We start from the raw sequence: 243,793 nt of genomic DNA, 5'->3' as shown, positions 1-243,793 counted from the left end.
GTGGCATGTGCCTTTAAACCCAGCACTCCAGAGTCAGAGGCAGGGTTAAAATCTCTATGAGTTCAAAGCAGGATGTTGGTAAGTTGAGAAACTAGAAACTTTCTATTGTGCTAATGGAACCTCAAAGTTAGTTCCATATTTTATCATTTTGGTACTGTGAGCAAAATCGCAAGCTCACCCCACTTGTAGAGATAAACTATTTTTTGAGAAATTAAAATCACTTTGTAGTAAAAATTCTTTTGAAATCACTGGGTAAGTTTTTTTTTTTAATGATGTTTCATTTTTTTATAATCTGTGCCCACAGTGATATCTTATCGTCTCTTTTGTTGTTATAGTGGTTAACAGCCTGACCAAAAACTACTTAAGGAAGGAAAAGTTCACTTAGCTCAGGATTCAGGTACAGAACATCACGTCAAACAAGTCAAGGTAGCAGGTGCTTCAAGTAACTAGTCGCACGACATCTGCAGTCAGGAGGCAAGAGGAATGAATTGTGGAGTGCCCAGCTCACTTCTTCCACTCTGCATCCTCCAGGATATCCATCCAAGGAATGGCCTTGCTTACAGCTAAGTTTGATTTTTCCACATCAGCTAACCTAGTCAAGGTAAGCCCCCAAAGCCATAAAGAGAGGCTTGTCCTCAAGGTGACTCCAGGTTCCATCATGTTGACAGCACTAGCCATCATAGCCATAGTCCCTGAAGTCTGAGAAAACGTCTGTGAAAAAAGCAGAGTAGTATTTAATTTACTAGGATGTGCACGCCCCCTGGTGGAGAACATGCAAAACGAAGGAAGAGACTTTCTTACCAGAAGTCCCAGCCTCGCCACACTCATTAAGCATAGAATCTCTAGAAGTGTATTATAAAAACAAACGAAACACTAGTAGATAACATTTTTCAGCAGAAAAACGAAAGATATGGAAGTAACACCATGAATGTGTAACGCCATTTCCCAGTTAAGGAAACCAAAGCTTTCAAAAGTTGACTGTCCTCACATCGTAACTTACTGAAATGTGGTGTTTGGATCAGAACAGAATCTGTTCACGAAGGCAGAATTGATATGCCAAAAGCCTGTAACACCACAAAGAGATAAATTAAGAGAAACACACACATAGTGCTGCTGTCACAAAAACTCCTACATTACCTCACTTCTGATGTTTCTCCTAAGAGCCAGCAGAACAGATGGCACCCACAGGGGCTGTGGGAGGGTGTGAAGCACAAAGTTGAAGCTGTGTCCAGCCTTCAGCCCAGGGTCGCTACGGGTGTGGCCCACACAAACTCCTAGACTCACCTAAAACCCGATGAGGTTTATTTGGGTAACTTGATTGTGCAGTCTGAAAGTAGGAACTTTGAAAATAATGATGTCAAATTGCGATGTTAAAAAGTCGGCCCTGCCTAAGACCTTAGAGAGCTGAGTTAGGTAAGGGTGAAGCTCCGGAGCGAAGAGGAAGACAGTTTCTACATTTCTGGTTTGGAACAATTTAGTGAGCAGTTGAGGTAGGAGATGGGAAAAGAGGGGGAAGGCTTGAATCAATACATGATGTGTTGAGATGGAAGCTTTATTATATTTTTATTCACTTGAAGATTTTTATAATAAAATATTCATGGGCTTGAGAGATGTCTTCGTGAGGTGCTTATCAGCAAGCTTGATACCCTGAGTTCAATCCCCAGGATCCACAGAGTGAGAGAGAACTGACTCCCATGGACTGTCTAGTCCTTTGGCTTCCACACTCGTGCCATGGCACACACAGCCACATTCATGCAGTCATGTAAACACACAAACACACAAATGCATGAGGAAATAAATGTAAACTTTTGTAATACCCAGTAAGAGAATCATGACAGAATATGATAATTCTACTTGATTACAATTACGATTAACTATGAATTTTGGCTTCCTTGTCTGACCATTATCTCTCATACAACTCTACTGATGAGCAACTGGGTAAGGCTGGGCTGTTTCCCTATGTGATCTGCCTTATAAGAAAGCATGCAGTTCCAAAAGGCTTAGGTGAGCATTTTCTCACTTTGCTTCCCAGTTTTCTGCATTCAGCATCTCAGAATTGTAAAAATAAAGAAAGTCGCACATTCATTTTCTGTTTGTCTGTTTTGTTTCGGTTTGGTTTTTGAAGATGGGACATTCAAGGACAGCATCTTGGGTAGAGCTCTGTGATGCCCAGGGTTTGTTGGTCAGAGTTGAACACTAATGCGTCCCCGCAAAAGGGATTATTTAGGAAAACTGATGAGACCTCATTTCTGCAACTCCCCCAAATCCTGTACACAAGCTCAAATTTAAATTGATTTATATTTATATTACCATAAAATATGCATGCAAAAATGGTTTAAAACTGGATCCATCGTCAATGGCATCCTAGATTTTCCAGTCTAAGATTTTTGTTTACTCTGTGAAAATGTCATACATGCATATGACATTTATCATGCATGTATGACAGTTACACCCTTCATATTCCACTTAATTTCCCCCAACACATCACCCTCACAACTTCATTCCTGTTTATTTTTATTGTTTTAACTTACTGAGTCCAGTTAGAGTTGTCCGTATATACATGAGTATTATCCATTGGAACATGGGCAACCATCAGTGGCCACTCCTGACACAAAAACGTGACATTCCCTCCCCCAGCAGACCATCAGTGTATGATCACTGACTGGAGAGGAATTTTAATCTAGTAACATGATTTAGCAAGAGATCACATCCAAAGACCCTCTAGATCTATGTGATTCAGTTGGAATGACACACCTTTAATCCCTCTGGCTGGAATATAAATTTGTATTCTGGCTGGAATACAAATACGCCCTTAGTACATATCTTTTTTGGTTTTTCAAGACAGGGTTTCTCTGTGTAGCTTTGGCTGTCCTGGAACTCACTCTGTAGACCAGGCTAGCCTCGAACTCAGAAATTCACCTGCCTCTGCCTCCCAAGTGCTGGGATTAAAGGCATGCGCCACCACTGCCCAACAGTACATATCTTTAATCCCAAACAATAAAGGTAAAGTTGGTTTGTAGAAGGAAGTATCCATGTTTGAAAGTGATGTCTAATTGAGTGGCATACAAAGTGACAAATGAGAGAAAGATTTGATGAATGAATCACAGATAAGAAATGCTCATCTCCCGCAAGAACAGACAGGAAAGAGCAGTTACTAAGATGGCAGAGCAAGGCAGTGTAGTATAGTGGAATTGAGTTTGTTCAGTTCAGTGCAGGGCAGCAGAGGCAGTTGAAGCCAGAGAATGAGAAGGAACCAAAGATTAAAACAAATTGCCAGAGTTACTTTGAGGCCAAGAAGAACAAGTCAATGAGAAGCTGAGAGAAGCCGGATTGAATCAGTCAGCTTGGAGAGGAGTTTGGGCCAGAAAAGCTGAGTTGAACCAGCCTGCCAAAGTTCAGAAAGAGCTTCAAAGACTGAAAGCAGTAAGCCTCCAAGGTGGCAATTACATTTGATGGATAAGAGTTACATTTACAACTGGCAATATTGCCTTAAGGGTGAAATGAAAATTTCTGGCTGTGTCATGCAAAGCTTTGCTGAAGCCAATTCATGTGATGATTTACTGAAGCAGACCTGTGAGAGGACATATGATATTTGGACCCAAAAGTAGGACCCAAAATAAGGTGATGGAACACTTTCGTTTCTAGCTGTGCAACACTTCAGTGGTCTTGCATCTGCACTGATCTTCACTTTATTAAGAGAGGAAGAGCAAAGAACTTCTATCATTCTGACTGGTTCTGATCACTCCTGCTGAATCCAGCTGATTTGGTGGAGGCCTGGATGTTTTTGCTCGATTGTGCAGCTGCTGCTGGTTCATGTTTGGTGACACTTTTGAACCGGACTGTTGGTATCCTGACGGATTGGAACCACTGCAAAGAACTACTTCTAAATGGGTCCACACCCCCTTGTCCTATTTACCATCTTTTCTTCCCTACCTTTGGATCGTGAACTAGAAGGGGGATTGAAGTGTTTGAGAACCCTTATTAAGGTAGGTTTTTAAAAAAATCTAGGCCTACAGTAGGAGGTGGAGTCTTCTCCGTAGCTTCTCACTTCTTCGTGCTGGACTTTTGACTGGTTAGATCTTGTGCAGGGAACCACAGGACATCATGAGCCCTTGAGTGCAACAGCCATGTCATGTCCAGAAGACAGCATTTCACAGCTGTTCAACCCATCCACGGCTCTTACAGTCTTTCTAACTCCCATTGATGGTGTTCTCTGAACCTTAGCAGTAGGGCAGATAGGAGAGACATCCTATCTCTATGGCTGAGCCTTCTCAGTCACTTAATCTTAGCATTTGAATAGTTATGAGTCTCTGCATTGACCACTACCCACTGTAGTAACTTAAAAAATATTTTAATATTTTTTAAAAATTTTACTTTTGTAAAATTAAAAATATTCCATAATTCACATTATGTTGGAGACATCTTTCCCCTTCCCAGTAAAAAGAAAGAAGCCAAGTTTTCAAGAGGGGAAAATAAACAAATTTGAAGGTTTTTGAGAACAAGAATGTGCAACAATCTTCTTGGTTTACCCCTCAGTATTTGGTGTGGACAAAAGTGTACACAAGGGACCATATTAAATACTGGTTGTGGTTACTGTGGCAAGAGGGATTAGCTGTAACTGCATGTTCCTTCTTAGTGTGGATGGGTTAAAATTAGTGGTCAATTGAACTCTCGGTTAAATGGAATCAAATAAAAAACAATCATGGTGAAGCATTGAGTTGAGGATTAAGAAATCACATTTTTGCTTCTTTGAGGGAAACAACCATCACAGAGGACCTAAGTTGCTGGGAGACAACCAAGCAGCCTTTTCTAAACACAGACCTAGCAGCTATCAATAGCTTATTTTATTCCATGACTACTTTGTGACTTACCCTCAGTGCCCAGCCACAGAGAGGACAAGGGCTTAATAATTATTTGGGGATGTGTGGTTACTGGCAAAAATTTTCAAAAGACATTATTTCCATCTGCTCAACTAGATGATGGTTCAAATTTGGAGCGGATGGGTGAGTTTTCCCTAAAGCATGCTGACCCGGGACCCAAGGCCTGGCTCAGATGCAGAGGCTACTCTTTTTAGAAGAAAATAAACAATAAAATGTTGTGAAACCCATAGAATTCAATCACTTGAGGCCTCTGAGAATCAGGGTAAGGCAATCTTCAGGAAAGGAATGACCAAGCTGCATATCTACATGTCACCTAGAACATGACAATGTGAGTATTTTAAACCCTCTTCACTTCCTAAGAATGGCTGACCACGTCTTATTGAGCCCATTAGTGTCTCACGGGTCAGTGATCTACTGTGCATGCTACCCACAATATTTTAGAGAGACTCTCTTGTGTACTGTATGGAGTCATCGCCTGTCAATAAAAAAACTCACGGCCTAAAAGCTGAGGTGGGAAATAGGAGGTGGGAGTTCCAGTAGAAAGAGAGGAACACTGAAATAGAATTAGACATGGGAGAAGATTTGCCCCAAACTGAGGAGACAGATGCATGAAACTGACAAGAGGTAGCCAGCCATGTGCCATTCGCAGAATAGAATAATCAGGTTAGTTAAATTATGAGCTAGTCAGGGAACAAGCTGAAACTTATGGCCTGGGAATTTATTCATATATGAATAAGTCTCAGGGTTGTTACTTCAGGACCTGTGACATAAATAGGAAAGCTCATGGCTATCCAACACATCACAACTTACTACTCTATTTATTACCTGCTGGCTCACTTTTATACTAATCTGTGCTGTTTAGTATTCTCAACATTCACCACTGTCTGAGTTTCTTGAGGCAACACTGTTCCATGATGGATTCCTTGTGTCTGGTATGATACCTGGCACGGAAGAGATACGTAATGGCATCTTTTTATGGATAAATTCATGAATGAACAAAGAATGAGTTTGAGAAGCTCAGGGGCCCACTAGTTCAACTGATAGAAAGAAAAACCCATCACTAAATAATGATGTCTCCATTAAGCGGTAGGGATGTAGCTAAGAGGGCAGGGTGCATGCTTGTCGTAGACGAGAGCCTGAGTTCTAGCATTAGCACTGAATAAACCCAGTACAGAAGCCCAGTCCTGTAATCTTAGCATTTGGGAGCTAGAGACAGAAGGGTTAGAAGTTCACTGTCATCCTTGACAACTTATGACGTTTGGGGCCAGCCTATATGAGACCCTGTCTATCTGCTAAATACTCACCTTTCTTTATTTAGGTTTCTTTTAGGTACTGAGCATTATACTGTTGAATCTTGGGGCTTTCATCAGAAAAAAAGAAACAATTCTTGCTTTATGTGACTGTTAGGATAGGAAGATCAAGCAAGACAGTTCATCTGAAGTGATTGCTAGGATTCCATCATATGAGGTTGGGTGTGTGGTCCATGCCGTTCACTTGGGACTCAGAGGCAGGTAGATCTCTGTGAGTTTGAGGCCAGCCTGGTCTACAATGTGAGTTTTAGGCTAGATAACACTGCACGGTTAAATTCTGCCTACAATATAAAAAAGAAGAAGGAGGGGGAGGAGGAGGAGGAAAAGAGGAAGAAGGAGGAGGAAGAAGAGGAAGAGGAGGAGGAAGAGGAAGAAGGAGGAGGAGGAAGAAAAGAAGAGGAAAAAGTTGCCATATGATAGGTCCCTCCTAAGTCACCAACAAGAAGAAATTCAGGGCGAGCACCTTTACAAGTAGCTGGCAATCAGCTATTCCCAGAAATTCAACTGAAAAACCAAGGCGTGACTACTCTTCTTCCTGGCTTGGTGTGTAAAGCAGTTCAGCCCATCCATTCACACACAGGCTTTAGTGGCTGGTACTTTTACATGATTGCACAAAGCTGTCCTCATTAGCATGTGATATGATAGCATCTTAGAAAGCAGCTAGCCCTCTGTCCTCCACCCTGGATCATTAGATGATGGGTTAAACTTAACACTTGCACTGAGCCTGGGGCTGTAATTTGGGATGTCTCCTTTGCTCATTTATTAGCTGGGATCAATTACCCAGATAGAATCTCCAACACCGTCCCTGCCCATGGCCTCCCATTACCTTCTCCTTATTACTTGAACTTGTATTGCTGCCAATGGTGCAGATGGTGGGGTGGTTGGGAATGGAGCCCTTGTCCACTTTCACAAGAAAATCAGCTGTTCCCAAACCAGCTTTGTGATTTTTTTTCCCCAAGGGAAATGGGATTCCCAATCGGCTTTGCTTTCTGAGAGAGCTGAACCTCCAATTCTCTGGATCCAGTTATGTGTGTGACTTAGCCGTCATCTTTCTTTCATTTAAGACTTCAAAGCTGATTAAGTTTTTCTAGGACACAGGCACAAAAGAAAAACCTCTCTGAACCATACCCCACCCAATCTTTGTCCAACACCATCTTCTTCAGAGGGATTTCATCAGTGTTTGGGCCTCGAGACCACTTCTTTATGACTAATACTGGCTTCCTCCCCCCTTAAAATGCTTCAGAATCCAAGAATCCTCAGATGACCAGGAACAGACTTCATACAAAGTGATTAAGTGTCCCTTTTGCAATTGAGCTTGTTTCTTGTGCCCTCACTTCTGAGGTAAAAGACAGATTCCTCTCTCTCTCAGAAACACATTTCTGAGAAAAGCCCAGCCCACTGTGTCTTTGCTTTCTTCACCCATCTCCATGTGTTTAGACACTTCTTCCCAGATAACCCCGCCCAGCTGGGCTTCCTGGCCCAATCTTTATGGCTGTGGAGATTAAAGTGGAATGACTTAAATTTAAATACTCCACAAAGTCTGAAGCTAACTCAAGCCTTTAGGACAAAAGCCCGTACATTGGTAGTTCCAACAGGTGAGGCTCAGCCTCCATTAGTGGCACAACCAATTTAAATCATATTAGAAAAAAAAAAAGGAATCTCTTATTGGACTAAAAAGGGGGAATTGTAGTCAGAACATCTTGTGTATTGTATGAATGTATGACATGTCAATTAAAAACCAATGGCCTAGGAAACAGGAAAGGATAGAATAGTAAGTGGGGCATCCAGGAGACAGAGAGAATTCTGGGATAGAACCAGGCAGGAGATTCACCTGGGAAGATGTAAATCAACAGACACATGGTATCTGAGCACTGGTAACCATGCAGATTGTAAGTTAAAATAAATAGGTTATTTCAAGTTATGATCTAGTTAGAGAAGAGCCTAGCTATGTGGCCAAGGTATTTGTAAATATATTATGAGTCTGAGTCTTATTTCTGGAGGGCATGGGGCAGGGAGGAAGAACTTAACTTCTACATCTATCCCAATATGCTAATTAAAATAATCTAGTAAAGATCAGAAAGACTGCTCAGTGTGTGTGTGTGTGTGTGTGTGTGTGTGTGTGTGTGTGTGTGTGGTCTGTCCCAGGGGGTAGTGCTCTTCTTGAATTCAGAATGAGTGTAGGGTTAGAGCAATGACATAGCTCTGAGACTTTAGCCTTGAAACTCGATGAAAGAGGTTAGGTAGGCAGGCACTCTTTGAATAATAACATGCTGGTTTGCAGAGAGACGCAGGTGACCCAAAGTAAAGGAGCAGATCTAGCCTAAAGACAGAAATGACATGCTGAGAAAACTTCCTTTCAGGTGATATTTAAGATGGGCCTAGTTCTGTGCGAGCTTGGTTAAGTGTCTCATTTTTCTTTGGTTTCAGTTTTTTCAACCTGTAAAATGGAGACTATAGTAGTACCAACTTGACGAGATGGCTGTAAGAACTAAATGAGTAAATACTACACATCAGGTCTTTGGAACACTGCCTCCTCACCTGTAGCAGGTAGGACGTACATGTTCATTGCTACTTTTACTTCTGGAATATGGGACAGGGTGAGCTCTTGCTCAACATCCTTTTATGAAATTGCCATTATATAGCATAGTAGCATAAATGATGAATATTCCCATTGAAAAGAAATTTAATTTAAAAAATTGTTATATTTTCAGTCTCTACTCCCAAGGGGTCAACTGTCCTAAGTACTGTCTGGGTACTATAGCCATTCGTCTGTTTTTGTAAATAAAGTTTTATTGAAACACAGCCCTGTCATACATTTCCATGATTATCTATGGCTGTGCCTACTTGACAAAGGAGTTAAATTGTTCCTACAAGGATCCTATGACCTCCTGTAGCTTGAAATATTTTCTGACTTTTCATAGAAAAGGTTTAGAAAGTTACAGAATGGCCCAGTGGTTAAGAGTGTTTGCTGCTTGTGAAGGGTAATCTTGGCTGTCAACTTGACTACATCTGAAATCCATTCAAACACAAGCATCTAGACATACCTGTGAAGGAGTATTTTGATTGGATCATTTGAGGTCAGAAGGCCCACCCTGAGTCTGGCCCACAATTTCTAGTGGCATCCCACATAAAAAGACACGGAAGGAAGCTTTTGCCTGCTTGTCCTCTCAATAGCAAGTTTATCTATTGTACTGTGAGACATCACTTTGCTTAGTATTAGAGACTTCACTTCTTCCAGATTTCAATGTAGACTAAAGAGCAACTGAGACATTCAGCTTCATGGACTGAATAGCTACCAAATTATTGTCCTTTGCATTAGGAGGCAGCCATCCTTGGATTTGCAAGATTACAGCCCACATGCCATTTTAACAAATCCCCTTGAATAAATATATCACAGTCTCTCTCCCTCCTCTTCTTTCTCTTTCTATCTTTATCTATATCACCTATCTATCTATCTATCTCTCATCTCTATCTATATTATCTATATTTTATATATATGTCAGTGTACTCTAGACAGATATATATAATATCATATATATTATAGTATATATATATCATATATAATATATGCATATATAGTATATATGAGTGATATAATATATATATATGTATATATATATTTCTCTAGAGTAACCTGACAAGCAAACTTCTCTTCTGCAGCCATCATCAAAGAGGCCTCCTCCTGCAGCAGATGAGAGCAAATACAGAGACCCACAGCCAGAGAATGTGCAGAGCGAGAGACCTCAGAACACTGAGATGTCTCCATCAGCTCTGCCCACCCAGGTCTCAGGGAACTCTGTGGAAGATGGAGGTGGCAAGATGGTAACAGCCAATGGGAATGGAAGAAACCAGGGAAACAAGCCCTGCTAACACAGCAGGAATGATGCACATATGAACTCACAGAGACTGTGGCAGCATGCACAGGGCCCACATGTGCAGGTCTGTGACATATGGGTCCCAGCGATGAGAGCAGAAGCGGGCACAAGCCCTCATCCCTCACCCGGAAGGTATTTCCGATTGATAACCACTCACAAAGGAAAATTTATGGTCTTCTCCTCAGGAGTCTCACTGGGTACACAAATCACATTTAAGAGCGGGCCGCATGCTCAGCAGTAGATGACCAACACAAAACAAATTCTCTTGGTATTTTTGGAGGTTTTTCCTTTTATTTTCCTTGCAGGTCTTTTGCTTGTATATTATGGTTTCTGATTTTGTGTATTAATGGGAGTTCTCTGTGTGAGAATGTGTGTATTTCTGCATCTGTATGCCTCTTGTGCTTTTCTTTTCTTTTCTTTTCTTTTCTTTTCTTTTCTTTTCTTTTTGTTCTGTTTGTTTTGTCTCTTGGGGGTTTTATTTGTTTGTTTGTTTATTTAGTGCTTGCTTTTTGTTTCTGTTTTTATTTATTCACTTTACATCTTGATCACTGTCCACCTTCCTGCCCCCCCCCACAGTCTATCCATCTCAACTCCTTCCCCTTTTCCTCTGAGAGATTAGAGACCCCCTCCAGTATCCCCCAACCCTGGCACATCAAGTCTCTGCAGGGCAAGACACTTCTCCCACTGAGACCAGACAAGGCAGCAGAGTTAGAGGAATGGATTCCACAAACAGGAAACAGCTTTAAGGATTCCCCCCATCCTGCTCCCGTTTTTTTTCTGGACCCATAAAGACTGAGCTGCACATCTGCTACATATGTGTGGAAGGGGTGTACCAAATACATGTATATGGTATTTGGTTGGTAGTTCAGTCTCTGAGAGCCCCCCAAGGGTCCAGGTTGGTTGACTATGTTGATCTTCTGTAGAGTTCCTATCCCCTTTGGGGCCTTGAATCCTTCTCTCAGCTCTTCCATAAAAGTCTCCAAGCTCCATCCAATGTTGGGCTGTGGGTTTCTGAATATGGCTGTGTCAGCTCCTGGGTAGAGCCTCTCAGTGGACAGCCATGCTAGGCTAGTCTGCAAGCAAGCATAACAGAGTATGATTAATAGTGTCAGGGATTGGTGTTTTCCCATGGAATGGGTCTCTAATTGGGCCAGTTATTGCTCAGTCATTCGCTCAGTCTCTGCTCCATCCCCCATCCCTGCATTTCTTGTAGGCAGGACAAATTTGGGTTGAATGTTTTGTGGGTGCATTGGTGTCTCTATTGCTCCACTGGGCTTCCTGCCTGATTATAGGAGGAGGTGTCTTTGGGTTCCACATCCCCACTGCTGTGGGTCTCAGTTAAAATCACTTCCAATGATTTCTGGGAGCCTCCCCTTTCACAGGTCTCTGGTATGCACTAGATCACACCCTCCACACCCCCACCCCCACCAGCTGCAGATGCCCATCTGGCCATCTCTTGTTTCTCCCCACACCTGATCCCGAACCACCCCCCCATTCCCCTGTCCATCCCCTCACTCCCAGTTCACTCCCCCATCTACTCCTACAACTATTTTATTCCCCCTTCTAAGTGAGATTCAAGCATCCTTGCTTGAGCCTTCCTTCTTGTTTAGTTTCTTTGGGTCTATGGAGTGTAACATGGTGCCTATCTTTTATAGCTAATATCTACTTTAAGTGAGTACATACTATGTATGGCCTCTTAGGACTGGGTTATCTCACTCAGGATGCTATTTTCAAGTTCCATCCATTTGCCCGCCAAATTCATGTCTTTGTTTTTAGAAACTGAATAGTATTTTATTGTGTAGGTGTGCCACATTTTCTTTATCCATTTTTCAATGAGAGAAAGAAGGAAGTGTGGGGATGTGGAGAGGATCTGGGAGGAGAGTTAGGGGGACTGATTAATATATATTGTATTTTTAAAAGTCTGCTTTTAATAGAGAAAAAACAAACAAACCAAAAAACAAAACCCACTGCTCTTCTAGCAGACTCAAATTGGAATCTTAGTACCCATATCACGTGACTCACAAAGGCCTGTAATTCCAGGGGAATCTGACACATTTTTTTTTCTGGCCTCTGAAGGCCCCTGCACTCATGCACAAATACTCACATATAGAAATGTAAATTACATGTTTTTAAAGTTGGTGAGTTTTGCTCTGCATATATTTGAGCTCCTGTTACTGAGCAAATCCCGACAGGAATGGCTACCAGAACTACTGCACTCGAACTTGAAAGCAGAAGGTGAGGCATACCAGGAGCAAGTGGAGGGAGAGGACTTACAAGTCCCCCAGTATAGCCTGTGGAACCTGGCTCTGGCTTTGATGGGATAGGAGAGTGCCTACCCTTAGTGGGAAATGGTTCATCATCTCCCCCCTGTCTGTTCTCTTCATCCACCCCTCATGGGCATCGATGGGAGTCAATCTGTCCAATCCCATTAGAGAAAATTGTAATTTTATCTTTTTTGTGTATAACAAAATAATTCATTGCTTACAGTATGTCAGTTGCTAGGACACTCGGAAGAAAGCAAGACCTTTGCTCTCAGAGTTTGCATTTTACTGCAAAACCATAAACCCCTTCTAAGCAAGGACTTATGACTCCCCACAGCACTCTCTAGACACAGAAGAATGATGTGGAATGCCTGGTGTGGCACAAAACTGGTAACTAATTAACAGCGGCAAATGAGCTTGTAAAAGAATTCTTCACCTTTCATGAATCCTTCTTTTTATTCAGTTATATGCAGTATAAATATCTTTTCCTTCTGTGGCTTGTCCTCTAATTATGTTAGATAGTTGTCCCCAGAATCAACTTTTTAAAAAGAGTATCTACCATCAGGATTGAAAATAGCCAATAACACCTTTACTTGAAGTCTCGCATGCTGGCGTCACATTGACAAGACTGGGCTGGGTGTGATGGTGAGAATTATTATCTTGGTACTCCCTGCAGTCTAAAGCAGGAGGGACGACTGAGAGTTCAGGGTCATCCTCTGCTCCATAGCAAGCTAACCTGGGCTACGAGAGGAGGAGGTGGAGCAGGTTAAATCTTGATATATCTAAATGAACTTTTCATTATAATTTCAAAGCTTTCCATTATTTAAGCAACTTTACCCAACCTCAAGCTCTGAGATTTTCGAATCTTTACCTATATCTTGAGCACTGGTTCTCAACCTGTGGGTCAAGTCCCCTTTAAGTATCCCAAATGACCCTGTCATAGGGGTTGCATATGAGATATCCTGTCTATAAGATACTTACATTATGATCTATAACAACAGCAAAATTGCAGTTGTGACAGAGCAATGAAGGAGTTTCATGGTTGGGTGTCACCACGAGATGCAGAACTCTATTAAAGGGTCTCAGCATTGGGGAGGTTGAGAGCCATTGTTGTAGAGTTTCTATTTTCTGAACACATTTTTTTAAACGTTATTAAAGAGAGCAAAGTTTCCCTACAGCACTTTCAGTCCTTCCTGGGTAACAAAGCCCCACATACATAGAGTTTCTTTTAATATTCGACTGCACCCCATTCCCTGAGATCTTTCTTTTGGCCATGAGATATTCGCTAATTACCATAACCTTAAGAAGGTTTTTGGTATTTCTGTCATCGTGATTCCTGCTTTTTTATTTTAACTTTCTTTTAGATAGTTTCTTATTTATTCTCCGAAATTTATGCCTTTGTGTGCAAATTTTAAGAATAGTCTGTAAAACTCCACTGGAAAACCTTGGTAGGATCATTTACTGAAATGGCATTGAACATATAGACTAATATCCTAGTGGTCATGAACATTTTATTTTTGTGACTGAGAGGATATGGAGAAAAATATGGAGAAAGAAAACAGGCAGAGAGGAAGGATATGAGCCAAGCATTGATGCCCTACCTTAATTGTGACTGTAACAATTCATAAAGTTTTAGTTCATCTTTGATTAGCAATGTACAATATTATTACCCCTCAATGACCTTTTGTATTTCTGTCCTGAGTGGCATGGTGTATAACTTGTATAACTCTGTTCCACTGTGAATTTTTCAAACTTTCTCCCAGTCTCTGGGTCATGAGCTTTTAGAGCAGGCTTCTTTGTACACGCCCACAAAAGTGTCATTCATTCTTGTAGACTGCATGTCCGAAGCAGTACAGTACCCATAGCAGGGTCAAAGTTTCCACTGTGACAGTGAGAGCAAGGTCCAATAGGTTTTTATGGCAAGGAGGTTTTGCCAGATCCAGTTCATTTGCAATAATGCTTCGGACACGACCTGCGTGTCTTCTCTCACTCATTTTTTCTGCCCACATAGCAGCTGTATCGGTAAGTAGATACTACCTACTCTCATAGATATTTGAGAGCATCATCTGTTGTAGCCTGTTACCCATTTTGTGTACTCTTGTCTCCTTCCAGATCAAGCATCTTTTGAACGAATATGGTAAGAGGCATTTCCTATGAAGTTTTTCTGAGTTGTCTTCAACAAGACCCAAGTTGTCTTCAACAATGGTGTTTTCGTTATTTTTCTTTTGGCAGACCACGATACAGATGTTGGTGAACAGAAGGATATTTCAGAAATCAACTTAGGTGAGTTCAGTGTCTGAAATATTGAGACCTTGAAACACGTGCTTATTGTTTAAATCAACTGATTAATGAATCAGTGAGACAACGTCTCTCTGTGCAGTCCTGGATAGCTTGGAAATTATTAAAGCAAAGCCAGAGGGGACTTAAGCTGGCATCCACCCTTCTGCTTCTGCCTCAAGACTTCCAGGGATCAAGACTTCCAATAATTTGGGATCAGATTACTCCTGGGTTTTTACTTGGGTTCTGAAGCCCAACATTTTTACCAACTGAACCACCACCCAGACCCAAGGTTAGCTTTTTCTAATTGAGCTAATGAGCCTTTGCTAGATCTAAGATCATGTAACAAAGTTTTCTGTTTATGAAAATCTATAGTTTCTAGTTTGAAGTAAAGGGGAAGAGTTTATTTAGTCTACTTGATAAATAAACTATAAAGAATAGGAAGGTAGTCTGTTTAGTAGGAGAAAGATGTTAAACCTGGACAGGCCCATCATATGTACTGGTGGCTAGTTGATAAGGCATGAAGGAATGGATAAATGTATTTCTGTTTGGATAGCTTGTTCAGAAATGCATTTATTGAGGAACCCACATTATCATCCAACACCAAGAGGAAAGACATCGTAGTGTTGCCTGTCTTGTGTCTGTGTTCTGCTTCTGGGCTTTCAGAGAAGCCTTTGCATAGTGACATCTTTGGATGGGAATGGTGTCAGTGGAGGGACACTTGGTCACAATCACCTTACAGTTTGCAAAGACATCCGTATCTAGTGTCACCTGCAGCTTGTAATGGGGGAAATGCTGGTTTCCTTATGCAGGGAGATACAGGAAACCTTCCATGGTTAGAGACTCAGGATTGCAGGCTGCAGCAGTGAACCCTCTCCGGGTCTGTAGACCTAAATCACAGCAGCTGAGTGATATTTGAAGATGACAGAACTCTCCAAAAGGTGTGGTGGCAAACAACTGTAACCCCAGCACTGGGGAAACAGGCAGGCAGTTGTGAGTTCAAGGCCATCCTTAGCTACATAGAGAGCTCACAGTCAACCTGAATGACATAAGATCATATTTAAAAAGAAACAGACTGGATGAAATGCTGACATTCTAGTTACTTATGGAGAAGAGTGTGGTATACTGTAACCAGTGCTAACATTTAGAGATTATTCGGCCTTTCTGATGATGATGGTGGTGGTGGTGGTGGTGGTGGTGGTGGTGGTGGTGGTGGTGGTGGTGATAGTGATGATGATGGTGGTGGTGGTGATGATGATTTTGTTGTTGTTGCTCCTGCTGCTGCTCCTGCTGTTTTGAGACAAGGTTTCTCTCTGTAGCCCTGGCTGTTCTTGAACTTGCTTTGTAGACCAGGCTGACCTCAAACTCGGAGATCTGTCTTCTTCCACTTTTGAGTGCTGGGATCAAAGGTGGGCATCACCATGCCTGAGTTAAGGATTAGGTATTTCTATGTGGAGCAAACTCTAAAGTACCTTTATAGGTAGTATTATTTTTGAAGTATCATGGATACTCACATAGTTAAGAAAACAACTTGATAATAATTAATCAAGGTCAAGCAGGCAGGCCTATACTGTGCATTTTTAATTAGGATAAAGTTAAAAATTAGTGAATTAATTAAAAGTTATGTTTAAAGGTAAATGGAGCTTATTCAATGGTTGGGAAGTTTTCCTGTGATCTTTCCCTTTAAGAATCTTAGTTTTAGAAGTTCTTTGAGGTCATGGATAAACAGGTCAAGCAGTGTGTGTGGGTCCATTCTGCTAAGCGTCTGAAAAGCAAGGTCTTGGAGACATACATAGCCTTAAACAGATCTACACATAGTCTCCAGGGTTTTGTTACTGCAAGGGCATTGTCCCTGGCTTAGGTTTGGAGACTGCCTTCTTCCTCTTGGGAGGAAGTCCACCCAGTGCATTTACCTAGGTGATGGGGAGGGGCTGTAAAAGGGCTAGGATGAGACACCAGCCTTAAAGTCATCAGGACCATGACCTCCTAGTTCATGTCCTCTCTGAGCTCCACTGTTTTCTTTAAAGAAGAAAAGCTTTAGAGTTCGTGAACAACATAATCCCTTTTAATTCATTTTTGTTACAAGATTGTTTTTAAAATATCATTATTTTCTATGTATAAATGTTTCGACTGCATGCATGTCTGTGCACCACGTGCGTGTCTGGTACCCATAAAGATCAGAAAAGGGCATTGGTCCCCCTGAAATTGTGTTCCAGATGGCTATGAGCTGCCATGGAGGTGCTGGGAACCAAATTCAGGTCCACTGTAAGAATAATCAGTGTTCTTAACCACAGAGCCATCTCTCTAGGCCAGTTCTAAGGTTCTTGAAGAAGGATTTTTCTTCCAAAATCTAAAAGAGAGCATATCAATATGTAATGCTTACTGTCTGTTCACATCAACTTAGGTAGAGGGGAAAAGTTGCAGTTTTAAAAAGAGATAGATGACTGTATGAAATAAAATATATACAATGGCAAAGATTAATTATATCACGACCTGTCTTTCATTAATGTTGACTGCAAATATTCTTTTGTTTTAAATCCACCCCAGCTGCAGGCCTGAACCTCTTTCAAGGGGACATCCTTCTGCCGGTGAGTGCTGACAATGACATATTTTCTGTGCCTTGGGAATTGTGGTCCCTCTGGAGGCTCAACTTATGCTCAGAGGCTAGCTCCAAGATGAACACTTTGGAGGGGAAGCAAAGAATTTTGTATAATATATATTGTATAAGAACATCTCTATAGTTGATAGTAATAAAAAAAAAACACCTAAAAGCACAGAAAAGTATACAATTATTAAATACTTTATTTGTCCATTTTTTCCCAGGAAGCCAAGAATAGAAAGGGATTATTCTGGTGTGTTTGCAGGTGCTGTCCCAGAGTTAATGGTTAGCTGGACCTTTCATTTTGCTCTTATTAATGCCTCTGTATCCTCAAGAATTATTTCTAAGGAGCTCCCATTATTTTTATTCTGAGAAGATAAATTCCCAAAGTTAGTTGGGCTCCTTTTGGTGTGAGTCAAGTGAGAGCTACGAAGGTGACCTTGGTCTTCTCGGTTGTCTTTAGTTTTGATCCTTCTGGTCATTTTGTCTTTTTTTCCATTTTGATATTATCACCTAATTTACAAAGTAGCTGGTTCCCTTAAGGCATTTTTCATATGCGCTTACCCTTGTCCTTCCTCATCTCCCCAGTCCCCATCCATGCTGAAACCCTTCCAGCCCCTGTACTCCCCTTTCCACTTAAAAACACTGGGGTTCTATCACCCGACTCACCCTGCTCCATTTAGGCTTCCCTTTTGTATTGTTATGAGTCCCTTTCCAGTTTCCCAACCCGTTCACCCCTACTTCCACCTAAATACTGAGATCTAGATATTGAGAACTAGAACCCAGGACCTACCTATGCCTTGTGGCACATATGTACAATGGGATTTTATCCAGCTGTAAATAGAAATGAATCTGTTGGGAGAAATAGATGGAATTGAACAACATGTTTGCTTTTCTCTTTAGCACAGAACCAGAAATGCCCTGAGAGATCCGACAAGCAGATGGAAGCTCCCCATTCCATACATCCTGGCTGACAATCTGGGTAATGGGGCTGTTCTTAACTAGACATGGGTAAACTCTTCTCTCCAACTTCTCCTGTTCATTGGGTTCAGAACAACATATAAAGAGCCCTGAAGATTCTCTATCTCATGGGATGAATGTCATGACATTTTTTTTTTCTTTATCTGGTCTCCGAGAGTGTCAAAGAACAAGTCAAGGTTTGGGCAGATAACTCAGTCAGAAAAGTGCTTGCTTTGCAAGCATAAAAACTTGAGTTCAATCCCCAGTACACATGTAAAAAAGTCTGGCAGGCTGACTCATGCTTGCAATCCCAGTGTTTGGAAGTTAGAGATATATGAGTCCTTAGGGACCTGAACCAGCCAGCCCAGCCTTCTTGGTGAGCTCCAGGACAATGAGAGACCTTGCCTCCAGATAAAGTGCATTACACCCAAGGAGCAATACCCCAAATTGACTTCTGACCCCCCACACTCAAACTTGCACATGCGTACCTATCTCAGCACAAGCACACACGTGCATGCATGCATGTACTCATGCATGTGCAGACACAGTCAGAAGTTACTGCACACATAAAAATGTTAGCAAAATTAGAAAAACCACAAAGAACAAACTCGAATAGCTTTGACTTTCTTCTTTCTCTTAAGAATAAGACCTACATACATTGCATTTTAGTTCATGATAGAAATATTAATTGATAGAAAATGAATGACTAGAAGATGCCATCTTTGCTACTTCAGACCCAAATGGGGAAGTGGGGGGGGGTGTTGGGACCACTCTTCCCCTGCTCTTACATGATTGTATGCTCTCTCTTCTACAGCTCTCAATCCTGCATCTTATTTCTTTCCTGGCAATGGGGATCTTATCCTTCCTCTGTCCCCTTGTCCCTGAATTCTAAAGTCCTGCCTCTGTCTCCCTGCTCTGCCATTGGGCACCAACAACTTTATTTACCAATTAGAACCAGCTAGGGGCAAGAATTCTCGTGCAATTTGGGAACCTATAATGCAAGCATTAAACTAACTTCACATTTTCCAGAGAACAAACAGACAAAAAAAAAAAAACACTATTCCTATCAGCTGTTTATTGGGAAATGAAGTTATACCCCCATGTGTTTTGCCAGCATGCTTATAAATTCATAGAGTACCTATACTTCCTGGAGCCTGATTTAAAGAACCCCCCATGGAAGGAGGTTTTTTTCCAGTTACTGTTTTTCTTCCTGGTTTGCTCATCTGCACTGCCCCCTCATGTGCCAAGTACTTTAACTTTACCTGATATGTTTCTGGAGCTTTACTTTATCTCAGTGAATTAAACATAGACTTCTCTCAGCATACACAGGACTCCTCTGTGCACTGGGAGCTTAGCTGTATGTGTTCCCTAGCCTTCATGAAGCTCTGGACTCCATCCCCAGAACCCCATAAAGCAGCATGATGGGGAACACCCATAAGCCTAGCACTTGGTAGATGAAGGCATGGGAATCCAAAGTTCAAGGTCAAGAAAATTTCATTGAATTTAACCTTATTCACACTTCTCAGATCTGCGAGGTAATGTTAAAACAACCAAACATGAGAAATCTTAGGTCATTATTTTCTCAAATGTCCTTGTCTCTTCCATACTTTGGGAAATAACCACAAATGTATTGGGCTTACTGATATTTTTCCCATTAGTTATTGGGGTTCTGTTCAACCCAGAACCCCAGCCCATGGGTAGGTACCATGTTCAGAGTGGGTCTTCCCCCTGCAGTTAAACTTACTTGAAATACCTTCATAAACCCACCCAGAGCCTTGCTTCCATGGAGATCCCACCAAATCGATGATGAAGATTAACTGCCACAAATCCCTACTGAATTTTCATTTGATTCTTTCATATAAATTGTATACCTATGCTGGGAGTCTCTGTTGGTTCCTCTTTTTCTCTAAATCCTTGAACAAATATACAATCGCACTTTAAACTCTGTAAACTCTAACATTTGAGTCATCCTAGGCTCTGTAGATCATGTTTCCTGTTTTGTCACACACTGATGTTTTTGGCTCAGTATTGGAGTGCTGGGGATATAACCCTCTAGAGAGGCTCTTTGTGCTGTCGCGTTCATTGTAACGCTGCTGTTAAATTTTAGATTGTTGTACCAAGAATTTGGCTGGCGTTTTAGGGACTTGGGTTTGGTTTTGGTCTTATTTCAAAGCAGATGAAATGAAATGTCCTAGCTTTCTGGGATGAAAGCTAGGACATAGTCATGGCTTCTGGGCCTCTTGGGTCTCTCGGGTTTTAGTGGAATGTCCAAGGATTTTCCCAGCCCCTCCAGTTTCATACGGCTTAAATTCCTTGTCATCGTTTGTTTCTCTGTTGCTTTAAAAGGAAAAATGGAGGGTGAAAGTTCTTATTTCCTCTTGCAACCCTGAGGCCACAGTTCATCTCTGAGGATGAACTGGAGGTAGGAAGTGCAGCAGAGACCATGGAGGAGTTCTGCTCACTGGCTAGCTCTTATGGCTCAGTCAGTTTGCTTTGTTATACAACCAAGGACCACGTGCTAAGGAATGACTCCGCCCACAGTGGGCTGGGCACTTCCACATCAGGGAGTAATCAAGAAAATTCTCCCACATAGTTGTGTATTGGCCAATCAAGGCAGTTTCCCAACTGACACAGCTTCTACCCAGGTGACTTTAGTTTGTGCAGTTGATAGAAACCTAACGAGCTCACTCCTGGTTCTTTTTCTACAATGGTGGGCAGCAAGGTGAGGTGTTGCTCAGTTTTGTCAACACGCAACACTTCACTTGACCACATTTCACCAAGACACTTGGAGTCTCTTCCATTTGTACAAAGCTTGTTCATTTGAGGAAGATTGTGCTGTGGCTTAATTGTAGACTTTGTGACCATCTCTCCTCTTTCCCACCCCCACCCCAACCTCTCCACTATGGCTCTTGTGTTTCCGCGATTGTCTTCTTCTATTTCCTCTTTGAATTTCCATCCACCCAGACTCAAACTCAGTCCCAGAGTCTTCCTTGTGAGATGGCTAGAACCCACGCAGCAGATTTGTGCTTAAGTTCAGACTTATACTTTCTAACACTGCATCCTTTCTAACACTGAAAGTACACCATTGCTCAAACGATCTCCTATTTCCTTCTTTCACAAATACATTTCCTCTACTTTATGTTTTAGTAAATTTTTTTAACCTTAGCCTTTTCACTTTGTAACTGTTGTTTGTAGAGGGATTTGTTAGACTCAAACTCCTTCCCAACTTCTAGCTTCAGAAACCCTCTAAAAAGAATCTCAAGTGGAACCCAATGAGCTTTCCAGTCCACCACTTGCTATACACAGTCACCAAGCATCTGATGTTAGCTCTTTTCATATAATTTCACCCAGAGCTAACAGTTGACAAAGCAAGGCAAAACTACATATGGCTTACTCTGTCGGGACCTTCTGCTGGAGATGAAGGCAATGGCGAGGCTATAGAAAGCTCTCTTTACTGAAGAAGCTAGCCCATCCCCAAACTGTGAGCACGCACTCAGAAATCAGTATGGCTCTTCCAGTGAGGGGAGGGTCATGCAGAGTGCACTTATTTCCTTTTTCCCTTCTCAGTGAGGTTGAGATTATTTTTCTAAAACCCTAAGAGAGTTTCTAGTTATCTCTTTATAACCTGTTCAAGAGAGGAGAGAAAAAATAGAGACTGACTTTCATATTGTCCATCAGAAGTCCTTGAGTCAGCTTGATGTTAACAGAAAAAAGCAAAGCAGGACACTGTGTGATAGTCAAATCACTGTAGTTTTAGCATATCCATCCCCTTAAATTGTGTGGTGGCAGGCAGCCATGGTACTGGATCAGTAGCTAAGACCTTACACTCAGACAGGAGGGAGAAAAAGAGACATTGGGACTGAAATGGGCTTTGGAAACTTCAAAGCATCCCCCACCCAGTGACACACCTCTTCCAACAAGGCCACACCTCCTAATCCTTCCCAAATAGTTCCACTTACTGGGAACCAAACATTTGTACACACGTGCCTATAAGGGCCATTCCCATTCTCACTCCACATTCTACGTCCTGGAACTTGCAGACTTGTAGCCATATCACAATGTACAATGAATTTGGTCCGACATTGATTTTTAAATTGATATTCTAGATCGTAGTGCTGTATCAGATGAATAGTTCAACAGTTTTTAGACTGAGTTTACTCACTCAGTTTACTTTATTCCTTGGTTGTGTGGAAACTCTTAGTTTGATAAATATCACATCTGTATTTTTTTTTGCTTCTAATGACATTGCTTTGGGGGAGATGGATCTCAGCCAAAATATACCATGGTCTGTACAGATGTGTTGAATTGCTTCTTCTATGCTGTCTTCCAGGAGCAATGTGGCGATCCAGGTTCCTCAGCATCATTTATTGAAAAGTTATCTCTTTTCCAATGCATGTTTCTATAAATTTTATAGTCAACTATTTTCAACAGACACTAAGGTCTCTCTCTCTCTCTCTCTCTCTCTCTCTCTCTCTCTCTCTCCCTCCCTCCCTCCCTCTCTGACAGACTCTGAATCTAAGGCTGACCTTGAACTCAAGTCAATTCTTACAAGAGCTAAAATAATATGTGTGAGCTTCCCTGCTCCAGCTAAGGACTATTTCCTTGATGATGTTGCTATGACCTTATGACCTTACACACTGTGAACTCTCCAGCACGGTACTTTAATAAATGAAAACCACGATGTGATCACTTGGCAAACTTCCAAGGCTTATACTTATTTTGAGTTAATGCATGAAATAAAACATACAGAAGCAATGGCTTGGATTCATTTTTCACTGAGCTTTCAACCTCCTGCAGTTGATAGTATGAGGAAAGAACGCACACAAAGGAGAAAGTAATCTCAGTCCTCTGGGGTATCGCTTCTTTTCAATCTATTCTTGTCATGGATAGACCTGTGCTATGTATGGTGCTGGCTGAATGGCCTTGTCTACTTCCTATTGCTCTAACTGGAGGAGCAAGGTAACACCCCACATGCTTCTTTTGCCTTGAGACCATTCACACCTCTCCAAACTGTGCTCTCCTCCATCTAATGGGATTTTTTAAAAAAAAAATAATAATAATAACAGGCCTTATTTAGCCCAGGTTAGCCTTAAACTCCTGATCCTTCTGCCTCTGCCTCCCAAGTTTTAAGATCATAGGCATAAACCAGCATGCCTGGTTTATACGGTGCTGGAGATGAACTAAACACCCGCCAGTGAAGCTGCATGCTTAGCCAGGGAGGTTATGATTTTAGTCTGGGGAAAGGACCACTATTTCTATAGATTCTCAAAGGTACTTTACCCCTACATACAAGAGCTAGAGTGACTTGCCAGCCATTTCTGTTTTCTACTCTGCCATGTGACTCTTCTCTGGCGAAGCTCTGGATTAAGGAAAGGGGTGGAGAGAAGAAAAAACAAGATGTTCTATGATTTAGTTCAGCTCTGTACACATACATGAGCTACTACCCTGGAGTCACATTTGCACTAATCATTTAAACTATGAACTAGCACCATGTATGCAAATAACTTCACATTTAATTACCAACAAAATGACTTACACACCACCCCCCAGGAAAGAAAAAAAATCTACATGGAACCTCTGTGTCTTTCGTATCAGTGGTACAGTCTTCTGTATGCTATGTATATGTGTATGTGTATGTGTATGTGTATGTGTATGTGTATGTGTATGTATATGTATATGTATATGTATATGTATACGTAAGCTATGTCTGCTATTCAAATTCTAAATAATGCCTGCCAATGTTTAACAGGTCTGAACGCCAAAGGAGCCATCCTCAATGTCTTTGAGATGTTCCGCCTCAGGTCTTGTGTGGATTTCAAGCCCTACGAAGGAGAGAGCTCATACATCATCTTCCAGAAATTTTCTGGGTTAGTATGAACTATGACAAAGCATGAAAAGTGTGTATCCTTAAGTTTCTAAAATGTCACACATCTATTTTGAAAGCTAAAAGAAACTATAAGAAAAGAAAGCAAAATCAAATCTTTCTTAGCTTTTGAGCTATCTCCACAACCTCAACCTTCTAATACTGATTGATTGATTGGTTGATTGATTGCTTAGCATTTGAGTCAGCATCCAGACATACAGGATGCTAACAAGTTAGGAAAATAGGCCGGTAAGACGATGTGACTGTTGCCAAGCAACTTCGAATCCCTGGCAACGCTGAAAATTATTAGCAAAGCCCTCCCTGTTGGTCCAGATTTCACAGTGGAAAGCCGAAAGGAGACAGTTTGTGGGAAATTCTAGTTTGCCCACACAAGGAGAAAATTGAATTCATGAGAAAAGAAAAAAAAAGATGATTTTAGGAAAAAGAGGGCAAAGGTCTTTCCATGATAAACTTGGGGAGTCTTTAAAGGTTCCCAAGCCCACCAGTGTCTGAGGGAAGTTTGGGGTTCTTCTTGCTGAGGACCCGTCAGAAGGAAGCTAGGCAGGAGATCAGTAACTCTTATTGCTATGAGCAAGTTCCCAATGTATGCAATTTAAGGGAGTAAAGATTTATTCTCACTTACAATGTGGGAAGGAATATAGTTTAATGTAAATGAATTATTTATTCTAGCTAGCCTGTATAGAAGACACAAAATCCTGTTATTTTATTTACAACTTGTAAGCTTAGATTGGGCAGGCTTAGGAGGTATTGTAACTTGCTTCCCTGGCACAGGCCCCTTGTTACTTGCTGTTTGAGTGTCACTTGGGTTATTTCTGTTCTATCAGTCTGTGCTCAGAGCCCACTTCTCCTGGCCACATGCACACGATCCATCTGGCCTCATTATGGCCTCCTTCCTCTCTCCTTGTGGTTCCTACCTGCGCACCCCCAGCCCAATAACTGAAACTCGGCCTACCTCTAGTCTTCTCAGTAATTGGCTGTAGCCACTTTTTAAAGCCAATACCTTTAAATTTGGAAGCAAGATTTACACAGCAAAAACCAGTGTAAGGTTGGAATTTATTTGTCCGGACTAGAGGCAACCAGATCTTGGGGACCAGTGTTTAGCATTTGTATCAGCATCGGGTCCACTCCCAGCAGTTCATTAGTGGTGAGGAAGGCAGGGTAAGTTGGCTGGGACATTGCATTTTTAGTGGAGGGAAAAATGTCCAAGTTCACTACACCAATCCCTAAGCATAAAACCCACCAATCCCTGAGCAAAAAGATCCACCAATTCCTGAGCATGAAATCCCATCAATCCCTGGGCTTGACTTGAAATCTCACCAAACTCCATCTTGGAAATCTCCACCCTGGAAAACTTTACCTGCAAGACAACCTGTATAAACCTGTGTCCTGCTCAGTTCCCTGCTGTTTTTTTTTTGTCCAAGTAGACACAACCACCATCTTGTGTCTTTCCCAGTAAACTCATGTGAAGTTTGTTGTGTTGGGACTCTGGTATTCCTTGGCTCCTGACTTCCAGGATGCCTATTTCCTCAGAGCTGTAATGCTTGCACTGGTGAAACCTCCCCGTTCAGAGCTGCAACACTTCCATTGGGAAAGCCTGTACCTCAGAGCTGTAACCCAGCCAGGATGTAGAAAGCAGACAGCAAGCTGGGCTATAAAACCTCAAGGCAGGTCCCATGTGAATGAAGCTCTTTCCAGTAAAGACTCTGCTTCCTAAAGCTTCCATAGCTTCCGAAACAGCTGGAGACAAACACGGGGTCCTAAGAGGTACATTTCATAGTCAACTGCCAACAGAAGGCAGGACCCATTCCATGAGGGAGGAATTTAGGGAATCTGCCAGAAGTTCCCTAGGCTGTTAGTCTGTTAGGGAAGTTTTGGGCCTGCCTAGGATTCTTCAATGAGGTAGGCAGTCTTCCCAATGTGGTCAAACTATAACTAAAGATGTGAACTTCTGCATTCAGTGACTCATTTTATTATGGATACTCGTCATAATCATGAACTTTACCTCTGCTCCTTGTAGGAGATTTGAAAATTCCCTAAAAATAGCATTTAAATTAGCCACAGCCATCATGAAAAGAGAGTATTTTAATCTAAAAGCAATAGTGTTGTTCTTTGGAGTGGCCTGTGGGTTTACGAAAGAGAAGGAGAATAGCAATTTTCTCTCCTTGATGCCTTGTTTATGATCTGTTTGCCTACAGGGAAGTGGCTTTTAAGATTTATCACTCTAAACTGGCCTAAGAGAACACAAAGGTTGCTTGCTGAGAGCATCCCATACTTAACCCTTGTCTTGTCACCAAGTTGTGAATATATGGAAATGCTTTCCTTTCTGGTTTTAAAAGGCTCCCTTTAAATTGTTTGTTTTGAATTGACCCAAGCAACAGTGCACGTCATGTCTCCTACATGTATACGTAGGATAGTGAATGCATCCTTAGGTACAAAGTTGTGCCTGGTTGAGAGAAATAAGTTTTGATGTCTGATGCACAGTTAACTAACTAGAACTAACAATACTGTATTGGACATTTCCAAACAGATGGGAGAGAGAACTTTGAGTGAGTCTGTAGCCCCAGTCAGTACCTGGACACTTTAGAGTCTGGCAAGCTAGGCTGCTCGGGGATCTTGTCTCTGCCTTCCAAGTTACAGGGTTACAGGTGTTCCCTGCTGTTGGCTTTTAAATTGACACTGGGGATTTGAACTCTGGCCTTCATTCTTGCATGGCAAGTGTTCCACTAAGCAATCTCCCAGCCTCCTATTAAAAACAAACAAAAACAAACTCAACTTTCTGCTTTTTGTCTGAAATCTTATAAATTTTAGCCATTTAAAATATATAAACTATCTATAAACATATAAATTATGACTCTATGAAAACATCTTCCTCTCCTTCCCTTTTAAAGGTGCTGGTCTATGGTTGGTGATCAACATGTGGGACAGAACATTTCCATTGGTCCAGGCTGTGACTTTAAGGGCATCATCGAACATGAGATCCTGCATGCTCTAGGATTCCACCATGAGCAGTCAAGGACTGACCGGGACGATTATGTGAACATCTGGTGGGATGAAATCCTTACAGGTGTGTATGAAACCAGCATAGTGGGAAAGAACCTGCTACTGTCTTTACGGCTTTCTGAGAACACCTGAGTCAGGCCTAGGCTGAGTCTGAGAACAGGAGAGTCAGTCTTTGATGCAGGACTGGTCCCTGAATGGGAGGATGGGTGGAGGTCACTTGAAAGTCATAAGTGTATATTTTGTATCAGTATTTTGTTAAAGCTTGATCTAAAAGTCTTTTTCTTGTTGTGATGAATAAATGGAACTGAATTTCAAAGGACATTAGGGCTGTTTTCTGCATGGCGGCTTCAGAAGGCTACAGTGATAATGATGGCTACCAGACACACTCCAGGGAGGGTTGTGCGTGTACATGTGTGTTATGTGCATGTGTGTGTATTTGTATATGTGGGTATATCCATTTTATATGTGTGTGTGTGTGCTGGCAAACTTTTATGCTAACTTGATATACGAGAATTACACATATACATTATATTATATTTATAGATATTATTTACATATATAATAAATATATAATATGTATATATTATATATGTGTAATTATGTATAATATATAATATACATCATTATATATATTTAAACTGGCCACAATTTGTAAGATTCCAGGACAAAAAGAAGAAAGTTATGGCTTGGTTTGGTTTGGTTTCTAATTGGAGACTGGGAGATTTTTTTAGTGGAACACTTGCCATGCAAGAATGAGGACCAGAGTTCAAATCCCCAGTCAATTTAGGATCACTTGGGAACAAATAACATTAATTGAGAAAATTCTCTGATAGAAGTGGCCTGTAGACAAGCCCATAGTATGTTTTCTTGATCATGATGATTGATGGGGAGGAGCCAGCCTTTCATGAGTAGTGTCACATCTGGGCAGGTAGTCCTGGCGTGTATAAGAAATCTGGCTGAGAAAGTCTTGGAGAGCAAAACAGTAAGCACCCTTCCTCCACGGCTTCGGCTTCAGTTCCTGCTCCCGTGTTCCTTCCCCGACTTCCTGTAATGATAGACTGTGATGTGGAAGACTAAGATAAAATGAACCCTGTCCTCTGAAGCTGCTTTGGGTTATAATAATTTATTACATCAGTAGAAACCCAACTAAGGCAATGTGCACGTTTATGTATGTATGAGTACATGAGTGCATGTGTGCATATGCTATATGTATATGTACATGTGTTCATATATGCATATGCTTATATGGGCATTAATGTATATGTGTATATGTGTATATATGTACATGTGTGTGTGTATATATATATATATATATATATATATATATATATATATGCCTGTTTGTGCATATGTATATATGTATGTGTGTAGGTACATGTATATATGTGTATATGTATATAAGTGTGTGTGTCTGTGTGTATGCATATGTGTATATATGCATGCATATTTTGAGTGTAGGAATTAGTTCAGGATGTAGAAAAGCATTCTTTCAAGTCATAAAGAAATAATGAAACTTTACTATGGCAGAAATGACTTCACTTTTAGCACAGTACTGCCTTGAGTAAATAGTTTTTCTGCACAGGAATTTTTATTTCTATTCCAGTTTCATGAATAGGTTCATACGTGGCCATGTCTATGTAGGCATTTGACTTTTAGGGGCTTGTGAGAACTGTTCCAGCTTTAAAATAAAATCTTAACTGAGTAAAGCTCCTGTCAGTACAGCTCACTTGGTGGTAAACTGGTCAGTGGTCCTCACAGACGGGCAGATAGAATTCGCTAATACATCAGTCTTCCCTATGTGGTTTCTTTACCTGTGTCCCTCCCAGCCCATCATATTCTGATAATATCATGAATGTGGAATGATAGAAAAATAACAGGAAAGCTGTAATCTGTAAAAGCTTTGTCACCATCATTACACACACACACACATACACACACACACACACACTCACACACACACGCCCCAACACACTTTACCATGTAAACAATGGAGTCATAAAGTAGTCTTAGGTGGGGATTCCCCGAAGTCAGTTTAGAAATCTATTTCCTCAGAGATGATATTTCAGATAAGACTCAAAATGTTTGTGTCTCGCAGCTGATTTTACCATAACTGAGTGTGTAGGGAAAAGGGGAATGGACTCTCAGGCAAAGGACTACATCAACCGACTATGACCTTAGAGCGCTCTTAGCCTCTGTCTATATTTCCCCACCGGTCTGAGTTTCTTACCTTCCTACACATATAGTTTGGCTTTGCTGAAATTTTCATTAGCAATAAAAAAAAAAATCCTATTTCTAAGACTTGAGGAAAGTAATATTCGGTGACTTTTAAAGACAGTTTTAAGGCAAACGACGTCTGTTTATCAGTGAACCCACACTGACTGGTGCAGTCTGCAGATTTGCTCAGTGCTGGGTGAGCCAGGGTTGCTCAGCACATATCTCCCTCTTATCTCTGTCTCCATCACATCCAATTCTGTATATCTATATTGCCTGCAATCACTGGATTACTGTTTTCCAAGGAGACAGGAGCCCAATGAGATAAACAAAGCCAGTGTGACTCCCAGAATCATTTGTGTATTTTATTGTATGCCATCTCCAGCCCTTGCAGCCCTGAGTGTATCTCAGGGCCAATACCCTGATAGTGATGCAGTTTCTGTCCCCATTCTCTGGATCAGGATTGTGTTTCCTTTTTTCCACTAAGGAAAAGATTCAACTTCTGAGGTCGAGCAGAGGTTGACAAGCTAGAGTCCCATGAGATGTGGAGCTGCTTTTACAATGAAAACAACCACAACCACTGCCTTATGCCTTGGATATGGATAATTCTTCTCTTACAAGAAGGCAATTAAACACCTCTCAGCTCTTCCTATCTGGGTAGCCGAAACAGTAAATTATTGTTGACTGGTCAATTTCAGGACATCGATTGGGCTTTGTACCTCAAATCTTCATGTCACAACATCTTACCTGCTTCCTGCTAATGTTTACTTTAATAAATTTACTTTAACAGGAAAATATTTTTTCTTCTTATCTTGCTTTTACTTACCTATGTTCTTCCTAGACCAAAGAGCATGAGCTTTGATCAAGACAATTCTTTCTTGCCAGCTGCTTATCTTTTCCATTGACCCTTGATGTTCATTTTCCAAACACATAAAGAGCTGGCCAGGTAGAAAGATGGATGTACCTGGTGATGGGTGTACTTGGTCATTAGGAGAGGTATCGTAGCATAATCCTGAATATTTTCCTTAATTCAAAATTTTCTTCGCTTTCATGTTTATAATTCTTGCTTTAGATTTGCTATTTTACTTTATTTCTAAAAGCCACACACATACACAGATTCTCTCATACAATGACATGAAATACTTATAATGCATAATAATAGATAAGTATGTGTATTAATAGAACATGACTACTTTATGGTCATTCCAACAATCTTATACATACTATCTTACAAACATATATTATGACATCAATGAATTAGAAATAAATATTCAACAATGTATATTCTTTTATATATACTAATTGTAAGATATATATGCATATATGTATATTAATTGAAGATGCAATGTTCCCATTTTTTGAGCTATCTGAGGCAAAGAGGAAAGGTTGGAGAGAGTAGCATGGCTGAGCAGTACCTGAGGGTTGTCTCCTCAACAGACTATGAACATAACTTCGAAACATATGACGACAACACCATCACAGACCTCAACACACCCTATGATTATGAGTCCGTGATGCACTATGGGCCATTTTCATTTAACAAGAACGAAAGTATACCGACCATCACTGCCAAGATCCCTGAGTTTACCGCCATCATTGGACAGCGCCTAGATTTCAGTGCCACTGATTTATTGAGACTGAATCGGATGTACAACTGCAGTAAGTACCTCTGTGCTTGAGGACTGGCTAACGCAACATCCCCTCGGCCTCTGCTACTTCTCTTCAACATTCTGAATAACAGACAGACTGCATACCCTCAAGCATTGTCTCTTTAGAAAGAGACATCTCATAGAATAGTTGTGTCTCACGCTTATATGTATATGATGCATATATACATATATTCTAAGATAACTATTGAGCATATATATAGAGCTGTTGTTTTTCTATTTCCCCTGGCTTCGTTTCAAAGGGTGAATAACCATGTAAAGGTCAAGATAGGCAATGAGCTGGAAAATGTGTTCCACCCTGCAAAACTCTTTCCTCACGCTAATCTTAAAGTGTTCTAAGCTTAGAGATGGGAGTATTTTCCAATTGTGCTCAAAAACTATACAGAGGACTAACGAATATAAAGCCCAGTGTGGTAGCTGCCTCATCCTTGGTCTATTTAGCAAGGAGTACTTGCAGGTTCTCTGCAGTTAATTTCTGGTTCTCTGGGTTACATGCTTCTGTGTCTGTGTTCTAAGAGCTAACCAATGACGGTAAGGGCTACATTTGGGAAAGGGTCGGGAAAATGAAAGGCTCGTGATTTCGTCTCGTTTAAATAGTAGTGTTTCCGTGGCTTCAGCCATTTGGAATGAGGTATTTTGCATTTTAACCATATGACAAAAAATATCACATGTAGCCACGACCCATACCCTATTGGATCACTGTGACTTTGAGAAGATCAACATCTGTGGAATGATCCAGGGAACCAGAGATGATGCTGACTGGGATCGTGGGGACAGCAGTCAGCCTGGACAAGAGGATCACACCTTGGTGGGACGGTGCAAAGGTTGGTGATAGTCAACGTCACCACCGGGAGGTGGTGAATGGCCACTAATGGATTCTGCCTTTAAGTTATTGTGTTAATTATCAAACCTGAAAACCTGAACAAAGACAAAGAGTATTTCTCATGCCTTAACTATTAACTCAGTAAAAACTATCCAGGCTGTGGGGAGCCAAGAGAATATTAAAATTACTCTCCACCCCTGAGTGCAGGAAACCTTAATTAGACTCACTGGGTAACACAAAATAAATGACATGAAACTAGGAAGAGACTATGTTGGGAAGACATTCCACAGGGGTAAGCGTGGGGCAGTGGAGAATGCATATTATCAGAACACATTGTATACATGTGCGAAATTGCCAAGAAATACATTCTAAAATATTTTAAATAAAAATAAAAAGAAAGATACATATTTACCATAATAACATTGGTACGGGCACAGTTGGTTAATAACATGACTTTATAATGAAGAGTAATGTTTCCAAACAGTACTCACCAATGGAAATACCATGCTAGTCACATATATAATGTACAGTTTACAGTAGCCTCATAAGGGCTAAAAGGAAGCAAGCAAAAATCATTTTGATTCAATGGTATTAGTATTCTTTATATATAACCAACCTAAAAATGATTGTATGTGATACTTTGATTTTTTTTGTAGGAAGTATATACATTATTGCTCCTTTTTTATTTTGTTTTTCGAGACAGGGACATTATTGCTCTTTTTAAATTTTGTTTGGCTGGTTTTACTTCTGTTTCTTTTTTGATTTTGTTTTGTTTTTCAAGACATGGTTTCTCCATGTAGCCCTGGCTGTCCCAGAACTCACTTTGTATACCAGGCTGGCCTTGAACTCAAAAGTTTGGCTTGTCTCGGCATTTCAAATTGAAGGCATGCACCACTACACCCAGCTTAACAGCACTTCTCAGTTTGTCCTCACCCTGTCCTTAGTATTCCTGAGTATGTGAGAATCGGAGTGTCCACTGCAGAGGACCAGCTAAATTGTGTATTTGCTTTCTTTATTGAAAATGCATACGGTCAGACAGATCTCAGTTTGAAGTGCAGCTCCCCCACTGACCATTGGTGATGCTAGGAAGTTGTTACTGTGTGCTTACTCTTAAGATGTCTTGACATTTACAAGGCTCTTAAAACACAAACATACTAAACCTTTCCAGAGGAATGGAGGAAGCCGAGGCTTACGAAGTCTCTAGCTGGAGACTGTAGCTCTCTTTAACTTCTCATATTTTCGACTTCCCTTTCTCTGGTGAGGTTTTGAAACATTTATTTATTTATTTATTTATTTATTTATTTATTAGACACTGTCTTATGTGATTCAGGCTAGCTGCAAACTTGCTATGTAGAGGGTAGTGACCTTGAACATCTGATCCTCCTGCTCCACTTTCCAAGTGCTGGCATTATGGGATGCACCACCACAAACAATTTATGTACTGAGGATTGAACTGGGATTTCAATTAAGCTACATCTCTAGGGCCTTTCTGATTTTATTTTAGTGTCCATTTATCATGTGCCTGCCAAGAAAAAGCCATGTCACACCTCTTTGAAAGCAAGTGGGGTTACAGGCTATAATAACCCTTTGAAGGCTAGGCTATTTATTGTCAAGTCTCTTGGTCCGTGCCAGCCTGAGACTGGATTAGATATCCTTTCAGAAGAGTCAGCTAAATGCCAGGTCACCAAGAAGGATGTGAGAGGTCATTTGCTACCACTGCATCCTTCCTTTGACCCTGGGAGAAGATGAAAGTGTCTATCACATAGGATTTAAAAGGTCATCAATACTGAAGTCATAAGTTGCCTCTGTTACCTCTGATTGGCCCTCCCCTAATATCCAGGCTAATATTCAACTTCCAGAGAGACAAAGAGATGATTGCAAGGAAGAACCTTCTGAGAGAATGTTCTAGATCTTAGTAGGAGAGAACCACACCCCAGAAGAAATATACATGTATGGAGAAAGCACATATGCATATATATTTACATAGATTATAGATTATAGATTTTTAATAGTGTAAAATATATATAAATATATTTATGATAAATATGATAAAAACTTAGGTGGAATTTTTAATCAGTCCTTTGTATGTCTCATATGAACCATTCTGTGGAACATTAGAGACAATTCTTTCCCATTGATTGGAGATCCGATCTGTTTGGTTAGAAACAGCAGTTTCAACCCCTATTGCTATAAACATTTGAAATCCAAATCACAAACCTGAACTGTTTCTTACCAAATAAGGAGATCAACTCTTTGCTTTGTAATGAATCTCTAATTTAAACTAGGAAGCTGGCAAGGAAAAGAGAATTTATCTCACATATACCAAATTCCATCAAACTTTGATTGAATCCTGTGCGCTGTAAGGCAAGCATTTACATTTCGCAAACTTTGGTAAAAGACAACCAAAGGATATGTACAAGTTGAGATCATCTGTAATTTCAGCATGCCAGAGATTAAGACAGGAAGATCATGAGTTCCTGGGCTATGTAGAGAATCTTCTCTCCAAAAGTCAATAAAAATAAATAAATATATTAAGTATGCAGAACAATGGTGTTAGCTAGATAGTAACTGTACTCACTAGGAGGAGATGTTTCCAGAAAAAGTGGGCTTCTTTTTGGTGCCTCAGAGAAGTTCTAGCTTTGGGTACCTGGATAATGGCTTTTTTTTTTTTTTTTTTACTTCAGATTGTCTGGGTAGATGGTACTGTGTGTAAGTCATGGAAAGTCAGAGATGGTACATTGGACTGTTCTCTCCACAGGTGCTGGCTACTTCATGTCCTTCAATACCAGCTCGGGAGTAACAGGAGAGGCAGCCCTTCTGGAGTCTCGGATCCTTTACCCCAAGAGGAAGCAGCAGTGTTTGCAGTTTTTTTATAAGATGACAGGAAGCCCTGCAGACAGACTCGTAGTCTGGGTGAGAAGGGATGACAGCTCAGGCAAGGTGCGCCAGCTGGACAAGATCCAGACCTTTCAAGGTATCTAGAACAGTCACAGAAGGTCTGGCTTGTGAATCCCTGGGGTCTTCTTTTACTGCTTCTCTCTCCTGTCATTCATTCTGCTCTCCTCTGGCTCTCTCCTCCTCCTTCTCAGCTTCCTCCAAATCTCCCTCAGACTCTTCCAACATGTTTCATCAGGTTTTAAGCCCTGGAAACTTAAGGGTTTAGGTGAAGCTCAAAGATACTTGGAAAGGAGGTCTGGTGAATACACAAATCCAAGAAAAGTAGGTGATTCAGAGGAGAAGAGAAGAAAGCAGAAGGGTGCCAAGCAATTGGCCATAACTGCTTTTGTTTCTGTTTCAGGAAAGCAGATGACATCATTATGTGAAATACTGACGTACCTTAAGACCTCACAAGCAGGCTCTGGTTACTTCAGCATTTTAAATAATGACGGGAACATAAGCCACTGAATGTATTGACTTCACCGTGGCCATTTATGCACTGCATTTTTCTCTGTGTTTCTGGGGGTCAGAAGGAAAATCTTTGACTGCTAAGGTAGACAGTGAGGGTCTTCAGACTCATCTCCTTAAAGCTAAATATTTCTATTTTTCTTGTTGTTGTTATTGTTATGGCAGCGAGTCTTTCTGAACAAGAGAGATAGACTTTGACATTTTCCCTACCCAACAAAGAATTTCTCAAAGTGAGCCCTAGAAAATAAATACTGTTTGCATTATGTAAAACAGACTGCTACTCTTGAACAGAGGAAATTTCTGAGATGTCCTTGGAAATGTATGTGTCCAGTCACCTCTGCCCACTCCAACACCAGCTGTCTGAGAAGTCCACAGTCATAGTTTTTTAATTTGAAGGGGTGGCTTGTTGTTCCAGGCCGCAATCAGTCAAAGCTAATTTGGTGGAAGGATGTCAGCAAGACGCCTTTTACTTTTTCTTTAATAATTAAAAATTTATTTTAAAGAACTTGCACATTAAAAAAAAATTACACAGTGAGATTATCCAGACCCACATAGCATTTTTATTAAAGCATTTATTAGAGAAACCCTTTAAAAGTAAAGAATATTTAAAATGAATATTTGTTGTAAATACAATGATATTGATGGACTGATTGTCTCCTATGTCCAGCTCACTCTGGAAATGTTACCAGGAAGCATGAAACCATCTCAGGTGGAATTTAGACCCTTAAATAAATAAAGCCTGGGTTGGGGAGAGGGGGACTGGAGAAGGAGGGAGCACAAGAGTGAGCTCGAGTGGCATGCCTGTGAAGCCCACTGCTGAGGATGCTAACTTTAAATATCACAAGTGACTGGGCAAAGCTGCCTAATGCATCTGCAATAATGCCTCTGTTAGGAGCCACTATGAAGAAGGGAGGGAATGGGTATGCCTCCCTGGCTCAACAACTGTTGGCACCAACTGTTGCCAACTTTCTTTTTCCTCAGGAGATTCTGATCACAACTGGAAAATTGCTCACGTAACGCTCAATGAAGAAAAGAAATTTCGATATGTTTTCCAGGGTACCAAAGGTGACCCTGATAACTCAGATGGCGGTATTTACCTTGATGACATCACCCTGACAGAAACCCCCTGCCCTGTAGGGGTTTGGACCATCCGGAATATCTCCCAGGTCATTAAGAACACAGTGAAAGGGAACAAGCTTCTGAGCCCCAGGTTCTACAATTCTGAGGGTTACGGTTTTGGGGTGACCATGTACCCCAATGGTAGAATCACCAGTAACCCCGGCTACCTGGGACTCTCTTTCCACTTGTACAGTGGAGAGAATGATAGGATTCTGGAGTGGCCGGTGGAAAACAGACAGGCCATAATGACCATACTGGACCAGGAACCTGATGCCAGGAACAGGATGTCCTTTAGCTTGATGTTCACTACCTCCAAGTCTGACACATCATCAGGTAGGTGATTCGAGCACAAGAAGAATTGCCCCTGAGTCCAGGATGGCCAGAAGAGGTGTAAAAGATAGTATCATTCTTCTTACTTTCCCCTTGTGCACACCAATGACATAGTGATGTGAGTGTACAGTTATAGGCTGTTCTCTCTCTCCCTCCCTCTCTCTCTCTCTCTTACACACACACACACACACACACACACACACACACACACACTTTATAAGAATAAAAAGAATAAATGTTCTGAAAAAGGCAAATAGTACCTAAGTTGCAACACTCAGGTTGTCCTCTGGCTTCCATTACACATGCATTGAAACACACACACACACACACACACACACACACACAGAGAGAGAGAGAGAGAGAGAGAGAGAGAGAGAGAGAGAGAGAGAGAGAGAGAGACAGAGACAGAGAGAGAGACAGAGACAGAGAGAGACAGAGAGAGACAGAGAGAGAGAGAGAGAGAGAGAGAGAGAGTTTTAATGAACCACTTCATGGAAGGTACAGCATAAAAGCTAATGAGAATGTATGTATCCTCATCCCCCTGCAGCTATAAATGGCTCTATCTGGGACCATCCTTCCAAGGTGGGAGTCTATGATAAGGACTGTGATTGTTTTAGAGGCATTGACTGGGGCTGGGGCCAAGCCATCTCCCACCAGAGGCTGATGAGAAGAAATTTCCTTAAAGATGACACCCTCATCATCTTCGCAGACTTTAAAGGTACGTTGTTAGATTTCCTGGGTCAATAATCTTAGACTCTGACTGATCTATTGATTTACATCAATTTTAAAACAAAGTCAGAGAACTAAAAATCTTTTTATTTTTTTTTTATTTTTTAGGATAAGGTATTTTAAAAAGAAAAAGATCATGTTATAATAGCCACATTTTACTTGTTTGGTCAAGGATTCATATTTTTCTATAATGTTTTAAATATGTTGTTTGACTGACACATAAAAATTATACACAGTCATGCAGAGTATATCATGTGATACATTGACACCTCTGTCCATTGTGTGACCAGCAACCCAGGGCAAGTGTATCTAACTCTTCAAATGCCTATTGTTTCTGTGTAGTAAAAGCTATAATCTTTAACTGTCCCAGGGAGAAACCAAAATTTCATCTTTTTGAAGTGTTATCTTTGTGATAATTTATCAGCTATGACAGTATGCTGGCTTCAGTTTAGCCTCCATCTATCTACCCTTGGTTAGTATAGGCTTCTTTTTTTGTGAATTCAGTAAGGAATAGTGTGACAGGATTATTTTACAATAAGAGGGCTGGTATCCTGAGAAAAAGCCACTTTTCTATATAATGTGGTCTTTGTGAAAGAGAGTTAGGTCTAGAGAACTCCCAGAAGTGGGTGCTCACCAGAGCCAATCATTAATCTTGAATTCTCTTATTGCCGTGGCCTGGATCCTGAAGACCTCACCCACTTGAACCAGACTGAAGTCCCCACTTCAGGCAGAAGCGTGATGCCCCGAGGCCTCCTTCTGCAAGACCAGGAGCCTCTTGCCTTGGGAGAAAGCTCTGGAAAAGCCATGATGAAGGAATCCCTGCCAAACAGCCTGGGCCAGAGACAGCCCAACAGACAAAAGCGCTCAGTGAAGAATTCTGGCCCCATGGAGGACCACAACTGGCCACAGTACTTCAGAGACCCCTGTGACCCAAACCCTTGCCAGAATGAAGGCACCTGCGTGAACGTAAAAGGGATGGCCAGCTGCAGGTAGGCTCCCAGGCCAAGGGTGGCAGGGTGGGGGATGGGGTAACATATCTGAGTCAAATTTGCTGTTCAAAAAGTCATAGAGGTGGGGCTGAGCAGGAAGAGTCAGCTGGCAAAGTGCTTCCTGGACAATTTGAGAACTTGTGTTTGGGTCCCCAGGACCCATGTACAACATGAGAGCATAGTGATACATACCTGTGACCTCAGTGCTAGGAAGGTGGAGACAGGAATATCCATGGAGCTCACTGGCCTGACAACCTATCTAAATCAGCCAGCTTTGGGTTCACGAGAGACCCTGTCTCAAAGAGTAAGATGAAGAGCCAACCAAAGAAGATACTGCTCAATGTCTATCTCTGGCAACACACTCACACCCACACATGCACACACGCACACACACACACACACAGGCATGTGCATACACTCGACGACACACACACACACCACAAATACACATAACAATTACAATGAGCATGTTATACAAGATAGTTTTTGGCTTGACTATGGTACCAGGCCTCACAAATGGCTGAAGGGCTTTGACCTAGGGGCTTTCTGCTCTGTGACCTGCTACAGAGAATCAAGATCTAACTTGAATCTTCATGGATGGCAGATGTCTTATTATTAATTATTCATTAGTAGTAGCAGAACTAGTTTTAGAATCCATCAGTTCTGTTTCATTATTATGTTTTAATAACTGTAATGGGAACACCTGATTATTACTATCTGGGCATCACATGTTCCTCTCAGCATTCTACAACGTGATTTGATTTTATCTTGTGACCCAGCTCCTTTTACCTTCATTTAGTATATCAGGGAAGATAAACATACAAAGAGTAATTTGTCCCAGATTATCCAGATAATAAATGCCAGAGCTGAAACTTGCATAGATGCCTGCCTGTGCAATTTTCTGTGACTGGAATTTCTCTTTTCCATGTTCGAGTAACAGCCTTAGGAATACATCATCAACAAGCAGATGTAGTAAGAGAACCATCACTGTGATAGGCGGGATGGAAGCAGATGCAGGAGGCATAGGCTCCAAGCTTGAGTGATACCCCATACAGGCATGTCTCCTCTGAGATCTTCTCATCTCCACTTGGTTTCTTTTGAGTTTTTACTTGGGAATAACTTTAGGCTTGTAGGTACGCTGAAGCTGCACAAATACTGCCAATTTCCCCGTGTCCTTAAAAAATCTTCTTCTCATGTTAACTTCTCACGCAACCGTGTCAAAGCAAAGGAAAGACTTGAATACATCAGCACAATGCTATGGGCCAGACAGCAGACTTCATTTAGATTCCACCAGTTTTCCTCAGTGTCCCCTCTCTATTCCAGCACATCACCATGGATCTCGTTCCGTGTCTCTTTAGTCTCCTTCAGCTTGAAGCAATCCTTGTCATTTATCACTTTGTTTTTGAAGAGTGATGACATTTACTTCGTAACATTTTCCTTGTTATTGCTGTGTTGACTCTAGGTTTTTTTTTTTTTTTTTTTTTTTTTTAATATGATTAGATGGAGCTTATGTTTAGGTACCAGAGGCAAAGGGTACTTTGTATTCATTATATTAACTGTTCCTGTAACTGTAACATTATATTAACTGTTCATTATATTAATTGTTCCTGTTTAACAAACATTGATTCACCGCACATAGGGTGCCAATAACAGATCAAAAAACACAGGCCTGCTAGGTTCTCAGACATCACCTCCAGTAGGAACTCCTACTAGCTTTGTCCCAGAGGAAAGCCAGGAATTGCCACCCATGCACCAAAGGGTTATTAATTTCTCACATCCCCGAAGCCAGGCCTTGTGGGATACGCTTGCTGAAAGTAACTTAAGCTGGTGGGATCAGATCACAAGAAAAATTTGTCTGATTTCTATTACTGATTTTTAAGAAAAAAAAATTCTCAGACTAGAGAGGAATCCTTTAAAGGTAAAAGAAAGCCAGGTGTGGTGGCTTACTTTTATAATGCTGCCCCTTGAGAGGCTGATGCAGGAGGATTGTGGGTTTGAGACCAACAGGAACTACACGGTGAGTTCCAGGTTAGTCTGAGGTGTCATAAGGAAACCCTATCTCAACCCCTACCCAAGAACTCCAAGGATAATAACAGAACCCCTGACTCATGAACATCCCAGCCTACTCCATCCAATTCTCTGTAGTTGACATGTTCAAAGCAAAGGAAGGTACGGAGCCCCCCTTAATGATCTTTATGCAAAATAAAGTTTCTTTTTCAAGATGAAGTTTCTCTGGGTAATACAAGCTTTCCTGGAAGTTGCTATGTTTACCAGGCTGGCCTTGAACTCAGAGATCCACTTGCCTCTGCCTCTTGAATGCTGGAGCCAAAGATGTGCACCACCAGTGCTCACAGCCAAATAACATTAATAAAAAAATGTTCCAGAGTGTAGCTAATGTGCCCCTACTATGTGTCAATAATCTTAATTGGCACAGAGCCCGAATTCTTTCACGTGAACTTTCAGAAACTTTGAGAGACCGTTGGCAGTGTGGCAACTCACAGTAATGTCACTTGGAGTCACTTGGTGTGGTCTCCGCGTTTTAGCATTTTGGTGATATAGTAACTGAGGTTCTCTTGCGGGAGCTTCCATTGCAGTGTACCTGAGCCAGGGTCAGATAAAGCACCCTGTAAGTGGTCCAAACCTTCTTCCTGGATGTCAAGTGGCCAAGGTCTCTCTCTTGAGGCTCAGTTTCAGGTGTGAAACACCAACCATGTGACTCTGACAGTTACTTATGCTTTTTTAGCTTAAATAACAGATGGTGCGAATGGCTGGATTATAATCCCCTAAAGCCATGGTGTGGCTAAATGAATTGATACGTATAAAGCCCATGGATGGGCTGGAAGTGGTCTGCAATTACTCGTTACTGTTATTGCTATTATTGGTGGGGTATGCTGCTACAAAATACCCAGGTTCAGGTGGTTTCCACTCTCTGTGTCCTGTTCCACAGGTGCGTCTCTGGGAATGCCTTTTTCTACACAGGGGAGCACTGTCAGGCCATGCACGTGCATGGCAGCTTGCTGGGTCTGCTCATTGGCTTCGTCAGTGGTTTGATCTTCTTGACCTTGGTCATGTTCTCCAACACTTACCAAAAGCTGAGGCAGTGAGCAGCTACCTGCTGAAGTCCAGCAGACTGAAGAAGGGCCTCCTTCACCCAGACTTTCCTTCCTGTGGTCAGTATACTTTGGGATAGTTTTCATCAAACATGTTTGAAAGAGCCTACAAAGCCAAAGCCCCAAGCGTCATGTGGGGCTCTTGCCACTCCATCCCTGTACACTTCTGCTATCCTTCTGTGAATTCCAGGAGACTCCATTATGTCCTAAGGCGACAGTCATCACATTTCATTATAAATGCTTTGCTTACCTGAACTTCTCCCCTTAAATCACAAAGTCTAGTTGGGTAGGGGCATGTTATCCTCAGCTACTTCGTTGACCCCAGTGCTAGAAGCATGCCTGACTGCTGTATTGTGGATACCCAGAAAGCATTAAATGAATGAGCCAATAAGAGAGTGAATATCTATAAGTCTTTTGTTTCTACTTTGTATCATAAAACATATGATTAAATCTATATGCAGGTGTATTAGAACCAAATACTCGGTTTTTACCAAATGCACGAGTCTTATTGCTCATCTTATGAAATGATTTCAGAAATTCCTCTGGTCAACTGAGTTTCTATGGCATGTACTTTTTTTTTTTTCCTTGCTCTAGTTTTAAGGAAAAGGCTTAATAAAACCATTAAAGATGCAACATGTGTATGTCCTCAGTGTGTGTGTGTGTGTGTGTGTGTGTGTGTACACATGCATGTGCCCAAAGACCTCTTTTCCTGATTCTAAAATTTTAAAGTTTATTTGTGAACTGGAGATGTATCTGAGATTATAGAATGTTTGCTTAACAAAGCATAAAACCCAGGAACGCTCCCCAGATCCTTACAACTTGGTAGCCCTTACCTGTAACCCACCATTCTGGGCAGAGGCAGGAAAATCGGGAGTTCAAGATCATCCTCTGAAGACCCCCAAACTCGGGAGACCCTTACTCAAGTCTCAGGAAGTCACGGCCACCTAAAAATCGCAAGACACAGTACCTGGATGCAATCAGCGGAAGTTTATTAGGGAGACTTAGCTGGCGAAGGTCAATTCGTTTGCTCACCCAGGAGCTGAATTGACAAAGCCAGTCAGTCTGAGAAGGGTTTTTAAAGGAGAAACCACAAACCTGGAGAGTGAGGAGGGGGGTGAAAGGTTGCTAAGGAAATATAACATAAAAATAACGGATAATTCCAGAGGAAGGCAACCTAAGTGAATCAGGGCCATGTGGAAAACACTCTGTATACCCATTCCTCTCAAAAATGTGGTCTTGTCATGTCACTTGCCCAACTATTTCTTAGTCTCACCTAGATGACTTGCATTTTTCTTTGTGGTCAGGAATGTATCTTCCTGCTTTGGGCCTTCCCCACCCACAGGAGGGTTCTCTTCCCTGAGGCTTGAGGAATGTTAATCTAGCAAGTGTCCTCTGACTCAGGGATAATGTACTCCTCCCCAATGTATCTTGGGGCAGTGAAGGCCTGAAATCTTACATTCAGTTCCGCTTTCTGGAACTAGTGAACCTGCATTCTTTTGCTCAGGTCTAGGGGTAAAGAAAAAGCTTGTATATATTTTATAAAATGATTTTTATAATTTTTCACTCTACACCTCAAGTACAAGTTTCAACAAGGGCTACATGAGACCCTGCATCATGGTGGTGATGATGATGACGATGACGGTGATGATGATGATGATAGTTTATTTTCTATGGTATTTATGCATAACTGTATTATATTGTATTATGTTAACAGACCAAAGGCATCAGGTAGAACTTTATCATTTATTTTATTTTTCATTTTTTATTACTTTTATTTTTTACAGTTCAGTCTTTGTTCCCCTCCAGGTCCACCCTCCCACAGTTCCTCCTCCCATTCCTCCCCCCCCCCCCTGTCTCCAAGAGAATGTCCTCCCACACCTGCCAGGCCTCCCCACTCCCTGGGGCCTCAAGTCTCTGGAGGGTTAGGTGTGTCTAAAAAGTATTTTTAGATATTTTGTCTTTCTGTAGTCCCAAGCTGACAAAAATGCAGCTTGGACAGGAAAGTTTCAAGATGGACCTAATAAAAAGGAAAGTTTTCCACTCCCCTCATCAGCCAGCAAAGAGTTGGCTCTTGATGTTTAATGACAGGAAAGATTCCCAGCAACCTGAGCAATCCAGGATTTAGGTGGCAGACTTCTTAGGCACAGATGTCACTGCATCTCTACAGAGCATGCACTGGAAACAAATTCGAGGGTAAAGGAAGAGTCCCTTCTTTGCAGAGATAGGAGACTAGCTTGTAGGGAGCAACAAAAGGACACAGAACAGGCACTTGTTACATGTAGCTTTTGCTACTCTGCCTAAGCTGATGCTAAGGTCCTGTTCCCCAATTGGTTCTTGACCTATCAGTAAAGAAGCCATGGGCCAATTGTTGGGTGGAAAGAATAGGTGGGACTTTTGGATCCCCAAAGGCAAGTGGCAGATGAAGAAGGAAGAGAGTAGAGTTTGCCACCCTTAAGAGGGAGAAAAATGAACTAGCCATGTGAGATCTCTGGTGGAGTGTGATTGTGTTTTTAAATTGAGAATTTCAGAACATGTAAATAAGCATAGTTGGATCAAGCCCATCCTCAGTCCCTTCCCTTTAACTCTCCACCCTCTATGGAAGCCACTTTATGTCACTCGTATGTGTGTGGGAGTAGAACTGTCCACTGAAGAGTGGACAGGCCTATCAGGGTACAACTCTGAAGAGAACTGAGTGCCTCTCCTAGAAGCTCTCAGTTGCCAAGATGCTAGCTAGGAGTGCGACTTTGTGAGCCCCTCTCTTTCCACACTGGAATTCTCCTGGCTTTTTTAGACTGCCAATAAAGATCTTCAGATGATAACTAATAAGTATCAGAGTGACTGTTTTTGCTAACAGCACCCTGGGTAGGTACTCTCCCTCCTCCTTTGGGGAGATGGGGCCATTGACTTCAGTGAAGACGTATCCTGGCAGAAAATCGCCTTCAGCCCATTTGTAGCCTAACCCCTTTGCATGTGAACCCCTCCTTTCTGCTGGACTACACTGTCCACCTTACAGCTTGACAGAATCTCAGGAGCACCAATAATTCTAGTGCCTGTCCTGGAGTAAAATGGGGACAGTGAGAGATAACAGGTGCGGCAGACAGGCCACAGGTCACTCAAGGACAGAATCTTAGCACTCTCATCAATGGGTTTCAAAAAAGTATCAAAAGACAGACATTTGCAAAGAAGCTATGAAATATGAGCTAATCTCTATCTGACACTATCTAGAACCCTTTTTGCTTGTTTTCCTTTACTTTGGGTACTGTCTTTGGTCTAACTAATCATCTATTTATATTGCTACATGTTTATGAAGACAGCTAAAATGGCTCAAAACTGTAACTGCAGCTCCAGGGGACCCAACCACAGCTCTCTTCTGGCCTCAGAGGCTCCTGCATGCCCTTGACATTCCCACACACAGAAACAAATATAGGTTTGTTTGTTTGTTTGTTTATCTGTTTTAAGATGTATACCAGAATACTATTTGTGGATACTATTTATTGAATACTAAATAGTGAATACTATTTGTCAGAGTGTTGAAAACACTTGCGAGTGTGAATGAAAGACAGTGAATATGATGCTCATGACTGACCTCTAATAAATACTTGATGTAAAAGAAAAGATGACAAGAAAGAGTTAACAGTGGAAGTCAGCCCACCAGGGTATGTTGGGTATTCCTAAGTACTGCCTGTGTGTGTTTGTAAGTACTGATGTGAGGGGGTTTGACAGGGAAGGTTAGCGGTACAGGGTGTGTGTTTGCATGGGAGGGAGCACATAGATGTGTCTATAAGAGACAGAACCCAAAGTGAGCTTCGGGTCTAGAGTCGGGCACTGTCCTTTCCAGCCTTCCTCAGTGTTACCCAGGGTCAGCCTTGTGTCCCAGAGTGATCTGAAACGTGGACTCATTTGGGTCTCAGCTTCCCTCAGGGCCAAGACAGATTTAGGACAATTGGATCCATGTGTGATCCACCAGCTCTAGGGGAAATTAGCAATGCTTTAAGATTTCTCTCAGCAAGGGAATTAGGAAAAGAAGTCTGGCCAGGAGTGGCGGTGCGTGTCAAGATTCTCAGGACTTAGGAGACAGAAGGCAGGAGGGTCAAGGCTTCAAAGAGTTACGTGGTGAGTTTGCAGCCAGCGTGAGCTATGTGTAGCCCTGTCTCCAAAACCAAGACCAAACAAACAATTAACAATGCAGCATCTAAAGACATTGGGGAGGAGGGCATGAAGAGAGTTCTGGAAGCAGAGGCAAGTTCTCAGCCATAGGCAAAATGACTACCAACTATTTTCTCAGGAATAGAAACCTGTAAGCCCTAGCTATCCAGGTGGCCACTGAGAGCACCTTCCATAAGCTCCCTCCTCCCATTCCTGCCTCCCCGCATCTCTCCCTCTCTCCTACAGAAGGTGGGGCGCATGTCTAAGCTTGCCCAGCAGAGCAGAAGTATGAATGTTGCCTGTTAGCATCTCTTGGCCTTACTTTAGTCCTGGCTCACACATCCTTAGTGACTTCCTGTATCCCAAGGACTGATACAAGCTGTCAGCCAGAAGGGAAGCTGCCCTGAGGGTGGGGAGGAGGTGAGTCTAGAGGATTAAAAAAATCAAAGAAAGAGGAAGTTTCAAAATTCCTGAGAATGGCATGGAGCCAATGGAGTCTGTTGAGTGGCTTACTTAAGAACTTCTTTGTGTGAAATAAAACTTACAGACACAAAACATAATTCTGCCAAACGCAGTGGTATCTGCAGGGCCAGCACACAGCTGAGGCTAAGCCAGTCACAATGCCTCCAATTGCAGCTGTGTTAGCCTCAGAGATGTCTTTTCTCCCAGGTTTGTCTTGGAATGTGGAGGGAGGCAGAGTCAACAAAGGAGACCTGGGAACCCTGGGAACAGTGCCTGAGCCTACACTCTCTGTGTCTGAACCTATAATCTCCAGTGGATGGGAGCTAACAAGTGCCCATTTTTGCTTATCTCTGAAGCTGACTGAACTCAGCTGAGGAAATTTACCAGACTCTCAAAGTGTTTTTACAAATTTGTCTTCCATTCAGGCTTGAATGCACAGGCTACTTTGAAACACAAACCTTAGTAAAGTTATCATGTGCTGGCAGCAGAAAGAGGCTCACTAGCCTCCATACCTAGCTTGGAGGCCTCTAGGGGAGAGCATGTCAGTTTTCTCTCACAGAACGACTCTGTGTAGGTCATGCCATCCTTCCATGGATGGCCGCACACCCAGAAGTATATGGGCATATAAACTGGAGTTAATGTGCTATCAAAACAAGCAAACAAAAAACATGGAAGACATGAAGTTGGGGTATTGTTTTGGGGTAGGAGTGAATCTGGAGAGAGTTATAGGGAGAAGTGGGTATGTGACCAAATCACTCTCAAATATGATCCAAATACATTATATGAAATTATCAGTAAAAAGATGTCATGTGTCTTTGAGATTCTTCTGTTTCTTTCCTGTGTGTAATGTGGTGTGTGTGTGTGTGTGTGTGTGTGTGTGTGTGTGTGTGTGCATGCACATGTAGGAATGTGGAAGCAAAAGGTCCATGTTGGGTATCTTTTCCAATCTGTCTCCACTTCTCAGGTCCTCAAGCTTGCAGGAGAAGCATTTTACTGACTAAGCCATCTTGCCAGCTCCTGGGCTTCTTTTCAAAGATTCCTAACCATAAATTAAATATGAAAGTGTGGGGAGTGTAATGTTTTTATCATTTATTTTATTATTTGTGGAGATTTTGTCTGAGCCTCAGAATATCCACAGGGACTGTCTCCAAATGACAATGGCTGACTTTTTCAGTCATGTCCAGGTTCCAGGTTCTGATCTGTTTGTTAGCTCTGGAAGAATCCCTCAGCTATCAGAAGAGATTATACCAATGCCAGCAGCATCACTACCACCATTATCTGTAGAAACTGAGTCACGAGGGTGACTTTTCCTGAGTTATCAGCTTCAGCGGACCATGGAAAGTAGGATAACACACAGATTTGCATGCAGCCTGCTACTAGGCTTTCAGTCAGGGATCGGCACCAGCCACATCATCATCATCCATCTGCCCATGCAAGTGAAGCAAGAGTCAAATGACCCAGACAATCCTGCTTCAGTCTGGGAATAGATGGACGAGCCAAGTCTGTTAGCACAGTGTCTCAGTCCTCCACATTCTCTGTTTAAACGCAGCCTCAAAAAACGCAACACTTCACTTGAAATGAAGTGATTTCTGGGAAACCTCATTTTCCTTCTCTGCGGTAGCCAACCACCTGAGATTGCTTGATAGATCTGTGCCAAAAATTAAAAACAAAACAAAGCTTCAGCATCAAAGCCATACAGGAAGTTCACTTGAATGACAACTAGGAATTAAAATGTCAAGGGGTGGCTAAGCTGCTGTGTTTGGGGAGTACACTCAGTGGCTAATTGGAAGTCTACCATTAATGCCATTCTTTCAGGCTGACGAAGGAAGCGGAAGTTGTCTAAAACATTTGTCACCTGCCCCTGAGTAAAATCATAAAGTGAGATTAAGCCTGAGTTAGATTTAACTTGGGGCTAGAAAGATGGCTCAGCAGTTAAGAGTACTGGCTGCTCGTTCAGAGGACCCTAGTTTGATTGCCAGCGACCACATCTAACATGTGAATAATCACGTGTAGTTCCAGTTCCAGAGGATCCTTGCCATTTTCTGACCTTCATGGACACCAGGCATACATGTGTTGTATAGACATACATGCAAGCAAAACACACACACACACACACACACACACACTTAAATAAGTACAATTAAGACAACTCGTCTACTTTTTCTCCTCCACAGTTCTCTCTCTCTCTCTCTCTCTCTCTCTCTCTCTCTCTCTCTCTCTCTCTCTTTCATACAAGCCTGCTTGCACCAAAAGCAATGATGACAGGTTGACATACACTGATGTTCCCCTGCTTCCTGTGAGACACTGCATTTAATACCCAACTCTAGAGATCCATGGCTGTGGGAACTTTCAGCCAGTTGTTAATGACTCCGTATTTACTTTTTTTCAGTCCAGAAAATGAAGAGAAAGAGAATATTTACTCATGTCTTGGTTTGCTTTCTATTGCTGTGATAAAGACCTGGCCAAAAAAGCTTATATTCCTGATCATAGTTTATCACTAAGAGAAACCAAGGCAGGAACTTGGAGGCAGGAACTAAAACAGACACCTCAGAGAGATGCTGCTTACTGGTCCTCATTCCAGGCTTATGGTCAGCTACCTTATTTATTTATTTATTTATTTATTTATTCATTTTATATGAGTACAATGTGGCTATCTTCAGACACACCAGAGGAGGGCATCGGATCCCATTACAGATGGCTGTGAGCCACCATGTGGTTGCTGGGAACTGGACCTCTGGAAGAACAGTCAGTGCTCTTAACCATCGAGCCATCTCTCCAGCCCCTCAGCTATCTCCTAAGACCACAGGAATGATGCTGCCCACGGCAGGATGGAGCTATCCCTCATCAATCAAGAATCAGAAAATGCCCCATGGACCTGCCAGCATGCTGATCCTGAGGTTGCACTGTCTTTATTGAGGTTTCCTCTTCCCTGATGATCCCAGCTTACAGTGAGTTGACAAAAACTAACTAGCACAATTGTCCCTTTGTAAAATTGTCACACAAACACATCCTAATCAAACCATTACCTTTCATTTGTTTATCCATAGGATCTCATATTAAGCTCACAATATAAAACATAATGTAACTCTTAAAAGTCCCCTTGTCTTTAAATTTTTCAACATTTTAAAAGAGTTCAAGTTCTCTTTAAAAATCTAATGGCTCAGCCAGGAGAGATGGCACATGCTTTTAATCCTAGCACTTGGGAGGCAGAGACAGGTGGATCCCAGAGTTTGATGCCAGCCTGGTGGCCCACAGAGCCAGTTCCAGGATGGGCAGGACTATACAAAAAAAAAAAAAAAAAACCCTTTCTCAAACAAATGAATAAATAAATTAATTAAATCTGATGTCTCTTTGAAAGTCTAAACTCTCTCAACTATGTAAAACTAGAAGCAAGTTAAATATCTTTTATTCCAATAAGGAAGAACCAGGGCACGGTTACAATAAAAGCTAAATAAGACCAATATCCAGTAGTAGAAATCAAATCCTGTAGTTCAGTATACAACATCCGGGATTCACAATCTTCAGAGTTCCAATCACTCCGTCTTTGCCACACAGTTTGTCTCATAGACTCTGGACTGTTCCACTCAACAACTGTTTCTGTCCTTGGTGACCATCCTACAGCCTTGGCATCTCCAACTTGCTGGGATCTTCACTGCAACTGAGGCTGCTCCTTTACCCCATGGTCTCCTCTCCTCTTTTCAGGGAAAACCACCCTGACACATGGTGGCAAGGCAGTCTGTCTCCCTGGTCTCTTCAGTTCGGAGCTTTCCACTACATATAAGGCCATGCCTTCCCCAGTGGCTTCTTTTGGACTCTCTATAGGGACTCTAATCCTAACACAGTGCCAAGTCCCAGACACAACCTATGACCCCTTCAATCTTGAAATTTTTATTGAACCCAAACCAATAGAACCTGGGAGACTCTTACATATTACCAAGTCTAATGCCAGCATAAGATAGCATCTCCTGACCCTGTCTGAACCACAGCTTTGTGTGTTGACCCCAAGAAAATATTCAGAGAAGATTTTACCACAGTGGTGTTGTTCTTTTCTTTAATAACAGCTGATCTCGTAGCCCCAGCTGATCCCAGTAAAGCTTCAACGATCCTGGTATCTCGCTAAATATAGCTGACTGTTCAGCCCCAACTGATGAGAAACCACAGGTTTTTAATCCAAAGATACCATACAAATGGCCCTGTCTTAGGTTTCTGTTGCTGTGACAAAATACCATGAACAACACGGGGAGGAGAGTGTTGAGTTAATGTCATTTAGAACTCTAAGGTCATAGTCTATTGCTGAGCTAAGTTGGGGGCAGGAACCTGAAAGCAGGAGCTAGTGCAGAGGCTATGGAAGAGTGCTGCTTACTGGCTTGTTCCTCACTTGTTTAGCCTGATTTTATATTGTCCCCAGGATCACTGGCCCACCAGTGGCACTACTCACAACAGACTGTCTCCTCCCATACAACCAGATCTTTTGGAAGAATTTTCTCAATTCAGAGCTCCTCTTCCAAGATGCCTCTGACTTGCTTCGGGTTGACACAAATCAACAGGCAAAGGCTCTGATAAAGTCTTTGCTTCATCTTGAAACTTTGCAAACCAGTCTGCATCATCTGCATAGCTCTCAACATTACCTTCCAAGTTCCCAGAGAACAACCACCCATTAAGCTTTGAGTACCTGTTGGGAGCCAACTTTTAGCAGAAAGCGGCTATCAGCTTTGCAGCCATCTTGAGCCATATACCCTGACGTGAGACTTGTTTTTCAACAGCCTACAACAGCTGAAGCACACTCTGATATCCCACATATTTTGTTTTGCTGTTTACTGCCCCCAGCTGCAAGGCGCACGTGGTATCCATGCCTGCAAGGCATGCAGTTCATGTGCTATCCACGAGCTATCCATGCCATACACGCCTGTAAGGCACACGTGGTATCCACGCCTGTAAGGCTTACGTCATATCAACACCTGCAAGGCACGTGGTATCCACGCGCCTACAAGGCACGTGGCAAAAGCCTATAAATACCCCATATTTCCCTTCAATAAACAAGACTTGAGACTTGATCAGAACCTCTGTCTTGTCTCCAGTCTTTGCGTCTCTTCCCCTTTATCCTCTCTCTCTCTCTCTCTCTCTCTGTCTCTCTCTCTCTTGGCCCTGACCCACAGACCAGAGTGGCAGCTTGGGCCGGGAAACAGTGGCCACCAATCGTGGAGTGGAGAGGGCCGCAACAAGTACCCAATGGCATTTCAGCTGAAAATCCCAACCACTCCTACAACCCTCTGAACAACATGCTCAGGTCGGTTGAATGATTCAGTTTTGGATTGCTAGAGCTGTATGCCTCTTCTAGAGGGGTTTGAGTATTAAGCTTTGCCTCTTACTGAGATTTTGTTATTCGGTAAACAATATCCAACTATCTGTCTCATTCCCTAAAGCCAGTTCAGTTTGTCCCTCTGCTCCAAGTGCCAGCCTTCCCACACTTGAACATGTTTACTTCTTCTCTTCTTGGCTCCTGCTTTGGCAATGTGTGCCCAGAGACCAGATGAGAGACTTGCCATATGGCCTCAGCTGCTGGCTATACTAAAGGCAACTCTGAATAGCTGAAGATTCGGTGTGCGTTGAAAATTGAAAACCTGTTTCAGGTAAAATAATAAAAAATAACAACAATAATAATAATAGCCTAATTTTAAACAATTAATGTAAATTCATTGTACAAAGTGGTAAGTTTCATAGTGACATTTAAAATGTTTTTGTTTTTAAAAATTAGGCATATTTGTGTATATGCAAATGGCTGCAGGCAATCAAAAGGTTAGAAGATGGAAGTGTCTCCTAGAGCTGGTGTTACAGAGGTTGTGAGCTGCTTGACATGGGTACTGGGAACTGAACTTGAGTCTTCCGGAAGAGCAGTAATATACTCTTAGCTGGTGAACCGTCCTCGAGTTTACAGACCGACATTTGAGTTAAGTTTATTCTGCTCTGTGACCATATTCACCCCATTACCCTCTTTTCTCCCACCTCCCCAATTCTGCTCTCTGCTTTTCTTTTCCTCTTCCCAAATAGTCTCCATTCTATTTACGTGGGGGTGCACGTGCATGTCTGTGCACGCGCATGTGTGTGCTCGTGCATGTGTATGTGTGTGTATGTGTGGTAGTGGTGTGTGTGGTGTGTATGTGGTGATGGTGGTCTGTGTGTGTGCATGTGTGTGTGCATGTGTGTGTGTCTGTGTGTGTGTGAATTGTGAATGTGGTATATATGGTGGTGTTATGTGTGTGTATGGTATATATATATAGTATGTATGTGATATGTATGTATGTGGTGTGTGTGTCTGTGGTGTGTGTGTGTGGTATATGAGGTAGTGGTGTGTATGTGGTGATGGTGGTATGTGTGTGTGTGTGTGTGTGTGTGTGTTAAATCTAGGAGATGCTTGTCTTCCTGGATTAGTTTACCTTTCATAACACAACCGTATCCAATTACATCCATTTTCCTCCAAATGACATACTTATACTTTTTTTTGTGGTTGAATAAAAACTCTTCGACAGATGAGGTAGAACCTGGAATAGGAGAATTTAATTTTTCTTTTACAGCTTCACTCATGGAGAAAGTGTTGTTCATGGAAGGTCCTCGCCCAATCTTCTTCCTTAAATACTTTCTAGAAGCCTGTTCAAAACTGTGGGGTAGTGGTGACGGCATGTGTGCAGGCAGGTGGGGGCAGGGTAGAGGGGGGTCACCATTTCTGGAACCACCTCTAGATTTGATTGGTTGCATAAATAAACTTTTGTTAGTGAAAAAGGAAGATAAATATATATATGTATATATATATGTATATGTATATATATATATATATCTTTCTGCCTGCAAATGGCCTATGTACAGTTCAACTGTATGTGTTTCCTAACTAGTCCCTGCAGAGATCATAATGTCACAGTGGAAGGAGGTGGTCTAGGGTAAAATGTCTGAGCTCACGTTTGGGTTTTGAAAATTCACCAATTCCTGAGCTTGCCTCAAGCTCAGGACTTGAAATCCCACCAATCACCACCCTGAATATCTCTACCCAGGAAAAAAACATTGATCCCAAGAAATTCTATACACAGCCTGCCTCCTGTTCAGTTCTTTGCTGCTTCTTGATTGAGCTTCAGAAGCAGACGCCGTCTTGTGTCTTTCTCAGTAAGTCTGTGTGAGGTCTGTTGTGCAGTGTAATCTTTTGGAATTGTTTGGTTCCCAGCTGCCAGGATACGTTTCCCCTCAAAGCTGTAACAGGTACACTGGGAAAACCTTTCTCTTCAGAGCTGTAACATTTACAGGTGGGAGGAAGAGTGATTTCTTCATCCCTTGCATCTGTTGTGTTGCGTTGGACTTCATTCTGTTTAGCTGACCAAAGTTAGATCACTGTGTGTTGTCCACCAGAGACCCTCAGCCTCAGGCACCACAATTCGCCAGTTCGAACCACAGAAGGGTCACATCCGCTAATGTCCACCAGGTGGCGACCAAGCTCCAGGAAAACCAAACAGGGTGGGCCAGGGGCCACACCACTGAGGCCAGCTGTCACTTATTAGCCCAGCTGGAGATGTGGGAGACGAAGCTGATTCAGACAGCTGTGAAAAGGCTTCTGGGGCATGGGAAAAGTCTCATGGTTTAATTAAAAAAAAAAAAAAAAACAGCAAATGGATGTAATAATTTTCCTCAGTTAATCAAAATCAAACACCTCTTTTCACAACTAAGCGGAAGGTGGTGGGGGAGGGAGGTGCTGAATGGCAGGATAGGACAGAAGGTGACACTGATCAAAATCGTTCCCAAAGAGGCTAAGCATGAAGACATTCTTGAATTCTATTGTCCAGTGCTGCCGGAACTGGGGCGTGACCGCAGTCTTCCCAGGCCTTGCCCAATCAGTTCCAGTTGCCTTTTGTGTCCCACCCCCACCCCTGCTACATTCCTTGGGGGTAGTCCTTTTTACTCTGTAATATTACCATCCTATTTCACTGAGCTCTGAGATAAAGAATAAAATCCCTGCGATGGGAACAGGCTCCTGGAGCTCCTGCCCAGGTCCCATTTGTGAAAAAGGCACCCGTCTCGGACACGCTGTCTTCTCCGTTTATCACCCAGCAACCTGTCTGGAAGGGGTTGAACATGTGACTTCTGTTTAAGCTTTGTCATGGGTTCCATAAATAGAATTTTGGCAGGGAGGAAAGAACCCCACAACTGAGGTCCTTCATGGCTCTCTAGTCCCTGGAATGGACTTTGGAAATAAATAGTAGGTGTCTTACTCAGAGTGGACTTCAGCCATTGTACCTATCTGCCCTCTTCTTGTAGCCCTTTTTACTCCGGAAGCACAGGTGCAGGAACCTTGCCAACCTCAGCTTAGACGAATGTGCCGGAAAGCATTTACGTATAGAGGACACGGGGGGGACTATCACTTCAGCCAACCAACCACACACATTGGAACAGACATGAGTCGATTTATTCCCTAGATATCTAGATCCTGTTAACTTTGCTTCAAGGACCCTGTTTAAAGCACCTACGTGGCCCTGGATATTCACAATATCCGTCCAGGGAGTCTGGACAGTCTAACAAAAGCTGAGGGACCTGCCAGAACTTAGCCGTGAGCCTCTGGCATCCTCCCTGTCTGGAAATCTGAAGGCCTCACGGGGGTGAGGGGGTGTTGGAGAATAGGATCCGGTTCTGGCCGATATGTGGACTCATGAGACAGCAGCAGCACTTGACCAACAAATGGACACCATATACAAAGCAAGCTGGGTAAATCATTAGGTATTTTATTATTAGGAAAGAAAGCATCACTAACATACCGAGATTTTAGTAGGACATGATTTTAAACTCCGAGTCATAATCCTAGAAGCCCCATGGCATCTGGTTGCCATAGAAATGCTTTCTCTGTTGTCTTTAAAAATAAGTAAGAAATAGATGTCTGTTCTAAGCTCCTTCTGTGCGGCTTCTCAAGGAACCAGGTTTCTATTGACGTGGGTTACTGGCTTCTTCTTCAGGGTGCAAAAGTCCATACACCGTACTCCTACACGCTGCAGATAAAACACTTTTTCCCTGAATAAACATCATGTTTTTTCTGTCTTTGTAACTGGCTGTGACTTACTGCTCCATTCACCTGCGAATAACTCCCCCATGTCTCCCTCCACGATGACTGGCTGCTGTACTCTTTCTCATCTCCAGATGTATTTTCTTCCAACACAGACCTCTCTGAAAAGCCCTGCACAAATCACAAAAGGCGCTGACGTCCCATGGCGTTTCTTCATTTCCTCCCAGGGTGATGCTTACAGTATTCCCTGAGAACATTGCTGTGTATTAATTGAATTTAGATTCTCCAACTTCACAACCCCTGAAACATTAGCATGGATCTTCTTGCAAGAAACTGCCTTAATGGAAAGTCCCTTAAGGAAAGTTGGTGGCCCTTGGAATCTACTTTACACAATAAAGACATGTGGGAATGTGGGCAGTAGGGGGCACTCTCCTAACAAAGTGAACATGACTCACTTGGCACCAAGGGCAGAGAACATGCCTTCTCTGCCACAATTAGTGCCCCTTGCTGCTGCAGAACTGGGTAGAGGCTCTAGCTTTCACGCAATGTGACTACCCTACCTGGTTCTATCTTTTACAACTTTGGATACAATGTTTATTTCATGGTATCATTTAGAAATGTTAATATGGGGTTGTGTGTACAGTGGTGGGCAGGAAACCAGGATGTGCTCTTTCTGTGTTTTGTTATGTAGATTTTCTGGATTTTATTTTTAAACCCTTAAGTATGTGTAAATGTGTCTGGCAAAGAGTGGGATATACACATGTACGTGCCCTCAAAGCCAAGAAGAGAGCAACGGAATTCCCTTCAGCTAGAGTTACAGGTGGTAGTGAGCTGCCCAACATGGGTACTGGGAACCGAACTTGGGATTCTTCTGTAAGAGCAGTATGCATTCTTAACCACTGAGCCACATCTCCAGCCTCCTTTTCTGGAATCCAATGCTATGCCTTGAAAGATCAAGGGGCATCTGTCCATGTGCGTGTTGGAGTGGATGTGTGTACGTCTGCCCCCTCCTGAATCCTGCATTTACAAACTAACAAACTTCCTGTAGGGATTTTAAACAAAAAGGCATTCAGTTTTGGACAGAGATGTGGCAGTTCTCATGAAGACATCTGTCCATGTGTGCCTGTGTATTTGGGTGTTAATGTGTGTTCAGATGTACCTGGATATGTGTGTGTGTGTGTGTGTGTGTGTGTGTGTGTGTGTGTGTGTGCGCGCGCGCGCGCGTGCTCGTGTGCATGCCTGTGCACACACGTTCCTGTGTGCCTTTGTCAGTTTGTGGGTCTGTGTATGAATTCATGTTTGCATTAGAATTTGTAGGCATGCTAGTTGGTGACAGGGGGACGTGTCTCTGTGAATGAAAGCAGGCAGAGGGCCAGATCTACATCCTATGGGACTCCGCTCAAAAGTTCCTACTATTATGCTGCTATGGGGAATCTCCTTACAAAGTCAAGCCCAATGGCTCCCAAGGGGCACCAATAAAGCAGGCCAAAGTTCAGTCTGCATTGGACCTTTGCATTCTTGAGCACAACAGCCCCAGCCTCTCCTGGTGCTAAGCTTCCAGGATGCCAATGTTGCTTTGTTAGACTATGTTATACTTTGTTATACTGTGCAAACATCTCCTGCTCAATTCTCCTCAATGTAGGTCAAGGAGCTGAGCCATCCAGGCCATTCTTTCTCTGATACCTGATTCTAGTCCAAAGGATGCCCCATCCTAGACTCCTCTCTGTCTTCCCTCTACTGACCTCTGCTCTGCAGAGTCTGCTGGAGACTTCCTGGAGAGTGCATCCACATTTCCCCGTGGATTCCTTTCCTGTAAGAACTTTAAATAACGAGCCCTTAAATTGGGATGGGGCCGGCGTGTGGTGGTTCTCACGAAAGTGTGGGAAGATGTGAATGGCACTTGAGCAGAAACGGGACTCAAGGAATGGGACTTTGTATGTCCCACCCTGCCCTTCCGCTATGAAGAACAGAGAAGCAGAAACAGAATTTAAGCTTAGAACTAAGAGACTGAAAGTACTTAGAACTATGAATGTCAGACCTCAGGCTCTTCTGTTCTGTCTTCCCAATGATATACCCACATAAGTCTCTCACTCCATAAAAACCCAACGCTGCATGTCCATCCTAAAGAGTCTGCTGTTTGTTGTTGTTTGAATGTGAAATGTCCCCCATAGGCCCTCTGCCCCCAGTTAATGGTGCTGTTTGGGAAGATTATAGAACTTTTAGGAGGTAGAGCCTAGCTAGAGGAAAGATGTCACTGGGGGAGGGCTTTGGGTTCTCATAGCCTGATCTCACTTCCTGTTCTTTATTTCCACAGCTAAAGCGCTGTGATGGGCTGGCCTCATGATCCTACAGCCTTGCTTCACCCGCCATGATGGGCTGTATTCCCAAGGGTAAGCCAAAGCAAACCTTTTCTCTTGTAAGTTGCTTTCATCCACGTGTCTTACTACAGCAATGAAAAATTAACCAAGACATCATTCTTACTGACGTTGTTCCTTTGATACTACACTTTGATATGGAATGCACGCTTGCTCTTGGATACGGAGCATGGTGAATTCTAACATGGGTGCAGTTTTAATAAATATCTGTATTTTTGAGAGACGCACATACAAACCTACTTAGGCATAAATCCTTGGCAGTGGGGATGGGGGAATCTGTCATTTGCTTTATCAAAGTAAAATGTGGCTGGGAACACAGAAGAGCCAGGTACTTTTTCCTCCAGAAAACACAAATCAGACCATAGAAACTCTGAATGTATATTGACCTGGAAACTTAGAAGGCTGGGAAGGGATAGTACATAGCAATATAGACAGCACACCAAGGGCTGTCATCACCATGGTCACAATGAAGTCACAAAGGCAAAATAAAAATGTACATGCTACACAGCTATTAAATCTAGTCTACAATGCACGGAGAGTACCTGGTTAAAGCTGTTACGCGTAAGACAGATGTGGGTGACTGAGCTCAGTGCAGTAAATCAAGTTTATCAATTACCAGAGAGAATATACATATGCATGCATTGCTTTCAAAGTGCTGAACAAATTAGCATGCAACGCTTATCTGAAAGAACATGGGAAACGAACCTTACTTGAATCTTACAGAGTTGCTGCCATATGTGCTCTGCATGTTCACCCTGCTTCGCTCAGACCTCGACATACAAAGCTTCATATATGTCCTTGTCATGAGAACTGTGTCTCCTTGGGTGCATTGCTTGCAAATATTATTATCCAGCCAGAAGCATCCACATGGTGATCTTTCCCTCCTACTTTCTTTTCTACTTTCCCTCCTCTGTCTTTTGTCCTTTTAGCCAGGGAAAGATCAGAAACTTACTAAGTACATCCCCCATGGCTTCATTTCATTTTCTGGTTTTGAGCCATATATTTTCATTCTCAGGACTGTGGTAGATGAGAGGCCATATTACAACACAATCCTGGAAACCTTAAAATGTGCTTCCTAATGTTTCCTACATTGTCCTTCCTTTCTTCCTTCCTTCCTTCCTTCCTTCCTTCCTTCCTTCCTTCCTTCCTTCCTTCCTTCTTTCATTATTTCTTCCATTCTATTCTCCCTCTCTCCCTCCATCTTTCCTTCCTTCCTTGAAGTCACTGAATCCCAGACTACTAACTTTTTACTGTTTCAATCAACTCTTATCTTTGTAGCCAGTGTGTGCGCGCCCGCACGTGCACACGTGTGTGTGTGTGTGTGTGTGTGTGTGTGCGCGCGCGCGCGCGCGCGCGTGTGTAAAACTCTCTTCAAAATTCTATTTTACAATACACAGAGACAAGTTGAGCCTTGTGGGGAGGGTTCTTTTAAATACTATACATATTTGGCATTACACGAGGGACAGGGCTAGGAGCAAAAACAAACATGGCCACTGCTTTTAGTCTGTCTTTACAAAAGAAAACATCTTCTCTATTGAAAGAGTCTCTTCAGCATCTGCCCCAGAAGTCTGCAGAGAGAACACTTCACCCATAGATTTGAATGGGTCCCTTTTCTTGGCATGGGCCCTGTTTCTGAGAGGTCCTGTGGGTTTGGCTTTGTCAGGTCCTAGTTGAGCAGTGAGTAAGCACTAGAGGAATTTTCCACGGATGAGCTGGTTGTCTCTGGGGTGGAAACGTTGTATGTTCCTGAAAAAATAAAATAAACATCTCAGCCTCAAAAAACGATCGGGCACTTTGGAGGGCAGACATCTTCTAAGGAGCCAAGACGAGCTCCGGTGCAGCAGCCATGCCTGGAAATGAACCCATGCCTGCCCTCCTCCATAACCCAAGGTGCCAGAGAACAAACAACGGAAGTGCCGTCCTCGAGCATGCGCAGCAGCCACCAAGCGTTAACTACACCGCACACCAGCAGTCAGATTTTCACACCATAGGAAGATTTTCAACGTAGGAAGTCTCTCCATAAGCCCCCACATGCATGGACCCTGGGGGATTCTACACAAGGAAAACTTTCTGGTCCCCTTGCTTATCCTGACTTGGGGATATCCTTAGGAAGGAACAAACCATTGAGCCAAGGGGTCATAAAGGGAAGAAAAGGAAAGCGAAGATTAACCATAAGGAAGGAAGAGGCAGGATCAAAGAAGGAGGGACAGATACTGACAGAACTACCGAGGAGGACCAGCACAGCAGGGAGGGAGGTTGGCGTGACTGTTCAGCCTTTTGTGGGCAGACAGCAGGCACTGTGCACTGTGCTTGGGGAAGGTAAAGAGCATACGCCACGCAAGGCAAGGGTTGAAATGACCACTACCCTACCATCAGGATGATGAACTGCCACTGCTAACAAGGTTTCCATCATTGCCTTGGGGGGCCTTTGGGGCTGCTGACAACATAAACCAAAGTTACAGTAATTAGCCCCCCACCCCCGAAAAAAATTATCCAGAGCAAGGCTGTACTGATGGCCCACATAAGACTATCCAGTGGCAGTAACCAGGAATCTCGGGCCCTGATATCCCAGGAACAAGGCTCACATCCCAACTTAGATCTGGATCACTCAAAAAAAAAAAAAAAAAAAAAAAAAAAAAGAGCATATTCTAATACCCTGATACTTTGCAAAGTTTAGATTTGGTGGGTTATTTTTAACTTCTACTCACTTCATTGGAAATGCTAAATACCTATGCAGTGCAATAGTTTTGATGTTTCAGTGACTCCATCATCTCATAGTAGTCAAATCAGTGACTCTCAAAGTGAAAAGGGACAATCCCCCATTCTCCTGAGTGATCCCCCAAATGGAAGCGGGAGCACTATATCTAGTGGAGGTTTGGTCTCAGACTTATGACAATATTCAGACTCGAATATATTTGGTATCAAATGTATGGTAGCCACCGTCTGGAAGTGAACACAGGTTAAGCTTGCATTTGTGAGATCTATCTGGTTTTAAAGAGATGGAAGGGTGTCTGGGAGGTGGCTCAATGACAGACTGCTTGCTTAGCATGCTGGAGAACCCGGGTTTGATCCCAAAAACTGAAAAAAAAAAAAAAAGTAAAAAGGAAGGAGTTTGGGAAGTCATTTTCTCGTGGGAGGGGCATCGTGATGGGTATTCCCTGTTGAGGGGCGGTGTCTGTCAGTGTAACGGGTTTGCTTTATCAGGTGGTGTGCTGGGACTGTCCTGTCAGGGACAGAGTTATGGGACTGTCTATGGGAGGCAGTGGTTGGGATTGGGATTTACATTCCGATTAGCTAAGACCAGTTCTGAAGTCATTAATGCTGTCTAGTTCCTGTTTCCTGGGTAGAACTTATAATTGTCTAATAGAATATCTAGGCTGCATAATACTACATGTATGTATACCCAGTTTGGAAATGTAAAACAAGCATGCTCCATAAAGGGAAAGAACAAGCCTGAGTTGAATCGTATAATCAACATTTCCATGTTTATGCTTTGTGTGACACAGAAAAGAATTCTGTGTTGGACAAGCCCAGAAACTTGCAGGTACTGTTTATATTTGATAGACAGACTCTCGGGATGTGTCAAGATTCCTAACATCTTTGTGTCTTTACATTAGCTGACCATTTAGAGTAGTGGGCCCTCTTTAGCAACCTCCTAGTCACTTGTGAATGTGTAAGCAAACCCCAATATTCAATATCTACCACAAACACAGTAGTTTAGGTCCTTTCCATGAAGTGAGGGATGGAGGTAGGAGTAGGTCAGGGCCAGTAAGATCTAGTCCACCTGGGAGTATCTAGTAGTCACTACATACCTGTTTTACCAAAAAGATTATTAAATCTTCGGGATATCGGAGAACTCATCGAAAACACGGGTGTTGATGAACCTATGGATGTTGACTAGAAGACAGAGGGAGAAAAGACAATCACAAAGCAAGACTGGGAGATCAAGGCTGTTTTGATCTCTTGGAGGGTTTGACTTGCGGCTGTCTAGTGGCCGCTTTCTGTGTTTTAAATGCTACCTCACCCTTCCTTCCTCCCTGCCTCTCTCCCTCTTTCTCTCCTGCCCTTCCTTCCTTTTTCCTTCCCTCCCTCTTTCTCTTTGCCAGTTCCTCACCTCTTTCTTCTTTCCTCCTTTCCTTCTTCCTTCCCTGCATTTTATTTCCCTTCCCCTTCCCCTTCTTCCCCTCTTCTCCTTCTTTCTTCCCCTTCTTCCCCTTCTTTCTTCCCCTTCTTCCCTTCTTTCTTTTCCTTCTTCTCCTTTCTTCCCCTTCTTCTTCCTTCCCCTTCTTTCTTCCCCTTCTTCTTTCTTCCCCTTCTTCTTTCTTCCCCTTCTTCCTTCCCCTTCCTTCTTCCCCTTCCTTTTCCTTCCCCTTCTTTCTTCCCCTTCCCCTTCCCCTTCTTCCCCTTCCCCTTCTTCCCCTTCCCCTTCTTCCCCTTCCCCTTCTTTCCCTTCTTCCCCTTCTCCTTCTTCCCCTTCCCCTTCTTCCCCTTCTTTCTTTCCCTTCTTCCCCTTCTTTCTTCCCCTTCTTTCTTCCCCTTCCCCTTCTTCCCCTTCTTCCCCTCCCCCTTCTCCCCCTCCCCCTTTCCCCTTCCCCTCCCCTCCCCTCCCCTCCCCTCCCCTCCCCTCCCCTCTCCTCTCCTCTCTTTCCCTTCTCTCTTCCCATTTTATCTTTCTTTCTTTGCTAAAGAATCCTGGTCACAAACCCAAGGTAAGAATTAATCTACTTCCTTGTATCATATTACTGGGTTCCATGAGGATATGAGACAGGAAGTGTCTTCATGGCCAGGCTTACTTTTGAGTGTTGGGAAGACCACCTTGACAATGAAAACTTATGCAGCAAAGCTTCCTGCACCTGCATCGTTTAAAAGAAGCCAGGGTCAATACAATAGACTTTGTTTGTGAATGTTAGACATTTCCTGAAACCCCAAAACTATCATTGTTCTTACCTTCTGATCCCAAAGGCAGCCGAAGAGCAAAATGAAGAGCCCCTGTGGAAAGGATTAAGAGCTGTGTTTGAAGAAAGCATTACTGAACAGGTTTTGAGTCTGTCCCACCTTCCCCATCTGAGTGGCTGTGATGAGTCCAGAACATGATGAAATTACAAGAAGCAACAGTTATACACCGAGGAACCTTAATTGATCAACACTAGGGGAATCATTTCTATTTTCTTCCAACCATGAACAGTACTTCCATGCAGGTTATGCTACTAAATACGTGTTTCAAATCCACACTATTCCTCATCCATCCCTCTATGTTATGAAGACAATCATAGGATGAGAAAGTTTCTATCCATGGAAGCATATCTTGAAAGCTAAGAATATTGTAGCCTATAACACACAGTGGTAGGAGTTGGGATTAGTACATCTTTGTCACAGGCATCCAGGAACAAGATGCTTCCTTGTTGTCCATCTTTCTCTTATAGCTCATCTAACAAACTGGCATCCATTGTAAATGACTACATACTCTAAGAGAGTAAAGAAGTGTCTTCCCCTGAACATCACCGAATAGAATGGCATATATAGGGCATTCATTTTTCAACATCCCTTTCTGGAAAAACTATGTGGTACCCAGCATCTGATTCCTTCAATTGTCTTTTGGAAACATACCTTGGGCTAAGGTCTTTATTAGGCACTAGAGGTAGATACAGTGACCAACAGGAAGCCTGTCTTCACAAAGCTTGATGATGCTCACAGAGACTAAATGGAACCATGACTTGACTTAGTGGCAGAGCTATACTTAAAAGATAAGACTAAGGCAAGACTATCTTGAGCAAACAGCCTCATCTAGACTAGGATTGTGACTTTCCTCCTACTTATTGTGTTACTTAATGTCCTCCTATAAATAAATGTATTACAGGGACATTTGGAGCCCAGTTATAATGTAGGTGATAAAAGGTTCAAGGTTCCATGGGAGCAGAGGACTCTGTCCCTCTGTCTCTGCGTGCTTGTAATTACTGCTCTCTGAAGCGTAGGTCTCCTGTGCATGAAAACCCTTCCCCATTCCTCCTCTTGTTTGTGTTTCTATAATTAGTTTATCCCACAGGAATGGGCATTTCCTGCAATCCTGGTGCCATGAGCTTACCTGGAAGGCATTGAGGAGGGTAAAGATGATGTGGAACACAGCATTGCTCCCCTGGATTACGGTGGCAAGACCGAAACCCCAAGTGAGCCCCAAGAGTGGCGTGAGGACCCCAATGCTCTTGCTGATCTGGAATAGGCTGCTCTTCTCCTGCTTGCCTGGCTTGTCTCCAATGGAGGGCCTCAGGATCTTGGTGATGACCACAACTGTGATGCTCACGTTCACCACCACAATAATCAATGCCGGGATGGCAAAAGCCAGCAGTGCTCTAGTGTCCTCCCAGTTGAGCCAACATGCATTCTTCCTCATGTAGACTTCCTGCGGCTGCGTAACCCCCACTGTGATAGATGAGATAATGAGTGGGCAGCCGTAGCCTAGAGAAAAGGCAAAGGCTTTTTGGGTGGACTTGCTTGCATCATGTAGAATGAAAATCAGCCGGTAGAAGAGCATGAGGCCCAGAGTTAGCATCCAGAAGAAGACACTGAGATAGAAGAAGTGAATGAAGAATGTGGCAGCCACACAGGCTGTTTCATTGAGGGGGTAGTGACCATCGTGGATAGCACCAGCCACAATGAACCAGATGTCAGCAATCAGAAGGCAAAAGGCAATGTTGACTATACAGATGTGGCGCATATAGGAAGTCCGGTTCTTGGTCACTGATTTCCATACCATGGCTTCCACAACTAGGCAGGCAGCTAAGCTGACTATGGAAAATCCCAAACCGATGTAAGAAATGATATCCAGAAGTATTTTTAAAAGAGATCCTGGATCTGGGGAATCTGGGGACATGAGGATGGAGAATGACGTCAGGTGGTTACACTTGCAGAAGACTCTGTCCCGATTGTCCCTACCGTCATCTTCCACAGAGCACCCACTGCTGTCCCAGCCCCCTGTATTGTTGGCAAGGCTGAAGTTCCAGAAGACACACTGTGGCTTGCCACCCGAGCGATGGTTGTTCTTAAAAGTCATAGAAATCCTAAACGGCTTGACGATATTATGGCTGACAGTGGTTGTCATGACTAAGCTGTTGGAGGATGTCTTTCTCTGTACATCCTGGGCAAGGATGGCTTTGAGAGTCGGGAAAGCCACAGTAACGATTGATGAATCAGGCTGCAAGTTTCCTAGCTGACACTCATCAATGGCCACATCACCCCACAGGTCAGAGTCTGTGAAGACAAACTTCTGTTGGTAGATTTGGGGGTGGCCACGTTTTATCACCATGCTCTTCATCTGAACGTTAGGGTGGAAGAGGGATGGAGGAGTGCTGTCTCCCAGCTGGAGCGCTTGGGAAAACCTTTCCACAGAGTGCAGAAACTGAGAGCTCTGGTTGTTCTGTTGCTGTAGTAACTTCTCCCAGGAGTTCAAGGCGGACTTGTCTAAGATGACATTAATGGTAGCAAGTATGTCCTGTAGGTGACATGGGCAGGGGTGGGGAAAGAACGCAGTTTTCAAGATAAGTAAGACAAAACATCATTTCTCCAGATACTGGTTGGTTCAAGGGTCTGAGGCAACACAAGCAAAAAAAAAAAATCTTACCCTTTCTTTCTCTCAACAGAACTTGACAGAGGCAGAGACCACAAGGCTGTGGAACTTTGCTTAATATTCAGTAACAATGACTGTGAGAATTAACCCCACACTACTGAGACCTACTTCGCTGACTGGGAGAGGTCTTATTTACTAATTTTTGGCTCTTATTTTATTTTTGAAAACATATACATGTTCCCATGCACGGGTGTCAGTGTGTGTGTGTGTGTGTGTGTGTGTGTGTGTGTGTGTACATGGAGATGCAGAGGCCAGAGGTTAACACTGGATCTCTTTCACAGTAACTGTCAACAGGGTCTGTCACTGAATCAGGAGTTCATCGATGCTGCCTGATTGGCTGGCTGGGATATTCCAGGGAGTATCTTCCTGTCTGCTTCCTCAGTACTGGAATTCAGGCCCTATACCCATGGGTACACGGAATTGAACTCAGATTCTCATGCTTGCATGGTAAGCACTTCCCAGACATCTCCCCAGGTCAGTGTCTGGCTTTTGGTAGGTGGCATGTCACCACCAAGAGAAAGTCTCAGAAGACCCACTCTAGCCCTGAGCATCAAACAGCTATGACACTATTTTTAAGGGCAGTCTTGTTGTCTGATAAACAATTTCTCTTTCTCATAAGCTTGAACCTGATGCTTTTTACTTACTCCCTTCTCTTGAAAATATTTTTTCTCCCTATTTTTGCCTTTTCTGACTTATATTAGAATACACCTATGGAATAGATTGAGTGGCAACCTCTCACTGGACATATCTTGATTCCCAGACCTTGAGAATGTGACCTTAGGCAGACAGATAGCCTTTACAAATGTAATTATTTTTAGCATCCATTCTAGTCAGCTTTAACTGTCAACTTGACACAACCTAGAGCCATAAGTATTGCCCAAGAAATCTTGATAGAGGGATTGCCTGTAGCAGACTTCCAGGTGAGTGTGTTTGTAAAAAATTATTTTGATTGCCATAATTAATATAGGAGAGCACTGTCCTTTGTGGGCAGCACCATTCCCTATACAGGTGGTCCTAAGCTATATAGGAAAGTAAGCTAAGCATGAGATCCTGAGCTACCAAGCAGCATTCCTCTGTGGCTTCTGCATCAAGTTCCTGCCTTGACTTCCTTCAGTGATGGACTGTAACCTATAATTTTTCCTCCCTCAAGTCGCTTTTGGTCATGGTGTTTATCACAGCAACAAAATGAAACTAGGGGCAATACATATTCTGAATTATCTGAGTGGCTCTCAACTCCAATATATCTGTAAAGATATATTGGAGAAGTGAAGCTCGGAGAAGTGAAGCTGAGAGAAGTGAAGCTGGGAGAAGTGAAGAAAGGTTCTTCTCTGGGAGCATGGCTTTGCAGCCATCTTGATTCACCTCTAGAACAGTGACACGATATATTTCTGTCCAAACAACCCAACCCATGCTTGGATGGTCCCCACCCACAAATGTAAAGCTTTGCATATTGCTACAAGGCTTCATGCTTGTTGGCCTCTTGTTGGGTTTAGCCAGTAGGAGGCGGACAGTGGAAAGATGGAAGTGAGAAGAGTTGACATAAATCATCCATGCTGTCCCCTTACCCTGTTCCCTTCATCCCAAGCTTGTCTCTAGTAAAAAACTATACTGGCCTTCAAAATCTATAGCTCCTGAGGAAAGCGATCTCCCCTAAGATTTCAGCTATCACTGGACTTGAGTGAAATCCAATCTTTTGTCTATAGTGTAGTAATGGCTTATAAAGACTGTGGCCTCTGAGTGTCCCATCCCACCCCATATGTATTTTATTCTGACGTACCGCTCTATGTTTCCTTTCATTAAAGTTTTTCTATTGAACTGTTATAAGCTCTCTTTTCTCCCAAAACAAGTTTACATTGTTTCCTCATAATTTACATTCAATGCAAGACCTTTGAGAATCTTATTTTGGTTTCCTTTCTGTTGCTGTGACAAAATACCCTGACAAAAACAATTTAAGGGCCTACAATTCCAGATCATATCCTGTCATTACAGGGCAGCTGACAGTGGCAGAATCTTAAGAAAGCTGGTCATGTTACAGCCACAGTCAAGAGCAGAGAGCAACAAGTAAAGACACACATGTAAGTGCTCAGCTCATGTCCTCCACTCTTATATAATTTGGGATGCCCAGCCTAGGGAATGGTGCCACCCACAATTTAGATGGGACTTCCTAAATCAATTAATTTAATGAAGACAGTCTGCGACAGACCTTCTCAGAAACTAATTTTGATCAAGTTGGTATTTTATAGGTGTGCCGAGAGTCTTGGCTTAGGTGCCAAACAGACACCATCATACCCACCTGTGCGTATGTTGTAACCTCTAAATTACTAGTTTTTCTAGAACGCTAGCAGGAATTCATTCTATTTGAACAAAGAAATGAAAGCAGAGACTCTTTAAAGAAATCCAAAATCCCTCTGCTCTTCTGGAAGCCAGAGCCTGCAGAGCACGCTGTGCCCTCCTCATATTCAAGTGAGTACTCTGAGAGAGACAAATCTGTGTGGGAAGGAGTGATGCTTCCTGCAAACAAGTCCAGAGGTGCAAGAAGACAAGACCCCAAACTCCCACGAGGCTTATGTAACTTACCCTCATCATTTCTGAATTCACTTGGGTTGGAACTGTTGAGAGCAAATCAAGGATGTTAATGATGGCTCCCAGGCTTCCTGGAGATGAGTGGATGTCCCGTTCTTCTTTTCCAGCACTAACAGAAAGGTCCCTCAGGTATGTAGGGAGCTTCTGGTCCTGAGAGGGGCTTTTGATCAAAGCCTAGTTTTAAAAAAAAAAAAGAAGCAAAAACAAATAAAATTATCCCAATAATCTGGAAGCTGTGGTTTCCTTTTTTCTCAATGCCCACATCAATAGTATACACTGTAAATTAAAGCCTTCACTTCTTAAAGTCTCTGTGCACACCCGTCAAGATGGAGAAAGCTTAAGATCTCATGCACAGAAAGCAAATTGTTAAACATATACCAACCTGGGAAGTAACTAGAAAGACGGGAATGATAGATATGATTGCAACAGAGTTAAAGTAAAATAAACTAGTCACTTGTCCACATAGAAACCACTCTTCTTCCTACACTACTTATACCTCTGATTGTGAATATGATTGTCCCTCCATATTTCATTCTTCTAGATCTGTTATCTCAGTATAATTATTAAGAGTGTCCTCCTTTGCTTTCATAGTCCCAAAAAGTACTATTGCAAGCTGCCAAGGGAGTGAAGTGAACTCTAGTTCTACTCAGCTGTGAACCTCAAAAGAGACCAATATGGCAAGATATCCCTAGAGTGGCAATAGTGGCACTCATATCTTGGCAGTAAACAACTTCTGTCTAATTGGATTTAAGGTTCATTCGACAGCAGGGAAATCATGTCTGCTCCTAGAAATCTGGCCAATTACTTGGAGTTAGCGAGGTCATACACCTTAGAGGACAACCTTATATCACCACTTCACTAAAACACATAATTCCTAGCTGCAGTTTAAATATTCATACATGTACACAGCTTCCAACCCTCACCAACAAAACTCTTTGCAATAGACAGAAACCATTACAGAAGCCCATTACTGGTAAGATGCAGAAAATGACTACACATGGGGTGTCCAGTCCAATGGATACATCAACAACACACCGTTTGTACCTAAGGCTCAGAAGAAAAAAAAAAAAAAACTGGAAAGGGAGGATGGAAAGATTGTAAAAGCCAGAGGACTTGAAAATCATCTGTGAGATTGTGTCTCCTAGAAATGGCCAAGAAAGCTTCATCCATGATGCCTCAATAATATGGCTACCTTAACAAGACCTGAACAAGGACAACAATAACAGACATACTAACATGTAAAGGAGAGAATTTTACAGGGTCCCGTGCCTAGACAAAGAACTATAGGCATCTAAGGGAAACTGAGAGCAGAGGAAGTAGTCTTGTCCAGGGATGTTTCCAAATTGGTTACCTAATATCAAGTTGTCAGCCCTGAAGTCATATACATACATATAAGCAACATTAAATGGTATGAGAAGGCTCTCTCTCTCTCTCTCTCTCTCTCTCTCTCTCTCTGTATTTCTGTGCTTTTGAATAAGTATATAAATTAAAGAAAAATTAGAACAAGGTGAGATATGGGAAACTTGGAGGAAAGACATGGAAAGGGGGCAGAATTATGTGATTAAATTTCAATAATAAAATATTATTATTAAAAATAAAAGAGCTGTCCCTTTTTATTCTCAGAGTATCTTGATTCAGATGACAAATTATATCATCTATCTGTACACATCAGTATTCTAACTATTTTCTGTGTAGCCCTGGCTATCCTGGAACTCTATAGACCAGGCTGGACTTGAACTCAGAGATCCACCTACCTCTGCCTCCTGAGTGCTGGGATTAAAGGCTTGCATCACCATTATCTGGCTCTATCTACCTTTTCAACTCCTTAAGAAGTATGAGTTGAAAAAAATACACATTTCTATAGAAAACCTTTGATGAGTACCCATCAGTGAACACACAGATATTTATTTTATTTAAATTCTTTATACTGGGGCATCTCCACCAGCGTCATGTTGTGGTTCACTTTCAATACTTTTCTAACTATTTGTTATTGAATCTTGTTTCTATATTATCTCTTTATGAAAGCATTATAGTTACTTGTCATCAGATTTGAAAGAAATCAGTAAGTAAATATAATACACCCGCCCTTGCAGGTCTCAGACATGAGATGCTGGGCATTCGAGGTTAGGCATTCAGGTGAGCCTAGAGAACGACATATCCGTTGTTGACTTCATGGTCAAATGTAAGTGTTTTTAAAAGCAATTCTAAGTTTCATTTTTGAAATGATCAATCCTTATTGTCAACTGGTTGGGGTTTAGAATCATCACAGGAACAAACTTGGGGCTATAGCTAACAGGGAGTTTCTATGCTGAGTTTATTAAAGCAGGAAGAGCCACTCTAAACGTGGCTGGTATCATTCCACAGGCCTGGATTCTGGGATTGAAAAGGTGAAGTCAGTGTGGGCATCGACACCGTCTCCTTCAGCTTCCTGACTGTAGATGCAATGTGACAGCTTCCTCCTGCTCCTGCCTCCTCCTTCCTGCCATCATGGTCTTCACCCTTCAACTGTGACCTAGACTAAAGCCTTCCTTCCTTTGAGTTTCTTTTGTCATTGATTTTGTCACAGCAATCACAAAAACAGCCAATACAATATATGTTGGCCATGCATTTCGGAGGGGTACATGGCTTAGCTAAGTCCTAAGTGCTAAGTGCTGAGAATTCTGCCGAACCAGAGAGATATCCCTCCCCAAGGGTTTAGAGGCCAGGGTTTCTAATTCACCTTGGCCAATTGGAGCAAACCATTGATTGGGGCTGAGATGCAGGCCCTTGCCTCCTCCTTCCACTGGGAGCCCACACATTTGTAAGTGACGGTCCCACCGATGGTCTGTCCAGAGTTTCTGGAAACACTCGAGAACTGGCACAGCTTCTGGATGATTTTCCCAGGCTCCCCGATACCTATGATGGGGTCCCGGCATGTGATATTCTTCTCTGTATCAGAAACATGGAAATAAAAGGGACGGTTGGGAACTGTTTTTCAGCCATTAAAGAAGAGCGAAGTTATGTCATCTGAAGGGAAATGGATGCAACTGGAAATAACCTTGCTTACCAAGGGTCTTAAGGTTATGATACCTTCCTACTTTGATGGACAGGCCCCAGTTATCAATATGCACAAGAATGTGCACACAGCATTCAGTAAGCTCAAATTAACTGGTTAGAACTGTGGAACTTTTGTGCATGGGGACTCCAGTCACAAAGAAGCCATCTTATCACCTGGCCTTTCTTATGACTGGGGAGTGTTCTTCCACATGAACTCTCATAGAAGTAGTCTCACAGATCACGACTTCTCATCTTGAAAATAGACCATGTCACAGTGGCTCAGGGGTGACAGAGGATAGGAGGGCCAGCACCCGATATTCCCACCATTTCTTTTCAAATGGCTCTATCTCAGGAAGAGCACCAGGAAGGACACATTCTCTTGATGTTATCTGTAAGGAATCTCAGAAGGACACAGATACTGCCCATTCCACTCTGCCTCGAAAACCACTTAGCCTTCAGGGCTTGGCCCAAGAATGATTTCAATTGCCAGGCTCCCTCTCCACTCTTATCATTAGAGCTAAGCCAGACACCCTTTCTGGCCACACCCAGTAGTTCTATCTTTATGATCACTCTAACATCTGTGACAGCATCTTCAATTGCATCTCTCGCTGCCCTAGGCGAGAGGCCAGAGAACATGGCCGCTGTGTCTTTTTTAATTCCCTGTGGTTCACCCAAAGCCTTCATATGCAAATGAAAAAGCAAATGAATAAATAAGTCTCTGCTCATGATTATATGACTTGAAAGTCATTTAAATGCACTTACCTGGAACGAGGGTAAGCTTCATAGATGGGCTCCGGACTGAGCTGTTGGCTGCATTGGTAAAGTGGCAGAACACTGCGATGTCTTTGGAACACCAGCGAAGGAAGTTTGCTGGGAGACTGTATTTGTAGCATGCTTGCTTGCCGATAACTTCTCTTTCTAAAGATAATATTATTGAGACCATGATTTCACAATATGAATAGCCAAGACATAAGTAAAGGTTGTCAAGATGTTCTGATATGAACAAACCTGCCCCCAAATCTCCTGCGAATCTGTGACATTTAGTTTTAATACGGTTTCAAGTATTTATGTGAAAATAACCTGGTTCTCGGAGTAGGTAAATTCATGTTTGTACGTGTGCTAGCCAAAATGTCACCTTGTCCATTCATGGTTTCACATCTGAGCCTACATCCTACTTGGCACATCGATCACACCCTACCTCACAGTGATTTATAGTCATGTCTTTATAGACCAGTCTATATTTTAAAGATTGATGTAAATTAAAAAAAAAAATTTGTATGTACTCATGGGTGTCTGTGTTTGTGTTGGTGCAGTTACCTACAGAGCCCAGAAGAGGGCATCAGATACCATGGAGCTGGAATTGCTGGTGCTTGTGAAGCCACCTAAGGTGGGTGCTGGGAACTGATCTTGAACTTGGATCCTCTGCAAGAGCAGTATATGATCTCAACAAGCCATCTCTCTTCCTTAAGGTCATTCTGTCCTACCAACCCAGAAGCTTCAATAGAGAAAGTCCCCAGTCTCCTTCATCTTCACATCTCCCAATGCTTGACTGATTATCAGGCATATTAAAAAAAACACCCAATTTATGCATTCTGGCATCAGAATGTCTATTTAACAAAGATGTAGTCACATCTGATCACATCTGATCTTTATTTAGCTTACTTTGCTCCTCAAGATTTATATGCATTTGCTTTATTGCGCATACCAGATTGAATTAATTATCACCAGGAAAATGTTCATCAAACTATGCTCTGTTCAAATATGCCTAAAATAAATTACTTGTGGTCAGGCTTATGAAGTTTAAACCAACACTAGCTGCTTAGTCATGTTGAACCAAACTGGCTTCTTGCCTCCCTCCACCCATTACTCTGTTAGTCATGGTGGTTGCAGACACCCCCACATCCAACTTCTAAACTATCTCTCCATCCCATGACTATTTTCTTTCCAACCATGACTGAAAGATTATTGTTTTTCTGACCTAGTCTTCTACCAAGCATGTCACTCTTTGAAGATCCTGTCATTGTGCCAGGGGTGGGATGTGGTGGGGAATGGCTCGGGTACCATTTAAAGTCCAATGGCTGGGCCTGGAGAGATGGCTCTGTGGTGAAGAGCACTGGCTGCTCTTGCAGACAAGCTGGTTTGGTTCCCAGAACCCATGTTGTGGCTCATAATTATCTATAACTCCAGGTCCAGGGGACTCAACACAGTCTTTTTGACTTCCACAGGCTCTGTGTCAAAGATACATGCAGGCAAAACACTTATACATATAAAATAAAATAAATAAACTGAATGAAAAAAATTTAAAGAACAAGGTCTTCCTGACCCTAGAGCCTTCAACCAGTGGTTCTGGGATGCTGATAATGGCAATGCCTTCAGGAAGCATCATCCTTGCTAGAGAGTGGTTCTTTCTTACAGAGGGAAACTCTGTGCTGCTTGGTTCTTTCTCTCTTATCATCTTGCTGGCCGACTGAGTCATTCTCTATCAAGTTATAGCAAAGAAGGGTGCATCATCAGAGTATCTGGTTGAACACACTGAGAGTGTGGAGATGAAGGAAGACTCAGAGGCTCCACCCGAGACTTCTGGTTCAAACCAGTGAAATCATCAGCCATATACCAAAATGAGATAAGAGAGACAGGCGGAATTCTCCCTGATACACTCTCCAGGATTTTTTTTTTTATCCCAGAGCAGCCGGTGCTCTTAACCACCAAGCCATCTCTCCAGCCCCAGTCTTTGTACTTTAAATGGTCCCTGAGCCATTCCCCACCATGTCCCACCCTTAGCACAATGACAAGATCTTCAAAGGGTGGCATGCCTAGAAGACGACTGGAAAACAAAACTCCATCAGTCAGGGATAGAAGTCAGGCCTCCTCTCTGGGTCCTGAGATGGATCCCATGGGCCACCCATAGGTCAGCCCAGTGCTCTGCATTGGACCTATATCCATGATCTCTTTTCACTTTTTATTTTGAGACAGGGTTTCACCAAATTGCCTAGCTTGTCCTTGAATTCCCTGTGATGGCTCAGGCAGGCCCAGAACATGAATCCACCTGTGCCAGCTTGCCGAGTAACTAGGATTACATTCTTGTACCTGCAAGTACACGTGGCTCCTCCTCCGACTCTGTCAACTTTTTAATATGTATTTTAAGAGTAAAAATTCACATCTATGAGAAAATGTGGCCTAGCAATGGCATACTCTGCCTCTTACCAGCGGGAAAGGATGAGGAATCCATGTGGAAAGTCACAGCGTACTTTTCCCCTGCATCCTCTTCTATGCAGCACTTGAACTGATGGGAACTGGTGCACAGACCACTGGCTTCCAAAGGATCCATCATGATGTCTGACGCCAGAGGCAGTGGGTGAATGGTGACATCTTTGGTGGCGATGCTGTATGAATTCTTATATCTAAATATGCAGTGGTAGGTTCCTGGGGGAGAGGAGGGAGCAGAAGTGAGATAGGAAGACGTCACTGTAAGAAAGTCATCACTCCTGAATGGCATCAGCAGCAGTAAGAAGAGTCTTAGCTCTTTTTCCTCAAATTTGTGTAGGGACCTGCTCCACCTTCCTAGACACCGGGAGAGCTTAGCTGACTTATCTTCTACGTACCGCACAGGTCAGAAGAACTAGCCAATAACCCTCCTACCTTCGAGCATGCATTTATCCCGATCAAATTAACTGGCTTTATCTAAGGCCAAGAATGAAACTGGGCTCCAAACTCTCTATTCCAAGATTCTCCCATAACCAAGGGACAAATGGGGATTTGGTGGTGTGCAGAAAAGAGACGTCATAGAGCACCTCAGTGCTATCACAGCCTGTATCACAGGCTGTCTCTAAGTGAGTGGTCCCTTAGACTCCAGGACACCATGGACCAGAGGTCAAACCACCATTTAAGCAGCTGCTCTGGATGTTTAAGTACCTAGCCCAGTGACCTACTATATCCTATAGGCTCCGTGGATGTCAGCTGTTACCACACAGTTCTACTGAATCCTTATGCCTTCAACGACTTGTATGTCCTGGCAAAGTGAACAAGGTAGATAAAGGTAAATGCTTCTCTATTTAAAACTAGACATATAAACACCCACTGGGGTTTTCATGGCACAGCTGGGTAGTGTAGTGCCAACCATGTTGTAAAACTGTATCATCGTCGTCGTCATCATCACCATCATCATCATCATCATCATCATCTTGTGTGCACAAGTATGTGCAGATGCATGTACATGTGTGCAGGTGTGCACACATGTGGAAATTAGAGAACAATCTGCACTGTTGTTTCCTAGGTACCTTCCATTTTCTGTTTGAGACAGGGTCTCTCACTGACCTAAAGCTTGGTCAAGTAGGCTAGACTAGCTGGCTAGCAAGCCTCCAGGAATCTACCTGTCTCCACCCACCCCTACCACCACTGCTAAGGTTGCAAGCTGTAACTGCTGTGCAGGGCTTTTTATGTGGTTTCTGGGGATCAAACTCAGGTTCTCATGCTTGCAAGGCAAGTGCTTTACTGACTGAGCCACTTCTCTGCCCTAGTAGAGCTACTTTGAAACAACCTCAGGAGGGCTGGCTATGGAGTTAGACACTAACTTCAGTCCAGGTTTCAAAACTTAATTTGTAGTACCACATTTATTATTGCTTGTGAACATCATTTTCCACATCCATAAGATCGGATGATGTGGGCCAGGTGGTGGTGGTGGTGCACGCCTTTAACCCCAGCACATGGGAGGGGAGAGGCAGATGAATCTCTATGAGTTTGAGGCCAACCTGGTCTACAGAGTGAGTTTGAGGACAGCCAAGGCTACACAGAGAAAATAACATCTTGAAAATAAACAAATAAATAAATAAATAAATAAATAGGATAACGCTAACCTGCCCCCCAATACTGTCATGTCACCCACAAAGAGTAATTAACCTAAAGTACTCATTATAGGCATGTCCCAAGACAGACCCTTTATAGGCAGCTGCCTACCATTGTGTATTTCCAGGGGTCTAGACAGCCTGCTGTGGGGGCTGGCCAGTCACTCACCATTCCACTCTCGGGTGGAGGTCTTCACCGTCAGTACCGACTCTGCTCCGTCCTGATACCTCCTCATGGTATAAAACCTTGGATGGATTTTAATACCAGCTGAAGTGTTCCAGTACACCTCATCAAAGCTACTCACGTCGCTGAGACATGTTATAGAAAAGCTTTGTCCCTCAGAAACAGAAATTGGGTCCCGGGTTATTGTTAGGTTGGCTGAAAGAGTGCAAACAAAACAGACAAGACAAAAACCGACAACAGATCCAATGTTTAGTTTTTCAGATGACATCGACACAGGGAGTGACATTTAAGACAGATACAGCAACACGGACAGTCCTGGCTCTACCCGTGTCAACGCGGGATTGGTACCTTGCCGCTCCTGGGTTTTACTTGTTTCTAGGCTGTTGCCGGTGGTGCTCTGAACTGTACTCACTTCCATCACATGACTTAGGACCTCGTGCACTTCCCCTTTGTAGCTGGAATTATCTCCTGATGATTAGCAGGGTAGAAGGTTGCAAACTTAGGGATGTTAAGTTTAATCCGGGCTCCCCTCCGACCACCTCTGTGACCCCCTCAATGGAAAAAATAGAGGGATTGGGTTCTTGCAACAACTTCATATCGACTCTTTAAGCACTTTCCCCATAATACAATGTTGTATCTTGGAAGGCAGCTGTGCTCACCACTGGATCATCAATATCAGACCACTGTGATGTAGATTCACTCTGTTCTGTATCCATCCCCATAAGAAGGCAGCCCTTTGCCTCTGAATTATACAGCCTTAGCACTTACTGATGGTCTACTATACTTCATAAACAAATGAGTAGATTCTTGATCTACCTTTTCAGCATAGGGATCATAAAGTTCACTGTCCAAATGATCATGCTTCGATCATCTCAGGAAGACTGGATGTATGAGCACCCTAGTGTTATTCATAGCTATTTCATTTTAACTATACTTATAACTATTTCATTTCAACTACATACAATACTATAACTGAGGTTAATACTATAATCACCCATGTTTACTGCTATTTCTGGAATTCTCTCATAGATTCTGTATGACATTGTTTGACAGTGCTGTGACCACTGTGATACAAATGCTGACATGAAAACCCATTATTTATTTTTCTCCTCTTCCATCTTTCCTTTCCTCTGGGAGCATGCCTTTCCCACAGCTGACATCTCAGGATGGTATTTGCTTTAGTCACCTATGGAGATGAACTGCCTCATTTCCTAAGCTTCTTGCCACAGGCCTGCTTCTCCAGTCATATATCAATCTTATTCTTAGTGATCATCAAGAGAAGCCAGTGCTTTCCACAGGGTCCGAGTCAGGGTTCACCTGCTGAGGCACAGCACCAAAGTGTACACCAGACACAGTGTGTCCCTCACTCTGCCGTCCCTGACTGGAGGGATCTGGAAACAGCTCCTTGGGGGACTAGCCATTTCTGAGCAGAAAGCAAAGCCTTGTGGACCCAGAAATTTGTTTCTCTTGTTTCCAGGACAGGTCAGATGGCCAGAGATAGAAATTTTCAGCAAGCACTAACCGTGCCTCTATAATATGTCCCAGGTTTCCATATAAGAGCTATGTCTGTTTAATATGCACTAAGTTCCAAGAGCAGAACACATGCAGAAGGCAAACAGGTATCGCTGGCATCTGCTTCTCATGACATTTCTCAAAAAGGCTGTAAATGGTTCATTTTCAGAGGACAGACAGAAAGAAACGTCTGTAGCTGTGGTGACTCTAGAATGCCAATTGATTAATGATGCCTTTATTATTTTGATCGGCACGGTATCAGTGTTGTAGATTGAATGAGAAATGTCCCCTCGACTAATGTGTTTAAATACTTAGTTCCTAGTTGGTGATACTGTGTGAAAGTTACAAAACCTTTATAGCATGGAACTTGCTGAACTCAGTATATTACTGTGGATAGGATTTAATGTTTTATAGCCTGGCCACACCTCTCTCTCTCTCTCTCTCTCTCTCTCTCTCTCTCTCTCTCTTTCTCTCTCTCTTTCTCTCTCTCTCTCTCATTCTTGTGTGTTGATGAAATAAGAAATGGCCCTTTCAGACACTGAAAGACTGAAATGAACCTTTTTATTCAACCATAAGACAATACCAAGTGATCAGGTTATTCTAGAATGGAGAAGAGACTGAGCGGGAAGGATCCAGAGGGGGAACTGTGGGGGATGGGTTGTGGAGAAGTAACTGAGGCTATTGGGATTTAAGAAGGGGAAACTGAATTGTGGGGAAAAGAAGGGCTAGCAATCATATGATGTCAATGACAGCAGAACTAGCCTGGTCATGATACGACTTTCTTAGCCCAACTGCCTCCTTTATCTGGACAACAGGACTACACTTTCCCCAGTCTTTCCAACCCAGTTTAATTTAAAATGATCCCATCTGTATTGAAATGGCATAGAGGGACATCTGACCACTGTCCCGCTCCCAGGGAAAGCTCGGCTTTATTCTGCCCACTGATGTGATGATCTTAGCCGATTGGCAAGTATATCATACATTTGTCTAAAGAGTCTATGGCATGAGTTCTTACCTACAGAGGTGAAGGTCACCGCTATATTCTTACTGCCTCTGGCTCCGTAGACACTGACGAACTCACAAGTGTAGATGACTGTTGTTCCAGAAGACCCACTGGGACACTGGGTTCCATCTGCCTTGAGCGTGTAAGTGCTGCAGCTAGAGTCTAAGTCTGTTTCTGGGTTCCCTGCAATGATATAAACAAATTTTTAACATCACGTGTTGTAGTGTATATTTGATCTCAAACATTGCTGCTTTTGATGATGGTGAACTGTTATGTTTTGGTGATGATATTATATGGAACTGTGAGTAAAATAATCCCTTTCTTCCTCAGGTTGCTTTTGGTCATGGTGTTTTATCCCAGCAATGGTGACTCTATTATTTTGATTGACATATGACCAGTGTTGCGGTTTGAATGAGAGATGTCCCTCATAAGCTCATGTGCTTAAACACTTAGTCCTCAGTTCAAATTGCTCTTTGGGAAGGTGACAAAACCTTTAGGGTGTAGGAATTTGCTGAAGGAAGTGCATCACTGTGGGTGGGCTTTATGGTTTTTCACCTCCTGTTCTCTCTGATTGCTGTGTGTGGATGAAATGTTATCACTCTGCTTACTGACTGCCTGGCCTTCTCTTTCATAGCGGGCTGTGTGTGTTCTAGAACTGTAAGCCCAAATAAACCCTGGTTCTCTAGCTTGTCCTTTTGTCAGGTTATTTGATCACAATCACAGAAAAGTAGCTAGTCCAATCAGCTTTCTTCCCCAAGTGTCTATTGAGGTCACTCCACTCATTTTCGTTCTCTCTCTCTAAAGCCCGCCCTCCAGTCATCCTTTCCTGAACCTAGTTCTCATGAGACAGCCACATCTGCACTAAGGGTCCCACATAGTTGACTGACTGCAGGCGGGTAGAGTGTCCTCTCTACAGGTCAAATCTTAGTCTGCTCCTGTGAAAGCCCCTCTAGCCCTGCCCCCTCTCATGATGCTTCTGCATTTGATACCTGGGGTTTCCCACTCCTGTCTTGTCAGTAAACCTTTGAAACTGGCTTTTGTCACCTTCTACTTTATCAAAAGTCTTTCCTTACAGTCAACAGGGACCTTCTCTTTCCTCCATCTTGGGCTTCTCCCATCCTTCTTAAATGTCTATGCTGCTCCTGGTGTTATCCCCAACCACACCCCTCCACCTCACCCTACCCCACTTGTTACTCCTCTTCTCTTCACTCCCTTGGCAGCATCAGCACCCCAACCCCACCCCAAGGCTCCTGCTATGAACTAAGATTGGGTGACTTCCCTCACTACTCTAAGAGGAATGTCCTGGCTGGAAACTTTAGAGGCAAATTTCCAAGTGTTGATTTGACATCTCCGGTGCCTCAAACTCAACATGTGTGATTTCTGTATTTTTCCCCAGACAGAATTCACACATCCAGTGTTTCCTGCCAGTGCTATTGGCAAGAACCCAAATTAAAGGGCTTAAAGGCCGCTTTAATTACCCAAACTTCCTCACATTGTACTTCCACTCACTTGTGAAAACCCTCTGAGCTTACACTCCTGAAACATGGCTGTCTCCAACAGTGAAAGGTCACCCCCTACCTACTATCCCCGCCCCCAGGCCCCACTTCGTTGTCTGAACTTTGCAACTGATTACATGTGGGCTTCAATTAAGAATTCTCTCTTCAACTTACCCATTGTGCTAGCTAGAAGTTTCATTTTCTTTTTGTAGTTGACGCAGTTTGGGTTTTTAGACAGGGTCTCACTTTGTAGCACAAGCTGGCTTTCAATTTGCTGTGTAATCTAGTCTGGCCTTCAGTTTGTAACTATCCTACCTCAGCCTCCTGACCTTCAAGTACAAGTAGTCAATCATGACGCCCAGTGAATGTTTAGGTCTCTAAACTTCAACTCTGATCATCTAATTTTCTTTCGCTTTTAATTTCTCACTCTGGGTACTGAGTTAAGTCAAATGCTCTCAACATGGTGTGTGCCACTGAAGGACCAGGGGTTAGACAGATTCCTACTAGGCAGACAGATAGAGAGAGGACTTACAAATAGATAATGGAGATGGCAAACTTCCAGCTTATTCCTCACCCTCCTGACCTGAGACATAAGCCTGGTATCTCAAGACAAAGACTTCCTGTGCTTTTTCTTCCCACTGGTACACCCTCTTCTCCCACCCTCATCAGTGGACCAACCCAACAAGTCAGGGCTGGATCAAGCAGGACATGCTGACATCAGTGTTGTAGGCCTATCAGCCTCCCTGTCTGTTAGGTTTCAAACCCAGGACCTGTAACCCTAACCCTTTTAGTATGCAGGCAAATTCTCTCTCTCTCTCTCTCTCTCTCTCTCTCTCTCTCTCTCTCTCTCTCTCTCTCTCTCTCTCACACACACACACACACACACACACACACACACACACACACCCTGCTCTCAGGGACCTAGCAACTGCTTATGTCATCACATGCCGCAGCCAGGTGTGCCAGGTGTATGCTGTGAATCAAAGAACCTGGCCAGCACTCCAGATCTTTCTCTCTCTGTATGTTCTCTCTGTTCTCTGTACACAGTCGGTCTCCTCTCCCCCCTTTCTCCCTAGCTCCCTCTCTCCTTCTCTGCCTTCTCTCTGTGACTTCCTGTCTGCATGTCAATTTCTCTAGCCTTGTCTCCTGAGACGGGTGAGCCCACCTGAAAGCTGTTCCCAAATAAACCCGCTTTTATACTTTTAATTTGGCTTAAATTTGCTTGTCATGTCAGCAAGAAAAGCTATTATCTTGGTGCTGAAAGCTGGGTCCCAGGGTTAAAACCTAAAACTGTCTTTGTTCAAACTGACCAGCCCTAAATTGAGGAAGGAAAACCCCTCAAAGACCCTTAGGACCTCCAGCCAATGAGGAGAGACCACCTGGTTTTAGGCTCTTGTGACACTCCTTTGTTTTGCAGGAGGTCTTTCGGCCTTACTGAGAGAGTGTGTGTGTGTGTGTGTGTGTGTGTGTGTGTGTGTCCATCTGTCTGTCTACCTTTAAATTCTTTAATTGTCAGATGAAATGAACCTAATTCAGACACCCAGATGACAGCAGCATTTCTCATACTATGTTCTAATCTATTATTCTCCTCTGAATTTGATTCTTTATTTTCTCAAAACCCAAACCATGTGTGGCCTTCAACACAGCCTGCTGCCCCAGCCCTGGAGGCCTGTGTTCATGTTTGCAGCCCCCCCTCCTGTTGAATGTACCTTATCCTTAAAGGTCTGGCTTTTTCACCCAATGGACAATCCAGTGAACCATACAAGGTGAGATTCGTATAGAAAAAGACAGAACATAGGAATGCGTCAGTGATAGGTCCCATCAAAGAAAATCCAATACAGTGTGCAGCTTAAAGGGAGGGTCATCCCAGACGGGTGACTGAGAAAGACTTCAGAGGAGAGGATGTTATTCTAAGCCTTCAAAGACAACTGTGAGGTTCAGAGAAATCAGGGCTGTGGTGTGAAGTGAGGCCATCAGTGTGTGAGCCCAAACCAGCAATCCTCACCATAGGACTTAGCATTCCATCAAGCTGCTTTGGGGGCCAGGGCTGGGTGCAGGACGGGAGGATAACAAGCTATACCGGAAATCCATTGTTCTGCAAGCTGGACAACCTTGCTAGACTTAGGAAAGTCTGCAAAGGGGTCACCGGAGAGAGGGGTCCTTGGGCATCCCACTGTAGACTTCCTGGTTCCTCTGCCAGAGGGTGAAGTCTGTCACCTTCCAGAGTTCAAAGAAACATGGGAACTGTGCGAGGCCTCTCCTCCATCTGGCAGCTCCTTCAGGATGCCTGTGCCCCGTGTTCCTTATAAACTAGGAGAGTGACTATATGTCCTGTACTGATGTTTCTTTTTTTTTAGGGTTGACCAGATGTCTTCCTCAGTCTTCAGAGATCTAATCAGATGCTGCCAGTGACATGTGCTTGGGAAAGTGTGGGTGAAAAGTGACTTTTCATATAATGATGATGGTGGTGGTGATGGTGGTGCTGATGTAGCATCGTCTATGAGTGCAGACTTTTTAATTTAAAAATCTGCCTTTTAGGTCAAAGATTTTTCTCATTAAATGTTAGCACATAATACCATTGTTTCTTAAAAGAAAAGGTGGCTGTGGTCTCCCATGGTTTCTAATTATTCTTCTCTATTCACTTTCCTAGTTTATAAGGAATACGGGGCACAAGCATCCGGAAGGAGCTGCCAGATGGAGGAGAGGCCTTGCACAGTTCCCGTGTCTCTTTGAACTCTGGAAGGTGACAGACTTCACCCTCTTGGCAGAGGAACCAGGAAGTCTACAGTGGGATGCCCAAGGACCCCTCTCTCCGGTGACCCCTTTGCAGACTTTCCTATTATTCTATTATTCTTCTAAACTGCTAGCAGCTCAGTTCAGAGCTGGCTCACCAGGATGAAGAAGATGCTGATCACATAGCTAGTGAAATAAGATCAGTGAGGAGTCATAAGTTTTCTTTTTATATTGTGACAACCCCGGGAAAGTTGTTTAATCTGGATCCTAATTTCCTTTTTTACCCTATTGGAGATATATACTAGCTTCAAACTCATGGTTAAGTTTAGATGTGAACACTAACAATTGTGTTTTTGTAATGGATTGACGTTTTTACAAAAAGTTATAAAAGCCATTGCTTCCTGTTTTAATTTTTAAAAAGCTTTTTAAAAAAAAAATTATGCGGTGTCTGAGTGTGTTGTCCCTTAGGACAGATGATTGGAAGCTGCCATGTGGGTGATGGGAACCAAACCCTGGTCCTCTGCAAGAGCAACCAGTGCTCTGAATGGCTGAGCCATGTCTCTTCTGCCTTCATTTATCATTCATTAATATAAACCGGAGGATGGGGCACTTCAGTTTAGATCTCATGACAGACAAAAGCAGAGTTGGGTCAAACACTTCCACATATGAAGTCAGATGCCCAGCATCTGTATAAAATGAGGCCGTCTGCCTATAATGCCAGCATGAAGAAAGGAAAGACAGGAGTTCTCTGGGTCACTCAGACTAGCTATGCTGGCAAAACTCCTGACCTCTAGGTTCAAGAAAGAGAAACCAGTCAAGAAAGACCCTCAGTGATAGCCCCAGCCCTCTACACGTGTATGCTCCCAAAACTGTACGGGCCAACACAAGTGAACACATATGCCAAATACATATACATGAAGAAAGTAAATGAGTAGAAATGAACATCAAGGAACTAAAAGAGAAATAATAGGTCTACAGAGAAATGCATGCTGGGAACAGGGAGACAGAAAAAACTGAAGTGAGTACATAAGCGAGAGACTCCAGGCAGGAAAGAAATGGGAAAGTCCAGCCAGGTCTGGGTGAAAACTTCCTAACCTCAGCTTTAGCTCTTTGCTAAGGATGGAAGGGAAGGGTGGGCCATGCTATGGACCTATGTCACCAGGCCACTCCCTCTTGGGCCTTTATCTGCTAGGATCTTGTCCTCGGCACAAGCATGATGCTTGCATGAAAGTCCTTTTGGAAGTTTGCTGTGCTGTATCCAGGCTGGAAGTGGCATCAAACCTAGTGGTTTTGAGTTTTGTTTTTGTTTTCATGGTCCAGAATAAACACCATTCCTCCTCTGCCTACAAGATATCCCATTTTTTCTTGGCTGAAAGGCAAGCAAGGAGCCTTCTTTGCAAGAAGTCTTTTATCAACCATCCTTACCTAGAATGCTTATTTTCCCTTCCTGTTTCCACTCAATTTTGCTCCAGTTTGCAATATTCTCACTGCAGCAGTTCAATGATATAGGATTGTTATCACACACCACCTTTCTTTCTTCCTTGGCCAAAATCCGGATGGGAGTGACATCTAATGTTCTGACTGTCCCATATTCAAAAATATCCAATGTCACATTGCAACCATACAAGCCTGCAAAGAATACACAAAATTTTGAGTTATCATCACTCCTATGAGCCTCACTTCATGTGCTGTGGCATCTGAGACTTGATTCAAGGGCTCCTTGAAGAATGTTGAGAAACTGTCAAACTAGAACAGACACATCTGATGACGTGAGGTAAAAGGTAGAAAGGGGGCATTCTTGGGGTCACAGGGGGAAGTAAAATTGGTAAATCTTGGAGAGTTGGGGGACCATGAATAGTTCTGGTGTGCTATCTAGCCCTGTGGTAAAACTGGAATCTGCAAAGGTATGATCAGACTCATGTATCTATGGTCCTCTTTCTTGTATGGAGGAAAAGAGTTAGTCCTCCTGATATCTGGTCTTAAATGGGTTAATAAATACTAGAATGTGGCAGGCTCACTTTTAATCTCTGAAGAACTAAAATGTATGTTTTTGTGCTTGCTTGGAGTAGGTAAGAGGGTGGGAAAAGGCCAAAGAGAGGGATTGCTATGGGGAAAAAGTATTTGAGGAGGCTGGATGTATTTCCACCTTAATTTTAGTGATGCCTCTTCAAGTATGTGTCAAAAACTAACAAGTTGTATACTTAAAATATGTGCAGTCTGCTATATGCCAATTTCATCTCAGCAAACTAAACTGTATAAGGTAGTTCAAAATAAAACAGCATAAAACCATTACTACATAGTATGTAAAATTAAAATCAAGCCACTGCATTTTAAACATCACTTAAAATAGTGCCCTGGGCCATTGGGCAGATGTCTCAGTGGTCACCTGATCCCAAGAATCCATGAAAATGATGGAAATGGTAACATGCGTCTATAACTCTACAGCCAGAGAGGCAGAGACAGGTGGGTCTTCAGATCTCACTGACTGGAAGATTGTTCAGTGCTGGATTCAGTGAGAGACCCTGCCTCGAAAACCAAGATGAGAACAATGAAGAAAGGTACCCTAAAGTCTGGCTTCCTTGTGGAGATGTACACATACCCATGCAACATATGCATACACACACATACATACACACATACACACATGCATATACACACATACATATACACACACACACACATACACACATGCATATACACACATACATATACACACACACACACACATACACACATGCATATACACACATACAGATACACACATACATACACACATACACACATGCACATACACACATGCATATACACACATACAGATACACACATACATACACACACATACATACACACACATACATACACACATACACACATGCATATACACACATACATATACACACATACACACACATACACACATGCATATACACACATACAGATACACACATACATACACACATACACACATACATATACACACAAACATACACATCTACATACACACATACACACACATATACATGGAAACACACACATACACACATTTACACAAGCATACATACACACATATAAATACATATGCATGCACATTCACAAACACACACATATATATACAGATACACATATATATACACACACATATATATACACACACATACACACATACATACATACATATGCATGCACATACACATGAAAGAATGCTATGGGATGAATTTTCCATTTTGGAATAGGAGCCATCAGGTTTCTTGTGAACAGCTTACCCCTCAACCCCTGTCCTGTGGGCTGCTTCTCTGAGCACACAATTCAGTTCTTCCCACAAGTCTGATCAGAAACCCACCTGCATCGCGCTGTGTGAAGTTGTAAATGGTGAGGCGGGTGATCAGGCTTATATTGTTAATGATTGAGGTGTGAATGGAGAATCTGTCACTGTTCTGGATTTCAGAGCGTTTTTCTCCATAATACCAAGACGTGTTGGAGGTCACGAATTCAGTTTCACACTCCAGTGTTACATTGTCTCCTTCAAAGATGAACTCTGGTATAACAGTAAACTTCGTTTCATCTAGAAATTCAAAGAAAAAGTTTGAGGATTACACACCAATGGGGCAAACCATGGGGGTCTGCAGGCTTTGCCTCCAGGATTCTTGAGGGCTCTTCTTAGCATCTGTCTGCCACAGTCTTGCCCACACGCTCCTGTTACCCCTCTCTGCGAAACAAAGGTCTCATCATGTACTGATGCACCAGAGCCCGTATCTGATTCCATCTGTGAAATGGGAGAGAGTATCTAAAGTCATGGATTTTTCCACCGCTATTTTAAATGACCTGGGGTAGAACTTTGGAAGCCTCCCAATGCATCAGATCCATCCAGGCTTGAGGCGTTGGTGAAGTACAGATAGGTCTTTGTAGGGCTAGTGTGGTACAGATATGTTCTGAGACCCACCCTCTAAATCAACAATAAAACCCTGTTTAGTATCAGCATCTGCTGTTACTGTTTCCCCACAGTGATAGCCTTACATTTATGGACCTTTACAATATATGAACATAGGCAATCACAAGCCCCGTGGTTCTAGTATGAACCCCTGTTCCCATCTCCCTGACATTCCTGCTGCAGTAATGTTAGTCAAAAAAGAGGGTTGTCATACAAAGCTCCAGAGCTCCATACTAGGAACTATCATATCACCATGATTTCCTAGCTCTTTGTCTTCTGCCTCACATTTTTTTTTTTTTTAGTACAGAATGTATTAGATTTCATTATGGCATTTTTCTTTTACTTGTTTGTTTAATTCAGGACAAGTTTTCTTCTTGTAGCCCTGGCTGTTCTGAAACTCACTCTGTAGATCAGGCTGGCCTTGAACTCAGATATCTACTTGCCTCTGCCTCCTGAGTGCTGGGATTAAAGGCATGTGCCACCACTGCCTGTCTCATTTTGGCACTCAAAAGAATTGTCTTATGTTGTTGAGTCTCTTCTTCCCAACTTCTCCTTCACCCCCTCCATCCCCAGGAGCTGCCTCTCTTCTTACATTAAAAGTAAGGATCTACATATGAGACAGAACGCGCAATTTTTGTCTTCCTGAGTCCGGTTCACCCAGCTTAGTGTTTTCTAAATTCATCTATTTTCCTAGAATCTTTATAATTTTATTGTTCTTGATAGACTAAGAAAATTTCATTTTATATATGTATACCGAGATTTCATTATCTGCTTATTTGTTGATATCTAGGCCGATTCTATTTCCTAGGTCATGTAAATAGTGCATACAAGATACACAAGAGTCTCTGGGGTAGATTTCCTAAGTTTAAGCAATATCATCACATCGTGCCTACCCCAAATGAACAAGCCATGTGGGGTGCGATCATGCAGTAGGTTCCACTTACTGCTTGATATTCCTTGGAAGGAGCTGTAGTCCATTTTGTAGGTCTGGTTGAGGTTCTGTATGACTTGCTCATTGGCTTTATGAATTGATCCAGGCGGTGGTGCCAATGCAACCTGGACTGCATAGTCCACAACCACGCTGCCCTTGCTGCATAGAGACCACTTGGTTCAGTAAAGCAGTAATTAGTCTAGGAAAGTCTAGATCCTTGTGGTTTATTGCACAGAAAAGCAAAGTAGTAGAGGCCAACTAAATTCTATTATCAGGGAATTGTTCAAACAAGCCTGTCTTTAAATGTTAGCTGACATCGAAAGCAAGACTTGCCTAGTAATATAAATGAGAAAAGTGACTATATAAAGAACAATGAGCTGAAACCCCCAAGGTTTCCAAACCCCCACAGAGTCCTTCATGGTACATGAGGAAATCCTGAGATCCTGTCTGCCTATCAGAATCTTCTAGTAATGTCCTTAACATTGCTGTCTGGTAAAACTCTATTTTATCATTTCAAACTTTCAGAACTACAGATGTATTTCTGTTTGCAAAAGTCTTCCATACATGAGATGAACACACCTTTGTGTTTCCTCACTGCTAAATGGGTAGGAACACATCTCAGTGTTTTTCCTTTTCTGGTTCACCACCGTGCTCTGGTGATCATAGCTCTCACCTCTGTCAAGCTGCTTCTGCTAAGGACCCTACATGATAGCCCATGGATGTTTTGTCTTGTTCCCTGGTGTATTGGTTTCTGTCCTCATAGAAAAATGAGAAAATTACATCATTCTTACGTGAACTGTGTCACAGTCACCGATCTGAATCCTGGTAAAGTTTTGTAACCAGCTCGGAACTGGAAAAATAAAACAAGAGAATGATATGAGACTTGTCAGACATACCAACGGTTTATAGTTACACTTTGCCAACTTGAGTAAAGCTTTATTTTATCTATTTGGTTAGTGGTGGCATTGGCAGAGCTCTGAAGGAGTAATTTCTAATAACTTGTGTCAGTCTTTCGAGAAGCACACAATACATTAAGTGCACAAAAAGGCCACTCAGGAAAATACAAGAGAAAGAGTAGAGAGGCTGCGGGGAAGGAAGAACGTGGTGTCAAACTCCAAGTGGAAGAGAAAAAGAAAGTGGAATGCAAGGATTGTACCATACCTGACAACATTCACTAAGACCTTCCAAGGACATTTAAGAATCTTTCCAGAAATCTCCCTGTCTGCCAGACACATAACACTTATGTGTATTCTCAGGTAAGTAGCAGAAACCCATCCCTGAGTGTCAGAGGCAGCCCTTGGGGCTACTTACTGAACCAGAGCCAGAGAGTTAGAAGTCAGGAATACTCTCACAGCCACCACCATACTTGTCCCCCACCTTAACACCAGTGTGACTTTGGTAAAGCCAGTTTCATTTGCCAATAGAACATGTTTATATTGTTCTTCTGAATCTCAACACCATAAGAACTCCTGACTTACTCAAGTTATATTACCAGGTATCATAGCAATCTTTAAGTGTCACTTGCCACAACTTAGAATCACCTACAAAGACAGTCTCTATTGAAGGAATGCCCCCAGGTCATGTTGGCTTATGGGCATATCTGTGAGGGACTGTCTTAATTATTAATTGATATGGGAAGACCTAGCCCACTGTTGGGCAGTACCATTCTATAGGCAGAGGATCCAGAGATACATGAGACAAGGGAAATCTAAATGAAAATTAGCAGCAAGAAGCAGGCAGTATAGATGAACTCATCCCTCTCTATTTTTGACTGTGGTTATGATATGTTTAGCTGCTTGAGTCTCTGCCTTTACTTCCTCAAAATGACAGACTGTGACCTGCTATTTTAAGGCAGACAAACCCTTTCTTCACTTAGATTCCTTTGTTTCAGAGTTGCTTTATCACAGCCACTGAAATAAAAAATGAGAGCACCAAGAAATCTACAGTATGTGTTATAGGCCTGGTACCTGGGTGAGACGCTTATATGATCCCATAGTTCCTTAAAAGTATATAATTTAGTGGCTGGTATGCTATGTAGAATTATTATGTGTCAGAGATGTAAATTAGTAGTTCAAGGACTCTGTAGAATCAATATTCCACCAAGGCACCATGGAAAAGAATCATTATCTTTGTGTGGCATACTGGGGTAGGCAGGGGACTTCTCTTGGCTTAATCAAATGTCAAGCACTGTATCACTGCATCTGGGAGACAGTTAATACTTGCAGAGGCATCTCTGTTTTTATTTTAGTAACAACAGGCTGACCCTGAAGTGAACACCTAGTGACTTCCAGGCTGGAGAAGTTTGAAAGCCTCTGAGCTCAGCCTTGAGGTGGGCTGCCCAGTGATGTTAGAAGTCTTATCTGTGTAGGAAAAACCTAGCTATTTAGGGGCCAGCACCATTCACTGGGCAGAAGATACTGAGCTACACGACACAGGAGAATGTGAAACTGCCTGAAGAACAGACCTGAACCAGCAACTTCTTCTGGACCAAGCCTCTGAATTGCTTCTAGTGAAGGGATGCCACCAAATGTTATCTGAATCATTTCTATTCAAGGGAGAAGTCCTCCTGATAGGACAAGGTGACATTCTGAGAGTCCTCTGAATGTTGCTTAATTTGAGTACTTCTTAATTTTCCTCAGGTGGGTTTACATGACTTCAAATCCTTACACCTAGGGTATGCCCATGTAAGCACACTGTACACTGTGAATGGGAATGACTCCATTAATCCTGAATAGTTTCTTGGGTAAGAGACTCCAGTAGCCCAAACCTACCGCTCTTTCCAGATCAGTCTTGTAGGACCTATAGAGGGCAGAGGACGTGTTCTTTAGGTCTTCTTGAAATCCTATGTTCAGTCTGACTTTGATTTTTAAGGTAATGTATGCTGAAAAACACAGGGAAATGTAAATGTCTCACTGGCATCTGAATACAGACAAAACAGACATTGGCTTGAGGTGAAGTTGAAAATTCATTCAACAAATCTGTAAAGAACAATTGCATACCTTCTGGGAGCTGGCAGAAAGGTCCCTGGGGAGGAAGTCCTTTCAGACAACTGCAGTAGCCTCCTGGCAGGGCACTGTCATGCTCTTGACAAGTGAGAGAGTGGAGACACCTTTCCTCAGGCCACTGGTAGCCTTTTTCGCAGAAGCACAAGAGGTCATTTCCAGCAGGAGTGCAGACTGCCATCACCCAAAAGACAAATGCAAGTCAAGGTAGTCACAGCCCTTACATTTGCAGATTGCAAGTATCTATGCTGCTAGGAAATCCTAGCTCAGTTCCACATCAACCTTCTAGAAAGTTCAGTCGAATTGCATGAGATTGAAGGGAACATATACAGATCACCAAGCCATAGATAAGGTCACCAGAAAGGTGATGATGTTGAGTGGCTGCAGACTATCAAGTCACATGGCAATTAGATTTCCATCATGATCATAGCCCTTGATACAGAGCAATGGTTCTCAACCTGTGGGTCACAACCCCTTTGCCAAAACTCTGTCTCCAAAAATATTTATGTTATGATTCATGACCACAGCAAATTTACAGTTATGAAATAGCAATGAAAATAATGTTATGGTTGAGGGTCACCACTGCATGAAGAACTGTGTTAAAGGGTCACAGTATTAGGAAGGTCGAGAACCACACACAGATCATTGAACATCTGTGGCTCCAGGAATTCACGGCCTTTTGTGGTGCCTTCTTATAGAACATGGTTAAAATGATGGTATCAGTTAGCATAGTTAGCATATATTCTCTTGATCTATCTATCTATCTATCTATCTATCTATCTATCTATCTATCATCTATCTCTCTCTTCCTTCCCTTTTTCTTTGCCCCATTTCTCCTTCCCTTCCTCTCTTTTCCTCTGGGGAAGATGGCTGCCTGGTACAAAGATCTGTTAGGAAGAGACTCACATGGTAAGGAATTAAGGCCTCTAAACAATAACTACATAGGAACAGTAGTCTTTAAAAAGAACACCTGGTGGACTTGAAAATGACCTTTTCAGCCCATTAGAGCCTTCAGATTAAAGTTCCTAAGCTAGAACCACCCACCTAGGCTGATACTACAAGACTCCAGACCCCCAGAAACTTTAAGATACTTCATGTCTGTTGTTCAATAGTGCTAAGAGAGATTTGTTACATGGAAATAAATCGGAAATACAGAATGCAAATAAATAGCCTGTACATTTCAAGTCAAAAAGAAAAGTCCAAATGGACCTTAATCTCACTGGGGTCATTATAAAAAAGAAAAAAGGCTCTGCAAACAGAGACCCTTGAATCAGTTTCTCATGCTGGAACAAAGAGACTATTCTGCAGATGGGGCCCCTTAGGATGCTGCTATTGAAAACAAAGCCATCAAACATTTGTCTCTGAAATAGGAGGGACAACCTAGTTACAATGTGCTTGCCAATTTGCAGAACTTTTATAGGACAAAGGGCAGCCTCATTTACAGGACACTGAGTCTCTGGAGATGGTACCCTGAGACAAGGAGGTATGTTTAGTTTCAGTAGGGAGATCTCAAACCCAAAAGCAAAGCATGACCTGGGAGAACTTTACTTATGTATTGCTTCTGACTTAGGTACATGCCTGGTTTCTATTTCCTGACATACGACACCCCAAAGGAAAGAAGTGACTGCTCATAACAAACTCAGATGCACCCACACATTGTTCAGAGGGAAAGGATCCAGTAACTTGTCAGGAAGGGTTTGCCAATGTCTTGTTGGTCACTTTATGATAACTGCCCAGTAAATCTTTGCTCATCATTTAAAGTAAGGTGGCTGGCTGAGGAATTTATGGCTAGTGAGTTCATTTGGGAGGTAAGGGGTCATAAAGTCACACAGTGGTCCGGTTGGGTCATTATGCTTGCCTCTCATGTTTAGTTTGGTTGACAAGCAGGTCGTCTGCCTTTCTCCTGATATTCCCACTCATGTGCCCTCAAACAATGTGGGTCTCACTCACCTGTAGTCATTGCCATGCTCAAAATGTCTGTGCCGTTCCCTTGAATTGGAAAACTGAGGCTGTTCAAGTGAGCTTTGACGGACTCCAGGAAGGAGACATTTTCAAAACTGACCTCAATATCCACCGTGTATTCTTCTGCCACAGGACCACCCACTGTAACTGAAAGGAGAGTGCATGAAGACCATGAGTGTTTGGGGGAGGCAGGAGAGAAACCCTGGTGGGGTCTGCAGCAAAGTAGATACTGGACATGCCAGTCCATCAGAATGAGCCCTTTTAGAGAAAATGAAATGTTTAGTGACCTCTCCCAACTCCTACCCTCAACCTTGATGCCCAAGGCCAAAGGCCATGTTTGAAGAGCAAACTGTGATTTGGGCAAGACTAATAGGAGTGACCTGGAAGGGAGGCTCTCTCACCACTGCAGTCAATAAGAGTTCTGATCTCCACCCAGAGGAGTGAGTTGCTGTCTTTATAACTTTGTGTAGTTGGTTTGCATACTGTCTAAGAGATGAACAGACATGCATGCATGCATGCTTGAAATCCTTCCTGAACACCACACACACACCCAGTTCATTTCCTTTGGCCTTAGATTGTATACAGGCACCCAGTATGTGCATTCTTTACTGTTGCTTCAGATCTCTGGTGTCTAGGACTCAAGCAAGCAGTGGTCATCAAAAGTCCTAGTTCTTCATTGCTTTTCCAACTTGTCTCCAGGCAGTTGAATGCCAGCTCTTGAAATAAATCTGCTACACACACACACACACACACACACACACACACACACACACACACAGAGAGAGAGAGAGAGAGAGAGACAGAGACAGAGACAGAGACAGAGACAGAGACAGACAGAGACAGACAGAGAGAGAGACAGCAAGCCAGCCTATAGATATGACTATATCGAGCCTTAGAAAATACTTCTTCCCCATTTTCTTATATCACATCACATCTTGACCTCCATTTTTTTTCCTCCTGGGACAGAAGCTGACTCCTTCCCTTCTGGTGACTTTACCCAACTTTCTTGGTGCTCACCATGTCCACTCACTTCTTTTTAAGCCCATCCCCTAACAAGTAATACATTCACTTCTCTGTCACTGGGCTAATCGTTGCTCTTGTTCCAGCTAGAAAATACAATTGGAATACACAATTGTGGCTGAAGGGATGGGATCAGTTCCCACCTCATCAAAAAAAAAAAAAAAAAAAAAAAAAAAAAAAAAAAAATTGAAGGGTAAGATTTCGTTTTCTACACAGAGGTATTGAGAATATTTCTAAATAGGTAAAAAAAAAAATAGATACTTTCAAAACCATTACTTTAAATGCTAAGTGAAATCTGAAAGCAAGGTCTGTATTTTAACACAGTCACAATTCTGTTTTCTTCCTAAACACAATTATTTTCCCATGAAATTGTAAGATTCATTTTAACCATCCCAAGGGCCATTACTGGGAAACATTGAGAACATTCAGAATAGAAAACTCCAGTGGTTAAATATCTATTGCTGGAAGCTAGAATTCCCTTGGGGTATAAACATTAGTCTTAATGAATAGAACCTTGTTGGAATTTATTTCTTTTTGGTGTCATTCTGTTTGCTGCAGTGAACTCAAGATTTTTTTTTAAGTCTGTGGAGTTATTTTAGGGATGTATTTGATGGTATAGTTTTCTCCTTATACAAGTAGAATAAAATAGTTTAAGCCAAATGTGGGGACATGTGACTGTCATCCTGCCACTTGGGAGCTGGAGGCAGGAGGTTAGTGAGTTTGAGGCCTGCTTCAACTACATAGTGAGTCAGAGGTTAGTCTGGGATTTGCAAGACCTTGCTTCAAAACTATGATTTCAAAGTCACTTGTAAAGTCTAATATGGAGTCCTGTCTATTACAGCATAGTGACAGTGCCTCGATTTTCCTGTTTTCTATTTGATTCTTAAATGTTCTGTGATGAAAGCAAGCTTCCTGGAGAGACTGCTAATCTTCATTCCTGGGATTTTAACTCCAGACACATGACAGTGCCCACTAGGAACATTTCCAATGGGGCATCTGCACAGTATTTACATCTGCCTTCCAGAACACTCTTTTTCCTGAAAACTCATGTGATCATGTTTATTCCCTCTGGTAAATTCACTAGCTCAGGATCCTCCCATGAAGGCAAACAGGATTTCCTGGATGGTGGCTGCTCTGGATGGGTGGGGTTAACAACAATCTTATATCTACTTTGTTATTTGTACGGCCCTCGGCCCGCCTCCCTGTGCCCTTCAGACATAACAGCAGAACGGGTGTATACCTGAAAAGCAACAGCTCTGCCTGGCTATCAGTGACTCCCCCCCACCCCCCCACCCCCGGCTAGGGGCAAAGTGGTTCTGTTGAGATTTTCACAGAACTGAACCAAAAGCAGAAAACCCTAGGAGTAAGGGGACGTATGACTTAGTAAGATTCCACCTATAGGATTCATGCAGCTGCTAACTCAGCACCAACCAGCCTCTGAGGTCTTGTTCACCCACCCACCTGTCACGTTCTTCAACACCTAAAGGAGCTTTAGAGTCATTTTCAGCTATGCATTACCCTTCCCTAGAGGCTGGTGAGGACCAGGGATCAATACTTGTTCTTCCTCCTCCTCCTCCTTCTCCTCCTCCTCCTCTTCTTTTTCCTCCTCCTCTTCCTCCTCCTCTTCTTCTTCCTCCTTTTCCTCCTCCTCCTCTTCCTTCTCTTCTTCCTCCTTTCTCCCCCTTTTCAAGTGGTCTTGCCATAAGCCCAGGCTGGCCTGGAGTTTACTGTGTGGCTTAGGCTAGCCTCTAATTCACGACCCTTTTACCTCTACCTCAGCCTCCTAAATGTTAGGATTATTATCCTGTGTCACTATGCCTGGCCAGAACATGCTTCTTTTTGAAAACAGTCAGTTCTCTGGTCCTTGAAGATTTCCTACGCTTGCTTTACCTTGACTGAGAACATCTAGGGCCTTACATGCTCAGGTGAAGCAAACTGTACTCTTTACGAGTTAAGCTTGGATTCCTGGACTATAACAAACCCTATGGTGATTTTGCTGTTCAGGTGGCTGGCGAGCTAACGTTCTAAACCAGAGGATTAAACAGAGAAAGTGACCCTGGAGAACAGAAATTAACAGACTAGGCTTTTGCTTGTTTTGACTTTTCTATTCAGTCATCTCTTGTTCCTCCTAATGGCAAATGGGCACTCGCTTGCTACATTTGCTGAGCCTCTTGTGTTTTGAAGGTTTGTTTTCATTTGCTGAAAGGTAAGTATGGCATGTCCATGCAGTACCCCTGGAGGCCAGAAGTGGGCGTCAGATCCTGTAGGGCAGGAGTTATAAGTGGTTGTGAGCTCTCCCCATGTGGGTGCTGGGAACGGAACTCAGACCTTCCGGGAGAGCAACAAGCGGTCCTGACAGCCGTGACAGCCGAGACATCTCTCCAGCCCATTGTTTACCCAGTTTACCTCAAAAGAGCTGACACTGGCTTTGCCTCTCCTTTCAGTGATGTGGGCTAAAAGATGAAATAGCAACAGTAGCAACAGTGCTTACCAATTGTTCTTGCCTGGTAGGCTAGAGGGCAATATGCTTACTTCCATTTTACAGACAGCAAAACTGAGGTGCAAAGAATTGAAATCTCTGGGTAATCCCTGACCTAAGATTAAAAAAGACATTTTGCTGACTCCAAAGTCCATTTCCTTTGAATTGCACACTGCTCCAACTCTGGTGGAAGACAAAAAACGATCATTTCACAAAGCACTAGAAAAATATGATACTGTTCTTAAGTAGCCTTGTAATAAATTTTTAGTTAGTTCTTTTAATATCAAATTCAAAAACAAAACTATTAATAGTAAAAATGTGACAATCTTGAAAACTTTCCTGAAATCTATCAGGATCATAAATGTCTTGGGAATTCAAAGGCTTTTGACTGCCAGCCTTGCTGACGTTACACATGTCTGCCTCTTGATTTATTGATTTTCTTGCAGATTTACCATTCACTGGGTGCCTGTTTCTCTGCGCTGTGCTAGATGCCCCAGCAAAGAACAATAAAAAGAAGCAAAGCTTCTTAAGGAAAGAAACAAAATCCTGTCTCCATGATATTTCCCTCCTGTGCTGGAAGCAAGTGGTCAGTTTGTATTTTACTATCAGGCAGTTCTGTAGGAAATAAAAAAGGAATAAGGAAGGAGAGTGAAGGACTAATAAGATGGTAATAATAATAATAAGAAGAAGAAGAAGGAGAAGGAGAAGGAGAAGGAGAAGGAGAAGGAGAGAGAAGGAGAAGGAGAAGGAGAAGGAGAAGGAGAAGGAGAAGGAGAAGGAGAAGGAGAAGGAGAAGGAGAAGGAGAAGGAGAAGGAGAAGGAGAAGGAGAAGGAGAAGGAGAAGGAGAAGGAGAAGGAGAAGGAGAAGAAGAAGAAGAAGAAGAAGAAGAAGAAGAAGAAGAAGAAGAAGAAGAAGAAGAAGAAGAAGAAGAAGAAGAAGACGACGACGACGACGACGAAGACGAAGACGAAGACGAAGACGAAGACGAAGACGAAGACGAAGACGACGACTCTGGCCAGCTCAAGCATGAGTCTGGCAGGCCTTGCCCTTCTCCCCCATCCCCTCTGCCTTGCTAAAATCTGTCAGATGGCATTCCTAAAGCTATCCCCCAAGGTCCATTCCCCTTATTTGGCTACTCCCTCCTGAGGCTGACTACCAAGGTCCAGCTATCAAAGCATTGAAGTCCAGCAGCAATCAAAAGCCCATTGTGACTCACCTCATCAACATGCCCAATTAAAATTAAACACCTCATCCTATCATGGCGTTTCCCCTTGTACCTCTGTGAACCGCCATTTTCCTGCGTACCGCCTCTGTCTCCTCTCTATCCAGAGGCAGACCTTTGTCCTCCAGAACAAATACCCCTGCACTTTTCCCCTTGTTCCCTTTTTTCTCATTCTCTGCCTCTTGTATTTGTTTCTTATTCCCTGTCCTTTGTCGCTCTGGGGCAAATAAATCTCCTTTTGTGCTAAGAATTGGTCTTGGGGGTCCTGAGCTGGATACTTTTCTCTTATAACCACGACAATTCAGGATGCTAGAAATGACCTTTTTAAAGCTCTAGGTGTTAAGCAGACACTTGACTGGGGTGAAAGAGGTATGAGACAGCCATCTAGAGAACATCTCTCTGGGATGGGCAAATGAACGTGGAGTCCCTGAGTGAGGTGCAGTCATCTTGGCTCACTAGAGGAACATAAGATGTCTCCTGCTTGGGCCATGCTTTTCTTCATGGATCTTAGGACAGTATCAAGACTACAGGAACCCTGGCAAGTAAGGCAACTCACCCAGCAGCTCAGGTATCAGTGTGATACCGTCTTATTCCCCTTGGGCAGATGGGAAGCCTGGAGTAAGAAATGTCAAACTTTAGGGCCTGGAGATGAGTCAGGCATTAAGAGCATACTGCTCTTGCAGAGAGGACCTGGGTTTGGATCCCAGCACCCACACGGCTGCTCTTAACTGTCTCTAAGGACAGTTCCAGGGATGCTCTCTTCTGACCCCTGCAGGCCCAGAACTTATACATAGGAAGTGTATGCACATGAATGCACATGACATAAAACAAACAAATCTAAAGGCAATTAAAACAAGAAAGAAAGCAGTGCCAAACTCTGCTTTTCTATCTCCTTCTGATCCGGAAGACTTCGGAACCTGGGGAAGTGACATTCTTTGTCTTGCTCTTGGCTACAAGGGACTCAGGAGGGTGAGACCACAGATCCCCTCCTTCTATGTGTGTATCATAGATGACCTACATCCTTCTCTGCCACGTGAACCAGCCGCCTCCTGACAGCCCACTTATATTTTCTTTGTCTCCATCCCCTTTGCTCTTCTTGTTGTTTGGATTGTTCTGGCCCAGGCTGCCCTGAGGGGGCAGTAGAACATTCCAGGTGTCACTGGTGTCAGACGATACCCATCCGCAGGCCCGGGAGACACTAACTAACCAGGATTTCCCCCTCTCCTTTCCCACAGGTTCCTGCCAGCCTCGAAGCACTTATCTGAAAAAGACATTTCTGGAAAGTTGGCCACTAACTGCCACAAACAGCACTGAGCCTTAATCGCAGCTGTTTAAGCAAACAATACTGTCTCTGCCTAGCAACAGAAGGGACCTGAGGGTTCTCAGAAGCAGCGCTTAAGTTGATGCATGAATGGGTCTCCCACCTGCAACAGGGCACCTGCTGACTTCACCTAGGAGAAGGGAGCTTGCTGGGGCCAGTGACTCTTCATTGCTAATGATTTCACTCTCCTGCCTCTCCCTCAGCCTCAGAGCAATGAACAGAGCAAGACACCCATTCTTTGGCTTGTTCCTTGACATTTCCCAGAAGGTCCATTGGGTATCGTGTCTGTACCATGTTGTGCCATTGCTCAGCTGATGCAGTCAAAGGGTCCCATTCTCCCTCTGGGGTTAGGAAGGTTTGTTATACAAGAGAAAGCTGCCGGAATTCCAGGCTGTGGCTCACACAGCATGCGTGGGTGGAGGAGAAGGTGAACACCACATATGAACAACACCACATATGATGGAACAACGGACAGTGAAGTCCAGAGAAGATCATCAGTTTGAGGAATCCACCATAGTCTGAGTTATCAGAACAGGCCTCATGCAATGTTCTTTCCCTAGGAAGATGGAACTGATACCCAGTCCTCCTCTTTCTTTAAAGCTACCTTTAGGTTGTGAGATGGGGGCTGGGAAGATGTCTGGGGGAAAGAGTTTTCAATAACCTGAGCTTAGATTCCTAGAAGCCATTTTTAAAATGGGAATGAAGTGAAAGAAAGACAGACAGACATATTAACTCAAAGGCCTGTAATTCTAGAGCTCTGCCAGGATATGGGAGCAGAGACAGAATCTTCCCTGTCAGCTTTCTGACCAGCTAGCCTGTTGAACACAGCAGTGCACAATGAGAGATCCCAACTCAAGCAAGAGGGGAGCAGGGGGCCAATACATGAGCCTGACTTCTGATCTCCACACATGAGTCGATATGCACACACCTAAACTCATACACATGGGTGAACACACATGTACACACTGCACTCACACACCTGCATTCATACATACAGATGAACACACATGCACATACACCTACACTCACACTCACACACAGATGAACATACCTTCACACACACATACACACACATATCTGTACTCACAGACATGGATGAACACACATGCACATAAACAGCTGCACGTACACACACACACACACACACACACACACACACACACCGTAAAATAAGACCTCATGGACAAGAAACAGAAACACCTTGAAAACTAGTATGTGGGGGCTTTAAGGCCAGAATGTTGAATGGGACACTTTCTTACTCGAGGGAGTCACAAAAACTCTGAATGACACACAGTAGATCTATAAACTAGAGGAAAGGTATTTCTCTACAGTGTTGCTGTGAAACCCCTTAGCCACATGTCTGGCATGTCCCGTAATAATAGTGTTAAATTACACATGTAGGGCAAGCTGGCGAGACAGCCTGGTTGGTAAAGTGCTTGTGTTCCAAGCATGAGGCACTGAGTCCAATCCCAGAACCTTCATAAAAAGCTAAGCATGGTGGACACGCTTGTAGCCCCGGCTCTAGGCAGGTGGAGACAGGTGGATCCTTAGAGCTTCCTGGCTAACCAGCCTAGCTGACTTGGTAAAGTCCAGACCAGGAAGAGACCCATGTCAAGATAAATGATGGAAAATATCTGAGGAACACCACCAAGGTTGTTCTCTGGCCTTGTACGTGTGCACAACCACCCATAAACACAACACACACACACACACACACACACACACACACACACACACACACACACACACACTAATGTGTATTACCAGTCAAGAAAAATTAACCTTAATTTGATCATATCTCACCTTAGAATAGTCAAAGAAAAGTCAGATTTAAAAAAATAAAAAAGAACACTCGACTTTCGATGTTAAGTCTAAAACTGAACCTGAACCTGTATCCACCCCACACGTGAGCCAGAGAGAACCCAGCTCTTCCTCTCAGTCCACCACCAATCTATTCCTCAGACTACACACCACATCGTCCCAGAAGCATAGCCAGGAATCCCCAGGCTCCCTGCCACAGGCTCAGAAATACACAGTATGTTTGGACCCAGATTGCAAAGGGCCCATGCACCCAACCTGTCAGCTCTGTAAAAAAAATCTTCACAGGCAGCCAGAGACCTGCTCTAGAAAGGACTTTGTTTTGAATGAAAGTTGTGAGGATTCCAATATGTCCAGGGGCTCCATGCATCGGGGATCCTCTCTCCCTGCCCTTCTGGTTCCCACATTTACCCAATCTCTTACAAAGTCTAAGGGTCCAAGTGGGGGACTGCTCAGCCTCCTAGCTGACTTCCCAGCATGCTGGTTTCTTTATCTAATTAATTTAGCAGGGGCCGCCAGGATTGTTGTCACTTAGAATAGTTTGCATCTGTCATTTCTTGGTGCCAGCAATCAGCTGGCCTGCACCCTACTTCCTGATGTAATAGTGACACAATCTTGGATTTTTTTTCCCATCCTAGCTCCTCCTGTTCTCCCACAAGCAGACTTTGCTCTGTCAAGGAGCCCCACACACCTTCTTGGCTCTGGTCTTGGGTTCTATGCAGGCTCCTCCCCAACTGCATGGGGAGAGTTTTCTTAAAATGCCAGCTAGTGTGTCATGGTGTATTCCTCTTGCTTTCACGTCATTATCTGGGACTGACATTGGTGAGTGTCCCCTCTGTGCCAAGGATACATCAGGTTTTTTCAAATGGATGATGATAATGATGATGATGGTGATGATGATGGTGGTGGTGGTGGTGGTAGTGGTGGTGGTGGTGGTGGTGTGTGTGTGTGTGTGTGTGTGTGTGTGTGTGTGTGTGTACATGTGGAGGCCATAGTCAAGCTTGGGTATTGTTCTTTAGAATTCTGTCACTTTGGTTTTTGAGACATTATCTCCCATTGAACCTGGGATCTGTCTGATTACGCTAGGCTGGCAGGCCAGTGAACCCCATCGATTCTCCTGTCTCTGCCTCCTTAGTGCTGGGCTTACAAGTGGGCCCCACCCTACCTGGTTTTCTATATGGATTCTGGGGATCAAAACTCAGGTCCACGTGCCTGTGTGAAAACACTTTACCAACTGACCTATCTCATTAGCTCCAGGATATAAAGTTCTTCAAGCATCTTAAAGCCCCTGAAATATAATAATGGTCATACATGTATAAAGTATATAATTGATACATGTATGAGATATGTATGTATATGTACACATACATACATATACACATATACACATACATACACAAATGCATGTCTCATGATCATAGTAAGTCTGAACATCTGACTTGTCACATATGTAGAAATCTCTAATGTCCTGGGAATAAATATAAACATTGATTTCACCATTAACTAAATGAGACAAGGATGTGATCTATATATCTATCTATAACTATATCCATATCCACATCTATGTCCATATCTATATGAAATTCTCAAAGAATGTATTTGTAAAAGATGGTTTTTATCCCAAGTTTTAGAGATTGTGGTCCAGTGACTCAGATAGGAACTCTATTGCTAGTTTATTTCTTCTAGAACACTTACGCGTCCTGCTATCATGGCCTCAGAAGGGGAGATATACATATTCCAGAAAAGGTGTACCATTCTGAAACTCTGGCTCTCATCTCAGCTCCTCACTCAATGAAGACACCAGGCCAAACCCAGGCCTCTTTTGGGTACAGCTGCTTGTAAAGTCTCCACAGCCTGTTTCCTTCACTTTGCTGGAGACTCACAGTTCTACTACAACTTAGAATCCTGCCACCCAGGGCCCAGCATGGGAACTCTCTATGGTTGTTTTGTCCCTTTGGTGGTTTTGTAAAAGTACCAAGGCAAATCCATCATCTGTGGAGGACAGGCAGATTCTTTAACACTTCCCATTGACTCTAGGGGGGACCTGAGAGCACAGGGCAGCACGTATAATAAACGGAAAACATATTTTCATGGAGATTTATTGTTGTTACGATTGTTTTTAGTGAAAGCATGTTTGGAAAAATTTTGGAATGTTCAAATCTTTAGATGTGCGAGTATTTCCTGCCCCAGAACTACCCCCTTATGCTGCTCAGGGGAATGATAAACAACGAGGCTCGGACGAGCAGAGAGAATCTGTCTGCTGCCTACACGTCTGGCTCTAGAGCTCTTAGATATTCTCCAGCACCATGTCCACCTGCATGCCACCTTGCTTCCCACCATGACGGCAATGGGCTAAACTTATGAACTGTAAACCAGCCCCAGTTAAGTGGTCAAAGAGTTTCTTCGCAGCAATAGAACTTTGACAGAGACAGTTGGAGGAAACACTCAATTGGCAAAGTACCTACTTTAACGTAAATAATAGGAACCAAGTTCCATGCCCTGAACCCACATATACAAACCTGGATGTGGTAGTACCACACACTAGGAATTTAAATGTTGGGGAGTAGAAAACAGGTAGGTCTCTGGGACTCTCTTGCTGGACAGACAGCCTAGCCTGCTTGGCAGTGGAGGACTGCCATTAAGAAACCCTGTCTTAACAAACAAGGTAGATGGCTTCTGAGGAATGCTACCTCTAACTTGCACATATACATGCACGGACATGCACCCTCACACATGCATAATCAGATAGATAGATAGATAGATAGATAGATAGATAGATAGATAGACAGACAGACAGATTACAAAAGGGAAAGAGTATTTTCCTGCAACGTATGTAAGGCTCAAGTTTAATATCCTTCATGAAGGATGGGGTAGGAGCAATCCTAGTTATAGCACACAGCATTTATAAAGTGGATTTTTTAGCAAGAAGTTTGCATACCTGCTCTTTTTGGTCTCAGTAGCTCTTCCCCTGCTAGCTCATGTCCTTGGAGAATCTGAAAGAACAATTAGAAGTGCGTCAGTGGGTACTGAGAAACCCTTCTTACTTGGCTTTTCATTCACAGGCAACTCAGCACCACACCAGAACACAGATGCAGATCTGAGGAAAACCCCACAGGAGTGTGCTTGTAGGAACCAACTTCTAGGTGCAGCAGTGGAAGAAGTCACTGTTCCTAGGTCCCGGGCCATCCCTGGTCTGTGATCACTGCCTAGAAACAGATGTCAATCTCTTATGCTCTCTACTTGAGACTTGAACCCTAAGTGGGGCCAGTGGTCTGCAACATGAATCAAACTCCCTCCCTTTTCCCAGTAGTCAGCTTAGATATCCTCAGAATTTTTTATACTGCTGTTCAGACTGCTTTGCCATTGCCTGCTTAGACATAATAGTTCCCTCCTCTGGGTCTTTTCCTTCTAGATTCTAGATGGCTCCTGCGGTCAGACCATCAACATATATAACTATGCCTTTTTTCTAGCTTTGTGGCTGTAGGGAAGTTACTGATAGTTGTTGAGCCTTACTTTCTTTTCTGAAAAGTAGGAAAGACAGTGTCAATATTATTAGATTATTACAAGACTTCAGTAAATTGCAAAATGGCCTGGGGTAAGCTCTAAGTAAATATTAGTTAATATAATTTGCAGTGATTAAAAACAAAGACTTGGACAAGGGAGATGGATTCACAGGTATGATGGCTATTCTTGGTTATCAACTTGACATACTTGGAAAGAGGGAATCTCAGTTCAAATTGGCCTATGGGCATGTCTCAATTGCTGGTTGATGTAGGAGGGTCAAGTCCACTACAGGTAGGACCATCCTAGGCAGTCAGCCTGTGCTATATAAGAAAGGTAGCTGAGTGGGCATACCAAGAAGAACACACTAAAAAGAAGTGCTTTGGTTTTTACTTTAAATCCCTGCCTTGGTTTCCCGCAATGGACTATAAGCTACAAGATGAAATAACCCTTTCTTCCACAAGTGGCTTTGGGAAACAAACTAGAACAATGGATAAAAATGGATAAAAAGTGCAAGCATAAGTACCTGAGTTCAAAAGACCAGAACCTATAAAAAAAAAAAAAAAAAAGTTGGGCATGACCTCCCAGACACAGAACTCCAGCACTGCAGGGAGCAGAGAGAGCAGAGAGAGAAGGATTTCTGGGGTGTGCTTGCTCCCAGCCTCGCTTTAAGAAGTTCAGCTGGGGCTTCTGTCTCAAGAAAGTAAAACAGGGAGTGATTGAGCAGGATACCAAACATATTCCACTGGCTTCCATACATGCAGCTCCATGCATCTGAACATACACACCACACACACACACACACAGAGAGAGAGAGAGAGAGAGAGAGAGAGAGAGAGAGAGAGAGAGAGAGAGAAATAAGTATTCTATTGATACTAAGCTGCAACCTTAGTTCCACCATCAGCTAGCGGTGCGACCTCAAACAAGTTAATCAACCTGCATGCTTCTCCCCTAATCCGTAGCAGGGGGATAAGTACAGCCTGCTCTACAAAGTCATCGCAAAGGTCAAATGGTTACCGTAGAGAACAGAAAGCTTCTGTGGGACTGTAAGCACTATTTAGTGTCAGAGGTCATACATACTGCTTGGGATACTTTTCACCAGTCTTTACTTTCCAGCACCCATCTGTGATGAACAGTCCACTCTGCTGATGGGATCAGTCCCCACACAATAGCTAGTAACCAAGCCTTCCCCTTACTACCATAACCTATCATGGCTTTTCTTGTTGCCTCCTGCCTGCAGGGAGACTCCTGGGATACTCACACAGAGCAAACTCCCCTCCCAGCACCCCCCCCACACTCACATACAAGGCTCAGTGAACAAGCTCCATTTCTTTGATGAGCCTACACACACTGATATGTCTTTTCCTATGAACTTCAGACATCTCTGAATGCCACACAATGCTAAGCTTACCCTCATCAACTGGGTCCACGGTAGTTTCCAGGTTTGTTCACTCTCACACTCGATCAACTAGAACAAAATTCCTAAGATACATTACACACTTTCCACCAGGACAGTCAAAGGTGCTGTGACTGTTCACATTTCACTGATTAAAACAAAAAAAACCAAAACAACAAACAAACAAACAAACAAACCCACAGGTACAGCAAGTCACTTTGCCTAAGGTCACTGTGTTTCAGGACTCAGAATTTGAACTTAGGAAACCTAACTCCAAAGTCTGCCCTTGCCTATGACTGCTTTGGAGACATTCTGGGACACAGAGCTCCTACTGGGGAGCCAGTCTTCTCTTGCCTAATGCATCACCCCTCAATTCTCCCCTGCATCTGCCTCCTCTCCCTTCCCCTTCTTTTTTTTAATTTTTAATTAATTATTGGGTGGGGTTTGTTTTTTGAAAAAAGATTTCTCTGTGTAGCCCTGGCTATCTTGGAATTTATTCTGTAGACCAGGCTAGCCTTGCACACAGAGATCTACCTGCCTTGCCACCTGAGTGCTTGGAATAAAGGTATATGCCACCATACCCAACTCCCTTACTTCTTTTTCAATGAACAGTTTCCCTGGCTGGTCTCCCTCTCCATTCTAAGCTATCATCTTGGGAAATTACCAGCTGCTTTGTGTGTTCCTCTCCTTGAAGTCCTTAAGAGACACTGGCTGAGGAGAGCATTAAAATGTATAAGAAGTGAGGAAGGGCGGGGAACATTCTATGTACATGAGAGTTCACAAGCACTCTTGATGAATTAAAGACATGATGGATGGTGACTGGAATTTCAAAAGCCCAATTGCTGCTCCCTCTGCAGTGAGTTGTCCCAAAGGAATGTAAGGATACAGGAACTGAAGTCACATAGTTGATATATAGGGTGGTTCCTCTCAGTTTCCCCTGCCTGCGGCTTGGCCCTGTGCCCAGGTAGAAGGAAGATTCTGGCCCTGCAGTCCTGTCTCCATCCTCCATGGAGGCCATGGAGGGGCTAGCCACCTATGTAAGTTCTAAGGTGTGTTTGAAGGACACAGACAAATGCTGTGTGTTAAAAATTAAAGTACATTTCACATCTCATGCAGAGTATCTCAAGGCTTTGTGAAGACAGATTTTTTCCTTTCCCTCCCACAGTGTGCTCGGTGACCAGTGCCTCTCATGTATGAAGGTGACTTATGGGAGTCACAGCCTTCTCAAATCTTTATAGCACTGGTTCTCAACCTTCCTAGTGCTGTGACCCCTTAGTACAGTTCCTCATGTTGTGACACCCCCCCAACCATAAAATTATTTCCTTGCTACTTCATAATTTTCCTATTATTATGGATCATAATGTAAATATCTTGGTTTTCCAATGGTATTAGCCAACCCCTGTGAAAGGGTAGCTTGGGCCCCCAAATGGGTGGCAAACTACAGGTTGAGAATTGATGCTTTATAGTAACCATCTGGAGCTTTCTGGACTCATCTTTGCAAAGTCTAGCTCTCACATACTGTTCCCTCCCTCTCTCTACTGTATGATACTACCCAAAACTAGGCTATCAGGTTCTGGGACCTTGATTTGAATAGGCAGAGGCTCAAGTCACATCATGAGCTGACTCCCACTGCCCCCTACTATTATTAGCTGGAAGAACCATCCATTTCTGTTAAGCTCTGACTTCTCCATTCTAAACAATAACCCCTGCAGAGGTGTATAATATGCCTAGCATGGTCCATGGCAATGGTGTGTGCTCTTGTGTCCCACTGCTCTAGGTTCCCAAGGACCAGCCTTGCCATCCTGAGTCCTCGGGAGGTTCTAGCTTGGGTAACTGTGAGACTCTGGCATTTTCTTTTTCTAATAAATTTTGCTCTTTGGCTACAATAGCTAAGAAGAGGAAATGAATTCCGATCACAAAGCTCTGCAATGTTTTCAGACTAGACGTAACAGCTCACTTGAATCTGTCTACACACTTTATACAAAGTTCTCCAGATGAGGCTCTGTGCCACAACTCTGTCCAGTGGCGATTTCCTGGTAGCACTTCAGCCGGAAGAGACAAGGTCACCAATTCCAGGAAGAGCCATGAAAGATGGTTTTCTAAATAATTTTAGTGGAAGTGAGTAGACTGGAGTTGGGGAGGGTAATCAATTAGAAATAAGTTTTGTGTGTGTGTGTGTGTGTGTGTGTGTGTGTGTGTGTGTGTGTTTTGTGTGTGTGTGTGTGTGTGTGTGTGTGTGTCAGCCAGAGGTTAACTTTAGATGCCTTCCTCAGTTATTCTCCACCTTGGTTTTTGATACAGGGTCTCTTTTTATAACCTAGCGCTCACAAATTTGGCTAGGCCAGCTGGTGTTGAGCACCAGGGATCCTGCTTTCTTCATCCTCCTAAGTGTGGGGTGATGAGTATACACTAGTCCATCTGGCTTTTATACAGGGATGCTGAGAATCAGACTTGGGTCCTTATTCTTGCACAGTGAGAACGGTCCAGTAACTGAGCCATCTCCCCAGCTTAAAAGGTGGACGTGCAAATCTAAAGGGACAGATGGCAAAGAAGATGCTCACCAGGGACTCCTGCTGCACCACATCTCAGCCCCCATCACCAGAGCCCTCCACTCACTCCTTTTGTTAGCCTAGAATGCTAAGCTAACCTTTTGCTTCCAAGTTGGAGAATTATCTTACCAAGATGCCTCACAGATGGCTAGCAACATACAGCAACTCTAAGGACTATAAGGATTCAGAGGCCCTTGTTGAAGCACATATGTATGATCCTTACAATAAGCCAGAGAAGGGATGCAAGAGGGCATAGGTTCGGAGCTATAAGAAAGATAAATGAAGACTCTGAAACTTGTGTGGATCAGAGGTATGATGCCAAGGTTAGACATATGCGGCTTGTTGTGTGGGTGTGATCATTAGGGTCACTTCTGAAAGAAAGGATAGAGTAACCTCCAAGTAGAAATCACACCACATCTTCTGAATAACCGATACAGTACAGGTGCAAATGTTTCCTCCTTAATCTAATGAGCAGGCTGGCTCATTCTCCTGTCTAGGTTGGACCCCACAAACCAGAGCTTAGAAGAAGAGACATATCATGCACGTTCTTCAAATCATAAGAGTGGAAAATGAAAAGAACAAAGAAAAACTAGAGCCTAAAATGGGAAAGGGAAGAAAGCACATAGAATCTTGGAGGTGGTGAGTCTTCCCTGTCTACTTGACTGAATCAAGGATGACCTGGGAGGTTGAGGCACAGCTCTGGGTGTGTCAGTAGAGGCATTTCCCAAGAGGATTACCTGAGAACAGGCTCACCCTGGTGTTGTTGGCTTCACCCTTATACTAGGGGGTCCAGGTGGCTGGAGCAGAAAGAATTAAAGAAGAGAGAAGGAAAGCAGCCAGACAGCGGCACTTCCTTTCCTCTGTGTCACAGCTACTGTGAATGCAAACTTTGTGGTCTGCCATGTCATCCCTCCATGGACTAAGGACTCTGAAATCATGAGTCAAAATCAAAGCTTTTGTCTTTGAGTTGTTTACATCAGATATTTGTCACGTCATCAAGACAGCCGATAAACACAGTGATAAAATAGAACACTGAAAGTAAAACCAAGTACTTCAAACATTCTAAATGTGAATAAGTTATACTCCCTGAATCACAGTACAGTGTCCTCAGATTAAGTTCAACGCAAGAGGGAGAATAAAATCTAAGACACAGGCTTTTTTTCTGATGATTGTTATAAATATAAACCAATTTAATTCTCATAAGAATCATAGGAAATTGCTACTACTATTACCATGATTCTAGAGGTGAAAAAACTACGGTGCAGAATTACATGCCTGATCTCCCAGCCTGCAGTGGACCTTCCCTCTAGTGTACAGAGAAGTGGGATAAAGAATCTCACAGTCTACCCATCACCTCCCTCACTTAGCTGAATGCTGCCTAACTTTCCAAAGACAAACGACTTTCATTATCTCTGAGGAAGAATCTTAGACACTACCCATGGTCCTTTGGGGTTGTTAACCTTTGACACAGACACTAATGGCTTTTGAACTGTGTTGTTTAATCATGTCCAGCTTCGGTGTGAAGCCTCAGCCAGTCAGGTTCCTCCAGCCTTTCAGTGATACCAACATGATGTTATTATCCACGTTTACCGTGAAGAATCTTGCGATTATTCTACATCTGTTTTAAGTAAATTTATAATTTTGGGTTGATCTGCAATTAGAACTCTTCTTGGCTGCCTGCCGCTCATCAGCCTGCTTGGATGTGGAGATGGTAGTCTAGTGAGGGAAGCTGACTTGGGTGATCTCCTCTGATACTACTGATTTCATATTGTGGGAAACTGTAGTCCAGTTAATACAACTATGACAGTTACATTCCTGTAACATAGTTACATTTGCAACATTGTCTCAAAATCCCCTCCTACCCCACTGCTTAAAAGAACTGTTTTCTGACTGCGACCTTAAGAGGAAATCAAAAAGCTGGGAAGAGGAAATGACTGCAGACTTGGCTTTACTCACCAAAGGATGAACAAAGGGCTCTGCTGGAGTGCTCAACGTAGCTTCTGAAGAACAAATCACAATAAGCACGAAGTAGAACGTGATTGTCCTTGGCGATTTCATTTCTTCGGGTTTGACTGGCTTTGCCTGAAAGAAAGGATGATGATGCTTTAGAGAGCCAGCGATTGATTTAGGAAAGGAGGAAAGAATTGCCAACCCCTGTCCTGAAAGTTGAGGACCATTGCAATAGAGGGGGAAGGGAAGGGGAGGGCAGGGAGGGGTCAAACTGAGAAAGAAGCATTGTCTATCTGGGGAGACAAACACGTTGTGGAGAATGAGGGGAGGTGGGTATTTTGAGATGTTAACGTGAGTAATACAAAAGTAGCAGGTTTGGGGGTACAGGTCCTGTAGACATGATGAAGAATGGGGTGAAGGAAAGAGGAGAGAAATGAGGCTAAAGAAAGAAAGCAAGAAAAAGAGACGGACAGTTTAGGAAGAGATGCTATTAGGCCTGAGAGACGGCATAGTGCCAAAAATGCTTGCTGCCCAAACAGGAGAGTGGGGATTTTGCATCCCCAGCACCCACAGAAAACAAGGCAAGGCAGCACCATCTATAAATCCTGTGTTTCTATGAACAGATCTGAAATGAAATGCACAGAGCCCCCGAAAGCTCCTGGCCGGCCAGCCCGGTGCACACTGCAGTGAACATTAAAGAGACCATGCCTCGAACAGGTTAAGGCTTGACGTTTGAGGTAGTTCTCCAGCTTCCACGTATGCAGCATGGCATATGCATACCCCACACACATACATATGCTCAGAGAGATCCCATGATGCACTACACAGACTGTACCATAAAAGCATTCAGAGAAATCGCCTCACTTTTGCTATATTCAGTGCACTTTGGTATTTTCAAGTCTGCCCCATTCTCTCTTAACCTTTATTTTTTTTATTTTAATTCTATTAAAATAAAACCATTCAACTGATCCTTTGACTGTATTGATAGTCTAGGACTTGTTAGTATTTAGTGATAAAAATACTAGTTTTATTTTATAAAATCGTATTATGCTACAAAACATATATGATATTAGTGGCGTGAAGGATCCCATTAGACATATTTTTTAACTCTCTCTGTATAATGCTAGAGATGCAAAAGGAAGCCTTCTTGTAACAAATTAATCGTTGTTTTATTTGAAAATCAGAACAATAATCCCAACAAGTACATACAGAAACAACAACAAAGACTTGGTATAAATCCTTTCTTTTCTGACTTTGTGAGTGTGTGTGTGTGTGTGTGTGTGTGTGTGTGTATGTGCGCGAACACTCACCACATCACTTAATGAGGCAGGTCTTTCAGTGAACCTGGAACTTATCCACTGACTCGGCTGGCTGGCTGGTCATCAAGCCGAAGAACCTGCCTGTCTACGTGTGTTGAGATTATAGAATGGCTTTAATGTGGGAGCTAGGGGGTTCCTGAACAACATGGTAATACAGCAGGCAGTTTCCCCACTGAGCCCTCCCCAGCCCTCGCCCTGTGGTATTCCATGCCCATGTGTACCTGTAAAAAGAGCCACAGGTTGAGATGGGAGATGTGGATGATGGTCTAGGGTCGTTACTGTGACCCATGTCCTTGACTAAATCTCCTATCCACCCCAATGTTTCATCTACAAAGTATGGGTCACTGTATTTTCTCCCTTAACTCTTTCAGGATTTCCTGAGATGAAAATGAGATAAAAGTCCAGGAAGAAGCTCCTGAGATTCCGACTCTGAAAAAAATAATAGGGTAGAGCAGGGTAGGAGAGAATTGAAAGCAGGAAGGCACAGTAAACATGGCTGGCAACGGTTATCACCCCAATGGTTCATGAAGGACAGAGGGCAGCCAGGAGAGAGCTGCAGAGAACACCAGAGAACATCAGGGTCAGGATGCCACATGATGAGGGCCAAGAAGCACACATCAGGAAGAACTGTATGTCATTCGCCAAGAGCCAACTGCCATTTCCCCTTTCCCAGTGAGATAGAGGGAAACACAAGGCTTTGGGAAACATTTTGGTTTGCACATCTGGCAACTGATACATTCTTTAAATTCTTCAGCTCTGTTATTTTAGGACGATGCTTTAACATTTCAGTCCTGGGGATGGACGCAGTAGGCCAGATGCATCTGCTGCAGGGAATCCACAACGACATATCACGTAGCCTTTGTGTACATTTTTGATGCAGGGGTAGGTAGGCTGACGAAGTCTATTGATAGGAACTATCTCTAAGATGAATCAGTCCATCCTATATCTCCAAAGAATACTCCCTCAGGAGGCAAATTAATCTTCTCAGGCCCCAGCACAGGGCATTCTATACTGGTTGGCACCACAATGAGGCCATTAATCAAGGGTGTGAGAACAGTTAGACTTCCTTAGCTCCTGACACCTAGGGAGGGACTCGGGCACAGGGGAGACCACAGGAAACTCCTGATCTTTACTTCACAAATGCTTCAGTAAATCAGTTTTTGTTCATTTCGGTTTGACTTTTGTGTTTGGGTTGGCCCAAATGTGCCAACCAGTATATAATGTCCTGTGCTGGAGCCTGAGAAGATTAATTTGCCCCCTGAGGGAGTATCCTTTGGTGATGAAGTCCCTAAATGGTCACATCTGATGAGCCAATATAGACTGTGGCCAATACAGTTTCATCTCACTCTATTTCTAGCCTCCCTTGAGATTGTTCTTGGTAAAGTTTATACTCTTTAATCAGTTGAGACATTTGGAGAAAAACAACACATTGTTTGACTCATTTGTGTGTGTGTGTGTGTGTGTGTGTGTGTGTGTGTGTGTGTGTGTGCGCGCGTGTGCGTGCGCAGGCACGTGCGTGTGTGTATGTGTGTGTCTCATGACACACAGATAGGACTCCAATTTACAAATATCCTCTGGAATGAGGGACAACTGTCAGCTATACTGCAAAGATGAGACATTGTCTGGAAGACAGGGAAGTCACACTAGGGAAGCAAAGAGGTATTTTAAATAATTGAAAACTAGAATGCCCAGCTTGGTCAAAGGGAGCACAGTGCCAGCTGGGGACCACGTCAGCTATTCAGGCTCCTGCTTCATCAGGGAAGAAGTTTGAGGCTTTAACTCCTTCTAGCCTTGCCACTGGTCTCATTAACATGTCTGCCCCCAGCTCATAGGAGTTCTCACCTATGAGGAAACCAGCAGTGCTTTGTGAGTTAGCTCATGGGAAACTACCCACACTGATGTAGTTGAGACCCGGAGCTACCTCCCACAAACAAGACCACGTGTGGTATCAAGTGCCCTTAGTTGTAACTCCCCTAAACATGTATCATCCTTCTAACATTCCTGGAGTCAAAGCCAAAGGCACAGAGAGAGGAGAAAAACTATTTGCTGTCATTCTTAATCAATTCCTAATTAATTCTTAATGAATTCAAGTACTGGACACTCTACTTTAAGTCACCTACTTGTGTGGGCTGGCCCATCACGAGACCAACAGCTGGGAAATGTGGCCTAATTCCCAGGATTATCCCCGTCATACTGAGCAACTTCCTCGTCAACCCCAGGCTCTGTCTTCCAGTCTATGAAGGTACAAGAGGGAGAAGAAAGGGAAGCACAGGCTGATGTCACCTTCCGGGAATAAGTCATAGCAATTCTCAGCAATGCATGGACCATGCCATGTCTGGCTCCTCAGCTGCCAATAGTGGTGGTGCCTTGCAGAGTGACTGTCCACCACAAAAGGCACAGTGAAGAACCAGCTTGTTCTCTTGAATCTGAGAGGCAGCCTGTATCTGAAGACTGGTTCTTCTCCTAGAATCCCGTCAGCAGTCCTGGATAACCCTGTTTGATTAGGGGTGAAGAAATGGGCCTCCTTCAGAGTTCAACACCTGTCCATATAATGGTCATATCTAGGTTGTCTGACGATTCAGTGGACTACCACAGAGATGGCAAGGCACTTCCAACAGGGTCATTGTGGGATCCATTTTGGAATTGGCTTTGGTAAACTTCACCCAGCTCTACCTTACCATTTTCTCTCATCTACCCCATACATGCAGCCATCTTAGATTTTCAGATGAAGCCACTAAAGCTTAGGACTAACTATCTCACATCCAGCTAATGGTGGAGACAGTTGGAACCAAGACAGTAACCAGTGATTCTTTAAATTCCAGCTAATCAGATTTTTCCATAGCCTGGTGAACCATGCTGATAGGACTTTGGATAACTGTATTGTAGATGATAATGGGGATAACAGTCCCTAGGCACAAGGCGGGGAGCATACCCAGGGCTGTGCTATGCTCTCCTAGGGTGATGACCTCTAGGGACCATAGTTCAAGCCTATAATTCCAATGTTCAGGAAATAACCATGACGATCATGAGTTCAAAGGTAGTCTTGACTACATATCGAGATATCATCTCAAAAAATAAACAGATTGCATCATTTAACCCTCTAGGCGATCACAACTCTGTGAGACTACTAAATCATTCCTACTTATCTCCCCAGATTTAGAAATGGAAAGTTTGTTCAGGGCTCAGAGCCACAATGCTGGTACAGGATAGTGAGAAGCTGATTACCGAGTGACCTGTTGTACCAAGGGAGAGAGGCATTTGAGCCAAGAGAATTTCTTGATGAAATAGCAACAATAATACATGGAAATTTTTCTCAAAAGGGAGCAGGTAACCAAAATATGCATTCATGTGGCCAACAGTTACTGGTGTGACTCAGGACAAACCACTTTATCTACTGAGCTGGCGTCTTCTTATGAACAAAGGCAAGAATGTGACAGGATTCAGTGACTGAGAATTGAGTTACAGCAGTTGGTCTTGGAAAATCATGTGACTCTTAAACACATACAATTCCTTCCATGTTTTGCACCTCAGATGCAGTCTTGACCAGTTTAACGTTTAAATCTGACTGCAGCCGTCTGCCTCTGATGTGTGACCTGGCCCAGGCCTCCCTCCCTGAACTGTGTTACTATGGCAACAATAGCCACCACCCCTTTTCTTTGTCCCACCTCTATTTACAGGATGAGTCTTTCTGTCACACCTTTGTCTCTTGTCCTTCCCTGCTCAGCTCCTAATGCTTTTCAAAATAAAAGCACTCTCACCGGTACCCAAGGCCCCCCCATGACCTGACTTTTATTTTTTAATAGTGTGCTTACTAAGCATTCCCCATTTTTCTACTACTGATGTTGGCTGATATAAAAGTATATGAAACAGTAAGCTTTTCCAGTGTTTATACAAAAGCAAAAAGTCAGACCAAAACCATTCTTGAGGGTAGACAGGGACAATTATCAGCAAACTATTTTTAAGTGGTTGGCAAACTAAGATAACCCTGCCATTTACTTGACTCATTCATCTTCATCTCTCATAGGCTCAGCCGTCACTGTACATTCAAAGTTTATCCACCCCACCACGTCCAGGAAAAGGCCGCCTCCTAATGCAGGTCCCTTGATGCACGGAACTATAAATAGCCCCATTCCCTGAACACCTACACACACTAATGCAGGCCCCGGACCTTCCTGCCTGCATGACATGTATTGTTCCATGAAGCCATGAATCGCTCACCCATCTACTTATGCATCCATTTATTAGGTCCTGACAAGTGCCAGGTGTTCCGCTGGGCTCAAGGAAGTGGCAGTCAGCAAGACAGTGAGTCCTGTTTCCATAGAGCTTGGAGTCTAACGAAGCAGACAGACATTAACGAATCAGTTACTGGAGACACTGTAGTATTGATAGTTCTTGAGCAGTTGTTATGTACCCAATGCTGAGAACCGACTACATTTAATCACTTCATCTTTATAACAATCCCACTGAAGTGTTTCAGGCATGCTTTGTAATTAACAGTATGTTCTAAAATTAAGTGAGCCACATAGTGAGTGTTTAAACAACTTTGAGCAAGAATTTAAATGTAGGAAGCCTAAATCCAGGGTGGATCAGTTTAGTAGTGTGCTTAACTTTCTGAAAAGCAAAACAAACAAATAAACTAAGTAACTAACTAAGACCTGACCCAGTCTTGAGCTTATGGAAGGTGTCCCCAGGCATATGGAAGGTAAATCACACATTTCAATTTCTTTAGGTGGGAGAAAGAGAGAGTGAGTGAGTGAGTGAGTGAGTGAGTGAGTGAGTGAGTTAGAAGTTTCCAAGCCAAAAACACCATGTGCAAAGGCCCTGGGGTAGGAGAAAGCATGGTCCATTTAAGGAGTTATAAGTGGGTCAGAGTGCCTGGACATCAAAAGAACGGAAGACAGATGTTCTGTGAGGTGAACGCCAGGGTAGGAAGACCTGATAATGTTGACCACAGAATTAGTAAGATCAAATAAAGAGACAGTTGGGAGAGAAGACTAGCACCAAATCCAACAGAATTCCAAATAGTCAAGTCTAAGTCAAGAAGATGATTGCACCTGGATATTTAGGAACAAGAGTAGAGTGGCGGAGGGTGAAGCGGACCAGCTATAGCCCTGAACACTTAGAATCCTGGTGTTTGTGAAGCTGAGGCAGGGGGAATCTTGAGTTCAAGACCAACCCAAGCTACACGGTGAGACTCCATCTCCAAAAGCAAACATGGAAAACTAAAGCAATGAACAATGAGAATGATGTGAGCCAGGGAAGTTCGGCATTAGGGAGGAGGATGTGGCCAACAACGTCCAGTGATGCTGACGTCTCTGAGGATGCTCACTCATCCAGGGTGGGATATCTCATTGGTAGTGAGGTGGTAACCATCCTGGGAAGAGCTGTAGTGTGTAGGGGGTAAGCACAGGACTCCAGAATTTGCTTCCAATGGTGTCAGGGGGAGTCATTCATTTTGCACCATGTACTTGAGTGTTGTTGTAGCCGTGACTTTCTCTTTATGGATGGAATGAATTACATTGCACACACTAGGATGGTTTCAAGGAAACCCCTGCTTCTGACTCAGCTAGGCCTTGGCCTGGGGCTCACTAAGAAGACATACTACTGGGTGCTTTGGAAGTAGTTTAGGGTCTCTCTCTCTCTCTCTCTCTCTCTCTCTCTCTCTCTCTCTCACTCTCGCTCTCTCTCTCTCTCTTCCCTCCCTCTCCCTCCTCCACTCTCTTGTTTTCTGAGACAGCGTTTCTCTGTATAGCCCTGGCTGTCCTAGAACTCACTTTGTAGATTAGACTGGCCTCATGAGCTCCATGTGCCTGGGAGCACTGGTATTAAAGGGGTGCACCACCGTAGCCTGTCTTGGGAGCTTTCTCTCTATATCCCTTACCTCCTTGCCCTTGGGTACAGACTTAGATCTTTTCAGACTAAAGTGCTATGTCCATTTAGGAAATGCAAAACAGAGTTTCTAGACCAGGGACAGTGGGTGATGGTTACCTCCCTCATTTTAGGAGCATTTTCACACACTAAGATAATTTCTCCTGTTTCCTGGCGATGTGGTTCAATGTCAGAGCAATCGCCTACCCTCTACAAAGATTTGGGTTTGATCCCCGGAACTGTAAGAAAGCAAAGAGAAAGTAACATTGGCTCGGGGGGAGATGGCTGGATGGGCAATGTGCTTGCTGTGCAGATATGTAATGAGATGTGTAATTAGACTTGAATTAGAATCCCTAGCACCCGTGTCAGAAAACTGAGTGTGAATGATTGTGCTCCTATAATCCCAGCTCTGGGGAGGCAGAAATAGGAACTTCTCTGGGGTTTACTGGTGGTTAGTCAGTCAGGTCAATTGGAGAGGTCCTGGTTCAGTGAACCCAAAGCAATAATCAAAAAAGTAGGGCGCTATAGAAACAGACACACACCCAATGTTGACCGTTAGCTGCCAAGTACACACGAGGGTGTGTATTTTCCCATATGTGTGAAAGTGCAGAAAGTGCATGTACACACACACACACACACACACACACACGATGTCTTAATTCATCTGCATGATGCTTGAGGCTCCAATAAGGACAGGATGTGATCCACATATAACCTCTCTTTGTATCTACAGAAGTGCAGATTCAAAATCCTCAAGTATAGCTGTAAGAGGCTCCCAGCAGACCGTATTTACAACTGCAGGACTGATAAGACTTATCTTTGTTGACCTTATTTAATTCAATGACTCATCCCTGGCACATGCAGGGTTGTAAGGTAAATATTTATTCAACACAAACACGAAACACAATGCCAATTAAGGGATTCTATTGAAGAGCCCCTCCCCCGCCCCCATCAAATTTTCCTTTGACTTGAAATAAGATTCTGTGGCAGCATTGTGTCCTAGCAGCTCGGGGACTATCTGATTACAGATGAACATTTGTTTGTACACAATGGGATGAAGTTTTCCAAAACATACTACACATGTGTTGGTTCTTGATAACCCATTAGCCTTCTTGCCTCCTTGTAAGTCACTGGGAGATTTTAACCTTTAGACAGAGATTATCATCTTTAAAAAAAAAATTAAGTTCCTAGCTGGGCGCTTATCTATTCTATCTCATAGCTTCAACATATCACAAAGGGGTTTCCCTGCACCAGGCAGAACAATGTCAAGCAGACTTTCCAACTGCAGCCAGGGGTAGCCCTGTGGTTGGCCATAGGGATAGACTGACACAGAGCCGTGTAGATATACCCCTGTTGGGTGAGTAGCTAAATAACAGTAATGATTTGTGCCCACCCATCACGGGGGGCATCTTCTGGGCCAAATCGTAACTATTTCACTGCTGGATTGTGGAAAACTCAGAACGGTAGCAATTTGTCGTGTGATTTAAAATATTTCAACATGTTGGGCTGGGTGGCTGGCCCAGTTGGTAAAGTGCTTGCTGTGCAAATCTGAGGACCTGAGTTCAATCCCAGAGCATCACATAAAAGAGCTGGTTTCAGCAGTAAATATCTCTACTGCTTAGGTGGAGCTAGAAGACTCCCTGGGGTTTGCTGGCCAACCGCTCTAGCTAAACTGGTGACGTCCAGCTTCAGTGAGAGAACCTGTCTCAAAAAAATAAGGTGGAGAGTGACTGAAGGAGACACCAGAGGTAGACACTTGCCCTCGACACACATGCTTTCATCCATCCATACGCATCTATGCAAATATACACTCACATGCACACACATGCACACAAATACTCCAGAATGTACACAGTTACAGGGCCATATTAACCTTCTGAAGTCGCTCCTTTCCAGCCCTGGCCACACTACCTTCCTGTGATCTGGTGCGGCCACCCTTGGCCATGATCATGATTCTCCTACATTTTTATCTCTCCCCTTAAGGATATTGTTCAGTTTCTATAATAAGGAGTGTGCTGCATGAAACAAGGGGAAAAAAGAATTACTTAATTTTTCTCTCTGAATGCAATATTTTTAGATAACTTTCCTGTTCCAAGATGTCGTAATTCTGACCATGTGACTTTAGTGCTTCTTATAAATAACACTTTACATGAAAGAAGTTGACAATATGTCTCCAGTGCTCTCTCTGGTTTCTCACTTGTGTCCCCTCATCTATGACACCCCTTCTCCTTCCCCAATTCTCTCTGTTCCCCTCCTTTTCTCATCCACTACCACCACCATAGCCTAGGTCCTGCCAAACGCCTCTCCTTCAGTTTTGGCTTCTCTTTCTTGACACCTTTGCTCTTCGGGAGCATGTCCAGCTCCACAGTTTAAACAGTTGGTTTATGTGAGAACACTCCAAGCCTTACTTCTATGCTGTCCTATTTGTTAAATACTGAGCATACAACTCGGGCAGCATTGTTTCTATCTGGGTCTAAATTTGGTTCATCTAAAACACAATCTTCTGTCTTCTGTGCTACTGCTGTCTTTCCTAACCAACTCTTCCTGGATGTGGTACCTGCTGGTTTCATTCTCTTGACATGCAGGCCCAGAGCCCTATAATTATTCCTGGACACAAGAAGCAGACAGGGGAAGGGAATGCCATCCCACCAGCAACTCTCAGAGGTCATGCAGTTTTTGCATGGCTTGTCTGTTACCCAGTCACATCTCCTGAATGCCCCCTCCCCTTTTCCCCTGACCACTAATCCTACACAATAGCAACTGATAAATTTTCTTGGAATGAACTTCCCTCTAGATCACCACTGTATCTAATTCAAGCACGTCAATCATTTCAGATGCCCTGAGGAAGATACTTAGACAACACCTGACAAACATAAACGCAGAGACCAAATGCAAAACCAGCTCAGCCAACGTTGTCTCCGTTGTTTGGATACAGACAGATCTACTCACAAGCTTTGACTATAACTTCTTTTTACAAAATATGGTACAAATACCAACAATAAACGTGGGTTAAGTGGATTGCCACCTCTGAGTGTCTTCTCATATGGTTCTTGACCACTTTGAAGCTTTTTTTTTTCTGTTTTGAACTTCACACATTGTTTGCCCCCCCCCTTAAACTCAATAACAACGACTGCTACCTTTTATCAAGCACATCTACAGATGAGATTTAAGGGTAAACATGTACACACGCATCAGTCCCGCTTACTCCTTATGTTCTTGTCTTATGAGAACCTCCATTATCCCCACTTGTACAGTGGGAAAAAAACCAATGCCTGGCTAAATTATGTAATATACCCAGGTCACGTGGCAAGTGGTAGTGTCAACTGCCAGAGCCTGAGTCTGTAACCCTTGGAGCACATCATCTCATTGTTTCTTCAGTGATGTGCCCTTCTTTGAAATGCACCTGCATTTCTCTACCTAGCTGCTTTTCTGGCCTAGTGGATCACTGAACATTGCTTTTATGGTTTTTTGGAGTGTGGCATAATAATTAGGCAAATAAACTCTGAAGTCAGGCTGCCTGAAAAATAATTATGACTCTATTACCCACTAGTTATTTATTTTAAAAAATAATTTGCCCAACCTTTGTATATTTGCTCAACTACAAAATAAAGACGATAATGACACAGGCCTATCAGCACAACTGAAAAAGAGTAATCTTTACAAGGTGCTGGACATGGTGCCTGGGACACAGTAAGCGCAAAGTGAATGTATGTTACTAAAGTTCTCGGCGCTTGATCCTTAACTCATGTTAAGAGTCTAAAGTAATTAGATGACAAGATCCCCTGTGTTTTTAATTTTGCAAAGCCTAGAGATCCTCTCTGGAGTACGTGATTCCATGAGGCTGTGATTTTAAAGTCTTTGCTTTTACGATTATCTTTTAGGAAGTAAGCAAGATTCCAATTCTTTTGAGGATGGTGACCAGAGTCAAACTACGTAAACTGAAATGCAGAACTGGCAAGCCACCCTGGCATTTACGATGTGCCCACAGCCAGTTCATCATGCATTTAACTGAGCATATCCTGTTTACCAGAACACTTAATCAGACCCCATAGGATCTGCGAGCACCAGGAGCTAATGTATCTGCGTCAAGTCAGTGGGGTCATTCCAGTTGAAACTGGAAAGACAATGCTGCCGCGGATGGAAAGAGGAATGTCTAATTCAGAATGCTTACAGCTGAGCACGGCCCCAGCTTTGCAGAATCATAACCAGGTAATGCTGCTGGCAACCGCGCCACCTCATTTGCAGTCTGGATTCCCAATCTCGACCTTGGGGGTGTAATGGAACCAGTGGGGAGACAGAGGAGCAAATACCAAATGCACAGGACCTTTGCAGAAAAGTTCTGATCCAATTGCAACCGTGACGTTCGTGGACCTTCCTCTGGTTATGGAAAGCCCATGAGGCTGACGGGCGTCAGTCAGCAGGTAGTCTAGTCTGCAACTATCCACTTGGTACAATCATTTAGTGCCCCTTCCCAACCCCCAGCGAAGCGCTCACCATGCTGAGACCTGTAGAAGACTGATGGACCTCACTTCTCAGGAGGTGACAAGCTGCATGACTTCATGACCACCCCGGGAGGCCGCTGAGCACTGTGTGAAACATAGTGATGACTGCATTCTGGCACAGCATAGGCTACCCAGCCTCGTCCCCCACCCCCGCCACCGAGGTCAGTGCAGTGGGCTGACAGTGACTGCTCTGAAGAGGAACTATGAAAAGCAAGTTGAGCAAGATAGTCTAAAGCAGAATAACAGCTCCAACAGCCCCAACTGACACCCCCAACCCCAGGGTGTGGGCTGCAGAAACCTCGGATACATCAAGACAGTATGAATAATTGAGTGAGTTGTTATTACTCTTTGGTTGTTTTTTTTTTTTTCTCATTTTTTTCTTCCTTGCTTTTTCTTTATGAAGGCCCCTCCCCTCCTCTATGTCCCAGGCAGACTTGCTCATTGCAAGGTTTTTCTTAGTCTTTTATTGTTTTACAATATACAGATTCTGAGCAGAGAGAAAACCTTTTACAGATGATTAACATACTTGGAAGATGACTCATCAAGTAAAAATCAAAGTTTCCCTGCCTTCGTCTAGCCTTCCCTTGGTCAACTATTTAGCTTTCGAATGTCAGACTGATCTATATGGCCACTTAATTTCTCTACTTGTCCCCTTTCTCATTTCTAGAATAACGCTAACTCTGATGTCCTTCAAAGATAATACCCAAATTGCCGTTAATCTTAAAGCTTCGTCCTTAAGAAGCTGTTATTAATATTATCAAGTACAAAAGCAACACCAAAACCAGCAAAATAGTAAAAAGGAGAGAAATTTTTTTTCATACTTTCTAAATTTTAATGAGCTGGGCACATACCTCCTATGTCACATTATTCTTCCAGGGAGGAAATATTAAGTGTCATCAAAAAAAAAAAAAAAATGCCATTGAGAACTTGTGGGGCCTCATCCTGGCTTATTCTAAGGGCCAGGAAGAACAACACAAACAGACAAGCCTTTACCTGATACCACACAGAGTACTTGAAAGGATAGTTTGTGGGGAGAGAAGAAAACATGCATTGATGAGTATATAATTTTAAAACTGTCAAGAGCCAGTCTTCCACAGTAAGAATATATCCATATATTCCTATGCAATTAGAAAAAAAAAAGTGGCTCACCTCTGACTTCCGAGTACTTTAAACACAGAAGCAGCAAGTCTGAGGCCAGTCCTGTCTATATAACAAGTTCCAGGCCAACCAGGGCCACGAAGCAAGACGCAAGACCCTATCTCAAAAACTAGAAAAAGCAAATAAAATAAAACCAAACAAACACACAAAAAACTCAACTCTATTAGGCCTTTTCGAAAGGACAAAGACCTCTGGTGGAGTTGTACAACCCGGCTTTCTACAAGATACAAGAAAATATGATTTAAGTAAACTGTACACTCAGGAGATTTTGTTCCTGACTTTCTACATATTCAAAGCAAGTCTGACTGGTTCTTAAGACCAGAAGTTTTACCTGAGCAACACATAAGCTCCTTTTCCCTCGGTCACAGGCAGGAGGTCTCCGTGCCCCACCCAAGCACCTTCTCGGGAGCTCCTTCAGCGGCTCTAGCGCAATCTTCTCTTGCTTCAGGCCACCACTACCATGGCTACCTAGCTATCTCTACCAAAGAGAAAATCCTAACCACCCTCAGCAGTGAACTGGAGGGAGACACCCCCAGGCCCCAAAAAGCGGGCCTCACTGTGGACTTCCAGCAGCGCAATGATTTTAAGTAATCTACGTTACTTTCCTAGCACACGGCTATGCTAAAGATTATCAGTCAGAGAATAACCGGGACAATGTGGAACTTAGAAATGCCTCAGGTTGCCAGAGGTCTGACTACAAAGGGACGCAGACCACAGAAAGAGAAAAATCTGTTACCTGTCCACCACCGTTGTTGTCGTCTCCAAGCAAGTGCCTGCTCTCAACAGATGTCTAGAAACTTCTCTCTTTTTCACTACGGGGCCATTGGCCCCGCAGCCTTCTTGGGGGACCTCACAGACAGTCGGGAGGCAGCGGGGCAGGCATCATTATGAACAGGTCTGGCCACGCCTTTGCTCAACTTTTGCCTCCCGGAGCTGCACTCCTCCAAGCCTCACGGAGCCATCCCCTAGAGCCTCGTGGCTGTTTGAAAAACAAGAAGCGATTTCCTGGTCCACTTCCCCGGATGGCGTGTGCGATTTCCCTCACGCCCATGGGAAGTCCTTCAGGACCTCTTATTGAGAAGCCTCTCCTTTAAGTGGAAAGACTTGTTTGGGCAATGCCCCTTGTTCTTGATTTTCTTTCTCCAATGGAGGTCAAAAAAAAAAAAAAAAAAATAGAAATAAAAACACTGCAAATCAGATATGTGTTAGCACTTAAGAGTGTGTGGTGAGGGAAACCTGATTTAAACCTCCAACACATGACCATATACTTGGACTGTGTAAGAAAATTTAAAATTACCCATGAGTCCATTCCGTTGTCTCTAACAGGGCCAAGAAGTCAGAAGCTAAAAATATCCCAGAGGATGGGAGACCTGTCTGGAGCTTGAGGGAGACCTGCACTTCCAATGCATCACAGTAGGGGACATCTAGTTTCCAGGGAAACTGAACATTTGCAGATCAAATGATATTCATTCCGTGACACTTCAACATCATCTCAGCAACAATACTTGAAGATAAGGAGGCACACGAAAGAGGGATGGCTGGTGGGACTAGTCAGCAGGCTCCTATCACAGGGTTTAATTGTAAAACCACAGCCGCAGTTACAGTTTCTGAGCTCAACCCCATCCTGCCCGCCCTGACCTTACAAGTAAGGAAACTAGGCCTCAAGGAGAAGCTGTGGCCTATCCAGGGTCCAAGTAATGGTTGGAAGTAATATACTGTTACTAATTGGGTGTGTGTGTGTGTGTGTGTGTGTGTGTGTGTGTGTAAGAGAGAGAGAGAGAGAGAGAGAGAGAGAGAGAGAGAGAGAGAGAGAAACACTGCTCAATTTCTGAAACTCTCCAGTCCTGCTGGGGCACGGGAATCTGTGTGGAAAGTAAGCAATCCCAGATAGGCTCAAGTGTTAGAGAAAACCATGTTCTGCCGTGGGACCCATCCCAGAGCCTGAATATTCAAACCGCGGTCCCACCAATGCCTTACTCACACACAGTCACATGTATATGACCTGAAGGTATTAAAACTTACTTTTACTACATGGAACTATGATAAAAAAAAAAAAAAAAAAAACTATATAGAGTGTATAGGCTTTGCTGCAGATGATTTGGAAAACTAAGGAGAATCAGCATGCAAAAGCTCTTGCCATAAAAGCCTAATTAAGTGAATTTGATCCCTGGAGTCCACGTAAAAGTAAATGGAGAAAATCAACTCTACTAATTGTCCTCTGACCTCTATACACATGCCTTGACACGCATACAAGTGTGCACGTGTGTGCATGGGCATACACACACACACACCCCACACTCACTCATTCACTCACATACTCACACACTCACACACTTAACTGATAAATAAAAAGTTTAGAGGCCTGGACTGGAGACATGGAGCCTACTTCTGCTGTCTCAACTCTCCCTGTTCCACTCGGCTACCCTTTCTCTCCGCTCACCTTGCCTTCTGACTATTCGGTCTTTGCAGGCTAGAGAGTAAGTATTGATCGGCCTGGAGACAAAAGCTAGGGGAACTCATCCATCAGGGATAGGTTCTAGGAGACCCAGAAGATTCTGAAGTATGAGGATGTGCAAGTCCTTTATATAAAATAGCACAGCATTCACATATACCCTGCATAAGTATTCACTTTAAAGCACCTAAATTCCTCAGCTAGCCAATGTATTCATGCAGCGTTTGCAGTGTTTGCTGCATGAATAATTGTGATTCTGCATAGTTTGGATGATGGTGATAAAACATAAGGTTCTGTACATATCCAACACAGATGGAATCATTTTCCAAACAGTTTCAATCCAAGGCCGGTTGAATTCAAGTATATGAAAACAAATGAACCCCCTATAATGTATCGTTTCACATGTAGGCCCTCAGCTGCATTCTAGAGCTTGAACAGGATGGGTATTTTTGCCTGAAGAATAAAGCCTGCTGTCAGAGTGAGCACCAAGACAATATATTATATTATATCATATCATATCATATCATATCATATCATATCATATTATTGACAATGGTCAGCTGTTTTGGTGGCTTGGTTGCAGTTGGCTCTCTGATGTGGAATGGAGACCTGATAAAGTTGCTTTCCCTTTCCTTCCCCTCAGCCTCAATCCCTCCCCGCCCCCACCAGCCCCACCCGCCCTCTGTCACTGGCACTAGGAACACTCTGTGCTAATCTCACACTTTACAGGGAAAACAAAGCCCGGTGGAAAATGGAACTGCCAGATGGTCTCAACTGCAGCTCAGAGCTAACTGACAGACCACCTTGTCTTGTTTCAGCTCCAGGTGCCTGCGGCCATCGGAGGTACCTTTCTCTTTAGCTCTAGAATGTTGGGGTTGGCGGCAAGTTGAACTCCAAACCTCAGCAAACTGTAGACACAGCCAGAGTAAATGTTGTGTCACCCATGTTTGTTACCAACAGTGTCTTACATGCCAGTGCAGCCTTACCAAAGAGAGAGACCTCCTGCTTACCCAGGCAAGAATTTCAGCCATAATCTCTGTGCATTTTCTAGTATGAGACAAGTCATTTTAGTCTTCTGTGCCCCATCCCCCTCCTCACTCAAAATGCTACTTTCTCTCTTTAAGTTTATGAGTGTTATTTTCTCCAAAGTCATTCTAACTCTCCTGTCTGAAGCCACGTGCTCCACCCCACATGCCTGTCCCACCATCCCCCGCCCCGCCCTGTCTAACGATGCCTCAAAGGTGTCTTTGTTGCTACCAGTCTACAGTTAAATGATCATTTCAGTGCACTGACTGTAAGCACTTTAAGGGAGGGACTAGTATGATTTATTTGACGCCTAGGATACCCAATCGGGATGTAGTAGACGCTCAAGAGAAGCTGCTGACATTAAGTTGTTCAGAGTCAGTTCTCCTGGCTTGTTCCTGTTCTTTACTATGTCATTCCATGGCTTCAACTTTGGAATGCTTCCCTGCTGTCATGTGTCCCCAGGCCATCTCCCCTTTGGTTTAAATGCTTGTGTGATGATTCCCAAGTGTCTGTGTCTGTCATGGACCAGAACCCCTGACTCATACACCTAACTGCCTGTGGACCATTTCCAGCTGGGATTTCAACATGACCTCAGGCTGTACGGATCCAAAAGGAAATCTTTCACCATCCCTCTAAATGAGCGATCCCAATGCCCTTGGCCATCTCCAGCCTTCAGTCCCACGCTGGTGTCTCTGGCTGTCTCTCTCCTGTTAGAAAATAATATCCCCAAGAGAAGAGACAAGGACCACTGAGTTCCTGGAGGAGACTATTTGAACATAATACATCTGGACAAGTCACACAAAACAGTATTCCCAAAGAATACCTGCAAACCTAAGGGAAACACATTCCGACTTTTACATGTTAACGGGTCAACCCTCATTTTTTTTCTATCTATAACCTGCTTTTGACAACCTTTTCAGACCCAACATGGCCCAAGGCCGGCTGTTTCTGCCACTGACCTGTCCTTATCCAAGGAAGACAAGAACAAATAACTAAGCTGGTTTATAGTATACATGCGGCTTTATTGACATTTGCCGTGTGTGTGTGTGTGTGTGTGTGTGTGTGTGTGTGTGTGTGTGTGTGTGTGTGTGTTTTGGCGGAGGCTACACTGAAGGCACTGACATGTCTGTGCTCAGCCCTAGCCTCCAAGCCTGTTGGTCTACTCACTGTAACATACCCATCCTTCTAAGCATTTGTCACTATAAATCTCTACAGTGGTGGTATTTTACAGAGGAAGATCCCGTTTCTTCCACCTTCTGAGCCAGCTGAATGCAGTTGACTTCTTTCAACTACTTGGTGCCTCCATTAAAACCTGTAGCCTCTGCCAGAATCTCAAACACACTCCAAATAGAAACCTACATTAGATCTGCTACCTTCCCTGCCTGTTCCTGGGAGAGGGAAACTTGAACTATGACTCTATAGAACAGTGACCAGCAGCAACCCTCACTTAACCCTTCTTGACCTCTACTTGGGAGAAACTGACACGAACTCCCAAATACAATCTTCAGTTCTCTGAATCTTCAGTTTCCCTATAGGAAAGAAAACTGCTAGTTGTCCTATGGTATCATTCACACACCTCAGCTGTGACACACATGACATCAGAGTTATTGGGTAACTCCATTTGCCACTGGCTCTTCCTTCCACGTCTCCTCCCCCCCTACTATCATGAGGAGAGCAGGCTGTTGAAGGAGCTGCCATTCTCTTTGGCCTGGGAAGGAATCTGTTTAGAAGGAAGAGGTACTTTTCCTCTTGAGGTCTACATGTTAATACCTGGACACACTGTTCAAGCACCCCAGTTCTTCCGTGGTGCATCCTGGGGCAGATGCTGTGATAAAGTATTCAGTAACTGACAGTGAGTGTAGTCTGAAAACACTGAGCTGTAGGATCTTCAAAGTGTTTCTTCTATGTCCTTTCCAATATTCTTAGTTCTTTATAGGGCCTCATTATTTCCCATGATCCCCCCCACCCCACTTTCAAAGAAAGAAAACACAGCCCTTAATGATGGCGTAATTTCCTAACATGACTAACATAACTGCTAAGCACCCACGTTGCCCAAACTACAAGGAAAGGGGTTAAAGATGCCCATCAGGCTGCCTGCCTTTTATATGGGTGTTGTGGATCAAAAGTCAATTCACCCACTGCGCCATTTTCCCAGCTTCTCTGTGGCAGGATTGGAAGCAAATGGAGAAACCTACGTCCACTGTCTCGCCTCTTTATTTCTGAAATTACACTTTGGCAAACAAGTGGATTTCAATAATAGAACAGTGTGTCCTCTGACTCCATAGTTCTGACAGGCTGACATGTTCTCCATTTCTGTTCACAGTGGATTGCATATTAGTGCAAATTAATGTAGGTCTGGAGTTGAAGATTCTATATGAAAGAGCAATAGGGGATAGAGGTTAGAGACAAGCAAGTAGGTCAAGAGGCAGGATTTCAAAACAGATTTCTAAAGGTGCCTGAAGGCTGGCATGCCATTTGCACATACATTCATCCCCTTCCTGCTACCTCTCTGTGAGATCTCTAAAGTCACATCTGCTGGCCATTCTATAGTTGATACTAATTTTCTAACTAGCCACCACAAACCTCCTCCTTCTTAATAGCCTACTTGGGAAAAAATCAATTAAATGAGAAGAGTCCCCTGTTGTTCCACACCTCTCTGGTTTTTGTTCTTCCTGTAGTTTAGGACAAAAGCATTTCCTGCTTCTCCTGATGACCTTCTTCCTTCTCCACGGCTCTGGTTCCCTCATCCTTTCCAGACACTAGGGGCAGTCCCACCAGTGTGCTCCAGAATGTCTCTAGCACTCTTCCCTAGACACGAGCCTCTTCCTTTCTCCTGACTCACTCCAACACTCCTCTGCTACTGTCATTGCAAACCTAACCAGAGTCCATTAAGTAGATTTTTGCCCTACCTCCTCTCTGGCTTCATTGTCAGTTGCAAAAAGAAAAAGTAGGGACTAGGAAGCTAGCTCAGTTCGTAGAGCTCTTGCCTAATGTATCAGTGTGTAGAACAGTCCATCATGGTAGTGAAGTCAAAGCAGCGGTTTGAAGCAGCTTGTCAAACTGTGTCTCCCTCAATTAGGAAGCAGAGAACAACCATCGGTTATGCTCAGCTTGCCTTCTCCTTTATACACAGTCCAGAATCCTAGCTAAGGGAGTGGTGCCACCCACAGTAGGCATTTTTCCCTCCTAAATAACCTAATTAAGATAACCACTCATAAGCATGATGAGAGGCCCATCTCTCAGGTGATTGTAGATTTTATCAAATAGATAGTTGAGATTAACTATCACAACATATTCACATGAGCTTTTTCTATGACAATGAAACCTCAATAAAATCCCTATTACTAGATGTATGGCCAACCCTACATCTACAAAGAAGTACACTATCATCTTGGGTGAGGTAAAATTGTTTCTGTGGGGGGTGGGCGGTGGGCGGTGGGGAGCTCAAACTGCAAGTTTAACAAAATATAAAAGGCAAAGGGTTCAATAACAAGGCAGCACAGCCTTCTGGTCAACCACAAAAGGGTTTCTCAGTAGTAACAATTGCTACTCCACCCACCTACCCAAGTCTTGGCTCCAAGGCCTCTGCCTTTATGTTCTATTTCTTTGGGCAATGATATATTCTTTTTTAAAAAGCTACTTCAAAACTATACCACATGCCAGGCATGGTGAAAATGTTTCCTGGAGACAGAAATATAAAAAGGACTGGCCAATGACCCCTCATATCTGTGAACAACAATGGCTATGAAATTCAGTCATGAGAAGTGGCCAAAAATAGGCTGGTTGAAAAGCCCAAAGTCAAGGTTGGAGGTAGTGGTGGTAAAAACAGAAAATAAAGCACAGTTGAGAAACAAATTTTCTGAAGTTTGACTCCTTGTGTTTTTTAAAAGCCTAGAGATGAGAGAGGCTGAAAAAAATGGGAGTCTGTGAGTATACCTTGGGGAAACTAGTTAAGAAGGTCTTGATGGAGAAAGACAACTTTTTCTGATTACCTCGTGTGATTTGTTTAAATAAGAATGTAATAACACATAACTTCCAAACTGTACACATGTTAGTAACTCACTTACATTCAGAATAACTCATTGGTTTTCATATTGGGGTAAAGCATTAGTCTCTACTGACTTGCCTATAAATCACCTGAATCCTTTGCGTCCCCAGACAGAAATCATGTTTACATGGCCATTACATGCCATTGCTTACATGGGTACACCACACAGGTATGGTGCCTACTTCGTTCACCATTAAGGGGAGTTCTGAGACAAGAACTGACCTTGCCAGTTTCCTTTTAATCAAGCTGGTAAACACAAAGGTGAATTGTCCTGGGTTCTAGCCTGGCCCTAGGTTTTAGAGGCAGGGTAAGATGGTGTTCATAGAGGCTGTTACTTCTCTTTAGAATGACCTAGCATTGTGAAAATTGATGTCTGGCCCTGTGGAGATTGCCCATCCTGCCACAGCTCTGGTAACCAACCCCAGCACAAAGAAGAGGCTGGGTTTCCAAGTTCAAGACTTTTCCTAATTACACTGCCTTTGATTTATCAGTGTTCACCTCTCGGGACCATGAAGTTATTTTTGGAATTGAAAGTTAGTACACAAAACACAGCTACAGATCAACAATTACAGGACTCTAACAGGCCCACACCCCTCCAGCTTGCCTCAGCTGACCAGGAATGCTGAGATGGAAAGGCCACTTATATTTCTAGTCTTTCCACACAAATACACAGATGAAGGTGAAGCTGTAGATGTGTGTGTGTGTGTGTGTGTGTGTGTACATGTACATACATCTGAACCTCATATACAATCAAACTTCACATTGGAACTGGAGGGAAAGAGGTAGCAGATTCATACACAGTTATGTATCATGAAAGATTTTGGCATATTTAACAGCTAGACCAGATCATTTCTTAAATTCTTCTCTTTTTATTGATTTGGCCTTTTCCTCATCCCACTCCATCCCCCCCCAAAAGCTAGGAATTGAACCCAGGGCCACACAGACATTAGGAAAATGCTTTAGTACAGTTACATCCTCTGGGACACTCTCCTAGCTCTATTTGAAAATATCATTTCTTGGCTATTTAAATTAAAAAGTATTAACTGAAAAGGAAAGCATTTCTCTTTAAAACATTAAGCAAGTAAAAAAATTTAAGGATGAACTTTGTACTTAGCAATGTTGAAACACAAACAAAGACTCTTAGGGTCACATAGTTACAGAAATGAAGTGATTCCTGCCCAGTTTGTCTTTTCCACCACCATGCTAAGATGGCGCTGGGATGGAACTGGGTGCTTTGTTCATTTTAGGAAAATTCTCTACCAGCTAAGCCATATTCCTAGTTCCATGGTTTGCTTTTTAAAATCTATATTTCAAAGGAGGATCTACGTCAATCTGCAGGAGTTAGAGACACTTGAGACAAGCCCAACACTTCTAACTGGAGTTGAGCCTACTCTGTTTTGTTGAATCTTTAGTGTTTGTATTTATTTATGAGTTTGTGTCTCTCTGTGTGTACCATGTGGTATAGGTAACTACAGAAGACAGAAGAGGAGTGTCAGATTTCCTGAACTTGGAGTTAACGCCTGTTGTGAGCTACCTGATATGGGACCAGGTCCTCAGCTGGAAGAGCAGCAAGAGACCTTAACTGCTGAGCCATCTCTGCAATCCCCAGGCATGTAAGATTAAAAGCAACAGAGTAGCTGAGTCTTTCTGTGTCAGGGGTCATCCTATAAATGAAAATTGTCTGATTTAACTCCAATGTTAAATATACCTTTCTCTTTCCTTAAGACAAGGTCTTACTGGGGAGCTCTGGATGGCCTGCAACTTGCTGTGGACCACAGTAGCCTCGAACTCACAGAAACTTCTCCTGTGGCTGCCTTTTCCTCCTGAGTATTAGGATTAAAGATAGACACCACCAGCACCACACGCTACAATATACGTTTAAAAAAAAAGAGACACACATACAATAACGAGGAGCGTAGATAACATTTCAGAACTCACTCATGTAAGTAATTCTCTAAACTTAGAGTAACAAAGAGTTTGATTTTAGCATTGTTTCGAATCAACACCCCGTGTTGATGACCTTTTTCAGATTTTGGTTAATCTTTCATTTATTTTAAATGAAATTTCACCTGTATTGCATGCAGGGCCCCCTCCCCACCCTAGTGCCCCCAGTCTACATAATAATAATCTCTTCCACAGGCAGCAGGAAGTACATTATAGGTCACTGGCTCTGTCTTCATTAGTGTCCTCCTTGTGAACTTGGAACAATCCTTTCAGAACACATATACAGGTAGAAGACAGACTTATTTAAGCCAAGTAGAAATGGGGTGAAACCTCACAGAACAGGAAGGCCACATGAATCTTAAGACTCACCAAGGTCTTCTTCTCTCTTCTCTAGAAGAAGTTAATCGTGCCTCTTCCTTTCCCTAAGTCCCTCACTTGCCCCTAACTAGCTCTGTCTGGAAACATCTCCCTAAGAGGAAGGAAAGCATCAAAATTCTCAGTTCTAAGCCCTCTGGGCCTCTTTTTTTCAAACGTATGGTATGCAGTGTCTGGAGGCAAACAAGTTTTGACTCTCCCTGACCCTGGAGGAAGGAAACAGGAAGTCTTGCTGAGGAACAGGGGTGAAGCAGCCCACTGGGACAGGCTGTCTTCCTACCTCCTGACCCTCTCTGTAATCATGGTTGTGGAACAGACTGCCCCAGTGCAGGAGGCAAGGCAACATTTGCACACCTCTGTCAAATTCAGAGAACTTATTTGTCTGTAAGAAACAGACAGCTCACCAGAAGCTGCAGTTGCCTGTATAAGAACTGCAGGAGACCAAGCCAGGAAGCGTTCTAACATGGAGGAGAGAGGAGCTTCCAGCCATCCAGCTATAGTCAGTTGATGGCTTCTGAGGAAGGGAGAGACAGTTTTCTTTAAGGGTGTGGCCCCTGGTAACTGGAGCATGCTCCAGCTCATGGCTTCACACGTGAGTATAAAGGCAGCACAAATTGAACTCAAAAACAACAAAAAGAGGATTCAAAGTTGGGATGGGTAGGAGGATGAGGGTAGGTGTGGGAAAAGTTAGGGGAAAGGAATGGGTTTGAATATAACTGTAATACAATACACACACACACACACACACACACACACACACACACATATATATATATATATGAATTTCTCAAAAAATTAATAAAAATATTATAAAACAGAAAGATACAGCCTTGGTGAGAGCTACTGCCCTTGTGTACCATGCCAATCACAGAGTCAGATCTCCATATCCCCTTGGATCCTGAAAAGGGACCATGTACATCATCATTTTATAGATGATAAAACTCAGACTCAGCAACCAAGGGGGTAAGGGTGGAACCCTGAGCTGCCTGCTGTCCAAGCAGGTGGGGGCAACTGTGGTTAAAATTCTCTCTTGTGTCTAGCACCTGCAGATACCAGAACACCAACCCTTGGTATACCTTCAGGTACACTGCTGCTTTCTGTGCTGGGGTAACAGGTGGAGTGTTGTTTGGAGTTAGCAAAGTACAATGTAGAAGTCTATACATGAGACAGTGGGCCAGAACCTAAGAAGAAGCAGTAACTATAGCAACTATAGTACAGGTCACTTTCAGCTTCCCCTCCAGGTCCATCTCTGTCTTTTGAGGTCATGTTCAGTGCCCTATTCAGCATCATCATACCTTCAATAAGTCATTGCTCAGAACAGGGATGAAGCAACTCTCAGGAACAGGCTCTCCTCTTCCCTGCTGACCCTGGGATGCGTAAGGGAGCATTGCAGAAAGGGATGTTGCAGGATTTTTTCCTCTTCTCTTTGGCCAAGCTGCAGTGCAGGAAATCAGCCTCTGCAGCTTCTGACCCAGATGGCCTTTGGCCACAGCCATGGATCTTGCCAAGTTCTTATGATACCTCTCCTCACCTTCCTACCTCTGTGCCACTTTGTGTCCAAGGAGAAGCCACTGGGTAGGCAGTTTTTCCATGCTTTAAGCTGCCTATCGACTTAGCTGCTTCACCTCTTCAGTTAACTTGTCACAGTGGCATTTTCCCCCTATGAGAGCCTCACTGGAAAAGCAATGCAGACGAGTAAACAGGTAATTTCTGTAATTTGTTGAGCAAGAAATGAGACGTAGACAATACAGGATCGTGAGTCTATGTGTGTCCAAGTATTAATGGTAGAGGCATGGGCCCCTCTTCCTCCCCTGTTGTGAAATCCTCCCCCTTACCCCTCACCCCTACATAGCCAGTCTGACTAACTCAGGTCTCTTTGTGTTTAATTCTTGTGTCTTGTCTCTAAGCCAGGGTCTCCAGTAGCCCAGGTTGGCTTTAAACTTACTATGTAGCTGAGGATGACTTTGAATTTCTAACTCTCCCATTTCTACCTCCCAAGGGCTGGGGTTTCTGGCATGAAGCCCCTGTGGCTGGTGCAGCTGGAGTTTCTTAACTACATTAAGTATTTTTGTTCTTCAAAGCTAACCTCCCACCCAGTGTGTGTCTTGGGGCCTCTCAGCAAAGGGCCCTCCAAAGATGCCTGCTTTACGTCCAGGCTAATGTTGAGCATCTTGAGAACCAGAAATACTTCCTATCAAGAGCTGCCTTGAGGAAACATGATTTTCAGTTTAACTTGTGTGTTTGGGAAAGATGGACATTCTTAACCCCAGAGAAGCCACAAAACCAGTTCCAACATTCACCACTTAAATCCTTCCCAAGCCAAAGGACATCATTATGGTGGCTTTGAAAGTAGCACCCCCTTTGAGCATTTTGGTCAGAGGGCAACTTTTTGAAATTTGGTTCTCTAATTCCACCATGCTAAGACAGGTTTGGTACCAAGTATCTTTACCCCGTGAGCTGTCCTGGCAAGGCCTAAATTCTCTTTTAAACCTTTAATATCAAAGATTTTAGTTGTTCTATAGCATTCATGCTCCTGGCCTGAAGGTCAGAGATGTCAGAGGGTTTTAGCTCCACCCTTACCCCCAACACTGTAAACAAAGGAGCAGGGGTGGGGGATAGGGATAAGGAACACACAAATTCCGTCCCATCCATCCTTCCAACCCTTTCTCGTCAGTGGTCAGTGAGCATGGTTTCCTAGCCTCTTCCTGCCTTATCTCCTCAGGAGGAAATAACAGCAGGCAGGATGTATTTTCTCTTTGCTAGCAGACCACACTCAGACACACAGACCTGTCTTCACACTCACTGTCCATTCCATAAAGACTCAGTTTCAAACTCTTCTGGATTATGGAAGGTTGCTTAAATGTGGCAGCACGAAAGCCCTCCAAAGGAACACGTTGCTCGATTCAAGTGTTTATTCTAGGCCACAATTGGCTTCCTGCTTTGCAAACAGAGGTTTCAAAGGACCAATTCTTAAAATTCCAAAGAACCCTATAAGTGACCATATTTTGACTCCTTACAGACCAAAATGAACCAGAATATCGGAGATATTTGGATTGGGGTTTTATGAAATTACAGAAATGCTGAAAAATAAAAGAAGTGTTTATAGCCAAAAGAATTATCGATCTTCCTCAGAGGACATCTCTAATTTTAGTGTGACCTAAGAATGATCCAAGAGATTTTTTGGCAAATTCCTGGCCTTCACATTCAAGAGACTGAGTTTGAAGTGCACAGTGATGGTTCTAACGTGTGTGTGACAGAAGGTGAATTTCATCAGGCTCTGTGTGTGTGTCTGTGTGTCTGTGTGTGTGTCTGTGTCTGATTACAAAATCCTAAGGCCCACCCCAGACTCTAGAATCTAAAACCAGAAGTGTGGCTTGGAAACTAGAATTCTATTAAGCTCCATGGTGAGTCTACATGGAAATGTAATAGTCATGGAGGGATAGAGGATTGCCTTATTCAATAGTTTCTCATGCAGAAAAGATGGTATTGATGCTTGGTTCCCAGCCTTAGGTGAGGTAACCAGAGTCTCCCGGTGCCCTTAGAAAAATGCTGGCATGGAGAGGAGCTCTTGAGTCAATTCATGAAGAATCTCTCTTTTTCCCCAACACACACATACAAATACACACACATATACACATACACACACACAGAGAGAGACAGAGAGAGAGAGAAAGAGAGAGATACACAGAGAGAGAGAGACAGACAGACAGACACACACACACACACACACCAGAGAGAAACAGAGAAAGAGAGAGAGATCTGGCGAATCCCCTTAGTCATTACAACTTCTGTACTTCTGTTTCCACTTCCAGATTTGCCTTTTCTTACGCCTTACCCATTTTACCCAGTTTTATTGAGACACAATTCACAAGAGTTAAAGCTATTTATGGTGTATGTAATGATGATTTTATACATGAATGTCTTGTATTTTATACATAAATACCTAAAATCAGCTTCCATCTCTGATGCATTGCTTTCCCTTGTCCTTCGTGGGCCAGTTCAAGGTCATTACTGCAGGGACCCTCCCCAGCTGTGTGCACACCGCTTCTTCCTTCTGTCTGAGGAGCTAGACTGGCTTGCAAAGATCTATTCTTAGGCTCTCTGGCTTCCTGTAGTATTCCTACGCCATCAGTGTTTGCCCACTTTTCAAGTGAGCACTGTGCAATCCAGAGAAGCGGGTGTTCATTCGTGTGTGTGTGTGTGTGTCTGTGTGTGTGTGTGTGTGTGTGTGTGTGTGTGTGTGTGTGTGAATGATCCTTGAGCTGGCATATTATCAAAGTTCTAGAAGAGAGAACTTGGGCTGTGATGCCATACTGCATGGGGTAAATGTCTACCACTTATTAACTCTGGAGGTGTGGCAAGCTTTTTAACCTCTCCTTTGCTCAGTTTTCTCGCCTGTGAAATGGAGGCAGTAGGTATAATTGTGTCATATTAAATGACGTTATTCACAGTGGGTGCTCAGAGCTGAACCTGCCAAGTGTTAGGGTCTCAGTGCTAGCAAGGAAGAAGCCAGAAAGACCTTAGGTGCTTCCCTGCTTAGACACCTCCAGGTACACAGTCAAATTCCTACTCTTGCTCTCTCCTCTCCCTCCCTCCCCTGTAGCTCTCCAAATTACTAATTGGTTTCTTTCTCTTTCTCTGTTTCTTCTACAGTGTGGTATAAGTCCATAAGATTCCCACATACATAACCACTTTGAATCACTAATGAATGAGCGAGTATACCCATTTACAGATGGTCAAGTTTTCTGGGTTAGCTTTAGGTGCTAAAATGGAAGCAATCAATTTCAGCCAACTGGAAATATCCAAATCCTTAATAAGCACGTGTCTTAATTTTGAAGACTCATCTAGCACAATGAATAAGAATAAGAACTATGTATTCACAAGTGCTTAGTCATCTCTCTAGCCCCCTATATTCTTGGATAGTCTCTAAATTACTATGTAGCCCAGGTTGGCCTCCAACTTGCAGTAATCCTTCAGTTTTGTCCTCCCCAAGTGCTCAGACCACAAACCTGCACAACCATATCTGGCTTTAGTTAAATGTTTACTATTTTTTTTTAATCCTACTCTTTTCTGAGTGTGTGTATTCACATCAGTGAGGTAAGAAAAGTTTATTTACTGGCTAAACAGATTTGAGAACCTACTTTGTATGGAGTGGATTTTTCCCCTGTTTCTCTTTCTTTTCATTCTTTTCATTTCATTCTTTCTCATTCTTTCATTTTTCTTCTATATTAGGCATCAAACCCAGGGCGTTTCACAAACTATGCATTTATTCTACCACCAAGTTATAATAATTCCAGCCCAGAATATTGTCTTACTGCTCTAAGAAAGAATCCAAGATCATAGAATTTCCTGTTGGCGGAGCCACTCATGCTTTTGCTGCTATTAGTGAATTCCTTTCTCCTCCTCCTCCTTTAAATTTTCTGAGACAGGGTTCTCTGTGTATAGCCCTAGCTGTCCTGGAACTCTCCTTGTAGACCATACTGGCCTGGAACTTACAGAGGTCCACTTGCCTCTGCCTCCTGAGTACTGGGATTAAAGGTGTGTGCCACCGCTGTCCAACCCTGTCTCTTCCTGAGAACAATTCTCATCTTAAGAGTATACCGAGCACTTTTGATGAACCTTCAAATACAATATGTTATTTAATATTTAAAATATCGTATAAATTAGGTAACTATTTCCACTTCAAATGAGAAATGGGAAAAAAAAAACTTTTCCAGGCTTAAGACAAAACAAAAAACTACACAGACTAAAAAAAACAAACATATTGAGAAAGTCCAGGCAGAATCTGAGCCCGAGCCTCACTCTTGCCACTACATTGTTTTGTGTTTCCAGACAGAAAAGTGCCAAGATGTAAATGATGAGCCTAGAATGCAAATCATGATTCATTTCTGTTGATGTGATAAAAAAAATTTAGGGGGCGGGGGACAACTTAGGCAAGAAAGGATTTTGTTTTAGTTTGTACTTCCAGGTTACAGTCTACAGCTGGTTACAGCATACCTACAGTTGAGAGCAGACAGGAATAAATGCTTGTGTGTTTGTTTATGCAGCTGCATGTGTTCAGCTTGATTCCCCCACTCTTATACAATCAGAACTCCTTGTCTAGGGAATGGTGCTACCCACAGTGGGCCAAGTCTTTCCACATTAATTAATGAAACAAAAGCAATTTTCTACACACATGCTCAAAGGCCAATCCAACGTAGATAACGTCTTTCATCCCAGGTGACTCTAGGCAATGCACATCTGCCCTGAAGAATGCATGGATGGGCCCTTATGCCACCATTGTGAACAGTCTTCTATGTAGCAGGATATTTCCCCCACTACATTTTACAATAAATCTCAGTAATTTGGGAGGAGCTAATGTGAGAGGAGCGAGGAGAGGAAGAGGAGGATCGAGGAGACAAAGAAGGAAGAAGAGAGACGTAGCAGCCATGGAGAACCATGCATGGGTCCAGAACAATCCTGGGTAATGATTTATACCTTAAGGTTAGATATTGGGAAACAACTCTAATTGTGTGGGCAAGTTGTTAATTGAACATTTCCAAATGTATAAAGCCTTTGGATAATAACTAAGCTTTAGAGTCTCATTTCTACCAAGTACCTCATGGATAGCAAGAATTGTCTGGGGTTCAGCCAAGCTTTGTGGAAACATCATGGTGGATTGGCTGATCTAGCCACCATGATGGCGTCTTGTGGGTGCCAGAGCCAGTACTGAGCCAAGGTCAAAGCCCAGCAGCTGCGAGAGTACACTACCTCTCTTGGCCTCAGGCCTTGTCTAGTCGAGAACATGACGGCTCCATAATAAGAACAAGCCAGATTGAGTGCTGCCATTTTAAATATTATCATCAACATTCTAAACCAAGGTTGTGGGGTATTTTTTAGAAAATCGTTCTTATACATGAAGAAGTATTCAACCAACTCTGAGGTCCAAGAAAATGCTGCTTGGAAAATGGTGACTCTCTTACCCTGACTCCTACCCTCTATCATTCAGGGTCTGATTTCAAAGGCACAGGGAACCTGGGAACCTGCATTTTTTCATCACTCCACCCACATCTTATCATACCTGTATTCACCATGCTTGGCATTTCTGGTCCTTTGTCTTTACAGTTCTCTTGCATTGCTATATTGCAAAAATGGAGTCTATGGGCTGGGGAGATGGTATGGTTGGTTGATATGGATGGTATGGCAGTTTGTATGGTATAGTAATATATATATATATATATATATATATATATATATATATATATATGTGTGTGTGTGTGTGTGTGTGTGTGTGTGTGTGTGTGTGTGTGTGTGTATACATATATACACATATATATTATTACTGCACAAATATAAGAGTCAAGTTCAGATCCCTAAAGACTATGTAAGAATCTATGTTGCAGTGCACACCTAAAAACCCAGTGCTGGGACACAGACACAGGGTAATCCATAGATCTGGCTGATCTGGCTGGTTAAATGGTGTGGCTAAATAGCAGTGAGCTCCAGGTTCACTGGCATATATATATATATATATATATATATATATATATATATAATCTCTGAAGAAAGGTGGAGAAAGATGGAGGAAGAAACTCAATATCAAGCTCTAGTCTCCACATGCATTCACACTTGTGCACCCACACACATGTACCTACACACACATGTACCTACACACACATGCACCTGCACACACATACACACACATACACTATATGTATGCACCTACACAAATGCATGCACACATGTGCATCTACACATATGTGTACCTACACACTCATACACCTATACACACATGCACCTACACACTCATACACCTATACACACATGCACCTACACACTCATACACCTATACACACATGCACCTACACACTCATACACCTATACACACATGCACCTACACACTCATACACCTATACACACATGTACCTACACACTCATACACCTATACACACATGCACCTACACACTCATACACCTATACACACATGCACCTACACACTCATACACCTATACACACATGCACCTACACACTCATACACCTACACATGCATGCACCTACACATGCATGCACCTATACACACATGCACCTACACACTCATACACCTATACACACATGCACCTACACATGCATGCACCTACACATGCATGCACCTACACACACATGCACCTACACACACATGTACCTACATGCACATATACCTACACACACATGCACCTACACATGTGTGCATACACACACATGAACACACACAAATAAATACTGTAAAGAGATTAGGTTTATTAAAAGAAACAGCAATGCACATCCTCTCTGCTGACAGCCCAACAGAGGCTGTGGGATCCCATCCACCACCCAAACTCAGGGAAGCCTGTGTCCATTCTTCCTCTTCATAGGAAAAGGAAGGTTGGACAGCTGCTCCATTGACACAGGGTTCACACGCTTTCTCCACAATCATCATGGTTCTCCGTGAGACGATGCAGCAAACCGCTCTCAAGGGCTTTGAACAGAGAATAAACAAGTGGCAGGGTGCGTGCTTCAGATGCTCCCTGAGTGAAAATTAAAACATAGCGGACAGCCACAGAGTTTGGTCACGTCTACTTTATAAACAAGGCAGAAACTCAGAGAAGAATTGTGACTGTGATGAGAGCTGGGGACCAGGGAGATGTTTCAAACCTTCCTCTGGAGGGAAAAGTGTGCTTGCACACATGACTGCAAATGAGGGGAGGGGCATGTGGTTTGCTCACTTGTCCTGATACTTAGAGAAATTCCAATCAGTGTTTCTGGAGAGCACAGAAGAGTCTCAATGAAGATGAGGACTCACAACCTTCTTCTTATCCTTCCTTTCCTTAGTTCAGACAACTGTTTGATTTCTTTGCACCCTCGTCATGCATGAAAGGGTATGCCTGCCCATATGCATATAATATGCTCTAGAACTTTCTAGAACTTCTGCGTCTTCTTTGTGCTTAGAGGTGTTGCAGAAGTATGTTTAGTAAATCATTCTTGTCCAATTAAAAGATCTTCCAATTTTCCATGCCTCTGCTTTAGTCAACAAGCACACTCTAAGTGCGGGGAGGTGAGATTCAACGATCATTTGAGAAGAAACTGAAATTGGATTAAGAGTTTTCATAGACACGCATATTAGGATAAAGAGAGTAGTAATCTTATCAGGTCTAACAACGATATGGTGAGTGGATATAACTGTGAATGAACATTTGTTTTCTGCAATGTATTATTATGTATCACTTCTTCTCCACTGACCCATGTGCGTGCACACACAATCATATGTGTGTGCACACACAAGCACATGGGCATGCATGCATAGGTACTGGCATGTTGCAGGTGTTCACATAGAGCTGAAATGCATAAAATGTTTTGCTTCCCAGTGTAGGGCCTTTTGGTGTTGTTTTGTTTTGTTTTTTGCATCTAGAAAGAACCACCACGGGGCACCAGCAGGAGAGGGTTAAGTAGGAATCTCTAGTAATGCCTCCACTTGTTCTTTGAGGAACAACAAAGAGAGGAAACAAAGCCTCTATGGAAGGAAATTCCCAGGCCACACATAAGCATTTGCAACCTGCCCTGTGAACCCCTGAGGGGTGTCTGATAATAAACACTCGGCCAACAAAACAACCCAGAAAGGCATTTTTACAAGCATTCACCACGGGGCTAGAAAACATTTGTCTGCATCTTGGAGACCTGGAAGGGCCTGAACAGACACCTGCTGACAAGGCCCAGATATCCTAGCCCTGCACAAAACTGGTGTTTCTACATACAAGTCCCTTCTGCTCCCCGAGTCTTTGATTGTGCTGGGGCTGAGGCTGGGCCTTGAGCCACTAAAATTAAGATCACAGATGGAGACAGGGCAGGGCAGGCATGGAATGCTTCATGTGGACCTGAGACCCACCTTTTCCTCTCCCAGGAGACTCACACACAAGCCAGGGCACTGAACCTTAAAACAATGCACAGACCTTCCTCAGGAGTGTGGAGGGAGAGATTAAAATATAAGGCACAATGAAGTGAAACCAGGTTTTTGGTTTTTTTGGGTTTTTTTGAGTTTGAACATGTGGGTGCATGGATGTGTGCATGTGTATGCATGAACATGCGTGTGGTGGCAAGTTTGCCTGTGATTCCTCAGAGGCTATCCATCTTGTTCTTTGAGTCTTTCATTTCTCTGGAGTCTACCAAGTAGGCTAGGCAGGCTGGTCAGTAGAGCCTCAAAGAGGGGCTTGTCTTTGCTCTCCCAGCCCTTGGACCATAAAGATTCCACCACACCCATTTTTTATAAGGGTCCCAGGGACTGAACCGTTATTCTCATGCTTGCAAAGCAAGCATGCCACTTCCTGAAGTATCAGTACAGCCCCGGTTTCAGGAAGTTCTGAGAGATTTCACAATGTGTTTTGGGGTAGCCTGGAACTCTATCTGTAGCCCAGGCTAACTTTGAACTTGGAGAAACACTTTTGCCTTGGCCTCTCTGGTGCTAAGATTAAAAGCATGGTGCAGTGTACTTTTAATCCCAGTACTAGGGAGCCAGAGGCAGGTGAATCTCTGAGTTAAAGGCCAGCCTGGTCTATAGATCAAGTTTCAGGAGAGCCAAAGCTACATAGAGAAGCCCTATCTGGGGTGAGGGCTAGGGGATTAGAAGCATCACACCCAGGCAGATGGCATTCTGGAACTCTCTGTCTACAGTAGTTAAAAAAAAAGTATTGGAAGCTGGATATCAAATACTTTCATTGAAATTACTTATAAGGAACGTTTAGCAAAGTGGAATCAAACTGTAAAACCTTAAACAAAAGTCTAGTAAAGGTTGGATAATTTATAATATACTAGCTTATTCATCTCCAAACTGATAAGACAGGAGATCTAGCTTGACGATGACTAAGTGAAAGCCTACAATAATAACAAATGGTTCACTAGCAGGTGTTTGCAACGGGAAAGAACCATGCATGCATGTTGGGGTGGTTTGTGGGCTCTTATGGTTTTCATTTTCCTGTAATGTGCTTCAAAGCCCCTTTGTTATATAAGGCAACCTGTATCTTCAAATGCCATTCCTGTCTCAAAACTCCATCAGAATCCAGCACCCAGCACTGGTGAGGGGTATAGCCTTGGCAGAGAATAGAAAGCAGATCTCTTATTTTTGAATTGCCATCACCGGTGTCTGAGATATTTTTAGATGAAAAAAAAAAAAATCAGACCTGTCTTCTCATTGCATTGGCCCGGAGCGGAGGACAATCTCCATTTTGACCCCTGCACTCAGGATCACATTGAGTTGACTGAGGAGGAGCGACAGCTCCCATGTTTCCCTCTAGATGGGGTTAACAAGAGTCTCTGCTCAAGCCTCCTTCTGCCCTTTGTACTTCAACAATGGACGGAAACACAGCCTTGTTAGAGGAAATTCCCAGGGCCGTGCTTCGGACATTAGACAGTTACTTTGCTATGCCGTGCAGCCAAAGTTCGTCTAAAAATAAACACACACAGGTCTTCGAAGGTTCTATAACTTGGACCTGCACCGTTGATCGTATTTCAAAGGGATTTTAAAGGACAGTTGTTTTTAAGAAAGCAAACCTAGGTAAACCTGCAGAATCAACTGTATTGTGCCTCTGTTTCTGCCTGAGTAGCTCCAGCATTGCTGGTGCTCTTCCGGAGAAAGGACGATTGCCGTTCTTTTTCCATCTCCTGGGATCCCAACGTGAGGATGGAGGAAGCAAAGGTGTGCTTCCATGCAGCTCAGCATCTTTAGAAGGATGTGAGAGGTCCTAAACAGACTTCGAGAACAGTCGAGGCTTGTGAAGAATCCAGTATTAGCCTAGAATTTTCTAAATAGCCTGAGCCCACTTAAGCTGATCCTTATGTCTCCAGGGATTTCCAAGTTGTCGGCTGGCAGAGGCTGTGACCAATGTGGTCCTTTGTGCAAGAAGAAAAAACAGATGGAAGGCTGGAGAACTCGACATTGGAGCCGGCAGCCAGCTCCAGCCAGTTCTCTTCTCCCCTTAGAGGTCAGATACCCGACTCACAGCATCAGAGGAACATGGGGCTGTGGAGCTTCGGCTTGTCTCAGTTAGATTTCTGAGTGCTAAGAACACACATCCCAGCAGGAATCCTTCGGTTTCGGAGCTCGTGATATTTGCCTGATTTTGTGTTGACTGAAAATGTCTCCAAACATGGCAGTTTCCCATCAAATAAGAATGTGTCTGTAACCCAAGGACCAAGCCACTTGAAGAGTGACCCAAGAGCGGTTTAGGGTGAATTTCTCCCCTCTTCTTTGTTCTCTTTTCGTTTTTTGCACTTTTTCCTGGCAGTCCAACTTAATCTATTGTTTCACCAATCCTATTTTTAAATTATGGCAGCCAAAAACTAAGGTTAGAGAGTGAAAAGTCAGCTACGTCATTCCAGGCTAGTAATTTTTTTTTTTTCAGTTCTTTATCTGGTGGCTTGGATCAGGGCACTGACATCATGAGACTCTCGAGAGTAGGAAGTGACCTTGGAAGTCATGGCTCAGACCCCACCCATTCAGTCATCCCTTTGGGAACACCCTGACCGATGGTCTCCTAGGGTGCTGGAACGATGCCAAGGACAGGGTGTTCCCCCACCACCACCCCCGCAAGACAACTCACCCATTTTTAGACAGCTCTGATGGTGGGTAAATCCTTCCACACATTGATTGCAATCTTTTACCCTGTAACTTCTATTCTATGATCTGGTGGCCTTCTCATTTCCACATTGGTGACATTTTGAGAAACTGGAGGCAACTTTTGCATACTACAACATGTGGCTTTTCCTTCAGATACCTGAGTGTCCTTCTGATGTTCTGTGGGTGAGCCTTTTCTCAGTTTCGTCATTTTAGTCTCTTTTAAGATCTGGGATAGTGCTTTTCCTTGGTGTGACTGGGTGTGTGAGCATGCTCACACACCCGGAAGCCGGCATCAGGGTGCCTTCTCCATTGCTCTCTGCCTTACTTTTTGACACAAGGTCTCTTCACTGAATCTGGAGCTCACTGGTTAGGTTAGATTACGAGGATAGGAAGCTCTGGACATCCACTTATCTCTGTGGTGCAACCACCACCCTCCTGCCTCCGCCAGGACCAAGACTATAAATGTGCACTGCCATACCTTCCTTTTAGTAGGGGATAGAAATGCAAACTCAGTCTCTCAAGTCTGAGTGACAACCATTTTACCCACTGTGCCATCTCCCCAGTTCTGCCGGTGTAGGTCAGTCAAGCAACTTGTTACATGTGTTAGCCAATTAATCTTTTCGCCTTGTGTGTTAGAACATATTTTCAGAAACAAAATCAAGATTTAGCAAGGTACAATAATTTCCTATTGAGGGATGTAACAAACAAGAAACTTAAAACTGCCTCTGCCTCTTTCTACCCCGACAGCAGGCTCTGATTAAAAAGGAAGTGTTGAGGTAGGTGAAGTGCTGCTCCCCTGGAATCCCAGCACTTAGAGAGGGGCAGAAGGACCAAGAATTCGAGGTCATCCCATCCTCATCTAAAGAGTAAGATGGGCAGCATGCATCCCTGATTCTAAAAAGGGTGGTAGAAGAAGATGAGAAGAAAGAGGGAAAGAAAGGAAGAAGAAGGGAAGGATGAGGGGATACTGTATTATATAAACCGAGGTTTCAGCCGTAATCTAAGTATGGCCATCCACCAGAACCCTTCATGCAGGTTAAAATCCTTTTGGTGGCTGCCACTGTTGCTTATTACTGATAGACCTGAGTGGAAATTTGAGTAGTGAGAGGACCTGAAGGAATGTTGTGCAAAGGGACAGTAAGTGAGAGGTTAAAAAGCATGACCAACAGGAAGGAAGAAAAAACTCTGGATGTCCAAGAGGTATTTTTTTTAGAAACTTCATGTGGTAGAGGAACAAGAAAAAGAGGGTGAAAAGACAAGGGATAAAGTCACTTGAGAAGGCCTGAGCAGCTTTGTGTCAGCCTAAGCCTAGTGGTTGGGTCTCAGCACACATAGAAGGTATTGTTTTCCTTTCAGCTTCATTGGAGATGTTGCTATGTGGTGTCCTAGGTAAGGTAAAAAGGACAATATGAAAGTCTATGGTGGAATTAAAGGCAGATTCCCTTTGGATCTTTTGGTGACTTCGCCTCAGAAAACTGCCCTTCAAATTATCAAGAGAGGTCGGGGACACAGCTCAGTTGGTAGTGGGTTTGCCTGCTTAGCATGCGTGAATCCTGGGTTCCATCTCTGGTACAGCATAAACTGAGTATGATAAGGGTGGGCGTGTAAGCCCAAGGTGTGGAGGTGAAAGTAGAGGAACCAGAAGTTCAAGGTCATAGTTCTTGGGCCCATAGTTCAAGGCTAGCCCAGGATACATTAGACCCTCTCTCCAAACAATCATAAGCCATTGTGAGAACAGAAGCTCCCAGACCTCTGTTCACTGAGTGAAGCTAAGGCTTCCCTGTTTACCCACTGCATGAAATCAAGGCTTAGCAAAAAGGTTAAAGACCCAAAGTTCCCTGCCAGACAGCCACAGGTGTAGGTGTTATAGCCAGAGACCTCAGAACATGGTACAAGTTTTTCTGCACGACCACACTGTATCAAAGCTCCCAATGCCCTCATTTGTATGTGTTAATATTTGTTAGCCATCAGATCTCCATGTCCCCCTCCTCCCCTTTTAGGCCAGTGTAGGAGAGAGGATGATGAAAGGTCTTCTTCTCAGGCTCCAAATGTTACATTTGTCATCGTGTTCCTAGCACACAGCCAGCTGCCCGAAAGGGGGAAGGTGTTCAGTACATACTGCTGAGAAAGCAAGTCTCCGACCTAGTGTGGTAAAGAATAGAGAGCAGGGATTAGGAAGTACCTGATGAGAGAGGCTAGCTATCCAGAGAGATGTGAAGACTTTTTTAAAAATTGCACAGTGCACAGTGAAGTATCCTCAAAACACTTGGTAAATAGCTGAATCTATAAAGACTCAGATCAAAAGAGTAGGGGAAAAAAATCTTCCTGGAAAATTTAAACTATGCATCTCATTCTAGTCACTAATTCAAATTATTTGGCTGGACACACATTCATTTGTTCCTTCCTTCCTTCTTTCCTTTCTTCCTTCCTTCAATTAGATAATACTGATTGAATACAAGCAATATGCCAGACATGCCAAATGCTGTGGATTTAGAAATAAACACCAACATCTAGTCACAGATGAGAAAACCGATAGCAACTAGCACTTTGTATTCCATAAAATCGTAGACGCCGGGTGCTCGGTAAGGGGTAGAGTGAATGTGGGGGTGTAAAAGTAAAACTAAGGCTGTAATGGGTAACTGAAGAGAAGCTGAATGAATGGGAATGTCCAGGCAGGGAGAGCAGCACGCCCAGACATAGGTGGGCAGCAAAGTAATCACGTGGCACTAAGTACAGTTGGAAAGTCAGGTTGTGAGAGGTGAGGCTGGCAGGATATTATGAAGCAGAACTGGAGTCACCTACCCTCCTCAAGGCACAACCTAGCAAGCCCTTATCACAACCTGGATGATATACAGATTCAGTAAGTTTGGCAAAGAAATTGGGGGTGAAGGGAGTTGCATTTCTAAGGATCCCTTAAATGATGCCTGATACAAATGGTCCCTGGTGTCCCTGAAGTAGCAGCAATACAAGCAGCAGGGTGTCTGTATTTGACATAGTTCAGGAAAAGAAGTACAAAATCAATCAATAGCAGTTGCCTTATCCCAGGAACTCTGTAGGAGGATACAGGGAATGAATAGAGAAAGACGATACCAAAGCTAAGTTCACAAAGACTAATCAATCAATAAGAGAAGCTAGCGAAAGAGTTCAGTAAGTTGGCTGGTAGTCTTTGAAATCAGTGTAAATACTCCTCAGAGAAAGGCTGATTATAAGGGCAACACAAAAGAGTAAAGCTTAACCACACCCCAACCAATTCAGAGCTTTGTGAACTGAATCTGCCTCGACTTTCTGTGAGTCTCAGCTGTATCATCTTGAATCCCGCTAATATCCAGCAAAAGCATCCAGGTAAAGGAGCCTTGTCATTCCTGCAAAGGATCTCCATACTAAGTGGGAAAATATGTATTTCAGAAAATTTCAGAAAGAGCAAGAAAGTTCTGGAAAACAACACAGATGTCCACCAGATCCCTGAACAACATGTCTGTTTTTGAGCTTGGTTTTCATATCTAATGGACAGGTATATAAACAAGAAATGCCCGTATTGCTGCTAGCATATTCTCTATCCACCTTGTTATATTTCTAACTCAAAATCTCAAAAGTGAATGAGAACAATCATGGTAGAGGTTTGCACCATAGCGAAAAGGCGAGTCAGCTCACAAATATTTCCCCCTTCACCACACAGAAGCCAAAACAGAGAACCTCTAATGAGATGTTCCTCCAAAGGAAACAAGAATCAGACTTTGTGTTTCATGCACTATGCTGGCCCCTATTCTCCAGCCAAAGGCAAACAAACTCAAAGCAATCAGCAATGCCCTCTGCCTGCCAGTATTTGCCCACGCAATCTTGTAAACCAGCCGATCTCCACAAGGCACAGAAGTTGAGTAGAGGCAGCCGCAGGGAAGAGCTGCACAGACAGATATCCATCCCTCTGCTTTAGCGGAGTTTGGGGTCACATCCAAGGAGACAAAAGACCCTAAGAGCACCTACCTTTCTCTTCAGTAGTGGGTAGCCTCCTGAGATTTACTTCTGTGTGGAGGATCTCCCCGCAGACCTCCGAAGTGAGGTGAAACTCAAGGGTGTCCCATTCATTCAGACAACCCAAGGAGGGTAGAGTTTCAGTATATCAGACTTTAGATACTCCCAGGCTAACACCGGCCTCCAGACCTCGGGGCAGAGGTGAATTGTGGGCTGTTCCTCAGTGCAGGAAGAAACTGGGAGGCACCCTGTGGCTGGAGGTGGAGGCGGAGGCTGGGGAAGGGAAGTAATCTGGGGACTGTAATAAATGAGAAATCCTCTCCACATGATTTCCTGTATTTGGTGCCTCTTGCCTCTCACGGGCTCCCTAGAGGGAATCAGAAATTTAAACTTGTCCTTTGGTCACTGAGAGAGGAGAGAATAAATATGTTAAGAACCATGAAAATAAGGAGAAGCAGGCAACAGGAGGGGAGCTCACGGGCCACTACCTTTATCTTTAACCAGGTACTCTCTTTCTGAAATTTCCTCAAGTGTTTAACTCTGCAAAAGTCAAGGGTGCCTTCGTCCTCTTTCCCTTAGCTTCTGGCCCTGGCCCAGACATCATGCAGCAGGGCAGCTAGTGAGAAACAGGTCAGAACAGGCTCAGGAAGAGCATTTCCCTACCCGCAGGAGAGACCCAAACGGCTCTGGTTTTGGAAAGGCTTGTGATATTCATAATTAATCATGGAAAAAAAAAACCTTCCACTATTTATTAATCTATTTATTAAGCGATTTTGTTCCAGGGCTTGAAGAACTATTCATGATCTATGATCCTATTCATGATCTATGATCCATAAATTGCTGTAAGCAGGATCCTCTACATTAGTGGTTCTCAACCTGGGTTGTGACTCCTTTGAGTATATATATCTGTGTGTGTGTATATATATATATATCTGTGTGTGTATATATATCTATCTATCTGTGTGTGTATATATATCTGTGTGTGTATATATATATATCCTGTGTATTAGATTTTTATACTGCAATTCATAACAGTAGCAAAATTATAGTTAAGAAGTAGCAATGAAAATATTATGGTTATAAAGTTTATTAAAAAAAATAAATTTTATGGATGGGGGTCACCACAACATGAAAGTCATAGCATTAGAAAGGTTGAGAACCATTGCTCTATATAAAGTGTAAAGCTCATTGTAAACTGAAAAAGAAAGACACTCATTCAAAAGTATAAAAAATTCAAGATGACTACCATTGAGCACTCAGCCAAGAACAGAGAGGGCGGCCCTCTAAAACCCAGTATAATTACAAAGAAATCCATCAGGCTGGTCCCAGTTACAGAAAGATGGTGGGAATTCTAAGTGAGTTGACTTCAACAGACATCACGAGGCTTAGAATACCCTATTTTGCTCTGTGGTGTGACGTGTATTAGAAGCTGGTACATGGACAGAAATGCTAAACTGTGAGTGTGAAGAGATACAGACGACAGAGCATCAGTTAAAACCACACTAGTCGACTCCTTGCTAGTGTCTTGGCTTCCTCTGCCCTGTCTCCTCCCGGCTACCAGGAAAATCATCCTCCGTGTTGTTAGGCAAATAATTCATTTAATTAATACCTTTGCCTTATTTTAGATATGTGTGTATGAGGCTAGACATGGCTTCCACAGTTCAAAGTGCTTGCTACCCAAGTAGTTTCTCTAAAAAGACTCTGAGGAAATGGTCTCCATGGTGTTTCCCATGATTAAAATTTTGTAGTATCTTAAGAAGAAAAGCCAAACAATTCACCACGATGCATAGACCAACATCTCCTGCTCTACCTCGAGTCTTCCTTCTGTGTGCCCTGTTTAATCCTTTCTCTCATCCCCTTCTTCCCTACCTCTCTTCCCTTATGCGAATTATTCTATGTGGAATGCAGATTTCTTGTTCCAGAGTCCTTCACCTCTCACAGCTCCCAGAACAGACTCTGATACCTTGGGCCCTGGTATTGTTCCCTAGAACCTATGATTATCTCCCTCACAAAGCCAGGAAGCCTGTCTAGATGTGCTTGGAAGGAAAGGGATTAAAGTTAGTGAGGGTGAAGGCAAGCACATGGTCATCAAGAGATAAGGAGAGAAGGGGAAGGGAGAAATGGCAAACGGGAGACTGGGAGGGGAAGGAGAGAAGGGACAAATAGGGAAAGGGCAGCAGGATGGAGACCATAGCGGTAGGAAGAAGTGTGGGGTAAGAAAAGGTTAGAAAACGTTAAGGCAGGAGACAGGAAGTCAGGGACTATCACAGGCCTGTGTTTCCCAGGGGCAACGTCAGGGCAGGCTCTTTGAGCTTCCTCTTCCACTTCTGCTGGACTCCTTTATCTTTCCTCTCTCCAGGAGGCAGAGGGAGGTCCTGGAACATGCCACCGTGGCTGGCATTGCAGCAAAGAATTAACCTCTGCATTTTTCTTGGACTCGGAGGCATTATTAAAGTTGTATTTTATGGTTTAGAACACATCATGACGGTCACCACTGGAATTTCTAAGTATGTTTGGGTTCCGTCCCATGGCTCTCCGGAATCAAGTGCTCATTGTCTGTTTACAAATAAATGCTGCTCATGGCTGAGAAGCTCCACAGGAGGCTGCCTGATTCAAGTACAAGCAGCACCAGCCTCCAGTGCTTGCAAAAACAGCTAAGTGTGAATGCTAAGACCTAGACTTGGGTTCTCTAGAGGAGTAGCAAGTACATTGAATGCTGAGCCATCTCTCTAGCCCCATAAATGTGCATATCCATAATTGAATTGTTTGCATTCTTGTTAATAACTCTCAGCTTGGCTCCTAGTTAGTGGAAGCAGCAGAAAAAGCAGTGGAAGACTTTAAAATAGAAGACAAAACAGGATCATCCTGTCAGCAGTATGTTGAATGGATTCTAGAAGATCTTTTAGTGGCCTCTGTGTGAGTCTATAAGAGCCTATCGTTTTGTGTTATTGTTGGTTATTGCATAATTATTCTTATAGAAACTAGTGGGACATGAAATGGTTCTCATTTTCGAAATGGAAATTCATTTTATTTGGTGGAGTACAGTGATGTATTCACTGCACAAAAGCTTATCTCAAGCATTATATTTTGGGTTGTTATAGGGTATTATCCACTTGTGCACATATTAGCAAATGCAGTTCAGCCTTCCTGATCGTCTATGTGTAAGTATACCTGTTCCTCAGATTTCTCTTGGGACAGACGTTAGCACTTAATATCCCCCTTCATTCATGAGAAAGAGGAAACCTCTGTTGTATAGTTTATTTCATATTAAGGTAAGAATTATGATTTTTTTGCCATTTTGAAAATAATCTTCGGATGGAAGGCAGATGTTGACAACGCTAACAGCTTGCTGTTTTAACAATTTCCAATGTCGAGGGGTTTCCTTAAATATTCTGAATATTCTTAATATTCTTAAATATTAAGATATTCCTTAAATATTCTTAAATATTCTAAATATTTTCAATGGCACCTGGGTATATGAAATAAAAGCAGGGAATGAACAAAGCTTAGTGATTATCCAAGGGGAATGACAGGAGGGCAAGTGGCCGAATTGGAACCTCTAGCACGCACCTGTTCTGACTCAGAGGACGACCAAAGCAGCAAGTGTGTGGGGACATTTTGAGGTCAGTGACTGTGGGCAAGACCTGGAGATCAGCAAGAGATAGGCTGGAAACCTTGTAAGATGCAGAGAGCTGAGATAACAGCAGTGAAAAATGAGAACAACTCAACATCTGCAGCTCTGGTTCCATACCTCGGGAGTCTCTCTTGGGCAGGCATGCAGAGGATTCCAGCAAACTCCACTAGGGCGGATATTAACAATACTAAACACTTGAAAATATCATATGCCCTCTCCCAGCCCCAAGGCCCATAACCCACTAGATACGTGCAAAGGGTCTCATCTTATCCCCCAGTGACCCCCTCAGGGTGTTGTGACAAGACTGATCTTTTCTCCCCCTGTTGTATTTTATGTGCATGAGTCTTATGCCTGAATGTACGTCTTTGCCTACAGAGACCAGGAGAGGATGTCAGGTCCCCTGGGATAAGACTCACAAATGTTTGTGAGCTGCCATGTGGACTTGAGCTTAGAATCCCAGTACCCAAGTAGAGAGTTGGGAGTGGTGGTTGGGGTATGCTTGTTATCCCAGAAGTGGGAAGCAGAGAAATGTGGATCCTGTGGGCTTGCTGGCTAGACATTCTAGCCAACTCTTAGTTCACAGTGACCATCTGGAAAAAAAAAATCCCATGGGGGAGAGTGAGAGAGAATGATACCTTCCATGGACCTGTGGCCTCTGTGTAAACACATAGGAATATTCCTACTTGCATACATACGTTCATAATGCCCCCATACACATTATGATTAAAGTCCTGAAATAAGTATATAGGTGCTTCAACCTAACAATGACTATGGATGATGAATCCATAGCCAACGCCACATGAAAGAGGAAAACCAAGGCATTTCTTCCAAGATCAGTAATGATGTTAATGATGGAGGCGTTTGCACTGCTAACACCTTTATTCAATACATGATTCGGCTAGAGCAATTGGGCAAGAGAGTACAATTAAAACCATACAACTAAGAAAAAATATAACAAGTGGGACTACAATTTAGAGAGAAGGAGAGAGAAAAAGGGAGGCAGAGAGGGGGAGGGGGAGGGGGAGGGGGAGGGGGAGGGGGAGGGAGAGGGAGAGGGAGAGGGAGAGGGAGAGGGAGAGGGAGAGGGAGAGGGAGAGGGATAGGGAGAGGGAGAGGGAGAGGGAGAGGGAGAGGGAGAGGGAGAGGGAGAGGGAGAGGGAGGAGAGGGAGAGGGAGAGGGAGGAGAGGGAGAGGGAGAGGGAGGGAGTTTTCACAGCATAGAAACCAATGCCTAAAGAAACAACCTGGAGAATAGGAGATTGCACCTGCCATCTGAGAATGGTAAAGTTTCAAAACTCAACAACACAAAACAAAAACCTACATTTAAAATGGGCAAAGAGGGCTGGAGAGATGGCTCAGCCGTTAAGAACACTGACTGCTCTTCCAGAGGTCATGAGTTCAATTCCCAGCAACCACATGGTGGCTCACAACCATCCATAATGAGATCTAATGTTCTCATATGGGTGTCTGAAGACAGCTACAGTGTACTTACATATAATAAATTATATATATATATATATATATATATATATATATATATATATATAACCTTTGGGACGATCCAGTGGGTACTAGAGCGAGCAGGGAGGGGAGGGACATGGGGGGGTGGAGCTAGCTGGGTCAGAGCAAGAGGGAAAAGGAAAGGGGGAAATAAATAAATAAATAAATAAATAAAATGGGCAACGAACATAAATTGTTGATACTTAAAAGAAGAAAAGGGGTGTGAAAGTCAACTCAAAAAGCCAACATGTGTAAAAAATAATATATAGCATTAACTATCAAGGAGATTCGAATCAAAACGCTGATGGGATAACATATCACCCCAGTGAGATTGACTATTATCAAAGGGGCAAAAAAAAAAAAAAAAAAAAAAAAAACCACAGGAAAGAAAGGAGGAAGAGAGGGAGCAAGGGAAGGAGGGGAGGAGAGAGAAAGAGGAAGAAGGAAGGGAGGAAGGAAGGAAAGAAAGAAAGAAAGAAAAAGAGAGAAAGAAAAGAAAGGATGTAGAGCAAGCAGAGCTCTTATATGCTGTCAGCGAATGGAAATTGGTACAACTGTGGAAAATATTTGAGTTCCTGGAAAATTAAAAAAAGACCTAGTACGTAATCCAGCAAGCTCACCTCTGATTATGCACACAGAGACAAGCAAGTCAGCAAGGCAAACACTTGTATGCCCTCGTTTATTGCAGCACACATAACAACAACTAGGATATAGAATCAGAGTAGGTACCCAGCAACAGAAGAATGGATAAGGAAAGCAAGACTACTACATATTGGTGGTGTATTACACACACACACACACACACACACATACACACTACTGAAACTGGCACATTGGCAGTAAAATAGATGAGACTAGAGATACTTATGTTAAGTAACATAAACCAAAATTAAAAGACAAGTTTACATGTTCTGCTTTGTTCTGTTTTTCACATAGAGAAGTTGAGAAAATTTCTCCTCAAAGGTATGGTGGTTTGAATAAGATTGCCCTCATAGGCTCACATATGGGGATGCTTGGTCCCTAAGTGTTGGAACTGTCTGGAAAGGATTCTGAGGTATAGCCTTGCTGGAGGGGGTGTACCACTGGACGGGAACTCTGTGGTTTCAAAAGCCTACACAGTTCCTAATCCCTCTGGTTCTTTGCCTCCAGCTCATGGGTAAGGCTCCATACCTGTCTGCCTGCTTCCGAGCTCCTCAAAATGATGGTCATAAGCGTACCCTATGAAACTTTAAGTAAGACCCCAATTAAATGCTTTCTTGTATAAATTGCCTTGGTCGTAGAGTCTCTTCACAACAAGAGCAAATAAACCAAGACAAAGGGGCAATGGTGATTACTAAGAATTGGACAGGGGGGTAAAAAAGTGTATGGAGGGCCAGCAAGATGGTTCTGTGAATAGGAGCACTTACAACCAAGCCTGACAGACTGAGTTCAAGCACAAGGCCCACATGGTCAAGAAGAGAACTGATTCCCACACACTGTACTCTAACTTCCATGTGTGCCTTGCTTGCACACACACGCGCACACACACACACACATACAACACACACTAAAACAATAAATGATAAAAATTAAGTTAAGGATAAAGAATAAAATTAAGATATGATAAAGTAAATATAAAAATTAAGATAAGAAGTAGGTGGCTTTGATCAGGGTATGCCACCAGTGTGGGTCACAATATCATATTGAAATCAATTTGTGTATAGGTAAAAAGATATCAATAGCAAAGGCATGATGGAGCTACCAGGTGAACCACTGGGAGCTTCATCTGGGACAGATACATAGGGCAAGCCTGAAGAAGAACTATATAATGTAAACAGACCTGGAGAAAGAGGTCTAGACTTGGACTGATGACCTTGATAAGGAAAGAACCTTCGTTTTACCCAGGCAGCGTAAAACAAAATTCATAGGAATTCTAGCCACATAGACAGCTATTTAAATATGTCCTGCTGTTGAGTACAAACCCATCAACAAAGGAGACCATGATATTTACCCAGTAAACATTCAATTAACTGAGCTATCTCCCTAGCCTTTTCTCTTACATTCTAGATCTTTGACTTTACAATCTATCTATTCAAATATTAAAATTAACAGAACCAAATGTTTCTTAAGACCTTACTTTGCTTTTTTTTTTCCTGAAATGTAAAACTCATGGATGCTTACAGCTCTCTCTTTCCTTAATAGCCCCTATTTATTGTACAGAATAACAAATATGGTTCATGTTATGACATTGACATGACATGTATATAATGTTCTTTATTCATAGCTACCCTTATTATCCACATTTATTCTGCCACCTACTTTTTCTTAGTAGCTCTGCCTTCACGAACAAACCCCTAACCCACCCCCAGATTACACATAGGAGAAATATGTGCTTGTTTTTCTGAGTCTGGCTTATCTCAATGTGACCTCCAATCACATCTATTTTCCTGCAGGTGATACACTTTTGTTCTTCTGCATACAAGTAACTCTTCTTTAATGTAGAATAAAAATGACTGCTTACAATTCTAATCTTTTGTGCTATGGGGCTCATTCTTCAGTGCCATTCTTACTAGAATCCCAATGAATAACTCACTGCCTAGGTTGGTTTCTGCAACCAAATCCCCACAATTTCCCACTTCCCAAAGGCCAGTTAGCATAAGGCTGTTGTGTGGAACAGACTTCTATTAGATGTCAGAAAAGGATACCTAAATCATACTTCAGAAAACCTCTTAAGTGCTCACTGGTCAACCCTGTCCTAAAGTCCCCCTGACTTTTGCTCCATGGGGGTCTGTTTCGGTCAGCGCTGTCCTCAAAATTTTGTCTAAGTGCTATGACTGGGTTTCTCTTCCCTTCCAGGGTCTCCTGGCATCTTTCTTTCTCCCTGTCTAGTGCCATCTGTGACTACTATACAAAGTGCTAAGTTTTTGGGACCCACAACAGTTCAGCCTCTTTCTTTTCATCCATCATTGCAAGTGTTCAGTGAGTACCAGTTTTAACCTCTACCCAACCCAATTAGGGTATCTTCTAAAATAAGCATTCATCTGGACCTTGTGCAGCTTAGCTTCCCAGTGGTATGTGTACGTCTAATCTACATTTTAAGTATCTTTGCTGTATCGTAATCAGCCTTGTATCCCTCATTCTCTCGCACACTGTTGAATACATTTATTGATGATGCTAGTGTATAATAACTGACATCAGGTCAGGAGATAGCTAGGATAGACAAGGACATAAAGAGACAAGTTTGTATTACTGACTGGAAAACCTAGAAGGGTTTGTTTGCAGAGTCACTGGTGACCCACAAAGATGGTAGATAGAAATATGCACACAAGTAACCCTGACAAGGTCTTAAAGTTTCCATACACTTTCCAGAATGTCATGTTTCTTTGTTTGGGTATTGGTTCCTAAGTGTTTTCTATAAATACTCAAAAACACCTTAGGGGACACATTTCCCCTAATCCTTTTTATTCTGGAATGAGAAGTGTCCTGGAAGGTGCTGCCCTTGGGACTCTGAGCTGAGCACTCTCACCAGGGTGTGGGTTGCCCTCAGATGGAAACCACTTCCTGTGATTGACCATTGTTGAACTCACACTGATGCTTCATTTCCTTCACAAGGAATGACTCCAGCATGCTTGGCCTCAATGGTCCATCATTTCTTCTCACAGAAACAGTTCTTTCTCAACCCTTCGTCTTCAGGGTTAACAGAAACTCATTCCATGTGCTTTATTCCTATCTGTGTTGGTTAGTTTTAAATGGCAACTTGCCACAACATAGATTCACCTGAGAAGAGACTCTCAACCAAGAGATTCTTTGGGTCTGGTTTGCGTTTGGGTCTGTCAATGAGTGATAGTTTTGATTGTAAGCTAACGTAGCAAGACACAGCCAACTGTGGGTAGCACCATTCCCTAGGAGGGGATTCATGGATATGAAGCAGGAGAAAGGTATATGAGAGCTAGAAGCAGAAGTGGGCAGTGGTTTCTATCTGTTCTTGATCTTGGTTGGATGTGACGTGACTTCCTGTCTGAGATCCTGCCTTCTATTTCTTCCAATACTCGTCTAACCTGGAATTATAAGCACCATAAGCTCTTTCCTCTCCTATGTAGCTTTTTGTTAGGATATTTTATCACAGCAACAGAGCATCATCTCAGAATTCCAAAGACTCCTCTTTTAACATGTCTTACTCTGTGAACACCATCAGAACTATCCCAACTCTATGCTGGGTCTTATTGCACCATTAGAAACAAACAGGGCACGCTCCGAGCTAAGAGAGTTCATGGCCTAAACATTTAAATCATTCATAACTACATAGATTTAGAAACACTGTAACTCTGGCATGTTGACTTTATTGAGGTTTTTCATACAAGTTGATAATATATCATTTGGAAAGAAGTACTGTCTAAGCCACACCCCTCCTATGTCCATGTGTGACAGAAACTGAGAGGCTATGAATGTAGCTGAAAGGTAGAGCAGTTGGGTAGCATGCTGATACCCTGTGGCTCTGGGTTTGATCTCCAGAAGTAAAAACAAAAAATAAAATGGGAAGAAAGGAAAGGAAACATAAAGAAAATAAGGAAGGGATTGGGGGATAGGGATGAGACAATTTAGCAGTCACAGGTTTGTTTTGTTTTGTTGGTGGTGGTGTTTTTTGTTGTTGTTATTTTGTTTTGTTTTGTTTTGTTTTTTAATTCATGGGCCAAGGAAGTGGAACAGCCTATAGAGATGCCTGCCAATAAGCTTGATGACCTGAGTTCCATCCTGAAAATCCACATGGTGAAAAGAGAAAACAGACCCCCAGAACTTGTCCTTCATCTCCACAGCATGTGAACATCCGTAAAACCAAAACTAAATTCACTCCTTGCAGAATAATCAAATACCACCGATTGTGTATTGTGTGGTAGGTACTTTCTTAGAGTGGCTGATAGGACATCAGTCGGTCCTGAGAACAACCAAAACGCAAGGTTGTCCGCCTTTGAAGGAATCTGTAACCAGAGATTATGTCTCTGACTCTAGTTGTGCTTTAGGACCCTGTACACTGATTTTGACTTTCCCTTAGGTTAGTAAAGAAGGAGAAAATGAACTAAAAATGAATCAAAGAGTTCCTGAAGCAATCCATAATGGCTTTTCAGTGTCCTGATGCAACAGAAATAAACCCAGAAAAGTAATAATCTTAGTAACGAACAGTTTAAAAATCAAAAATCAAAAAACTTGGAGAAGTAGATACTTCTGTTTAAGTCTGATGTCTAGAAGGTCCCAAAGTGCATAGAGGTGAGACATGAGCAATTTGGGGAGTCAACACAGGTCACTGAATTTGCCCTAATTTCACCGGAAACCTGACTTTGCTTCCTTTAGATGGTGTAACTTCTTACTGATTGTATTTCTGACTTTTGGCTGTCTTCTAGAGAAAAGACGAACATGTCTGATTACAGGTGGCAGGAATTTGAGGGAAGTGAATTTGTAAAGCTGGTTTCACATTGTATTTCCAACGCTCCCTTCAAATGTCTCAAAGCTGCAATGAGCAAAGACTGAAAACAGTACTCTAGCCGTGTGCTGCTTCAAATTGTTTTAAAGTGCTTTAAATCAATGGACACTGCACTCTAATCTTTCCTGACCAGAAAATCCTGATAGAAACTTATTTCAGGATTATTTGTACACAAATCTTATTTTTATTGGAATGCAGTTTTGTGTCTTATGTAGTCATATGTCATATTTTTTCTATGAATGTTAGAAAGTTAAAAAACTAGGCATGATGGTGGGTGACTCAAGAAGTTGGGGCAAACAGAGCATAGAGCCATCCTTATCTACACAGTGAGTCTGAAGTCATCTTGGGCTTAGTGAGACCATATCTAAGAACATTTAAAAAAAAACTAGAATCATATATATATATATATATATATATATATATATATATATATATTAAGCATAAACTTTTCTTTATATAATAATTTTAGCAATGCATACAAAGTCGACTACTTGTCTGTCCATTCTAAATAAAATATAGACAACTCATGCTGAAAATATTGTAATATTCTGCACATTCCCATGGACTTCTGCTTACCTGAAAGCGTTTGTGGCTTTAGGTAACTCTCATGCACGTTGGAGATCTTGTCTAAATTAAATCCGGATTAGGCATGGTGGCTCATATCTGTAATTCCAGCACTGGGGAGTCTGGGGCATGTTTACCACAAGTTTTAGCCTATGTTGGGCTATAGCGTGAGTTCCTATGTCAACATAAAATGAATTAAATAGAATTTCTTTGATGGCTTTCAGCCATCATTGTCATGCTATGTCTCTGGGTAATTATATGGACAAATTCAACATTACTTTCATTTTTTTAAATCTGTTTTCTTTAACTAGAGCTTTGCTAAATAGCCCAGTCTGGCTGCAAATTCACCATACTATTGCTTCTGTCACCCATGATGCAGGATTATATATGTCTGGCTTCATTTCTTGTTAATATATAAATAATTAAGCCCCTTCCGCCCCTCGCCTAGGCCTGGTGCCAGGAGCAGACCCCAGCTGGTCTGCTCCCATGTGAACACGATATCCCAAGACATCTTAGAGGGGCCACTGAACTCAGAGCAGCAGGTAAAAACACTTACCTACACTCACCTACTGCCCTACACTTGCCCCAGAGCTACAACTGGGGGCAGAGAGCACTCAGGACCCAGCAGACACTCAAACCACACCCCTGCAGAATTCCACTCCCCTTCCGCCACTCGCCTGGACCTGGTGCCCAAAAGAGACACCCGGCTGATCTGCTCCCCTGTGGACACCATATCCCAAGACATCCTAGAGGGGCCACTGAACCCAGAGCAGTGGGCACCTTATCCTGAGGCATCCTAGAGGAGACACTGCACCCAGAGCACGGACACTTAGCTGGTCTACTACCGTGGAGACACCATATCCTGAGACATCCTAGAGGAGTCACTGTACTTAGAGCAGCTGGAGCTCAGGATTACAAGATTACAGAGACATCCAGACCCTGAGGAGTTCAGACATAAGCAAAATAACTGGAAGGGCAAGCCCCAGTCAGAGACAGTGAGTGCAGGTAGCACTAGAGTTAACCAGATGGTGAAAGGCAATCGCAAGAATGTAAGCAACAGAATTCAAAGTTACTTGGCATCATTAGAACTCAGCTCTCCCATCATTGCAAGCCCCGAACACCCCATCACACCCAAAAAGAAGGATTCAGAATTAAAATCTCTTCTCATGATGATGATAGAAGACTTTAAGAAGGACATAAATAACACTCTCAAAGAATTCGAGGAAAACACAGGTAGACAGGTAGAACCCCTTAAAGAGGAAACACAAAAATCCCTTAAAGAGTTTCAAGAAAATAAAACCAAACAAGTGAAGGAATTAAACAAAACAATCCAGAATCTAAAAATGAAAGTAGAAACAATAAAGAAATCACAAAGGGAGACTACCCTGGATGTAGAAAACCTAGGAAAAAGTTCAGAAGTCATAGACACAAGTATCACCAACAGAATACAAGAGATAGAAGAAAACCTCATATGCAGAAGATACCATGGAAAACATTGACACAACTGTCAAAGAAAATGCAAAATGCAAAAAGCTCCTAAACCAAAACATCCAGGAAATCCAGGACACAATGAGAAGACCAAACCTAAGGATAATAGGTATAGATGAGGGGGAAGACTCCCAACTTAAAGGACCAGTAAATATCTTCAACAAAATTATAGAGGAAAACTTTCCTAACCTACAGAAAGAGATGTCCATAAATATACAAGAAGCCTACAGAACTCCAAATAGTCTAGACCAGAAAAGAAATACCTCCTGTCACATAATAATCAAAACATCAAATGTACAAAACAAAGAAAGAATACTAAAAGCAGTAAGGGAAAAAGGTAAAGTAACATATAAAGGCACACCTATAAGAATTACACCAGGCTTCTCACCAGAGACTGTAAAAGCCAGAAGATCCTGGACTGATATCATACAGACCCTAAGAGAACACAAATGCCAGCCCAGACTACTATACCCAGCAGAACTCTCAATCACTATTGATGGAGAAACCAAGATATTCCATGACAAAACCAAATTTACACAATATCTTACCACAAATCCAGCACTTCAAAAGATAATTGGGGCTGGAGAGATGGCTCAGTGGTTAAGAGCACTGACTGCCCTTCCAGAGGTCCTGAGCTCAATTCCCAGCAACCACATGGTGGCTTACAACCATCTGTAATGGGAACCAATGCACTCTTCTAGAGTATGTCTGAAGACAGCTGCAGTGTACTCATATCAATAAAAATAAATAAATCTAAAAAAAAAAAAAAGATGATTGGTGGAAAACTCCAACACAAGGAGGGAAACTACAACCTAGAAAAAGCAAGAAAGTAATCTTCTAACCACCCCAAAAGAAGATAGCTACACAAATATAATTCCACCTCTAATAACAAAAATAACAGGAAGCAACATTCATTTTTCCTTAATATCTGTTAATATCAATGGACTCAATTCTCCAATAAAAAGACATAGACTATCAGACTGGACACATAAACATGACCCGGCATTTTGCTGCATACAGGAAATGCACCTCTGTGAAAAAGACAGACACTACCTCAGAGTAAAAGGATGGAAAACAATCTTCCAAGCGAATGGTCCCCCCAAAAAAAGCTGAAGTAGCAATTCTAATATCAAATAAAATTGATTTTCAACCAAAAGTAATCAAAAAAGATAAGGAAGGACACTTCATATTCATCAAAGGAAAAATGTACCAAGATGAACTCTCAATTCTGAAGATCTATATCCCAAATGCAAGGGTACCTACATACATAAAAGAAACTTTACTAAAGCTCAAAGCATACATTGCACCTCACACAATAATAGTGGGGGATTTCAACACCCCACTCTCAGCAATGGACAGATCATGGAAACAAAAACTAAACTGAGACACAATGAAACTAACAGAAGTTATGAACCAATTGGATTTAACTGATATCTATAGAACATTTCATCCTAAAACAAAAGAATATACCTTTTTCTCATGGTACCTTCTCCAAAATAGATCATATAATTGGTCACAAAACAGGCCTCAACAGATACAAAAAGATTGAAATAATCCCTTGTACCTTATCAGACCACCATGGACTAAGACTCATCTTTAATGTGGACAAAAACAGTGGAAAGCCCACATACACATAGAAAGTGAACAATGCTCTACTCAATGATGACTTGGTCAAGGAAGAAATAAAGAAAGAAATTAAAGACTTTTTATAATTTAATGAAAATGAAGATACATTATATCAAAACTTGCGGGACTCCATGAAAGCAGTACAAAGAGGAAAACACATAGCTCTAAGTGCCCACAAAAAGAAAATGAAAAGAGCATACACTAACAACTTGACAGCACACCTGAAAACGTCAGAACAAAAAGAAGCTAATATACCCAAGAGGAGTAGACGGCAGGAAATAATCAAACTCAGGGCTGAAATCAACCAAGTAGAAACAGAAAGAACTGTACAAAATATCAACAAAACCAGGAATTGGTTCTTTGAGAAAATCAATGAGATAGATAAACCCTTAGTCAGACTAACCAAAGGGCACAGAGACAGTATTCAAATTAATAAAATCAGAACTGAAAAGGGAGGCATAACAACAGAAACTGAAGGAAAAAAAAAAAGTCAGATCCTACTACAAAAATCTATACTCAACAAAATTGGAAAATCTGGATGAAATGGACAATTTTCTAGACAGATAGCAGGTAGCAAAATTAAATCAGGAGCAGATAAACCATCTAAACAGTCCCATAATCCCTAAAGAAATAGAAGCAGTCATTAAAAGTCTCCCCACCAAAAAAGTCCGGGACCAGATGGTTTTAGTGCAGAATTCTATCAGACCTTCCAGGAAGACCTAATATTCCACAGAATAGAAACAGAAGTAACATTACCCAATTCGTTCTATGAAGCTACAGTTATGCTCATACCTAAACCTCACAAAGACCCAACAAAGAAAGAGAACTACAGACCAATCTCTCTTAAAAATATTGATGCAAAAATACTCAATAAAATTCTCGCAAACCGAATCCAAGAACACATCAAAACAATCATCCATCATGATCAAGTAGGCTTTATCCCAGGAATTCAGGGATGGTTCAATATTCAGAAATCCATCAATGTAATCCACTACATAAATAAACTCAAAGAAAAAAACTACATGATCATCTCACTAGACGCTGAGAAAGCATTTGACAAAATTCAACATCCCTTCATGTTAAAAGTCTTGTAAAGATCAGAAATTCAAGGCCCATACCTAAACATAGTAAAAGCAATATACAGCAAGCCAGTAGCCAACATCAAACTAAATGGAGAGAAACTGGAAGCAAACCCACTAAGATCACAGACTAGACAAGGCTTCCCACTCTCTCCCTACCTGTTCAATATAGTACTGGAAGTCCTAGCCAGAGCAATTAGACAACAAAAGGAAGTCAAAGGGATACAGATAGGAAAGGAAGAAGTCAAAATTTCACTGTTTGCAGATGATATGATGGTATACTTAAGTGACCCTGAAACTTCCACCAGAGAACTTTTAAACCTGATAAGCAACTTCAGCAACGTGGCTGGATTAAAATCAACTCAAAAAAATCTTCCTCTACTCAAAGGATAAACAGGCTGAGAAAGAAATTAGGGAAATGACACCCTTCACAAGGGTCACAAATAATATAAAATACCTTGGCGTGAACCTAATCAAGCAAGTGAAAGATCTGTATGAGAAGATCTTCAAGTCTCTGAAGAAAGAAATAGAAGAAGATCTCAGAAGATGGAAAGATCTCCCATGCTCCTTGATTGGTAGGATTAACTTAGTAAAAATGGCCATCTTGCCAAATGCAATCTACAGATTCAGTGCAATCCCCATCAAAGTTCCAAATCAATTCTTCATAGAGATAGAAAGAGCAATTTGCAAATTCATTTGCAATAACAAAAAACCCAGGATAGGGAGAACTATTCTCAATAATAAAAGAACTTCTGGGGGAATCACCATTTCTGACCTCAAGCTGTACTATAGAGCAATAGTGATAAAAAACTGCATGATATTGGTACAGAGACAGGCAGGAAGATCAATGGACTAGAATTGAAGATCCAGAAATGAGCCCACATACTTATGGTCACTTGATCTTTGACAAAGGAGCTAAAACCATCCAGTGGGAAAAGGACAGAATTTTCAACAAATGGTGCTGGCTCAACTGGAGATCAGCATATAGAAGGATGCAAATCAATCCATTCTTATCTCCTTGTACAAAGCTCAAGTACAAGTGGATAAAGGACCTTCACATAAAACCAGATACACTGAAACTAATAGAAGAGAAGGTGGGGAAGACCCTCCAAAACATAGGCACAGGGGAAAAGTTCCTGAACAGAACACCAATGGCTTATGCTCTAAGATCAAGAGTTGACAAATGGGACCTCATAAAATTGCAAAGCTTCTGTAAGACAAAGGACATTGTCAATAAGACAAAACAGCAACCAACAGATTGGGAAAAGATCTTTAGCAATCCTACATCTGATAGAGGGCTAATGTCTAATATATACAAAGAACTCAAGAAATTATACTCCAGACAACCAAATAACCCTATTAAAAAATGGGGTACAGAGCTAAACAAAGAATTCTCAACTGAGGAAACTCGAATGGCTGAGATGCACCTTAAGAAATGCTCAACATCCTTAGTCATCAGGGAAATGCAAATCAAAACAACCCTGAGATACCACCTCACACCAGTCAGAATGGGTAAGATCAAAAACTCAGGTGATAGTAGATGCTGGCGAGGATGTGGAGAAAGAGGAACACTCTTCCATTGTTGGTGGGATTGCAAGATAGTACAACCACTCTAGAAATCAGTCTGGCGGTTCCTCAGAAAATTGGACATAGCATTACCTGAGGATCCAACTATACCACTCCTGGGCATATACCCAGAAGATGCTCCAACATATAACAAGGACATATGTTCCACTATGTTCATAGCAGCCTTATTTATAATAGCCAGAAGCTGGAAAAAACCCAGATGTCCTTGAACAGAGGAATGGAGACAAAAAATGTGGTACATTTACACAATGGAGTATTACTCAGTTATTAAAAATAATGAATTTGAGAAATTCTTAGGTAAATGGGTGGAACTAGAAAATATCATCCTGAGTGAGTTAACCCAATCACAAAAGAACACACATGGTATTTATTCACTGATAAGCAGATATTAGCCCGAAAGCTTGGAATAGCCAAGACTCAACTCACAGACCACACGAAGCTCATGAAGAAGTAAGACCAAGTGTGGATGCCTTGGTTCTACTTAGAAGGAGTAACAAAAATACTCAAGGGAGCAAATATGGAGACAAAGTATGGGACAGAAACTGAAGGAGGGGCTGTCTGGAGACCATTCCACCTGGGTATCCATCCCATGTACAGTCACCAAAGGTAGACACTGATGTGGATGTCAGTAAGTGCATTCTGACAAGAGCCTGATATAGCTGTCTCCTCAGAGGTCTGCCAGAGTCTGACATACTCAGAGGAGGATGCTCATAGCTAACCACTGATCTGATTAAGGGTTTTCCAATGGATAAGTTAGAGAGAAGACTGAAGGAGCAGAAAGTGTTTGTGGCCCCATGAGGAGAGCAACAATACCAACCAACCAGGGCTCCCCAGGGTCTAAACCACCAGCCTGGGAGCACATAGGGAGGGACCCATGACTTCAGCTGTATATCTAGGGGAGGATGGCCCTGTCGGGCATAGGTGGGAGAGGAGATCCTTGGTCCCATGAAAGCTGAACACTGAGTGGGGAGGAATTCAAGGGTGGAGAGGTGGGAGTGGGGAGGTAGGTAGGGGCACACCCTCATAGAAGCATGAGGAGGGGGAATGGGGTAGGAGGTTCCTGGATGGTGGGGGGAATGGGAGTAAAGGGATAAAATCTGAAATGTAAATATAATATCCAATAAAAATAAATAAATAAATAATAATTAATTAATTAATGATTTATGTGTTATAATAATGTCATATATATACATATATATTCTTGATAAAAATGTCTTTTCTGTCAAGATAGATATTTTATATATATATATATATATATATATATATATATATATATATATATATATACTTATTATCATCATTATTATTATTAATCCAAGATTTGGTGAATGCAGGCAACATATTGCATAATCTTTGAATCATCCCATAGCATGGTATCATATCCTTGAGTTTAGGATTCATCTCCTGATAACAAATTCAATCCATGTTGAGGGCCAGGAATGTACTTCCGTGATAGAGGGCTTGCCTAGCATTCACAAGACATTAGGTCCAATCCCCAGGACTACAGAAATATAAGCTTTGCTGAATTTCCAAGCATGTTTCTTTCTCCTCACCCAATCTCTGACCTGAATTCTCAACAGACTTTGAAATCAGTGCCTAAAATGGTAAGCTATATTTTCAGCTTTTCATGAAATTGGAAACTCTTACTGTTCAATGGCAGATACAAAACTCGGGAAGCATTTGTAAATTTTTGCTTTCCCATTTTTTCACTTAGAAGGCTTTTTACGTCTTTGTAGGCATACAGTGTAACTGGTATTTATTGATGATGTAATTTAGTTGAGCATTAATTTTTAGACAGTAGCTCTTTTTACTTCAGAAGCAATCATGAACAGTCCTTGTAAGAATCCTCCATCTAGGTATGATGACTCTGCTTTAAACAAGTCTCATGCCTTTGGCCACTTTAGCATTAAGTCTCAAAAAACATTTCTAGTTAACCTGTAAGTTTTCCATTATTTTCTATAAATATTGTTCCTTTGTTGTTGCAAAAACATCATTGTGATTGGGTAAATAATGGACATAGTATTCATTTTAAATGCCACTTAGGGTCCAAAGCTCTATGTCAGTGCTTAGAGCCTACTGTTTTCCACTTGTCCAACTTTTAGTCCAACTTTTATTTTGCACTTCCATTGGTTACTGTTTATGTTCTAAATTTGTCCCCCATGTTTTCCTTTTTGAGGGCCTGAGTTTCCAGTAGCAGATAATCTCGCACCCTACAACTGACCTTGGAAAAGAGATTCCCAGTAACTCTAGGAGCGCATACTCTGTCTTTGAAGACAGAATGTACAAACCCATTGGCTACAAATCAAATTTCTTTCAAACATAAAAATTTCATTTTATTTATCTACATTAATCTGTTTAGCAAATCTTGAAAGTTATCATTTTTTCATGGACATTGTTAATTAGGTATCTCAATATCCACTCCAACATTTCTATTTGTAGATAATTTTTCATTTTTTTAAGTACCTTTTTGTTCTCTTCAGATCCTCCAGAAGAGGGCATCAGATCCCATTATAGATGGTTGTGAGCCACCCTGTGGTTGCTGGGAATTGAACTCAGGACCTCTGGAAGAGCAGTCAGTGCTCTTAACAGCTGAGCCATGTCTCCAGCCCCGTAGATAATTTTTTTCAAAGACAAAAGCCATGTTATGAAATCATTTTGATTATTAAGAGAAAATAAGGCAAAATTTCTAGCCCTTTTCAGGGGAAGTAGGGTTTTTTTTACAGCATGAAAAGTTCTTTCTGAATAACATTCTCTGCCATGCCCACGCTAGTGTTAAAGAAGCCATGTCCTCCGGTGTCCACCATTCTGCTAACATGGACATTTCTCTTGTCCTTTGTGCCAGGCATGTAGTTCAAGCTTCAACTATTCCCTCTTCTTGTGACTGACGCCAATTGTCACGTCCAGATGTTTGCAGCTCAGGGAAGTCTTTCCTGCTGTTTCTAGTGTGAGCCATCCATACTCTATGAATAGAACTTAGCCTGGGCTTCCCACTGGTGCATGGATTTTCTTCCCAGCCGGCTCCACTCACTCTTCTTTCAAGGTTAAACACTCACTAGCCTGGGCCCATCCTCTCCCATTACAGCTTTCCTTTAGCTCTTGGGTAGCCTGCACACCTTCAAAATCAAGCTCAGGGTTTCTTCTTCCAAAGAGCCTGTCTAATCCCACTATCATCCTGGGAAGGCATTCTCCTCACAGCTGGGTTCTGATGAGTTAGCAGTTCCCCACACACAAAGACCGAGAGCCTCTTCAACTCTGTTCTTCATCTCCCTACATTTGTATGTAGCATGATATAGCATGCACAAGGCCGTATCACTGAGTTTGCCGAATTAAAATTCAACTCACGAGACAAAAAGAACTTGCTCTAAGGCTCCCAGTCTTCATAGACCTTTCTGAGTGTATGGACAGACTCTCTTCAGCCTTGGGAAATGGGTAATTGTCAGGTTAAAATGCATCAGACTGCAGGGGTGACTTGGCTCTGTCCTCCATTCAGCCTGACAAGAAGGAGAAAGAAAAGGAAATTAAATCCACTGTTTCCCTGTCAACACCTCTCTGGTTCCCCCAACCTGAGCACACTGGCAACAAAATAGCAATGCCGGGTATTCGGTCTCATTTACCAGCCCTCAAAGCACTTCTTTACACAACACTCACAGAACTGGGGGCGGGGGGGGGGGGGGGGGGGTGGGTGGGTGGGTGGGGGGGTGGGGGGGGTGGGGGTGGATTTCTTCAGCCAGGTATTTATCAGGCTAATTGTCAGAGGATAATTAGCAAATGGGAAATTGAGGATTCCACCCATCTACTCAACAGGTGAACAGGTTTTGATGGCCTCTTTGGATATTATTTCTTGAATTAAATTATAAAATGTACTTAATTTTGTCCCAATGGGCTAAACCATAAACCACTTATGTCTCCACAAGTAGATAAAAGTTAAGGGAGGGAGTTTTCTATCTGGGAGACTCTCTGTGTGTGTGTGTGTGTGTGTGTGTGTGTGTGTGTGTGTGTGTGTGTGTAATACACGTATGCATGCTCTCTCTCTGTCTCTGTATCGCTCTTTTCTCTCTTTCTCTCTCTCAAACACACACACGCTCTCTCTCTGTCTCTGTATCGCTCTTTTCTCTCTTTCTCTCTCTCAAACACACACACACACACACACACACACACACACACACACACACACACACACAGAGTCTCCCAGATAGAAAACTCCCTCCCTTAACTTTTATCTACTTGTGGAGACATAAATGGTTTACATGAGAGATACCCAAAATCTATGAAACTGGATGCAGCTTTAAAGTATTTAATTGAGAAGAGTTTTATTCCTGATCTAGACTGAGTGGGAAGGCTTACAATAAGTCAGCTATGCCTTCTCTGCATGCAGGCGTTGAAGAGACAGCCTATGCCCCAGAATATGTTCAACTCTCTTATTTAATAGGGAGGGAAACTGCACCTCAGAAAACTTGCTTGGCTGATTTTAGACACATGGGTCAATTCAGAAAAGAATGCAAACATTGGAATAACTTTTCTGCTTCTTGAAGCTCATATTCACACACATAGTTATACCCAAAGCCACAATCTCCAGCTTGGGAAGAGGGACTCTTTAAGAACATTTACACCTAACTGTGACTCCTACAAAGGACCTTCTCATAGTAACCACGGCTATATAGAGCTGAGGGAAAATGAAAGATACTTGCTTTCGAAACCTCTGTTTGAAAATTCTCAATGGGAACCACAGCCATGAACAAGAGAACCTCTAAGCATGTTGATTCCTGTTTGTTATTAGGAAAACATCCTAAAGGGTCAGCTACCCAGCTTCCAGTGTCTGAACTGAGAGACATTGTATCCTCGGGAAGGAAGAAGAAAACAAAACAAAACAAAACAAAAAAACAAAACAAAAACAAAAAAAGCTTGAGCCTGGGAAAAGCAGAAGGAACCCAAAGCTAATCTTTTTTTTTTTTCTTTTTACAAAGCCATAAATACAGCATAATGTTAATAGAGGGCAATTCACTCTTCATGGTTATCATTTTTTATCCACCACAATAGGGATTTTCTCTTATAGTTTTATGTCTCCAGCCTCTGATGGTTCAGATAGCCTCAGCCAGGCTCTTAGACTACCGAGACAACTGAGAAACTCCTAACTTGAGAAGGCAAAGGATTGGAAATTTCCCGGAAATATATATTGAAGGAAAATGATCCTTTTATTCCAATTCTCTTCTCCCGTCATCTGAAACAGTAAGGCAAATATTGACATAATCCATCAGGAGATAAACACTGTGGTCAACATAAGATCGATGTTTTGCTTACATATCAGCCTTGAGTATAAGTTATAAAAAGTAAAGAGAGAGAGAGATTAACAGGGACTTCATAAACATTGGGAATGGGAAGTTACTCTTTTTTTTTTTCAAGCATAACATTCTTAGTTTGAAAGAAGTGAGTTTTTTTTTTTTTTTTTTTTTTTTTTATCTACGGGGTGTATAATTTGAACAGTAAATAAAAAACGGTTGTTTGTCTAGAGTGTGTTATGAGTGTGCGTGATTTACACATGACTCCATCCCACAGTGTTCTAACACAACACCAAATATTTGCAGAAACAACTAGGTAACACACCTGTAGAGGGTAGGAGAGGAAGTGAACAGATGCCCTTGGGCCGCCTTCCATCCTCGACTGCTGATTATTACTGGGGACCAGCAGGTCCCTTCTGAACACCCGGCTCCAACTGTGCCAGACTTCGTACACTCAGCTCCGGATCCTTCTCTGACCTGCTAGCTGAAGCAGGAACAAAACAGAGAGACAAATTATGAAGATGCTTACCAATGCTCATTGTCACCCTGTCCCCAAGAGCTAGAAAGTGGAATCAATCTGGATGCCCACCATCTGCTGAGAACAGAATGACAGCATGGTGCATATTCACAATGGGATTTTTACTCAGATATGAAGAAAAATAAAATGAATGGTTTTTTTTTTTTCAGGCAAATGAGTAAGATTGGAATCAATTATCCTGAGTAAGGTAATATAGTCGTGAGAAAAATAAATACTGCACACTTGCATGTCCTCTCTCACGTGTGAATCCTAAAGCTGACTTTTATGTCCAGCTCAAACTACTGTAGAAGCCAGAAAACAACAACAACAACAACAACGCAACAAAAAATACCATTGAGAGAGAGAGATGCCTTCAGGGGTTGGAGAGAGAAGTAATAGATTGCAGGTAATATGAATACAAAGAAGGGAGATTACTGGGGATGAAAGGGTTAAGCAGGAAAGGGAGGGGACAGGAAATACCAAAGGGTAAGGGAGGAGAATTAATCAAAATAAAACCAATATGAAAAAGCCATAAAAACATCCTAAGTTTAAACTAATACAACGCATATATTATACATTTTATATATTTTATTTTATTACATATAATAAATTTTTATTACACACACACACACACACACACACACACACACACACAATTTTTTAAAGGAGTTTGAAAGAGGGTACCCTATATGGCAGGGGAAAGGTGCCCACAGTCAGGAGCAGTTAGTCATCAAACAAAATCTCCAGTCCCAGGGATGGGATTTCTTCTTATGAGCTGCTGAGGAGGGGACCTCATGAGCCTGAAGAAATATTCTGAAGGTGAGAAGGGCAGGCTGTGAGACACTATGGTAGATTTGGGGAAAGAGAAGATGCAGGATGTGGACAGCCGCTTCGACAGGGAATTTTGTGGGGAGGTGAGTGGAGGTGATCGCAGGCAGGTGTGCAGTAGTCATGCACATGTGTACATGTGTGTATGTGGATGCCAGAGCACAACTTTTGGGGCCGCGCCTCAGGAGACATCCTTGTTTGTTGAGACCGCATCTCTCGCACGAGCTGAAACTTGGCTAGTAGGCTTGGCTGGCTACCAGAGAGTCCTAGGGCTCTGCCTGTTTCTAGCTGTGCTTCCAAGTACATGCTCCACGCTCGGCACTGTCTCCTCGCGCAAGCGCTTTAACAGCCAATGCTAGCACGCTTACCAGCTCCTTAGTCATCTCGCGGCTTCTCAGCAGCTGTTCTATCAGTAAGCTTTGCTGTTCTATCCGTAAGTTTTGTGAGGAACCGCTTCCACAGGAGCCTAAACTGGGGTGGAATGTGCAGAGGGAGGTAAAAAGCAAAGCTTGAGTCCCTTTGTTAGAAAATGAAGAATGTCTAGGCAGGGACAACACAGAATTAAACCAAGCATGAGCCCTTCTGAATGTGGGACCCTGCAGGACTTGCAAGTCACATACCCATGAAAGTGGCTTGGTTGGAGAAGACAGTGAGGAGAATTACTCTCAGGACTACGTTGGAGTCAGAGTGACAAGGGTCCTTTATACTTGTCAATAGATCAAAGTGTCCAAAAACCAAGCAAACAAAAAACACCCCCACATTCCCACCTCTCTCTCTCTCTCTCTCTCTCTCTCTCTCTCTCTCTCTCTCTCTCTCTCTCTCTCTCTCTCTCTCTCTCTCTCGTGTGTGTGTGTGTGTGTGTGTGTGTGTGTGCACGCATGTGCATGCATTAAATTCAATATACACATGACACAGACTCTGGAATCTAGAAACATTGAAAAACGCTTCTAATTGTCCCGTCCCATAGACTGCGAAGCTACTTCTCTCTGGCAAGTACATATGAAAAAATTGCTGAGTATCGCCAGCCAGAGAGGTCCACTAGATTCATGAGTACCCAGAGTTTTTATTGAGGGTCAATCATGCAGCCATAACTGGGGGACCATGTGGATGACCTTTGGTCACCAGTTCTTCTACACACTAAGCTAATAAACTTGGTCTTCCATTCTTGGGAGGTAAAGCAGACAGCACGTGGCCTAGAGCTCAGTGGTAAATCGTATTGTTAGAGTTGAGCAGGGCCCATGTAAACAAAGATGTTCTTAGACACGACACGAAGGGGTGGGGAGATGAGAGGAGGGATGGTACAGAGCATCTCTAATAACCAAAGGCAAGACAGATAGCTCTTAAGGTCAGATTAGTTACCAATGGAGACACTTGGGTCATCTAACTGGTTTGTAATCCCAATTATCTTAATTTTTCAGTTTATTTTAGAACTTGACCATTGATCCATTTTTCAACCCTCATGTTCAAAGATGCACCCGGTTTGCTGCTCAAGATGCTGGAATGGTACCACATGACCACATGACAGGGTCACCCTCAGGGAGTCCCAAATGTCTACAGTTGACTTTCAGTGATATCGCCGTGATGTCCCAAGCACCAATTCTGGAATTATCACTTTTATAGAGCCAAACTACAATAAAAATGTGAGTCATATTCATTTTCCACCAAACACAAATGTTTACTTAAAAGAATAACTCATACATATTACTTGATATTTACACAGACATGCCTATGTTCACAGAGTGGGAAGCACATGACAGCATCAGGACACTGGCTGCAGCAATATGGAAACAAAGCCACCATGTTGTCATGTTGTTGCAGGAGCAGATTTGTGAGTCTAGAAGGCAGACGCTGAAGTTTCCTGGTTCTGTGCTCCATTGCCGTGAATTGTACAGAGGCATACATAGAGTCATAGGAGAGAGAGTGGTTTATTATGGAGGAGATAGATAGGGAAGGGCCTGGAGGGATGCTATGCCTCCTCTTCCCCTGTATCCTGACCCCAAGAAGGCCAAAGGGAAAGCACTGAGGTTTGTGGTCCCAGAACTGACCTTAATACTTGCATGTAATTAAAATGGTATAAAAGCAAAAAGGAGGAGAGGGGATGAAATAGGGAATTTCTAGGGAGGGGAAATGGGGAAAGGGGGCAGCATCTGAAATGTAAATACACAAAATATCCAATAAAAATGAATACTTTTACATTTTAATTAAAACATAATTAAATCTTTTGACCCTTCTCTTCCCTCCCTCTAAACCCTCTGATATTTTCTCCTTCCAGTTTTTCCTATGTAACCCATCCCTCTAAAATTCATGGCCCCCTTTCTTTGATTATTATTGCTATACATGTATATGTGTAAAAATATAAATACAGCCCATTGAAACCACTTAGTATTGCTTGTGTTCAGGGTTGAATGCTTGGTATTGGATAAGCAGTTAGGGGGTTCAGCACTGAAAAAGACCAATTCTCCCCCCTCACAAATCATTAGTTACCTGTAGTTCTTTGTCTAGGGACCCCATGAGATCCTGGCCCCAACTTTCTACGATAGCACATCTGTTGGTGGTATTGCTCAGGTCTTGTTTAGGCAGCCATATTGTAGAAGTGTCCTGGGTGAGGCTTCCCTGTCACTTTTGGAGACATAATCCCACATGAGACTTCCTGGGTTATTACCAACCTCTCTCAGGTTCCTATAACGCATGCCTTTCTGAGCATGCTCCCTAGAATGAATGAAGATGGCGTAGATTAAGGGCTGCCAGTCTTTCTGCTGTGGCTACTTTGACTTTGTCAGTCTCTGGAACTCTCTCTCCTTCATTATTTTTCTTCCTTAGCATCCTGTTGGGAGAGGACAGATAAAATGCTGTCCTGAGAGCACATCTTTTAGGCTGTTGAGAAGGTTTAAAGAGTAAGAGCACCTGCCACCAAGCCTGAAGAGTTAACTCCAGTACTTGGTTGGGTACCACCCCCAGAACCCACACTGGGAAGAGCACTGACTCCTGTAAGTTATCCTGCTTTATATGGACAGATTCAAATGGAAACTCAAGGGCAATTTTATTATAGTTTAAAAGAAAACTCCAAGGCAGGCAAGCTGTAAATCTTAGTAGCCTTTATTATTATTCTAACATGCTGACCCCAACCTGTGCACTCTGGCATGTACATGTTTATATGTATGTGCTTGGGTGCACACTCACACACACATACACAACAAATACAAACAAATAAAAGTTAAAGAGACCACATTTGTGCAGCAGTCTGGAGGGATAAGCACACTTCACGTTGAATATAATGGGAGTCCATTTGTACTTCCGACATAGATAGGAGTCTGGTACATGACCCTTGAAGGATAACATTGGCACCGGTAGAAGAGTATGTGGGTTTCCTGATAAGCGGAGTAACAGTGAATGGCAAGTTTGTGTTTTGGAACAGACCATAAAAAGATGAACACCCTGAGTTGTCCATTAGCAGAGCGTATGTACGCCAAACCAATTAACAATAACAACAGAAGAAATAGTACCTTGCAAGATCACAGAGGTTAAGGGAAAGCAAGAGAACACTCATCAGACATGGTTAATGACTGTAGAGGTGTGCTGGCCCTGGTCATGGCTATGTGACTAGTGATTGACAGTTCCCGTCCTGGTGGTGATTTCCTCTACCTTTTCTGTCTTGTTACCACTGTGTCCCTAAGGCTGGACAGAGGAAACATCGAACCAACTTTGTAAAATAAATGAGTAAGTGAGCTGTTGTCTTGGGGTTTCTATTGATGTTATGAAACACCATGACCTAAAGAAACTTGGAGAAAGAAGAGTTTATTTGGCTTACACTTCCACGGTACTGTTCATCCTTGAAGGAAGGCAAGATAGAAACTCAAGGAGGGCAGGAGCCTGGAAGCAAGAACTGGAGACCATTGGAGCAATACCACGTACTGGCTTGCTCCTCATGGCTTGCCCAGCCAGCTTTCTTATACAACCCAGGACCACCAGCCTAGGAGTGGTGCCACCCACAGTGGACTGGGCCCTCTCACATCAATCACTAATTAAATAGATGTTCTGTGGGCTTGCCTACAGGCCGATCTGATGATGGCATGTTTTCATTGTGGTTCCCTCTTCTCACATGACTCCACACAACACAGTCATGTGATGCACAGTCGTGTGATGCTGCCTTTACAGTTCAATGTGGCATCTAGTCCATACACATCTAAGGACAACCATTCTAGGAAAGGGAGTTAATGCTGTTTTTTTTTTTTTTTTTTTTTTTCTCCCACTTTGTCACTAGGGCAAAGCTGAGGAAACTCAAGGAATGTTTTCTTTCAGAAGTACCTGAATATCAACATTGCCTTCAGGCTTATCTCTTCTATGCCCGAGTCGAGAAGTATAAGTGTTGATTGTTGATGCTAACATTTATGAGAGTGACATTAATAAAGGCCCTGGAAATGCTCAACCCTTTACGAGCAAGGTAGTTATTTATCTTGACTATCTTGTGTGTGCAGCCTAAGAACCCAATCTATGCAGGAGAGCCAATCAAGTGCAGAATGACTTTCAGTGTAGTCAAATCCATAACAGGCCTTCAGCTAAATGCAGAGGAAATTTATGTCCTCTGATTAAGAATAGATCTGTAAGAAGGAAATGTAGGAAATGTTCCAACTAAGAACATAGGGAGTTGAGATATCATTTCATAAGAAAAAACCAAGGTTATGCGTATAGCTCACCGATAGATATTAGCTTAGCACTTGAGAAGCCCTGGGTTAGTGTTGCCAGCACTCAACAAGTATAGACCATGTTTTATTTTCTTATCCGAGCATTGAGCAATGCCTGGTGTATCTGCCACATTCTACCACAGTTGCACGCCCTGCCCTGTGGTATGTGTTTGTTGTGTTAGAAAGCGGCTCATATCTGGACACATCACATCAGGCCAGCACAGCTCCTCCACGAGAGGAGGTTTATTGGGGGAAGCAGGGAAGAGAAGAGGACAGAAGAGGGCAAGAAGGGGAAGGGGCAAAAGGTTGGGGGTCTCTGCCTTTTATTCAGGCCATGACGTAATCACGCGCAGCACTGTGCACACGTGAGGTGGCACTGCAGGTGAAGCGCAGAGAGTTGCATGCTGGGAACGGGCGCATAAGGGTCCTGGTCACCTAGGGGTGACGTCATCGCTGGATTCAGAGGGGACCTTAAAGCTGGTTTCTGATGCCTACAGTGTTGGGATCAGCTGTTCCTCTTTCTCCCTCAGGATATCCAGACAATGGAAGAATGAAGTGGAGCCAGGAATGGGTGGGATCTGCAGGAACCCAGTCTAGCTAGGAGTGAGTGAGGGGGAGTGCCTGAGAGAAGGAACTTTTCTCTGAGGAAGGCTTTCTCTGAGGATTTTAGTGTTACAGCTCTTTTAGACAATGTTTAATAAAACAGTTCTCTTAATCTTCAGTGAAAGAGCTGGTACATACACACTTTATTCGAGGTGAACAAAAGCTGTATATGAACCTTGGGAAGGGGGTGTTTTCAAGATGAATGTAAATCATTGCCTGCAGCTTAACCTACTGGGAACGCCTCATTTGCATGGAGAGGCATTCCAGAAATCCCAGATACTTGGTGGGTGGGTTCTTATGGGAAAAGAGGAAGTTGAACTTGTAGTTTGCCTAGGACTAGATGACCTTCCTCAGGTAGAGGATGGGGGGGGTGGGGTAAGGGGTGCGGAGGGGGGCTGCGGGGGGTGGGGAGTCAGGTTCCGAAGATAAGGTCAGAAAAGAGGAAGCCCTGCTGGAAACGGGAGTAATTAATTTTTCCCTAAACTCAGAGGAGTTAGCCAGACATGCTAGACTTCCACAATAAGTAGCAGGGTTTCCCAACACGGCCCCTTACCCTGAACCACTGGAGGCCCCTGAGGTTAATGCCCCTTCCCCCAGTTTCTTTGATTGCTATATGACCCAGCCATTTTGGCTACAGGACTCTTGGTTCCTACGCATTCTCTCCCCTCTCCTTCTCTTCCTCTCTTGCTGTCCTCCCCATCCCCATCATGGCCCGGTTCAGTTTGGCCCCTTCCCGATGCCTCTGGCTGTTCTATCCCGTCATATCAACAGTAAAAACCTCCTTCTCAATAATACCTAAGAACAAGTCCTGACCTCGTGTTCATTCACAGATGGCTGAAATTCAGTTTCTACCACCATGTTGAGTGGCTCACAACTACCCATAATTCCATCTTCAGGGGATCTGATGGCCCCTTCTGGCTTTTTGTGTACCTGCATCTCCTTCCCACATACACACACATACACACACACACACACACACACACACACCTAAAATAAATCATTAAAGCTTGATAGCTCAGCTCTTTCTTCTCCTACCCTGGCCTCTTCCTTCTGACGAATAGAAGAAATTAAAGAGGTCTTCTTGAGCACACACCTCTTTCTCTCAAAGCCCTTCAGTAAACAATGACCTGCAGACTACAGTCACCATGCCTACTCTGTGCTTTTTTCATTCTAGGAATAGAATGACTTCTATCACAAACTCTCATTTCAACAGGAATAAAAATAATATATTCTCTCTCTGTAGTTAATTTCTCCTCCTCATTGCGCATGCTTCCAACACCCAACACAAGTGGATTTTTTTTTTAAATCTTGTTTGACTGTTAGATGAGTCTCCTTGCTCCCACATCCCTGGGATGTGGTGACAGGCTGAGAGTAAGCTTAGTAATTGCTTCCTGTGTGACCTGCCCTTTGTACTTCTCCACTGGCAGGAGACTGAAGACTGGAAGCCTGGCTTTTTGGAATGTGTGTCCTGTAAGCTGAAGACCTTGTTCATTTTTCTTGACTTTACTGTCTGCTGGCAGGTCCTGGGAGTTAAAATTAGAGAGGTAAGAACTGGCACTTTCATCTCCCAAAATGCTGCTGCCTGCAAAGAAGGTAGGCCAGTCTCGAGAGTCATCTCTCAGATATAAACCCATGGCTAGCAGGGGTTTACTCACTCACCATAAGCATTGAAACTTTCCCAGAGCTAAGTTAGCAGTTAAAAGGCATTAGCTGAGGAGAATATGACATGATGTTGGACCTAAAGATCCAAAACCAGGGGACGAGCTCCCCCAGAAACACTCACGGACGGGATTTGCTGCAATAACATGAGGTTTATTGATGATAAGATGATAACCAGTATACTGGGGTTCCCCTGTATGCAAACAAGAGGAACCCTGAGTTGGAGGTTAAAAGCAGCTTTTATACCATTTTTTACAAGAGTTCACAAGGACAGTTAATTATTTCTTAAACAACAACCATAAAGGATTTCAAACAGCTGTTCTCAGGCCTGGTTTCCGTTCCCAGGCCCAGTTTCTAAGTAACTCAAATTTGCACCTTATCTTTTACAACAAAAAGGGTCAGCTTAAGTGGCTTCTGTTTACCCAGGTGTACTGTGTTAAGGGCTCATCTCCCTGATAAATTCCTATCTTGGGTCTTTCTTCCTGGAATGTTTGTTTGAGTCTTTGGAATGTGCTTCTCTCGGGATGTGCCTCGGGGGCAGCTAATATTTGAGTGTAAGCTGAAACTCAAATCTAAGGATCTCTTAATTTTAAGTTCAAGTTGAGACCTGAAATAACAGTCTTATATTGAGATTACATCCTTACAATGACAAGTACCAGGAAGCACCCATAGCTCCCCTCTCCCCCATCGTCAGTTCTCTGGCATTCTTGATTGGGAAGGAGAATATCATTGGAATAAGCACATTGAGACTTTGAATCTTTCTTTTATAGTCACTTTCCAGGGGAACTTAATCTCTGTTTCCTCATCTACACAACTGAGTTTATTATTTTATGTTGCACAGGTGTGACAATCAGGGTTTGATTCCCCAGAAGTCATGTGGAAAAGCTGGGTGTTGTGTAATTTGTAATCCCAAGGCTCAGGATGCAGAAACAGCTTCCTGGCAGTGCAGCCTACTTTGAAAGTTCAAGCCCAATTTAAAAAAAAAAAAAAAAATCTTAAAAACAAAGTGGGTGGCTCTTAAGGAACAACTCCCAAGATCAAATTTTGGTCTCAACACATGCGTGCACCCACAGACACACATAGGCTCTCTCTCTCTCTCTCTCTCTCTCTCTCTCTCTCTCTCTCTCTCTCTCTCACGTGCGTGCACACACACATGCACAGGCACATGCACGCACACACCTTACACTGTACTACATTTGGGTTTACTCAGTAGAAATATTCCAACAGGAAAAGTGGGAATTGTATAAGGCTGCCTCCTTACTGCTTGACTACAAAAGTCGAAGTCTTGTGTCAAGGTACCGACAGCATCAAGTACATAGGAGCTGCCCCTGGCCTAGGTTTTGTGTGCTGTGAGCATTGCTGAATACTGAGCAGTAGTCGATGGGTGGCAGTGCCCAAGAGACAGCTGGAGTCCTCTTTGATTTGAGATTTGAGACTCTGGGCTGGCAGGGAGGCTATGGGGCCTGGGAACAGAGTCTGAAGCCTGGGAAATGTATGCTGCGAGAAGCTGAGCAAACAAACACTTCCCTTGGCGTTACCCTCAGGGTCAAGGTTACACTCTTTTAACTATCTGTAATGCTGACAACAGCAACAGCTTTGAGAGGGGTTTGAACTTGTTTTTGAGACAGTTTTACTCTACCTCAGCTGCTTTTGAACTCATAGAAACTCACCTGCCTCTGCCTCCCAAGTGCTAGGATTAAAGTCATGTCGCACAACGACTTGTCTAGGGTCATGATTTAAAAAAAAAAAAAAATTGCAAGCAGCGTTTTATTTATTTTTAAAAAACATTTTATTTATGTCTGTGGGAGTGTGTATGTGTGTGTGCTTGCTTGTGTACATATTCACAAGAGTGTGTGCAGACACTCATGGAGACCAGAAGTGGGTGTCCAATTCCCCAGAGTTGGACTCCAGGCAATTATGAACTGCCAAACATGACTGCTGGGAACTCACATCCTCTGCAAGAGGCATCTTTCATCCTGGTCTTAAAAGATGGGATCTGAGCTACCAACAGTGATTGTGTCTTAGTGGGATGAATAAGACAAGGATCATAGAAAGGCAAGTCTAACAAGGGAAGGAATTTTCGCTATCTGCTGTGCAGTTTTATGCCAAGGATAAAGCATATGATAACATGTATTATAGCTAACACGTATTGAGCACTGAATATGTTGTGGGAATTTTGCTAAATGCACTATTTATTTACTTCTCTAAGCAACCTGGAGGCAGGACCTCGGCTCTCCTTATTTCACAGCTGAGGATTGACTGGGGTTGAGGAGAGATGAATTGCCCAAGGATTTATGGCTAAGCATAAGAAGTGGAAGCGTCTACAGGAGGTGACCTCCGCCACTTCCTCAAATGAACAAAAAAAAAAAAAAAAAAGCGAAATCCTTTCGGGAAGAAGGAGTTTCATCTTACTGCCTCATAGTCACACCTCCTGTAGGGATGCTGATTATACTCCGGATGTAAACTATAGCTCACTTCAATGCTCGACCAGATGTGTATTACTGTCTACGTGGGCACTCGCCACACCTGCAAGGCCAGGATAAGAATAATACATTCCCATATGGTGTGGAGGAGTGGGAGGCAGGAAAAGGTCTGGATGCTGGTGTCTGGGTCTCAGTGGGGCAGAAAACAAAAGCAGAGAGAGTGGCGGGTTGGGAAGAAATGGCAATTCAGAAACCGAAGAGCCCAGCACACTTAAAGATCACCTAAACCAATGGTTCTTAACCCATGGATTGTTATCCTCTGGGGGTAGAAAGACGCTTTCACAGGGGTCACCTGAGACCATTGGAAAACACAGATACTTACATTACAATTCATAACAGTAGCAAATTACAGTTATGAGGTAGCAACAAAAATAATTTTATGGTTGGGGGTCACCACAAAAGGAGAAACTGTATTAAAGGTCACAGCATTAGGAAGGTAGAGAACCATTGTGCTAAATAGAAGTTGCTTTCTTTCTTTCTTTCTTTCTTCCTTCCTTTCTTTCTTTCTTTCCTTTCATTCATTCATTCACTCATTTATTTATTTACTTTGAGTGTGTGTTTATGCATGAGTAAGAATATGCCTCAGTGCATGTGTGCCACAGGTACATATAGAAGTAAGAGGACAACTCCTTGAGTTGGGTCTCTCCTTCCTCCATGTGGGTCCTGGGGATTGAACTTGGGCTTCATGCTTGACAGTAGGCCTTTAGCCACTGAGCCATCTCACCAGCCCTAAAAAGTCTGTTTTTTGTTAATTAGGAAAAAATAATTAGAAAATTCTTTTGGCTTACAATTCTTCAGTTTTATTTCTCTTAGAAGACTTCATTTGCTACTTTTATTTTTACCTGACAAGGGGCCATTAACATTTTCTATAGGATAATAAGCAAGAAATAGAAAAAGGAATATATTTTTCTTGGCCCCTCCCATAGACCTTCCTTCTAGCTTTTTTTAAAAAAGGATTTATTGTATTATTTTAGTGTGTGTGTGTGTGTGTGTGTGTGTGTGTGTTTGTGTGTATGTGCAGTGAACTTATTGCAAGTGCTCTGAACTACTGACTCTGACCCCCTCCCTTTAGCTTTAGGCAGACATTTTCCAATCTAGATGAATAGAATGCCCCATGGTGTGCACTCACATGTGTGTGTGCATGTGCGTGCATGTGTGTGTGTGTGTGTGTTTGTGTGTGTGTGTGTGTAAAGCAGAGAACGGAGATTGATGCAATGTGGCCACAGTGGAAAGAGAAGGAGTTAACAAGACACAGTGTCCAGAGACCCCCCAAATCCATCTTTGAGATACTGACAGCAGCTTCAAGTTTAAATCGAGGAAGGATAACAGAAGGGAAAAGGAATGCATAAGTCCTCATTCTGCCCAGGTGTGCGACAGCAGAAGCATCTCTCATGATTTAGTAGACAGCACATTGTCCTTGCACACTTGAAGATCTAAGTTTGTTTCCTCAGCTGAAGAAGAGGATGAAAAGTGAAAAGTGCTGTTTAAAAGTCCTCAGTACTTCAAGTACCAAACACCTGCTTCGTCCTACCTCTCCACCAAGGAAGATCATTGTCATCTTCCCCACTTCACAGCTAGCGCAACAATAGCCCGTCCAAGGACATCGAGATAGAGACCAGGACCGTGTGCCTGTACTGTCCTCCAACGATGCCTTTCCTTTAAGCTTTAAGCACGCTGAGTTACACTAGCAGTGGTGCTGTGTAGAATTCTTCTTTGCTGGTCACGTCAGCGCTGAGGACATTAGCAAGAGCTGCTGTCCTCGGGGGCTCATCAAATAACAGGAAGTCTCCTAAGAATGTTAAGCATGTAGGAACCCAGCGACTGCTCAGGCTAATGCATCAGGCCCCTCTCTGTCTCTCTGTCTCTGTCTCCCTGTCTCTTTCTCTCTCTCTCTCTCTCTCTCTCTCTCTCTCTCTCTCTCTAACAACCCCCCCTTACATACATACACACACACACACACACTGAGAGAGAGAGAGAGAGAGAGAGAGAGAGAGAGAGAGAGAGAGAGAGAGAGATAGACAGGCACCACACGACACACGAGGCACCCCCCCCACCCCGTGTCTATCTACCCAGCAGGTTCTCAGGTACTAGGGTTTGTATCAAAGTGGGTATTGGTGGTCCCACTGTGAAAACCCCCAGTCCTCAGAAAGGTCTGAAAAAACAGACCCAGTTTCCTTCTCCTCAGAGCCTTAGCCAAGCTGTCTGTGTGGTGAATGAATTTGCCTCAAAGCCCCTAACATGCTGCTGTCCATCTGTCTGTCCATGGCACTGAAAAGTCATCTGATAAATTCCTTACCTTCAACACTCCATCTCAGTGTCCATCTTGAGCCCACACATAATCTAAGCAAAGGATGGGGGTTGGGGATACCCTATGGTTTGGTGTTAGAATGATGTATGAACTTTTGCTGTTTAAGCTAAGGTCTCCCTGTGTAGCTTAGATTTGTGTCAAATTCATGAACCTCCCACTTCCACCTCAAAAGAACTGAGAGATGACGGTACCCAGAGGCTTCCTTCCGGTACTGAGATCCATGACTTTATCTCTTGGCATTTCCTTATGCGAATGTGTCCAAGGTTTGGCAGGGTAACCAAGTCAGCACAGCTAAGTAACTGAGCCAGGCATCTAACCCATTTCATTCATATTACACTGCCTGGAAAGCTGCATCCAACAGCTTGGGCCAGACCATTCCCAACGTTTTCCTGTTTGTTGAGGCTCAGAGAAGTGTTGATGGCCATAGAAAATGAACCAGAAAGAGGGGCTCCTACCACCCCAACCTCCCCATACAGGAGAGGCTTCTCAACCTTCATTAGTCCCTAGTTATCAAGTCTCTGTCCTCTGTCCTCTCATAAACTCCTCTTAGGCTTTTAGTTGAGTCCTCTGAGCTTGAGTATGCAGGAGTTACTTGGATGGACAGTGTGTGGAAACACAGGTCTCTGGTGTTTGTTTTAGATTGTGTGTGTGTGTGTGTGTGTGTGTGTGTGTGTGTGTGTGTGTACAGATGCATATTTCTCAGTTTCTTTCCACCCTACCCACTTTTTTTTTTTGAGACACAGTCTCACTACATAGACTAGGCTAGCTTTAAAGTGGCAGCAATGCACCTGCTTCTACCTCCTGGGTGCTTACATAAAAGGTGTGCACCATTATGCCCTGCTCCATGTTAGGTTTTTGAGGCCAGATCTCTCACGGAACCTGAAGCTCACTGTGTCAGCCAGCCTGCTTCAGGGATCCTCTGGTCTCTACCTTCCCCGTGCTGACATTGCAAGCATACACTACTGCAGCCAGAACTGTCTACATGGATTCAGGAGAATCAAGCTCAGGTTCGTAGGCTCTCAGAGTAAGCAACTTAGTAACTGAGCCATCTTCCCAGACTGAACAAAGCCATGTCTAAGAAGCACTTGATAGGATGGCTGCTGCTGATCTGATTGGGGTGAGATTTTGAAAATCATTCTCTAGCCTAAGAGAAAGCAGGTCTCAAACAAGGTTTTTTGTTGTTGTTGTTGTTGTTGTTTTTCCTTAGACTTTAATATAGGAACAATGATCAAAACAAATCCTGACCTTGCCTCTTTAACGTGGTCTCTTCTTCATTCCTTTCAAATTCAGCAGCAAGGGTGGGTGCTTCGTAACATTGGTCAAGCTGACTCCAGGGAAACTGAGTCACGTTACCACCAGCACTAGGTGAGGCTCTCACACAGCACAGTTATCCTTGGCAGAGCCTGGCAGTGTGTTGTTATGGAATTCAAAAGCTGCCTTCCCCCAGGCCCTGGTAAGGGATGTGGCTGAGACCTAAGAACCAGGAAGCCTTATCCACAAACCCAATGTGAGCCTTGGCAGCACATCACAGCCAGGAGATCCTCTGCTCTGGATCAGAGCATCAGTTCGAATTCCAATAGGGTGTCACCTCCCATTCAGTTGGCATAATGTAGCTGTTGGCAATGTTTGTATCGATGATTCCTACCCAGCAAGATAAGGTCTTGCCAAATCCACTCGGGCTGGTATTTTTTGGTGATAAGTTTCTCTTCTCCCAGGGTGTTAACTGTGAAGAGACATAAAAAATGCAGAAAGCCCGAGCTTGAAAGGACCTTTGAGGTTATCTACTGAATGCAGGTTTGCAGTTTACAGTTGGAAACAATAAGGCAAGCAGGGTGTGGCCCTCCCAGGGTTTCCCTGACCCAGAGAGAATCCTCCCCTTCATCTCACAGGAGTCAGTCTGTGAAATGGAATCCCAGCTCATTGGAATTACAGGTTCAAACCAAGTAAAATATGGACCTATTAGAGAGTTAGCAGTAGTGACTGAGTTATGAGAGCCTTCCTATATTGTTTTCCTGATCTAGCTCTCTATCCAGTTTGCCTCAGTTTTCAGAAGACTCTGGAATGAGCTAAGTTGTAGCTCAGTGGGTAGAGTGCTTGCCTAGCATGCATTAGGTCCTGAGTTCAGTTCTCAGTACCCCTGTAAGTCAGCATGCTTGTTGTTGGCATCAGAAGCTGTGTACAGTCAATCTCCGAATCCAATGATGATGTCATTCTCCCTAGGGCACAAGGACCCTCTGCATCTGTTGCCATGGCAACCACCACCCAGTGCACCTCACCTGTGCACTTTGGTGCACGGCCCAAATAAAAGGCAGAGACCTCCCCCCACAAGCCCCTTGCGCCTTCTTTTCCTTCTTCTTCTCTTCCTCACTCCCCCCCAATAAATCTCTTCTCATATGACTGTGTTGGCCTGGTGTGATCTGTCTGGATATGAACCGCCTTCTAACACAACACTTGTGGTATTGGTGATTCAAGCATTTAGGAGGTAGAGAATCTGAGCGGGGGTGGGTGGGTGGGGAACTGCCCCATGGTTTGGTATTAAAAATAATGTATTTTGCCGTTTGAGCTACGGTCTCCCTGTGTAGCGTGGATTTGCCTTAAATTCAAGAACCTCCTGCTTCCGCCTCCAGAGAGCTGAGGGATTACAGGAATGGGTCACCACACCCAATTTAGAGATGAAATCGTTTAAAAGAGAACTTCAGAAGTTCCATTTTAATCCCAAAGAACTAGATCTGTATGGATACAATGACATGGTCTTTGCTGCTTCTCTGAGACAAAGCCAAGTAGAAAGAGGAAGAGAGAGACCCTGCTGGGCCTTAAATGGAGCACAGAAATGGATGTCGGCTGGTGGTGGGAAAAGCTGAGCTGAGATTCCAATGGAATCACCTTTATTAGCCAATACACAAAACTCCCAGCTCCGTGTGGGCTCCAGGGAAGGTGTATGCAAATCTCCCCAGGAACAAAGGTAAGGACCTAATTTTATAACATTTCCATGGACTTGTGTATGTGTGTTCTAGTAGAGTATACGGTCTAGCTATGGGGTACAGGGCTGGAAGACATTGTGAGGGTGTAACTCAGTCTGGGACTGCAGAGATAAGGAGGAAAATCTGCTTACTGTTTCCAGGTCCCAGGGGTAAGCCTGAGCCCCAGGACAGAGGGCAGAGGCACTGTGCCGAGTAGCTTCCTGTTAACTTTACACAAACTTAGGTCACCTGGGATCTTCAGCTGAGAATATGTCCCCATCAGATTGACAAAGTACCTGGGGCATTTTCTTGCTGAATGATTTATTCAGAGAGGGGCCACCCACTGGGGTTAGTGCTACCCCTGGTACAGGTGGTGCTGGGTTATATAATAATAATAATAATAATAATAATAATAATAATAATAATAATAATAATATTTTTTTTTAAAAGCAAGCTAATAAGCCATGAGTGCAATCCAGTAAGCGTATTCCCTCCCAGGCTTGATTCCAGGCCTTGGCTTCCCTTAGAATCAGACCGTGGTGGGGATGGGTAAGACAATAAGCCTCCTCCTCAAGTTGCTTTTGGTCACTGTCTTTATCAGAGCGCTAGAAAGCAAAGTAAGGCGCGAATTAATTGCGCGGCAGCTCCGGTCTCTCCCGGACAACATCTGAGCTATAAGTCTGTGCTATGGATGCAGATCGCCTGTTTATGAGTAAACAAAACCAAACTCAAACCAAAACGAGCAGCACAGCCACTTCAGGGGTAGAGGCAAAGCGCAAAACTTGCACAATTTTCCAAACTACTGTTAAATGTGTTAAACCTTTCAGTTCAATCTGAAAAGCACAAGGTAGTTTCAACCAATCTGGCCCTAAGGTCCTTGACCTAACCCGGCATCCATACACGATGCCCCAAGTGTATGCCATCCATACAGGCTGGTTTCTAGCATGTGAAACCGCTTGCAGAACAAAGCTGATTCCCCGCTTTGCTTCAAAGCAGCCCTCCCTGTTTTATCAGTACCCTGGGGCACAAACCCGGGAAACTGAGGCATTGTTTGTCCCTCAGCTGAGCTATTGTGCTCTGGGGATTTAAAAATTTTTTTTCCTATTAAACAGAGAAAGGCTTCAGCAACATTCCTAATCAGAGAAGCAGCAACATCACTGTCGTCGTCCCCCCACCCCCGACCCCAGCGTTCCTCCCCCTCGCGCCCCCTACCCCGCTCCCCCGCCCCCGCTTCCCACCCGTGCCATATCCTTTGTGCTGGGGAGACAAGCTTTCAAGGTGTCTGCGTTGAGTTTCTCGGTCAGAGCCTGCCCCCTCAAGTTAAGTGAGCGTAAGTACAGTTCAGCTCAGCAGCCTTCCTGCAAAAGCTTCGGCTTTTGCCGAAGGAGGAAATAGGTCTGGGAGTTTTTAACTTGAAGCCTACTTTGGGCTGAGAAACTTTCTAGAGGGTAGAGTGAGTGGTCACCTCATTTGCTCTGGAAATAGCAGAGAAAGAACATGGCCTCTTCCTCAGAGCTCTTCACCGATCCAGTGGCCTTTACACAAAGCTATACAAAGTCAAAACAACCTTTGATTTTTTAATTAAAAGTTTATTTTAATTAAAAATAATTAATGTTTTACCTAGCATATACAAAATGGGTTCCCCCTACACTATCTTCTCCCTGCAAACCCCACTGATTCTTTCTCCCCCAGATATCTCCTCTTCTGCTTTTATGCCACAGATGTGTGTGTTATTAGCTTTCAGGGAAGGAGAGAGGTGTGCATGCACTCGCACGCACACACACACACCCCACACCCCACACACAGGTTGGGTTTGGATGGGTCACTCATTTCAGACAATAGGCAATGTTTTGGGCCCACAGGACAAAGGTTGTCTCTCCTTTTAAAGGTTTCTAGTGAAAGTGTGAGCTGGAGGTGGCCGTATTGAGAAGAAGCAGGCTTAGTTAAACAGCATATATGAGTGTTGAGTCAGTAAGACACTGATGGAAGAGTGGGGCCACAGTCAAGGTGCTTTAGATCCCACATGCGCAGTGGAGGTCTAGGCCCTGCTAGAAACCTTCCCCGCTTGCGTCTGAAGCCTCTGGGTACTCTGTCTGTCATGTGTGTGTATGGCGGAGCTGAAGACATTTCTCTCTGACCTTTACATATTTTAAGATATACCACAGTATTTGCACTAATTCTTTGAGAATTTCATACTCTGTATCTGGATCACAATCACTCCTGACTTCTACCCACAACTCCTCCCAAACCTACCCCCTTCTCCCTACCCCACTACTTGATATCTCTCTCTCTCTCTCTCTCTCTCTCTCTCTCTCTCTCTCTCTCTCTCTCTCTCTCTCTCTCTCTTCCTCCCTCCCTCTCCCTCTCCCTCTCCCTCTCCCTCTCCCTCTCCCTCTCCCTCTCCCTCTCCCTCTCCCTCTCCCTCTCCCTCTCCCTCTCCCTCTCCCTCTCCCTCTCCCTCTCCCTCTCCCTCTCCCTCTCCCTCTCCCTCTCTCCCTCTCCTCCCCCTCTCCCTCTCCTCCCCCTCTCCCTCTCCTCCCCCTCTCCCTCTCCCTCTTTCTCTCTGATATTACCTCACAGCAGATAGTGTCCTGGTCTTCTGGCTCTTACAATCTTTCCGCTCCTCTTCTGCCATGTTCTCTGAGCCTTGGGTGTAGGGGTTGTATTGTAAATATATTGATTGGTGATGGGCACCTAAGAGCCTGTTGTCCTCAGCATTTGACCTGTTGTGGGTTTCTGCGATGGTCCCTGTCTATTGCCAAAAGAAGCTTCTTTGACCTCAGGTGAGAGCTACTCTTATCTGTCAGTTAGAGGCTAAGCATTTAGAATAAAGCCAGAATGGTTTAGGAAAGGAAAGTGGCTTTTCTGAAGGACCCTGGTGATCTTTGACTGTTCATACCTAAAAGCAGAATACAGAAAGCTGGCTGGGCAGCATGTGCCTGGGGGTGGGGGTTGGAAAGTCTTGCTTCCCTGCTGGGGTGATCTGTAAACACTCTCCAGCACCTGTTCGAAGACACTGTCTTTGGTCTTTTCTCCTGATAGAATGAGACATGTAGAGATGGTTGTTTGGCCTCTTCCTGAGAAAACGTCAGACTTGCCTCCATGTTTCATGTGCTCGGTTTGAAAATTCGCTGACTTTGTTGGGTACTCTCTGTGTGCAGGGGTGTAGGGCCATCTACTGCACATGGGCAGTGTGGCAATTTGAATGAGACTGTCCCCCGGAAGCCCTGGCATTTGAACACTTGGTTCCTCAGCTGATGGTGTTGTGTGGGGAGGATTAGGTGTGGGCTGACTGGAGGAAGTGTGTCACTGGAGGTGGGCTTTGAGACTTGCCTCTGTGTCAGTGTTCACTTGGCCCCTTCTTTTCAGGTATCTCTTGGTCCCAGGGGCCCATCTTTCCCCATTAATTCACATAACCCACATAATCTACTTCCAAGATGGTGGAAGGGGACACTTGTCAGGCCACTTGGCTTAGAGAGAGAGACAGAGAGAGAGAGAGAGATAGAGATAGAGAGAGAGAGAGAGAGAGAGAGAGAGAGAGAGAGAGAGAGAGAGAGAGATCTGGGACTCTCGTTGCTCTTTCTTTTTAAATGTATTATATGTTCATGTACTCGTAGTGTGTGTGTGTGTGTGTGTGTGTGTGTGTGTGTGTGTTACATGTGCCATGGTCAGCATGTGCAGTCCAGAGAACAACCAACTTGTGTCAGATCTCTTTTCCCATCATGTGGGTCCTGGGGCTTGAACTCAGGTCCTCAGGCTTGGCAGTAGGTGTCACTGAGCCACTGGGGTTAACCCATGCTTGTTTCTTGAATTGAGTTTAACCAACTACATTATTCTGTCCTGTATCTACTTTGTCCTTTTGCCTTTAAAAAAAAAAAAGACCCTATTGACAAAAAAATTCTATGTATTAATTTCATATAATATGCAATGTTTTGATTAGTGCATACATTGCCAAGTCACCATTACTGTCAAGACACTGAACGTATATGTCACCTCCCAAGAATTTACATGCTCCTTCCTTATTCTGTGGAATTCACCACTCAACTCCATCTTAAAATGACTGACCTACTTTATTGTGGACCATCTTGCTTGACTAGGGTTCAGGATGAATAGAATTATGCAGTGCTCCCTGGGGTGGAGATTGAATTGTTTGCACAGATATTCTAGTGTTATTTAGTAGTAGATATCCTAGCTGGAGATACTGGGGTGGGGATTGCTCATTGACAAGTCTTCCTGTATGAACAAAGTGTGATATTTTGTAGTTCACTTTGTAATCAATACCATTTCTATTTCATTTGTAATAAAGAAGGCAGAGTTGAACCACCGAAGTCACCTATTGGGTTTTTTTAAAGATTTATTTTATTTTGTGTATGAACGTTTTGCATGTATGTCTATGCACCCCCTGTGTATATTATGCTCGAAGAAGTCAGAAGAGGGCAGCAGATCCCCTGGAACAGATGGTTGTGATCCACCATGTGGGTGCTGGGAACTGAGTCCAGGTCCTGTGCAAGAGCAACACGTGCTCTTAGCCAGTGAGCCATCTCTCCAGCCTCAGAGTAGCCAGTTTTATCCTCGGACTCCCAAGTCACAGTCTCATCTGATTCTGTGCATGTCTTAGCTGCCTGCCATGTGGCTCTGAATGACATGTTGCTCAAAGAAAACTTTACCCTTTATCGTGACTCGTGGCTTTATTCGGTTGATAAAAACTGAGTTAGTGTGATGTCGCTGGACGAATCTCCAGCGTGAGAGAGTGCATACATGCCTGAAGGGGGAGAAGAAGATGAGGTAAGTCACTCCTGCAAGTCTTGACTTTAGTATAAAATAAAATGACAGAAAGACTATGAGGTATCCTTAACCTGGAGCTCGTTCTAGGTGACGGTCAAGAAAACCACAGAACATGCTTGGTTGAGAGGGACAGCCCTTCATGGACACCATGGAAGCTTGCATCTGTCAACCATCTACCCCTGGAGATGAGAGACACTGTTTTTCAGTTACTGCTGGGAAGTAAAATAACATAGACTTCAACTCAGTGCATGGTTTGCAGGAAAGAGCCCCAGAAGTTGTCTGTCTTTCCCTCTAACTGACAGGAAAAAAATGTCTGGAAAGGTGGCACTCAAGGAACTGTCTGGTTGGAGGCAGTGAAAACAGGAACCAAGAGGCTGGGGTAGATACCGTTTCCAACACGAACTGTATTTGGAATTTAAGCATTCTTTTTTTTCTTTTTGAGAAACTTTTAAGTATTTTGAGAAATCCATCCATGCATGTAATGTATTTTGAACACATCCTCCCCATTCTCACCCTCCAATTTGTCCCCATCCTCCATTTTTCTCTACCAGTTTCATGTGCTCTGTTTGAAAAATTCGCTGACTTTCGTTGGGTACTCTCTGTGGACAGGGGTATAGGGCCATCTACTGCACATGGGCAGTGTGGCAATTTGAATGAGACTGTCCCCTGTAGGCCCTGGCATTTGAACACTTGGTCCCTCAGCTGGTGGTGTTGTGTGGGGAGGATTAGGTGTGGACTGACCGGAGGAAGTGTGTCACTGGAGGTGGGCTTTGAGAATTTCAAGACTCAAGCGATTTCTAGGTCACCGTCTCTGTTTCCCAATCGTGGTTGAAGATGTGAGCCCTTGACATCCAGTTCCTGCCACCTGCTGTCTTCTCTCCAACATCATGGACTCTGACTCTCTGGGACCATATGCCCAAAGAAACCCTTTCTTCTGTAATCTGCCTTGGTCATGATGTTTTGTCACAGAAATAGAAAAGTAACAAAAAGATACGGTCTAACAGGAACCACATCTCTAAAAGAACTGAGTCTTCCTCCCAGTCATTATTGGCTAATAGCTCTTCAGCTAGGGATGAGAGGCCATAGGCCCTTTCCCTGTCTGTGTTGGAAGTTTAGCTGTATTGATTTTTGTGCAGGTCTTATGTGTGCAGTAACAGCCACTATGAGTTTCTGTGTGCAATAACCCCACCATGTTCAGCAAACATTGTTATACCTGATTCTCAGTCTCTCTGTCCTGTTTCCCATGATGCTCCCTGAGCTTTGAGAGGAGGAGGAGGAGGGTTAGAACTGAGTACTCCACAGCTATAATTTGAATAGTTTTGATGAGAATATAAAATAAATATAAAATGGGACTAGAGCTATTAACTTAACTTGTAACACAATATGTCTCTTCTATTTCTTTCTCTGCGTTTCACCCTTCCTCCAAGAGTACTGCGGCATGTTACCTTTTCAGTAGCCATCAATATGTGAATGCAGGAGGGAACAGTACTTTCTCAACATCATGAAGTGTCATACCTCCCTCCCCCAGTTTAGTTCAGAAAACAATAGGTGTTCACCATTGAACATAAACACACCATGTCCAGCTGCTCAGCAGCTGGCATAAGAGGGATGACTCTCCAGTAAGGATGTAGCTAGGGCTGGTCTACCATACTCCTTAACCCTAGGGCCTTAATGACCAATGCTATAGGGGTGTGTGTGTGTGTGTGTGTGTGTGTGTGTGTGTGTGTGTGTGTCTGTGTGTGGTAGGGATGTATTATGTCTGTGTGTCTGTGTGTGAGTGTATGTGGTGTGTGTGTGCGTGTGACATGTGTGGTGTGGTGTGTGTCTGTGTGTGTGGTACGTGTGTGGTATGAGTGTGGTGTGTGTCTGTGTGTCTGTGTATGAGTGTATGTGTGTGTGTGTGTGTGTGTACCTATAAACACCAAATCCTCAGCAATGCTTTAGCAGCCCTGAGCACGATGCAGAGGGGCTCAGGTGCGCAGCCAACTGGTACTGCCATCTTTTAATAATTATTATTGGATTCTCTTCATATTCATAATCTTCCATCTTACCTTTTTTTTTTTTTTTTAACATTCTCTGGCTGTATTATAACTCACCTCTGTGCTGTAGTATGTTGAAAGGCCTGAAGCATTTAGGCTTGGTAACTATAGCTGAGGAGTTTTGCTGCACAAAAGAACACCGAAATAGTTTGTGTTAGGCAGCTAGTTGGAAATCAGCAGACTTGAAGGTTGGCCCCTCATTTATAACCAAGTTAGTAACCCACCACCTCCTGTATTCCTGCTAGTGCAGTAATTTAATGAATCATGAGAAGGGAAAAAGTCATTACAATTATTAGTTCTCCCCCACCCCAAAACAGGGTCTCTCTGTGAGTAGTCCTGGCTGTCCTGGAACTCACTCTGTAGACCAGGCTGACCTCGAACTCACAGAGATCCACCTGGCTCTGCCTACTGAGTGCTGGGATTAACGGTGTGTGCCACCACTGCCCAGCCCAAAATCATACATATACATATACATATACATATACATATACATATACATATACATATACATATACATATACATATATATGAAAAGATAGCTACAGATGAAACCAAGGAGAAAGTGGAGGTGGCTTTATTATGGCTCATCAAGGGAGGATATTTCCCCTTAGGAAAACACAGGTATTTTTATAGACTTATTTCAATTTTCCTATGACTCCTTTTAATCTGCTCGATTGCATGAGTTCAGTGTTTGTTGTTGTTGTTTTGGTTGGGTTTGGTTTTTGAAACAGGGTCTCGCTGTAGCTCTGGCTAGCCTGGAACACATAAGAGATCTTCCTGCCTCTGCCCTTTTGAGTGCTGGGATGACATTAAGGACATACCTTGCCACATTCAGCTGCTGCATCATCAAAGAGTGGAATTTAAGTTGCGTCTGTGACTGTGGGTGAAATCATGGCCTTATGGAAAAATCGGAATTATTGATTGAGCTTACCAGTCACTTCGCAATCCTTCTTCTTACCTTTTCCAATCCGTGGGTAAGAAAAAGCGCAGCTGGAAAGCTATTCGACCCAGCAATTTTATGTAACAGTACAAAGCCTGCCTTAGCATGTAGCTGACACAGTGGTCCCTTTGGCTGTTGTACCCCCATTCCCCCTCAAATGATCAAGCCCTACATTATGGCCTCTCTGGCCATTGTCTATTCTTACCCTGTGAGAGTATTTTCTTCAAAAATGGTCTCTCTGTCTACTGTCCACCCTCACCCCACAAGAGCATGGCCCTCCATAGTGATCTCTCCTGCCATTCACCACTGTCACACTTGAGGGTGCCTTGTATTATTCCTTGATAATGTCTGCCTGTCTCCAATATTTCATCTCATGATGCTCAATCAATGTCCCTAGCGGCCTTTTATTCTGTGCTCCTAATCTACGATTCTCTTTTAAGAATATAGACTACTTGCTCATTTATCCTTTTGTTAAAGTATGTCTGGGTTTACTTCCAAATGAATTGGAAGCTTCTGTGTCTTTACAACTTCCAGCAACCAGCTGGAAAGTAGCTTTGAAGGAAACACTCTCCCTTTTCATGGGCAGGTTTATACTTTTTAAATTTATACATTTGCCACTAGAAGAAGAACTGAAAAAAAAAAAACCTAATATTCATTGTAAAAAAAAAAAAAAAAAAAAAAAAGCCCCTGGTACAGCGGTGCCTTACTTTTGTACAACTAAGCAGTCAGCTCTATGAATAACCAATTGCAAGTTGGTATACAGATTATAGAGATGATAATTTAGAAACTGAATCATGGGGCGGGAGAGATGGTGCAGCAGATGGTGCAGCAGAGAACACTTGCTGCTCTTCTAGAGAAACTGGGTTCAGTTCCCAGCACCCACAAGGTGGCCCTCAAGGATCTGTAACTGCCCACGTCTGGCCTTTGTGAGCATCTGGTATCTCAGTCAGAACACTCATCCACATGCAATAAAAATAAATAACTATGCTTTTTTTTAAAAAAAATTAAAACTTAAGCTGGGCACAGTGGCGCATGCCTTCAGTTCTGGCACTTGAGAAGCAAAGGCAAGTGAGTCTATGTGAGTTCAAGACCAGCTTGGCCCACAAAGCAAGTTCCAGGTCAGCCAGGGCTACATGGAGAAACCCTATCTCCAAAAATAAATAAGTACATAGATAAATAAATAGATGATAGATAGATAGATAGATAGATAGATAGATAGATAGATAGATAGGCAGACAGACAGACAAACAGATAGGTAGATTTATTTGACTTAGTCATTAAACTGAAAATGTTTCAAGCAAAAACATTATTATTATTAGGAAATATAAATGTTAAGATACTTGACTTGGTTTTCTAATTATTTATACTTATTAATTAACTCATATTGAGAGGTTTTCATTGCTAGACAGTGTTCAGGTGTTAGGAATATTGGAGGGAACAATGTCCATTCCCATTCTCAGTCCTCATGACATGGAAACTAAACCAAGAAGGAAGGCACAGATACGGCAATGACAATCTCACAAGCAACCCATGCATGACCAGAATAGATGGTCCTTGCTGAAAACGCTGTTGGCTTCCTCATCCATCCCTTTTAATAAAAGTATCTTCTATTTTCAATATCCTTTCATAGATCCCTGCCTCATCAGCCCTTTGCCCCCTCAGTGAATTTTCAGCATCATGACTCTAACCTATACCTATTGCTCAAGTTCCCTCAATCAGGCTCATCGCGTGTCATGGAAACAGGCTGCTCTTGCCATCTTTGTTTTGATTATGAGCCTGTATCCTGGAGAACCCTCTTGCCTCCTTTATCTTCATTCATTTGCTTCCCAAATCCCACAGTTTTAACAAGTCCGGAGCTCTTAGTTTTTATACCTTGTCCCCTTCTTTTCTCCTGTTCTTCTCACTGACAAGTTCCTGGATAGGAGCACTGATCTTACCTGTCCTTGTTTTCAGTTATGTATACATGTATATAGCAGTACATGTGTGCACAAGCATCCAGTGCTCACAGAGGCATTGAACAACCTGGGATTGGAGTTGGAGACATTTGTGAACCACCAATGTGGGGGCTGGGAACTAAATTGGGTTCTCTGTAAGAACAGTAGGACATCTTCACCCCGGAACCATTTTCCAACTCCCATCTCCTCTTTACTTTCTAATGATCCATAAGCTGGGTACTTGTTTTTTTTTTTTTTTTAATTCAAATTTCCTCAGCAAAGAAAGAGAAAGAGAGGGAGAGAGAGAGAGGAAAGGAAGGAGGGAAGGAGGGAGGGAGGGAAGAAGAGACTGACAGAGGCAGAGGCAGAGACAGAAGCAGACAGCTACAGTGTTGGGTGGTTTTGATACTTGGCTTGACATCCAGAATCCCCTAGGAGGAGAGTCTCAATGAAGAGTTGTCTTCCTTAGATTGATACAGAGGCATGTCTGTGTGGGATAATCTTTATTATGTTAATTGATGTGGCATCATTCACTGGTCAGTTCATTATTCTGAACTATGCAGGGGAAGGTGAGCTGACCACCAGCTTATGTGCATGCATGTGCATTCTCTCTCTCTCTCTCTCTCTCTCTGTGTGTGTCCTCTATCTATCTATCTATCTATCTATCTATCTATCTATCTATCTATCTATCTATCTATCTATCTATCTCTGTCCCGTCTCTCTGTCTCTCTTTATCTCTCTGTATTTCACTCTTTCTGTCTTTGTCTCTGTCTGTCTCTCTCTCTCTGTTTCTCTCTGTCTCTGTATTTCTCTGTCTCTCTCTGTATATCCCCCCCCCCACCCTCTCTCTTTCTCTCTGTCTGTCTGTCTTCTCTCCAACTCAGGCTTCCACCATCTTGACTTCAGTGTAACAAATTTCTCTCTCTGGAAGTGAGAGCCAAGCTAGCACTTTCCTCTCTAAGTAGGCCTTTTCCTTGATATTTTAATCACAGAAACAAGAAGCGAAACTAGGACAATCATTTAACCAGACAACCATAAAATAAATCTAATTTTTACCACCTGGCTTGAGTTAAAATTGGGAGGGCCATAGATGCAGAAGAAACAGGCCTTAGGTGACCATTACTCTTTAGTGACCTTCTTCACATCTGAAGAGGACTAACAGGACATGTCAGAAACAGGAAGAAATGCTGCCAGGCACTTGAGCCTTTGCTTCTGTTTTTTTGTTTTTTTGTTTTTTTGTTTTTGTTTTTTCCATTTAGGGAGGATGGTTTCCAATGAGGAAAACCTGCTCTGAAGGGCAGGGAGTGTTCGTCCTCATTTTATTCATTGATGTGTAATCTTTTCTGTAACTTCCTCCTTTTCCTGAGACTACACAATAACTTTAGTTTCACACCTTCTGGTCCCAAGGATTTGAGTTCAAGACATGGTATTAAAACCACAGAATGTAAGAACTTCTCTCAGCTGCCATGGAACTTTCCTAAGACCTACAGTGAATGAGGTGGTAGTCAAAGTACAGTGACCAAGATGGGCTACTGTTCCTTATATTCGTGGCAGCATTTTCTACTATGACATGAAGACCAAGGAAGCCCTATGATGATTTCCTCATTGACTTGTGCTTCATTTTATTTTTATTTGTGTGTGTGTGTGTGTATACGTGTGGGTATGCCACATATTTGTGGATGCCTGTGTCAGACTTCCTGGAGCTGGAGTTACAGATGGTTATGAGGTACCTAAGGTGGTTGCTAGGGACTGAACTTAGGACCTTGGGAAGAACAGCAAGTGCTCTGAAATACCTCCCCAGCTCATTATTTTGTTTTTATTGCTTTTGTTTCATTTTAAATTGCTCAAGATAGACCAAACTCCTTATGTTTCAAGATCCAGCCTTAAACTCCTGATCTTCTTGCCTATACCTCCCTAAACACTGGAATTATGATCGCTTTTTAGTTACTGTTCTATTGTAAAGAGACACCATGACCAGTGCATTATTTTTATATAAAGGAAAGCATTTAATTGGGGGCTTGCTTATAGTTTTAGAAGGTTTGTGCATTTTCATCATGACAGAGGGCATGGAAGCAGCCAGACAAGCATGATGCTAGAGAAATAGCTGAGAGCTATACCCTGCTGCACAGGCAGACATGATAGATAGATAGATAGATAGATAGATAGATAGATAGATAGATAGATAGATAGACAGGGCCATGTGCTTTAGATACCTACCCCCTGTGACACACATCATTCAACAAGGCCACGTCTCCCAATCCTTCTAATCCACTCAGGCAGTTCCACTCCTTAGTGACTAAGCATCTAAACATATAAGCCTCTAAAGGACATTCTTATTCAAGTCACCACAGTTGTGTACCACCACACTTTATTTTTAAAACCTACTGCTTCCTGTATTTAAAAAAAATCCTCTCTGGACAATCATGTAAATTTGTTTACAGTTGAATGGGTTGGCTTTTTATCAAATACAGATATCTTTAGCACTCTTTCTGAAAAGTCTTCCATGTATTATTGAAAGGCAAAAAATGCATGCTAACATTAAAAGTAGAAAATGTGTGTGTGTGTGTGTGTGTGTGTGTGTGTGTGTGTGTGTGTGGTGTGCTATGACACACTATTCTCATGTGCACTTTTGTAGAAATAATGAAACAGACACTCCCACCCCCACATCACCTCAACTCCATTCTATCTATGCAAAGTTCTGGAATATAGACCTAAGTGCTGAGATTATCGGGGACCAAAATAAATAGTATTGTTCAGTCGTCTACTCATAGCAAAGAAGGCAGTAAAGTTGTAGTGGGAGATAAAGAGATGTGGGAAGAGAAAAAAGTCCCTCAGCCCTACTGGCTGAGAATCAAAGACTCTTATGAATAAAGTTATGGATGGTATTTACAGACCCTATGTATACTAAGGATTCCTTTAACTTTTTTAACCTCTGTTTTTATCTCACCTAAATAGTACAGCTCAAAACCCATCTTACCATGCTATTTGCTAAAAAGAAAAAGAAAAACTTACCTAATTTTACCTAATTTTTAATTTTTTGAACAATATAACTCCAAAGTCACCAAAACTGTACATACACATATTGCTAAGACACTACAATGTGACTCGCTTGAGAAGCTGGCCCTACTGTGTGTAACTAACCTCTTCCAGCTCCCCACCCCCTTTCTTAAAGCCTATGCTTAAATTTGCATTCGATTGCTTTCTTACTAAACTCTAATCCTGCCTCATACTGACTCACCTTGAGGTTCTTTTCTGCTTTCTGTGTCAGGAATGTCAGCAGACTATATAGCAGAAGCTGTTTCTGAATGCACTAGCCTGCTACCAGTGGCAGGTGGCAGCATAGAGCTGCATCACCAGCAGGCCTGATACAGCACCATAGCTTTTATGGGCTTCAAGTGCACATATGCATTTGCCTGGGCCCTCCTTGCTCTGTAGTTTTTTCTTTGGCTATCAAGCCTAGCCAGGCACCATACCAAGGGAAACAAGGGCCCTCCATGAATGAGCTTGCCACAGATGACATACAGGGACAAAACACAAAACTGGTACTATATGCATCGGAATCGAAGGTCATTCATTACCTTTGATGTTTGCTTCCATGAGCTTAATGGAGTCAACTTGTTGGACAGAAGTTGCCGAAGCTGTCAGGGGCATAGAAAATGTAGTGGAGAGAGAAAAATGATCAGGTATTCTAAGGAGAAGTACCCTTCGAAATGGTTGCTTAGCAACATTACTTCTAGACCATTAGCACAAATAACTAATAGACTGTTCTCTCTTCCTAGAAGCAAAACTATAAATGAACTGAAAGCAACAGTATCAAACAAATGTAGTAAGCCATGGGTATCTAACAATAATTGCAGGGGTGAAGTTTATCAGTGAAGGAAAAGGTTTCCTAACCATGTGTCTGATAGGAACATGGTGGACATGTAAATGGGTGTTGATATATGGCAGATAAGTTAGCAATAAAATCTTTCCTATTTTCAGTATTTTATTATTTATTTATTTATTTTCTGTGCATGAGTGTTTTTTCATATATATATATATATATATGTATGTATGTATACACACACACACACATATATATATATGTATACACACACACATACACACACACATATATATATATATATATACATATATATATATATATATTCATATGTATTTGTGTGACTGGTGCCTATAAAAGTCGAAAGAGGCATCTGGTCCCCTGGAATGGGAGTTACAGTTGATTGTAAGTGACCATGTAGATACTGGGAACCAAACCCAGAGCTCCTGCAACAGGATTAAGTCCCAATAATAAAATCTTTTTGTCTTCTTGCTAAAACGTCAATCACTGCCTTTATTTCTTGACATAATTACTTGCTGCTTGGGAGGAAACATGGAACATGGTTCTTCACAACTTGTTTTCTATTTGTCTCTCAGTAAAACTAATTGTCTTTCATTAGGAATTTTATTTAATATGAGAAGCTACTTAGCATCCACTAGCCTGGAAATGTGAGGATCATATTCTTTCTGCATATTTTAAATAAATGGGCAAAGGAATTCAAGGCACAAAATAGAATTCATTCCCTTGGAAAGCAAATTAGAAAGAAATTTTGTTTGTTTGTTTGATTGCTTGCCTGCCTACCTGCTTGCTTGCTGCCTGCTTGTTTGCTTTTGAGACAGAGCCTCAGAGCTCTAGCTGGTCTGGAACTTGTAATCCTCCTGCCTCAGCCTTCTGATGCTGTTATGTTCACTTCACTTGTGGTTGCATCTAGATGGCTTCATCAGCAGGGATCACTTAGTTTCTTTCTGACTGAATCTGCCTTTTGTCAAATCTTATTACCTAAGTACCCATCATGTATATAACGAAGGTCTTAGAACTAAAGGGAGACTTTGTATGTTTGCATTGTGGAAGGGAGAAGTGAATATACACATACCTTGTTATCCAAGAGAATTCCAAAACAAAAGATGAAAAATCCCTTTGACAAGAACCAAAAGCAAAAAAGTAAATTGTATATATATTGTATTGTATTTTCTTTTCCAGATAAGAAATCATCTATATACTATATGATACAATTCTATCACAAAGTTATGACACCTAATACTCTGATCTTGATCCCTGCCCCTTCAGGAGGTAAGGCCTCATTCTATAACCCACTAGCCTGAGACTCATTAAATAGGCCAGGCTAGCCTCAAACTTTTGATTCTCCTGCCTCTACTCCATGAATGCTGGGGTAATAGGCATGTACTATATGTTCAACTGAACTTGTTTTCCTGTCTGCCCTCCTGCTGGACTATAGGCTTCTAGAAGGCAAGAACAGTGTGAACTCAAACAGTGCCTGGCACATTACAAAGTGCTCACAGGTTGTATTTCGTGAGTGTGTTAATGAGCAAATGATAAAATGAACTTGTAAACTCGTGTGGAACGTCATCCTCTGCTTTGATGTCATTCAAAGCCCCACATAGCACCTAATGGCTGAGGTGTCTTAGCCTTTCTTTCAACCAGGCATTTAATAAGCATGTATCATGTACCTGAGATGACAGCGGATACTGAGGTTCAGCATCCATTAGCCAGGAGGAAGAAGGTGGACTCCACGAGTAACTTTGTATTCAAGTTTGTCTCTTGGAAAATCTTGGCTAAAGCCAATATCGTGGTATTCACAAGCCTGCCCTTCCTAGAGCTCTCAAGACTTGTCTCCATTGGGTGCATGGTCACCATGACGGCATCTATATTACCACCTGTCCATTTACTGCAGTGTAGACTGGTGTAATGCCTCTAAGAAACTCTAAGCCTTTACTGTGAATGAGGCACTGTGTCAGGTGCTCAGTTATATCTTATAATCCTCAAATATTACTCTATAAGTGTTACTGTGATCTCCACTCATCAGCTGGGAGATCTGATGAATGGAGAGATTAAGCATACAGTTGGTATTTAAGAAAACCACTTGACTCAAGAACCCAAAAATGAGACTACTGCCATTTTCATGACTCATTGCTCCAAGTGGTTTGGCCTTATGTGCAATAAACCATGGTAGGAAACTTCTTCCAGATACATCAATACCTAAGGATTTGTTTTTCTCTTAATTCTAAACACCTTCTGACTACCAAATATAAAAGCCATCCTTAATACTAAGGATCAGCAATCTCTCTCTCTCTCTCTCTCTCTCTCTCTCTCTCTCTCTCTCTCTCTCTCTCTCTCTGTCTCTCTCTCTCTCTGTCTGTGTGTGTGTGTGTGTGTGTGTGTGTGTGTGTGTGCAGGTGTAGAGTAGATTGTGAGTCTTTTGGGCTTTGTAAGATACATAATATCTGTTTCAGCTCCTTTGCTATTGGAGAAGAAAGAGCCACTGACTCTATGTACATTAATGTGCATGGTTGTGTTCCAAGAAACTGTTATTTACAAAATCTGGCTGTTGGTGTCAGGTTGCCAGCCCCTGCTCATTAAATTTCAGGGACTTGTTTTGTATTCGTCAAGGTCAGCAAGTGCTTTCGAGTTATTTCTCTTCCTCTGCTTCGTCAGAGATTTGTACAAAAGAATATGGACTGAGTCAACCACAAGAGAGAGAAAAGGTAGTTATATGAATGCTGATAGATTTCAGCTCCACAGTGGGTTACTGAGAATGTCTAGAATTCTCCTTCAGTATGATGTAAACTGCTGGGGAAAATGGATGGGTGTGTCTTCTCACTATCTGGATGTACTTTGTGTTATAGATTTGTTGGAGCCAAGGAGATGAAGCCATCTTCATTCACCAACCCTAGTTCTCTATACTTATTCCAATGATATGAGTATGTAATACATACACTTATTGTTCTTACCTGGAAAGCATTGAGTAAAGCGAAAAGAACATGCCAAGCCAGATGCTTGCTATTCATTGTTCCTATGCCAAAGCCCCAGGTGAGCCCGAGCAGTGGGGTTAGCACAAGGAGGCTCTTTCCCATGCGGATGGCAGTAGCTCTGTCATCCTGATTCACTCTTTCTCCAATCGCTGGCCTCCAAAGCTTCCTGAGGACCAGCAGCACCACAACCAAGTTCACAGCCACAATAGTCAACGCGGGAACAACGAACGCCAAAAGAGGTTTGCTCTTGTCAGACCAATTAAGCCAACACACATCGTTCCTTTTGTAGCTATTGCTAGGTTGGGTGACGGCAAGGGTGATGATGGATATAAGAAGAGGGCACCCATAGCCTAGGCAGAAGCCAATAGCCATCATGGTAGGCGCTGCCATGTGATGAAACACAAAGATGATTCGGTAAGCCAGCAGGATGCCAAGCGCAAGCATCCAGAAGAACACGGCAAGGTAGAAAAAGTGGGTAAAGAACACCGCAGCCACACAGACTCCAGAAGGGTTCACAGAGGTGTCCACAGTGCCAGAAATGATAAACCAAACATCAGCAATTAGGAGCGACAGGGCGATGTTCACCAGGCAAACGTTGCGTGTGTAGGAGGTTTGGCTTCTCTTGGTCTGCTTCCAAAACAGAGACTCGATGATCAGGCATAAGATTAGACTTGCCACAGAGATGCCCAGCCCTATGTACGTGATCCATTTTACCACAGGGACATCTGAAGAGGGAACAAAGGGTGACATGAGCATGGAGAAGGAGGTCAGGTGACTACATCGGCACAGTACTGTGTGCGGAGTTTCATTAACTAGCTGGCAGCCCGCGTTGCTCCATTGCAAGTGGCTAAAGTCCCAAAACACACAGCGAGGCTGGCTCAGGTTTCCCTTTATTTTGGAAAAGTTCAGAAAAACTTCACTGATGGAATAGTTTTGGATAAGTGTAGATATCACAGGACTGTTGACCCGTTCATTCCCTCTCTGGGTAATGGGTAGAATGTTCCCAAAGGTCAATGAGGCCATGCTGATAATAGTCTTTGGATGTGATTTCCGGAATTGATCTGGTTCAATAAGCACGTGGCCTCGGATAGGCAGAGAGGCATTTTGTTGTATCATTTCGATCTGATAGTTGTAGCCCTGTGTGCTTTGGACTTGGGTCACTGGAATCCCTTTCCAGTCAATGAATTTTCCAGAAAAATTAAGAGGCAGAGCCGTGGAAGGGATGAGAGTACTGATGGTTTCCAATGTCTCTAGTAGCTGGGAGCTGGCGCCCTTTGCTTCTTGTAATAGAATTGTCCAGTTCATTATGGAGGATGAATTCAGGATATGATCAGCTATGTTGATGACATCCTGAAACATAAAAATCAAAGTCACTTTAGGTCTTCTGAGACAGGAGAGACAAGCGTCAAGGTTGCTCATGTTAACTATAGGGAAAATGGTTATAGACTTGGTAAGTTGATGATCATGGTAAGACTCATGAATTACATTCAGTTCTGTAATTCAATATAGTAGAAGAGTTTGGGTAAAGGAACTTGGGTCAAGACAAGACTGTAGAGAATCTCAGTGGGTAAAGGTATCTGCTCCAATCCTGATGACCTGAGTTCAATTCCCAGAGCCCACATGATTGAACTAGAGAGCCAATTACCACAGATTGTCCTCTGGTCTCCATATGTGTGCAGTGCAATGAGCGCAGACACCCCTCCCCCAAAAAAACCACACACCAAATAAAATGTTTTTATTAACTTGAGCTTAGAGTGGTCACCCCAAGTCATCTGCAATCACAGTGAGGCTTTACTTCAATGTGGATGAATAAGCATCCTACAACATGCAGGTGTGTGTTCCTTTAACTCTGAGATGGGAACGGTGAATATGTTACAGCCCCAGGACAGAAGCATGGTGTCCAACAACTTCAACATTTTGTTCCCTTAGCTAACATTACAATTTGTTTTATCTTATTCTACTTTATTTTATTATTCTCTCTTAGAAGTGTGTTCTTTTCTAATGAGGGACAGAAATGGGGTGGGTCCTGATGGGAAGAGCGGTGGGGAGGAATGGGAAGGAATAGAGGAGGGAAAGCTAATCAGGGTTCAGTGTATGAACAATAACAATAAATATTTTCTATTTAAAAAAAAACTTGTAAAAAACAGAGCATCATGCCGTGGATGCTCAAATTTTAATTTGTGGGTTCTTATTGTTGCTTACTGAATAAGAATATTCAATATTCAATACTGATTCTTAAGAACAGGGTGGTTTTGAATTGCTAGCTGGAGAGATGGTTCAGACAGTAAAAGCACTTACTGCTCTTCCAGAGGACCTAAGTTTGGCCTCAAATTCACAATCTTCCTACTTCAGCCTTTCAAGTGCTAGAATTATAGACCTGTGCCACCAGGTTTTGCACTGTTTGAATATATATATATATATATATATATATATATATATATATATATATATATATATATATATTCTGATCACTGTTTCCCCTCCCAGTCTCCTGCAACCTCTGCTCTGACCCAAATCCACACCCTTTCTTTTTCTCACTAGAAAACAAATAGGCATCTAAATAACAATAATAAAATAAAGTAAAATAGAAATAAAAGCAAACAAACTAGACTAGCACAAAACAAACAAACAAATAAACAGGAAAAAAAAACAAGAAAAATCGCCAGAAACACATACAGCTGCAGATGCACACACATTTGCATACATAGGAATTCTATAAAACTACAAAACTGGAAGCCATAATAAATGCTCAGAGGACCTGTAAGGAGAAACAAGAGAGGCCTGATAAAGTATTATGTGACAAAGAACTTCCAAAAAGGCCACTGAGTTCATTTTGTGTTGGCCATTTCTAGTGCAGGGCATGGGGCTTGCCCTTAAGAATGGTTTGTATCTCCAGTGAGACTCTGTTGAAGTAAGCATATTAGTCACTTTAATAGTAGCATATAGTGAACAAATATTAGCATGTTGTTTCAAGTCAAAATTTCAGTATCTACACTTAACCAGCCAAGAGAAAGGAATTCTCAATTATTCGCTGTATATAATGAACACATAGGATCAACAGTCTAAGTTGCAATGTCCCCATGAACAGGCTGCTTGTGAAGGCCCAGGTTTAAAGGAAGGGTAAGCTTTTGCACTATTGAACATGGGCGTTTATATTTCTTCTCTTCCCAGACCCCAAAGTTAGTTTTGAACTTTGGGCCCAATGCTTGCTAGGTCAACACTCTGTTACTGAGCTACACGCCCGGTGAAGTTCTTTATATACTGTGTAGTTCATTATGTGGTTTGAGCCCATTTTTTTTTTTACTATGAAAAAGCCAATAAAACTCACATGGGAACTGTTACATGGCTTCTCTGTTTTTTATCAAGAGATTCCCCATCATCCAGGCTTTTAGTACGCCTTATATAAGATGTAGCATTTGAAATTCAACCTTCAATCTGGGTAGAGTGATACATGCCTGTATTCCCAGCATGCAGAAGGCTAAACCAGGATGCTTGCAGAAAATCATACCTTCAGTGTCAAATTGGACACAGTTAAAGAGTTTGCCAGTGACAGGGATGAAATGTTGCTCAGAAGTGACACCACTGAGCCCAGGTTCCCGACTGTGGTGGATGGGCTTTGCAGAACGATGGTGGAAAGATTTTGCACCAAAGATGCCACACGTGCCTCTGTGATCTTGCCTGTAATCATACTGAGCTCCTAAAAATAAAAATAATTAATATAAATGATTAGGTTCTAAGGTGGAAAACAGAAATGCTTGCACATCATTAAACTTAAATCAGATGTCTTATCTACAGAGCAAAGTGCAGCACATCAGGGGTACCTTGTAGAGTAGTGGGAACAATGGCTGTGGTTCAATGAATCTTATATGGTAGACACCATGTTCAATACACAATAGGGATGTGTTGATTGAGTGTATCAGACACTCTTTTCAGGGAGGAGTGTTGTTTGATATTTTAGTGCCAAGGAAGCTGGATCATGAAAATATTGTCTGAAAGGCATTTCCAAATACATCATAATCTCAGTTACAGAGAGACAGATGATCAGCAAGATTTGGTTACTTTGCGAGAAGTACTCAGCTAGATGAGTACCAGTACTCACTCATTCTACCAGTACCGAGCTCTGCCATTACTCAGGGTGAGAAGATAGATGGACACATGCCAATTTGACTTCTGGGCTTGGATAAATTCCCACCATGTCACTGGGTTTAGAATCTTACATCTCCCTCTCAGCCCCAGTCTGCTTCTGCTATGCTAGGGTAACTTGGAAAACAGCAAGCATGAGTATTTGTATTCATCAAGACAAGTTAATGCAGGCTCTTGGATCCCTTGTCCCCATCCTCCTTGCTCCTTCTAGCTGAGTGTACTAGCTGTCTGCCAGCCCTCACATCCTGGATCAACTAATTCCAACTATTGCCATGTTTAGAACTGGGACAAAGAAGGAGAGAGCAAGACTAGACTCCAGTGGCTACCCGTTCCTTCCTCACAGATGAAGACACTGAGTAGCAGCTGTTCCATGGTGCTTTGACAGCTCTCTTTGGGGCTCTCTGTTGTGAGAAGAAGGCCTCTGGCTGGGATGGAAGCTCTACTCAATACAGATGTCTGCTATACAAGTGGTGTCTGAGCCAGTCTGGAAGACTTTTCCTCCCGTGATTTGAATTTTCCTGCTCTTAACCAGTTATCTCATCTCTTTTCCCTTCCTTCCTTCCTCCCTTCCCTTCCCTTCCCTTCCCTTCCCTTCCCTTCCCTTCCCTTCCCTTCCCTTCCCTTCCCTTCCCTTCCCTTCCCTTCCCTTCCCTTCCCTTCCCTTCCCCTTCCTTCCTTCCTTCCTTCCTTCCTTCCTTCCTTCCTTCCTTCCTTTCCTCTCTTTTGTTCTTTCTTTCTTTTTTCTTTCTTTTTGATACAAAACATAACATTGGACTAGGAAGCAAGTGACTGTTTTCAGATCATTGTTACTGTTACCAGATGGACCACTAGCTGCTTGAATTTTTGTTTCCTGAATGTGTGTCTGTGTGTATATACATACATATACGTAGTTATGTGGTTGGCAGAACAGATAGCATTTAAACTCTATCAAATGAGTCGCCCATGTCCAACCTACTCACTATTCTGATTGAAGATATTTATATATTCTCACTTATATTAAGTACATTGTCCTGGTTCATGGTTCCCTTTAATCTTCAACTCCAACTCGGAGGCCTCATGGATTTCCAAGTCCTCTTTAATTGGTGCTTTAGCCTCTATCATATCTTTTAGCATTGAGTGACTTTACTAAGACAAAGCTATTAGACATTTTCTGACTCTATCCGTCATGCTTACAATCCCCTGGTTAACCAAAACCAGAGCCTTCATACTTTTACATTCTGTTCAAAGATATCAATAGTCACCTTTGACCTCTACCTAGCCAGAATCTCTAGGAGATGCTCGCCGTGAAATTCAAACTCCCTACCAAAAAAAAAAAAAAAAAAAAAAAAAAAAAAAAAAAAAAGTGTTACCTTCTTCAGTTCTTCAAGCTGAGAGAGCACACAGGACTCACTGGTGATCTGCCAGCCAGAGGACTGGCACCTGACCGTCATGCTTCCTGTGAAACCGCTGCTGCAGGGTAGAGTATATTCATCGTTCTCAGACCCAAATCCAAAGGAGATGCTGTTACACTGAGCTGGAAAATAACAGATACAGAGGGAAAAAAATGACTCTAGAACTTTCCATCACTCTACAAAATGATGCCGTGTTTAAGTGCTTTAGAAGTTATATTTCCAGATTTAAAACCCAGGCAAAATTTGGAAGTACAGGTGCACTGCTGATGCCCAAGAACATCCTCAGTCCTTTTTCTTCTTCCTGATGCCTCCTGCTCAGGATGGTTTCTCCTTCCAGGGATCTGACCAATGCCAGAAACTTTGTTCTTAAGGGACTATCAGCTGGTTAGTATTAAGTGAACACAAGGCACGATGTAATCACTTATGAAAGCACTAGAAGGCAAGAGACAGCTCTGTGGGTTAGACACCTGCCATGCAAGCATGAGTATCACAGTTCAGATCCTCAGAACCCACGTGAATGCCAACTGGGCACAGTAGCCCACCTGAAATCCCACCAGCATTCAGGAGATAGAAACAGGACATCTTTCGATCAAGCTGGCTAGCCAAATGTACTGGAAATGGTGAGCTCCAGACTCAGTAGGGGACCCTGCCTTAATCTATAAGATGGAGAGAAATTGAGGAAGACACCCAGCATTAACCTGAGCCTCTACACGCACACACGTGTACCCACACATATTCATGTCCCTACACATGCAAACATGGATATACACATATCCATTCCTATCACACAGACATAATGCATTAGAGGGAGAAAATACTTGATAATCTTGAAGATGCTATAGAAGAAAATGTGGTTGGAAGATAAGTGATTGTCACTGGGGTGTGATCCTTCCTGGCATGGACTTATTTCAAAGCTTCTTCTACTGAAGTTACCAATGACTCTCAATAATATATTCTCCTGTGACCAGAACCAGTAAATGGTATCATTGGAAGTCAGCTCCTCAAGGCCTGGAATTTTGATCTCCTCAGTGTTCTGTTCTAAGTGTCTGGATGTATCAGATAGTATGTGAATGTTTGCTGTGTGAATGTTGTCGGCAGACACTGACAGAGCTTATGGCAGGAGATGCCTAAGGCTGAATTTAAAAAGTGAAACAAGTGTACAACATGAATGGCTAACTGTAGACTTCTGATCTGCATCTCCTATTTCTTGTAGACCCAACTCTCAATTACTCATCCCTTTGCTGACTCTCTACACCTGGGGACCACATGCCATTTCTCAGCTTCTGTGAGAGCAGTCGATTCTTTTGGATTTCATACACAAGCGAGATTATACGGTATTGCTCTTTCTCTCTCTGGCTTATTTCATTTAACATAATATCCTCTAGACTCAGCCCCATGTCCACAGGTAACACGAATCATCCTTTTTAAGGGCTGAAGATACTTCGTATTTCAGAATAGCTGGGAAGAGGATGTTGACTCTTTCCATTGCAAAAAAAAAAAAAAAAAATGATAAATGTTTGAGGTGATAGATGTACTAATTACATAATTACATAATATCAGCAACTCTTAAAATAGTGCATTGTAATCCCATAAATATGCATGATTATTATATGTCTAATTTTTTAATTAAGATATTAGGCATAAGGGTGCATATATATAATTCCAGGACTCGGAGGGCTGGGGGGTAGTGACTTGAGAATTGGAAGCCAGGCTACAGAGAGAGACTCTTTCACAAAAAGTGAGAAAGAAAGGGAGGGAGGAAAGAAAGAAAGAGGTGGGGAGGAGAGGAGAGAGGAAGGGAGGGAAGGGGAGAGGAGAGAAAGGAAGGGAAGGGAAGGATTTGTGATGAGTTAGTTTAATCATCACTATCTACTAGACACAATGTAAACTTACATGGGAAGGAAGTCTAAATGAGGACTTGTCTAGGATGGGCAGATCTGTGGTAGATTTTCTTAACTGGGTTGGTTAACTGAGGTAGAAAGACCCACCCTAAATGCACATGTCACCATTTCAAGGGCTCGATCCTAGACTTGGCCTGTGAATGTGACCGGCTGTTTCAAATTCCTGCTCCCTTAATTGCCCTCCAAGGACAGACTGTAACCTGGAATTGTGAAGCGAACAGACCCTTTCTCCCCTGAGTTGCTTTCATCTGGGCATTTTCTCTCACCAATAAGAAATGAACTAAGATGTTATTTTTTAAAAAAATGTAGAGAGAGGTGGGTGTGTGCCATCTCCCCTTGGGTCTTTCGATGGTGATTTGAAAGTACTGTCAGCTCCAAGGCTGTTCCAATGTGTATTCCAGCAAAGCATAGCCAAGTTACTTCCATCACAGGCAGTAGTGATGTCAGTGTTTCCAGATCTCCAATTAGTAACAACCTTAGAGTCAGCTAGGGCTGAGTTTGTCCAGTGGTCAGGGGGAACATGGCCAGTTTCCAGCAAAAGTAGGTGTTAGAACAGTTCTCTTAGAACTCTAATTTCTGAGGACACTATGCATGACTAATGAGAGACTGAAGCAAAGATGGGAGCCCAGCCTTACCTTTCCCAAACACTCGAAAAGAGCCATGTTTGACTGGAAACTGCCTTCTCAGGGCCGCCTGTGCCCTGTCAGCCTCATGTTCAATAGCAGAAAGGAATTCAGCAGGGCTGGTGGAGCCAGTCACTTCATAGCCAACAATGATGCTTCCCTTTCTGCAGTAAGAGTGTGGAAAGAAAGAGATTCACTGAACCTTCATTTAGTCTCTTAGGGCAAATCTGGAAGTACATGACATGGAGTCCATAGGAGAGAAGCAAGCAGATCTGCTGGACACCTTTATGGAGCGGAGAAATACACGCAACACACATACACATAACACATGCATGTGAGCACACCCACACTTATATTCACACATAAATACATACACACATCCATGTGCACATACATTTGCATCCATGCATGCATATGTACATATTCATTTGCATGCACATGCATGCCCATATGCATACATATGTCCACGCACATTTCTAAATGTTAACTGTCATGAAAAGACAGGCAGACAGCGACAGTGTAGAAGGAAGAAGTAAAGACCTCACATTACATATGGCTGCGTGGAGAAGGTTTCACCATGACAAACTTCCCAGGTTTTTAAAACAGGTCCTTATAATGATGTCTCAGTTAGGGTTACCATTGCTATGATAAAACACCATGACCAAAAGAAACTGGGGAAAGAGTTTTTCTTTTGCTTACCCTTCAAGGTAACTGTCTCTTACTGAGGGAACTTCAGTCTATCAGGGCAGGAACTGAAACAGGGTAGGAACTAAGGCCAAAGCCTTGGAAGAATGAGGCTCGTTCTCCTGCTTCTTCAGCCTGCTTCCTTAGAACACCCAGGGCCACCTGCCTGGGGATGGCACCACCCACAGTGGGCTGTGTCCCATATCTACTGGTAATTAAGAAAATGTACTCCAGGCTTGTGTACAGGCAAATCTTAGGGAGACATTTTCTCAACTAAAAGTCCTTCTTCCTAAATAGGTCTCTAACTTGTGTCAAGTTGATGTAAAACTAGCCAGCACAGACGACAAGAGGATCGGTGAAGAGGAGCTTGTGGGATAACATACAAGCATCTGCAAAAGTTCTGAGACAGGCAGTGAGTTTGACAAACTTAAAGGCCAGAGTGACTGGTCCAGTAGGGGAGAGGGGACGGCAGGAAATAATGCAGGGGAAGTACACGAGCCGAAAGACATCAATAAAGAAAACAGGAAGAAAGAGGTTGTTTGGCTTGAACTGACTGGATAACCATATATGAGGAAACACTTAGATTGAAGTTATATTTAATGGGGTTGCGAGGGACGCAGATTTGGGGTATACAAGAAAAAAAATGAATTAAGAAGAATTTCACAGAATTGAAGCAAGGTTAGTTAGTGCATTTACAGAGTGGACTACTACTGGACACTAAAAAGGTGGGACTCACAGCTACTGAGAAAAATAGAATGCACTTTAAGTATGTCAGGCTGAGACAGAAACCAATCCATGTAATAAAACAAACAAATGAAAAACAACGTTCTATTTATATGACATTCTCAAGCAGGTTAAACCAACCTAGGTAGGTAGAAATCAGACCCAGTGGCTGCTTCTGGCGGACAGTGTGGAGGTAGCCCTGGACATTGGCTAGGAATAAACTGAAGGAACGAGGGGTATTGGAGATGTTCTGCCTGGGTGGGACAAGCTGTGTGCAGCTGGTCAGATCTGATGGATCTGTGTCCTGAAGGTCTGTGTACCGTGTGATGCGCTCATTACAGCTCAGAACATAAATGATAGCAGAAGTTTGAGTCCAGCAACTGGTAAGAAGGTGGAGAAGGTGGCTGGCCAGGAGTGGGTGGGCTGAGGGAGCAGGGGTGGACATATATTTGGCATGCCCACTGGAAGAGCAAGCAGAGATGTCAGGTTGGTGGCTCACAGAGTTCAGGGGCAAGGTCAAGCCCAGGTGACACAGTTGGAAACCTCAGGAACACAGATGGTGTCTGAGGCATGAGAGCGCACGTGTACACATGTTGATGAAATGAGCCCTCTGGCTGACTCATGAGATCAGCAACCCTGTTACCCTCACTCTTTGATTTTGTGTTTTTCACTACGGAACCCAGGCTGGCTTGGAACTTTCAGCAATCCTCCTGTCTCAGTTTCCTAGGTGCAGTGATTGTATGTGTAAGCCACCATGGCCAGCTACTCCTGTCCTTGTGTTATAGTCTCTTCTATTTAAAAGAGATGTTTTACATGCTTTAAAATAGTGTGTAAAATATAAAATTTAAAATGTTTACTTTTTATTATCTATATGAGTGTATGGGCGGGGGGTTTACATATGCATGAGGTGTAGATGCCAAGGTGGGATCAGAAGAGGGTATCAGATAGTCCGGGAGGTGGAGTTACAGATGGTTGTAAACCACCTGACACAGGTATTGGGAACTAAGCTTGCGTATTCTAGGAGACCGGTATGTATCCTTTATAGCTGAGCCATTTTGCCAGCCCTGCAGCGGGAGTGGAGTGGAGGGAGGAGTGGGGGGAGTGGAGGGAGGGGAAACTATAATCAGGATACATTGTATGAGAAAAGAATCTACTTTCAAGTTAAACAAAAGGAATCGAGACACAAAGAGAAGCAGGGTTAGGAGAATGAGAACTTCAGAAGCTCCAAGGTCCAAATTCCTGATGCTCTTGCCTTGATGCCCCGGCCCCTGTACCACTTGCCAGCCGTCTTCCTACTGATTTATTTTGTTTTGAGGCAAGGTGTCCCCGTGTCACCCAGGCTACCCTTGTATTCACTTTGCACTCTAGGTCAGTCTTCAAATAACAGCAATCCTCCTGCCTCCACATCCCAAGCACTAGGATTCCAAGCATGCACCATCACGCCTTTTCAGCTTTTGAGTGTAAAACTCATCGGGATTGGATCTCAGCTTCATCTAAGACACTTCATCACTGACAGCAGAGGCACAAAAAAAAAATAAAAAAGGATCCATGATACAAGATGGAAGCAGTGTTCCCTGTGTTGGGTTTTAAAGAAAGTTATTCCCGTGGGACTTTCTAAATGACTTTATGGAATAGGAATATATTTATAGCAAGTGTTGTTGAAAACTCCCCATGACTGGTTTGACGTGAACCATGGAAAAAATAATGAGTCACGTTCCTTGACCTCTGAGCCACTTCCTCCAGCAAGTGGACCACAAGTAGCTGGCAGGGGAGGCACGCATGCTCAACTCCAAATAACCTTGAACTGAATCATAAACAAAAGGCTAATTTACTAAATGTCCCTGTATTTGCTGTAGACAATGACCTCTGCGTTTTGAACCATAGTCTATACTTGATGCCTGCCTTCCCAGAAGGATATTTTATACAAGGTTTCCATCCTGACTCCAAATTATACAGCGCCATGTCCACAGTGGCAGGAAATGCTCACCTCTCTACACCCACACCCTAATGCCACCTCTCATCCCTTCGTGAACCTGAACTCTATGATCTCCTCCTTCCTCTCAAGGTCCCACCACCTTATGCCCATGTATTTACAATTTTTTAATGTGTGTGTGTGTGTTCTTCTATGTATGCATGTGTATGTGTGTTCACATACATGTGTGTACTTGCATGCGGAGGTCAGAAAACAACCTCAGGTTGCCATTAGGAATACCATCTACTCCTTTTGAGACAGCATCTCTCACTGGCTAGGATCTCATTAATTAGGTGAGTCTTGCTGGCCAGTAAACCCCAGGGATCCCCTGTTTCTACTGCCCTGTTACTGGGAATACATGTGTGCACTACCATGCCAGGCACTGTTATGTGGGTTCTGGGGTCAGACTCCAGACCTCATGCTTGCAAGGTATACACTGACTAAACTATCTGCCTAGCATTGACTTTCCAATTCTGACAAAGGCAGCAGGACCATCACTGGGCATTCTCAGGACTAGTTAGGAATTCTAGAGCAGCCCTTCTAAGACCAGATGGGACTTACCGAAATTGGGTGACCTGAACTGACTCAAAACCATGGACTCTTCTGTATGCTTCTTTAAGCTTAAAAAGAAAACAAAAGACAATGATTCAATCTTTGTCCTCACACATCAAAAGGACATTGGAGCAAAATACAGATGAAACAATAAATAAGGAAGTTATATGTCATAACAAATACAGTCAAGTAACAATTGAGAATACACACACACACACACACACACACACAATTTATTTTTGATGATGCTAAGAGCAATCAGAGGCTGGCGAGATGGCTCCATTAGCAGAGTCATCACCACAGTCGTGAGGAGTTAAGTTCAGGTTCCTAGCACTCATGCGAGCAGAGTATATAGCCTCATGCATCTGGTGCCCTAGCCCTGGGAAGTGGAGACAGGCAGAGCTTGTTGGTCAACCAGTCTCATCAATTGGCGAGGCCAATGGGAGACTTTGATTCAAAATAATATCAATGATAATGTAGACACCTGTTAATAGGAAGGCACTTGAGATCTACCTCTGGCCTTCACATATGAACAGAGGGAGGGGGATGGTTTGGTAATGGTGGATAATCAACATCTTAGGAGAGCAAGGAGTAGGGTATTAAATAATATAATATAATAAAGCAGACCAGTAAGTAACATCCCTCCATGGCCTCTGTATCAGCTCCTGCTTCCTGGCCTGCTTGAGTTCTAGTCCTGACTTCCTTTGGTGATGAACAGCAATGTGGAAGTGTAAGCTGAATAGACCCTTTCCTCCCCAACTTGCTTCTTGGTCATGGTGTTTGTGCAGGAATAGAAACCCTGACTAAGACAGGGACCGAAGAGTTGGCTCAGCAGTAAGGAGTGTGCAGAGAACTTGAGGTTCTTCTTCCCGGCATCCATGTTGAGTGACTCACAGCCACCCAGTCTAAGTTCAGGGGTTCTGAAGGCCATTTTTGGGTTCTGTGGGCATGTGCATACATGCATGCATAGAATGTAAAGACACATACATACACACAATTTAAAATTAAATAAATCTGTAAAAAATATGTTATTAAGGAGCTAGGGTCAGTAAAGCACTTGTCTTGCATGAAGACCTCAGTTTGATCCCCAGACCCACATCAGATGTGATGGTGCATTTTTATAATCTCAGCACTCAGAAGATCAAGACAGGCAGGTCATACAGACTTACTAGCCAGTCAGCCCAGCTGAATTAGTGAGCCCCAAACTAAAGAAAGCCCTGTCTAATTGGGAAAAAATGCAGGGGTAGGGGAAAAAAAGACAACATTTGAGTCTGATTTTCTCTGTCCCCTATATGTGCACACAGCACCCACATGGGTATGCCCTATATACAAATATGCACACATATGAAATGTATATTAAATGCATGCTCTAAATTGAAAAGCATCGGAGTTTATGGTTAGGAAGAAAATCCTCACATAATAAATAATGCTTACTTGATTTTCAATTCCAGTTGCATAGTGGGCATATACATCAGATGATGAATTCCAAAGGTCTTCAGGAAAATTTTCGTCAATTTCAAAAGTGCCCCAAACCTCTATGGGAAATAGAAGAGAAAAGGTCTTTAGATAAAATAAATGTCTAACTTGATTTTATCAGCAGCATGAAATTATGAAAGTCCAATTCTGAATACATGGTATTTCCATTTATGTTCATAAAAAATATTCATCTAAAATAATAAAAGAAAAAACAGAGTTTTCAATGGTGTTTCTAACAGTCATGAGAACACTCTTTTGTGTATGTGTGTGTTTGTGTGTGTGTTTGTATGTGTGTTTGTGTTTGTGTATGTGTTTGTGTATGTGTGTGTGTTTTTGTGTTTGTGTGTGTGTTTGTATGTGTGTGTTTGTGTGTGTGTTTGTGTATGTGTGTTTGTGTGTGTGTTTGTGTGTATATGTGTTTGTGTATGTGTGTTTGTGTGTGTTTGTATATGTGTGTTTGTGTGTGTTTATGTGTTTGTGTGTCTGTGTGTCTGTGTGTGTGTACATGGAAATAGGATGTCTAATATCTCTCTAAATTATTCTGTACCTAATTTTTTGAGACAGGGTCTCTCACTGAACCTGGAGCTCACCAATTCAGGTAGATTAGCAGACCAGAGAGCCCTGAGATCCTGAGTCTATGCTTCCCCACTGTGCCCAGCTAAAAATCTACACACATGTCTAATGCTTTCACACCAAGTACCTTATTTTCTGAGACATCTCCCCAGCACAACATCCTCCCACAACACAACTTTAAAGCAGTTTGCTAACTCCTTATAAGCACCATGCTTACTAGCTCAGGGCTAGTGCTTGTCTGTGCAGAGTTGGTCTCTCTCTAAGGACAACTCCTGTTTGTTTTTCATTCAGGGACTAATTGTTAGCTGCTCTGGAAGCCCTTCTCTGGTCCCCAAGTGGACAATTCTTTCTACCTCTGCTCTTCAGCCCCACTTTGTCCATCCGGCTATACCTGCCTCCACAATATTGTGGGAAGCCCTTCATGAACACAATGCCTACCTGAGTCCTTTTTCTATTTCTTGTAGATGGCTCACACATAGGGTTTTTTTCCCCAAGTGAGGGCTTTCATTGAAGAAACTGCCTCTTTTCGTATATTACAACCTAGCCTTCCCTACATACATAGCAAGACAGATGCTTTGTGGTCTCCTGGAGGCTTTACCCTGGAACTGGACATGAAGATAATCCTTAATCGATACGATTGCCACAGTGTCAGTTGCTGTGGTCCTGGGAAGGTGAACCAGGTATGTCCAGTTAAACTGAATTATGTCTGGCTCCTCCTTCAATCTTTTCTTTCCTCAGATCTAAAACCCAGAGCTTCACGATGACTAGTCTTTGAGGGGACATTCATCCTGCTCTTCTTCCCCTCCACCTACCCCTCCTCCTCTTCTTTCTTCTCTTCTTCCCTATTCTCCTTTGCAGGCAGTGCCTTGAACTATAGCCTAGACTGTCCTGGAACTCACTATGTAGCTCAATCTGGCCTCAAACACAAAGCAATCCTCTTGCCTCTGTCTCCTGGGTGCTAGGATTATAGCCATGAGCTACAGGGGAAATTGTCTTAAAGTCCATTAAGGTCTGGAGTACATGTAACTAGATTCATCTCATCCTTTGTGAAACAGAAGAGAGAGACAGAGACAGACAGAAAGAGAGACAGAGAGACAGTTTGTGTCTTCTATTTTTCTCTGTGTGTATGTATGTCTATGTCTATATCTGTCTATGTCTCAGAGAGAGAGAGAGGTAGAAAGACACAGACAGAAAGAGAGAGAGATTATGTCTTGTATTTTTCTGTGTGTATCTGTGCGTCTGTCTATGTCTGTCTCTGTCTCTCTCTCTTTCGTGTGTGTGTGTGTGTGTGTGTGTGTGTGTGTGTGTGTGTGTGTGAGCTTCAGAATATATGTTTTACAACCCAGAGCAGACCTTTCAATGCAATCTCCACCTCATCACTACCCTCCAGCATCAGGCGTCCCAGCCAGCCAGAGTACAGTACAGTCTCTGGAGTTTGCTGGGATGAGAGCACCCCAGCCAATAGGCACTTACTTGCTCTCTCACAGAAATTGACGCTATGCCTGAGGCCTCCAAGGGAACAATTACAGCTTGGCAGATGTCCGGTTGTGTGAAGATAGCAGTTCTGGGGGGCAAGGCAGGAAGGAGGAAACCACGTATAGCTGTCTTCGCAGGCACACTCCAGGAGCTCCTTTCTTCTTCTGCAGTCTGCATATAGAAAAAGAACATGGTGTCTCAGTGTCTGCTTTCTAAACTAACATCTTCTCAGTCCTTGGCTATGACTGGGAATCTGAACCAAGGATTTCTCAGCAGAAGCTGGAAGATTAGCAATGCATTTAAAATGCAGAAATGTCCAACTCTGTAGACTTCAAGATTAGTGTGAAAATCGTAGCAAAGATAAAACCCAAATGGCCAGGCTACTGATACCACAGGTATCCACTGTGGTTCAAGAGAAAGGCAGGCGACCATAGCCACAACCTAGAGCTATTGAAGAGGTCTAAAGGGTAGTTGACCACTGTGTCATTTGAGCCCCAATCTATGCATCTATTGGCACTCCACATGCCAGGGCTGAAGGCAACATAGCTCAGTGTTTAAGAGCACTTGCTTCTCTGCAGAGACCTGGGATGGGTTCTCAGCACCCTCACAATAGCTCACTGCATCTGGAACTCTAATTCCAGTGGATCTGAAGCCTTCTTCTGGTCTCCTCAGGTACCAAGCAGGCACATAGTACACACATATACATGCAGGCAATAGACTCATACACATACAAATTTTTAATGTTTTAAAAGTTTAGAAAGGCAGAATGATTTAGAGGTGGGGCACATGATGAAAATGCCTATCAGTCAATGTGGAGTTGGCCTGACATGCCCATCAAAAATCCCTCCCTCTTAACAGGATGGTCCAGGGTATGCTTGAGAAAGGTATATGAAAGTGTGTAGTGAGTTCTGGCCAAACCTTACCATGCTTCAGGAGCCCCTGAAGCACTTCACCCCAAGAAATTTCTGAGCCAACAAGTCCGAAATGGACCAAAGAGTTTGCATTTCTATGTGGTTTTCTGCTCCTGCCGCTGGCCGGGTTCTGAACACTCTGAGACTCACAGTTTTAGCCCAAGTCATTGAACTTCGCTGGGAGCCACTTCTGTGGTTCGTGTTACCAACTAGTCCTTGTTATCTTCAAGAAACAGAGTGGGATTTCATATCCTGACCTCATAAGGCTGGACTGAGTCACAGAACAAATTATAGGAGTAGACTTAATGTCTGTCCCTTCTCAGCCAAAGAATCTCATTGCCTGTGTAAGAGTCTCCAGGGTTTCATTTCTTTGGTGCTCTGAATGGATGCATTTGAAGTAAGATCTCCCCCATCAGCTGGTACCTGAGGGACAACCACGGACACCACAGCCCCCCTGCTGGCATATCGCATGAAGAAGAAATGTTAGCTCTTGATGCCACAGAGCTTGTGGAAGACTCATTTTTTCACAGAGCAACCCTTCGTTGTGGCCCACCCTCCTCCCTGTTTACACTCCCAGTCACTGGACAGCTAATTTACATGTGGTGGCCTTCACTCTGATGACCCTGCTGGGACCGTGTAAGCCCAGCGATCGAGATTTCAAGAGCTTCAGAAATCTCTTCAGTTCTCTCTTCTCGTCCGGATCTCTGTACGTCATCTGAAGCAGCACTTCATACTCCTGGACTGGAGGTAGAGAGAAGTTATTAGAAGGTGCTCACCTATGGGAAAGATCACTTAGCAGTCATCCTGTCTTGCTTAGAGCTCCTGGACTATCCCTGAGAGTTGCCACTACATTCTGTACATCCAGACATTGACGTAGCATGCGCAAAAGGAGACATGCCTTAAACATGCCTCATACAGATCTTTCCTCTCACTTCTGCTAGGCCAGTCGTTCCCATGCTCTCTGTACTACCCCGGAGTTAAGGGGAAACAGGCTTGAATAGCCTACCCACTCTTCTTCCCTACCCCAGCTTTGGTTTCCTTGAAATATCTGCCACATACAAAAACCCCAACTTTACCTTTTAAAAATTGTTCCAGTCATGAGTGGGAGTTTTAGAATTTGCTCAAATACAAAAGCAAAACACAATTTGACCTTAGCTTGCCTCTGTGTACACTTACCTCCAGTTACTTATTTCTATAAATAAATCATTTTCCTTTCTTTCCCCAAAGTCAAGTCTCCTGTACTTGGGGCTCTGGTATCCTCGGTTTCCACATGCCAGGCCCAGTCTTAGGTTGAGTTTTTGGACACGTGCTAGCTCTACAGCCAACTGACTGGGTTCAAATTTTGTCTTCAGCTGCCACAGGCTTTGGGAGTTCTCCCCAAAAGATGGGGAACAAGGTAAATTTGGCCATGGGTCACTTTCTCAGGAGTTAATGGTACTGAGCCAGAAAGACCAGGTTCAATCAAGTCTTACAACCCCCAGTTCTCCCTTGTAGGCTTTGGTAAGGTGTCTGGCCAGAGCAATAAATATACCAACGAATTTGCTGTGTGTTTAATCCTCAGAACTGACTTGCTCTTGAGAACTACTATTTTTCTCACTTTACAGATTTGGGAAATTTCATAGCGTGCCTAAGATCACTTGGCCGTTGCTGAGGTAGGAACTCTGTTTTCTTGGCCTCGGTGTGCAGTGTCCCAGCATCTCTAGCGAAGTCTTACCTGGATGCTTTTTCTCAACCACACTGACATCTCCTTCTCCTTTTGTTCTGCAGCCATCATTTTTCTGTGAAAGAAAGAAAGAAAAAAAAAAGAAAGAAAGAAAGAAAGAAAGAAAGAAAGAAAGAAAACTATGGAGAGGCTTTGAGATGTGCAACCCTTAAGGACTGTTGAGTTTCCCAGATAACCCGAAAACCGCTGACCTAATATCCAAGCCAAGGATGGTGGGAGGTGGCCACGGAGGACCTGAGAAGGCTGTTTGGAGCAAGTGAAGGAGCCTGCAGGAAAAAAAGCTTCCAAGGAGGTGGGAACAGCAGGTGCTCACGAAAGCCCCAGTGTTGTGACTGCACAGCTGTGAAGACAGAGTGAGGGATTGGAGAGAGAGCGTGAGGGTGGGGGCGGAGGCGGTGGTTGGAGGGGGTGGAGAATGGATATGGAATCAGAGTCCACAGGGGTGGGGGTGGGGCAGGTCATGTAGATTTATCAGATCACAGAAAGAGTATTTTAAACTTTTGATAGTGAGAGAAGTGTTAGTGTGTGTGTGTGTGTGTGTGTGTGTGTGTGTGTGTTTTGCAAGTACATGGGTTTATTAGTGAGTGCACCAATGTGTATGTGAGAAAACCAGAGGAAGCCATTGAGCGTCTTACTCTCTCACTCTTTCGTTTATTCCTTGGAGACAGGGTTTCTCACTACAGTGGAGCTGGTTGCTGTTTCGGCTCAAATGCCTGGCTCTGTGTCTTCCTGGCTCCACCCCCCAGTACTGGAAATACAGTCATTCATGCCCAGCTTTTTAAAGCACATGCTGGGGAGTCCAGCTTAGGTCTTCATGATGGCAGAACAAGAGCTCTTCTCCACAGAGTCGGCTCTGCAGGCCTGGTTTTTAGTGTTTACCCCAGCGAGTTATGCAGAGTTTGAACAGGGGGAACAAAAGAAAGATCCACTCTAACTAAGGTTTCCAGAAGCCTTCATCGTGACTCCATATTTAGAATGGCCAACCACAGAAGCGATGAAAGCACTTCTGGGGTCACGTGGAAGCAATACAGGAGCGAGATCATAAAGCAGTAGACAGAGACGGCAGCAGCGGACGAAGTTAGACCTGCCCGACTTCTGGGTATATTTTAAAGATCCATTTTTAAAATGACCTAAATGGCTGGGCGGTGGTGGCACACACCTTTAATCCCAGCACTTGGGAGGCAGAGACAGGCAGATTTCTGAGTTCAAGGCCAGCCTGGTCTACAGAGTGAGTGCCAGGACAGCCAGGACTACACAGAGAAACCCTGTCTCGAAAAACCAAAAAAAAAAAAAAAAAAAAAAACCCTAAATGTGCAACGTGACAAGACTCAAGCATGGCACCATTTTTATCCAAGTGGAAAGAGAGTGTTGTCACAGGAAAGGAAGAGTAGGTTTGGTGGGAAAACTTCAGGGGTTCAGTTTCGGACCCATAAAGTTGAGGAATACAAGGATGGTGGGCACATGGGTGAGGAGTTGAGCGGGAAGCATCCGGATGAAAATACACACTAGGGAATCATCAGTGAGTAGAAAACAATAAAGCCACAATCCTCGATGAAAGCATCAAGACAATGAATAGGCTGTGGCTGGGGTAAGGCTCGCTGTGTAAAGTAAAGCACTTGCTATATAAGGGGAAGGACTGGCTAGAGTTTGGATCCCCAGAACCTATGTAAATGTGGAGTAGGCAAGGTGGCCTGCTTGGAATTCCAGCCTTGGATGGTGGAGACAGAGTCCCCAAAGCAAGCTGGCCAGCAAGAGTCATCATGTCACTGACCTCTAGGCCTAAGAAATCCTGTCTCAGTAAATAAAGTGGAAAAACTATGGGATAAGATCCAACCTCAGGTCTCTATGAGTATACAGATTCTTATCCAAGTCTGCTAACATACATGCAAACATGCATACTCACGGATGCACACAAATATACACAAATAGAAACCAAACTAAGAAACGTGAATACGCTGATATGTGTGTTAAAGTGCTTGAGAGACAGAGGCAGAGAGATTGCTGCAGGTTTGAGGGTAACCTGGTCTACTCAAAGAGTTTGAGTCTAACCTGGTCTACACAAAGAGTTCCATGACAGCCAGAACTATATGAGAAGACCATATCTCTCTGTGTCTGTCTGTCTGTCTGTCTGTCTGTCTCTCTCTCTCTCTCTCTATCTATCTCTCTCTCTCTCTCTCTCTCTCTCTCTCTCTCTCTCTCTCTCACACACACACACACACACACACACACACACACACAATCATAAAACAAGGGTTGGAGGTGACACACATCTGTAATCTTCAAACTTAGGAGGTACAGGCAGGGAGATCAGAAGTTCAAAAGATACTCTTAGCTTCACTGTGAGTTTGGAACCGGCTGGGTTGCATGAGACTCTGTACTAAGCAACAATGCCAAGAGAAAAGGGAGAGATGAAAATGACAGAGACGGCTCATGGGTGTTCACGTCTACCTATACGGTTTTTCTGTGCCCAAGAGGCCATAGCACAGAATATGTTGAATTAGACAAGATCTCCAAGATAGATAATTAAATATTCATGGGAGGGCCTCCTTTTCCATCAAAGAGATAAAAATAACTTATTGAAGACATCACGGTGAGTGCTGGTAATCCTGAGACGAGAACTCTAGACCTGTGACGCCAGTCCACAGACCTCTGCATCTCAGTTGCCTGGAGAGTTATAGATTCCAGAAGTACCAGGAATGTGGAGAGGAGACATGGTTGCCAAGAGAAATAAGACATCAGCACCGGCTCACCTGCAGGAAGCCATTGGTGCCTTCCGTGAGTGTGACGAGAGGGATGAGCCACAGAAGTCCAACTCTCATATCCAGTAGCTGCTTCTCTCCTCTCTGGACTGAACATTAGACACCCGTGTCCAGTCACCCAGGAGGCTGTGTGCTAGAAGAAACACGGTGAGCCAAGGCTGGAACTAGGAACCTTCATCACCAGCGCCTCAAGTTTTATTGGGATTTTCTTTGTCACATTAAAACAACCAAGAGCTCTATGAGTGCAAGTATCAACGATAGATTTGGAGCGACTAAACTTAAGGATAACAATAAGCCAATCTAGAAAGCTCCCTTCTTGTTACTTGATGGAGTTAGCAATGAATTGTTCTCAAGTTTCTATTAATCTTCTATAACTGGAACTCAGCACATCCATGTTGTGGTGATTTAAATGAGAAATGTCCCTCATAAGCTCTGGTATTTGAACAGACCAGTTGGTGGTGCTGTTTGGGGAGGTTGTGGAGCCCTGAGGAGATAGAGCCTTGCTGGAGAAAGCAATTAAGGAGGGCAGGCTTTAGGGATTTACAGCCTCACCCAGCTTCCGGTTCTGAGTCTCTGCCTTGTGTCTGTGGTTGAAGATATGAGCTCTCAGCTTCCTGCTCCTGCGCCTGCTGTCATGGTTCCCTCACAATTGCAGAGTTTCCCTCTGGATATATGTTGGGCCCCATTTTGACCCTGGTTTGGACCTTGAGGACAAACCCGAGCCTGGCTCCGGTTTGAGACCTATCTCAGTCACTTCCCTACTGGGCTCACACAACAAGACCCGTTTGGCTCTGCCTCTGCCCCGCTGTTGCTGATGTAGAGCTTTGTCACTGGCACTGTCAGTCACCTCATACCCTCCGTCACCGTTTCCTGTCCCTTATGTCATCTCACCCCTCCAAAACTCCTCCTCCCTGTGCTCGGAGTTTATATAAGCAAGACGCTGATACATTAAAGTTGAGTTTTTGCCTTGACAAGACTCCGGGACACTCACCATCCCGCTCAGCCCCAGAGAGACCCAGCGGGACAGGGACCTCTCTCCTCTCGCCTGGACCTGCCAGCAAGGAGCCGACAGATATAAGCTAAAATACACTCACTTTTCTTTCAGAGTCCTCTGATTGTCGTACTTTATCACAACGACAGACACGTGACTAATATGACCTAATCCAAAAAAAAAATTATATTTTATATCTGTGTTATTTGGTGTCAAAGAACAATCATGCCAAGTTATAATCATTCTGTCAAAGCTACTGGGCACATGAGGCCTCTTCATTTTTAATTTTAATTAAAATTATATTTAAAATTCAGTTTCTTAGATGAAGGCTCTAGCTTAGAAGTAACACACTTGCCTAGCCTGCATAAGTTCAACCTTCCTGCCCCTTACACACACACACACACACACACACACACACACACACACACAATTTCTTTGTTGTATTAACTATACATATTTTTTGTCCTTGTATTTTTACAATAGATATCATGTAGCCCAGGCTATCCTCAAACTCACTCACTGTTAGCTAAAGATAGCTTTAAACTTCCTATTCTCCTAGTATGTGGTCCTGGGGATGAAACCCAGTGCCTTACACATGCTACACAAAGACTCTATTACTGAGACCATCCTGAGCTACTGCACACATTTCTAAGGTGCACAAGTCACAAGTGGCTAGAGCCTACCATGTTAAATAGCACATTGTGGAAGCCCTCCAGCATTTTAAAAAGTTTTTAGTGGGCAGCAGTAATAGAACATCTTAGTTAGGGTTTTACTGCTGTGAAGAGACACCATGACTGAGGCAAGACTTATAAAGGACAACATTTAATCGGGGCTGGCTTACAGGTTCAGAGGTTCAGCCCACTATCATCAAGGCAGGAACATGGCAGCATCCAGGCAGGCATGGTGCAGGAGGAGGTGAGAGGTCTACATCTCCATCTGAAGGCTGCTAGCAAAATACTGGCTTCCAGGCAGCTAGGATGAGGGTCTTAAAACTCACACCAGCAGTGACACACCTACTCCAACAGGGCCACACCTACTCCAAGGGCCACACCTACTAATAGTGCCACTCCATGGATTGAGCATATACAAACCATCACAGAACATAAAGGACTATTCCTCCATAACCTTTCAGTATTTCTTTTACAGATCAAAAAAAAATGGCTAAAAAAAAATTACAATTCCCAAACTCAATAATTCACCAATGGAGTAAGTGTCCTTGGTCAGGACAGAGTGGGGTTCTCCCCGCCAGCCTTACCTTGCTCCTTGGCGAACCTTAATCTTCATGTGCACGCTGCCATTCCCACCAGATACTGTTCTCAGATGCTGCTCTCTGACCTAACAAGAAAGGCAGGGTGGAGGGTCTGTTATACACATGGCCAGCTGTCTGAGGCCTTCAAAGAAAGCATAGGACATGGGGAATCTGTGTCACCTTTCCTCTTGGGTGAGTGAATGATCCTCCCACACCCCACCTTCCCCGCCATCCTGTTTGCCAGAGACTCCTCTTAGATCTTTGGCTGCATGAGTCTGCGATGTTCATCTGTGCTTCAATCCTTTCTTCGTTGGTTGTTTTTTGAGACAGGGTTTCTCTGTGTAGCCTGGCTGTCCTGGATCTCACTCTGTAGACCAGGCTGGCCTTTAACTCAGAGATATGCCTACCTCTGGCTCCCAAGTGCTTGGATTAAAGGTGCGCGCCACCACAGCCCAGTTTCTTCTTCTTTTTAAAGATTTGTTTATTTTTTTCTTTTATGTGTATTAGTATTTTGCCTGCAATATATGTCTGCATGAGAGTGCCAGAGCTCATTAGAGACAGTTGTGAGCTACAATGTGGATGCTGGGACTTGAACCCGGGTCCTCTGGAAGAATAAGCTATTCTTTTAACCACTTAGTCTTCTCTCCAGCTTCTTCAACCCTTCTTTTAGGTCTTGGCTTATCTGCTCTAAAGCCTGCCTGCTTCTGTCTGTGTTTACTGTTCTCCAAAGCCAATGGGTATTTGTCTCTGAAAAAGAGTGTCTCAGTTTTTCTTTCCCTTTGGAATAAATGTGTTATAACCTAACACACACACACACACACACACACACACACACACACACACACACACACTTCTGTGTACCTGGGAATTGGTCCAAGGCTACTGAGCCTACCAGTACCTGCACAAGTACTGTCTGTCATATGGAATGGTAGAGCAGCAGCTCTCAACCTGTGGGTCATGACCCCTTTGGGGGAGGGGTCAAACAACCCTTTTACAGGGGTCATATATCATAAATCCTGCATGTCAGATATTTACATTACAATTCATAACAGTAGCAAAATCACAATCATGAAGCAGCAACAAAAATAATTGTATGGTTGGGGGTCATCACAACATGATGGATCATATTAAAGGGTCACAGCATTAGGAGGACTGAGAACCAATAAGGTGAAGTATCAGACTGTAACTTAAACACACCTTTCTACAGGCTCTAAGTCATCTCTAAATCACTTCAGCACAGTGTGATGTAAGTGCTGTGAAAACAGATGTTGCATTATATCGCTTAGAAAATGCTGACATAAATATGTCAGAGTGTGTTGAGAACAAATTGAATTTATGACACATACATACATACATACATATATACATACACACACACACATATATATATACACATATGTGTGTATGTATGTATATATTTCCTGAGTTATACTTTGGATTTGGATATCTTCCCCATGAGTGTAGTATATATGTGGTGTGTCTATGGTATGTGGTGTGGTGTGTGTGTATGTGTGGTGTGTATAGTATGTATGTATATATGTGGTATGTGTAGTTTGTGTGTATGTATGTGTGGTATGTGTGGTATGTATATGTGTGATGTGTGTGGTGTGTGTGTGATATGTGTGTATATGTGTGTATAGTGTGTGTGTGTGTGTTATGTATATGTGAAGTGTGTGTGGGATATGTGTGTGTGGTGTGGTGTATGTAGGTGTTTGTGTGTGAGTTCTATTTTCTCTAATCTTACTATGCTAAAATGCCCTGACAAAAGGCAACAAGGGGGAAAGCCTACATTCAGGCTGACTCTCACCACCTCCCCTAACCATCAAGACAAGCTTCAGCCAACTTCCCTACCAGCCAACCAAATTCAGACAATTCCCCAACTGAGGCTTCCTACCTAGGTGATTCTAAGTTATGTTAACTTTACAGTAAACAGTAAGCAGCACACAGGTTTTTGGAGTCTGGGTCTCATGTAGCACAGGCCTGTCACAATCTCACTGTGCAGTGATGACTGAGTGTGAACTCGTGATCCTCCTGCCTCTGCTTCAGAGTGTCTAAGATTACAGGTACACATCACCACACCATGTTTACCTTGGATATTTTCCTCTGTTTATCTTATTTCAGTCTTATTGTTAACTTGTCAAGCATGACTAAGTTAATATCTCAGTGCCTTCAAGAAGTACAACCACATAGCGAGGGGGGGGGCAGGGCTTTCTCTAACACCCTCCCTTTTTTCCTCCAATTCCAGGAAGACTCTTTTCCTTTGATTTCCTAGGTATTGTTTTGCCTGTGGCTTGCAATCCTGGATCTGACGAATAACAGTCTCTGCGCATGTGGGTACCATCTGTCCCCTCTGTGTGCCAAGGACCATCACTAAACCAGAGGCCTGGCCTTCATACGATTCCCCACAACTCACCACTCTCTCCTGCTGAAACCTTTTTTTCTCCCCCATGTTCAGCTTGAGGCTGCAAACCCAGCTCAGAAAGTCTGGGTGGCAGCTCTGGGCATCATAAGGAAGTCTTCTCTCCTACTTCCTTATTCCCCTTCCTCCTACTCTGGACCGCCTCTTGGGATTTTCCAGAAATGCTTATCAGTGATGTGGGGGTGAAGGCTTGTGTTGGTCAGTAGGCTGATCATGAATAGATGCACCAGAAAGAAAGAAGAGGAAAAATGGAGAAGCAGCAGAGGAGAAATATAGGGAAGGGGAGAGAATGGAGGAGGGATTCTGTGATGTTCTTTGAAAAATAGAGACATCCCTATTTTTCCTAAAGCCTGTGAAATCTTAAACAGGTCCAGCCTAGCTGTGGATATTATTAAAGGTCACCAGCAATGCTCATGTCCAGGTCTATGTACTTCTGGATGGTTTCTAGACTAGGGAAAGATAGACGATCTATGCCTGGTCCTGCTTCAGGTTCTGGTACCTGTATCAGTCAGTGTTCTCATTGCTGTGACCAAATATCAGACAAAAGCAGCTTGAGTAAGGGAGGATTCATTTTGGCTCTTGGCTTGAAGTTACAGTCCATCATGCAAGAGGGCATGGTAGCAAGGCTGTAGTGGTAATTTTAGCTAAACCACTTTGACTCCCAGTGGGTCACACTTGAGCACCAGCCCTGGGGCTATCTGGATTCTCGAATGAAAGACACACAGACACACACAGACACACACACAGACACACACACACACACAGAGACACACATACACACACACTCCACTTAATTTTAATATGCCTTGACTAGCTCATAGGCGGGGCAGTTGTAATCCTCCACCCTGCTACTGTACATTTCCCTCCAGTACTCCTGGCTCATCATCTTCTAAATCTATGTCTTATTCTTGCTGCGCTGTTACCTTCTGGGCAGCCCCTCCCAAAGGGCTACTTTCCCTTTCCACCTCCATTTTGCATGAATTTTCTTCTGCACCTCTAAATCTGATCTGTCTCCCTCTGAGACACGGCGATCTCTCTCCTCTTCCTCTCTTTCAGTTCCTGGCCTGTGCAAATCTGAAAGTTTTCTCTCTCTCTCCACCCCACCATTGGCTGTTGGCTCTTTTCTGATCAATCAAAAACCAACTGGGGACAAGGACCTTCAGCGTTTGGACAGGTAGATTCCCTATTAATTCAAAGCATTAGAACCAATCCCCAACACAGGGGCTTGAGTTTGCTGGTCACTCTGCAGCCACAGATAGGAGTCAGAGAGAACCACATGCTTTATTAGCTCTGGGATGCCAGTCCATAGAACAGTGTCACCCATATTAAGGCTCTTCCCATCTGATTTAACTTAATCTATATTAATTCCTTTGTAGATATCAGATTGTTGTCTCGTGATTCTAGAACCTTTCAAGTTCATACCAATATTAACCATCGCAGAGCCAAAGCTTGAACTAATCATTTTCTGCTCTCTGGTTTCTTAATTTGCATAGTTTCCTGTGTGATAGGACTAGAGAATTCATTTTTAAAAAAATAAGATACCTCAAGGTAGATATATCTGAAATTCAAGTAAGTAAGGAATAACATTTTAGGGTAATTTTTCTCCATGTGGTACTTGGAACATTCTTCATTGTCAGCATAAGAATTTATCTGAAATTTAAACATACAAGACACCCTGATTGGCTGTCAAGAATAGAGAAAGGACATCTCACGGTCTACAGCTGATAACAGGCTCTGCGGGTAAATTGCCTTGCCTCTGGTGTTGACGTTTACAGCTGGACGCCTGTGATATTCTTGGGCTTTTTATGCCTTTATTTATTCACCTTTGAGATAAAAGGATCAGTATCCGGTTCACAGGTTCTTGGGAGAGTCACATGAGTTACTGCATATAAAATGACCCAACTAGTAACTATTGCCACCCACTCAGACCAGCAAAATTGTGAGCTTTTCTTCTGCCACCTTATTACACTTTGGGTAACTTGGTAGAATGGGTCAGAATTTCACTTCAATTCTGAGTCGAATTAAATTGATGTAAGTGATGCTGACAGTTTGACAGCCTGCACCATGGAGATAGAGAGTTCTAAGCCTTCAGGAAACAGGAGTACATTTTTTTTTCCAGTAGCTAAATGACCTTACTCAAAGGAGGACCCGCAACACAAAGAAAGTAGTCTGTTAGCAAACAGGTCTTTCCACTGGCCTGCCGCCCTCAGGGACCTAGCAGCAGCTTAAGTGATCATGAACCTGTGCCAGGTCCACGCCCCCTGCCCCTAGCTAGATCTCCTGTTCTCTCCCTTTCCCTCTCTCTATCTCATTCACATTCTCTCTCCTCCTCATTCTCTATCTTGTTCATCTCCCTGTCTCCATTCTTTCTTCATGTCCCACTCGGAGGCCAGAAGGATCCCAAAACCTACCAAAAAAAAAAAAAAAAAAAAAAAAAAAAAAGAAAAGAAAAGCCACCTCAGAATCTTTGTGTAATTCCACAAATGTGTTGTCCTTGCCACTAGAGCACTGGTGTTTACAACACATTTCACCCTGAGGGCAGCTAACTCCTGGCCAACAGCTGTGTTGGCATTGCCATCTGTGAAAAAGCTTAACCACTTAATCACAGTGAGGGTGTGCCCCGCCTCCCACACACTTCCTTGAATTCATTCAAGTGAATTCATTTCTGATAATCCCTGTCCTTTACGTAACCACAAACAATCATTAAATTTTGCTGTTGTGCCTCCGGAGCCGGCGTCCCATTGTCTCTCCATTCTCTCAGATTTGTGTTTGTGGACTCTGAATATCAGCTGTTTACATCAACAGAGGTCTCCTTATCCACATGATGTTGACCTGACATTGCTCACACAGACACTCTCCAGCAGTTTAAGCAACAATCCAATCCTAGGTACCATGTTTCTCTGCCTCCAGTGTTTACGGAATAATGCCTCTTCCTCTACAAATAGCATTCCCCATTAGGATGAGGTCCCTCCACTCTCTCATAAAACTGCAAGCCCACAGGTATGCACATGTGGGGATGGCAGAGCCAGGCTCCACGGAGGACTCAGAAAATCACTGTTGAGTCACAATTAGGCAGATGTGAACAAACTCAACTTTATTTCGCATCTCATTATGTGGGTTTGAGGGAGGAATCTTTACATAGAAACCCCCAGACGGTTGCCTTTCAGACAGACTTCCTTGTTTTATTCCTGACTGGTAGATGCAACACAGAGAATGGGGCTGAGGGAGGAGGGACACAGAGAAGGCAAATAAATAAATAAATAAATGCATGTTTGGAGTGTTTATCAAATTTAAGAGCCAAATTTTCTCTGGGAAAACAATAACTTAAAAGTATCTAAAATTTTCAGTGGATGTAGACAGTTATGTATAGACACAACAAAAAGGGTTTTGTTTGTTTGTGGTTGTTTTGAGACGAGATCTCCTGTAGCTTAGAATAGCCTCCCATTCACTATGCAGCCAACCCTAGAAATTCTAATTCTCCTGCCTCTACCACCCACATGCTGTGATCTCAGTCTGGCTCTATCCTAACCATTTTAATCTGGGCTCAAGACCTCAAGCACTCTGCCAACTGGGCTATATTCCCAGTACCCTAGGTCTGCAGAGTAAAATTTTAAGTACATGCTTTATACTTTAACATATACCATGCTTGAAGAGGCCTGGGTGAGTCAGACTAACACCTTGGACAGTCTGCTTATCTGTAAAGTCCTGTGAAGTATAACCACCTCTCTAGATTCAGCCTCCACCTCTACTCTGAGGGGTAACACAGGTTCGCCCACTTACATCCCCTCAGATTCAGATCTTATGTGTATAACTGTCTACTTTCCTCTATAAAGCACTTGTCTAATTGTTCTTCGATCCATTCTTGTCAGTCACCAAACGTAAACCTGAAAATACTGAAGGTGTTCAACTGGTTTTCTCCCCGAATACTGGTCATTCATTCCTGATCATCTTTTGAGATGGTCTGAGACCGCACTGAAAACTAAGGTCTTAGTTGAGAACAGAGATGGAATTTTTAACCATTCTATGCCTTGAAGGGCCCTAAATAAGAATTATTTAGCTCAGTCGCTTCCTCTCCATGCACATTCTACCAATTGGACATGCTTTGATTCATTCAACCACTCTGAAAAGAGGGTTGTCAATTTCCCAAGCACTATGAAATGCACTGGCTATTAACACAATTGGATGGACTGCCATGCAGTAAAGCTTCCATCATTATGAGAAGCTGGCTATTAACAATATAATCGTATGAATTACCATGCATTATAGCTCCGTTCATTAAGAGTAACTCCAGGAAGATGACAAGATGCCTTTGTGGGCAAAGTGCTTACTATGCTACTGTGAAGACCTGACTGAAGATCCCTAGCAAAAATTCACCAGAGGAGTGGAAACAGGAGGACCCCTGGCATTTGCTGGCCACTCTAGCCAATTAGTGAGGTCTAGATTCAGTGAGAGACCTATTTGAAAAAGAAATGGAAATGTATCTCAATGGTGGAAGACATCAGAACTCAATTTCTGACCACCATACATGTACAACCCCACAAAACAGGTGTGCACATACATATAACATACACAGAAGGAAAGAGGAAAAATACCGCCCCCACCCCATGCTATGGTGAAATCCACATTCGCAAACACCCGGGGGTGGGGGTTGGGGAGCGGGCTGACGAGTCTCTGTGTCCTAGGACCTTATTTATGATGCTCCTTTATGTTGCACTGACTGGCTGTACCATCTGAGGTCAGAGTGTGCCTCTAGTTAGGCTGTGTCTTCTCTGATCCAAAGCTGAGCTGGTACAAAGCTGGTTCTCTAGCAGTCTGCATGTCCTCTGCCCTTCACTAGACTGGAAAAGCATTTCTCCCGTTGCTGGTCATTTCAATCCAATGCAACCATCTGCTCCTTCTCACGGAGGATACTGTTTTCTAGCTACCTGTCTGTGCTTTGTGTCTTCAAAAAGCGAGCGTCGCCATTCAGGATGGCCCCTTGTGCTTAGCTCATCACCCACAGTTTCAGATGCAATCCTAGGAGGGTTTATCTTCCAGAGAAAACACATCCAGGTCGGTTACATTGTAACAGGTCTGAAAGCAAGCCTGGTAGCTTGGAGCTCTGCCAACCATTCATAACGGAAGATTTTTCTCTAGCGCTTTGTGGCGTGTGAGTTACCCTAAGCCCTTACAGAGAGATTAATAGTGTGGCCAAGTTCTTTCTTCCACTCAAGGCTTCAGCCTTCCTGGAATCCACAGGTCAGCTTTAGGTCTCATTTCCATCAGTAACATTGTTGATCTCTAACAGTCAAAGCCAAGAGTCTGAGCTTCCTCATGGTTTGCTTTGATTTAAAGAAAATTTCACTGAATGGCATTCAGAGGGGGAGAAATATAAGAGTAACTGTAACCCGGGCTGGGCAGAAAGTGCTTGCTGCACAAGTATGAGGACCTGAGTTCAAATCCCCAGACCCCACATAAAAGCTGCGATCCTGGGAGCCCTATGGGGAGATGAGAGGCAGAGATGGGAGAAGCTAGCCTGTTTTACACAGCAGAAAACAAGAGGCCCTGACCCAGACAGGACAGAGAGTAAAGACTGACACCTGAAGCTGTCCTCAACCTCCACTCCTGTGTTATGGCATGTGCACACCTGTACACTCACATCCGAACACTCTCTCTCTCTCTCTCTCTCTCTCTCTCTCTCTCTCTCTCTCTCTCTCTCTCTCTCTCACACACACACACACACACACACACACATACACACACACACACACACACACATACACACACACACACATTCGTGCATGCCAAAAAACCCTCTAATTTACAAAATGCTTCCTTGTATATTGATATTTTTGGTAACCTTATAAACTAGGAAGAATTATTTCAGTGTACATTTATGGAAAGTGAAATGAGTAAACATGGATTCTATTTAAAACAATGTATCAGTATTGCTTTGAGTCCCCTTTTCCTTGGGCTAAGAGTCAGCCCGTTTTCCTTGGAGTATGATGTTAATAACTCAGGACTGGAATTTGACCCCCACTTCTGTCCCATAGAAAACAAGGACCCTTGTCCGGGAAAAGGAAGCGACTCTGCTTTACAAACACAAGGACAGAAAGCTGGGCCTGCTGGGATGGAGCTCCATACAGCGTGGGTGGTGCTGGGTCTTCAAGTGTGAACGATCCAATTGGAGCTGCTGAAAATTCCTCCTAACTGAAATATTTTTTTAATTTTTTTATTTTATTTTTTTTTACTCTCTCTGCTTTGAGACAAGGCCTTTAATTCACAATCCCTTGTCTCTCCTGGGAATTATAGGTGAGTGCCACCATGTCCAATACAACCAATTTGAGTAAGAGATCTATCTAAAATAGGGGTAAAATGGAGGTGACATCTCATCTCATGCTAAGACCCCTAACTCCCTGTCCTATACAAATGACTTGTATCCTCATCACAATTATCTTAAAGTAAAAGCAAGTTTTTTCAGTCACATCCTCCAAGGGGTCATTCTAGAAATCAAACGAATGTCAGGCGTAACAGGGAGCCTAAGAACACTAACCACATCCATCCGCACTCAGAAGCATTTAAGGCTACAGGCTGTGTGCAGAAGCAAGAGCAACTTGGCGATTCCAGCTCCCACTGTCTTCCCCCAGGGGCCCCTTCTATAATATTTCCATTCACACTTGCAAATCCCAGGCCAGCCAGGATTTTCCCAGGTTAGCATAAAGGGGCTGCTCCAAAGAGGTTCTCTACTTTCAGGTCTGACAGATGTAGCCATTGCTAATCAGGACCTCATTTTTCACACCCTGATAAGAAGCAGAGATTCTTCGGTCTCCCCACACCTCAGCCATTTCTGCCTGTTTTCTTCTAATGTTTGTAATATTATAACATTAAAACGTTTGAATGCTTAGTCCTGGCGTTATTTTAAACTTTCATGTGAAATTAAGATTTATTTTAAGTATGCCAAAAATGAATAGCCACCAACCTCTTTTCCATATGGGCAAACTGACAAGAGATCTTTTTAATCTTACTTCCTGTGTTTTCAGGTCCTTAATAGTTAATAAAATCAATCATTTTCCAGATTATTAGCTACTTCTTTTTTTTTTAAAGCCGCTATCTCAAGTTTTCTATCTGACCACAGACCACTCATTATCCCTGAATAACTGCTTCAAGACTCTTCATGAAGTGTAGATACTGGTTCTTGGTTTTGTTTGAAAACTTAAAATATTCACAAAATAACCTTTCTCAATCATTTCCATTGGGAACTTTGAACTTGGGGTTATACCAATTTTTTTTCCTATAAAGAGATTATAGAATCACTTTTCCTATGTTTTCTACTAATTCTTTGATTTTATAAATCAAATGCATTGGAATCTTTGGTCTTTGGGGTTTTTTTAGGTTTTCATATAAATTAAGATTAATGTTTATTTCTTTAAAATTGGCTAGCTGGCTATGCTAACTTTGTTACTTGTCTAAAATATTCCTTATCAAAACTACCTTGATGCTTTTTATAAACTTTGAAGTCTACATTTCTATATAACATCATTCTGAGTATTATTTTAATCCTACTGGTGTTTACATTGTTTCTTTTAAATAGTTATGATACATACAAGAGTGTTAAGTCCCTGAGAAATATAATAATAAGTATCTTAACAAATATAATAATAAGTATCTTAACAAAGATAACTTAGTCAAGCATGAGGGTAATTGTTCCTATAATTCCAGTACTTAGGATATGAGGGGGAAGGATTATTGTAAGTTGGAGGCTAGCCTGGTCTACATATGGAGCATTCACCCACTCCCCCCCCCCCCCACACACACGGGGGGAGGAGGAGGGGGAGGGGGAGGAAGAGAAGGAGGAAGAGGAGGGGGAGGGGGAGGAGAGGGAGAGGGAGAGGGAGAGGCAGAGGCAGAGGCAGAGGGAGAGGGAGAGGGAGAGGGAGAGGCAGAGGCAGAGGGAGAGGGAGAGGGAGAGGAAGAGGGAGAGGGAGGGGAGGGGAGGGAGGGGAGGGAGGAGAGGGAGGGGAGGGAGGGGAGGGAGGAGAGGGAGGAGAGGGAGGAGAGGGAGGAGAGGGAGGAGAGGGAGGAGAGGGAGGGGGAGGGGGAGGGGGAGGAGGAGGAGGAGGAGGAGGAGAAGAAGAAGAAGAAGAAGAAGAAGAAGAAGAAGAAGAAGAAGAAGAAGAAGAAGAAGAACAGCAACAGCAACAGCAACAACAACAGTAACAACAACAACAACAAAAGAATTGAGTTAATTTGGCCAGGTTAATTAGAAGCCATCATACAAACACAAGTGTGAAAGGTTTTCATGGGAAAAGATGGTCTGCTCAACACAAGCCCTCTCTGTCCAGCACTGTGCAGGTGGAACTCTGTCCCACTGAGACAACCTGATTCACAATAGGCAGTGCTTATCCCTAAACAGTCCTGTGAGCAGGGTTTAAATAGCTCATTTCAAGAGAAAAAAAAAAAGCAAACAATATGGAGATTGTGTTAAAAACTTTAAAGCCCATTTCAAACAAAAATACTTAAAGACTCAAACAACAACAAACAAACAAGACCTCCCAGACTCCAGTGTTCTGGAGACTGAAAAACTGACCTAGATCATGAGGACAGACACCATGGTTGCCTGCTAACCTTCACAAGGCTCGTTTATAACCTAGGACTGTGTGATCACCTCACTTCTGTTCACCTCGGCACATTTTCTATCTGGTGTGCTACACACGATGGATTTATTATATTGGTAACTTTACTAGATGACACAACACTCCTATTGCGGTTTTGTGTGTATACATGGGCCTCTGTGTGTGGACCTGTGCACCTGCATGTGGAGGTCAGAGACCAACCTTAGATGTTATTTCTCAAGTGCTGTCCAGCTTTTTTTGAGACAGGGTCTCTCACAAAGTGGGCTAGGCTGACAAGCTTGTAAGCCCCAAAGATCTTCCTAGAATAACAAGCTGGGTTGCCATGCTCGGTTTGTTTATAGGAGTCCGAGGGATGGAGCTCAGGTCTGCATGTTTGCTTGCAGGACATACGCTTTGCCAACTGAGCCACATCCCCTGGCCCGTTTTCTACCTCTAATATTAATTCCTGCAACTTTTCCTTCTGAAAGTGCTAGAGCCCGCTCACTCTTCAATCACCCGTTGAGTAGGAACCTGTAGGGGGTTCAAATAGATCGAGATTTAAAAGCACATACTGCTCATGGAAAGGACTCAGGCTTAATACTTAACACCCATAGAGTGGCTCACAACCGTCTGTAACTCCAGTTGCTGGTCACCTGATGCCCGTAGGTATATACATAATGTACTTGTGTGCATGCAGGCAAAACATCCTTGCACATAAAATAAAATAATACAATCAAGAACAGGGGCATCTGGTATATTACCCAGTGTCTGGGGGAGGCTATGGGAAGGGGTTCTCTCTTCCCACCCGGGGAACGTGCTAGTCACAGAGTCTCAACCATATTGGGTATGGCCAAGAGTATGCTTGAGGCCATAATGGTACCAGCCTTAGGCTCTAACCTACCATGTTCCAAAATAATTTTCACAGCCACGAAGACCATATGTCTACCCAATAAATAAACTATGGCCTTCACACCATGTTATGAGTACTTCTCTGGGGAGATAGCGCAGGCAGCAGTTTCCTCTTCATAGCTATAGCTAAAGCCCTGTGAAGGTAAGGAAGTTAGGAGAACTATGCAAGCTATTTTGATCCTTGCAAATATATGGGGTGGTTCCCACAAAGTACATGGTTTTACGAGGTGTGGCTTTAAGTAGAAATGTGAATTGGGTGACATTTGTCCTGCAGGTGCCACCCCTCTACTGTCTGAATTCCTTACCTTATGATACATACGCCTTCCACTGCCATGACCTTAAATACCCTGTATCCTTTTAATCATTCTATTTCTTCTTGCTCACAACCAAAATGTTTACTTCAATCACTGCTAGGCATGTAGCCACCCATCTATGATGTCAATACTTAGGAGACAGAGGCAGAAGACTGTTGAGTTTAAGACCACCTGGGCTTCATAGAGAGACCCTGTCCTTAAAAATAAATACATAGATGAATAGGTAGGTAGGTAGATACATACATACATACATACATACATACATACATACATAACATTTGCACATGTCCTGGCTTAAATGAATATATGCATTTATTTCTCTTGCCTGTGAGTGTATCTTCAGTATTTGAATTGAGGTATAAAGGAGAGCAGAAGACAGATAATAACATGCACACATGCATACATGCACACATGCACACATGCACACATGCACACATGCACATACATACCATCCTAAAACCTAGCAAGGGAAGTTTCCAGAGTAGCAGTGCTGACACTGTTTTTAAGACACCTACTGCCTTCTGGAAGAAGTAAGACATATCTCTCTTCTGGCAAAATATTGCATCAGTTTTGTGAGTGATTCGAGTGTACACAACGCGTTCACAGGGCTCAGCACACAGACGTCTTCCTGCCTTCAATCTTAGTCCCCCTGGTTAGTGAATCACAAAGCAAGCCTTGCCTCTTACAAGAAAAGCCAAGCGACTTACTCAAGCCTTTATTCCTTGAAGGTCACTTGATGCCCGTAGGCATCATACTTGCAGGCAAAACATCCTCGCACATAAAATAAAATAATAAAATAAAAAACGGGGGCATCTGGTATATTATCCAGTGTCTGGGGGAGGCTATGGGAAGAGAGAACCTCTTCCCACCCAGGGAATGTGCTAGTCACAGAGTCTTAGCCATATTGGGTATGGCCAAGAGTATGCTTGAGGCCATATGGTGTGGGTCTTAGGCTTACACTTAAGAGAGATAGGTTTTAATTTCAGTTATGGCTGGGTGATTAGTAGAGATTTTATAATGAAATTAGAAAGAATTTAACAAAAGGCTTTCCTAGCTTAGCGTCTTAACTGATTGTAGATCATATCTGTATGTATGTTTGCTGTTTTCTGTAATCTTCTCTGTGTCTGTGCATCTGTGTATGTCTGTTTGTATGTATGTAAGTAAATGTATGTGAGTGTGTGTGTGGTGTCAGTGAGTGTGAGTATGTGTATTGTATGAGTGTGTGTATATGGTATGTGTGTGTATGTATGTGTGTAAGTGTATATGGTGTATGTGAGTATGTGTATATGGTATGTGTGTGTATGTATGTGTGTAAGTGTATATGGTGTATGTGAGTATGTGTATATGGTATGTGTGTGTATGTATGTGTGTAAGTGTATATGGTGTATCTGAGTATGTGTATATGGTATGTGTGTGTATGTATGTGTATAAGTGTATATGGTGTATCTGAGTATGTGTGTCTATGTAAATGTATGTGATATATATGTATACAGGTTAATGAATGCACGTCTCTGTGTGTGATTGTGTGTGTGTAAGTATGTGTAATGTGTGAGTATATGGATGTGGTATGTGTGTGTGTATGTAAGTGTATGTGGTGTGAGTGTATCTGTGTGTGTCTGTGTGTGTGTGTGCGCGTGTATGTGAGTGTGTGTCTGTACTGGCTCTGTTCCCAGTATGACATAAACATAAGTTTATCTTAATGAAAATTGTCAGGAAAAAGCCAAGACCACTTCTCCACCCCTTGACCTGTCCATTCATTATTGTTATCATCATCATCATCATCATCACCATCGTTGTCATTGTCATCGCCAATCATGTGTCTATGCCTGTACATGTATGCAAGGGACATGTGAATGCCGTGTGGAGGTGTGGAGGTCAGAGGACAACTTTATAGGGAAATCCAACTCCACCATAGATCTGAGCTATCTCATTTCATCTGCTAAGCCTCGTGGCCACTTCTCTGACCTTCTCTTCATACTTCCTTCAGTCCCTTCTACCCTCTTGTCTCTGATGTGAGAGATGAGACTAAGGATCAGGTTCATACAGGTGGATCCCTCACTGTTGTGGTTAAGACCGGATCTCCTGTAGCTCAGGCTGGCTTCAGACTCTTTGTAAAGCCTAGGCTGACCTTGAACGTCTGATCCTTCCGCCTCTACCTCCCAAGGGCTGGGATTCCAGACTGTGGCACCATGCTCAGTTATAAGTGAAGATTTTTTGGAAAATAAAATCATGTATTTTTCTAGGCCTGTGGGGTCATCTTATATTTACTTGGGGAAGAAATAAGGGGAAGCAACTGTAAAGGCCAATTATTTTTCTGAGAGTCACTGAAGGCATTCAATTGGGAGAAAACGTTCAGATTTATACTGGTTTGTGGAAGGTTTCAATAGACTCATTAATAGACTACAGTGCAAAGAAACTTTTATCAGACACTTAAAATGGCAGAAATTTGTGATCCCAGAACTTGGAGGAGGCAGGAGGATAAGAGGTTCAAAGTCAAAGCTAGCCTGGGTTACATTGTTGAGTTTGGGGCCAGCCTGCAGTACATGAGACCAGTCTGGAACAAACCAACCTAATAAATAAAATTCATTTTTATCTTCTCAAGCATGAGCTTGAGGAACAAACAAACAAACAAAGCAGTTATTTTTAACACACTCCTGGCTGAAGCTGTCATACTCTAGTGAGCAGAACCTCTCGGGCCCATAGCAGTGGGCCTGCCCTGTCCTGGAGAGAACCCTTGGCTTTCAGGGGAAAAAATCTAGCATTTGAGACAGAGAAAAATCTCAGGTTACACAGCTGGGGAGAAACAGAGCCCTGTTGTTCCTAATAGTTGCTTCAACAACTCTCTTCCTTGTTTATCTTCTCAGGATATGAGATGTTGAAATTAGAATATCCCCCACAGAGTAAAACACAGCTTAACCAACAGGCCCTAAGGAATCACACAACAGCTGTTAGCTTACCTGGGACTCCTGTCTTCACAGCACAGCAGAGCCTTTCTCCCCAACCACTGGCACCGTTGGGAGATGCCAAGGGACACTGGTGACCCAGGACAGGACTGGCAGCCACAGGTCCACTGATGTATCACCAGCTCAGGACAGGTTGCTGTCTCTGCCAGCAAATGCTGGACACACCCCCTGCAGAAGGAAAGCCAACAGACTTTCCTTCCTTCCTCCCTCCCTCCCTCCCTCTCAGAACCAACATCTGAGTTAATAAGACAGGCAATCCAGAGACCAAAGACTTCCCGTTTCTGCCACCATAGATGAGAGCCTGATATTGACTACAAAGGGGACAGATATGCTCTTGGGCACGCAGATCAGGACCCTACAAACTGCCACTCCCTTAGGCCCTCCTGTCCAACCTCTCTGGACATTTGGGGGTCACACCCCATAAAGTTGAAGAAATGCAGACCTCCCTGCGGAAGTGCACGGAGGTGGAGGAGACGCAGGTGAGTCCTGCCGGGAGGATAGATAAGATCTTTCCCTTCCCAACAGACTCAAAGCTAAGCGTCTCCAGGCTGCTTTCCCGAGTAAAGGACTCCCAGACCTCTTCATGGAAAAAACCGTGGACTGGGCAGCAGCTAACCTGATGGCAGGAACGTACTGAAGGTGAATGACATTTAATAACGATCAAGGTCTATCCAAGGTTTCATCCAGCTTTAAAACCGACAGGTGGGCTCTCCTGTGTTGATGAGCTCATTCACGAATTGCTTTGTAGTCAATGTAACTACAGACGTGAACAGCCACATCTAAATTACTCAGATAACTATTTGGAGACCAAAAAAAAAAAAAAAATGATACTTCTCAAAGAGGAAACTATGTCCCTGAATTCAGGGACCTTCCTTGTCTTATTTTGCTTCCTTTAAGGATGCAGAGTCTACAAATGACTCAGGGTGGTTTACAGAACAGATAGAGAACAGCATAGTGTTGGGTAAAAATAAAGAACCATGAAGTAGGCATGTTAGCCAGGCGTGTTACCTAATGCCTATAATCTCAGTATGTGAGATGCTGAGGCAGGAGGAGTGCTTTGAGTTCAAGGCCATCTGAGACCCTACACTACAAGCCAGCCTGGACATATAGTGAGTTCCAGGTTATCCTGTGCTATACAGCAAGATCTCACCTCAAAAGAAAGAAATAGATAAACAGCTATATAGACACATAAATAAGGGAACATTAAAAAGGTAATGTCAAAACCATTCAAATGATAATCAGAATGATTGTTATGGTTTATAAACTCAAAACTTCATTCTCGGCACAGAACACTCTAAGATCCGTGAGAGAAGGGAAAGGTCCATCTGCTGAGGTATATACTATTCTCCTTTTCAGAGTAAAGGAAGCCTCCACCCTAGGGACTGTCCAGGTGTTCAGCGGTCTCTATAAACTGGCTAAGTTTTAGAAGCTATGCTTTGTGCTTCCCATAATTTCAGTTAACTCAATCATTCTAGATTTCTGATGGGGTTGAAAACTTATAGTCTCATAGCCAATCCTTGCTATTTACTTTGAGAGAAAAGATTTGAGAGGATGGTTTTCGGCTGACATTCATTCTAAAGCCAAGGGGGAAAAAAAAAAAAAAAAAAAAAAGCCAGGTTCAGAACTAAGTCTTTTATTTAGGAGAGATGACAGAGGTTCTGCTTAGTCAACAAAATGATGGACTGGGTATTGGGTCCATCTTGCACCTTACTGACATAAATTGGTATAGTTATGCTCTAACTGTATTTTGAGAGAAAAGTTTTATTTTAACAGGAAGGGTGATATGTAGGAGGAGCTAAGGTGGGAGGCGTAAGGAGACAAGGAGTAAGGAGAGGAGGAGGAGAAGGAGAGGAGGAGCTAGGTGATGAGAGAGAAAGAGAGAGGGGGCCCAGACAT

At 43.0% G+C, this 243,793-nt stretch overlaps 3 protein-coding genes across 13 annotated transcripts; 1 reads left to right on the top strand and 2 right to left on the bottom strand.

Annotated features, from left to right (window-relative positions):
• The first annotated feature begins 14,236 nt into the window (after positions 1-14,236).
• On the top strand, positions 14,237-42,055 carry Mep1a (meprin A subunit alpha). Its single transcript, XM_034521859.2, has 14 exons — positions 14,237-14,348; positions 14,439-14,463; positions 14,559-14,609; positions 17,151-17,191; positions 18,106-18,184; positions 23,912-24,029; positions 26,935-27,110; positions 30,695-30,916; positions 31,599-31,748; positions 34,506-34,721; positions 36,134-36,604; positions 37,149-37,319; positions 38,019-38,319; positions 41,267-42,055. Exons 1-14 carry the CDS (start codon positions 14,283-14,285, stop codon positions 41,421-41,423), a joined length of 2,244 nt encoding a protein of 747 aa, XP_034377750.1. The 5' UTR covers positions 14,237-14,282; the 3' UTR covers positions 41,424-42,055.
• A 15,752-nt stretch (positions 42,056-57,807) lies between these two features.
• Adgrf5 (adhesion G protein-coupled receptor F5) lies at positions 57,808-149,017 on the bottom strand. Of its 7 annotated transcripts, XM_076915237.1 has the most exons (23): positions 121,214-121,313; positions 109,539-109,664; positions 103,075-103,129; positions 92,264-92,422; positions 90,311-90,487; positions 90,083-90,192; positions 88,103-88,161; positions 87,325-87,470; positions 85,793-86,014; positions 83,878-84,081; positions 78,236-78,406; positions 76,057-76,176; positions 75,694-75,903; positions 73,888-74,106; positions 71,446-71,601; positions 70,367-70,575; positions 67,642-67,821; positions 63,526-64,929; positions 62,391-62,432; positions 62,237-62,296; positions 61,256-61,340; positions 59,814-59,880; positions 57,808-59,189 (listed from the first exon to the last, which is right to left on the bottom strand). In XM_076915237.1, the coding sequence occupies exons 1-22, from the start codon at positions 121,214-121,216 to the stop codon at positions 59,816-59,818; spliced, it is 4,182 nt and encodes a 1,393-aa protein (XP_076771352.1). In that variant the 5' UTR covers positions 121,217-121,313; the 3' UTR covers positions 57,808-59,189; positions 59,814-59,815. The 7 variants fall into 7 exon arrangements, with proteins under 7 accessions (XP_076771352.1, XP_034377672.1, XP_076771353.1 ...); XM_034521781.2 differs by lacking the exons at positions 59,814-59,880; positions 121,214-121,313 and adding an exon at positions 148,807-149,017; XM_076915238.1 differs by lacking the exons at positions 59,814-59,880; positions 121,214-121,313 and adding an exon at positions 132,219-132,360.
• Positions 149,018-191,379: 42,362 nt separating this feature from the next.
• Positions 191,380-242,087, bottom strand: Adgrf1 (adhesion G protein-coupled receptor F1). 5 transcript variants are annotated; one of them, XR_013104683.1, is made up of 17 exons: positions 241,892-242,087; positions 226,708-226,787; positions 224,453-224,594; positions 221,694-221,757; positions 220,577-220,720; positions 219,066-219,239; positions 216,978-217,078; positions 215,553-215,611; positions 211,625-211,776; positions 209,047-209,210; positions 207,063-207,251; positions 203,534-204,904; positions 201,658-201,699; positions 200,320-200,379; positions 193,925-193,991; positions 191,900-192,007; positions 191,380-191,805 (listed from the first exon to the last, which is right to left on the bottom strand). XR_013104683.1 is itself a non-coding variant. In XM_034521795.2 (17 exons), exons 4-17 carry the CDS (start codon positions 224,519-224,521, stop codon positions 191,732-191,734), a joined length of 2,730 nt encoding a protein of 909 aa, XP_034377686.1. In that variant the 5' UTR covers positions 224,522-224,594; positions 225,556-225,619; positions 226,708-226,787; positions 241,892-242,086; the 3' UTR covers positions 191,380-191,731. The 5 variants fall into 5 exon arrangements, 4 of the variants coding, with proteins under 4 accessions (XP_034377686.1, XP_034377685.1, XP_076771355.1 ...); XM_034521795.2 differs by lacking the exon at positions 191,900-192,007 and adding an exon at positions 225,556-225,619 and having other exon boundaries at positions 241,892-242,086; XM_034521794.2 differs by lacking the exon at positions 191,900-192,007 and having other exon boundaries at positions 241,892-242,086.
• Between the last annotated feature and the right edge of the window lie 1,706 nt (positions 242,088-243,793).

The sequence above is a fragment of the Arvicanthis niloticus genome, chromosome 17 (genome assembly GCF_011762505.2).
Source record: "Arvicanthis niloticus isolate mArvNil1 chromosome 17, mArvNil1.pat.X, whole genome shotgun sequence".
Taxonomy (NCBI): domain Eukaryota; kingdom Metazoa; phylum Chordata; class Mammalia; order Rodentia; family Muridae; genus Arvicanthis; species Arvicanthis niloticus.
Note: the sequence above shows the minus strand (reverse complement) of the source record. Positions and strands in the feature narration are given on the sequence as shown.

What these genes read in the sequence shown, in the direction of transcription:
- Mep1a (XM_034521859.2), top strand. Translation starts at nt 14,283, where the DNA reads ATGCTTCGGACACGACCTGCGTGTCTTCTCTCACTCATTTTTTCTGCC. An exon ending in AAGGGGACATCCTTCTGCCG is followed by an intron (nt 17,192 to 18,105) that starts GTGAGTGCTGAC and finishes TTTTCTCTTTAG; the next exon opens with CACAGAACCAGAAATGCCCT. An exon ending in CATCTTCGCAGACTTTAAAG is followed by an intron (nt 37,320 to 38,018) that starts GTACGTTGTTAG and finishes TGGATCCTGAAG; the next exon opens with ACCTCACCCACTTGAACCAG.
- Adgrf5 (XM_076915236.1), bottom strand. An exon ending in GAGCATGGCAATGACTACAG is followed by an intron (nt 90,488 to 92,263) that starts GTGAGTGAGACC and finishes GGGTGATGGCAG; the next exon opens with TCTGCACTCCTGCTGGAAAT. An exon ending in GTTTGCTCCAATTGGCCAAG is followed by an intron (nt 67,822 to 70,366) that starts GTGAATTAGAAA and finishes TTTTAAAACTAG; the next exon opens with GCTTTGATCAAAAGCCCCTC.
- Adgrf1 (XM_034521795.2), bottom strand. Translation starts at nt 224,521, where the DNA reads ATGAGAGTTGGACTTCTGTGGCTCATCCCTCTCGTCACACTCACGGAA. An exon ending in CAACTGGAATTGAAAATCAA is followed by an intron (nt 215,612 to 216,977) that starts GTAAGCATTATT and finishes TTTCTTTTTAAG; the next exon opens with CTTAAAGAAGCATACAGAAG. An exon ending in CTTTACTCAATGCTTTCCAG is followed by an intron (nt 201,700 to 203,533) that starts GTAAGAACAATA and finishes TTCTTGTCAAAG; the next exon opens with GGATTTTTCATCTTTTGTTT.